The sequence below is a fragment of the Lepidochelys kempii genome, chromosome 13 (genome assembly GCF_965140265.1).
Source record: "Lepidochelys kempii isolate rLepKem1 chromosome 13, rLepKem1.hap2, whole genome shotgun sequence".
In the NCBI taxonomy this organism is placed as follows: Eukaryota; Metazoa; Chordata; order Testudines; family Cheloniidae; genus Lepidochelys; species Lepidochelys kempii.
In genome coordinates, this window is record NC_133268.1 from 35,189,163 (window position 1) to 35,477,520 (window position 288,358).

Consider the following 288,358-nt stretch of genomic DNA (forward strand, 5'->3'; position numbering starts at 1 on the left):
CAATTTATTTTATTAGATATGTGTGTGTGTGTTATTTGACCCAGAACTAATTTAATTTAAAAACAAAATGTTTTATGGTAAATTTCACATTTGGTGTGGGTTTTGCTCTGAATCAGAATACATTCATCCCTTAGTAACATGCTGGGGAAATGAGTTCAGCACTGACTCAGCAGAGGACTTCATAAGTGACAAACATCCATTAAGTTTGACTCCAGTGCCTCACTTTACATATTGGAAGCTTTGTGCTGAAGAGATTGGTGGGGTTGAGTTATTGAGTTGGAGGCATTTTGTTGTTTCTCCCCACCCCCCAATTATACGTATGCATGTACATATTTTAAAATAGACATAAACACTGCTTTCTGTCTGTGTGACAAGAACCAGGGGAGGGGTGAAGGGAAGACCCTCTAACATCTATGGCCCCGTTCCCCATTCGCTATTCCCCATTCCCTATTTCCCAAAAATGCCTGTCTCTGACCATAGCACAACCTCGCTCGTTACCCTTCCCGTGGGTAAAAGGGTAAAAGGCTGTAGGTGTGCATTGCAGGTATATTTGGGCCTGCTAAGAAGGAGGTGGTGGGAATGGGGAATAGGGAACGGGGAACGGGGACACATGCAATGCTCTGTGGCATCAGAGCTGGGAAGGGGGACATGGGTAAATGCTCAGCGGTGTCAGAGCTCGGAACCGAGCACTGGGGAACAGACTCTGCCGGTGTGTAGAGCTATGGATCTGCTTGCTTGGAACTAACTTCAATAAACATTGCATTGCCTACACTTTGGACTTCTGCTTTCTGTCTGTGACAAGAACCAGGGGAAGAGATGAAGGGAAAGCCCTCTAACACTCCTATCTTCCCCCAGTTCATAAATCAGACTGGGGCTTAGGTGTCTAGCCACAAGGAGTGAGGCAGCAGTGCACATGCTCAGACCAAACAAAACAAATTAATGAATTGCTGAAATAATTAAACAATTGTAAAGTGCCTAGGGGGTTAGTAATGTTTTTTTTTCAATACAAAGCACATGAGATAAATGCTACTAAACTTTCACAGCAATGGCTCATGAGTCTAGAATGATGTCACAAGACCAGAGTCATGGATGGAATGGTGCCTCTCTTATGGATGTGGTGGCTGGGAATATTTTAAACCCTTAGATGGGGTTAGTGGGATTATTATAATAAAGCAATGTCTTTGGCGAGTGGGAATGCCCAGATAGACTGCCATAATGGATGGGAATGTTTTTGGTTGGTATCCATGCTAAAGGGAATGTACCAGACTTGGGGCTGAGGTAACTTAAGAAAAAGTCAATTTCTCTCCACTCCTAATCTGAACCCTGGTGCTCAATCAACTGCCAAATAATTTAGGGAGCCCTTTTTTGGCAACATGTTGTTGCATTCAAAGAAAGAACTGGCCCCCTCTTCATGGCTATTTCCTACTCCTTCCTATGGCTTTCTTGAAGGCGGCTTGCACATCCTTGTTCCTGAGGCTGTAGATCATTGGGTTCAGCATGGGTGTGACCATGGTGTAAAACACAGAGACCACTTTCCCAATGTCCATGGAGTAGCTGGAGGAGGGGCGAAGGTGGGTGAAGAAACCCGGGCCATAGAAGAGCAGGACAGTGAGGAGGTGGGAAGCACAAGTTGAGAAGGCTTTGCGTCTGCCCTGGGCCGAGCGGATTTTCATGATGGTGGATAGTATGTAAGCATATGATGTGGAAATCAGCAGAAAGCAACTTCCACCTACTGCTCCACTGAGCAGAAAAACCAGCACCTCATTGTTATAGGTGTCTGTGCAGGCCAATTTGATCAAAGGAGGGATCTCACAGAAGAAGTGATTGATTTCATTGGGACCACAGAAAGGTAGCCTGGCTATGAAGAATGTATGTAACATTGAGTAGACAAAACCACATATCCATATAGCAATGGCAGAGCACATACAAGTCCTCTGGTTCATGATGGTTGCGTAGTACAAAGGCTGGCATATTGCCATGTAGCGGTCATAAGCCATTAGGGCAAGAAGGAAAGATTCAGATCCAGCAAAGGAGATGAGAAAGTACAGCTGGGCCATGCAACTGGAGAAAGAAAGAGATTTAATCTTGGCAACCAACATCGCTAGCATATTCGGGAGAGTGACGGAAGAGTACAAGATGTCTAAGAGAGACAAGTTGACCAGAAAAAAGTACATAGGAGTGTGGAGAGTGGTATCTGCCCAGATAGCCAGGCAAATAGAGAGGTTGCCAGCCAAGGTCAGCAGATAGATGATCAGGAAGCTCATGAAGAGTAAAGGCTGCATTTCTGGGAAGCTCGAGAGGCCCAGGAGTCTGAATTCTGTCACTGTGCTTTGATTGTCCATGTCTGTCACTTTACCTGCATGCGGGAACAAATAAGGTGAATATACTCAGTTGAAAACAACATGCGGATAATACAAGACACTGGAACAGTGAGAAGGTATATGTATGCTAAACACATGGTCCACTGTCTCTTCCTTTTCGGACCACTTTCTGTAGTTTGGGAAGCATTTCTGTCCGTCAATCTCTTTCAAACATAATTAAGCCTTAAGCACTTACATTTATTATTACTTATTATTATTATTATTATTATTATTACTTCTAGATATATTTGCATGTAACAACCTAAATAATACCTCTTGATGTTCAATATTTATGTAAAAATAATCACACAAAAACATTGTTTACTAACAAGGGACAGTTCTGGAACTGTTCTTATTCTGACTGCACAGTCTTAATTTATATCAATCCACCATGGCAATTCAGCAGTCCCTCAAAGTTTATATCAGAGGGGTCGCCGTGTTAGTCTGGATCTGTAAAAGCAGAAAAGAGTCCTGTGGCACCTTATAGACGAACAGACGTATTGGAGCATAAGCTTTCGTGGGTGAATACCCATTTTGTCACATGCATGTAGTGGAAATTTCCAGAGGCGGTATAAATATGCAATTTGTGTCCAGATATTAGGAATGGCAATATACAAAAACCTGTAGGAGAACACTTCAGCCTCCCTGGGCACACAATAGCAGATTTCAAGGTAGCCATCCTACAGCAAAAAAAACTTCAGGACCAGACTTCAAAGAGAACCTGCGAGCTTCAGTTCATTTGTAAATTGGACACCATCAGCTCAGGGTTAAACACAGACTGTGACTGGCTCGCCAACGACAAAAGCAGTTTCTCCTCCCTTGGTGTTCACACCTCCACTGCTAGAAGAGGGCTTCATCCTCCCTGATTGAACTAACCTCGTTATCCCTAGCCTGATTCTTGCTTGCATATTTTTACCTGCCTCTGGAAATTTCCACTACATGCATGCGACGAAGTGGGCATTCACCCACGAAAGCTTCTGCTCCAATACGTCTGTTAGTCTATATGGTGCCACAGGACTCTTTGCTGCTTTCAAAGTTTATATTCTATTTTTTTCCATCTTAATGACAGATTCTTTTAAAATAAAGTTTTAAAGCTCCTATTAAGATGGTAACTTCTTATCAGGGCTGGTGGAAAATTTTTCTGCCCAAAAAAACATACAAGCACATATTGGAATCCATCTTGATTCAGGAGAGAAAGTTCATGCTTAAAATTAATCAAATGTTTAAGTGTTTTCCTCAATATGGATGGATGAGTGCCTGATGCCCTTAGTCCCCTTTGAAAATTGCTCAGCATTGGTGCCTCACTTTGCCATCTGTACAATGGGGGTTTACCATTTCGCACCTTGCAGGAATAAATCTAAATGCTAGTTGAAATTCTAAAACAAAACTTGTTTTATTTTTGAAATTCACATTTTTAAACATAATTTTATATGGATATTTATATTTATTTTATAAAAGTTCACTGGTTGTTTCAAGTGGAACAATTTTAATTCCTTTCTGTGTGCAATATTTTTCCATCTTACTTTTGAGAAAGGGAGATTTATTTTCTTCTTTGGTCTTTTAAAAATGTTTTTAAAATCCTTTCAAATACTCACACATGAGCAGAATATTTTTAATTACACTAGAAATGTAAAAATGGAAAATCACCAGAAAGAAATGCATTAACAAAAATCTTTCAAATTTTCCATTTCCTCAAAATATTTTCTATTTTTTGATAAGCTCTAATGACTTCATAAAATATTTTAAATATGTTTAGATAAATCAATGGACTTTTCACAGTTCATAAAGCTAAGCACCTATTTGTCTTTGAATGACTGGGGTCTTAAATGCATATTATCTGCAAAATTATGAACTGCACTTCTACTCCTTATTCAAATCTATTATTTTTCACCCCTCACTACTTTTCTTGCCAATGAAACTGTAAATGAAATGTTAACTAGGTCTGTTCTTTTCACAGAGAGAAAGGATAGACAACATTCTGCACCTAGGTGTTTTCATGCAGGGGATCACATATTCAGATATTAAACAAATCATTTCTTTCTGTCAGGCACTTACCTACATGCTCCAGTCACCATGTGCTTTCCATGAAGCAGCAGATGTCCAGAAGAAAACAGACCTTGAAAAACACAGTTTCTGAAAACCTTCTGCTGATTTTCCTTTCTCACAAGCCTTGGAGATGTTCTAATTGTGTGGCCTCCTCACCTTTCTGATGATACATATTGCTGCAGGATAGTTGTTCTGCTTAATATGCAAAGAGTTGATTCAAGGAGCATTTATAAATTATAGACCCACAGATGTAAGTGATGGTTAAGACCCTCTTGAATGTCTTGCCCATCCTCTTGACTCAGTAGAAGGACTGTTTCCTACAGAATCCTCATGTGCTTTCTCCTATCTAATTTTAAATGTCAACAACATTGATCATATAACTTTCTAAGGTTTCCCAGTGGGCATTGTTAAAAAGTTAGTGGTATTTCATCATTTTTCCTCTCACTGAAATCTCCAGCATATCTTGCAATGCTTCGAACCTGAGAAGAAACATTCCTGGGGTTTCAGAGTAACAGCCGTGTTAGTCTGTATTCGCAAAAAGAAAAGGAGTACTTGTGGCACCTTAGAGACTAACCAATTTATTAGAGCATAAGCTTTCGTGAGCTACAGCTCACTTCCTCAGATGCATATCGTGGTTGTGGTTAAATCAGTGGAGTGGAGCTCAGAAAACCTGAGCTCAAGTTCTATCCATCTACTGCAGATCCCCTTTGTGTCTTTGAACAAGTCACTCAGGCAGATTTTTAAAGGCATTTAGGCACCTAGTGGGATTTTCAAAAGTAACTAGGTTCCAAACACCCAGTGAAACCAATGAGTTTTAGGCACCTGGATGCTATTGAAAATCCCTCCAAGTACTCAAATACCTTTACAAATCTGGCTTTCTGTGTATTGGTTTACCCATCTGTAAAATGGAGACAATCATCTTTCCTTTATTTCTGATTTATTTAGACTGGTATTTTTAAAGGACCCTAAGGGAGTTAAGCACTCAGCTCTTTCTACAGTTATGTGCTTTATCTTAACCACAAGTAACAAGGTCAGTGACGGAATTTCTGGGTGAAAATCTCTAGCCTGGACTATGCAGATGGTCAGAAGTAGATGATTTTAATGATTCCTTCTGTCCCTACAAAATCTAATTTATTTTCAGTAGCAGTTGGGCACTTAACTGCCCTAAGCTTCTTTGAAAGGCTTAGATTAGAAGTTTTTTGGTGTATATAAAATATGTATATACAATGACTAGGAGAATGGACTCCTGACCTCATTTGGGACTTTTAAGTATATATAGTAAACAATATAAGTTTCTTTCACTAGCTGTTTATTTCTCTGGCAGCAGATCTCTATATATGCCAACAGATGGTGGCTACATTCTTTGATCACAAGTCAGTGAGTCAGGAATACTTGAGATGGATTCTTTTTGCTATCTGGGGAAATTTACTTAGGCTAAAATTTCCAGACATGAAGATCTACAGTTAAGCACCCAGGTGTTTAAGTGACTCACAATGTGACTCAGTTTTCAGAGTAACAGCCGTGTTAGTCTGTATTCGCAAAAAGAAAAGGAGTACTTGTGGCACCTTAGAGACTAACCAATTTATTTGAGCATAAGCTTTCGTGAGCTACAGCTCACTTCATCGGATGCATACTGTGGAAAATACAGAAGATGTTTTTATACACACAAACCATGAAAAAATGGGTGTTTATCGCTACAAAAGGTTTTCTCCCACCCGCCCACCCCCACTCTCCTGTTGGTAATAGCTGATCTAAAGTGATCACTCTCCTTACAATGTGTATGATAATCAAGGTGGGCCATTTCCAGCACAAATCCAGGTTTTCTCCCCTCCCACCACCCCACACACAAGAGATCCACTTCCTGGACACTACAGTGCTAATAAGCGATGGTCACATAAACACCACCCTATACCGGAAACCTACTGACCGCTATTCCTACCTACATGCCTCCAGCTTTCACCCTGACCACACCACACGATCCATTGTCTACAGCCAAGCTCTGCGATACAACTGCATTTGCTCCAACCCCTCAGACAGAGACAAACACCTACAAGATCTCTATCAAGCATTCTTACAACTACAATACCCACCTGTGGAAGTGAAGAAACAGATTGATAGAGCCAGAAGAGTTCCCAGAAGTCATCTACTACAGGACAGGCCTAACAAAGAAAATAACAGAACGCCACTAGCCGTCACTTTCAGCCCCCAACTAAAACCCCTCCAACACATTATCAAGGATCTACAACCTATCCTGAAGGATGACCCAACACTCTCACAAATCTTGAGAGACAGGCCAGTCCTTGCCTACAAACAGCCCCCCAATCTGAAGCGAATACTTACCAGCAGCCACATACCACACAACAGAACCACTAACCCAGGAACCTATCCTTGCAACAAAGCCCGTTGCCAACTGTGCCCACATATCTATTCAGGGGACACCATCACAGGGCCTAATCACATCAGCCACACTGTCAGAGGCTCGTTCACCTGCACATCTACCAATGTGATAGATGCCATCATGTGCCAGCAATGCCCCTCTGCCATGTACATTGGTCAAACTGGACAGTCTCTACGGAAAAGAATAAATGGACACAAATCAGATGTCAAGAATTATAACATTCATAAATCAGTCGGAGAACACTTCAATCTCTCTGGTCACTCGATTTCTGATCTCAAAGTGAAAGCACAAAACTCCGGTTAAAAACTTGCAACCTATGTTTTCAGGGTCAAATTTGCCTCGGCACCTCTATTTTTGCCTCTGGGTATGGGCAGTCCTGGCTCACTCTAGGAGTCTAGACACCTAACTCTCATATAAGCCCCAGTATGATAGGTGAACAGGCATAAGATAGGAAGGCAAAGACCTATTTAGTGTGCAGGACCTGATCCAATAGGTGTGCTCAGTATAAAGTATTAAATAAAGCTTTCATTTTAACAGCATCCCTTGTTCCCTTTCCCTTTAGCTGAAGAGAGTTTATAGAAGAAGAAAAAAACACCTCTTGTTTGACAGTCTTGCAGATGGTATCAAAGGTGGCCATAACTGTCCTTTTGGATAAAAGAAAAGAAGTTGGTTGAGATGATCTGGAGGTATTGTTGTTGCTGCTCTGTTAATGTCCTTTTGTTGCAGGCAGCCTGTGGGATTCAGCTGGAGCTGGCTGAGGTGGTGGACTCATCTGTGTCTCTTTCTCTGGCCTAATCTGGTCCAGACATCTCTCAGGATGAGGACAAAGGAAGCCCAAGGTCCCAGGAGACGGTAGAGGTGGCAGCTATGATGATAAAGCTTGCTCCAGTAGCCTCAGTCCATTCTTCCGTCCCCGCTCCCCACTTCTTTCCTTAAGGACTCAGAAAGGGGAGTGATGGGTGGAATAGCCCATCCCCTTATTATTTTATTCAATAATTGGGCCTAATATCCAACACACCAATTTTGGTTCACTAATTTACGGCTCCACATCTCTTGTTTTTAGCAAGCATGATTTCAGCAGTCCATGAATTACATCAACAAGAGCTTTTTGTTTAAACTAATTCAGGCCTTCTGTCTCCCTTTCAAACCTTCTCCCATCAGAGTTTGTTATTACAGGTTATAGTGACATCTTATGAACTTTCACATAATTTTTACAGTTGTGTTCAAACTTAGGATAAATGTTTAGCCCCAGTTATCATAACAAGATGCAGGTTCAACTCCCTGCTCTTCCTGAAAGGAAAAGCAAAGATCTGAGCTGGGGTTTCTCACACCTTTCAGGACAGCTTCAGTCAGCCTATGGACAATGGCTGCCATGACTCATTGGCAGCAGGCAAGGGCTTGAGACCAGATCATGTGATACTGAACTCCATTTTGGTACCTCTATTTTTCCACAAACTGGGCTGGGAAATGGGTTTGAAACCAAGAGGTTCCTTCCATATGGAATCAACTATAAAGGAGGGAAGTGACATCACCACAGGGGCCCACTCCCCACACAAGAGAACACTTGGAAACACATGAGGAACAAAGACTGGACTGGGGGAAGTGCTGGTCCCAGGCTAAAGGGATTTTTAGCCTGTGTATGGAAGCTTGATGCACTGTTTGTACTATCTAACAAGGTGAGACACTGCTTGATTCAAATCCTATTTTGTGTAAAAGACTTAGACTGTGATTTTGTTTATTTCTTGGGTAATCATCTTTGATCTGTTTAATATTACTTATAATCACTTAAAATCTATCTTTCTGTATACAATAAATCTGTTTTATATTTTTTAACCTGAAACAGTGCAGTTTGAGTGAAGTGTTTGGGAAACATCTCAGCTCATTTAACAACGGTTTTGTGCATATTCCTCTCAACATAGATGGAAGGGCAAACTGGGTTGTAATTCATTCATAATGGTCAGACTTTTGACCAGGGGAGGATGGTACAGCTCTGGGGTCCTAGGCTGGGGAGCTGGAGATATTTTGGCTGGAGCATCTCTACTGTTGGTTCATGCAGTGGCTGGCAGAGCATTCATGAACACAGCTGGGTGTGGCCCCTGCCTGTGGATGTTGATGTGAGTGCAAGCTTGGAGTGATTTGCAGCTTGTCACAATGTCACAGTGCAAGGGGCAACACCGACTGATGAGACAGAGGGCTCAGCTGTACCCCTGTTCCAGATGGCACTCCGAGGAGGGACCCATCACAGGAACATTGAACTTGAGTCTCCCACATCCAAGGTGAGTGTATGCCTAATGTTGGACTAAAAGCTATAAGGTGAGGATCAGCCATTTTGTGTGGGGTGAGGCAGGTACCTTACTCATTCTCACAAGAAACGGATGTCTGAGTCCCTGGCAGTGGATCACAAGCTGTGCTACGCTCCTCTCTGGTGTCCGGACTTAGGAACCTGTCTCTGTGAGAGGACTGGGGCCTAAGACATACCCTTGCTGTCTGCATCTTCCGTTGGCTAGCTTAAGTGGGGAGCTATCCAGTGTGCTGCCTTTTGGAGATTTCAATGATAGAACCATAGAAAATTAGGGTTGGAAGAGACCTCAGGAGGTCATCTAGTCCAACCCACTGCTCAAGGCAGGACCAACACCAACTAAATCATCCCAGCCAGGGCTTTGTCAATGTTAGGATATAGATATTCAGGCCTGTCTGTAAAGGCCTATACTCTAAGAATTTAGGTGTATTCTTATCACTTAGCTAGTGATAGAGGTATAAAAGAAAGAATCAAAATCACTGTCTGCTGGTGTAAGGGCCTTCTCTTACTGTGACAGTTTGTGGCCCTGTTCTTAGGCTAAGGCCTTTGGCTAAGCAGCAGAGGCAGCCATAAGCTGGGAAGCGACCGGTCACATCCTCACATTCCAAACTAGTCACATTGAAATAAGGTGCTATTGGGCTGTTAGGCACTATCAGGACAGGATTGTATTCCTATCACCTCCAGAGAAAGGGAAGTGCCTAGAAAATGTAAAAGGAAACTTAGTTTGATAGCATCCTGTCTGGCAAGAACTCACTTATCAATAGCTGGGATGTGAAATCCTCACTTCTGTATTGTCTTGTCATTATAGTTCCCACTTTGCTATTGTTTGTCTGTATAATCTCTGTCTGGTTCTGTGATTGTTCCTGTCTGCTGTATAATTAATTTTGCTAGGTGTAAACTAATTGAGGTGGTGGGATATAATTGGTTACATAATCATGTTACAATATGTTAGGATTGGTTAGTTAAATTTCAGGAAAATGATTGGTTAAGGTATAGCTAAGCAGAACTCAAGTTTTACTATATATACAGTATATATATACTGTAGTCAATGAGGAAGTGACGGGGTGTGGGTGGGGGTGGGCATGTGGGTGTGTGAGATGGGAACAGGGAATGGGGGTAAGAAAATTGGAATCATGTTTTGCTAAAGGGGGAGATGGGAACAGGGAATGGGGGTAAGAAAATTGGAATCATGTTTTGCTAAAGGGGGAAATGGGAACAGGGAATGGGAGTAAGGAAGTTGGGATCATGTTTGGCTAAGGGTAGGAATGGGAACAGGGACACAGGTGTAAGGCTCTGTGGTGTCAGAGCTGGGAAGGAGGATACTAAGGAAGGAAACTGGAATCATGCTTGCTGGAAGTTCACCCCAATAAACATCGAATTGTTTGCACCTTTGGACTTCGGGTATTGTTGCTCTCTGTTCATGCGAGAAGGACCAGGGAAGTAAGTGGGTGAAGGAATAAGCCCCCTAACATCTTGGTGCCATGACTCGGATGCATCGCATTGGATAGGTGAGTGGCAGCCTGTAAGTCCCCCTCCCCAACAGTCCGCGCAGCTGCTTGGAGGGGGTATCGCGAACTCTCGTGATGGTAGTTGCGGGTTCTGGCAAGCCAGGGTAAAGGAGTTTTTGGATAAATGGATAAGGGAGGACCAGGGCCCATACCAGGTACAGGGGTCAACCTGGGATAAGATTAAAAAGGAAATGGAGGAAGTGTTAGGGGACCCAGAGGTATGGGGGGTGGCTGAGGAGCCCACCCTCCTTGGTATATGGGTAGGGGAAGAAGGTCCCTGCCCATGGGGACTGAATGCCTCCCAGGGAAAAGAGGCACTTCAGTCTGCTTGAGAGGTTTGAAGTAAGGGCAGCATTATGGGAAGCTGCCAGTAATCTTTCAAGTTTGGTGCTGCTTCAGCAAGGGCTGCTGAAGGGTTGTAAATTAGTTAGGGATAGTGAAAGATGATTTGGCACAAAAGGGTTTAAGGTCAAAAGCAGAGTTAACAGACCACCTTTAGAGACTGGATCTGAGACTTGGTCCTGGGGGAGTGAAAAAAAAAAATAAAAGTTTCAAAGTGCAACCTGCCTTTCCACACTCTTGTTTTTCTGAAGTTTTAATGGAGGGTACTTTGGATACTTATGTGAGATGTCAAGAAGGAAGTTTTTGTTTAATGATAAAACCCAGTTATATAAATGTAACTGTATGTGCAACTCTGTGCAGTCACATTGGATGGAAGCTTGGTAATTAAATTATCCAAGGGGGTCAGGTAGAGTGGCTACTACCACCACTACGCTTCTGTCCCCAGAAGCCTTTATAGCTATTCTGAGGGAAAATGGGCCCTTTTCCCACAGAAATGGTCTATAAGGGACTGCTGCAGGCAGCAGGCAGAGAGAGAATCCGAGCAAAATTATTTGACTATTGGGTAATGTAATCAAAATCACTAAAGGATGGAAGAGGTTTCTTTTGGAACTTAACTTGGCTGCCCCTGGTTGTGTCTAGTTGTACAAGATGGAAGTGTAATCGGGGTACAGTTGTGTAAAAAGAGTAATTACAGTGCAAGGGATGTTAGGCAAAACAGAATTTTGTGTGTATGTGTGCACAGGTAAAAGAAAAGGAAAAGGGGAGGAATGATGGGAACACTGAACCTTGGGATGGCTCTGGGGGATCAGATTGTTGCTTTGGTGGGTTCTGCATGAAAACTCTGTAGGCATGGGGGAGGCAGTTATACCTTGTGTAAAATTAATTTGGCTAATATGATGTTATGGAGGTTAAACTATATGGAAGGAATTTGCATTTTCCCAGGACATGTGCAGTGTATATTGGAAAAGGAGTAAAAGAAATGCAAATAAAACATGGTACTTCATTAAAATCCTAATAGGGCTCCAAGAGGAGCCACAATAGGTTGTGCTTTCTTTTTCAGATCGCTGTGTTTTGGAGCAGGAGATGAAAGTGGAAAGTGATCAGAACTCTGGTGGAAGTAAAATGCTTCCCTTTTAAGACAGTGTCTGAGCTGCTAACAGCTTTGGATCCAAAAGCAAGCTAGTAAGCCTCTGTGTGTAAATGCAAATTACCTAGCTGATGGGCACAAAGGAGCTGCAAATAACTGAATACATCTGGTCAGCAAACAAGCTACTAGAAGACTCAGATTATGGCCCTTCAGGAAAGGGAGGTGAAAAAAACAAGTCAAGCCTGAAAATAAGGGGGACAGGTTAACCTTAAGGTGGGTGTGTGTGTGTGTGTGTGTACAGTGCTAAAATCTGAAGCTGTGTCTCAGCTATTACCTGAGAATAAACTTAAAGCTTGGTACAGCAGAGAAACTATTGCAAACTTGGTCTGTTGTACAAGAGGGGAAACTGAGGTACACCATCTCATAAATTTCATAAATGACCAGTGAGTGAGGTAATTCACTAGCCTGACTATAGAACAAAATAAGGACAGTCTGGAGGTAATTCTTCTGTTTTTCCTGCAAGTAGCAAGGACATTTGTAAAAGAAAGTGGTATTATTATTAAGCAATAATCTGTCCCCACCATGGGGAAGGAAATTGTTTCTTTTGTTTTTCAGACACTCTACAAGCAAGCTGGCGCCAGCGGGAAAAATAACCCAGAATACCATGGATCTATGTTTTGTGTTGTTTGTCTGTGGTGTTTGTCTTGTTGCTAGCATTGTTGTGTTTTAATGAACAGAAAACCTCATGATGTGGGTGGGGGATGGCTTCCAAAGGCTGGCCTTGGGGGGGAAGATGTGTATGGGAATGCAAATTCTCAACTAGGAGGCCAGCACCTGTGTAATAGCTACCGTGATACCTGGAAATGGAATGGCAACTAAGGTGGCCCCCACAAGCCCTATGGAAATAATGAGAAGGGGAGGAGCTCACTGGAAATCAATGGGGGGGGGTGTAAAATAGTGTAAATTAATAGATGTTTGGATGTGCCCCTCTCCTATGACTATAGAGGAGCGGGATCAATGGCCTATGCAAGGGGTGGACAATTGGGTGTACTGTGTATAAGGTGTTTTGCTGGGAATGTACATATTACTGGGGACACAATTACACCAGCCCATAACCAAACTACACCCATCTACATGCTGCTATATGGACTTTGGTGCACAAATGGATCTGTGAATCTTATTGCTGTGAATAAGCCAGGACTTACTGCCTGATTTCATACCAAGTGGTCAAGCTGGTTTGGACAATATCCCATTTCTCTGTGAACATTCAATGGACTTGTGATATGGACAAAAGCATACAAAACTTGAAGGAGCAGCTTGTTGCAACTGCCAGCAACTGGACACAAGATCGTGACCCCATCGAAGGAGGAGAGGCAGTATTTTGGGGGTGTCTCGGATGTTGGACCATACTGCAGTGGTCAGGACTCGGTGTTGCTGTGGATTTTGTATTGTTAACTGTACTTGTGTTACGTTGCATAGGGAGATAACCTATTAGGAATGTAATAAGCCCTCCAAACCCTGCAGTGTACTAGACAACCCGGACCCAACCTTCTCAGGCCCACTCTAATGGGAAGTCTGGAACACTAATTGGAATAGGTGTGGTATGCCCGTATGAGAGAAGGTGCAGGGCACAATACTACACAAGGGGCAGTGGGACAAATGGAATATCGACACCTTCCACCTTGATGCCTGGCCCTATCAGGGGCCCAAAACTGGACACAGTACTCCAGATGAGGCCTCACCAATGCAGCATAAAGGGGAATAATCACTTCCCTCGATCTGCTGGCAATGTTCCTCTAATGCAGCCCAATATGCCATTATCCTTCTTGGCAACAAGGGCACACTGCTGGCTCATATCCAGCTTCTCATCCACTGCAATCCCCAGATCCTTTTCTGCAGAACTGCTGCTTTGCTAGTCATTCCCCAGCCTGTAGCGGTTCATGGGATTCTTCCTTCCTAAGTGCAGGACTCTGCACTTGTCCTTGTTGAAATGCATCAGATTTCTTTTGGCCCAATTCTCCAATTTGTCTAGGTCACTCTGGACCCTATCCCTACCCTCCAGCATATCTACTCCCCACCCCAATCTTAGTGTCATCTGTGACTTTGCTGAGGGTGCAATCCATCCCATCATCCATATCGTTAATAAAGATGTTAAACAAAACAAACCCCAGGACCGACCCCTGGGGTACTCTGCTTGATACCAACTGCCTACTAGACATAGAGCCATTAATCATTACCTGTTGAGCCCACCAATCTAGCCAGCTTTCTATTCACCTTATAGTCCATTCATCCAATCTATACTTTTTTAACTTGCTGGCAAGAATATTGTGGGAGACGTATCAAAAGCTTTGCTAAAGTCCAGATATAACACATCCACTGCTTTCCCCGTATCCACAGAGCCAGTTATCTCATCATAGAAGGGAATCAGCTTGGTCAGGTATGACTTTCCCTTGGGATATCTGTGTTGACTGTTCCTGAGCACCTTCCTCTCCTCCAAGTGCTTCAGAATGGTTTCCTTGAGGATCTGCTCCGTGATTTTGCCAGGGACTGAAGTGAGGCTGACCGGTCTGTAGTTCCCCGGGTTCTCCTTCCCTTTTTTAAATATGGGCACTATATTTTCCTTTTTCCAATCATATGGGAACTCCCCCAATCACCACGAGTTTTCCAAGGTAATGGCCAATGGCTCTGCAATCACATCAACCAATTCCCTCAGCATCCTCGGATGCATTAAATCTGGACCCATGGACTTGTGCATGTCCAGCTTTTCTAAGTAGTCACTAACCTGTTCTTTCACCACTGAGGGCTGCTCACCTACTCCCCATACTGTGTTGCCCAGGACAGCAGTGTGGGAGCTGACCTTGTCTGTGAAGACCAAGGCAAAAAAACATTGAGTACTTCAGCTTTTTTCCACATCATCTGTCACTAGATTGCATCCCCCATTAATTAAGGGTCCCACACTTTCCCTAACCTTTTTCTTGTTGCTAACATACTTGTAGAAACCCTTCTTGTTACCCTTCACATCCCTTGGTAGCTGCAACCCCAATTGTGTATTGGCCTTCCTGATTACACCCTGCATTCGTAGGCACCTATCTCTCCTCATTCATTGTATAGAAGCCTAGGTACCTAACTTGGCTTTGTGGATCCCAGTGTTATTCCAGCAATTTCCTAGACATCTAAAAGTTAGGCGTTGCAGCACTGAGCACTGCAACACTACAACCCCTTTGTGGAGATGAGCCCTAAATCTATATTTAGGTACCTAAATAAGAGGCTTGGGTTTCAGAGGTACTGTTTGCACTGGTTTCAGAAAAGGACTAGAGCCTGACTTCATGCACAGAAGTTAACTACTGGTATCAGGATGCCCCTGCTTTGAATAGATCTGGACAGTGCATCATTGTTAAGTGCTAGGAATAATTAGGGCTGAGGTTTTCAAAGGAAGCTATTGAGTTTGGATGTCCAAATCCCATTTCATTGTGACTGGGTGCCTAGCTCCCTTAGGCTTCTTTGAAAAGGCCAGAGTGAGTGAGGATTGGATGTCCGTCATAAATATAAAGGGAAGGGTAAACACCTTTAAAATCCCTCCTGGTCAGAGGAAAAATCCTTTCACCTGTAAAGGGTTAAGAAGCTAGGATAACCTCACTGGCACCTGACCAAAATGACCAATGAGGAGACAAGATACTTTCAGAAGCTGGGGGGAGGGAAAAAATAAAGCTCTCTCTGTCTGTCTGTGTGATGCTTTTTCTGGGGACAGAACAGGAATGGAGTCTTAGAACTTAGTAAGTAATCTAGCTAGATATGCGTTAGATTATGATTTCTTTAAATGGTTGAGAAAATAAGCTGTGCTGAATAGAATGGATATTCCTGTCTGTGTGTCTTTTTGTAACTTAAGGTTTTGCCTAGAGGGATTCTCTGTTTTGAATCTAATTACCCTGTAAGGTATTTACCATCCTGATTTTACAGAGGTGATTCTTTTTTACTGTTTCTTCTATTAAAATTCTTCTTTTAAGAACTGAATGCTTTTTTCATTGTTCTTAAGATCCAAGGGTTTGGGTCTGTGGTCACCTATGCAAATTGGTGAGGATTTTTACCAAACCTTCCCCAAGAAGTGGGGTGCAAGGGTTGGGAGGATTTTGGGGGGAAAGAAGTTTCCAAATGGGCTCTTTCCTAATAAAATAAACCCGGTCAGACGTTTGGTGGTGGCAGTGGAAGTCCAAGGGCAAAGGGTAAAATAGTTTGTACCTTGGGGAAGTTTAACCTAAGCTGGTAAAAGTAAGCTTAAGAGGTTTTCATGCAGGTCCCCACATCTGTACCCTAGAGTTCAGAGTGGGGAAGGAACCTTAACAATGTCTTTCCAAGTGATGTGCTGTGTTCCACCACAAAGCTATTGGCTTTGATGTAGGAATCAGAGAAAGGTCCATTGCACCATGAAATCGGACATCCTGTGTAACACAGGCCATAGAGTTGCGTCAAGCTGCTCCCGATAATTAGTGTTTGGCTAAAGCATCTCACAGAAAGACATCCAGCCTGGATATGAAGGCTTCATAGAATCATAGAATATCAGGGTTGGAAGGGACCTCAGGAGGTCATCTAGTCCAACCCTCTTCTCAAAGTAGGACCAATCCCCAACTAAATCATTCCAGACAGGGCTTTGTCAAGCCTGACCTTAAAAACCTCTAAGGAAAGAGATTCCATCACCTCCCTAGTGTCAAAGTCAGATTCAGGACTCACATAATTTGTCAGACCACTCTTTTTGTTAGCAAAGCGCTTTGCCAATGCACCCAGATATATGTGAGCCCCCTACAAAAGCTCAATCTAACTTATTTATACAGAAGCCAAAGCCAATTTAACATAGGAGACAAAAGGAAGCAGAAACTGACAAATATACATACATATCTTATTTGCATACTAACGTTTACCAATCTCCTAGCTCAGTAGGAGCTCTAAGTTAATTAGTTTGAGGACCCATTGTCTCACACTCCTTAATGTTTCTCTTCCTGACAACTATATTTCAACAAACTCTTCAAGCAGCATTTCTTTAATGAATTATAATTTTCAGTATAATTCATTCTACTTTCACACTAGGTAACCCATTCCACTGCTTCAAGAGATGGAGAGTCTCCAGCCTTGCCAGGGTCAGCCTGAGGGAAAATAGTGCCCAAGGCAAACTTGTATTTTGGTGACCTGGCCCCGCTGACTTCCCTGGCCCCCACCCAGTGCCCCGGCCCCTGATGCCTCCCCGGGACTCTCACCCCTCCCCATCACCCATCGCCCACATTGCTTCCACTGTCCCCAAACCTTCCTGACCCCTACTGTCTCCCCCAGCTCCTCAATTGCTCCTGGTCCCCACTGCCTCGCCAGACTCCCCATTCACCCCCCAGTGCCCCTGGCTCCCCCAAGATTCTCCCCCCACACCCACCCACCCCGCCGTGACATTATTGACATAGGCTGTAACTGAATAAATCATTTTTGCAACCACTGTTATATATTTGGAGCAAATATTGTACAAAGCTTATCGTATGAGGTGTCTATGAACAGGTCATAATTTGCTGGTTATGATTATGCTGTCTGTATGCATGTATACTTTTTGTATTTAAAGTTATAAGTATTGGCTCTATACTGTCTGTAGTTCAAACTTGTGCTATGCATCTGGGTGACACCCCAGACAATGTGGTTCAGCACTGCCTAGCCTGCTTGATGGTCCATTAAGGACCATCAGCTATACAATTAACCCATAGAAAAGGCAGATACACCTGGTGACTGAGCAAGGCATGCAGGGACATGCCTATGAACAGAACTCTACGATTTTTCCATGCCTTGTGCTGGGTGGCTTGTGGTTGGAACAAAGAAAGCATAAGCCACGTGGCAAGAGACTATAAAAGGCTGCTGCACCTCCTCCATCTTGTCTTCAATCCTGCTTCTTACTTTTGGAAGAACCTTGCTACAAACTGAAGCTCTGAACAAAGGACTGAATGATCCATCCCAGCTGTGGATGTTCTCCAGAGACTTGATTTGAAGCTGCAGTTTATTCCATCACTACTACAAGCCTGAACCAAGAACTTTGCCATTACTGTATGTAATTGATTCCATTTAACAATTTTACCTCTCATCTATAATTCTTTCTTTTTATGAATAAACCTTTAGATTTTAGATTCTAAAGGATTGGCAACAGTGTGATTTGTGGGTAAGATTTGACATATATTGACCTGGGTCTGAGTGTCCTTTGGGATTGGGAGAACTTTTTTTCTTTTACTGGGGTATTGGTTTTCATAATCATTCATCCCCATAATGAGTGGCACTGGTGGTGATACTGGGAAACTGGAGTGTCTAAGGGAATTGCTTGTATGACTTATAGTTAGCTATTGGGGTGAGACAGAAGTCCTCTCTGTTTGGCTGGTTTGGTGTGCCTTAATAGTAAAGGAACTCCAGCTTTGGGCTGTAACTGCCCTGCTCTAAGCAATTTGTCCTGAATTGATACTCTCTGTTGTGTCCTGCCAAAGGCAGCATCATTTCACTGGCTCTACCTTTTTTGCCGCCCCAAGTGGTGAAGGAAAATGCCGCCAAAGAGGAAATGGGAGGAGGAGCTGCTCCTGGCATGCTGCCAAAAGCCGCCGCAGTGCCTCCCTTTCCCATTTTCCACCCCAGGCACCTGCTTGCTAGACCAGTGCCTAGAGCCGGCCCTGCATTACACTCCCTCCTCCCATTGTTCCTGACCTCTACTCATCATGCCTGGCCCCCACTGCCTCCCTGGGATCCCCACCCCCACTGCATCCCCTGGCCCCCCACAAATCCTCCCTTACCCCCACTGCTTCCAAAGATTCCCCACTCACCCCCCAGTGCCCCTGGCTCCCACACTGCTTCCCCAGGCCCTCCCCATTGCTCCTGGCCCATGCTGCCTCCCCAATGCCCCATCCCCCACTGCCTCCCCAGACTCCCCAGCCCCCCCATTTCCCCTGATCCCTCCACTGCCTCCCTGGACTTCCCACCCCCCAGATCCCCTGGGCCCCACTGCCTCCCCCCCATTGTCCCAGGTGACTCCCCAAGCCCCAGGCAGGTAACTGCAGCTACTGGCTTGTGAGGAAGGGATGGGATGGGACTCAGCGGGCTTCTCCACGCTCCATCTGGCAGAGAGCTGTGCTGCCAGCCCAGTCTCACTTCTGCGCACCACCTAATCGGGATGAGTGGGAGTGCTCACTGCTGGTTCCTTTCCCAGGCAAGTCCTTTCAGCCATGCTCAGCTTGACTCCCATCTTGGCAGAAATCTGGGGGAGAGGCATGTGACCCTGCTTGCCCCTCCTCCCCACGTGTTGCCTATGGTGTGGTCCTAAGTTAAACCCCTTACAAAAGTCTAAATGTGTTCTATCTACAAAGGTACATCTAGGTTTGTTTGACAAGACCTAATATCCATAAAACAATGTTAATTGCCATTGATTAGATTCCCATTCTTTAATTATTTATTGATTGAATCCATATTAGCTTTTCCATTATTTCCTACAAGACTGAAGTTAGCCTAATTGGTCTATAATTACCTGGGTCACTCTGCTTGCCTTTTGTGGCAATTAGCACATTAGAATCATAGAATATCAGGGTTGGAAGGGACCTCAGGGGATCATCTAGTCCAACCCCCTGCTCAAAGCAGGACCAATCCCCAATTTTTGCCCCGATCCCTAAATGTCCCCATTAGCACTTGCCCAGCCTTCTTGAATTTCCCCAGTATCCCAAGATTTATTATAAATTAACAGCAGAAATCTCTTCAGCCAACATTTTTTGGTACTTTTGGGCACAAATTATTTGGACTTTCTGAATTAAAAATATTTACCCTTTGGTTAATGCTATATTAATATCCTCCTTAGTTACTCAAAAGTACTTCAGAATCCTCATGAGATATAAAAACATCATCCTGCTTCTTTTCAAATAGACATAAATATTTATTGAATATTTTTGCTTCTTCTACATCATCAACAATGTTACCATCTTCATCTGGTGACAGGCCTATACCATTGTTATGATTTCTTTTTTCCAGATATCGTTGAAAATGTCTTTCTTATTATCTTAGCCCTGCCATTGCTGGATTTGCTCTCATGTCTTTAGCTTCCCTTATGAATTTTCATAGCTTCTAATATGTATTCATCATTATCTACTTCTCTGTTTTCATTTGTTGTGCTTATATTTTTGTTTCTGTTTTAACAGCTTGTCCTAAATATAAAGGGAAGGGTAAACCCCTTTAAAATCCCTCCTGGCCAGAGGAAAAATCCTCTCACCTGTAAAGGGTTAAGAAGCTAAAGGTAACCTCGCTGGCACCTGACCAAAATGACCAATGAGGAGACAAGATACTTTCAAAAGCTGGGAGGAGGGAGAAAAACAAAGGGTCTGGGGCTGTCTGTATGCTGCTTTTGCCGGGGACAGAACAGGAATGGAGTCTTAGAACTTTTAGTAAGTAATCTAGCTAGGTATGTGTTAGATTATGATTTTTTTAAATGGCTGAGAAAAGAACTGTGCTGAATAGAATGACTATTCCTGTCTGTGTGTCTTTTTTGTAACTTAAGGTTTTGCCTAGAGGGATTCTATGTTTTGAATCTAATTACCCTGTAAGGTATCTACCATCCTGATTTTACAGAGGTGATTCCTTTACTTCTATTAAAAGTCTTCTTGTAAGAAAACTGAATGCTTTTTCATTGTTCTCAGATCCAAGGGTTTGGGTCTGTGGTCACCTATGTAAATTGGTGAGGATTTTTACCAAACCTTTCCCAGGAAGTGGGGTGCAAGGGTTGGGAGGATTTTGGGGGGAAAGACGTGTCCAAACTATGTTCCCCAGTAAACCCAGTTAAAGTTTGGTGGTGGCAGTGGAAATTCCAAGGGCAAAATTAATTTGTACCTTGGGGAAGTTTTAACCTAAGCTGGTAAAAGTAAGCTTAGGAGGTTTTCATGCAGGTCCCCACCACATCTGTACCCTAGAGTTCAGAGTGGGGGAGGAACCTTGACACAGCTACTTTCACTTCCCCTCTTAACCAAGATGGGTTTTGACCAATGTTTTCTTCTTTCAAAAATGGGGAATGGTGGCTTTTTTGGCAACCTAGTAAACCTTTTTAAACAACTCCTAGTTTTACTTCACATTTTTCTGTCTGTATTCTTCATCCCAATAACTTTTTCTCCAGTTTTTATATCAGCATTTGTTAATCAGCCCTTTTAAAGCACCGGGGGTGTGTGTGTGTTATAGTTTGGGACTGTCCTGTGATTTCCCATAAGAAATGTAGTCAAGTCATTTTCAGTGGTCTACAGACAAGCACTAATGTTAAAGCCAGATATGCAGGAGCCTGTTCATTTCTGTCTATTTGGTCATAAAGTCTATGAAATCCCAAAATGAGATTTTAGGGATCGTGTATGAGGAGGGGAAGGGAGTTTGTGTCAGAATCAACAGCCTTTTAAAAAAAAAATTCTAAGCAAGTTTTCTCTGAAGTAGCTAAGAGAAGTGACTTTCTGCAAGTGAAACTGCAGAGTTCTAAGCTTAGAACTCCACAGCATCAATTGCAGAAATTCACTTTTCACAGGAGAACCAGACATTGAGGAATCATTAGTAGAGGCTTCCTGAGTTACGTGTGGTATGATGACTGAAACTGGAGAAACTTGGTCAGGTTTCAGGAGGGATTTAGTTCCATGTGAATTCAGAGGCTTAGAAATGCAACCCAGTGCCAGGCTGCTTCCAAACAGAACCCACAGTCTCAGCCTAATATAGGGGCCACTCAGCTCACTTCATAAAGATCTCTTTCCTACAGCTCTGCCTGTCTGCTGCATCACGTATTGCTAATGAAACATTAAGGCTATGGCTACACTACCCCAAAGTTCAGACTACAGAAGAGTAAATGGCTAATCTCCATACATATCCATCTATCTATCTATTGATCTAATTGGACTTCTTCAATGTAAAATCTGACCCTAAAAGTTCTTGAATTAAGCCTGATCCAAAAACAGCTGAAGACAATGTATTTGGGCATTTGTATCTGGCCCCATATGAATTTCCACCCTTTCTCTGATATGTTACATGCTTTAGATAACACCTTAGTCATTAAAACAGAACAGCTGGGGTCTTGCTTTGTGTATCTCTGGTTCAGGAATTCCAGTGGGGTTACAGATACTGGGTCCCAGAGATGCCAAGCGAGGGTTGAAATAAAGATACAGTCCAATTAAGAGTCATTATTTGGCTGTGTCAGCCTCCAGAAAGCTAAACACTGATCAGCAGTGGATGGATGCTAGCTACTCTCTTTGCTATGTGATTTAGAATATGAGAATAGGTGGTTTGGAGTCCAACCACAATCCTAAATGTGATTAATTTGGAGGGAACTACTGATTCTTGGATTATATCCTCATTTGTTGCTCAAAGGTAATCAAGTAAGTTACTAGGACAATCTGTCCTATACTTGGGTCTGAGCAGTTTTCAACCATGAGCACTTTAAAATGTGGTTATGGTTACGGAAAAGGTTATGCAAAAATAGATCTTATTGAACAAATGTCCATATTCAGAATTGTATTTGCTGATTATATTTACTAATAGATAGATATTCAATGCCAACACAACTATAAAAGGAGAGGAAATCTATTCTGTTTTATACATCAGCTGTACAATTACGACGTTTTGTTACTTCAGACAATGCCTGAGCAGAAAAATTCCTCATAACTCTCAGATCCTAGAATGAAATTTGCAGAGCATTTGTGAATGTGAGTGTATGTTTGTGTCAATATGGGATTGTGAGGGTGTATGTGTGTGTTAGCGTGCATGTTTATATGTGTGAATATTACTGTGAGGATGTGTCCTTCCTTTATGTGTGTGTGAGAGAGTGTGCATGTATGAGTAAGATTTTGTGTGATTTTGTATATATTGCTGTGAGATGCCTGAGGTGTATTTATATGTGTTGTTTCTTAGGTGGGCACTTATGTGTATGAAAAAGCAAGTGTGTTTGTTAATGCATGTGTCACAGAGTATTTGTGTGTGTGAAGGTTTGAGTAACTGTGTGTGTATGCAAGAGTTTTTGTGAGCATTTGTGTGAATGTTTGTGTATGTTTGCATTTCATTGTCTAAATATGAACTTTTCCATGATACCTGAAATATGTGTACCAAAAGAAATACATTAAATCTGATTTAATTACTACCTTGAAAAAAAATGAGATGTTAAATGGATGGAGAGTTCTAGGGAAGGAAGGAAGGAAGTAGAAGCACTGTGGTGATGACAGGTTTCAGAGTAACAGCCGTGTTAGTCTGTATTCGCAAAAAGAAAAGGAGTACTTGTGGCACCTTAGAGACTAACCAATTTATTTGAGCATGAGCTTTCGTGAGCTACAGCTCACTTCATCAGATGTATGTATGTCATACATCTGATGAAGTGAGCTGTAGCTCACGAAAGCTCATGCTCAAATAAATTGGTTAGTCTCTAAGGTGCCACAAGTACTCCTTTTCTTTTTGTGGTGATGATGATAGTGTTCCCTTAGGCTCCTTTGAGAATCCCAGCTGTAATTGTTGTTTGTTATGTTGGTGGTGATGATGGTGATTCTACCATCTGCAGGCAAATTCTAGCTCTCCCAAGAAGATGACCAACAGCACCACACTGGTGGAGTTCTGGCTGCTCGGGTTCCATAGCCTTCCTGGCTGGCAGACCCTGCTCTTCATTGTGTTCTTGGTCATCTACATCCTAACTATCACAGGGAACATTGTCATCATCTCAGTGGTGAGGCTGGAACCCCAGCTCCACTCGCCCATGTACTCCTTCCTCCAGAACCTCTCCTTTCTGGAGATCTGCTACACCAGCACCATCATGCCCAAGATGTTGGCCAACCTACTGGTAGAGAGGAAGACCATCTCGTTTGCTGGATGCATGGCACAGCTCTATTGCTTTGTCTTCCTGGGGGCCACTGAGTGCTTCCTCCTGGCAGTGATGGCTTATGACAGGTACCTTGCCATATGTTACCCATTACACTACACAGTGGCCATGAGTGATGCATCTTGTACCCGCCTGGCCATGGGCTCCTGGGTGACTGGCATCTTCACAGGTCTCTTACCCTGCTTGCTAATCTCCAGGCTCAGTTTCTGTGGCTCCAACCAGATTAAACACTTCTTCTGTGATATCTCTCCATTGCTCAAGCTCGCCTGCTCAGACACCTCCACTACCGAGGTTGTCATATTCATTCTCTCCCTCCTGGTCCTCATCAGCTGCCTGCTGCTGACCCTAGTGTCTTACCTCTTCATCATTCTCACCATCCTAAAGATCCCCTCCTCCTCTGGGAAGAGGAAGACCTTCTCCACCTGTGGCTCACACCTGGCCGTGGTGGCCATCTACTATGGCACCATGATCTTCATGTACGTCCGCCCCACCTCCAGCCTGCCTTCGGAGCTCAATAAGATTATCTCTGTGTTCTACACCATCATCACCCCCCTTCTGAACCCCATCATCTACAGCCTGAGGAACAAGGACTTCAGGGATGCTTTAAAGAAAGTAATCAGCAGGCAGTGCAGTCTGCACAGAGTGTAAATATAAGGGGCTGGAGGTTGGATTCTGGCTTACGCCGAGGGGCCTTTATACCAAACTGGGTGTATAAAAGTGAGTGTAAGTTACAACTACATCCACTTTCACTTTCTTGTACACTGCCAGAATATTGTAAAAGGGCCTCAGTGATTATCTAGCTATCCTCTCACAAACCCCTCTATTGATAAAAAATTGAATCCTTTTGTATAAAGTTTTCCCAAATAAATGCACACACAATTTGAACATTTGCTGTGGTGATTTACCTACCTGATTTTTGATTTAATGTGTTGTCTCATTTTTCTTGGTTTATTTCATATCATGCAGTCTGAGCACCTTGAAATGCTTCACCAATAAACCATACTTCTTTTATGTGTGATATTTTATTCTAAGTGTGAAGGAGTAACTGCTTGACACTGATACATAGAGAAAGAAACATACATAGAGAAAGACCACAAGCACAGTTTGGTGACAAAGGCATTTGGCCAGGTTTATTGCCCAGAAGGCGCAGTCCTAATGACTCTGACAACTTGCACAAATACATTGAAAAATGAGTGCTCTGTAACAAGGAGCGGCTCAGTCAGCCCTGGGAATCTCTGCTGTCCCCTCGGCACACAAAGGGTTAAGGTGAGGTTCCCCCAACATTTATAGACTGAGTCAAATGACTAGGATGCACAGCTTACATACCACTTTACATGTTTCATGACATCTGTTTGTTACCTTCACTTGCTCCTTACATCTTGGACACAACATCCCTCTTCCTTGTTCTGTCAAACCATCTTATCTTATAATAGATTGGAGCATACCTGTACAAGCCTTCTGAAATATATTTACATGAATATCTAATGCCTAATAATTCTTAGGAATACCTATGTTTTAGCAACGTGAGCAACAACTTTGCCAAGTTCATGTACTGGACAGTGAAATTATAAGCATCTGCTTCAATATGTGGCCTGACCGTGGTTCCCAGCCTCTAGTTCAGGCCTTAGATCTTGTGCCAGGCCCAGTGCTCCAGGCTGTCTCGCTGCTACATAGGGAAATTCTGATATTTTGATACTTCAAAAAATGCCATTTTGGGGAGTGGGGAGGAGGGAGGTGGACAAGACGTTCCCACAATTTTTGATTCAGAAATGACAAAACATTTCATTGTTACAGAAAAGAAACATTTAATTTGACCAGAACTGCAATGTTTTGTCTTAAGTCACTGCAATATGAATAACATCTTCCTACTGATTCATGCTGTCTTATGGGACTTATATCTCCAGTCATAGAATCATAGAATGGCAGGACTGGAAGGGACCTTGAGAGGACTTCTAGTCAGTCCCCTGCACTCAAGGCATGGCTAAGTATGATCTAGACCATCCCTTATATTGACAGAGATTTCACAATCTCCTCAGACAATTTATTCCAGTGCAATATCTCATGCCTGCCTTCTTTGCTATGGGCTTGGATTCCTGGCCAGACTGCAGGAGTGCACAAAGGGAAATGTAGTCAGGCCAAGGACCCTGGTATATAAGGGAGAATGGACACGTGAATTACAACTCCCATCAGGCAAGTGGAACCACAGGGAAATACAGTTCATGGCTTTCAAGGCCAGCTGTGACCAATGTTATTATCTAGTCTGACCTCTTGTATAACACAAGACATTATTTCCCCAAACATAATTTCTCTTTGAACTGGAACATATATTTAATAAGTAATAAATCTGAGCTTGATTTTAAAATTCCAGTGATGGAAAATTCAACATAACCTTTGTTAAATTGTGGGTTAATTGTTCTCACTCTTAAATTGCATGCTTAATTTCCAGTCTGAAATTTGTCTTGCTTCAATAAAGGTTAATGTTAAATCAATTTATTTTTAGCAGATTCAAAACAAACCATTTTTCGTTCACTTCCACAAATCAAAACATTTTGATTTGCACTGAATAGCATATTTTGTTTTGAGTTTTCTAATGGAAAACAGAAAAAAAAAAATCAGCAAAAGTGAAGTTGTCCGCAAAAAAAAATCAATTTTATGGAAAATGCATTTTCTGCAGAAAAATTCCAACTAGCTTTATTAATTACCCATGGTTCATTTAGTTCTAGACTTTCTTTAAGACCACCAAAAAAAGAGAACAATCAGTGTCAGATGTGACACTGATGATGTGATGTAGACATCAAATCCCCCTGGGCAATAGACTAGGAAAAGCCCTAGCTCACCCAGGGTCAAAGCTCCTAATAGCAAAAATGACTAGCAGTTGGTTCTCAGACCACATTCCTCGATTCTTTGATATGTAAAATTAATGATGCAATAATTATGGCTGAGATTTTAAGTGAGCCTGAGAGAACTAGGTGCAAAAATCCCATTGTCTATTAATGGAATTGGGGTAACTACTTCTCTTAGGCCTTTTTGAAAAATCCCAAGCATCATTATTACACTTCCTTTGGGTCCTTGTTACTGAGAAATTTACATAGGTGATCATGTCCCTGAGGGACCAATGTTGAGCAAATATATCTTCATAATAATGACTGTTCTTAGACAATGCTTGGAGAAACTACTGTCCATAAACAAAATGTCATCATAATTCAAAGTACAAATAAAGAGAAATATAACTGTGTTGCGGAAAAAATGTCCACGTGTTGTGTTTGGATCAGAACCAGCCTGAGGCCCTTTATTTCAAGCAATGCGCATTGCAAGGAGAGACAGGCAGGGCTGCTCTGCTGAATACAGAAATACAGGAGCTTATATAGCTTAAAACCACAACTGGTTACACATACTTTTGCATCGATCTTTTGCCTTGTTAGAAATCTATCAAAACAAGCTTCCTTATTTGGAGTATAGAAAAACAAGCGTTTTCCTGTTATTCACAGGTGTTTGTGTGGTTTAACATCCTTTCTAACACTACTGTTGTGGTTACACTTTAACATGCCTGTCTGTTACAAATTGTTCTGCTTAAAACTTTTCTTTTGCCTTCCCTCCTGCCCCTTATACACAGAAACAAGCTTGACCATTGTCTAAGGCCTAGACAGGCTTGACCAAAGTCTGAGGCCTATTAAATTTTCCTTCACAATTGTTTATATATATGTATTTATCCTGACATCCATCTATCTATCTACTGTTGTATCTAACTGACAAAAATTAAACAAGTAATTGAAGGAGGAAAGAAACAACTCATCGAGTCAATATAGCTTCTCAGACATAAAATGACAAGAGTTAGGAAAGTCTCTCATCTTAATGTGACAGTTTTAGATGACACAATGGAGCTTTTATACCATGCAGTTCTTTTCTTTATTTAAAAAAAAAAAAAAAAAAAGTCCAGAGGCAAATCTGAGAACTGCAGGCCTGTAAACCCTAACTTCAGTATCAGGAAAATTGGTTGAAGCTATAGTAAAGAATAGAATTTGCAGACATATATAAATGAACTTGATTTGCAGGGGAAGAAAACATTTTTTAAAAAAGGAAAATCATGCCTTATAGTTCATTTGAATTATGTGAGTGGGTCAAACAAACATGGAAAAGGGTGACCCAGTTGATATAGTGTCCTTGGAAATTCAGAAAGCCTTTCAAAGGGTCCCACATCAAAGGCTCTTAAGCAAAGTAAGCAGACATGGGATGAGAGGGAAAATCCTTTCATGGATCAGTAACTGATTAAAAGATAGGAAATAAAAGGTTGGCATACATTGTCAGCTTTCACAGTGAAGAGAGGGTAAATAATGGGGCACCCCAAGGATCTGTACTGGAACCAGTGCAGTGCAACATATTCATAAATAATCTGGAAAAAAAAAGGTAAACAGTGAGATGACAAAGTTTGCAGATGATACAAAATTACTCAAGATAGTTACATCCAAAGCTGACTATGAAGAGTTTCAAAGGGATCTCATTAAACTGGGTGGCTGGGTAAGAAAATGGCAGATGAAATTCAATGTTGATAAATGCAAACAAATGCACATTGTAAAACAGAATCTCATCTATGCATACAAAATAATGGAGTCTAAATTAGCTGATACTGCTCAGGAAAGAGATCTTGGAGTCATTGTGGATAGTTCTCTGAAAACATCTACTCAACACACCGTTCAGTCAAAAAAGCTAACAGAATGGTAGGATCCATTAGGAAATGGATAGAAAGTCAGACAGAAAATATCAAAATGCCACTATATAGATAGATGATGTGCCTGAACCTTGAATGTACTTATGGTCAGCCCATCTCAAAAAAGATATATTACAATTGGAAAAGGTACAGAAAAAGGCAACAATTCTCTATGAGGAGACATTAAAATGACTGGAACTGTTCATCTTACAAAAGAGATGACTGACAGGGAATATGATAGAGATCTATAAAGTAATTAATGATGTGGAGAAAATGAATATTTACCCCCTTCACATAACACATGAACCAGGAGTCACTGAACCAAATTAATAAGCAGCAGGTCTAAAACAAACATTACCCATAACACACAGTCAACTTATGGAACTCATTGCTGGGAGATGTTTTGAAGGCCACAAATGTAATTGGGTTCAGAAAAGAATAAGATAAGTTAATGGTCCTTTAGTGAATTTTAGCCAAAATGATCAGGAAAACAACCCCATGTTCTGGGTGTCCCTAAGACTCTGACTGCCAGAAGCTGGGACTGGATGACAGGGGATAGATCAGTCAATAATTGGCTTATTCTGTTCATTCCCTCTGGAGCATCTGGCCACTGTCACAATACAGGATACCGGGCTAGACGGACCATTGGTCTGACCCAGTGTGGCCATTCTTATGTTCTGGGAAAGTTGCAAGTCATTGCAATGGATTTTATTTATCTTCCCATCATGACAGAAATACAACCATCAGATTGAAAGTATTTGCCTCAGCATTTGAATGAGCTGAGGGTTGATGTGATAACAACACTGCTATCTTAAAGTGTTTTCCATTGTTGGAAGCAGTGAAGCACACAGCATATTTTTTAAAGCCGTGGTCAGGAAATGCTGCTGTTGGCCTTGCCGGAGCACGTACAACTAGCAATGTGAACCAAAGGCTGTGAATCAGAGTAGGCCTGGTCATGGCAGAACAGTAACATACCAGGTATTGGCTGACCAAGTAAGCACATTCCTGACGGTAAAAGAACACCCAGAGCTCGCAGGTAGCTATGGAAACACATTCCTAAGAGATGGCACATGGACACTGTCAAGGTTCCTCCCCCACTCTGAACTCTAGGGTACAGATGTGGGGACCTGCATGAAAAACCTCCTAAACTTATCTTTACCAGCTTAGGTCAAAACTTCCCCAAGGTACAAAATATTACACCCGTTATCCTTGGACTGGCCGCTAGCACCACCAAACTAATACTGGTTACTGGGGAAGAGCTGTTTGGACGCGTCCTTCCCCCCAAAATACTTCCCAAAACCTTGCACCCCACTTCCTGGACAAGGTTTGGTAAAAAGCCTCACCAATTTGCCTAGGTGACTACAGACCCAAACCCTTGGATCTGAGAACAATGAAAAAGCATTCAGTGTTTTACAAGAAGACTTTTAATAAAAAATAGAAGTAAATAGAAATAAAGAAATCCCCCCTGTAAAATCAGGATGGTAGATATCTTACAGGGTAATTAGATTCAAAAACATAGAGAACCCCTCTAGGCAAAACCTTAAGTTACAAAAAAGATACACAGACAGAAATAGTTATTCTATTCAGCACAATTCTTTTCTCAGCCATTTAAAGAAATCATAATCTAACACATACCTAGCTAGATTACTTACTAAAAGTTCTAAGGCTCCATTCCTGGTCTATCCCTGGCAGAAACCAGCATACAGACAGACACAGACCCTTTGTTTCTCTCCCTCCTCCCAGCTTTTGAAAGTATCTTGTCTCCTCATTGGTCATTTTGATCAGGTGCCAGCGAGGTTACCTTTAGCTTCTTAACCCTTTACAGGTGAGAGGAGCTTTCCCTTGGCCAGGAGGGATTTCAAAGGGGTTTACCCTTCCCTTTATATTTATGACAGACACACACCGACCCCATGTAAGAAAAGGATGGTGTGACAGGATCAGGGATGAGGAAGTAGGATGTTTTTATTGAACGAGCAGGTATAAAGGTGGTAACTAACAACACCTGGAGTGTCATACTTGACTTGTTTGTATGAAGGTCTAAAAGGAGTAGTTATAGGAGGGGCAACTTTGTATCAGCAAATGGGACAGGCCCCTGGTGTCCTGACTGAGCCTTTCCCTTGTCAGGGGCAGACATGTGTTAGTATCCCTGTGACCCGTCGGACAGGGTGGAGTACCGTGCACTGCTGATAATAAACCTGTCTGAACTCTTTCACCCCCAAACCGAGCCCATGGTCTGTCTCTATGAGTAACATCGAGGTCTGCTCAATCAGCAAGCTGCATCCTCTGCTCTTGCAACCAACACTGGAGCTCCAAGAACAGCAGCATTGAGCAGCCGTAACAATTTTGTGGCCCTAACAACATTCCTCAGCACTAACAACATCTGCAAGGCCATGGAGCATTTCAAACATGCACACACACACCACTTGCAATGATGTATGGGGTAGTTCCATTAATTGCTGACTCCAGTAGCACATCTTGTACCTCCCCAAGTCAAAGCATGGGATGCAGTGGGTAACAAAGCCACAAAATGAGGGAGACAAAAAATATCACTCATGCAAGAAACCTAAAATGATATGTGATTCCTTCTTTTAGTGTGGGAAAACTAAAATGGTCTTGTGGGTCATGCACTAGGATGGCTCTCAGAAGAGATCACTTCAATTCCCTGCTCCATCACTAACTCCCTATAGGGCCTGGTAGCATGTAAATTCATATTTCTTTGCCTCAGTTTATCATTTGTAACAAGTCCGCATGCCGCCTTACCAGAATGACATAGACACAGTTTAGGGGGGTTCCCAGAAGGGTCGTGAAACACCATCTGTGTTAAGGGGGGTTCTGCTGAAGTAGGAGACATTAAAAGAGACAAGTCTGTCCAATTTGGTGGAGAGCACAACAGGGACACATGCTACATGAGCGTGCATGGGAACTATGAGACTGTCAGATACTCCTTTATTACCCTGAATGAGCTACCCAGAGCATGGACTGTAGCGAAGGTGGGATAACATCCTCCATAGAGACAATGCTAACTGGCACAGAGAAACTGTTGTGGATTGGCCAGGCATAGGACTGGTGCAGATTAGTCCCTTCACAGAGCAAGAAGGGAACTAAATACCACACTGGTACTCTAAGTCACAATTCAGTCCCTAACCTGTTCCTCAAACAGCACAGGTAATGTTAGGATTTTGAAAGGGGGCTAAGAGTATTACAATAATACAATTCTAGAAATGCAGGGCTGGAAGGGACCCCAAGAGGTCATCTAGACCAGCCCCCTGTTCTGAGGAGGACGAAATAAACCTAGAGCATCCCTGATAAGTGTTTTTCCAACTTGTTCTTAAAAACCTCCAATGATGGAGATTCCAGAACCTCACTTAGAAGCCTGTTCCAGGGCTTAATTATCCTTATAATTGTAAAGGCTTTCCTAACATCTGACCTAAATCTCCCTTGCCACAGCTCAAGCTCATTCCTTCTTGTCCCACCTTCAATGGACATGAAGAACAATTGATCACCATCCTCAACATATCTGAAGACTTTTGTCAGATCTCCCCCTTCCCCAGTCTTCATTTCTCAAGAGCAATCATGCCCAGTTTTTTAACCTTTCCTCATAAGTCAGGGTTTTTTAAACTTTTTATCATTTTTGTTACTCTCCTCCAGACTTTCTCCAATTAATCCACGTTTCCTAAAGTGTGTTGGGGTTATCCCAAGACCTTTTCCATTCAGTTCCCCAAGAACTCAGTTTGACTCCAGTCTCCTCACTCAGGTTCCTTTATTTGGCATACAGCAATGCCATGTTGAGCCCATCACACTCAAGCAAAGAGGGTGGGAATAGGGAGTACCACAAATCCAAAGTGGCACAGCAAACCTCTTCCTTCATTCACATTTACATAGTACATTGTAATTACTATACATTGCATCACATATTTTTGGATTAGCTTGGTTAGTTTGCAGGAACCAATCTCTATATGGCATGTTTTGCTCGTGCACTTTCCATGCTCAAACTACTCTTTACCTCTTCTTTACTTTCCTGACTCATCCTGTCCATTGTTATCTTGTTCATGATAAATGGCTTCCTGGGTGTTCTCCCTCTTATCTTGGCTATCTTAGACATTTTGTCTTTTAGCTTACTGAACCATTTACTTTCTTTTTTAGCACAGATATTCCTTTTTAAGCCTGCTAATCAATTTATCTCCCTACTCCTGTCTTCTAAGAAATGAGGCCTCTCCCATGTTTAATTACTTATGTCAGGCCAGGCCTTCAGTCCTAAAAAGCACGGCACCAAGAATTTGACACAGTACTCCAGCCAAGGCCTCCCCAGTGCCAAATATAGCATGACAATTGCTTCCCACGTCTTTCACATGACTCTCCTGTTAATACACCCCGGAAAGATATTAGCCTTTTTTGTAACTGCATTATTTTGTTGAGTCATATTCAATTTGTGATCCACTATCACACCCAGATTCTTTTCAGCAGTACTACTGCCTAATCCATTTTCCCATTTCTGTAGTTTTGCATTTGTTTTTTTCCCCCCTTCCTAAGTGTAGTACTTAGCACTTCCTTTATTGAATTTCATCTTGTTGATTTCAGACAAGTTGTCCAATTTGTCAAGGTTGTTTTGAATTCTAATCCTGTCCTCTAAAGGGCTTGCTACCCCACCCAGATTGGTGTTGTGATGGGTTGTCATTCCTGGGGTGCTGTCTGGGAGCTGTGGGAATTGCTGTGCCTCCCTAAGACACACAGCTGTGTTGGGGACACAGCCAGCCTCCCCCAGGCCCTGTGATCATTCAACTTAACAGGTGGTGCCACTAACCCAAACTGGCCTACCTGAGTGTAAACAGCAGACACCAGCCAATTTCCAAGCTCCTCAGGCATGCACCCCCCCTCTGGAGTATAAACCCAAAATCATGCCGTCTTGCATTGCAAAGGGATTTGTAAGCTCATAAACAGTTTGTCCCTCCCTCAATGTGGAGAGGACAATGCACACTTGTGTTAACCAAGATGAGATTTTCCCCAAACACTTCAGTCAAAGGTACACTGTCTTAGAGTAAAGCATAAAACAAGTTTATTAACTACAAAAAGATCTATTTTAAGTGATTATAAGCAATAGCAAACAGATCAATGCAGATGACCTAGTAAATAAACAAAACTGCAAACTAAGCCTAAAATACTAGAAAGACTGGATATGAATTAGTAATTTCTCACCCTGACTGATGATACAAGCAGGCTTGCAGATTCTTAAGGCACAAGCAGCACTTGCTTTGATTTAGTTGGGGTTGGTCCTGCTTTGTGCAGGGGATTGTACTAGGTGACCTCCTGAGGTCTCTTCCAACCTTAAAATTCTATGAACCTATGATTCTATGAACTGGGAATCAGGATTTCTGTGAGCTATTCCTAGTTCCAGGAGGGCATGGGGGGTCTACTGATGAGGGGTTTCTTTTGGGGGGGGTGGTCTAAATCAGTACTCCTGGGTTCTATCATCAGCTGCAGGATGGTTTAATCAAAGGGAAAAGAATCGAGATTCCTGCCTGCAACTTCTATTCTGTTCTGTTCTATATAGGTTCTTATATCCCATTCATGACGGCCATATCTGAGGGCTTTCCACTCATGATGTAAGCAACGTGACTTACACATCTGTCATGTGTGGTTCTCTCATCTTCTCCCCAGAGGGAGAAACCTGTGCAGTCTTGTTTTGGTAGGGTTCGGGGTTTTTTTCTTTTATTATTTATTTATTTACAGTATATAAATATGCTTGTAGCTACATGTTTATGTTTAAGAAAGTCAAACAAACATGCTTTGAACTTGGAGCAGAAGTTGATGAGGTTTGTGATGGTCTTTAGTTCCTGGGTCTGTCCATTCCACAGCCTTTAGCCGGCCCCCTGAAGAAAGTATCACCTACTGCACTGATGAGTTTTACTTTTCGGCCTTGTTTACATTACACGCTAAATTGGTGCAGTGGCGTCAGTTTAGTGGGTCTGGAGTAGACGTGATAAGTCAATGGGAGAGCGCCCTCCCATTGACTTAATTAATCCACCTTAATGAGAGGGAGAAGCTATGTCAATGAGAGATCATCTCCCGTACACACAGTGTGGTGTAGATACCGTGTTAAGCTGATGTAAGTTACATCCACTTAAGTTACGTAACTTATGCAACTTAAGTAGCATAACTTTCATAGAATCATAGAATCATAGAATATCAGGGTTGGAAGGGACCTCAGGAGGTCATCTAGTCCAACCCCCTGCTCAAAAGCAGGACCCATACCCAATTAAATCATCCCAGCCAGGGCTTTGTCAAGCCTGACCTTAAAAACGTCTAAGGAAGGAGATTCCACCACCTCCCTAGGCAACGCATTCCAGTGTTTCACCACCCTCCTAGTGAAAAAGTTTTTCCTAATATCCAACCTGAACCTCCCCCACTGCAACTTGAGACCATTACTCCTTGTCCTGTCCTCTTCCACCACTGAGAATAGTCTAGAACCATCCTCTCTGGAACCACCTCTAAGGTAGTTGAAAGCAGCTATCAAATCCCCCCTCATTCTTCTCTTCTGCAGACTAAACAATCCCAGTTCCCTCAGCCTCTCCTCATAACTCATGTGTTCCAGACCCCTATTCATTTTTGTTGCCCTTCGCTGGACTCTCTCCAATTTATCCACATCCTTCTTGTAGTGTGGGGCCAAAAACTGGACACAGTACTCCAGATGAGGCCTCACCAATGTCAAATAGAGGGGGACAATCACGTCCCTCAATCTGCTCGCTATGCCCCTACTTATACATCCCAAAATGCCATTGGCCTTCTTGGCAACAAGAGCACACTGCTGGCTCATATCCAGCTTCTCTTCCACTGTCACCCCTAGGTCCTTTTCTGAAGAACTGCTGCCTAGCCATTCGGTCCCTACTCTGTAGCTGTGCATTGGGTTCTTCCGTCCTAAGTGCAGGACCCTGCACTTATCCTTATTGAACCTCATCAGATTTCTTTTGGCCCAATCCTCCAATTTATCTAGGTCCCTCTGTATCCTATCCCTGCCTCCAGCGTATCTACCATTCCTCCTAGTTTAGTATCATCCACAAATTTGCTGAGAGTGCAATCCACACCATCCTCCAGATCATTTATGAAGATATTGAACAAAACCGGCCCCAGGACCGACCCCTGGGGCACTCCACTTGACACCGGCTGCCAACTAGACATGGAGCCATTGATCACTACCCGTTGAGCCCGACAATCTAGCCAACTTTCTACCCACCTTATAGTGCATTCATCCAGCCCATACTTCCTTAACTTGCTGACAAGAATACTGTGGGAGACCGTGTCAAAAGCTTTGCTAAAGTCAAGATACAATACATCCACTGCTTTCCCTTCATCCACAGAACCAGTAATCTCATCATAGAAGGCGATTAGATTAGTCAGGCATGACCTTCCCTTGGTGAATCCCTGCTGACTGTTCCTGATCACTTTCCTCTCATGTAAGTGCTTCAGGATTGATTCTTTGAGGACCTGCTCCATGATTTTTCCGGGGACTGAAGTGAGGCTGACTGGCCTGTAGTTCCCAGGATCCTCCTTCTTCCCTTTTTTAAAGATTGGCACTACATTAGCCTTTTTCCAGTCATCCGGGACTTCCCCCGATCGCCACGAGTTTTCAAAGATAATGGCCAATGGCTCTGCAATCACAGCCGCCAGTTCCTTTAGCACTCTCGGATGCAACTCATCTGGCCCCATGGACTTGTGCACGTCCAGTTTTTCTAAATAGTCCCTAACCACCTCTTTCTCCACAGAGGGCTGGCCATCTATTCTCCATGTTGTGATGCCCAGCACAGCAGTCTGGGAGCTGACCTTGTTCGTGAAGACAGAGGCAAAAAAATCATTGAGTACATTAGCTTTTTCCACATCCTCCGTCACTAGGTTGCCTCCCTCATTCATTAAGGGGCCCACACTTTCCTTGGCTTTCTTCTTGTTTCCAACATACCTGAAGAAACCCTTCTTGTTACTCTTAACATCTCTCGCTAGCTGCAGCTCCAGGTACGATTTGGCCCTCCTAATTTCATTCCTACATGCCCGAGCAATATTTTTATACTCTTCCCTGGTCATATGTCCAACCTTCCACTTCTTGTAAGCTTCTTTTTTATGCTTAAGATCTGCTAGGATTTCACCGTTAAGCCAAGCTGGTCGCCTGCCATATTTATTACTCTTTCGACACATCGGGATGGTTTGTCCCTGTAACCTCAACAGGGATTCCTTGAAATACAGCCAGCTCTCCTGGACTCCTTTCCCCTTCATGTTAGTCCCCCAGGGGATCCTACCCATCCGTTCCCTGAGGGAGTCGAAGTCTGCTTTCCTGAAGTCCAGGGTCCGTATCCTGCTGCTTACCTTTCTTCCCTGTGTCAGGATCCTGAACTCAACCAACTCATGGTCACTGCCTCCCAGGTTCCCATCCACTTTTGCTTCCCCCACTAATTCTTCCTGGTTTGTGAGCAGCAGGTCAAGAAAAGCTCCCCCCAAGTTGGCTCCTCTAGCACTTGCACCAGGAAATTGTCCCCTACGCTTTCCAAAAACTTCCTGGATTGTCTATGCACCGCTGTACTGCTCTCCCAGCAGATATCAGGAAAATTAAAGTCACCCATGAGAACCAGGGCATGCGATCTAGTAGCTTCTGCAAGCTGCCGGAAGAAAGCCTCATCCACCTCATCCCCCTGGTCCGGTGGTCTATAGCAGACTCCCACCACTACATCACTCCTGTTGCTCACACTTCTAAACTTAATCCAGAGAAACTCAGGTTTTTCTGCAGTATCGTACCGGAGCTCTGAGCAGTCATACTGCTCCCTTACATACAGTGCTACTCCCCCACCTTTTCTGCCCTGCCTGTCCTTCCTGAACAGTTTATAACCATCCATGACAGTACTCCAGTCATGTGAGTTATCCCACCAAGTCTCTGTTATTCCAATCACGTCATAATTCCTTGACATCACCAGGACCTCCAGTTCTCCCTGCTTGTTTCCAAGGCTTTGTGCATTCGTATATAAGCACTTGAGATAATCTGCTGATCGCCCCTCATTCTCAGTATGAGGCAGGAGCCCTCCCCTCACAGACATTCCTGCCTGTGCTTCCTCCCGGTATCCCGCTTTCCCACTTACCTCAGGGCTTTGGTCTCCTTCCCCCGGTGAACCTAGTTTAAAGCCCTCCTCACTAGGTTAGCTAGCCTGCTCGCAAAGATGCTCTTCCCTCTCTTCGTAAGGTGGGGGACTTTCACTGACTTGTAGCATTAGTGTAGACAAGAGCTTAGTATTGAGAGTTCCATTGTGCCAGAGGAGCACAGTTGTTGGCCACCATCTTTGTCCCAGAGTGTTAAACCATATTCAAGTGTCCTGGGCCCAGGCCATGGAGCACTTTGAAGATAAAGACCGAGACCTTGAGCTCAAGTTGAAATTCTATGGGAAGCCAGTGTATAGAGCAGAGGATAGGTCTTATGTGTGCAGGGTGGCCTGTATTGCTGAGGAGACACACGGCAGCATTTTATAATAGCTGGAGTTTCCTAAACTCTGAATGTTTCATGCCCGGGTATATTGCATTACTGTAGTCCAGCCAAGAAGTGACAAAAGTGTGAATGACTGAGGCCAGGTCTTTGTCTGTCACCATGTGACAGAGTCTCCTGGACAACTAGAGATGACAGGGAGTGTTACTCATGGCTGTTGTTATGCAAGAGTCCAGCATCAGCAAGGAATCCAAGAGGACTCCTGACTTTGTGTGTTTGACCATTGTTATGTCCCTTTGTCTCTCTGTCCCTCAGTTTCCCCCTACAAAATGGTGCTAGAAATATTTACCTCCTGTATTAATCATAAGTGGCACCACATACTAGCTAGAGGAACAGGGATGAATGCAGAGCCTTCACCCTTCAATTCCAAAATCCCAGGCCAATCCCATCTTCTCTTAGGAAGTCCCTTATTCTTTCTGGGGACCTATGCTGGGTACATTATGCAGTGGGCTCTGTTGTGGTTTCTGGGTACTGCTGAATTGGCTTGGATGGATTAGCCAATAGCCTTGGAAGGATTAGATTTTTATTGGCAACAATCCATTTTGCCATGCACGTAAAAACTGATAAAAATATTTCCAGTGATAATAATTGAAATGTACAGATAGGCAAAGTAAGAAAAATGCTGCTTGAAAACTTATTAGAGTTTAATTTAAGGACATAGCATTGCTCCACAGGTCAAAAACCTGGATCTGCAAGGTTTATAGGAGCAGCCACACACCAACCCTCCAGCTGGCAGCCTGCTGGTGTTTGCTTGCCTGGGACCCATGAAGGCCAGCCCCAGTTTAAGGCTCCACCCCTACAGTCCTATTGGCAGAGTCCTGGAACAGCTGATTGGCCTGCTTGCCCTACTTAAGCCAACAGCAGGAACAAAAAGCTCTCTGAACAATAGGACTTCACCCTGTTTTGGACTGTGCACTGCCTACTCCTGCCTCAGTGTGACTCCTGCATCTGTTTTGCGATTCTGACCTCCAGTCTGTCTCCTGACTTGGACGTCCTGGGATCCTGACTGTGGCTCTGGAATCATGGTTCTGATCTTCAGTTTGTCTCCTGCTTCTGACCTCCTGATATCCTAACTCCTGTCTTGTGACTGAGGATTTTGGCTCTGAATACGAAGTCTGGAGGCCCATAACCTGTCCATGGCAAATATTTACTTGTATATTTTGACAAATGATGCTGATAGTTATAAAGCTTGAACCTTTGAATCTAAGCATCTACTATTATTAAATAATTATTGTCTGATCCTTCAATAACTTGGTGCAACTTTGAAAATGTAAACGGATAAAATATAGAAAAAATTCTTAAAATTAAGGTCAATATTATCCATCAAAATTGTATATAATCAAATTCTGCCAAGCCTAACTAATAATAGCAATCAGTCATCCACTACATAATTTCATGGGGTTTTGGCTCCATAATCCATTAGCATCTGAAAACAATTGACTTAAAAGCAAACACACTCCTGAGAGATAGCACAGGAACACACCAACACTTCATAAAAACAAGGGTGGGATGACAGGATAATGGATAAGGATGTTTTGTACAATGATAAGGGTGGTAACTAACAACATCTCGAGTGTAATACACAATGTTTGTATCAACGTATAAAAGGGGAGGTCATGGGAGGGCAATCTTTGTGCTAGTCTTGGGGACAGCATCCTGGTATGCTGCTTGAGTCGGTACCATTGTCGCAAGTACACGTGGGTTAGCGCACATGTAAACATTGAGATGGGGCACTAGGACCATGCTTCATCAAAAATAAATCTGGTAGAGTACCTTGCCACCGAAACAAGTCTGTGGTCTTTCTTTATGAACAACATTGAGGTCTGATGAATCAGCAAGCTGCGTCCTCCACAGAACCAGAAACAGCAGTACTTAGCAGCCTTATCAACATTTACCAGCACTAACAACAGGGGGCAGCAGAGGGTGGAGGTGGGGAAAGGGCACCTATACAGTATAATGTGCACTAGGGGAAGCAGAAGTTGAGGGCGGGGAAGGGGAGGCTATGTCATATAATGGGCACTAGGGGCAGCAGATGTTGGGGGCAGGGAAGGGGAGGCTATACTGTATAATGGGCACTAGGGGCAGCAGAAGGTGGGGGTGACAAAGGGGCACTGGGGAAGCAGAGGGTCGGGGGTGGGGAAGCAGTGACTTTATTGTACAATGGGCACTGGGGTAGCAGAGGCTGAGGGGTGGGGAAGGGCAGCTATGCCATATTATGGGCACTGGGGCAGCAGAAATTAGCGTTGGGAAAGGGAAGGCAATACTGTATATTTGGTACTGGGGCAGAAGGCGGTGGGGGTGCGAAAAAGGTCATTATACTGTATAATGGGCACTAGGGGCAGCAGAGGGTTGGGGTGGGGATGGGGCAGCTATACTTATCATGAACACTAGGGGTAACAATTGGTGAGGCGTGGGGAAGGGGCAGCTCTACTGTGTAATGACCAACTGTGAGTATTTGAAGTAGTTCTTATACTTATTGAGAAATGGAGTCGAAAGGAGCCCAACACATTTTCCTTTATTCTTTCAGTTTCAGTCTAACACGTTGTCATACACATAGAACTATGGGGTAGCATAAAATCCCTCCTGAGCAGCTGTACTGAATTCTGACCTGTAAGGGGCTAAGGCTTGGTCTACACTGGAGGGGAGGGGTAATCGATCTAAGTTATGCAACTTCAGCTACATGAATAACGTAGCTGAAGTGAGCTGTAGCTCACAAAATCTCATGCTCAAATAAATTGGTTAGTCTCTAAGGTGCCACAAGTACTCCTTTTCTTTTTGCGAATACAGACTAATTCGGCTGTTACTCTGAAACCTATACTTAGACCTACTCACCACGGTGTCTTCACTGCAGTGAGTCGACTGCTGCTGCTCCCCCGTCGACTCTGCCTGCACCTCTCGCAGAGGTGGAGTACAGGAGTCAACGGGAGAGCACTTGGGGGTAGATTTATCGTGTCTAGACTAGACACGATAAATCGACCCCACTGGATCGATCCCTGCTTGCCAATCTGGCGGGTAGTGTAGACATACCCTAAGAAGCTCAAATAACCTGTTTGGCACCTGACCAAAAGGACCAATAAGGAAAAAAGATACTTTAAATCTTGTGGGGCGGGGAGGTTTTGTTTGTGATCTTTTTGTTGTTCCCTCTCTGGATGGAGAGAGAGACCAGGCAGGTAAAACATCTCCTAAAACCATACCTGAAATGATTAATCTAAGATTACAAAAATTGTAAGTAAAGGGCAAGGAAATGTGTTAGATTATATTTTGTTTTAGCTTGTGAACTTTCCCTATGCTAAGAGGTAATTTCATTCCTGTTTTGTAACTGGGAAGCAGAGTCAGAGTGGAATACCTCTGTGTTTTAAATCTTTTTATGTACCCTGTAAAATTATCTTCCATCCTAATTTTGCAGGTGTGATTCTTTTACTTTTTTTTAAATAAAATTCTTCTTTTAAGAACCTGATTGATCTTCAGTGTCCTAAAAATCATGGGGAAGTTTTAACCTAAGCTGATAGAAATAAGCTTAGGGGGTCTTTCATGTGGGTCCCCACATCTGTACCCCAGAGTTCAGAGTGGGGAAGGAACCCTGACATGGTGGCAGCGTAATGGGATCATTTTGAACCAGAAGCACAGAACTCAGGATTTTAAAAGGACACTTTTTATTTGTCTGCTTGAAAACCAGGGAGGTTGGTTTTTTTTTTAAAGGACACTTTTTTTTTTTAAAGCTGAGAGCATCTGGAGGGTTTTTTTTTTCTTTGCGGGAGGGCAGAGTAGTTAAGTTACAGCAAGGGAATTCACAAGCTGTTGGGTTGGTTTTTTTTTTTCTAGCTCTCAGACTAGGCTAGGCTAAGGGCAAAAAGGCTAGCAAGGGTGACGGAAAGTGAGGTCCAAAAAAAAACTGGAATTAGCGAGCTTGGAAGCTGAAGAGAGACAGAAGGAACATGAAAGACAAATGGCATTAAAGTGCTTGGAGTTGGAAGTGGAGAAGAGGAGAGAGGGGAAACGCTTGGATACGGATTTAGAGCTGAAACACTTAGATCTGGAAAGGGCTAAGTTGGGTCTACCATATAACCCTGACAGTCTTTCTCCAGGTACCGCTCCCCATTCCAAAAAATTCCCCACCTACAAGGTAGGTGATGATACAGAGGCCTTCTTAGAAAATTTCGAAAGGGCCTGCCTTGGATACAGCATCTCTGCAGACCAATACATGGTAGAGCTGAGGCCGCAGCTCAGTGGACCTTTAGTAGAGGTGGCAGCTGAAATGGCTGAAGAACAGCTATGAACTTTTTTAAAAACAGGCCAGAATTAAAATGGGGCTAACACCCGAGCATGCCGTTCGGCAGTTCAGAGCCCTAAGGTGGAAAACAAAAGTGGCATTTTCCCTACACACCTATCACATTGTAAAAAATTGGGGTGCCTGGATATCAGGAGCAAGTGTTAAATTACTGGAAGATCTGTGTTTCCTAATGCAAATGCAGCAGTTCTTACAGGGTGTTCCTGAGGAAATAGAAAGGTACATCCTAGATGGGAAGCCCAAAACTGTAATCCAGGCAGGGGAGATCGGAACAAAATGGGTTGGAATGGTGTCCCTAGCCTCTCTTCGCCAGAAGCATGATTGCCAGGGCATGGATGAGTTGCTGATAACCTGTCTGTTAATTCCCTTTGGGGCATCTGGCACTGGCCACTGTCAGAGGACAGGATACTGGGCTTGAGGAACCCTTGGTCTGACCCAGTATGACCATTCTTATGTTCCTATGTTCTTATGCTCTCCTAGAAGACAGAGCACTACCTTAGTACTTCCAGCCACTGGCTGGGATTCACCATGTGCCCAAGGGGCTGGCACTGGGGGCTTTCAATGTGGACTCATCAAGTCCTGTCTAAGGGGGTGACAGGTGCTGAAAGTGTGGGGGGTTGTGTGTGTGCAGGGGCAATGTGTGTGTGTGGGGGGTGTAAGTATGGGCGGTCTCTCCCTGGCAATGCTCTGGGTGTCCGCACATCATTCAGGGATCAAATCCAGATCTGGCTGCTCCCATCCACTCCGGAGACCAAGTCCCAGGGACCCAGTGGCTCAGAGAGCAGATATCAGCCCCTTCTCACCCAGCTCCCTTCACAGCAGAGACGGAGAGAGGAGGAGGCTGAGATCTCACAGCCAGGTGAGTTTTTACACACACAGTCCTTCTTACTTCGATTCTTCTGTGGCTGCTGCTCTGTTCTGCCACCTGCCCCTCCCTGCTCTGACCACTAACCCAGCCAGGTGCAAATTCAGGCTGCCAATTAGCAAGAGGTTTCTAACCATCAGAGGGAGGAAGTTCTGAAGCAGGACCCCAATAGGAGTTGTGGGAGGCACACAACTTGGTTAGTTTTAAGGGACAGATAGAGAAATGTATGAGTGCGTGTCATAAATATAAAGAGAAGGGTAACCACCTTTCTGTATACAGAACTATAAAATCCCTCCTGGCCAGAGGCAAAACCCTTTCACCTGTAAAGGGTTAAGAAGCTAAGATAACCTCGCTGGCACCTGACCAAAATGACCAATGAGGAGACAAGTTACTTTCAAAGCTGGAGGGGGGGAACAAGGGGTCTGTCTGTCTGTGTGATGCTTTTGCCGGGAACAGATCAGGAATGCTCTTCAGAACTCCTTAAGTTGAATAGACACTGGGAGTGGATGGGTCATTACACAAAGTAAAACTATTTCCCCGTGTTTTTTTCCCCACCCCCACCCCCCACTGTTCCTCAGACGTTCTTGTCAACTGCTGGAAATGGCCCACCTTGATTATCACTACAAAAGGTTTTCTTCCCCTCCCCCCTGGCCCTTCCCCGCTCTCCTGCTGGTAATAGCTCATCTTAAGTGATCACTCTCCTTACAGTGTGTACAGTATCACCCATTGTTTCATGTTCTCTATGTATAAATCTCCCCACTGTATTTTCCACTGAATGCATCCAATGAAGTGAGCTGTAGCTCACGAAAGCTTATGCTCAAATAAATCTGTTAGTCTCTAAGGTGCCACAAGTCCTCCTTTTCATTAAGTTAGTAAGTAATCTAGCTAGAAATGCATTAGATTTCCTATTGTTTAATGGCTGGTAAAATAAGCTGTGCTGGATGGAATGTATATTCCTGTTTTTGTGTCTTTTTGTAACTTAAGGTTTTCCCAAGAGGGATTCTCTATATTTTGAATCTGATTACCCTGTAAAGTATTTACCATCCTGATTTTACAGAGGTGATTCTTTTACTTTTTCTTTAATTAAAATTCTTCTTTTAAGAACCTGATTGCTTTTTCATTGTTCTTAAGATCCAAGGGTTTGGGTCTGTGTTCACCTATGCAAATTGGTGAGGATTTTTATCAAGCCTTCCCCAGGAAAGGGGGTGTAGGGCTTGGGAGGATATTTTGGGGGGAAGACGTCTCCAAGTGGGCTCTTTCCCTGTTCTTTGTTTAAGATGCTTGATGGTGGCAGCATAGGGTTCAAGGACAAGGCAAAGTTTGTACCTTGGGGAAATTGTTAACCTAAGCTGGTAAGAATAAGCTTTGAGGGTCTTTCATGCAGGTCCCCACATCTGTACCCTAGAGTTCAGAGTGGGGAAGGATCCTTGACAGTGCGATTGTATAATGGGTTGCTTGTGATGGGGGCATGGCTCAGGAGCCCCAGGGATCACTTTCAGTTAATGTCCTGTGTTCCCAATGCTCATGCTTCAGGGTTTCAGCTGGCCACTGGCAGGGGCCAGGAAGGGATTTTCCCCCCTGAAATGTCTACTGAGAGATTTTTTTGTTTGGGAGTTTTTTGTTTTGTTTTACCTCCTTCCTCTGAAGCACCAGAAGATGCCCACAGCTGGAGATGGGACATTGGATGGGGATGGAGAGGGGGATGAGGTGGCACCGAGCATTCTCTTTTCCCAGCACTTGGCTGGCTGGTTCTCGTCACATGCTCAGGGTCCCACTGATTGACATATGTTGGGTCAGGAAAGAATTTTCCCCCGGCAACATCGGTAGTGACCTAGGAGGGGAATTTTGTGTCCCTCTGCCATGTGTGGTTACAGGTCACTTGCCAGAATTATTTGGGTGGATCTCACTTAACAATTTCCCTGCCATGGCAGGGGCCTTGGGCACTAGCACACCCCTCTCCCTCCTGTTCTCTGCCTGAGGCTGTGATACTTTGGCATCACTTTGGCTGTTGGGTTAGTGTGTGGGTGCTGTTAGTGGCCTGTGCTGTACTAGATGATCGGGCCTTAAATTGTATAATTCTATTCCCCTGACTGCCTCCATAGAACTGGGGGTAAAACACACAAGTTCTGAATCTCAGTGGCTTGTGCTCTAAACCAAAGTCACGTCCTCTCTCAGGCCCATGACTAGAATTCAGGAATCTTGTTTCCCAGCCCGCCTGCCTAACTCACTGCCCCAGTACTCTCCCAGAGCTGGGTTTAGAACCCCAGAGTTTTGACTCTCAGCCTAACCCAATCTGCCTACTAGGCCTCATTCTTTTCCCAGACCTGACTCCCCTCCTTCCATACAGCTCTGCTGATTTTCAGTAGCTGGGGATCTGGGCCATTGTTTTTCCACTACTACACATTTAAGTCCAATGCCTAATTAACATGGTGGAGAAAGGTACTCTGATTTAAAATTCTAACCCCTTCCCCTCTTCAGTGCAGGTGTTAGCGCTCGGAACAAACAGCCCCCAGGTGTCTCAGTAATTATCCAGTAAAACCAGGGAAGACCATATTTTAGAGGCCCACCCATTGCCACATTATAATTCTAGCTATGAATTTAAACTGATATAGTTAAATGAGTGGAAAAGGCTGTGTGGATGTTCTTAATTCAGTTTAAACCAGATTATTCTGGTTTGTTTAAAATCAATTAGGAATAGGTTTAAGCTAACCTGCAATCAGCTTCTTTGAGACCAAAATAAGTGTGTCCAAATATTGGTTTAATATGTCAGTTTAAAAGTCAATTCACGTTATACCAGCCGCTAAGGCCTACATTGTTACAAGAGCCCAATAAAAAACATCCTTCAACTGCCCAGTAGTTCTCCAGAAAAGAGTAGATTTACATTCCAGAATGATAGGCAGACAGCCAGATAAACAGAAAAGTGTGAGAATAGATACATCCAAGTTTAAAAGAAATAAAATAAAGGCTTTAAAACATTTTAGGTAGACTTATTTTCTCTTTCATAAAGGAACAAGAAAAGAAAAAAAGTATTTTACAATTCCTTTGCAGATCGCCTTTAAAAAGAACTTCTGTTCTGTTTGGTATTCTTTGTACTCAGATGATCAGAGTAGATACATTTTTGGGTTTGTCTGGAACCCAGAATTTATGTAAAGCCATTTTAATCAAATCTAGACATACATATAAAATATATTTATTGGTTTAACATTTCCAATCTCTATTGGAATCTTATGAATCAAATCTATGAATTCATATAATATATATTTACTACTTTAATATTTGACTTTAACTTGTAAATTAATGTAATGTACAGTTCTTGACCTAATATTTCAACTGATTCTAGAAATGTGTCCTATACGGAAATATTAACGCAATATTTTAATTAGCTCTAGAGGCTAAAAAATACAACATACAATATATCATTATTAATATTTAATAAAATATTTTAATAAAATCTGGAAATGAGTACAAAACTAGTCAAAATATATAATTGTTAATTTACTATTTTAATTAAAAATGAGCCTATATTATTAATTACTTTAATCAAAATAGAATTCATTGCAGATATAATGCAGATATAATGCAACATGCTTAACAAATCTGGAAATCATCCCAATAATCTTAAATTTAATCAAATCTAGGAATTAACATGATATGTAAATATTAATTTAACATGTGAACTGAATCTAGCAATTAGTACAGTATGGACTTAATGAGTTTAAATTTTCATTGAATCTGGGAATGAATATGATATATAATTCTTAATGTTTTATTTTAATCAAAACAGTAATTAATATAAAACAATTCTTCATTTATTATTTAAATTGAATACAGAAATTGACAGCATATATCGATTTTCATTTATTTTAATCAAAAATAGGAATTGATATAATATGCAGTGAATCAAATAATCAAATCAAGAAATTATTATAACCTGTAACTTTTAATCCTGGTCATTGACTGGGGTTCCTAGGTGCTACCTCAGTAATAATTAAAAACTAAGTAATTAGTAAATAGTATAATTATCAAGTGACTATACATTAATTTCACATATAATATACATTCAGTTCACAAATAAAAATGGATTCCAGAGTTTAATCATATTGATATATTAATATAGATTTTTCTTCTGCAGAGCTGCGAGGGTCAATCCATGATTGATGTCATTTTTGGATCTATCCAAACTCAAGGTAAGGAATTTTAAAAAGTCACCTAAAGATGCAGCCCTAGCCCAGTCAATGTCACTTTTGGCTTGAAGAGTAGGGAGCAGAGAATTTGAAATCAGTTTCCCGTGCTACTCTGAGTATCCTCTGTTGTGTTGACCAGCATAGATGGGGTTTGTGATCTTAGACTGGTCCAGAGGAGCTGATCCAGCTGTAGAAGGAGGAGCAAGAGTTTGTTTCAGAGGCAGGACAGCTAGCCAAATGCCAGAATGCAGGATCTTTGTCTGGTGCTGAGGGTTTCCAAAGGCAGAATAAACCCAGCTTGAGTGTCAGATCCCAAGCAGAGTCTGAAATGTGATATGTATGAGAGAGATACTGACAGTGACTCTGTGTGTGTGTGTGCTATTCCCTACTACTCTAATGACTCCTCCCCTCCCAGATCTCTAGCTAGAACGTTGGTGTCCTGTTGATTATTTCAGCTCCAGGGCCCCCTGATGAATATGATCAACAATACCATCCCAGTGACCAAGTTCATCCTGCTGGATTTCCCCTCCCTGGGCTGGCTGAGTCACACCTTCCTCTGTGCCCTCCTCTTCCTGGCCTATGCTGGGACGCTGGCAGGAAACCTGTGCATTGTGTGGGCCGTGCGGCGGGATCCCCACCTCCAACACCTGCCCATGTACATCCTGCTGGGAAACTTCACCTGGCTGGAGATCTGCTACGTCACGACCACGCTGCCATGGATGCTCTCTGACCTGGTGTCCCCCAGCATCCCCATCTCCTTCCAGGCCTGCTTTGTGCAGTTTTAATTCTTCTTTTCCATGGGGGCCACCGAGTGCCTCTTCCTCTTGGCCATGGCCTTGGATAGCTACCTGCCATCTGCCACCCCCTGCGCTACCACATCCTCATATCCCACCAGCTCTGCTGGGCCCTGGTGGCCTCTTGCTGGCTCTGTGGCTTCCTTTGGTTTGTAGTGCCCACCGTCCGCATCTCTCAGCTCTCCTTCTGCGGTTCCAACACCCTGGATCATTTTCTCTTTGACCCAGCCCCATTGGTGGCTGCCTCCTGTACCCCAGCTCCCCAGACTGAACAGGCCTGCTATGCCCTGAGCTCCCTCATCATCTTTGTCACCATCCTCTTCATCTTGGCCTCCTACGGGCTAGTCATCAGGGCTGTGCTGTGGCTGCACACAGGGGCTGGGAGGCACAAGGCCTTCTTCACCTGCACCTCTCACCTGGCCATGGTGGGCCTGTTCTATGGCTCTGCCATGGTCACCTATGTCAACCCAGCTGCCTCAGGGAGCAGCGGGAAAGTGGTGACTCTCTTCTACACAATGGGGACCCCGCTGCTCAACCCACTGATCTACAACTTGAGGAACAAGGAGATGAAGGAGGCTGAGAGGAGGACCCTGCTGGGGAAGCGGTAAGGGGTTCTGCTCTGGCCCCAGCCTGCAGGCACTGGACTGTCAGGGGGTTGGGCAATGGGATATGGGCCTTTTCCTTCTGGGTGATGCAGGCTCCAATGCAGCAGGGGGAACACACACAGCATTTTTCATGACCTCTAGGGGCTACTCATAGTATAAAACATGCCTGTATGATGATACAACTGGAAAATGGGGGGGGGGGGCAGGGGCAGGGGAAGGTGGGGGGTATATGTGTCCTTGATGGAGGAAATAAGCTGTGCACAGTGTGTGTGTGTTTGCAGGGGCTAGGAGTGCAAACTGAGTGTGTGTGCAGGGAGGCTGGCTCGCATCACTGCCCTTTCTGTGCAGCTGTATTTAAAAGCGGATACCTGGATAAAAGTGTTATCACACTTAGAGCCAAAGAGCAAAGTTCTGCTCTCCTTTTCTCTGCTGTCAATCAAAAGCAACCCCAGTGATTTGCAGAGACTGACACCAGTGCAACTGGGACCAAAATCATGGTGACATTATGTTTGTACATTATGGATCACACACCCTTCCCACAGCCAGAGATAGAACCCAGGAATCCCAGCACCCCCAGACTAACTCAGGGCTAGGGACAGAAATGAGAAGGCTTCTAACCATCAGAGGTGTGAGGTTCTGGAACAGATTCCCAATACGAGTTGAGTTAAAACTACGAGTTAAAACAATTACTTTTAAGGGAGAGCTGGACAAATATATGAGTGGGGTTGTATGATGGGGTTTCTTGTGATGGGGAGGGGGACAGGGTTTAGCAATCCTGAAGGTCCTTTCTGGTTCATTTCTGATGTTCCTAGAAGCTCATGCTTCACAGTTTCAGCTGGACACCTGCAAGGGGTGATGAGGGATTTCCCCTCCCCCTCAGCACCAAAAAATATTCTATTTTTTTTATGAGAGGGGTTGTTTGTGTTCTTGTCTTCTTCCTCCAAAGCATCAGGGATGGCCACTGCTGGAGAAGGGAAATTGAATGGGGGTGGGCATGGCTCGGAGGTGGCACTGAGCATTCTCTGTTGCAGGTGCTTGGCTTGCTGATTTTTGCTCACATGCTCTGGGTCTAACTGGTCACCATATGTGGGGTGGGGAAGGAATTAGCCCCCCAGTCAGATTGGCAGTGACCTTGGGGGTTTTGCACCTTCCTCTGCTGCGTGGGATGCAGCTCACTCATCAGGATTATCTGGGTTTATCTCACTTAATCCTTTCCCTGCTATTGTGAGGCTCTTGGTTCACATCAGTCCCTGCTATTCTCTGCCTGTGGCACATAATAATTTAGTCACCAATGGACTGTCCTATTTTGGTCTAAATTTTGGTCTGCTGGGTGGTGTTGGTGGCTTGTGATTTACAGAAGGTCAGGTGAGGTGAGGTGGCGATCCCTGGTGGGCTGGCTTAAACTCTAACCAATGAGTCCCCACTCCCAGATCCCCTGCTCTAACCCACTAGAGCCCACTGCCCTCCCAGAGCTATGGATAGATCCCAGGAGTGGTGACTACCCATCCCTCCCTGCTGTAAGCCACTGGACCCCACTGCCCTCTGAGAGCTGGTAAAAGAATCCAGAGTCCTGGCTCCCAGTCCAGTCCTCTGACCACTGCACCACATACCCACTGCCTGTGCTGTGTCAGTTCTAGGCATTAACGGAGGCTGTCCATCCCTGAGGGGTGTCCATCTGTTATCTTTCATGGTAGTTAGACCTGATTAATAAATCACGCAGACCAGACTATAAATCCCTTGGCATAATTAGCTTGTTTTAATGTCTGAACATTTCTTGGTCTGGGTATTGATGATTTGGGTCACTGGCAGAGCCAATTTAAGAGCTGAGCTGAAGTTACCGCTGGTTCCTGCTTGAAAAGTTGAAGTCAGGCAATTAAAAGGAAAAGTTATCTGATCTCCTGAGAGAGCTGAGGGCAGAACCAAGTGCTAGGAGAAGGGTGGGGGCTGTGGGTCAGGACTGGGTGGGTCAGGACTGGGTCCCCACCTGGTGGAGAGGGCAGCTGTGTCTCCAGGGTCCATTCAGCTCTTGGTCTCTGGCAATGAGCAGAGCTATTCAGTCTCAGGTTCACATGGACCCCTGCTCTGCTGGGAACGAGCCCACTCATTACACATGGGCCCCACTGCACAGAGCAGGTGGGCATCACTACTGAAAGGGGGTCTAGTTCATCAGGATTCAACACAAGGCGGGTGGGATGAGAGACCCCTGTCCTTGGACTATGCTCCACACTCAGGCACTGTAGAACAGACCCAGCATAGAAATGAACGTTCAGCTACTGTCCTGAGCAGCAGGAAGCCTCCCACTTCCCAACTGATATCGGAGTTCCAGGGGGGATGAACCCAGCACCTGACAGCCCATGGAGGGAGTGGGGGGCGGAGCGCTTGAAAAGTTCACATGACCCTGTTGTCATTCCTGCACGCCCCACCCCCAACCCCCGCCGATCACAGTTACCAGGCTCCCTCCTGTGTCCAGAGACATAAGAGGCTAGATCCACACAGGAACTTGCACCCAGTGGTGCAGCATCTGACGTTTAGGTTCCTGTTGCCCAGTGCAATCCAGAGCCCCCAGGTAGGTGCCCAGGCTCCATAGACCACACACGGGGATAAAGAGGCACCTATAGTCGGGAGCTACCCAAACTAGCCATAGGGAAATGCCAAGGAGAGGGGTGGGGCCAAAGCCCCATCCTTCAAAGGGTCGCAGGCATCTGTAATCAGGATTCGCAGCCGGGACCCCTCTCCGGGAGTAAGGCATCTGGGCCGAATGTGCAAATTTGCCTTAATCCTTCTGTGAATGATCTGTATGGCTCTGTACCGATCCCCTTGGCAGCGCTTGCCCCTGGGGAAGGAATCAGTTCTCTCCCTGGGACATGACAGATCAAGCCAGGTATTGCAGACACAGAGCCACTAGGACCATCTGGGCTGGAACCAACCCATTGGGATGGAAGTCCCTAGCAAGACACTGAGAACCCCAGGGACTGAAGACAAACCCTTAGCTGCAGAGGTAGCTGAACATGTGACCGCAGCCTGGCTGTGTCCGAAGGACAAAGACACTGGGGGGCAGATGGCTGTCAATGAGAGCTGGACTCACACAGACACAACGTGTGTGCTGGGGACAGAGGGCCAAAGACAATGGAGCATTGAGGAGCAGGTCTACGGGCCAGACACACTTTATATAAACAGAGAGCAGGACTCCGGGCCGGACCCACTCTCTACACGCACAGAGAGCGGGGCCCCAGGCCAGACCCACTCTGTACACATGGAGAGCAAGGTCCCTGTGGTAAAGGGAGGGGGGAAGGGTAGCTCCCTTTTATGGACGCCCAGCCAGCCAGTTAGCTGTAAAATCCCTCTTGGTGTCTGTTCTCTGCTTGCTTTATCTGTAAAGGGTTAACAAACCAACAGGTAAAAGAAAAGGAGTGGGCACCTGTCCAAAAGAGTCAATGGGAAGGCTAGCACTTTTTAAAATGGGAAGAAAAACTTCCCCTTTGTCTGTTGTTCTCCAGAGAAGGAGACACGGAACAGCAATGCTGTAAGCAGGATAAAGTGTCTGGGGTTTTCCTTGGGGTATAGTTGGGGCCTTCATCTTCCATACCTAGAAGGCAGGGAATGTTTAAATAGACACGATCAGGTTTATTTCTTTATTTTGGCTTGTGGCTCTCCTCCGTTCTAAACCCCAGGTGCTTTTGTTTGCTTGTAACTTTTAAGCTGAACCCCAAGAAAGTTATTCTTGATACTTAATTTTTGGAATTGCTCTTTTAATATCTAGCAAAAGCCTAAGTTCCAGATGTATTTTCTTCCTTTTTGTTTCTAATAACATTTATATTTTTTAGGAACAGGATTGGATTTTTGGTGTCATAAGAGGTTTATGAATGTTGTTTGATTAGCTGATAGCAACAGCTAATTTTCTTTGTTTTCTTTCTCAGCTCTTCCCGGGGGCGGGGGTGTGTGTGTGTTTGTGTGTGTGTGTGAAAGGGCTTGAGGGTTCTAAGGGTTTTGTTTTTTTGTTTGGTTTTTTTTGCATTTGGATCATGGCAGTGTTTACCAAGCCAAGCTCAGAAAAAAGGTGTAACCTTGGGAATGTAATACAAGCCTGGAGTGGCAAGTATTAATTTGTAAAATCCTTGCGGGCCCCCACTTCTGCACTCAGCGTGACAGAGTAGGGATTCAGCCTTGACAGGGGCAATCATCACTGATGAAGGATCCAAGGCAGAAATTTGGGCAAGAACTGCACAAACAACAGCAGCAGTGGCAAAGCTAACCCTGTGGATGAGGTTGAGGCCAGGCACCGAAACCTTAGAAAATCCAGTCTTCCCAAAACGGCACCGTCAGGCCAAGTTTTCCTCCAGCAACATGGGGATGGGATAATCATCATAGACTTCAAAAGTCCACATTCCTGACCAGCCCTTGTACTGGACCGGCAACCTGGCTGTAGGCAAGTCAAAAGAGTTTGACTGGAAGGGTTGAATCATCACTTGGACCTCTGGGTCGATTAAGTTGGGGTCCACTAAGGATTGGTGAATAGCCGACACTTGTGCTCCGGTGTCCCTCCACGCTGTAACCTTTTTCCCACCCACACTCACAGTTTCCCTCTGCTCTGAGAGTATCTGGTGGCATCTGGGCCTGAGGACCTTCGGTGTGACCCCAGTGCAATGAACTGTAATCTGTTGGGGTTCTTGGGGCAGTTGGCCTTTACATGCCCTGGCTCATTACATTTAAAACATCGCCCACCTGACGGGTCACTGGGGCAAGGTGGGTTGCTGGAGAACGGTGTGGTGGGATGATAAAGTGTCTGGGGTTTTCCTTGGGGTATAGTTGGGGCCTTGGGCTGCCCCCGGTAGTAGGGTATGGTCTGAGGGTGCCCCTTCTGGTATCCACTCAAACTGCAACAGAGTTGTTCTTCTCTCCTCCCTCCACCCATTTTCTTCCGGTTTGCCCTGCCTCTCTGGCAGTCTGGGACTGCTCGTATTGATCAGCATAAGAAGCAAGACTTTCTGGTGAGTCCATTTTCTTATCCCATAAACACTGTTTTATATCATCCTTGGACATATTCAGGAATTGCTCCTGTATCATCAAATCCTGCATTCCTCCTAAGTTAGTTACAGCTCGTCCGTTGAGCCATTTATCAAACAGGTCGGTCATTTGGTTTACATAAGCCACATTACTTAGTCCAGGCCCTCTCTTAAGGGTTCAAAATTTTACTCTGTAAGTTTCAGGTGTAACTTGAAATTGTTTTAAAACCAAATCCTTGAATTTATTATAGTCAGAAGCCTCCTCAATAGGCATCTTATTGAACATGTCCAGAGCTCTTCCAGTCAATTTTGTGACCAATGTGGTCATCTTGTGAGCTTCAGGAATTTGATGGAGTCTGCACAGTCTCTCAAAGGTGAGAAAATATTCAGCAATATCTCTGGATTCATCATACTGTGGACATAGTCGTTCCCATTTGTGGATTGTTGGGGAAGGATTGTTAGGGTTATCCGGTAGATTCATCTTAGCCTTTTCCAGATCTAAGCGCTTCAGCGCTAACTCCGTCTCCAACCGTTGCTTCTCCACCTCCACCTCCAAGCTTTTTGCCTCTTTCCTCGCCTCTGCTTCCAACTCCAAGCATTTTAAGATAGGTAATTCTAGTTGCTGTTGGATACTGCATTTTGCCATCCTAGCTCCTGCTTACCTAGCTTACCCGAGAGCGGGAAAGAAAGAAAAAACCTGCTTGTGATTCCCAATTCGCTGTGCTGTAATCTGATACCTTTGCCTTTGGTACCTTTGCCTGAAGCTGTTCCCAGCTAACAGAAAAATCCTTTTCATTCTGTGCTTTTTCAAAATGATCTTTGTTTCATAATGATCCCATGGCTACCACCACGTCAGGGTTCCTTCCCCACTCTGAACTCTGGGGTACAGATGTGGGGACCCACATGAAAGACCCCCCCCAAGCTTATTTCTACCATCCTAGGTTAAATCTTTCCCAAGAGACAAAATTCCCCATATCTGGGGTTCAGTATGCTGCCACCACCAAGTGGTTTAACAAAGAATCAGGGAAGAGACCACTTGGAGACGTCTTCCCCCAAAATACCCGCCCAAGCCTTACACCCCCTTTCCTGGGGAGGCTTGAGAATAAACCAGATGAGCACAGACCAGCCTTAGGTTTTTAGGACCCTAAAAACCCAATCAGATTCTTAAAAAACAGAACTTTATTAGAAAAACAAAAAAAGGTAAAAGAACAACTCTGTAAGATTAGAATGGAAGATAATCTGACAGGCAGTCAGATTCAAAACATAGAGAATCCCTCTAGGCAAAACCTTAAGTTACAAAAAGACACAAAAACAGGGATACACATTCCCTCCAGCACAGCGAATTTCACAAGCCAAAAACAAAAGAAAATCTAACACATTTTCTAGCTAGATTACTTACTAACTCTAAAGGAATTGGATTGCTTGCTTTCTTGATCTGTCCCTGGCAGAGGCATCACACAGACAGACAGACAGACAAAGAGACCTCGCCCCCCCCCGCCCAGATTTGAAAGTATCTTGTCCCCTTATTGGTCATTTTGATCTGGAGGATGGTGTGGATTGCACTCTCAGCAAGTTTGCAGATGACACTGAACTGGGAGGAGAGGTAGATATGCTGGAGAGTAGGGATAGGATACAGAGGGACCTAGATAAATTAGAGGATTGAGCCAAAAGAAATCTGATGAGGTTCAACAAGGACAAGTGCAGAGTCCTGCACTTAGGATGGAAGAATCCCATGCACCGCTACAGACTAGGGACCGAATGGCTAGGCAGCAGTTCTGCAGAAAAGGACCTAGGGGTTACAGTGGATGAGAAGCTGAATATGAGTCAACAGTGTGCCCTTGTTGCCAAGAAGGCCAATGGCATTTTGGGATGTATAAGTAGGGGCATTGCCAGCAGATCGAGGGATGTGATCGTTCCCCTCTATTCAACATTGGTGAGGCCTCATCTGGAGTACTGTGTCCAGTTTTTGGCCCCACACTACAAGAAGGATGTGGAAAAATTGGAAAGAGTCCAGCGGAGGGCAACAAAAATGGTTAGGGGACTGGAACACATGACTTATGAGGAGAGGCTGAGGGAACTGGGATTGTTTAGTGTGCAGAAGAGAAGAATGAGGGGGGATTTGATAGCTGCTTTCAACTACCTGAAAGGGGGTTCCAAAGAGGATGCATCTAGACTGTTCTCAGTGGTAGCAGATGACAGAACAGGGAGTAATGATCTCAAGTTGCAGTGGGGGAGGTTTAGGTTGGATATTAGAAAAACTTTTTTCGTTAGGAGGGTGGTGAAACACTGGAATGCGTTACCTAGGGAGGTGGTGGAATCTCATTCCTTAGATATTTTTAAGGTCAGGCTTGACAAAGCCCTGGCTGGGATGATTTAGTTGGGGATTGGTCCTGCTTTGAGCAGTGGTTTGGACTAGATGACCTCCTGAGGTCCCTTCCACCCCTGATATTCTATGATACTATGATTCTATGATTTTGGTCAGGTGCCAGCCAGGTTACTTGAGCTTCTTAACCCTTTACAGGTAAGAGGATTTTATAGTACTATATCAGAGCTTCTTAACCCCTTTCCTTTATATTTATGACAGGCACACCATGGAAAAGACAGACACAGATCAATCCTAGATATCCAGCTCCATGACAGAAATGCAGGGAGAGGATGGGGGAATGGGGACTTCCCAGGAGCTCCCAGTGCCAGGATGGAGGGCTGCCTTTAACTCCGGTCAAGTTCTAACTGAGGCAGAAAGGAATTTCTACCTAGAGATGATGCGCTTGGAAGCGGAGGACAAGCGCTTGGAGGCGGAAATGCAGGCAAAGTGCTTGGAGGCAGAAGCGGAGGTGAGAAGAGAGGTGAAGCGCTTGGAGGTGGAGTTAGAGCTGAAGCGCTTAGGGCTGGAAAGGGCTAAGCTGGGTCTACTAGGTAACCCTTACAGTGCTTCTCCAGGTACCGCTCCCCATTCCAAGAAATTCCCCACATAGAAGGTAAGTGATGATACAGAGGCCTTCTTAGAAAATTTTGAAAGGGCCTGCCTTGGGTACAGTACCCCTACAGATCAGTATATGGTGAGGCTGAGGCTGCAACTCAGTGGACCCTTAAGAGAAGTGGCAGCTGGTGCCTAAAGAACACATGAATGAGTACGACTTTTTAAACAAAAGGCCAGAATTAGAGTGGGGCTAACACTCGAGCATGCCTGTTGGCGGTTCAGAGCTCTAAGGTGGAAACCAGACGTGGCATTTTCCCAACACGCCGACCACATTGTGAAAAATTGGGATGCCTGGATATCAGGAGCAAGCGTTAAATCTCGGGAAGATCTGTCTCTCCTAATGCAAATGGAGCAGTTCTTAGAGGGTGTCCCTGAGGAAATAGAAAGGTACATCCTAGATGGGAAGCCCAAAACTGTAATGAGGCAGGGGAGATCGAAACCAAATGGTTGGAGGTGGCGGAGAAGAAGAAAGCTAATAGCAGTTGGAGCGAATACCAGAAGGGGCAATCTGAGATGACACCCCACCATTGGGGTCAGCCCAAAGCCCCACCTCACAAGGAGGAGCCCTCCACACAGCCAGGGAGACCCCAGATGCCCTCTCATCCCACCACGCCACTCTCCAACCACCCACCTCGCCGCAGGACACAGTCAGCTGGGAGATGCTTTAAATGTAATGAGCTGGGGCATGTGAAGGCCAGCTTCCCCAAGAGCACCAGCCGACTGCATCTCATCACCCTGTAATCCCACCAAGAGCCTTCAGGCCCAGATGCCTCACAAATACCCCCAGAACGAAGGGAAACTGTGAGTGTGGGTGGGAGGAAGATTACTGCTTGGAGAGGCACTGGAGCACAGGTGTCAGCTATGCACCAATCCCTGGTAGACTCCAAATTCATCTACCCAAATGCCCAAGTGATGGTGCAACCCTTTAAGGCCAACTCTTTTAACTTGGGTACAGCTAGTTTTCCTGTCCAGTACAAGGGCTGGTCAGGAATATGGACTTTTGCAGTCTATGACGATTATCCCATTCCCATGCTGCTGGGAGACGACTTAGCCAACCGTATAGGGCTAACAGAAAGGGTGAGGACGGTCACCCACAGCCAGGCTAAACAGGCCTCCACACCTAACTCCATTCCTGAGCCTCCTACAGGGACCCAGCCAGAAGTGGGGGAACCCGACCCCAAACCAAAGTCTATGGCATCAGTTGTGGATCCAGTTCCTGGGACCCAGTCATAACCATCCCAACAATTGAAACTGGCAGAGCAGTCAGCACCAGAGCCCGTGCTTGCAAACCCTCCAGAGTGAGGGGGGCCAGCTGTAACGATGCTGGTTCTGGCAGGACCCAACTGAGAGTGCCAATTCAGGACAAATTGCTTACAGCAGGGCAGTTACAGCCCAAGGCTGGGGTTTCTATGCACTCCAAGGCAAACCAAACCAGCCAAATAGAAAAGACTTTGGTTTTACCCCACTGGCTAACCACAAGTCACACAAGCAATTCCCTTAGACACTCCAGTTTCCCAGTATCACCACCAATGCCCCTTGTTATGGGGACAGATGGTTATGAAAACCAATACCCCAGTAAAAGGAAAGAGGTTCTCTCGATCCCAAAGGACCAAGCCCCAGACCCAGGTCAATATACAAATCAGATCTTACCCACAAATCACGCTGTTGCCAATCCTTTAGAATCTAAAATCTGAAAAGGAAAAAGATATAGATGAGAGCTAGAATTGGTTAAATGGAAACAATTACATACAGTCATGGCAAAGTTCTTGATTCAGGCTTGCAGCAGTGATAGAATAAACTGCAGGTTCAAATCAAGTCTCTGGAGCACATCCACTGCTGGGATCGCAGAATCATAGAATATCAGGGTTGGAAGGGACCTCAGGAGGTCATCTAGTCCAACCCCCTTCTCAAAGCATCAGGATTGGTCTTTCAGTCCTTTGTTCAAAGCTTCAGTGTGGCAAAGTCCCTCCAAAGGTTTGAAGCAGGATTGAAGACCAGATGGAGAAGCTGCAGCAGCTTTTTATAGTCTCTTGCCATGTGGTCTCTGCTTCCTTTGTCCCAAAGACAAGCTGTCCCTCACATGGCCTGGAAAAACCTCAGAGTTCTGTCCATAGGCAGGTCCCCGCACACCTTGCTGAGTCCCAAGGCATGTCTGCCTTCTCTCAATGGGTCACTTGTATAGCTGATGGTCCTTAATGGGCCATCCAGCAGGCTAGGCAGAGCTGACACCAACTTCTCTGGGGTGTCACCCAGAAGCATAGCATAAGTTTGAAATACACACAGTATAGAGCCAATACTTATATCTTTAAATACAAAAATGATACATGCAAACAGATAGCATAATCATAACCAGCAAACCATAACCTCATCTTAGACACCTTATTTGACCCCCTTTATACAAGATTTGGTGCCACTACAGGACCTTGGTTGCAACAATGTTCTATATGGTCCCAGTTCAAGTCAATAATGTCACACCAGCACCAAAGGGTGCCACAGAGCCTGCACCTGCAGCAGCAGCTAAGCCGGCACAAGAGGCTCAACCAGAGCCTGAAATACAACCTAGTGCACCAGTGGAGAGCAGTTCACAGGCCACAGAAACAACCCCATCACCTGCATCACTTCCAGTGAGACCAAGTCCAAGTCCACCACCCAGCGAGAAACTAATGTCTTCAGCATCAAGGGAGTAGTTCCAGGCAGAGCAGGAAGTGAATGAAAGGGAGCTCAAGGTAGCTTGGATGGTGGCACGGAGTGACCCACTACCACTTAGCTCTTCTAATAGGTCCAGGTTTGTTAAAGAAGGACTCTTATACAAGGAGACCCTTTCTGGTGTGCACAAGGAGGACTGGCATCCTCAAAGACAGTTGGTAGTTCCAACTAAGTATGGGGAAAAGCTCTTGAGCTTAGCCCACAGTCACCCTAATGGCCAGGCTGGGGTGAACAGGACCAAAGACTGTTTGGGGAAGTCATTCCACTGGGAGGGAATGGGCAAGGACGTTTCTACCTCTGTCCAGTCTTGTGAGGTGTGCCCCAAGACCAGGGCAAGTCCCCTTTCCAGCCACTCCCCATCATTGAGGTTCCATTTCAGCGTGTAGCTGTGGATATTCTGGGTCCTTTCCCTAAGAAGATAGCCAGAGGAAAGCTGTACATACTGACCTTCATGGATTTTGCCACCCGATGGCAGGAAGCAGTAGCTCTAAGGAACACCAGGGCTAAAAGCATGAATCAGGCATTAACAGACATTTTTGCCAGTGTAGGTTGGCCCTCCGACATCCTTACAGATTCAGGAACTAACTTCCTGGCAGGGACCATGAAAATCCTGTGGGAAGCTCATGGGGTGAACCACTTGGTTGCCACCCTTTACCACCATCAAACAAATGGCCTGGTGGAAAAGTTTAATGGAACTTTGGGGGCCATGTTATGTAAATTCATAAATGAGCACTCCAGTGATTAGGACCTAGTGTTGCAGCAGTTGTTCTTTGCCTGCAGGGCTGTACCACATCCCAGTTTGGGACTTTTACCCTTTTAACTCTTTTATGGCCATGAAGTTAAGGGTGAATTACAGTTGGTGAAGCAGCAATGGGAGGGGGTTACATCTTCTTCAGGAACTAACTTTTTGGACTTTGTAACCAACCTGCAAAACACCCTCAAAGACTCTCTACCCCTTGCTTGAGAAAACCTACAGGATGCTCAGCAAGCGCAAAAGGCCTGGTATCCTTCAACTAATCTGCACTATTGCTTCAACATTTTAACATTGTATTATGTTTTGTTTTTACCTTTCTGAATTGAAACCTTTCTGAGCTTTTCCTTTTCACTTTTCATCCCAATTCATGATGGAAGCTATTGTTGACATTTTGGAATTTTCCATGGGATGGAAATCCCATTTTCTGAGCAGCTCTAAATTTGGGTTTTTCTTCTGTGTCCTAGACAATCATCAGGCAGCACTAGGGCCTGGCTGAACAGCTGAGAGATAAGAGGAATTTCATTAATTTTAAATACCGGGGGTAACAGCTCTGAGCAGAGGGATTTATACTCTTGTCCATCCTGTGCACTGAATAAAGCAGGAAAATATCCTTTGTGATCATGTAATTACAGTGTATCATAATGCCAATGCCTAAGAATGTTTGCAGTATTTTTATAGTTGTATTGGTCCAAGGACCTGAAGAAGAGCTCTGTGTAGCTTGAAAGCTTCTCTTTGAACAACAGAAGTTAGTCCAATAAAAGTTATGAGCCTTGCCTTTCTAATGAAGAGAGAACAGGACAGAAGAAACCACACTATATTTTTATTAAGAAATTAGAACTTTTAGTAAGTAATCTATCTAGGTATGTGTTAGATTATGATTTCTTTAAATGGCTGAGAAAATAGCTGTGTTGAATAGAATGACTATTCCTGTCTGTGTGTCTTTTTTATAACTTAAGGTTTTGCATAGAGGGATTCTTTATGTTTTGAATCTAATTACCCTGTAAGGTATTTACTATCCTGATTTTACAGAGGTGATTCTTTTTTTTACTTCTATTAAAAGTCTTCTTGTAAGAAAACTGAATGCTTTTTCATTGTTCTTAAGATCCAAGGGTTTGGGTCTGTGGTCACCTATGCAAATTGGTGAGGATTTTTACCAAACCTTCCCCAGGACATGGGGTGCAAGGGTTGGGAGAATTTTGGGGGGAAAGACGTTTCCAAACAACGTTTTCCCAATAAACCCAGATAAATGTTTGGTGGTGGCAGTGGAAGTCCAAAGGCAAAGGGTAAAATAGTTTGTACCTTGGGGAAGTTTTAACCTAAGCTGGTAAAAATAAGCTTAGGAGGTTTTCATACAGGTCCCCACATCTGTACCCTAAAGTTCAGAGTGGGGAAGGAACCTTGACAAGTATATATTGAAATCCCTGTACAGTCTGTTGAGTAATTAGTAAATCTGTAGCATCTATGCAGTAACTTGCATGAGTAAGTCTCCAGTAGCTGTGGAGGGAGCCTGTGGTTAAATGCAGTCATTCTACAGAGTGTATGGGTTTACTCCGTACTTTCTATGGAGTAACTATATAATGAATGTGTAGTATCAATAGGAGATCTGTGGACTACCTATGGAGTAACTCCAGAGTTTACACTACTATAACTGAGAGAAGAAATTAACTCATTCTATTTTATATCTGAATATGGTGCTAGTCCTGGTTAAGAATAATTAATACTCAGGAGATGATCATCACTTGTATTAGTTGTGCTAAAACAAGGAAGGAATTTTGGCCATGGGTCAATTGTCTACTGCTAAATTCATGCCACTTAAAGACTGCATGGTTAATTATTGTCTTTATTTATATTTCACAAAAACAAAGAGGAGTCCGGTGGCACCTTAAAGACTAACAGATTTATTTGAGCATAAGCTTTCGTGGGTAAAAAACCCACTTCAGATGCACGGAGTGAAAATTACAGATACAGGCATAAATATATATTGGCAGGGAAGGGAGTTACCTTACAAGTGGAGAACCAATGTTGAATGCCAATTTAATCAGGGTGGATGTTGTCCACTCCCAATAATTGATGAGGAGGTGTCAATACCAAAAGAGGGAAAATTGCTTTTGAGGTGAGCCAGTCACTCCCAGTCCCTATTCAAGCCCAAATTGATGTTGTTAAGTTTGCAAAAGAATTGTAGCTCAGCAGTTTCTCTTTGAAGTCTGTTTTTGAAGTTATTTTGTTGAAGAACAGCTACTTTTAAATCTGTTGTTGAGTGTCCAGGAAGATTGAAGTGTTCTCCTACTGGCTTTTGTGTGTTACCATTCCTGATGTCTGATTTGTGTCCATTTATCCTTTTACGTAGAGACTATCTGGTTTGGCCAATGTACATGGCAGAGGGGCATTGCTGGCACATAATGGCTTATATCACGTTAGTAGATGTGCAGGTGAATGAGCCCCTGATGGAGTGGCTGGTGTGGCTGGGTCTGATGATGGTGTCGCTAGAGTAGATGTTGGGACAGAGAAGGCAATGAGGGGGTGGAATAGCTCAGTGGTTTGAACATTGGCCTGCTAAACCCAGGGTTGTGAGTTCAATCCTTGAGGGGGCCATTTGGGATCTGGGGCAAAAATTGGGGATTGGTCCTACTTTGAGTAGGGCGTTGGACTAGATGACCTCCTGAGATCCCTTCCAACCCTGATATTCTATGATTCTATGAATGAGGTTTGTTACAGGGATTGGTTCCTGGGTTATTGTTTCTGTGGTGTAGTGTGTAGTTGCTGGTATTTGCTTCAGGTTGGTGGGGTTTGTCTGTAAGCGAGGATTGGCCTGCCTCCGAAGGCCTGTGAGAGTGAGGGATCATTTTCCAGGATAGGTTGTAGATCGCTGATGATGCACTGGAGAGGTTTTAGCTGGGGGCTGTATGTGGTGGCCAGTGGTGTTCTGTTATTTTCCTTGTTGGGCCTGTCCTGTAGTAGGTGACTTCTGGGTACTTCTGAGGGTGCATCTGCTGCACGTGTGCAGCTTCAGACCCAGTCCCTACATTGCTCCCCTGTGTGCTGCTTTGGTCCCTGCACAAGTGATTGCTGATTGGCACAGGAAAGTTTTCTACAGTGAAGGAAGGAACAGAGCAGCTCTGCCAAGGAATCTTCAGCAGAGGATTGGCAAGTACCTCCACGAAAGCTTCCTAGAGGTCTCTCAAAAGGATTCCCATGAAATCTCAGTGTGCATTAACACACTGTTCCACTGCACTGCATAGCTTCACAAGGGAATATGGAACACATGCAAACACAGCTAGTCGTATACATTTCTATCCCTTCACCCACTTCTACAATATACAAAGGACAGCTCTACCTCATATCACTGAGGAGCATCAACTCAAAAAGATCACTTACCAGGGCTCTCCTCTCCTGCATCATGTGTGGCAGAGACAGGCTTCTGGTACTGGCTAGACCTCTCCGCAGTGGAAGAGTTCCTGACTCACCTCACCACTAGATGACACTGCCATGTGCTCCGCACCATCCTCCAACTCAACCTCCTCATCCACAACTTTGTCCTTGGTACTGTCTGCCACCACCAGTCCTGCCAAAGTATGCCTGGGGCTCTTGACAGTGGAGGTGGTGTCATTGCTGAGGATAGTGTCCAGCGCCTTGTAGAAGCGGCAGCTCTTTGGCACAGCACCAGAGTGACAGTGTGCCTCCTTTGCCTTATTGTATGCCTATCGCAGCTCAGCACTGCTGTGGGTCCTGTTCGTAACCCTTCTCCAACAAGCCACGAAAAATCTGACTGTAGGTACTGAAGTTTCTACTGCTGGAGCAGAGCTGGGACTTGACAGCCTCCTCTGCCCACAGTGCCAGCAGATCCAACAACTCAGGTGAGCTCCAAGCGGGAGAACGTTTGCTCCACGCTGGGAAGATGCAATGTGAGCTCTCCACACTGAGAAAATAGGAACTGGAAATTCAAAAATTCCTTGGCCTTTAAAGGGGAAGGGGCGGATGTCTGTTTACCTGGGTGCAGGGATGCAGAGTTCAAACTTCTCACCAGAGCACTCAAGATGGGCATTGTGGGACACATCCTGGAGGCCATTAACAGCAACATAACCAAGCACGGTGTCTATAATGGCACTTTGTCAATATAACTTTTACCCCCAAGAGCTCTACACCTCTTGTTGAGGTGGTTTTATTTTGTCAGCAAAGCAGTTGGCCAAAGGTTAATTGTAGTGTGTACACCTCCACTGTTTTATTGATGAAACTTGACTTTTGTTGACAAAACCGTGTGGTGAGACAAGGCCTTAGATGCATGTTTCTTAATGCAAGAGGTAAGGGGAATAAAAAGGAAGAACTAGAAATACAAATAAAAAGATTGGTGTTGTGACTCAACTCCTTGGACATGTCATGCGCGTACTCAACAAACATCCCAACCATCCAAACTGGACCCAATCAAACCCATGTGAGCAGCCTCAGCAGAGACCGAGGACCAGTCCTAATCTGAAGGGACCACCTCAGAAATGGGAGAGGGTAGTTCTGTCTCCTAGTGCCAGTCACATCATGTTCTTTCCATGAAGACTGTGAAGCCATCAAAATGGACAATTATTGCCAATCAAATATTGTGGTGGGTTATCATAGAGTCATAGAAGATTAGGGTTGGAAGAGACCTCAGGAGGTCATCTAAACCAACCCCCTGATCAAAGCAGGACCAACCTCAACTAAGTCATCCCATCCAGGCCTTAAAAGACTCAAAGGATGGAGATTCCACCACCTCCCTTGGCTTAACAGTGAAATCCTTGCTGATCTTAAATACAAAAAAGAAGCTTACAAGAAGTGGAAGATTGGACAAATGACCAGGGATGAGTATAAAAATATTGCTCGGGCATGCAGGAGTGAAATCAGGAAGGCTAAATCACACCTGGTGTTGCAGCTAGCAAGAGATGTTAAGAGTAACAAGAAGGGTTTCTTCAGGTATGTTAGCAACAGGAAGAAAGTCAAGGAAAGTATGGGCCTCTTACTGAATGAGGGAGGCAACCTAGTGAGAGAGGATGTGGAAAAAGCTAATGTACTCAATGCTTTTTTTTGCCTCTGTCTTCACGAACAAGGTCAGCTCCCAGACTAGTGCCCTGGGCAGCACTAGTTAATTTTATTAAAAACAAAAAGAAAGAAAATACATCTGGAACTTAGGCTTTTTGCTAGATCTTAAAAAAAACAATTACAAAATTTAAGCCTCAAGTTCGCTCTCTTGAGATTCAGCTTAAAGGTTACAAGCAAAACTAAAGCATTTGGGCTTAGCACAGAAGAGTCTGTCAGGGTTCCTTCCCCACTCTGAACTCTGGGGTACAGATGTGGGGACCTGCATGAAAGCCCCCAAAGCTTATTGCGACCAGCTTAGGTTAAAACCTGGTATGCTGCCACCACCAAGAGATTTAACAGGGAATCAGGGAAGAGCCCACTTGGAGACATCTTCCCCCAGAATATCCCCCCAAGCCCTACACCCCCTTTCCTGGGGAGAGTTGAGAATAATATCCTAACCAATTGGTTACAAAATGATCAAAGACCCAAACCCCTGGGTCTTGGAACAATGGAAAAATCAGTCAGGTTCTTAAAAGAAGGATTTTATTTAACAAAAAGAAAGGTAAAAATCATCTCTGTAAAATCAGGTTGGAAAATACTTTACAGGGTATTCAGATTCAAAACACAGAGGATCCCCCTCTGGGCAAAACCTTAAAGTTTACAGAAAACAGGAACAAACCTCCCTCTTAACACAGGGAAAATTCACATAAAACAAAAGATAAACTGATCCGCCTTGCCTGGCTTACTTATACTGGTTGCAATATTGGAGACTTGGATTAGGATGGGTTGGAGAAGATGGATTTATGTCTGGCCTCTCTCAGTCGCAAGAGAGAATAACTGTGTAAACAAAGAGCACAAACAAAAAAGCCTTCCCCCCCTCCGAGATTTGAAAGTATCTTGTCCCCTTATTGGTCCTTTGGGTCAGGTGCCAGCCTCAGGGATTTTATAGTATTGTATAGAGGAAGGTGGTTTTGCAGGGTGGAACATACTGGTTGAAATTTATCCCTTTATATTTATGACAAGTCCACAAATCAATAAGAAATAAAAGAAATAATTCTAATCACATCTTCCTAGACATTCCCTGATTTACTTACATATCTGGGGTTCAAATAAGTAGTTCTAGGTATGATCTGATGATTTTCCATACCTGGCTTAAAGCTTCTTATAACATTGCTGCTATGTGCCTCCTCTCTCCAGAGAACAACAATAGACAGACAAAGGGAAAGGTTTTTTTTCCCAATTTTAAACCGTTCTAGTCCTCCCATTGGCTCTTTTGGTCAGGTTCCCTCTCCCTTCCCTTTACCTATGCATGCAGTCAGACTTTTTAACTCTTTACAGGTAAAGCAAGTCGAGAACAGCTACCAAGAGGGATTCTATAGCTAACTAGCTGGCTGGGTGTCCATAAAAGGGAGCTTCCTCCCCCCCCATGTAATATACCCCCATTTCATCCAACATGATCCACCCTGCAAATTCCTACCCCAAAAAGCCACTTTGAACAAAGAAACAAGTCAACCAATGAATCAGCAACATGAAAAAGAAAAAAATCAAGCAAACACACAAGCCAAACCTCTCATACCCAAGCAGAGTTTTCATCCCAAAAAGAGAGAAGAGGAAGAGACATCACAAAGCCCACTAGTGAGTTAGCAATAGCTATAGATATTCTGTGCAGCATGGTGATGGTCACAGTATAAATCCCCAAGACAGATAGATACGTGTCTATGTAGATTTATGGATAGACATATAGATTCTGATATTATGTACATGGTGTAATCCTAAACTTACTCATTTGACTTCCATGGAATTAGTGCAGATTTTATGACATCATAAACAGATTGCACCTTATTTCTCAAGGAAGCAATTGATTATTACTATAAAGAAGCCCAGAATGAAATCACAGCCAAGGATCAATGACGGACAATTTTTTTGTTGGTGAATAACCTCCACACAATCAGTTTCTTTAATGCAGCTTTGATCTCCGTATTCCTCATGCTGTAGATGATTGGATTCATCACTGGAGGCACCACAGAATAGAGAACAGCCACCATGAGATCCAGCCCTGATGCTGAGTTGGAGGTGGATTTCAGGTAGGCAAAGAAGCCAGTGGAAAGTAACAAAGAGACCACAGTGAGGTGAGGGAGGCAGGTGGAGAAGGCTTTATGCCGGCCCTGCTCAGAGGGGATTCTCAGCACGGTTTTGAAGATCTGAACATAAGACACAATTATAAAAACAAAAAGCGGTTTAAACTTAAAAACACACTAAAGGCAAGAAGCCCAATTTCACTGAGGTATGAGTCAGAGCAGGCGAGCTTGAGTAGCTGCGGGATTTCACAGAAGAACTGGTTGATGACATTGGACTGGCAGAAGTGTAACCTGAAGGTGTTCCCAGTGTGCAGTGAAGTGTAGACAATACCAGTAATCCAGGCACTGGCTGCCATTTGGACACAAGCTCCCCTGTTCATTATGCTCTCGTAGTGCAGTGGTTGGTAGATGGCGACATATCTGTCATATGCCATGATAGTGAGTAAGGCAAAATCAGCTGCAGTGAAGAGGAAAAAGAGAAACACTTGGGCGACACATCCAGGATAAGAAATCACCCTGGTGTTTGTGAAGGAATTGGCCATGGATTTGGGGATGGTGACAGAGATGGAGCCAAGGTCTAGGATAGACAGATTCATCAGGAAGAAGTACATGGGGGTGTGAAGGTGGTGGTTCAGGGCTACAACCATGAGAATGAGAAGATTCCCCATCAGGGCTGCCAGGTAAATCAGCAGAAACACCACAAAGTGCAAAATCTGCAGCTCCTGAACATCAGAGAATCCCAGGAGAAGGAACTCGGTCAGGATGGTTTGGCTGGACATTTTCTTTCTCAGTTCATTGTGTGATGGCTGTGGAAGGAAGGAGGTCAGGATTAGAGCTACAGAGAAAATGGCCCTGATTCCCCTCATTAATATCTCTTGATAAAAGTGTCAATTGTGCCCAGCACTCGTCATTGCCATTAACAAGAAGTGGTGAGTTAACTCACGAGTGTAAATTGGCACAGCTCCCTTAAAGTCAATGGAGCTGCATCTGTTGACACCATCTGAAGATCTGGCTCAGGATGTGGATTGATAAAATACAGTATGAAGGATGGAGCAAAGCACATTCAACCCCAATGATCTAGACAAGATAATTCCCCTATTGGTCCAGACACCAGGCTGCAAACTTGGGGATGAAGCTAAAATACTAAAAAGCTAATAGAAAAGGAGTACTTGTGGCACCTTAGAGACTAACCAATTTATTTGAGCATAAGCTTTCGTGAGCTACAGCTCACTTCATCGGATGCATACCGTGGAAACTGCAGCAGACTTTATATATACACAGAGAATATGAAACAATACCTCCTCCCACCCCACTGTCCTGCTGGTAATAGCTTATCTAAAGTGATCATCAGGCGGGCCATTTCCAGCACAAATCCAGGTTTTCTCACCCTCCACCCCCCCACACAAATTCACTCTCCTGCTGGTGATAGCCCATCCAAAGTGACAACTCTTTACACAATGTGCATGACAATCAAGTTGGGCTATTTCCTGCACAAATCCAGGTTTTCTCACATCCCCCCCACCCCCATACACACACAAACTCACTCTCCTGCTGGTAATAGCTCATCCAAACTGACCACTCTCCAAGTTTAAATCCAAGTTAAACCAGAACATCTGGGGGGGGGGAGGAAAAAACAAGAGGACACAGGCTACCTTGCATAATGACTTAGCCACTCCCAGTCTCTATTTAAGCCTAAATTAATAGTATCCAATTTGCAAATGAATTCCAATTCAGCAGTTTCTCGCTGGAGTCTGGATTTGAAGTTTTTTTGTTTTAAGATAGCGACCTTCATGTCTGTGATTGCGTGACCAGAGAGATTGAAGTGTTCTCCGACTGGTTTATGAATGTTATAATTCTTGACATCTGATTTGTGTCCATTTATTCTTTTACGTAGAGACTGTCCAGTTTGACCAATGTACATGGCAGAGGGGCATTGCTGGCACATGATGGCATATATCACATTGGTGGATGTGCAGGTGAACGAGCCTCTGATAGTGTGGCTGATGTTATTAGGCCCTGTGATGGTGTCCCCTGAATAGATATGTGGACACAGTTGGCAACGGGCTTTCTTGCAAGGATAAGTTCCTGGGTTAATGGTTCTGTTGTGTGGTATGTGGTTGTTGGTGAGTATTTGCTTCAGGTTGCGGGGCTGTCTGTAGGCAAGGACTGGCCTGTCTCCCAAGATCCATTCCAGAGATAAGCGCTCCCTTCTTCAGGCAGGCTTGTGAGAAGTGAAGAACTAAATAGGATTGGGGCAGAAAGCCACTCCCAGCTCTGAAACATATCCTGGCTTGTGCAGGCTTCAAGACAGGGTCACAGCTCTGATCTCACCTCTGGAGCAAACCACCCTGACACCTGCCCTAGCTGACCCTAATTCTACAGTGCGGGATCAGCATTTGCCCCTGCTCTCACACAATGGCAGCAACCATGGATGGATGAGTGGCTAAAAACAAGGCAAGGGCTGAGGCCCAAAGTGTGTGTGAAGGAAACTACAGAATGAACTATATATTTGTAGCACAGACATGTGACCTACAGTAGCTTGGAGTCCAATGTGACCAGAGCTGGTTTCTTCATTAACATCATATAATCAGCTCTGAGAGAGCAGAGATTTTTTTCCCCTGTGTTGCACCAGCAGCTCTTGAGATACAGCCACCAGAGGAACCCACAGCCCAGGCTGCTCTGGCTGTTTGATGTTGGTCACTAAGAAGCAGCCAGAGGCAAACACTAAAAGCTTAGTGCAACGTCCTAAACTGGTGTAAATTGATACAGTTCCATTCAGTTCTGAGTAATTAGGGCTGTTTACACCAAGTGGAGATTTGGCTCTTTGATTTCATTGGCGCAACTTGGATTTCCATTAGCTGGTGATCTGACCCTAAAACTGCCATAGAGCCATGTCAGTTATGACCAGCTGGAAATCTGGCCTCATTAACTCCAATGGAGCTATGTCTGATTTACACCGACTGGGAATCTAGTCCATTACACACTTTCTAATCCATATTCTTTGCCTCTGAATCTGAACTGAAGATGAGACAAAAATTCCAAACCAGTCTGCACTTTCTTAGTAATCTGCCCAATGGGATTGAGTGTAACTTTTAATGGCTACAGAGAGATTCATTCCCACTGGGGACAGAACTTTGGAGGAATTCAGTGTTGCTAAGATTTTCTGTATCTGATTTTCAATTTCTACTAGGATGAATGAACCAACTTTCTTTCTTTCTTTCTTTCTTAGCCATTAAATGTTTTCTTTCTGCAGACAACACTAAAATAAAAGGCTCATGAGGCTGCAGGTGCAAAGCCACATGATATCTTCTAGCTGTTTAATTCACACTAATTGTAGGTATGTCAGAGAGACTGAACAAATATGAAGGGTCAGATCCCCATCTGGTGCAAATCAATTGTAGCTCCCTTGGAGTCAATGGGATTGTCAAAGCGGATTCCCCACTCTGGCACTTTGAGTGCATAAGTTGGGGGGCCAAAAGGATTCTAAAAATTAATACTGGCCACTCCAGGCTGGTATTAAACTCCAGAGGTTACAGTTTTTCTCTGACCTTAGATGGGTAGATGCTGCCACAACCCAAGTGCAAAACCCCTTTGAGGATCCAGGAAGGTGCACTTGGATATTCCTTCTGGTGGGGTACCCTCAAGCCCTTTCACCACCACTTTGGGGAAGAGCTGAGAAAGAAAAACAAAGGAAATCAGCTGTTGCCACCAGCTAACTAAACAACATGTGCACAAACCTCTTAGGACAAAAAAAATCCAATCCTGTTCTTAAAAAGGTAAATGTTATTAAAAACAAAAAGAAAGAAAATACATCTGGGAACTCAGGCTACTGATAGATTTAAAAAAACACTTCTAAAGATTAAGCATCAGGAATAACCTTCTTGAGGTCCAGCTTAAAGGTTAAAAGCAAAACAAAAGCATTTGGGGTTAGCACAGTGGAGTCCTTGTCCTTGTTGAACCTCATCAGATCTCCAATTTGTCTAGGTCACTCTGGACCCTATCACTACCCTCCAGCGTATCTACCTCTTCCCCCAGCTTAGTGTCATCTGCAAACTTCCTGAGGGTGCAATTCATCCCATCATTCAGATCATTAAAAAAAGGATGTTGAACAAAATCAGCCCCAGGACTGAGCCCTGGGGCATTCCGCTTGATATCGGCTGCCAACCAGACATTGAGCCATTGATCACTACCTGTTGAGCCCAACAATCTAGCCAACTTTCTATCCACCATATAGTCCATTCATCCAATCCATACTTTTTTAACTTGCTGACAAGAAAACTGTGGGAGACCATATCGAAAGCTTTGCTAAAGTCAAGATATATATCACATCCACTGCTTTCCCTATATCCACAGAGCCAGTTATTTCATCACAGAAGGCAATCAGGTTGGTCAGGCATGACTTGCTTTCAAGGTTCCTTCCCCACTCTGAACTCTAGGGTACAAATGTGGGGACCTGCATGAAAACCCCCTAAGCTTATTTTTACCAGCTTAGGTTAAAACTTCCCCAAGGTACAGACTATTTTAACTTTTGCCCTTGGACTTTATTGCTGCCACCACCAAGCATGTAACAAATATATAACAGAGAAAGAGCCTGCTTGGAAACATCTTTCTCCCCAAAATCCTCCCCAAACCCTACACCCCCTTTCCTGGGGAAGGCTTGATAAAAATCCTCACCAATTTGCATAGGTGAACACAGACCCAAACCCTTGGATCTTAAGAACAGGGAAAAAGCAATCAGGTTCTAAAAAAAAGAATTTTAATTGAAGAAAAAGTAAAAGAATCACCTCTGTAAAATCAGGATGGTAAATACCTTACAGGGTAATCAGATTCAAAACATAGAGAATCCCTCTAGGCAAAACTTTAAGTTACAAAAAGACACAAAAACAGGAATATACATTCCATTCAGCACAGCTTATTTTATCAGTCATTTAAACAAAACAGAATCTAATGCATATCTAGCTAGATTACTTACTAAGTTCTAAGACTCCATTCCTTTTCTGTTCCCAGCAAAAGCATCACACAGACAGAGAGAACCTTTGTTTCTCCCCCCCTCCAGCTTTGAAAGTATCTTGTCTCCTCATTGGTCATTTTGGTCAGGTGCCAGCAAGGTTATCCTAGCTTCTTAACCCTTTACAGGTGAAAGGGTTTTTCCTCCGGCCGGGAGGGATTTTAAAAGTGTTTACCCTTCCCTTTATATTTATGACACGCCCCCCAAATCATAGATAGGGTGAAATGCTGGCTGTGATTTCTTCCTGGAGCTCTAGGAAAAAACAGAGTTAATAAGACACATGCACCTCTAAATATACTACCAAGTATATAAAGACTAACAATATTTTCCCACATCTCAAGGACGATTTTAACCAGTTGATTCTGGGAAACTTTCACAGGAGAGTGCATCAGCCACTTTGTTATAAGCTCCTGAGATGTGTTGGATGTGGAAATCAAAATCTTGGAGAGCTAAACTCCACCGAATAAGTTTTTTGTTATTTCCCATGGCGGTATGAAGCCACCGTAGCGCAGCATGGTCGGTTTGCAGGTGGAAACGCCGTCCCCAAACATATGGGTGTAGCTTTTCCAGAGCGTAGACAATGGCATAACATTCTTTTTCAATGGCTGACCAGTGGCTTTCCCTCTCAGACAGCTTCTTGCTGAGAAACACAACAGGATGGAATTCTTGATCCGGTCCTTCCTGCATTAAAACTGCTCCCACACCACACTCGGACACATCTGTGGTTACTAGGAACGGTTTGTCAAAGTCTGGGGCCTTTAGCACAGGGTCAGACATGAGTGTCGCTTTAAGCTGGTTAAAGGCCTTCTGACACTCTTCTGTCCATTGAACGGCATTTGGCTGTTTCTTCACAGACAGCTGCAATGGCACAGGAGCCAGCAAACAGCTGTAAACAGGGGAGTTTGAAAGGGGAGTTTGTCTTGTGGTGCTTGTTTGGGGTTTGTTTTTGCTGTGGGGGGTGGTGTTTTGGTGTGGTTTGTTTCCCAGATTAACAGGGTTTAGGTGGAAAGGCTGTGACAGATACAGAGGCAGCAGTAGGAGTGACCCATGTCGTGGAAGACACAATGAAGATGACTGGATGTGGAAGCTGCGGTATGTACATGATCCTGGAGGGGGTACCTGGTAAGAGTTTTGTCTGCATGAAATGCCGTCTGATGGAGCTGTTGGAGGAAAAGATCTGAGGTTTGGAGATGCAGGTGGAAAGTCTGTTTGATTTTAGGAAGGGGTTTGAGCAGATTATGGAGCAAAGACATGAGGTATCTGAAGGGAAAAGCTCAGACTTGCAGATGGAAGCAGGACTGGGGAATTCTGAGGAGAGGCTTGGTGAGGAAAGTGGTCAGTGGAAGCATGTGACTAAAAGAACCAGGCAGAAGAAAAGACGGGCTAGTGCAGGAGAAACAGAGCTCAAGAATAGATTTTCAGAGTTGGAAAATGAAGAAGGGGCTCGGTAGGTAATCACTGAAGGTGGAAAGGCAAGGAAGAAGAAAAGAGCGGCTAGTCCTATAGGAAACGGGGAAGAGTTAATGGAGACTACACCAAATATGAGCCCCAGGAGGATACAGGATGGGTTGAAGAGGATTACAGGGGAGAATAGGACTGGAAAGAACTTGCAGCCAGAGGGAACAGGGGATAGACTGGAGAATAGCACCGTCAATAGGAAAAGGCAGGTCTATGTGATCGGGGACTCTTTACTGAGAAGAATAGTCAGGTCTGTAACCAGAGCTGATCCAGAGAATAGGAGGGTGTGCTGCCTTCCAGGTGCTAAGATACAGGATATAGACCTGAGGTTGAAAAGGATCCTAAAGGGAGCAGGAAAGAATCCCCTAATTATCCTTCATGTGGGAACAAATGATATGGCTAGATTCTCGCTGGAAAGTATTAAGGGAGACTATGCTAGGCTGGGGAAGACGCTTAAGGAAATTGAGGCTCAGGTAATCTTTAGTGGGATCCTGCCTGTTCCTAGAGAAGGGCAACAAAGGTGTGACAAGATTATGACTATCAATAGATGGCTTAGGCAGTGGTGCTATAAGGAGGGTTTGGGATGTATGGCCACTGGGAGGCATTCATGGACAGAGGACAGTTCTCTCGGGATGGACTTCATCTGAGTAGGGAAGGAAACAGATTTCTATGGAGGCTGGCACAACTGATTAAGAGAGCTTTAAACTAGGAATTTGGGGGAGATGGTTGGGAGATGTCCAGGTAATCTCCACGCCGGATTTTAGCATTGAGAGGGAAGAAAACGAAGTAAGAAAGGATACAGCCGTGGGTAGGAGAATGTATATAAGGAGGAAGGACAGTGTGGATTCCAGTCTAATAGGTTATACTGGCTGCAGAATGGCCGGGCCTAATCGGGTACAGAATGTGAGCGAGGCCAAACAGCAAAAATGAAGATGTTTGTTCACCAATGCGAGGAGCCTGGGTAACAAAATGGAGGAACTAGAGCTACTGGGGCAGGAAGTGAAACCAGCTATTCTAGGGAGAACAGAGACCGGGTGGAACAGTCGTCACGGCTGGAGTACGGGTGTTGAAGGGTCTGTGCTGTTTAGGAAAGACCGAAATAAAGGTCAAGGTGGTGGAGTAGCACTGTATATCAATGATGAGATAGAATGTAAAGAAATAAGAAGCAATGGAATGGATAAGACAGAGTCTGTCTGGGCAAAACTTACACTGGGGAAGAAAACTATTCGAGCCTCCCCTGGGATAGTGCTTGGGGTGAGCTATAGACCACCGGGGTCTAATTTGGATATGGATAGAGCCCTTTTTAATGTTTTTAATAAAGTAAATACTAATGGAAACTGTGTGATCATGGGAGACTTTAACTTCCCAGATATAGACTGGAGGACGAGTGCTAGTAATAATAATAGGGCTCAGATTTTCCTAGATGCGATAGCTGATGGATTCCTTCAGCAAGTAGTTGCTAAACCGACTAGAGGGGATGCCATTTTAGATTTGGTTTTGGTGAGTAGTGAGGACCTCATAGAAGAAATGGTTGTAGAGGATAATCTTGGTTCAACTGATCATGAGCTAATTCAGTTCAAACTGAATGGAAGGATTAACAAAAATAAATCTGCAACTAGGGTTTTTGATTTCAAAAGGGCTGACTTTCAAAAATTAAGGAAATTAGTTAGGGAAGTGGATTGGACTGAAGAACTTAAGGATCTAAAGGTAGTAGAGGCCTGGGATTATTTTAAATCAAAGCTGCAGAAGCTATCGGAAGCCTGCAGCCCAAGAAAGGGGAAAAAATTCATAGGCAGGAGTTATAGACCAAGCTGGATGAGCAAGCATCTCAGAGAGGTGATTAAGAAAAAGCAGAAAGCATACAGGGAGTGGAAGATGGGAGGGATCAGCAAGGAAAGCTACCTTATTGAGGTGAGAACATGTAGGGATAAAGTGAGAAAGGCTAAAAGTCAAGTAGAGTTGGACCTTGCAAAGGGAATTAAAACCAACAGTAAAAGGTTCTATAGCCATATAAATAAGAAGAAAACAAAGAAAGAAGTGGGACCGCTAAATACTGAGGATGGAGTGGAGGTCAAGGATAATCTAGGCATGGCCCAATATCTAAACAAATACTTTGCCTCAGTCTTTAATAAGGCTAAAGAGGATCTTAGGGATAATGGTAGCATGACAAATGGGAATGAGGATATGGAGGTAGATATTACCATATCTGAGGTAGAAGCAAAACTCAAGCAGCTTAATGGGACTAAATCAGGGGGCCCAGATAATCTTCATCCAAGAATATTAAAGGAATTGGCACATGAAATTGCAAGCCCATTAGCAAGAATTTTTAATGAATCTGTAAACTCAGGGGCTGTACCGTATGATTGGAGAATTGCTAACATAGTTCCTATTTTTAAGAGAGGGGGGGAAAGGTGATCCAGGTAACTATAGGCCTGTTAGTTTGACATCTGTAGTATGCAAGGTCTTGGAAAATATTTTGAAGGAGAAGATAGTTAAGGACATTTGAGGTCAATGGTAAATGGGACAAAATACAACATGGTTTTACAAAAGGTAGATCATGCCAAACCAACCTGATCTCCTTCTTTGAGAAAGTAACAGATTTTTTAGACAAAGGAAACTCAGTGGATCTAATTTACCTAGATTTCAGTAAGGCATTTGATACCGTGCCACATGGGGAATTATTAGTTAAATTGGAAAAGATGGGGATCAATATGAAAATTGAAAGGTGGATAAGGAATTGGTTAAAGGGGAGACTACAATGAGTCCTACTGAAAGGTGAACTGTCAGGCTGGAGGGAGGTTACCAGTGGAGTTCCTCAAGGATCGGTTTTGGGACCAATCTTATTTAATCTTTTTATTACTGACCTCGGCACAAAAAGTGGGAGTCTGCTAATAAAGTTTGCGGATGATACAAAGCTAGGAGGTATTGCCAATTTAGAGAAGGACAGGGATATCATACAGGATGACCTGGATGACCTTGAAAACTGGAGTAATAGTAATAGGATGAAATTTATTAGTGAGAAGTGTAAGGTCATGCATTTAGGGATTAATAACAAGAATTTTAGTTATAAGCTGGGGATGCATCAATTAGAAGTAACGGAGGAGGAGAAGGACCTTGGAGTATTGGTTGATCTTAGAATGACTATGAGCTGCCAATGTGATATGGCTGTGAAAAAAGCTAATGCGGTCTTGGGATGCATCAGGAGAGGTATTTCCAGTAGGGATAAGGAGGTTTTAGTATCGTTATACAAGGCACTGGTGAGACCTCACCTGGAATACTGTGTGCAGTTCTGGTCTCCCATGTTTAAGAAGAATGAATTCAAACTGGAACAGGTACAGAGAAGGGCTACTAGGATGATCCGAGGAATGGAAAACCTGTCTTATGAAAGGAGACTCAAGGAGCTTGGCTTGTTTAGCCAAACCAAAAGAAGGTTGAAGGGAGATATGATTGCTCTCTATAAATATATCAGAGGGATAAATACCAGGGAGAGAGAGGAATTATTTAAGCTCAGTGTCAATGTGGACACAAGAACAAATGGATATAAACTGGCCACCAGGAAGTTTAGACTTGAAATTAGATGAAGGTTTCTAACCATCAGAGGAGTGAAGTTTTGGAATAGCCTTCCAAGGGAAGCAGTGGGGCAAAAGATCTATCTGGCTTTAAGATTAAACTTGATAAGTTTATGAAGGAGATGGTATGATGGGATAACATGGTTTTGGTAATTAAATATTCATGGTAAATAGGCCCAATGGCCTGTGATGGGATATTAGATGGGGTGCGATCTGAGTTACCCAGGAAAGAATTTTCTGTAGTATCTGGCTGGTGAATCTTGCCCATATGCTCAGGGTTTAGCTGATCGCCATATTTGGGGTCGGGAAGGAATTTTCCTCCAGGGCAGATTGGAAGAGGCCCTGGAGGTTTTTCGCCTTCCTCTGTAGCATGGGGGCATGGGTCACTTACTGGAGGATTCTCTGCTCCTTGAAGTCTTTAAACCACGATTGGAAGACTTCAATAGCTCAGACATAGATGAGAGGTTTTTCGCAGGACTGGGTGGGTGAAATTCTGTGGCCTGCATTGTGCAGAAGGTCAGACTAGATGATCATAATGGTCCCTTCTTGACCTTAGTATCTATGAATCTTTTTGGTTAGGTGTGTCAGTGGGGCGGCGATTTGGCTGTATTGCGGTACAAATCACCTGTAATAACTGGCCAAACCTAAGAAGGATTGGACCTGTTTCTTTGACCTTGGGACAGGTCACTTTTGGATAACATCCACTTTGTGCCTGGCACACACCCAGAATATCCACAGCTACTGTAGGGGGCTGATAGTTCCTTGACCCAGCTGGTGTCCAAGGTAAGTCACTCTGTTGATGCCTATTTGACACTTCTTAGCCTTAACAGTTAGTCCTGCCTCCCTTATGCACTCAAAGACTTTTTGTAGATGTTCCAGGTGTTCTGCCCAGGAATCCAAAAATATGGCCACATCGTCAAGGTAGGCGACTGCATATTCTCCTAATCCCACTAGGAGGCCATCTACAAGTCTTTGGAAGGTGGCGGGTGCATTCCGCAGCCTGAAAGGGAGGACATTAAATTCATACAGCCCGAGATGTGTGGTGAAGGCTGACCTTTCCTTGGCGGATTCATCTAGCTGTACCTGCCAGTACCCCTTGGTTAAGTCCAAGGTAGAGATGAACTGGGCCCATCCCAGTTTCTCTAATAGTTCATCTGTGTGTGGCATTGGATAGTTGTCTGGGCGAGTTACAGCATTTAGCTTACGGTAGTCCATGCAAAAACGTATCTCCCCATCTGGTTTGGGAACCAGAACCACTGGAGATGCCCATGCACTTCCAGAGGGGCGGATTACCCCCATCTGTAGCATATCCTGGATCTCCCGTTCTATAGCAGTTTTAGCTTGAGGAGACACCTGGTAAGGTTGGACTTTAATTGGGTGAGCATTACCTGTGTCAGTGGAGTGGTATGCCCGTACAGTCAGTCCTGGGGTGGCTGAGAACATTGGTGCACAGCTCCTAGATCTGCTGTCGCTGCATACGCCCAAGGGTCATGGAGAGGTTCACCTCTTCCACACCACCAGCACTTTTCCCTTCGTAGTAGACACCTTCAGGCCACTCAGCGTCATCTCCTCCCTGAGCTGTAAACTGACAAACCTTTAATTCTCTGGAATAAAAGGGCTTTAGAGAATTAATATGGTACTGTCAAGGTTCCTCCCCCACTCTGAACTCTAGGGTACAGATGTGGGGACCTGCATGAAAACCTCCTAAGCTTACTTTTACCAGCTTAGGTTAAAACCATGACCTGGTCCCCTACTTTGAAGGAACGCTCTCTGGCATGTTTATCATACCAGGCTTTTTGCTCTTTTTGAGCATCCTGTAGGTTTTCTTTCGCAAGGGCTGGAGAGGTTCGGAGGGTGTTTTGTAGGTTGGTTACAAAGTCCAGAACATTAGTTCCTGCAGAAGGTGTAAATCCCTCCCATTGCCGCTTCACCAACTGTAATGGCCCCTTAACATCGCGGCCATATACAAGTTCAAATGGTGAAAACCCTAAACTAGGATGTGGTACAGCTCTGTAGGCAAAAAGCAACTGCTGCAACACTAGGTCCCAGTCACTGGAGTACTCATTTACGAATTTACATATCATGGCCCCCAAAGTTCCATTAAACTTCTCCACCATGCCATTTGTTTGATGGTGGTAAGGAGTGGCAACCAAGTGATTTACCCCATGAGCTTCCGAAAGGCTTTCCATAGTTCCTGCCAGGAAATTAGTCCCTGCATCTGTGAGGATGTCGGAGGGCCAACCTACCCTGGCAAAAATGTCTGCTAGTGCCTGGCACACACTTTTAGCCCTGGTGTTGCTTAGAGCTACTGCTTCCGGCCATCGGGTGGCAAAATCCATGAAAGTCAGGATGTACTGCTTCCGTCTGGGTGTCTTTTTCGGAAAACGACCCAGAATATCCACAGCTACTCACTGAAATGGAACTTCAATGATGGGGAGTGGCTGGAGAGGGGCTTTGACCTGGTCTTGGAGTTTTCCCACTCTTTGGCATAGTTCACAAGACCGGACATAGGTAGAAACATCCTTGCCCATTCCCTCCCAGTGGAATGACCCCCCCAAACGGTCTTTGGTCCTGTTCACCCCAGCATGGCCACTAGGATGATCATGGGCTAAGCTCAAGAGCTTGACCCGGTATTTAGTTGGCACTACCAACTGTCTCTGAGGATGCCAGTTGTCCTGGTGTTTACTGAAAAGAGTTTCCTTGTACAAAAGTCCTCTTTCTACATGAAACCTGGATCGATTAGAAGATCTGAGAGGCGGTGGGTTGCTCCGTGCTGCCATCCAAGCTCTCTGGAGGCTTTCATCTGCTTCCTGTTTGGTCTGGAACTGTTCTCTTGATGCTGGAGATATCAGTTCCTCATTGGATCGTGGACCTATGCTTGGTCCCTCTGGAAGCGATGTAGGGGATGGGGCTGTTTCCGTTGACTGTGAACCGCTCTCCACTGGGACACTATGTTGGGCTTCAGGCTCTGGCTGAGCCTCTTGTGTAGGGTTATTGGCTGCTGTCGGTTCAGGTTCGGTGGGGCCCTCTGGTGTTGGGGTTTCAGGTACTGGATTCAGTGCTGGCAATGGGTCTGGTGCTGGTTGTTCTGCCAGTTTCGGTTCTGGGGCTGGCTCTGTCTGGGTCTCTGGGACTGGATTCACTACTGCTGTTGCTGATGTTGGCATGGGGTCCGGTTTCATCACCTCTGACTGGGTCCTGGTAGAAGTTTCCGGAATAGAGCTAGGCGTCACAGCTTGCTTAGCCTGGCTGCAGGTGACCAATCCCACCCTCTTTGCCCGCTTCACATAATTGGCCAAGTCTTCCCCCAACAGCGTGGGGATGGGATAATCATCATAGACAGTAGAAGTCCCCGTTCCTGACCAATCCTTGTACTGGACAGGCAACTTGGCTGTAGGCAAACTGAAAGAGTTGGACTTGAAGGGTTGAATCGTCACTTGGATCTCTGAGTCGATTAAGGAAGCATGGATAGCTGACACTTGTGCTCTGGTGTCCCTCCACACGGTGACACCCCAATCTAACCCACTCAACCCCACTTGCCACTCATAGCCAGGGATACAACCCAGGAGTCCTAGCACTCTGATCTAACTGAGTAGTTCTCAACCAGGGGTATGTGTACCCCTGGGGGTATGGAGAGGTCTTCTGGGGGTACATCAACTCATCTAAATATTTGCCTAGTTTTACAACAGGCTACATAAAAAAGCACTTGCAAAGTTGGTACAACCTAAAATGTCAGACAATGACTTGTTTATACTGCTCTATATACTATGCACTGAAATGTAAGCACAAAATTTATAATCCAATTGATTTATTTTATAATTATACGGTAAAAATGAGAGTCAGCAATTTTCCAGCAATAGTGTGCTGGGACACTTTTTTATTTTTATGTCTGATTTTGTAAGCAAGTAGTTTTTAAGTGAGGTGAAACTTGAGAGTACGCAAGACAAATCAGACTCCTGAAAGGGGTATAGTAGTCTGGAAAGGTTGAAAGCCACTGATCTAACCCACTCAACCCCAATCGCCTCCCACAGCCAGGGATAGAACCTAGGAGTCCAAGCCCCCCTCGTCTAACCCATTAGTCCTCACTCCCATCCCATTGCATTGGACAGAAATGAGAAGGTCTCTAACCATCAGGAACAGCTTTCCAATGGGGGTGGGTGGGGTAAACCATTAATTTTAAGGGAGAACTAGGCAAATAGATGAGTGGGATTGCTTGTGATGGGGAGGAGGGCAGGGCTTGGCAGCCCTGAAGCTCCTTTCTGGTTCATGTCTGATGTTCCTAGAAGCTCATGCTTCCAGGTTTCAGCTAGTCACCTGTGGGGGTCAGGAAGGGAAATCCACCCCCCAAAAAAAGTTTTGGCTTGAGTTTGGGTTTTTTTATGGGAGGGGTTGTTTGTGTTGTTGTCTCTTCCTCAAAGCATCAGGGATGGCCAATGCTGGAGATGGGACATTGGGTGGGGTGGACCAGGGCTCTGAGGTGGCACCCAGCATTCTCTGTCTCGGATGCTCAGCTGGCTGGTTCTTGCTCACATGCTCTGGGTCTAACTGATCGCTCTGTGTGGGGTGGGGAAGGAATTTTCCCCCAGATCAGATTGGCAGTGACCTTGGGGGTTTTGCTCCTTCTTCTGCAGCGTGGGATGTATCTCATTCATCAGGGTTATCTGGGTGTAACCCTTTCCCTGCTATTGCTGGGGCTCTGGTGCTCGTCAGTCCCTTCTATTCTCTGCCTGTGGCACAAAACAGTTTAGCTTCCCGAGGGCTCTCCTACTTTGGTCTAATTTCAGCCATGGGGTGGTCTTGGTGGCCTGTGATCTACAGAGGTCAGACAAGGTGATCTGGTGGTCCCTTGTAGCCTTAAACTCTAACCCAGGAGTCCAGACTTCCAGACTCTGCTCTAACCCACTGGATCCCACTTTCCCACTCCTCTCCAAGAATGATGGATAGATCCCAAGAGTGCTGACTACCCTTCACTCCCTGCTATAAGCCGCTGGACCCACTGCCCTCTGAGAACTGGTAAAAGAGCCCCAGAGTCCTGACCACTAGACCCACACACCATATCAATTTTAGGCATTAACGGAGGCTGTCCGTCTCTGAGGGGCGTCCATCCGTTATCTTTCAAGGGAGTTTGAGCCACTTAATAAATCACACGGACCAGACTGCAAATCCCTTGGCGTAATTAGCTTGTTTTGATGTCTGAACTCTTCTCGCTCTGGGTATTGATGATTTGGGCTGCTGGCGGAGTCAATTAAAGAACTGAGCTGAATTTGCTGCTGGTTCCTGCTTGAAAAGTTGGAGCCAGGCAATTAAAAGGAAAAGTTACCTGATTTGCTGAGAGAGCTGAGGGGAGATCCAAGTCCTGGGAGAGGGGTTGGGGCTGTGGTCAGGACTGGGAGTCCCAGGCGGAAAAGGGAGCTGTGTCTCCAGGGTCCATTCAGCTCTTGGTCTCTGGCAATGAGCAGAGCTATTCAGTCTCAGGTTCACATGGACCCATGCAATGCTGGGAACAAGCCCACTCATTACACATGGACCCCACTGCACAGAGCAGGCGGATGTCACTACTGAAAGGGGGTCTAGTTCATCACGGTCCAACACAAGGCGGTTGGGATGAGAGACCCCTGTCCTAGGACCACGCTCCACACTCAGGCACGGTAGAACAGACCTAGTGCAGAAATGAATGGGAGCTCCAGGGGGGATGAACTCTGCACCTGACAGCCCATGGAGAGGAGCAGGGGGGGAAGTCACTTGAAAAGTTCCCATGCACCCGTTGTCATTTATGCATGCTCCACCCCTCTAGTTACCAGGCTCCCTCCCACGTCCGAAGACATAAGGGGCTAGATCCACACAGGGAACTTACACCCAGTGTAACGTTTAGGTTCCTGCTGCCCCATGCAATCCAGAGCCCCTAGGTAGGTGCCCAGGCTCCACAGACCATGCATAGGGATAGACGGGTAACTACAGCCTGGAGCCACCAAAACTAACCAAAGGGAAATGCCGAGGGAGGGGTGGGGCCAAAGTCTGACCCTTCAAAGGGTCGCAGGCACCTATCACAACTGGGACCCCTCTGTGGGACCTAGGATGAACCTGTGAATTTCCCTAAATCGTTTTATGAACCATCCGTACGGCTCTGGGCTGATCCCCTTGGCGGCCCTTGCCCCCTGGGGGAAGGAATCGGATCTCTCCCTAGGCCACGACAGACCAGGCCAGGTATTCACAGAGCCACTAGGACCTTCTGGATTGCACGTTAGGATGGAAGACCCTAGAGAGATGCGGCGAACCTCAGGGACCGAAGACAAACCCCTAGCTGCAGAGCCAGCTGAACGTGTTGGTGGCTGTATCTGGAGGACAAAGACATGGCGGGGGGGGGGGGGGGAGGTAACTCTGTCAATGAGAGCTGGGCTCACCCAGGTAACTTGCGTGCTGGGGACTGAGGGCCAAAGACAGCAGAATGGGGCGTGGGGGAGCAGGGCATGGACAGGCCCCAGCTCTCACCAACAGGAACTGTAACCCAAGTCTGCCTCCCTCCTACCAACCCAAAGCCTGGCAGCCTGCAGCCAGAGGACTGATAAAGGGTCCCCTTGGGTTGAAAAGGCTGTTTGGTGTTGCTGCAGATCCGGCCTGAGGACACTGCGCCCTGCAGGGATGGAACAAGCGTCCCCCAGGAGTTTGGCCCAGCCGGGGAACCCCAGAGAGAGACAGGGATCACTGGTGCCCCCAGGCCAAGATGGGGAAGCCTGGCCCTGTGGAGCTGGGTGGATCCCTGGGGCCAGCCCAATAAGGGGGAACTTCCAGGATATTTGTCCGCAGGTATCCTACCGTGCAGGGGCACTGGGACGTGCAGTGGGGCTGGCCCTTGGTCTCTGTTGTTCCACTTCGTATGATGCTGTCCTTGGCTCAGAGACTTGAGCCTGACTTTCCCCCTCCCGGCTAGGTGCCCTGACCACTGGCCCACAGTCAGTCCCACCAGCTCGTGGCTGTTTGGTTATCTGACACCCATATGAGGCTTAGAAAAGACCTGGATCAGAATGTGTCCTCCCACCAGGCAGGACCCTATAATAAGGATCTCAACTGGGGTCTCCTCCATCCCAGGTAAGTGCTCCAACCACAGAGCTCTAGAGCAGTGGTTCTCAACCGGTGCTCCAGGGTCTGCGAAAGACTCAGACTGAAAACGGACTGACCAGAATCCAGCTACATGTAGAGACGTAGATTTCCAATGGCTCCATGCTGCCACTCAAAATTTCCAAAGAAGTCTGCATCGCCATTCAAAACTTTTTAGGAGCCCGCCAATGAAAAAAGGTTGAGAACCGCTGCTCTGGAGTATGCAGAAGCGTCCCCTCCTCCTCCAGGGCTTAGACTGAGCCAGGGGTCAGGGCTGAGGGGGCTGACGCTGGCCCACTAACCGCAATTTAGGAACGCACCAGGTTAGGCAGCAGCTGAGTGGGATTTGGATAAGTGTATGTCTACACAGCAACTAGATAGCTGGGAACCTCCAACTTCGCAGGGTCCTAGAGCCCTGACATCTACACAGCAGTGAAACAGCTCCGCAGCCTGAGCCCCAGAAGCCTGAGTCGACTGACACGGGCCAGCTGCTGGTGCCTACTCACTGTGTAAACTCTCAATGGATCTGCCCGAGTCACCTCTGCTATCTGAGTAGTTTTCCCTCTGCACTGTGGGGCTGCCTTAGTCCCGGGGGACTGATCAGCTGCTCAGAGTCAGAGCTGACCAGGGCTGCATCTCCATTTGCCTTCCTGAGAGAAATACTCGACACATTGTGACCATCGAACAGTAGTTAAAGAGACAGACAGACAGGTGATTGTGTAGGGGGAGGGACCGACTGACACCACTCACCGACCATGGACCTCATCGATAACAGATTTTATTCATTATTTATTTATTACAAAAGAAAAACAACAACCTTTAAACATATGATAAAACAAAAAGAACCTTCCAAAAGAAATATACCACCGCTCTGTACACACACACACACAGAGCAGGGCCCTGGGCCACACCCACTGTGAAAGGGCCCTAAGGAAGTCCGACCCCCAAACCTATAGGGACTAGGCAGCTACAACACCCCTTAATAACCTTTGAACGTCCCCATGTCATAAGCCAGACAAACCAAGGGGGGTCAGGGCCAGTGATTCCAGCCCATGGGAAGGAAACAGGAAGGGGGAGTGTGGAAAAGGAGAAAAGGCAGGGCACAGGTGCAGATGGAAGAGCCATTGGTGGCCTTGGTAGAGGTCTCCTAGTCCCAGTGCAATTTCTTCACACCTGGGATCAGCTCATTGGAGTGATTTATTGGGGTACCAGGGGCAGAGCCTGGGTAGAGCTCATTGCTATGGGAGATTGGACAATGTTGAGTGGAGAGAGAGTGGAAAAAGAGGGACCTCTGTCCCTCTTTTGGGGGGAGGGGGAGAAATCACTCAGTCCCCATCCTTTGCCTCCATACCCAGTTGTAAATCCCCTGCTGCCCCACAAGCCTCTCAAAGCCATTATACTTATGGGACCCACTAGGGGGCAGCAGAAAACAGGACAAGTCCGACCCCTCCAGCAGCAGCATGGAGGGCAAGGAGCTATCTTTGCACATTCCCTCCCCACAGCATCATTCGCTCTGTGCTCGGTATGCCACAGTAGCTGCCGCCTGGTTGCCAGGTCCCTGCATCTTGCCGTTCACCACCAGCAGGAGTGGGGTATCCAGACGGATCCCAGGGAAGGAGAAGCTCTGGGGGTACCGTGAAGACAGAGAAGTCAGTCAGAAGGGTGGTTAACTCTGAATCCTACTGATGACTGTTTGCACATTATGGGTTGAAAAATTCCCCACCCATCTATGAGGCAGGGCAAATTCCACTGTTAACTCCTACTGATGGTGATTTTCATTTCATGTGCTGAGGTTTTTAAACCTGCCTAAGGGATCTGGGTGCCCAAATTTAACAAGTGTCAAGAGCCCAAATTCCCTAGGCAGCTGTAAAAAACCTGAAGAGCCAGTGTGTCGTCCTCCCACCTTCCTGCAGAAGACTGAGATGTGTTCTAGTGAGGGAGGAGGTGCCCAGTCTCCCAGCAACGGTGTGAAAATTAACTCTTTCCTTGCTGGGCAGTTAGTGGGCTTCTGCTTCCCTGGACATGGGAGTGATTATTGGGGTAGGGAATTGCAACCCCCCTCCCCCAATTCAAAGTCATTTCCTCTACCCCATAACAAGGGGGCTGGGAAAGACACATCGCCCCCATCGTACTGTGACAAAGGCCCCATCTGGCGTCTGTGGCCCTGTAACTGAGGTCTAACAGCTCACATAGGAAGTGATGCACGTAGCAGACAGGAAGTCTCGAGTTCATTCATGCCTTCCGCCACCACAGTGGGGGTGGGAAGATACAACAGGTGGAGGGAGGGGCATGAGGAAAGGGTGGGGATTAATCTTTAAACTGACGAAGAGCTACAGTCCTATATCAACCTGCTATCTCTGGTGTCTTCCCATATCCCTCCACCCACAGGGCCAGGGCTAGGAATCCCACCAGCACTAAGCCAGGGGCAGGGAGGACCGAGCCACACTCACCTTGCCCTGGTGCTGGACGTGGTGATGCCGGAGATGCGGCTCAGGGATGGCCACTGAGTCGCCGATGAGCACACCCCAGCTCTGGACCATGTTATAAACAGTGACAGCAAAACAGGGGCCCTTGGAGTCAGCCAGGCCGAATGTGCTGCCAGAAAACCAGGCGAGAGTGTGAGTAAGGTGATGGGACAGGAGGTGAGGGGATGGATGGATGGTGCTGAGGATGCATAGATGGAAAGCCACATGGATGGCTATGAGAATGGCTGGATGGGTGTACGGAACTGAGGAAACGGATGGATGGAGTTCAGGACACACAGATGGACAGAGCTCAGAATGGACAGAGCTCAGGACTGACAGATGTGTAGCAGGAGAATAGGCAACATCAACAGAAAGCACTGAAGTTGGAGGGATGGGAAGATGGTACTCACAAGGGCACCTTCTCATCCGTGGTGAGGCTGAAGATCACCCTTCCCAGCACTACGGCCCCCGTGTTCACACCTGGCTGTAGGGCACTCAGAAGCCGATGCTCCAGTGCCACCTTCTGGCCTGAGGACCCCTGGTACCGCCCATCCCCACAGGGGCCCAGCTGGGATGGGCGCAGGCTTCCCAACATGCTCTGCAGCTTCTTAACCTTCACTTTGCCCTGCAGGGGGAGGAAGGAGAGCAGGGTCACTGACTGAGACATGTCTCCCTGTAGGCCAGCCAGGGAAGGGCAGGGAGCAGGGGAGATGCTCTACCTTGTTCTCCAGGAGACTGGTGAGTCGCTCCAGGAAATCCAGAAGCTGCTGGTGGCGCTGCTGGGGTTCGGGCCAGGTTGGATCAAGGGCCGCAGCATGGGAAAACCCCTCCAGGGCCTCCGTGTAATTCTCCTCATATTTATGCAGCTATCCCAAGTGAAACACAGCATAGTGCTACTGTTACAGCAGTGGGGCTTGGCACCAGGACTCCTGGGTTCTGTTGCAGGCCTGAGGGGGTCTAGTGGGTTAGAGTGAGGGGGCTGGGAGCAAGCACTCCTGGTTTCCATTCCTGGCTCAAAGTGTGAGGGGAGTAGGGAGAAGCCCCTACTGGGTTAGAGCAGCGTGCGCAGGGAATCAGGATTCCTGGGTTCAATTCCTGGCTCTGGGAGGAGAGTGGGGTCTAGTGGTTAGCCAGAAAGTAGCAGTGACGCACACACACTGGAGCAGGGCTCATTTCTTCCAGCAGGGGGCAGCAGGCACAGGGACACAGAGCCCCCTAAAACCACACTGGGACACTGATGCTGGCACTGCCTCCCAGGGGAGAGTGCCCCTCCTGAGCCCCTGACACCTTTCAGTCACACCTTCCACTCCCCTCCCTCCCACCTTCTCACCGTAGCTCTGTTGAGGTGCAGGTCCGGGTTACAGGATGCTGTAGGATCCACCTTTTCCTAGTGTGGAGAGGAAATCAACATCAGAGCGCCCCCTGCTGAGCCTTCTGCCCTGCTCCCTGCAGCACAGGGCTCCCTTGCAACCAGCAGAAGACAGGGCAGTACCTACCGCCTGGGCATAGGCACTTAGGGCCTGCTGGGAGATACTGGGGTTCTGGCCGGTGTTGAAAAACAGCGAGAGGTAGGCATTTCCCAAGATGTCTGCGGCAGAGAGACACAGAGGTTAGCACGGAGAACACACGGACATCAAAGAAGATGAACAGCTGGCTGGTTGGAGGCATATAGCTGTGAATAGAGGATTAAATGGATGACTACAGCTGAGGATGGGTGGAGAGATGGTTATAGCTGAGGATGGACAGACTGAGGCATATAGCTGAGGGGAATGGATGGCTACAGCTAAGGATGGAGGGATGGCGGGACACTGAGGATGGAGGTTGAATGGATGGAGGGATGGATATAGCTGAGGATGGTGGGTTGAATGGAGGGATGGTGAGACATAGCTGAAAATGGAGGATTGAATGTAGGGATATTGCTGGGGTACATTATCCTCCCCACAGAGTCAGGTGAAGGGCAGGAAGTTGCAGAGCATACTGAGAAGCCTGAGCCCTTCCCAACTGGTACAATGTTGGGTCCCAGTGTCCCTTGAAGCAGGGAGTTAACAGGAGCGGTGCCTGGGGGCAGGAAAGGGGCTGTCACTCACACCACGAGCGGCCATCCCGCATATCCATCTGGACAGCCAGCTTGGCCTGCCGGACACTGTCCATGACATTCTGGGCGTGCTGCTCTGTGCTCTCGGCTCGCAGCTGCCGCAGCACCATCGACAGATTCTGCAGCGAGACCTTGTTCTTCCGCTGTGGAGGAGACACGGAGCCAGGGTCAGCGACTCAGCCCGGCTTCTCGCCTCCCGTCCTCTGCCTTCAGATCAGCCAGCCTTGTCTCTCCTTCCCTCCGCACCCCTCAATCGGCCCTTCGGCCCAACCAGCCCTGTCTCCCCTTCCCAGGATCAGTCCCTCAGCCCAGTCCCCACCTCTCCCCCCAGATCGGCCCCTTGGCCCCAGCTACCCAGCCCTCCAATGGGCAGCTGGGTCTCTCCCCTTTCTATCCCTGGTATTGGCCACCCCAGCCCACCGGTATGCCTGGAGGTGGAACTCACATGCCCCAGGGCCCCAGAGAAGCAGGTGTGGGCTGCTGTGATGTCACCCTTTTTCCAGTAGGCCTCGCCCAGCTGGTTCCAGGCCTCCACCAGCTCCGGGTCCAGCTTCACAGCCTTGGCCAGCAGCTCCTCAGCCTCGGGATTGTAGTCAGGTGTAATGTTCAGAGCCTTCCCCTTCAGCATCAACGCCTGAGCCCGGCCCTGGGAACAGCCTGGAGAGATAGAGCCGCAAAGGGAGGGCATAGCCTGTGGCTCAAATCCCCTCCGGCCCCAGGGCATTGGGCTGGCTGGGTCAGGGAGTGAGGAATGTGGCATGAGGCCTTTCCCTTCTAGGGAGTGCCAGCTCCAATCCAGCCCCAGGGGGCCCTAGGTCTGGCTGGCTCATGGGGGTGGGGAATGGGATACCAGGTTTTCCCCTCTAGGGGAGGGCTTGCATTTCCCTCTTATACCCGGTTACCATCTATCTCGCCCATCTGCTGTAGTGTTTTCTCCATTTCCTCCACCACGTCCTGCTGCTTTCTCCCAGCATCCTCCATGCTGTGGCTTTCAAAGTAGTGATCCCGGAAATAGTACAGGCCATCGACCAATTCCTGTGAGGATGAGGGACAGGTGGATGAGAGAGGCAGGGGTGGGAAGGAGCACATCAGTAAACTACACCCTAGCAGCAGCTGCCTAAGGGGGCATGTAGCCTGGCAGTTAAGGCACTGGACTAGCACTCAAGAAACCTGCGTTCAAAGCCCAGTTTTACCGGAGACTATGCCTGTAACCTTGGGTAAGTCAGTAGGCTAGGAATTTCAAAGGAGCCTAAAGGAATGAGGCCCCCAAATGACACTGAAAGCCAACTGAGCTCCTAACTCCTTTGGCCTCATTTGCAAATCCCTGTAACTGAATCTCTCCATGCCTAGGTTGGGATTTTCAAAGCTGGCTAAGGAATCTGGAAATCAGTTCCCATTATTATATGTATTACCATAGCGCCTAGGAGCCCAGTCATGGCCCAGGGCTCCTTTGTGCTAGATGCTGTACAAACACAAAAAAGAAAAAAGGAGGACTTGTGGCACCTTAGAGACTAACCAATTTATTTGAGCATAAGCTTCTGAAACCTGTACAAACACAGAACAAAATGGCTGTCCCAGCTCCAGAGAGCTAATTCCTGGGAACTGGGCTTCCCAATCCAATACGCTGTTCTGATCTCATCAATTTTTAGATGACAAGCTCTTCAGGGAGGCACTGTCTCACTGTGGGTCTGTGCAGCATCCGGCACAATGGGCCCTCACTTCAGTCAGGGTCTTGGCAGCACCTGGCACAACAGGATTCCGATCTTATTAGAGGTCTGTGCGGTACCAGCACAGCGAGGCCATGATCACACTTGGGTATCATTCTAAGTGCCCAGAGGATCAATCTGTAGATATGAGCCCTATCACCTGACGTATCACCTGTGCAGCCTCTCATGGCTTTCACCACGGTTATTATTAATAATATGTCTTATGGTAGCTCTTGTCCAACGTCAGAGCGCACATTGTGCCGGGCACTGCACAGACCCCGACCGAGATCAGGGCCCCCACTGTGCAGGGCGCTGCACAGACCCCGACCGAGATCAGGGCCCCCACTGTGCAGGGCGCTGCACAGACCCCGACCGAGATCAGGGCCCCCACTGTGCAGGGCGCTGCACAGACCCCGACCGAGATCAGGGCCCCCACTGTGCAGGGCGCTGCACAGACCCCGACCGAGATCAGGGCCCGCATTGTGCCGGGCGCTGCACAGACCCCGACCGAGATCAGGGCCCCCACTGTGCCGGGCGCTGCACAGACCCCGACCGAGATCAGGGCCCCCATTGTGCCGGGCGCTGCACAGACCCCGACCGAGATCAGGGCCCCCATTGTGCCGGGCGCTGCACAGACCCCGACCGAGATCAGGGCCCCCATTGTGCCAGGCGCTGCACAGACCCTGACAGAGGCCCCCTATTGTGCCGGGCGCTGCACAGACACAGTGGGAGACAGACCCTGCTCTGAAAAGCTCCCCTGTCTAAACAGGCAAAGGAATGACCATCTCCCCATTTTATAAACAGGGAAAGTGAGGCACAGAGGGGGAAGTGACCTCCCCAAGCTCAATGGTGGAAGTGGAAATGGGACCCAAGTCTAGTGCCCCAGATGGCCTCTTAAAGCCGCAAATCTCAGTGACCCTAACACAGTCAGATTCCTCCCCCCTCCATCTGCTAATGATTTTAATTACAAACCCAATACACAGTTGATAAAGGCAGTGTACAAATGTTACATCCCAGGGCATTTTACAGGCTGTTTCCCATTACAGGCCTGTTATTTGCACCCATCTTGGGCTGGGGACTTTAAAGAGCAAAAGGAAAATGGCTAAACCCACCCAGATGCTGAGAGAGAGAGTGCAGGGAAAAACACATGACAAAGGGAAGAGGTTAATTCACACACAGGGATTGCAAAAGCAGAAGGCACTGTAAGGGAGATATAGGGCAAGGCTCCGTGTGTGTGTCTGTGCATGTAACAAAAGGATTTGTGTGTGTGCACCTCTCTGTGTTTGTGCAGGAATCAGTGTGTGTGTCATTGTGTGGGTGCATCGTGTGCGAGCAGGGATCAGTGTGTGCGCAGGGATGAGTGACGGGGTGTGTGTGTGTTTTTGTGCAGGGATCAGAATGTGTGTCGTGTTTCATTGTGTGTGTGTGCACGCAGGGATCAGTGCACGTGCATCGGTGTGTGTCTGTGCTTTGCTCGTGTGTGCACACTGCTTTGTGTGTCTGTATGTGTGTGCATATCTGTGTGCGTACGGGGCGATCGGAGTGTCTGTGCCTTGCTGTGTGTGTGTCTCACAGCCCGCAGCAGCCGGCAGACGCAGAGTTCGCGCCCCCGGCCGTGGCCACTCAGCCAGGCAGCAGCCCCCCCGGTACCTGCAGGGTTTGCAAGGCCTGGCGGCTTCCTCCGGCTCCCTCCTCAGCCATGATTGCGAGCTGAGCTGAGCTCCGCCCCTCCCTGCGCCTCGGCGCCTCGGCGCGCTCCGGGCTGGGCTGCGGGCCGAGCAGGGACATCTACAGGGTCGGCGGGGGAATGCTGCACAGCCCGCTGGCTCTCCCTCCCCCGCGCCCGCAACCACGCCCTTGCCACACCCCCCAGACACAGAGCCCCGCATCGCGACACCCCCCAGACACACAGCCCCGCATTGCTCTGCACCCCCCAGACACAGAGCCCCGCATCGCGACACCCCCCAGACACACAGCCCCGCATTGCTCTGCACCCCCCAGACACACAGCCCCTGCATCGCGACACCCCCCAGACACACAGCCCCGCATTGCTCTGCACCCCCCAGACACACAGCCCCGCATCGCGACACCCCCCAGACACACAGCCCCGCATCGCGACACCCCCCAGACACACAGCCCCGCATTGCTCTGCACCCCCCAGACACACAGCCCCGCATTGCTCTCCACCCCCCAGACACAGAGCCCCGCATCGCGACACCCCCCAGACACACAGCCCCGCATTGCTCTCCACCCCCCAGACACAGAGCCCCGCATCGCGACACCCCCCAGACACACAGCCCCGCATCGCTCTGCACCCCCCAGACACACAGCCCCGCATCGCTCTGCACCCCCCAGACACACAGCCCCTGCATCGCTCTGCACCCCCCAGACACACAGCCCCTGCACCGCGACACCCCCCAGACACACAGCCCCTGCATCGCTCTGCACCCCCCAGACACACAGCCCCGCATTGCTCTGCACCCCCCAGACACACAGCCCCGCATTGCTCTCCACCCCCCAGACACAGAGCCCCGCATCGCGACACCCCCCAGACACACAGCCCCGCATCGCTCTGCACCCCCCAGACACACAGCCCCGCATCGCTCTGCACCCCCCAGACACACAGCCCCGCATCGCTCTGCACCCCCCAGACACACAGCCCCTGCATCGCTCTGCACCCCCCAGACACACAGCCCCTGCACCGCGACACCCCCCAGACACACAGCCCCTGCATCGCTCTGCACCCCCCAGACACACAGCCCCGCATCGCTCTGCACCCCCCAGACACACAGCCCCTGCATCGCTCTGCACCCCCCAGACACACAGCCCCGCATTGCTCTGCACCCCCCAGACACACAGCCCCGCATCGCGACACCCCCCAGACACACAGCCCCGCATCGCGACACCCCCCAGACACACAGCCCCGCATTGCTCTCCACCCCCCAGACACACAGCCCCGCATCGCGACACCCCCCAGACACACAGCCCCGCATTGCTCTGCACCCCCCAGACACACAGCCCCGCATCGCGACACCCCCCAGACACACAGCCCCGCATTGCTCTGCACCCCCCAGACACACAGCCCCGCATCGCGACACCCCCCAGACACACAGCCCCGCATCGCTCTGCACCCCCCAGACACACAGCCCCGCATCGCTCTGCACCCCCCAGACACACAGCCCCGCATCGCTCTGCACCCCCCAGACACACAGCCCCTGCATCGCTCTGCACCCCCCAGACACACAGCCCCTGCACCGCGACACCCCCCAGACACACAGCCCCTGCATCGCTCTGCACCCCCCAGACACACAGCCCCGCATCGCGACACCCCCCAGACACACAGCCCCGCATTGCTCTGCACCCCCCAGACACACAGCCCCTGCATCGCGACACCCCCCAGACACACAGCCCCGCATTGCTCTGCACCCCCCAGACACACAGCCCCGCATCGCGACACCCCCCAGACACACAGCCCCGCATCGCGACACCCCCCAGACACACAGCCCCGCATCGCGACACCCCCCAGACACACAGCCCCGCATTGCTCTGCACCCCCCAGACACACAGCCCCGCATCGCGACACCCCCCAGACACACAGCCCCTGCATCGCGACACCCCCCAGACACACAGCCCCGCATCACGACACCCCCCAGACACACAGCCCCTGCACCACGACACCCCCCAGACACACAGCCCCGTATCGCTCTGCACCCCCCAGACACACAGCCCCGCATTGCTCTGCACCCCCCAGACACACAGCCCCGCATCGCGACACCCCCCAGACACACAGCCCTGCATCGCGACACCCCCCAGACACACAGCCCCGCATTGCTCTGCACCCCCCAGACACACAGCCCCGCATCGCTCTGCACCCCCCAGACACACAGCCCCTGCACCGCGACACCCCCCAGACACACAGCCCCGCATCGCTCTGCACCCCCCAGACACACAGCCCTGCATCGCTCTGCACCCCCCAGACACACAGCTCCTGCATCGCGACACCCCCCAGACACACAGCCCCGCATTGCTCTGCACCCCCCAGACACACAGCCCCGCATTGCTCTGCACCCCCCAGACACACAGCCCCGCATCGCGACACCCCCCAGACACACAGCCCCTGCACCGCGACACCCCCCAGACACACAGCCCCGCATTGCTCTGCACCCCCCAGACACACAGCCCCTGCATCGCGACACCCCCCAGACACACAGCCCCTGCACCGCGACACCCCCCAGACACACAGCCCCGCATCGCGACACCCCCCAGACACACAGCCCCTGCATCGCGACACCCCCCAGACACACAGCCCCGCATCGCGACACCCCCCAGACACACAGCCCCGCATTGCTCTGCACCCCCCAGACACACAGCCCCTGCACCGCGACACCCCCCAGACACACAGCCCTGCATCGCTCTGCACCCCCCAGACACACAGCCCCTGCACCGCGACACCCCCCAGACACAGAGCCCCGCATCGCGACACCCCCCAGACACACAGCCCCGCATTGCTCTGCACCCCCCAGACACACAGCCCCGCATCGCGACACCCCCCAGACACACAGCCCCGCATTGCTCTGCACCCCCCAGACACACAGCCCCGCATCGCGACACCCCCCAGACACACAGCCCCGCATTGCTCTGCACCCCCCAGACACACAGCCCCTGCATCGCGACACCCCCCAGACACACAGCCCCTGCACCGCGACACCCCCCAGACACACAGCCCCGCATCGCGACACCCCCCAGACACACAGCCCCTGCATCGCGACACCCCCCAGACACACAGCCCCGCATCGCTCTGCACCCCCCAGACACACAGCCCCTGCACCGCGACACCCCCCAGACACACAGCCCCGCATTGCTCTGCACCCCCCAGACACACAGCCCCTGCACCGCGACACCCCCCAGACACACAGCCCCGCATCGCGACACCCCCCAGACACACAGCCCCTGCATCGCGACACCCCCCAGACACACAGCCCCGCATTGCGACACCCCCCAGACACACAGCCCCGCATCGCGACACCCCCCAGACACACAGCCCCTGCATTGCGACACCCCCCAGACACACAGCCCCGCATTGCGACACCCCCCAGACACACAGCCCCTGCATCGCGACACCCCCCAGACACACAGCCCCGCATTGCTCTGCACCCCCCAGACACACAGCCCCGCATCGCGACACCCCCCAGACACACAGCCCCTGCATCGCGACACCCCCCAGACACACAGCCCCTGCACCGCGACACCCCCCAGACACACAGCCCCGCATTGCTCTGCACCCCCCAGACACACAGCCCCGCATTGCGACACCCCCCAGACACACAGCCCCTGCATCGCTCTGCACCCCCCAGACACACAGCCCCGCATCGCGACACCCCCCAGACACACAGCCCCGCATTGCTCTGCACCCCCCAGACACACAGCCCCGCATTGCGACACCCCCCAGACACACAGCCCCGCATTGCTCTGCACCCCCCAGACACACAGCCCCGCATTGCGACACCCCCCAGACACACAGCCCCGCATTGCTCTGCACCCCCCAGACACACAGCCCCTGCATCGCGACACCCCCCAGACACACAGCCCCTGCATCGCGACACCCCCCAGACACACAGCCCCGCATTGCTCTGCACCCCCCAGACACACAGCCCCTGCACCGCGACACCCCCCAGACACACAGCCCCGCATTGCTCTGCACCCCCCAGACACACAGCCCCGCATTGCTCTGCACCCCCCAGACACACAGCCCCACATCGCGACACCCCACAGACACACAGCCCCGCATTGCGACACCCCCCAGACACACAGCCCCTGCATCGCGACACCCCCCAGACACACAGCCCCGCATTGCTCTGCACCCCCCAGACACACAGCCCTGCACCGCGACACCCCCCAGACACACAGCCCCGCATCGCGACACCCCCCAGACACACAGCCCCGCATCGCGACACCCCCCAGACACACAGCCCTGCACCGCGACACCCCCCAGACACACAGCCCCGCATTGCTCTGCACCCCCCAGACACACAGCCCCACATCGCGACACCCCACAGACACACAGCCCCGCATTGCTCTGCACCCCCCAGACACACAGCCCCTGCACCGCGACACCCCCCAGACACACAGCCCCTGCACCGCGACACCCCCCAGACACACAGCCCCGCATCGCGACACCCCCCAGACACACAGCCCCGCATCGCGACACCCCCCAGACACACAGCCCCGCATTGCTCTGCACCCCCCAGACACACAGCCCCGCATCGCGACACCCCCCAGACACACAGCCCCTGCATCGCGACACCCCCCAGACACACAGCCCCGCATCACGACACCCCCCAGACACACAGCCCCTGCACCACGACACCCCCCAGACACACAGCCCCGTATCGCTCTGCACCCCCCAGACACACAGCCCCGCATTGCTCTGCACCCCCCAGACACACAGCCCCGCATCGCGACACCCCCCAGACACACAGCCCTGCATCGCGACACCCCCCAGACACACAGCCCCGCATTGCTCTGCACCCCCCAGACACACAGCCCCGCATCGCTCTGCACCCCCCAGACACACAGCCCCTGCACCGCGACACCCCCCAGACACACAGCCCCGCATCGCTCTGCACCCCCCAGACACACAGCCCTGCATCGCTCTGCACCCCCCAGACACACAGCTCCTGCATCGCGACACCCCCCAGACACACAGCCCCGCATTGCTCTGCACCCCCCAGACACACAGCCCCGCATTGCTCTGCACCCCCCAGACACACAGCCCCGCATCGCGACACCCCCCAGACACACAGCCCCTGCACCGCGACACCCCCCAGACACACAGCCCCGCATTGCTCTGCACCCCCCAGACACACAGCCCCTGCATCGCGACACCCCCCAGACACACAGCCCCTGCACCGCGACACCCCCCAGACACACAGCCCCGCATCGCGACACCCCCCAGACACACAGCCCCTGCATCGCGACACCCCCCAGACACACAGCCCCGCATCGCGACACCCCCCAGACACACAGCCCCGCATTGCTCTGCACCCCCCAGACACACAGCCCCTGCACCGCGACACCCCCCAGACACACAGCCCTGCATCGCTCTGCACCCCCCAGACACACAGCCCCTGCACCGCGACACCCCCCAGACACAGAGCCCCGCATCGCGACACCCCCCAGACACACAGCCCCGCATTGCTCTGCACCCCCCAGACACACAGCCCCGCATCGCGACACCCCCCAGACACACAGCCCCGCATTGCTCTGCACCCCCCAGACACACAGCCCCGCATCGCGACACCCCCCAGACACACAGCCCCGCATTGCTCTGCACCCCCCAGACACACAGCCCCTGCATCGCGACACCCCCCAGACACACAGCCCCTGCACCGCGACACCCCCCAGACACACAGCCCCGCATCGCGACACCCCCCAGACACACAGCCCCTGCATCGCGACACCCCCCAGACACACAGCCCCGCATCGCTCTGCACCCCCCAGACACACAGCCCCTGCACCGCGACACCCCCCAGACACACAGCCCCGCATTGCTCTGCACCCCCCAGACACACAGCCCCTGCACCGCGACACCCCCCAGACACACAGCCCCGCATCGCGACACCCCCCAGACACACAGCCCCTGCATCGCGACACCCCCCAGACACACAGCCCCGCATTGCGACACCCCCCAGACACACAGCCCCGCATCGCGACACCCCCCAGACACACAGCCCCTGCATTGCGACACCCCCCAGACACACAGCCCCGCATTGCGACACCCCCCAGACACACAGCCCCTGCATCGCGACACCCCCCAGACACACAGCCCCGCATTGCTCTGCACCCCCCAGACACACAGCCCCGCATCGCGACACCCCCCAGACACACAGCCCCTGCATCGCGACACCCCCCAGACACACAGCCCCTGCACCGCGACACCCCCCAGACACACAGCCCCGCATTGCTCTGCACCCCCCAGACACACAGCCCCGCATTGCGACACCCCCCAGACACACAGCCCCTGCATCGCTCTGCACCCCCCAGACACACAGCCCCGCATCGCGACACCCCCCAGACACACAGCCCCGCATTGCTCTGCACCCCCCAGACACACAGCCCCGCATTGCGACACCCCCCAGACACACAGCCCCGCATTGCTCTGCACCCCCCAGACACACAGCCCCGCATTGCGACACCCCCCAGACACACAGCCCCGCATTGCTCTGCACCCCCCAGACACACAGCCCCTGCATCGCGACACCCCCCAGACACACAGCCCCTGCATCGCGACACCCCCCAGACACACAGCCCCGCATTGCTCTGCACCCCCCAGACACACAGCCCCTGCACCGCGACACCCCCCAGACACACAGCCCCGCATTGCTCTGCACCCCCCAGACACACAGCCCCGCATTGCTCTGCACCCCCCAGACACACAGCCCCACATCGCGACACCCCACAGACACACAGCCCCGCATTGCGACACCCCCCAGACACACAGCCCCTGCATCGCGACACCCCCCAGACACACAGCCCCGCATTGCTCTGCACCCCCCAGACACACAGCCCTGCACCGCGACACCCCCCAGACACACAGCCCCGCATCGCGACACCCCCCAGACACACAGCCCCGCATCGCGACACCCCCCAGACACACAGCCCTGCACCGCGACACCCCCCAGACACACAGCCCCGCATTGCTCTGCACCCCCCAGACACACAGCCCCGCATTGCTCTGCACCCCCCAGACACACAGCCCCACATCGCGACACCCCACAGACACACAGCCCCGCATTGCTCTGCACCCCCCAGACACACAGCCCCTGCACCGCGACACCCCCCAGACACACAGCCCCTGCACCGCGACACCCCCCAGACACACAGCCCCTGCACCGCGACACCCCCCAGACACACAGCCCCGCATTGCTCTGCACACACACACCCAGCTCCTGCACCCCCCACAGCCCCTACATTCATCTGCACTCACATAGCTCCTGCACTACACCCCCCCACACGCACAGCCCCGGCATTACTCTGCACACACAGTTCCTGCACTGCACACACACCCCCAGTCTCTGTTCTGCACCCTCCGCCCAGAGCCCTTGCATTGCTCTGCACACACCCAGCTCTTGAACTGCACTCCCCACAACCCCTGCATTGCTCTGCACACAGAGGGCTCCTGTACTGCACACCACCACCGCCACTACCCCTGTATTGCTCTGCACAAACGTACTCAGCCGATCGCTCCCTCCCCCCACAGCTCCTGTATTCCTCCCCCCCCTTCCACACACAACCCCTACATTCACACACACTCACACACAGTTCTGGCGTTGGTCCCCACACCTCCCCCCATTTACCAGCCCTCTATAGCCGAGCCTGGGGTCTCCACACTGCCCACCTCGCCCACTTCAGGGATCTCTTTTTAATTCCATGCCCTGCTAGGGTTGCCAATATCCATGTTTCTCCAGGATCATCCCTTCGTAGCTGTCCTGGGAAGTCGGTCTGGGAGCCTGGTACGTGCTGCCAGCTGTCCAGTGTGACAGTCTCAGGACCATTGCGGTTGTCCCATGTTTTTGCATCTCAGAGGTGGCAGCCCTACAAACCTCCCAATAGTCTTGGGTTTTGTGGGACTGTCCTGCTTTGATGCCAAGCCCCATGTCCCAGTTGAAGCAGCTCCTGTCCTGGGGCTGGCTGGGCTCGGTTCCCTGCTCCAGGCATTGTGCCCTGACTCCTGGTGCATGGGGTTGAAGTTGTGACTGGTTCCCCCTGTGGTGCCACCTGGAAGTGGGGTTCCACTGAACCCTCTGACCTACCAGCCTGGGCTCCCTCTCACACTGTGCTGCTGTGATAAACTGTAGACCACTCCCAGACTTACACTCTTACCAGCATTTGCACAGGCAGGGACACACCCAGCTGCAGTTACATGCAGGCTGACCAAACAATAGAGAGGCTACAGCCAAGGTACCCTCAGCTTCCCAACTTAGGACGCCAGAGCTGTACTGCTGTGCCCTGGTCAAAACTCCGACCAGTATGAATTTATTACCTGGAGAGGATGTGGAGAGGAATATGCAACAAACTTGTGTTAACCAAGTTGAAATTTTTCCCCAGACATTTAGTTAAAGGCTCATTGGTTTAGATTAAAACATAAAACAAGTTTATTAACTACAAAAAGATAGACTGAGTGATTATAAGGGATAGCAAAAGATCAAAGCAGATTACCTAGTAAATAAACAAAAATGCAAACTGATCCTAAGATACTAGAAAGACTGGATATGAATTAGCTATTTCTCACCATGACTGATGACACAAGCAGGCTTGCAGGTTGTCAAGGCACAAGCTGAGCTTGCTTTGCAGCTTGGGCTCCGGAACCCCACTCCAAGTCCTTTTCTTCCAGAGCTTCTCTCAGGTGTTGAGTTGTGGGGGAGTGAAGAACAATAGATGATGTCACTCCCTGTCTTATATAGATTTTCCATATAGCGGGAACCCTTTGTTTCAAACTTGGGTCTCAGACCAGTTTGTGGAAAAATACAGGTACCCAAATGGAGGTCAGAGTCATGTGGCCTGGTCACATACCCTTGCAGAGTCATAGCAGCCATTACTTACAGGTTGTCTGGAGCATTCTCAGGAAGGCTCACCAGGTGGGAAATAAACTTCTCCTAAGGCCTGTTGTTTTTCCTAATGGCCCATTACCCTGAATAGGCCCTTCCCAACTATCTAGACTGGAAGCATCTTCCCCAGTGAGTGTCACCCAGGTGTAACTACATTTGAAATACAGATACATAGTCAATATCCATAACTTTAGACACAAAAATGGTAATAGGATAGGATAGGATAATAATATTCACATAGGATAATAATATAGGACACAAAAAGAAAAGGAGTACTTGTGGCACCTTAGAGACTAACCAATTTATTAGAGCATAAGCTTTCGTGAGCTACAGCTCACTTCCTCAGATGCATCTGAGGAAGTGAGCTGTAGCTCACGAAAGCTTATGCTCTAATAAATTGGTTAGTCTCTAAGGTGCCACAAGTACTCCTTTTCTTTTTGCGAATACAGACTAACACGGCTGTTACTCTGAAACCTGTCAATATAGGACACATAGGATAATAATATTCAGCAAATCATAACTTTTCCAATGACACCTCACAAGATTCATCTTGTACAAATTGCATTATAATTATGTCATAATGATCATAATCGTCCCCCCATGATGAATATGGGGTGCAGTGTCACAGAAGCAATGCTTGTATTTAGCCTGGCCCCGTCGAGTGGGGACACAGCCAGGCCATACCTGGACATCGCTGTGACTCTGTACACCAGGAGACAGAGCACAACACCTGGACCGGGGAGCCTAGCCCAGCCATCCCCGCAGGACAGGAGTTGCCACTGTAGCGCGAGCATGGAACAGGCTTGCTCTGCAACTCCCCCCGCCACCCCGTCAGCCACCCACCCTGGGGGCAGCACCTGACCCCCCCAGAGGCCTCCCACCCCCCAGGCAGCACCTAGCCCCTCACATCCCCAGGCCTCCTTTCCCCTGGAGGCAGCACCCATCCAACTTTAGCCACTTGAAATATTGGCATATTGGAAATATGACCCTACCCCAGCCTGTGCTGCTCACCTAGGGTTGCTGACTTTCCGATTTCTGAAAACAGGACACCCCTGCTCCGCCCTCTTCCTTGAGGCCCTGTCCCCTGCTCCGCCCCCTCCCCAAGGCTCTCCCCCAAACTCACTCCTCTCCCCTCCAATCAAAACAAAAACACCGAAATCCCAAAGCAGGAATTATTGCAGAAAATGGCATGTTTCCTACCCCCTCTTTCAATCTTAACCTGTATCACATGTTCTGAGGAAAAGGGGGTGTTTGAAAATTTGCTACAATACTTATATTCATATTTGTCAGGGTGCTCTGGGAAGTGTCAAGGAGTTGCTCATTACTCCTGCAGTAGGTACCATTACCTATATCCCTAACACTGCACTGAACCAGAGATGCTATAGAAAAGAAGAGGGAAAAGACTGCTGCCATAATAACCCTTCAACAGAGAACAGCAGGGATACTGATAGTTACTACACAAGGTACTGTGTATCAACATGAAATATAAAAAAAGAAAATGCATTTCAGCAACAGAAACCTGCTATGATTCTCCCTCTCTCCTCTATACAATGAAAGCAAAACATGGACTTTTGCTTGCTGCATTTTCATTTTGGCTGAAAAGTTAATTCTTGCCCTCTCCTCTGTCCAAAGAGACAGCACCCTAGCCTTACCTTCACCAGAATCACATTTAGATTAGGTGAAACACTCCTCTCTACAGAGATCTCTGTGCTATACACAGAAAAAGTTCCACGGCTCAACTACGCAAGTCCTGTAATAACCACAAACAGGCAGTGGGTATTTAGGACCCTCTTTAAAACACATCACTAAGGAAAAAATGTAGGGAGAAGGAGAGATACTGACTCTACTGAGCTAAACCTCCAGCGCACCCCCCCCCTCCAAAAAAAAGGTTCCTAAAAAAGTTAAAGACCTTTAAATAAGCTCTAATACTGACACAATGACACCCCCCCCCCCAAACACACATATACACACTGGAGGCAAGGATGCAGCATATAGTAATTCCAGGGTGTTGGGATCCAGGGTCAGATTGTGGTCTCTGTGTTTCTCCTGCGAGGGGAGCTGACTCTAGGTCCTGCGGGGAGGTGGCAGGGTCCACGCTCGAGAAGGGGAGTGAGCCTCAGAGCCAGCAGCTGAGGGGCTGGCTGGGGACATGTTGGTTCTGGGCTGTGTGCGCGGGGTGTGGGAGGGGGTTGGCAGCGAAGTGAAATGCTACTTGCAGCCCTCTCCCCACACCAGGGGGCCAGCGGAGCCCCTCCGCCTTCGGAAGCAGGGATCCTCCCGCTGGGGCTGAGCGGGAACCTCCTTCCCTGTGGTCCGCCCCTGGCGCTGGGCAGGAGCTTGCTGATAGGCGGAGGGTGGGGAACGCGTCCTACCCCGGCCACTCACCTGTGCAAGACGGGAGCTGGAGGGTTCCTGCCCAGGGTGGGGTGGGGCAGGGCAGGAGCAGCAGTGGGAACGGGAGGAGTGGCAGAGCCCACACTGCTCTGGGTGCGCTCTCACTGCCTATCACCGCAGCTCTTGCTGCCCGTTGCTGATGCTGCTTCCGCTGGAGGATGTGGCCTGGTGGCAAGGGAGACTCTGTCATGGGCACGTGCTGGGGGAAGCAATGGAGGGGGCATGGCTGCCGGCTCTGTGCCATGATCCCCTTGCAGCGCCTCCTGCCCACCAGCCCGTCTCCTTGGCCCCAGCTGTTCCGGTGCCCCTGCAGGTGGCAACCGGACTTTTGGTGTCTGATTTGTGTTTCAGACTGGACACTGTCAGACCAGATTTTCTGGTCGAACACTGGACACCTGGTAACCCTACCCCCCTCCCCATGTTGTGCACACCCTGCCATTCACCTCCGATGATTTACATCCACTCCCCTGCAACCTGGCCTGTGCTCCCCAAGCCACCCACCTCCCTCCCTCCCGTGATCCTTCCTTGATCTCACACACCCACACCCACCCCACCCTACCCGTGCTGCCCGCCTCCCGCACTGCAGAGACCCTTGATCCAATTAGAAACGAAGATGCAAAAGATCAATTTTTTTCCCTTTCTATTTTTGCTAATCTTATTTCTAAGAGGGTGAACAACCTATTTACAAAGGTGACTTTATACAGTGCACAAATCCATCGGCTGTGAGATGTCAAAACTGACCCTGCTTCTACCATTCTGGGGCTGAAAGATTTTAAATCCTGGTGAAAGTGAAGGGTAAATAATGAATGTGAAATTAACACAGATGAACTTTAAGTGGGGGAGAAATAACTGCAAATGGAATGTACCCAGAGGAACATGCTGGATAACACCGAGAAACACACACACAGGAGGAAACACAAGCATAGATATAGAAGCAAAAACACACCTACACAAAGCTATGCACGTACACACCCATAGAGCTACGCACTCTATGACATTCAGAGATAAACACACACAGCAAAAGACACCTGCCCATGTGTGTGCACACACAAAAGCAAAAGACACACCAGTATACACACAGATTTAAACACACATTGTCTTACACACACACAACACACAACTATCTAGATTTATACAAACGCACCCATGAATAACTTGACCCACATACATACACAGAGGCAATACACAACAGGGTACACACTTGCATAGATTTGCATGCATACATAGAGACAAACACACACACAAATACATTCTCACACACAGAGACAATGATGTAAGTGTAACCCATTGAGCAGAGTACAACGGAACCAGGCCCAGATCCTCAGAAGTATTAAAGTGCCTTTGAGGATCATCTTGGTCCAAGAGCGATGGGATACTAAATTATGCTGTGGCAGGTGCTCGGTATGCCCCATTCCCACATCCGTCTACATCAGAGTCCCCCAGTCTCCCCCTTCAATGGCAGGAGCTGTATGTGTCTGTGCCCCAATTCCCCATTCTTTCCCTCCCCTCATGTCAAGGGCTCTTTCTGCACTCTATTCTTCTCTAGGCCAGGAGCTGTGTGCCTCCTTCCCCCAAACTATTTCCCCCACCAGAGTCTGTGCACTCCCAGTTCTTTGCCCCAGCATGGCGAAGGGGGAGGAGGGGAGATGTGCATGTCCCCCTCTTCCTCACCCCATTATTGATCTAGAAGCTATTCAGGGTGCCAAATGTTAAATTCTGTTGGTAGGACACACAAATTAGATAGGGGCACTGTTATAGGGGAAGGGGTTAATGGCTGCCATCAACCAGTTCTTGAGTCTATCGTCAATTGCAGAGTTGCCTGAATCTGCAGTTGTGCTACACAGCTGGCAAGGGCTCCATGTGTCCATCCACCTCTCTCTCCTCTGCATTTTCTCTTTCTGTTTTCCAATTTTCTCCCAAATGTTAAGGAAAAGTTAGCACATGTGACTCCATTTTGGTTTGGGGCCCACCATTGTTTAAATGCCAGCACATCATACACCAGGAGGAGTAATCCTTAGATATTGAATCCCTGTGAAAATCCTCCTCCTTGTCTCCAGCCTGCCTTGACTCCCAGTATCTGGTTTTGTCAGTCTCTAACTCCCTGTCTCTTGGCCTTGATGTGAGGCCTCCCATCCTGATAATAAAAGTTACTGATGCATGGCTTTAGGACCATGCTGTGTAATTAACATACTGGTATAGCACGAGGAATGCACCAAGCAGGGATAGGTGGTAGATAAGACAAGGGTTTGTTTATTGGCTGAGGTTTCCGATGCACGAGGGCAACATGCTTTGCTAAAAAGTATATAACCTTTGTATAATCTGCATTCAGGGTCCCCTCCTGGCTAGCAGGGGGGCACCACGCTCGAGCGTAATAAACTTAGTGTCTTTTGGGAACTCTGCAGTTGTGGACTTTGTTTCTGTGCCTCAGCCTAGATTCGAACTGTGCGTGACCTATCAGGTATAATTCGCAGCACTGGTGTGCGTGTCCTATCAGGTATAATTCGCAGCATTTGTGTGCGTGTCCTACCAGGTGTAATTCGTAACACTATAAAACAAATACAAGAAAATATGGGTAATTCCTCTGTTTTGCCTGCAATTAACAAGGGTATTTGTATAAAAAGAAAATATTTTAAGCAATGACTGACTGACTGCCCAAAAGGGGTAGATCTGTGTTTTATTTTTGTCTTTCAGAAACTCAGAGAAAACTGATGCCAGCTAAAAAGCAATTCAACATCTCATGAATTTACTGGCACAATAGAAATTCTGTTCTGTGTTCTATGTCCTGTCTTGTGGTGTTTGTCTTGTGGCCAGAATTGCTGTGTTTAATTTTTCATAGGACAGTTTAGTTTAAAACTAAATAGAAGGGTTAAATCAAAATGCAGATACTTGTTTTATTCAACTTGCAATACAAAGTGTTTGGATAATATCAAAAAATGTGATATACTAAAGTTTAATACATTTGCTTAAGTAAAAAAAAAAAAAAAAAAAATTAATTGGCCAGATCTTTTAATTAAAAAAATTGTTGTTAAAATTTGCACACCAACAGTCTTTGGAAGCAAGGACATCAAAGGTTAACCCACTCCCCATATTATACATGAGATCCTTCTGGCTACCTCACATTTCTAGCCAAAGGGCTGGGGAGGGAAAAAAGCTATTGGACACCAGAAGTTGTACCAAGTGGACTCCTCAAAAGTGGGTGTGCTTGTCCTGGCTTGTTGCTCCAAAGCTCTGTAATAAAGTCATTTTCCTAGAAGGGTATATGTGGCATACATTATACAATAAGACTAAAGTGCTGTATAATGGGCAATGTACATGTGTTCCTTTTTAAACAAAAATGTATAAGTAAAAAGTAAAAGTTTCCTTTGCAGGTTAATAAAAGCCAAGAAGGGGAAAAAAAAATAAAACGAAGGACAAGCTAATTCAACACTGTAGCTGGCAGGCTTGGCAGGCTCGGTCCAAAGATAAGACACTGGCCTGCCCAAGGACACTACTCACAGCTAGGATTTGGCTAACAGCCAAGAAAGAGGGGGGCTTAAATGTGCCCAAACAGCTGTGAGATCTGCAACACACTGCCAGACATTAATGAAATGTGTTAGGTCTCTGTATTTACAGGTAAAAGAAGTCCTGCTTCAAGAATCCTGAGCAAACCTGCCATTTGTTAAAACCAGGTGACTGGGTCTACATAAAGGTCCCTCGACAAAATACTACTCTGGCCCCATGCTGAAAAGGCCCTTATTAAGTCCTGCTAACTACCAACACCGCTGTGAAGTGCCAAGGACTGACTGCCTAGACCCATGCTTCTTACTGCAAAAAGACCCCTCCACCTCGAGGTGACTTCACTTCGACTACTGATCAGTCTGTCCCTCCTTCTGGGTTTTTTTTTTCCTTCCCTCCTTTTAAACAGCAAAAAAAAAAAAAAAAACAAGGTGAAGTGCTAGTAACCTCTCCCTTGTCCACTGACAAAGCTAACCTGCATTCAGTATTTGCTAAAGAAACCAAAGCACTACAGGGTGACGTGCTAGTAACCTCTCCCCTGTATAATGCAAAACCATGCCTGTTCCAAGAGAGAAGGAACGCCTGCTCTGCTAAAACCACCAAAATCCAAAGGTTCCTAACTGCAAAAGACACTGAAAATTGGCCCTGATGGCAAAGACGGAGCATTGCACATTGGCAGGGAGAAAGTTGCGGAATGTATTCTTGGAAATGTGAAGTAAAGTGGTGGGGTGGGTTTATTCCAGAGGCTGGAACTGTGCTTGTAGGCAAGTATAAATACCAAAAACGCCTTACAGCAACGAACATTACTCCCACCATCTGCCACCACTCCTTTGCAGGTAAAGGTTCCTGGATCCATCATAGCTACGTTAAGTTGGCGCTGGGAACCCCACCTGACCCTGACAAGCCATTGGATGAGCCACTTCACGAATGAACACCACGACCAACCCATGGACTAAGCTTTCCAGCTACTGGGACCTTCACAGCCCACCAGGACTTTTTGTGTTCCTGTTTATTGGACTTACATTGGGGGTAGTGTTTTTTGTATAGTACAGGGGAGGATGTCGACATTGGTATGGTTTGCCTGGGAGGGGTTCTCTCCCTATTCCCAAGTCCAGTACAAGGATGGGAGGGCAATAGCTTCTTGAATTTAACCCGTGCTATCAAACAGGGTGCAAATCGAACGCAGTGTTGGATTTGTATTCGTACCCCCACATATTTAAGTCAGGGCGTCCCGTTGGTAGGGGTACCTATCCCCCTTAATCGAACACTCAAAGCTAAGCTATGGGCAAACACTATATTTAACTGGAATGTTACAATCCAAATATGGTTTATTGATATGGTGGCCCAGAGTAATTATGCTTTATGTGTGTCACGATGTAAGGGCATAGAAAATACAGTTTTTGTAGGGAATTTTGTAGGGTGCAAGGACACCACTCAAATCAGCTCTGGTGCGGGAGGCCCCTCTACCTACTCCAGAACCCCGTGGCCAGTCCCCGAGGGGTCTGGCTGGTATTGGTTATGCAATCACACAGCCTATAAGGTTCTCCCAGCAGGATGGTGTGGTCCATGTACCTTAGGGGCTATAGTACCCGCCGTGACAGTACACCAGAACCTGACCCGGGGAGAGATCCGCAATCTAGTATGGAGGGACCGACGAAGTATTCCTTTAAACCCCCTTTCTTATCGGCCCAAAGGCTTTCGCTCCTTTGTGCGTTGGTTTCTGCCATGGTTGGGAGTAAGCGAGCTGGAAAAAGCTATAGTTAACATTTCAGCTGCTTTGGAACTAATGGCAAATGCTACTGCAGATGCTCTCTCTGCCCTTCAAATTGAAGTCACCCAGCTATCCCAAACTACATTGCAAAACCACCTAACCCTGGATTATCTCCTTGCAAATCAGGGCGGGGTTTGTGCTCTGGTCAATTCAAGCTGTTGTGTATTTGTAAATCAGCACCATAGGATGGAAACTGACATCCACATCCTCAAGCAACAGGCAGCCCTATTTCACCACCTCAGCCTCGACACTACCAAAGCCGGATTCCAGGAGGTCTGGGACTGGCTCACCTCATGACTACCGGATGTGGGGACTTGGGGACGGCGTATTTTGTATTTACTTTTTTTGACTGTTATTGTTTTTGCGTTATTTTTTGTATGCCTACAATGCTGCAGTATGTGCTGTCGGCAGTTGCTAACCCTGCAGCGCGGTTACTCAGCCCTGATATAGCTTACTGACGTACAAAAAAAAAAGGGAGGACTGTTAAGGAAAAGTTAGCACATGTGACTCCCCATTTTGGTTTGGGGCCCACCATTGTTTAAATGCCAGCACATCATACACCAGGAGGAGTAATCCTTAGATATTGAATCCCTGTGAAAATCCTCCTCCTTGTCTCCAGCCTGCCTTGACTCCCAGTATCTGGTTTTTGTCAGTCTCTAACTCCCTGTCTCTTGGCCTTGATGTGAGGCCTCCCATCCTGATAATAAAAGTTACTGATGCATGGCTTTAGGACCATGCTGTGTAATTAACATACTGGTATAGCACGAGGAATGCACCAAGCAGGGATAGGTGGTAGATAAGACAAGGGTTTGTTTATTGGCTGAGGTTTCCGATGCACGAGGGCAACATGCTTTGCTAAAAAGTATATAACCTTTGTATAATCTGCATTCAGGGTCCCCTCCTGGCTAGCAGGGGGGCACCACGCTCGAGCGTAATAAACTTAGTGTCTTTTGGGAACTCTGCAGTTGTGGACTTTGTTTCTGTGCCTCAGCCTAGATTCGAACTGTGCGTGACCTATCAGGTATAATTCGCAGCACTGGTGTGCGTGTCCTACCAGCTATAATTCGCAGCACTGGTGTGCGTGTCCTACCAGCTATAATTCGTAGCACTTGTGTGCGTGTCCTACCAGGTGTAATTCGTAGCACTTGTGTGCGTGTCCTACCAGGTGTAATTCGTAACACAAATAAACAGGTTCTTAGCCATCAGAAACTCAAACATTCCCTGAAAAATTGGAAAGGCGTGCACAGTGTTCAAAAGTGATCACATTACACATGTACAGACAAATACACGGAAATGCTATCAAATTGAGCGAGACTGTCACACACAGTAAAAAGGCAATCTCGTTAGAAGAATAAAACTGCAACTTCTGCCATAATAAGGAGTTCAAATTTTTTTTGGAGAATTACAAAATTTTTAGATGCATCCTGGTTTAAATTTAAAGACATGATTTTGGGGAAATGCTTGTTTCTTGTGTTCAGCTGAATCCCCACAAGCTAGTTCAAACTCTTGAGGATCAAATGCCTCACGTTTTCTGGGATGGCCCTGGTTTTGAGGGTCCAGCATGGCATCTCTGCTCATGACATTGAGAATCTGTCCTGACTCCCATATAACCCAGGACCATCTAAACTCAAAACCACACGTTGCTGAATTCAGTTCACACAGCCCTAGCGCTCAACTCCATCTCTCTCACTGCCTCCCAGCTGTTCAGCACAAGAACTGTAATATGTAGAAAGAAAAGGAGTACTTGTGGCACCTTAGAGACTAACTAATTTATTTGAGCATGAGCTTTCGTGAGCTATGTAGAAGACCTGCAGTGGTGGCTGCCCACTCAGTGGGAAAGGATCTACATCTGTTTATTTGGGGTGGAGAGAAAAAAGAATGATAGAGGAAGCCAACATTGGGAGCACAAAATAAGGGTCTGAGCTAGTGTCTGACGAGTTTGCACCTATAGGGTGAGGGAGACATAGTTTAAATACGCTTAAGTTAAGGATTTTCAAATCTATGGCATTTGCCTGTTAAATTCCCATTAATTTTTTGAATGGGAACCGAGTGTCCAAATCCTGAGCACATTTGAAAATCTCAGCGTAACCTAAACGGTGTTGGTAGTAGAAAACAGACAGTGGACACGGGAGAGTAAACTCACAGAAGAGTGGAAAGTAATTTTGGACCCAGCAGTAAATAGACCGATGTTGATAATCATCCGGATCCTCAATTTTGTACAAGCCCATGGATATTACAATGACTAGGAACTTTAAAAATATCTGGGCAGATATTGTATTTCAGACATGAGGTCAAACCCTAACTCACTTCACAGAAAGGGCAACTGAAAAGCCTTCAGATAGCAATGGGATTTTCAAAAGGAGCCTAAAGCATAGCATATCTTCTAACTCCCTTAAGCCTCCTTTGAAAATCCCAACCACAGCCACAACTGACCTGGGCTGAATTCAGACTAGTGGATTAGAGTTGAGAAAGCTCCATTTCCCCCTCAGTTCTACCACTGAGAACAAAAAGTTTGTACAAAAAATACCCAACTCTTACACATCCATTCTAGTTTAATTATCCTGTTTTTAGTAATCTTTCCTGGACATAACTTCAAAGAGTCCTTGTAATACAGATCAGAGACGGGGCAAATCTTTTAATCTTCAGGCCCCAAATTCTCTCTTACAGTTGATGCTGGTGGAGAGAAAGATACATTTTCCTTGAAGGTTCATCTCAAATCATCCCTGTAAAGATAAGGAATCTCTCAGTATTAAAGATGCAGAATGCAGCACACAATTGCCTCTTAGAAAACTAAATAGCTTAACTGTACTAACTCCTCCCAGCTGAGGCCAGCATAGCTCCTACTGCTTCAGCTCAGGCAATCTTTTAGCTCACATAGTAATTTTACAGTCTGGTTACTGTAGCCAACTGCCTAAAGTTGACAGAGAAATAGGTACAGAGCAGGTGGTTTTTCAACCCCATTTCTTTCCCTAAAAGTCCAGTCCCCTTCTGCCTCTTTGAGTGTCTGACCCCGCAAAATTCAGAAGGTGCCAACGGACGGCCAAACCCATCCAAGAGCACTCTGAGTGAAGAAAGGCCAAGTTTAATCTGCGATGACAAAAAATCCCACTGCCCATGGTTCATGGCAGCCAGAGGAACGGTCATCGCGGCCACTCTCCCTTAAATGAGCAGCTCTGAAAGCAACAGGATTCTCTAGAGAGATACACCATGAATTTCTCTAAAGAGCAAACCTTTACTAAGCAGTTTCCTTACTAAAATCCTGCAAAAAGGAGTTCCTGTTCATGTGTGCAGAAAGATACAGCTTTCTGAAAGCATCTGCAGCTTCAGGTACTGAAAGACGGCCTGGCAATGTTTGGAAGATCAGTTCAGAGACTGGTTTCAGAGTAGCAGCCATGTTAGTCTGTATCCGCAAAAAGAAAAGGAGTACTTGTGGTACCTTAGAGACTAACAAAATGTATTTATTTATATCTCTAAGGTGCCACAAGTACTCCTTTTCTTTTTAGTTCAGAGACTGTTTGTCACTGTATGCGGAACGCATGTTATACTCTATGCAAGACATTTGTTAACTGCTGTGTCTGCCACAGTACCTCTTTCTTGCCCCATACCTGCCCCCATGGTGACATTGGCGGGGGGTGCCAATATGGGGCCATGCTAACTAACTGGATGGATACGAACTTCCAACAGCACTTACATCTGTGATTCCTATAAGGGATCCAGAGCGAGGAGGGAGAAGAGAAACCAGCCAATTTTGTTTTCAGAGTTCCTGCCCCTACAGATACAAGGAGGAAATGTTTCCAGGTCAACGGAGAGAGAGAGAGAGAGAGAAGAAGGGGGAGGGGGAAGAGCTACCAACTGCATGGAAAACTTTTCCTTGCATCTATGCCCCTCCTTCATTTGCACAAAAACCAGATCCATGTTTCTGAAGAGTTTGCATGGATCTGCTACTTATTCTTCTCACTGTCTGGGACTTTATCCATTGGAGACCATTAGAACATCAGCTTTCTCCCAAATCAGATGTCAGCTGCAGGTGTTTGTTTCATTAGTCTGCTCAGGGCATGTGTGCAATCAGGGTAGATCAGGTGAAACACGGACTGAACATGCGGTTCATCACAGCAGACCCCTCCTAGTCCTACAAGTGGCGATGTGGTTGCCCCTCCCACACACAAACTACCACCCAGGACTCTGAAACCTCAAGTGGTTGAGAATTTTAGCTGCTTCCTCACCCAACTTCCTCGTGTTCCAACATGAGCTCCCCAACTCTACCTACAAAAAGAAGACGGATAAAATCCCTGCATGCATAAACAGGGGAGTATCCAGTAGAAGCAGGGAGGTGATTTTACCCATGTATATGGCACTGGTGAGTCTAATACTGGAATACCGCATCCAGTTCTGGTGTCCCAATTTTAATACGGATGCTGAAAAATTGGAGACGAATACCTTTCTAGGAGGGATGCTTTGCTCAAACACAATCAGCAGGATCGCTAGGTGAAATTCTCCAGCTGGTATTAAACTAGAGATCAGACTAGGCAATCTAACGGTTCTGTCTAGCCTTCAAAATCTGACTTTTCAATAAAGCCATACGAGTAGCTTCTAAGGTCACAGCAGTTCCAGCCAGGGAAATGGCGCAGTGAAGTTAACTGGAGATGCAGTGGGATGAGAAGGGCTAGTGCAGGGTACTATTTAAAAGCAGCATGTGTGGAGAGGGGAGATAATAGTTGAGTTTTAGAAATGGGAAGGAGTCAGGGAGTCATAGTGGGCATTACTAGGTTACTTTCTTTGCCCCCTACGATGCAGGAGGTCAGTCTAGATAGTCATAATGGTCCCTCCTGGCCTTAAACGTTGACCACATCTATTAGATTTCATTGCAGGCACAAAATGGAGAGGGAGTTAATGCTTCTCTCCATCCTTGATGAAATGGGGTCTGCTCAGGGCACGTGTCATCAGGTGAAAGATGGACTGAATATACTCATAGCACTCCACCCATGCCCTCAAACCCAGCTGCGACACCACCAATGGCAAAGCACAGAGGGGGTCTCATGGGTCTGAGAAGAAATTACTTGTGGGCCGGGTCTCCCCTCAACACCCACCCTCAAGACAGTTGTGTGGTTAAGGCTCTGGACTGGGACATCTGTGCTCAGTTCTCAGCTCCGCCACAGACACCCTGGGTGACCTCAAACAAGTCCTTTTAAATCTCTGATTTCGGTGCCTAACTCCACTGGGCTCCTTTGAAAAAATCTCAGCCGTCAGCTCTCTGTACCTCAGTTCCCCATCTGTAATGCTGATACTTCCCGTCTTCCATCCTTTATAACCTAAGCAGACAAAGTCAACAAAAATCTTTGGAACAGGGATGGTTGCTAAGCGTCTGTACAACCCCCAACACAGTAGGGCCTCTAGGCAACAGTGTAACATAACTAATAATAAAACAGTGGATGGGCCCCATCAAGTGAAGCATCCTGCCTCCAGCAACACACCTCTGGCTACTCCCCGCTACCCCTCACAGAGATCAGAGCAAGCCCTGAAAGCACAGGAGCTGATTATCCTTATCTCAGCTCATGTAGGCTGTAAAAGCACTCAGTCCCTTTTCTTTAAGGCCCTACTCAGCAGGAAACCCTTACCCTACTGTACTTGGTGCTCAGATCCGGGGTGTTTCATTTCAGCCCATTTTCAAGATTCAGTAACTTCATTTGTCCACTTCACCCCAATCGTTTCATGGGGTTGGGGAGTCAGTCTCCAGCCTCTCCACCACCTGAAACAGGCAAAGAAACATTCATAAAACTATAACCCACAAAGCCTCTTCCTCTGCCCTGCTGCTGCAGCTATACCAGAGATCAGAGTTGCTTCTGGACCCATCTAAACTGAATTCCCCAGCACACCACAGGCCAGTTCTACCTGGGCACATCTAGGCAGGAAGAGCTAGCACTATACATGGAGAGGAAGACAGCAGGACTAAAATGAAGTCACTTCTGGGGTGGAGAGAGACAGCCAGAGCAAAGTGCAACAGGAGAAAGGAGGGGAATATTTTAGCACAACGATTCTCAACTGGGGGCCCGCGGCTGGTCCATGAAGTAGTGCCAGCATTAGGCTGGTTGGGGCTGTGATAAATGAAGGGGGGCGGGGGGGGGAAGAGCTCCCTTTTATGGACACCCAGCCAGTAGCTATAAAATCCCTCTTAGTAGCTGTTCTCTAATTGCTCTACCTGTAAAGGGTTAAAAAGTCTCACTGCTATGCATAGGTAAAAGGAACTGAGTGGGCACCTAACCAAAAGAATCAATGGGAAGGCTAGAATTTTTAATTTTGAAACAAAGATTCCCCTTTTCTCCCTCTGTGGTTGTTCTCCCAGAGAGTTCTCCCAGGGCAGAGTTATGGTGTAAGAAGCTTGGGGCCAGGTATGAAAAATCCTCAGTATCATACCTTGAAACTACTCATTTTAAACCCCAGGTATGTAAGTAGATTAGGAAATGTTGAGGAAGAAGCATTTAGGTTTATCTCTTTTTATTTGTTTATGGCTTGTGGACTCCTCTGTGCTAACCCCAGGTGCTTTTGTTTTGCTTGTAACCTTTAAGCTGGATCTCAAGAAAGATATTCTTGATGCTTAATCCTTGTATTTTTTTTTTTTTACACATCTAGCAAAAGCCTAAATTCACAGATATAATTTCTCTCTTTTTAAAATTAAAAAAATTTACCTTTTTTAAGAGTAGAATTGGATTTCTGTGTCTTAAGAGGTTTGTGCATGTTGTTTAATTACATGGTGGCAACAGCTGATTTCCCTTCCTCCCTCCCCCCAGCTCTTCCCCGGAAGGGGGTAGGGGGGCTAAAGGGCACCCCACAGGAAGGAATCCCCAAGTGCACCTTCCTGGGCCTCAAAGGGGTTCTGCACTTGGGTGGTGGCAGCACCTACCAATCCAAGGTCAGAGAAAAGCTGTAACCGTGGGACTTTAATACAAGCCTGAAGTGGCCAGTATTAATATTTAGAATCCTTGTGGGCCCCCACCTTCTGCATTCAAAGTGCCAGAGTGGGGAATCAGCCTTGAAAGGGGCCCAAGACAGAAGACTTGGAGCCTCGAGCCCCGCAGAGCTAACCACCGCAGCCCTGCTGGGCAGAAGCCCCTCCAGCTCCCCTGAAGCCCAGACCTCCCCAGCCCTGCTGGACTCTGGAGTTTTAATAGCATGTTGTGGTGACCTCAAAGAACAAGGTTGAGAATCCTTTTTTAGCAGACAACTGGCCAAGCTCCCTGCTATGCTAACAAAAGATCCCATGGCCCTTTTAATGTCCACAGTGAGCAGACAGGATCTCAAATTTTGTTAAGACCTCAAGCAAGAGACCCTCAAGCAAGAGACCCAAACAGCTTCAGACCAATAGCATTAATTTATCTGCAGTAGAAGGGGAAAGAGACGAACCAATCCTGGACACTGAGGATTTAAAATCTGATGTTTACATCACTAAGGCAACACCAGCCTGAAGGCCTCAAGACACACAGGCGAGTAGGTTAGCAAGGTCCAAAAGCCACAAGTCATTCCTACTACACTCCATGATCGTAGCTGAACGCTGGATCGGTCAACACAACTCGTAACAGACACTTGGATAAAGTCAGAGCTGAAAAACATCTGCTACAATCCAAAGGCCAGAACTGAAGATTTGACACACCTCAGCCTGCACTAATTGGGGGAAGGGAGATAGGTTATCTGGCAGGTGGGACCATGATCTAACAGGAATACTCTGGAGTCCTCTCTCCAGGTTGGAAATTACAGGTCTTGGTAAAGCCCTTAAAGAGAGGTAGGCAAATAAAACCCAGGAGTCTCATAGACTCATAGAATATCAGGGTTGGAAGGGACCTCAGGAGGTCATCTGGTCCAACCCCCTGCTCAAAGCAGGACCAATCCCCAATTTTTGCCCCAGATCCCTAAATGGCCCCCTCAAGGACTGAACTCACAACCCTGCGTTTAGCAGGCCAATGCTCAAACCACTGAGCTAGTTTGCTTGCAGATGTAATAAACAGATCACGTACCCACTTCCCAGCAAAGCGAACCCCACTTCCCAGCAAAGTACATTCACCCACATGATCGTAAAACTAAGGGGTTGGGTTTTTGCTTGGTTTGTTTGTTTTTTTTCAGGGGGAAGAGTTCTGTTAGTGACCAAGATAAGTTTGACATCGAAATCCTTCCTGTGGAACATTTGAGAGGGTTATTTTTCTTCTGTTGGAGTCCTGACTCTCAGTCCCCCTTCTCTACAACTAGACTGGACTCCCTTGCTCTAACCACTAGTTTACACTCCCCCAGAGTTGGGAATAAAACTCAGGGGTCCTGACTCCCAGCCCCCCCCGTTCTAACCCACTACAGTTGACATAACAGCAAAACCATTGAACTCTAGGGCGAGTTTAGTTCCCTAGGCAAGGGATTTCCCTTCCTCTGTAAGAAGCCAATCTCATACCAGCTCATTGCTCCCCGTATCTGGAATATGGCATTGGTCCAAAGCAATTGTTTCCTCCCAGCTCATCAATTCCATTTTCAGCCTAAAATGAAGGGATACAAACAGTGGTTTAGGATACACAGACCAAAACCTGGCAAAACAGAATCCAACATCACCACAGCTATGTTAGAAAAGAGGTTTTTAAAGATTACAATAGAGACTGGAGTGTAAAAGCCACTACAAGGTGTGACAAAGCGGGACTGTTCTTAATGTTTCCTCTGAATATTGTGGGGGTGCCTCAGTTTTCCCTATGCAGTTCTTAAGTATCTAGGTGATGGGATAAGGGTGTATGATCATTGCAGAGCCCTAGAGGGCAGGTATGTGTAGGGGTCTGGACACAGAGAATAGCCAACACCTTGTTTCCTGGCAACTGATGGCCTGGCCCTTCCCTCCTGCAAGGTGAGAGCTAAAGGGTTGGACAACAAAGGAATCAGGTGACCTCCTGTCCCAGGAAAGGGACAAAGCCCAGAGGAGGAGGGGCGGGAGAGAGTTTCAGTTTGGGGCTGGCTGGGGACATGGAGTGAAGTGCAGACTTGGTTGTCTGCCTCACTGCCCCCCAAAATGGACCCAGCTGAGGGGTCCTGTTCTCTGCACCTACAAGCTCTGTTTTAGAACATGTTCCTGTCATCTAATAAACCTTCTGTTTTACTGGCTGGCTGAGAGTCACATCTGACTGCGAAGTTGGGGTGCAGGACCCTCTGGCTTCCCCAGGAGCCCGCCTGGGCGGACTCACTGTGGGAAGCACAGTGAGGGGCGGAGGATGCTGAATGCTCCAAGGTCAGACCCAGGAAGGTGGAAGCTGTGTGTCCTGAAGACAGTCTGCTCAGAGAGAAGAGACTTCCCCAGAGTCCTGACTGGCTTTGTAGGGAACAGTTCCAGAGCATCGCCCAGGGACTCCATGACACAAGGACGTTCCCGCCTACAGGGGTAAGTAGCAACTTACCAATAATGCAGAAGCTACACTCACTAAAATTAATACAGTAACAAGGGTTTGGCCTTCTCTAGCTCCTTTCTTCCGAACATCTTCAACAGTGAGGCTTTCAGAGGAGCCTACGGGAGTTAGGTACCTTACCCCCCTTAGGCTGCTCCAACAATTCCAGTCCGACTGCTTTACAAACATTAATTCTCATCCGCCCTGCAAAGTCAATATCATCCCCATTGTATAGATGGGGAAACTGAGGCACAGAGAGGCAAATGACTTGCCCCAGATCACCAGCAAGTGGCAGAGCCATGAATATAACCAGATTAAGGTCAGTCTTACATGGCGCCACCTCACAATCTCTTCCTGGTGATGTAGGGCTCTGCTATTCTCCAAATTTTACAGCTAAAGAATTGAGGCATTGGGCCAGTTTTTAAAATTCTGTGTCTTTAGGTGCTCACAGACATGAAATCAGTAGGTGTTAGGAACCTACATGTTTCTGAACATTCCACTACATATCTATCTGTATCTTTAGTGCCCAAGTACCTGTAAAAATCTGGCACAGAGAGACTAAGACTGGCACATGGTCACACAAGAAATTTGTGGTGGAGCCAGAAATTAAGCCCATGTCTCTCAAGTCCCAGGCTTGCACCCTAACTGCTGAGTCCTCCTTCCTCTCAGCCTCTTCCGCATTTACACTTCTAGTCTCAGCTCTTCCTGACTGACTTTATGGCTTTTAAAACCAGAGTGAACAAAGGGATAGAAAGCAGACTATAGGGAACAATCCTACATTGACCCCAAGAAAACAGGCCTGTTAGGCCACCCATCCTATGTAGCTCCAATCTTCTGTGTTAGAATAATCCTTAATTGAACCCATTGCTGCCCTGAATCAGCCTCCAGACTTTATCCCACTGCCTCATTTGCAGATCCAACCCCCCAGAGCAAGGCACAGAATCTTTCTGGGAAAGCCTGGCTGCTTGCAGCCTATGGTGTTTGCATTCTGTATCTGACATCCTTTGAGGCTTCATAGATCCTGGGCTCAAGGAGTATCTTTCTGACCTGTATAAAAGTGATTGGCTTCCTTTACCTTGGTAGATGCAAAGAGTCTTAAGATGCTACAGATCAGGTAAAGGTTGCTGACAGGGATGGCTCAAAGGCTATGAAGTACCCAACCACCTGTAGCTAATAAGGGGTCAAAACAGATGCAGAAACAACAATATTTAATAATTTGCTCTTTTTCTAGTAACTCCCATTCCAGATTGGAGTGTTTTTATAAGCATAATCATTAATGAATCAAGACTCACCATGCTTCCTTATGAAGTACTAGTCACATTGTACAGTTGGGGAAACTGAGGTACAGAGAGGCACAGGCAAAGTGGCTTACTCAAGGTCACCCCTGGGTCATCTTCAGAGCCAGTAATAGGAGTCCTGACTCCCAGCTCACCTACCATAAGGCCCCTCTACCCTCCCAGTGCTGGGGTAGAACCCAGGAGTCTTGAGCCCATCCATCATGAAACCCATTTTTAAAATGGGGTCTGGAGAGCACCCCGGCTTCAGCAAAGGCACTATACAAGCAGACAGGCGTTTTACCACGGGAGCCACATTGGGCTCAAGATAGCCTCTGAATTGCACGGTGTGTTTCAAAGCCAGCAGAGCCCACTCAACTTTCTTCTCTTGTAACTAAACTTCCATATACTTCCTTCAGTGGAGTTTCACCGGCAAATTATAAAGTGGGGAGAAAAGCCAGAGCAAAATTGAGGCCTGGAGCGACGTTCAGCTCCCACCCTTTCCCCAACACATCCGCCACACACGGAGTGGTCAGCTTCACCATTGCCGCCAGCAGCAGCATTTCTGAACCCCAAGTCAAACCCGCTCCCCGCTCATTCCGCACCCCGAAAGAGGCTGCTAGTCCTAGGACACACCGCGGAAGGCACCTCCCGAGCCCTGCCCCCGCCGCAGCAAGGACGTCCTTCGTTCAGCCTTCACCGGCTCCCCCACCGTGTGCTTTTCCTCTTAAAGGGACACACACTTGTACATAAAACTCCTGCTGTTTATTATGGTTTGGTTATAGCAGGAGGAGCGGGTCTCAGGACTTTGCTCTCCCTCCCGGAGCTGGGAGTAGAGTCTACTGGATTAAAGGGCAAAACTAAGCGTCAGAACTCCCGGGGTCGCTTCCGAGCTCTGCAGCACACTCCCTGCCTGCCCTGAAACAAGTCACCAAATCATGCCGGGGGGGAGAGAGAGAGATAACCAACTCTTTCCACCGCATGCGTGCCTTCGTGCAGGCCTGAAGAGGACACTGCAGACAGACACATAGTAATTCATTAAAACGCAGGGACAAATCATGTCATCTGTTTCGCCCAGATACTGCGAATTCAATGGGAATTTCAGGGGTGTCGCTGAAGATCACACAGCACAATCTCACAGTTTAACAGACCACTTTCCCAATAACCTCCTGCCTTTGGCCCCACTTAACGGGGTGACCTACACATTCTGAATTCACCAGTCCCAGTGCCAAATTCCATCCACGGGAACACTGCTCTCCCCACATAAAGTCTTAAGGACACGTATTCTAATCTTAACATATGGGTGGATGGCAAAAATTAAACCCAGAATGGCAAAGGATTCAAACCGAATTAGAGATCTTGCAACTTACCCACCACACTGGCCTAGGACTCGGAATATAGAAACAAGGATACAGGAAGTATAGTGATGATGAAAGAGAGACAGATAAGAGGAAGTGGTAGGTGGGACAGGGAAGAGAGCGGCTTTGTAATTGGCTGAGAACATAAAGCAGTCAGTGTTATTTCTCTGAATGAGGTGAATGAGATGCAGAAACTTTAACCCATGGCTTTACAGAGCTGGTTTTAGGAAAATTCGTGTGACAGAAATCCATGGTTTTCTGTGAAATCTCAAAGATTTTTCAAAAAGAAAAGGAGTACTTGTGGCACCTTAGAGACTAACCAATTTATTAGAGCATAAGCTTTCGTGAGCTACAGCTCACTTCCTCAGATGCATATAAAGATTTTTCAGTCTGTTATAAGAATGCAATCTTGGGCCAAAATTTGAAAAACTAGCCTGGAGTTTTTGGAGGCACTGTCCAGAAATCCTTATGTGGGGTGTAGATTGGGCTGATATTCAAAAGTACAGAGCAACCCTGCTCAACATTTCTGAAGGTCACTTATTTAGGAGACTAAATCAGAGTTTAGGAATCTGAATTTAGGGTCCTAGTTTTGAAAAATGTAGCCCTGGAATTTTGGGATCATTTTGATTTCCAAACCCCTTACAAAAAATGTAATATCAATAAACATATTTCACATTTATATAGCACTTTGGATTTTCCTCATTCTGAAGTCCCAGGACTGGAAAATACAGAAAGGTACTGGCAGTAGAGAGCCAAATTTCTAAAGGTTGTTTAGGCACCTAAAGATGCTGAAAAGTATCTAAAGTATTTCAAAAGTACCTAGGCACCCTAACTTCCGTAGGAGTTAGGCACCTAATTCATTTAAATGCCTTTGACAATCCTAATATATATCCAGATTCAGAGTCAAAGGCTGTAGGAGGCATCTGCAATGTGGGACTTCAATAACATTTGTGGGTAAAATAAATGTGGGAAATCTTGGCAAAATCTGCAAAGGAGAATAATAAAATCCCTTGTGTACCATGCTTCCTACCAGACTGTGCTCTCACTTACACTGACATAACCCTGTTAACTTCAGTGGAGTTGCTTGCTCCAGGTTTAAACTGGTGTATTTCACAGCAGAATTTTCCTTTCCGTGTGTAGTCCAAAGGTAGCCACCACTGTCGCCATTTTACAGGTGGAGAAACAGGCTCAGAAAGAGGTGAAGGCGCAGATCCTCAAAGGTATAGAGGCATATAACTCGCACTGGGAATTAAGCACCTAAGAGTTTGGCTACACTTGTGAATTAGAGTGCATTAAAGCATCCCCGGGCACACTAACTCATGAAGTGTCCACACTGGCAAGGCACGTACAGCGCTTGGACTCTGCGGCTGGAGCGCTTCTGGTAATCCACCTCGACGAGAGGCATTACACTTGCTGTGTCCCGGCTGGAGGACCACGGCGCCAGTGTGGACACCCTGGTCTGTTATTGCGCTCTGATCGGCCTCCAGAAGTATCCCACAATGCCTGTTCTAGCCACTCTGGTCATCACTTTGAACTCTACTGCCCTGCCCTCAGGTGACCAACCATCAGACCCACCCTTTAAATTCTCTGGGAATTTTGAAAATCCCTTTCCTGTTTGCTCAGCAAGGCGTGGAGTGCTCTTAGCAAATCTTTCCAGGTGACCATGCCTCCACGCACCAGGTGATCCCCAGTATGGAGAAATGGAGAGGTGCTGGACTTCATCAGTGTTTGTGGGGAGGAAGCTGTCCAGTCCCAGCTGTGCTCCAACCGTAGGAATTACAATACCTTTGGGCAGATATCAAGGGACATGATGGAAAGGGGCCATGACCAAGACGCACAGCAGTGCAGGGTTAAAGTGAAGGAGCTGTGGAATGCCACTCCAGTGCTGCCCCCGGGACCTACCATTTCTACAAAGAGCTGGACGCAATACTTGGGGGTGACCCTACCTCCACTCTGAGGACCACCATGGATACTTCAGAGCCCAGTTTAACAAGGCAGGAGGAGGAGGAGGAGGAAAGGGGAGTGAGGGTGCTGAGGAGGAGGGAGACACCCCTAGATGCATGCAGCCAGGAGCTGTTCTCAAGCCAGGAAGAAGGTAGCCAATCGCAGTGGCCAGTGCTTGGGGAAGGACAAACACCAAAGGAGATGCTTGGTAAGCGGCTTTTATTTTGGGACGAATGTTTTTCTGTGCGGGTTCTTGGGGCGAGGAGGGCTAGGGCTGCAAGCATGCCTAGATGCGGAATAGGGTGTTGATATGCTCTCTCGCATCGCGGTAATATACCTCAGTGATCTCTTCAAAGGTCTCATGCAGAAGCTGGGCAATGCACTTGCGCAGGTTCCTTGGGAGAGCTACTGTATTTCTTGTCCCAGTAAGGCTAACATGTCCATGCCACTGCGCCATGAGGAGCGGGGGGACCATTGCTGCACAGAGGCAAACTGCATACGGACCAGGGGAGAAGCCACATTATAGTAGAAGACCCTCCCTTGCTTCCCAGGTCACCCTCATCAGCGAGATATCTTCCAGGATGAACTCCTGTGGAAAATGTGGGGACAGTGTTCAGTATAGGGACCTCTTGCAGCTGTTAGCTCTCCCCAAGGCACAGAAACCCAGAGGACGGTATGGCCGTGAAACAATCCGGCCCCCTTGTCTCTGTGCTTACTCACCATTTTGGGGCTCCTGTGGGTTATATGCGCTCGTTTAGGGATGGGCAAATTCTGCTATTGTATAGCCTGTGCTTGTCTTTAAGTATGGGCAAATCATTGCTCTGTCTGATGTGAACAATGCTGCCTCTGTTAAGTGTTGCATTTTGCCTTTACAGGTGCAACCTTGAGATGTCAGCGGCCCATGTTATCACTGGCTGAAAGACTCCAAAGAATTAGGAAGAGGCCATGTAGAAGCAAAGACAACATGCTGCATGAAATAATGCAGCAGTCCCATAATGAAAATCAAAAAGCGCAGGAGTGGCGGGAGAGTGAAAGGAGGGTCTGCCGGCAGAATGTGGATCACTGGCACCAAAGCATGGAGCGGCTGCTAAGCATTATGGAGCACCAAGAGGACCCGATACAGGCGCTCGTAGCCACACAGGTGGAGCACTACCGTGCCCGCCCCCCCCCCCACTGCAGCCCTTGTCCCAAAACCCTTTCCCTTGTGCCCCCATGTCACCTCCAACCCACTTTCCCCACATCCGGGTTCTTATCGACACCAGCTGCCTCCAACACCTGTAGCTTCACCACCCAGCCCTGAAAACTACGACCCTTACCCACTGCACTCAACCCCCAACACCATGCATTTTAGCCATCCTGAAGTGCAGCACTCATTGCACAGCACTCCAGACAGGAAGGCAGAGTATGATAACAGGACATACACAAATCTGTGATTGAACCATTCACCACCCCACCTCTTTGCCCTTTCTGTTTCCCAAGCAGTTGTGTTTCTTTTCAATAAATGAATTTTCTTTTCAATAAATGGATTTTCTGGCTTTGAAAACATTCTTTATTATTGCATTAAGTAAAAGATACCTTAGCCCAGGAAAGCAACAGGCACTGCAAGTCAGTGTAGCAAACACAGATTCCTACTAACACTGGAACCACCACCTTTCACTCCCGTGCGGGGCACCAAACATTACTGGTGACTTTCAGCCTCAAACTGCTCCCTCAAGGCATCCCCAATCCTTGCAGTCCCGCACTGAGCTCCTCTAATAGCCCTGCTCTCTGGCTGTTCAAATTCAGCTTCCAGGTGTTGAACCTCCGAGTTCCATGCCTGAGTGAATCTTTCACCCTTCCCTTCACAAATGTTATGGAGGGTACAGCACACGGATATGATCACAGGGATGTTGTCATCGGCCAGGTCCAGCTTCCCATACAGACAGTGCCAGCAGCCATTTAAATGGCCAAAAGCACAGTCCACAGTCATTCTGCACTGACTCAGCCTGCTGTTGAACCGCTCCTTGCTGCTGTCAAGGCTCCCCGTGTAGGGTTTCATGAGCCATGGCATTAAAGGGTAAGTGGGGTCTCCAAGGATCACAATGGGCACAATGGGCAACTTCCCATACGGTGATCTTCTGGTCTGGGAAGAAAGTCCTGGCTTGCAGCTTCCTGAACAGGCCAGTGTTCCGAAAGATGCGTGCATCATGCACCTTTCCGGGCCAGCCTGCATTAATGTCAATGAAATGTCCACAGTGATCCACAAGTGCCTGGAGAACCATAGAGAAATACCCCTTCTGATTAACGTACTCGGAGGCTAGGTGGGCTGGTGTCAGAATTGGAATATGCGTCCTATCTATCGCCCCTCCGCAGTTAAGGAAACCCATTTGTGAAAAGCCAGCTACAATGTCATGCACGTTACCCAGAGTCACGGTTCTTCTGAGCAGGATGCGATTAATGGCCCTGCAAACTTGCATCAACATGATTCCAACGGTCGACTTTCCCACTCCAAACTGGCTTCCAGATTACAATAGCCACCCACTTCTTCACCGGCAGGGCAGCTCTCAATCTCGTGTACTTGCGCCGCAGGGTGGGGGTGAGGTCATCACACAGTCCCATGAAAATGGCTTTTCTCAACCGAAAGTTCTGCAGCCACTGCTCGTCACCCCAGACTTGCATGACGATGTGATCCCACCACTCAGTGCGTGTTTCCTGAGCCCAAAAGTGGTGTTCCATGGCGGTGAGCATGTCCATAAATGCCACAAGCAATCTCGTGTCATATGCGTTAAGCGAGTCGACATCGTCGGACTCCTTACTGTCAGTTTGTAGCTTAAGGAGTAACTTGACTGCCAAATGTGATGTTGTCAGGGTTCCCTCCCCACTCTGAACTCTAGGGTACAGATGTGGGGACCCGCATGAAAGACCCCCTAAGCTTATTCTTACCAGCTTAGGTTAAAAACTTTCCCAAGGCACAAATTCCGTCTTGTCTTTGAACAGTATGCTGCTGCCACCACCAAGTGATTTAGACAAAGAACAGGGAAAGGACCACTTGGAGTCCTATTCCCCGCAAATATTCCCCCAAGCCTACACCCCCTTTCCTGGGGAAGGCTTGATAATAATATCCTCACCAACTGGTACAGGTGAACACAGACCCCAACCCTTGGATCTTAAGAACAATGAAAAATCAATCAGGTTCTTAAAAGAAGAATTTCATTTAAAGAAAAGGTGAAAGAATCACCTCTGTAAGATCAGAATGGAAGATAATCTTACAGGCAGTCAGATTCCAAACAAAGAATCCCTGTAGGCAAAACCTTAAAAGACACAAAAACAGGAATACACATTCCCTCCAGCACAGCGAATTTCACAAGCCAAAACAAAGAAAACCTAATGCATTTTCTAGCTAGATTACTTACTAACTTTACAGGAGTTGGAGGGCTTGTATCCTTGATCTGTTCCCGGCAAAGGTATCACACAGACAGACAAAAGCCTTTCCCCCCACTCCAGATTTGAAAGTATCTTGTCCCCTCGTTGGTCATTTTGGGTCAGGTGCCAGCCAGGCTACCTGAGCTTCTTAACCCTTTACAGGTAAAAGGGCTTTGCCTCTGGCCAGGAGGGATTTTATAGCACTGTGTACAGAAAGGTGGTTACCCTTCCCTTTATATTTATGACAGATGTGCTGGCGAGACTCATCAGCATATTCCTTAGCACTTTGGGTTCCATTCCCGCAGACCAAAAGGGAATACAGAGTGCACAGTACAAAAAAGGTTGAAAGATGGTGCCAAATATGGACGGAAGCAGGGAGATTTCTGGGATGCGAAGTGATGCATCTCGGGGCATTGGGACAGGACCCAGAATGCCCTGCAGCCCTCCACCCCCTTCCCACAAGCCACAGCACCAGAATGGGAAGAGGTGCTCTGTGGGATAGCTGCCCATAATGCACCACTCACAATGCTGCTGCAAGTGCTGCAAATGTGGCCATGCCAGTGCACTTGCAGCTGACAGTGTGAACACACTGCAGAGCTTTCCCTACTGTGCTCTCCAAGGGCTGGTTTAATTCACAGAGCTCTACATCTGCAAGTATAGCCATGCCCTAAATATCTATGAGATCTGGGCCCAAGTGACTTGTCTGAGTCACTGGCCCAGCTGAGAATAGAACCCAGGTGTCCTGATTCATTCTTCTCCCAAAATTGGGAATAAAACCTAGGAGTCTGGATTTTCAACCTCCCTTTCATCCTCAGCAGTAAAGCCAGATGCAAAGAATTTATTTAGCTTCTCTGCAATGGCCTAGTCTTCCTTGACTGCTCCTTTAGCACCTTGATTGTCCAGTGACTCCACTGATTGTTTGGCAGGCTTCAGATGTACTTAAACACAAGATCCTGCTTCAGATGTACTTAAACTTGAACAAATGTACTTGAAGATCCTGCTTCAGATGTACTTAAACTTGAACAAATGTACTTGAAGATCCTGCTTCAGATGTACTTAAACATTTTTTTGCTGTTGGTTTTTGAGACTTTGGCTAGTGTGGTAAACCCAGGACAAACAGCTACAAAAAGGGGGTAGTAATTAGTCCCAGGGGTTTAAAAGGCCCCTCCCTATCCACTGAGGAGAGAGAACCAGGGGGCAATAAGGTTCAGCTGGAAAAGGGGTTGCTAGGGAATCAATTAGGTTCAGCTGACTCCAACTACTTGGGACCTTTTTAACCCCTCCCCTGGGTAGTAGGAGGGGGAGAGTGAAGGAGTAGGGAAACTGTTAGTAGGCTGTTTGCAGCCAGAAACCAAACCTTCCCAGTAGGGAGGCTACATTTGCTCCTCAGGAGGGAAGGAAAATAAGCACAAGGGGCTAACTGAGGAGAGGAGTAGCAGGACCCTGTGCCACCTATAAGGATTTGCTTTGCCCCAAACCTGAGTCTTTAAGGCTAAAAAGGACTGAGGCAAACAAGGTATTTTGCCACACAAGTTGCTCTTCAAATTCTTTTTTGACCTGCCTAATTAAACTTTTACCCTTGACCTGCTGGTGTTTGTTTCTTTCTATTTTCCTCAATAAGATTTAACTTCCAATTTTTAAAAGGTGCCTTAATGCCTCTAACTGCCTCTTTAATTTTGTTGTTTAACCATGGTGGCACTTTAATGGTCCTCTTACTATGTGTTTTTTTTTAACTTGGGGTATACATTTAATTTGAACCTCTACTATGATGTTTTTTAAAAGTTTCCATACAGCTTGTAGGCATTTCATTTTTGTGACTATACCTTTTAATTTCCATTTAACTAGCTTTCTCATTTTTTTTGTAGTTTTCCCTTTCTGAAATTAAATGCTACTGTGGTGGGTTTCTTTGGTGTCATTCCCCCTTTTTCCCCCGTACCCCCCCAGCCGAGGATGTTAACATTTAATTATATCATGGTTGCTATTACTGAGTGTTTCAGCTATATTCACCTTCTGGACCACATCTTTTGCTTCACTTTGGACTAAATCAAGGGTGGCCTCCCCACTTGTGGGCTCCAGGACTAGCTACTCCAAGAAGCAGTTATTCATGGTGTCTAGAAACTTGATCTCAGCATCATGACCTGAGGTGACATGTACCCAGTCAATAGGGGGATACAGTGGAACCTCAGAGTTATGAACATCAGAGATACGAACTGACCAGGCTGATGGGAGATGGAGGCAGGGGGTGGGACAAGGGTGTTCAATTTTGTGGGAATAGAAAGTTGGCAATCCTAGCCCTGGAGCATCATGGTAGATATAGTGTCTCCCCTGTCTCCATCTTCCATTAGCCACTGCCAGTCTGGCCCTACCATCTCATTTCTAGGACAAGGGGTCGGTGGTGCGAGGCCGGAAGCAGAAGCTGCTGTGATGCTGGGAAAGGGTCCGTGCTGCTTCGGGAGGTGCCAACCTTGCTTGGAAGGGCCCTCTCCCTATGGGAGATGTTGTCTCCCTGCCCCGCCCTGTGGGCCTCTCTGCACCAGCCCCAGTGCACCACGGGAGTGTAGGCTCCAGCTTGCTGCACTGCAGCAGGGACCCCCACATCCCTGCCCCTCCTCCCTCCCCCACTCCCCAATAGCTGCCAAGTGCCCCTCGTCTCAAAGCCTCCAGCCCTGGCCAGCTCTTCCATTCTCCACTAGCTTCTCATTCCCCTGTTATGGAAGTGGGGCAACCTCCACCCACTGTTCCTGGTGGAAATCCATTAGAGAGATTATTGGGTGATGTCAATTTCAGTCACTATCCCGTTCGGACTCTAATGGAGCGCGCACTGGGGCAATAAAACTTCTGGTCACTGTTTCTGGATGGATTCTAATACCGCGCTCACCAGGGCAATATAACTTCCAGTCATTGTGCCCCCATAGGACCCTATTATGGTGGCATGGGGTCAAATTAACTTCCGCTCCCTGTTCCCCATCAGGCATCTCCCACTGCAAGCCTGGGGGCAGCCAGGAAAGGGAGATGCCCACACTGCCACTGGCAGGTGCTGCTCTGCCAGGAGAGCGGGTTTGGTGGTCTTGAGGGATTGGCATAATCTGGGCAGGGCCTGAGGGTTGCCCTAGACCCCACAGCTGCTGCCCAGCCCCACCAGGGAGCAATCCGGGGGCCCATCCAGCTGTAATGCCTCTGCTGCCTGTTCCCCAGGGGCTAGGGCACATCCTGGCCTGGGAACACCCAGCGCCTGTGGGTAGCACTGCTCAAGTGCACCAGGACTTGCACCAGCCCAGCAAATCATGTAAAGGCCACAGTTCTGCCCTTAGACACCGGACACAGGAGTTATCGTGGGGAGGGGATGTGCAATACAGGGGCTCTGTGTGTGCAGAGCAATGCAGGAGCTGTGGGGGTGTGTGCAGTGCAGGAGCTCTGTGTGTGTGTGTGTGCAGAAAAATGCAGGGGCTGTGTGTGTATGGGTGGGTGTTCTGTCCTCAGACACCAGAGTCCTTGGGAATCCCTGACAACAAAGTCTGCAGCATAAACAAGTATCGAGGCACTGTTAATTAGCAGTTGAGGCTCCTGTCAGGGTTCCCTCCCCACTCTGGGGTACAGATGTGGGGACCTGCACGAAAGACCCCCTAAATTTATATTCCCCCAGCTTAGGTTAAAAACTTCCCCAAGGCACAAATTCCTTGTCCTTGGATGGTATTGCTGCCACCACCAAATGATTTAGACAAACATTCAGGGAGGAGCCATTTGGAGCCCTATCTCCCCCCCCCCCAAGCCCCTTACCCCCTTTTCTGGGGAGGCTTGAGAATAATATACCAACCAAATAGGTCAACAAGGTGAGCACAGACCAGACCCTTGGGTTTTTAGGACACTAAAAACCCATCAGGTTCTTAAAAGAAGAATTTTATTATATTTAAAAAAAAAAAAAAGTAAAAGAAGCACCTCTGTAAAATCAGGACGGAAGGTAATTTTACAGAGTAATAAAAAGACTTAAAACACAAAGGATTCCCCTCTAGGCTTAACTTTAAAGTGACAAAACAAGAATAAAACTCCCTCTTAGCATAGGTAAAATTCACAAGCTAAAACAAAAGATAATCTAACGTATTTCCTTGCTATTACTTACAATTTCTGGAATTTTAGAGGTATCATAGAATCATAGAATCATAGAATATCAGGGTTGGAAGGGACCCCAGAAGGTCATCTAGTCCAACCCCCTGCTCGAAGCAGGACCAATTCCCAGTTAAATCATCCTAGCCAGGGCTTTGTCAAGCCTGACCTTAAAAACCTCTAAGGAAGGAGATTCTACCACCTCCCTAGGTAACGCATTCCAGTGTTTCACCACCCTCTTAGTGAAAAAGTTTTTCCTAATATCCAATCTAAACCTCCCCTACTGCAACTTGAGACCATTACTCCTCGTTCTGTCATCTGCTACCATTGAGAACAGTCTAGAGCCATCCTCCTTGGAACCCCCTTTCAGGTAGTTGAAAGCAGCTATCAAATCCCCCCTCAATCTTCTCTTCTGCAGGCTAAACAATCCCAGCTCCCTCAGCCTCTCCTCATAAGTCATGTGTTCTAGACCCCTAATCATTTTTGTTGCCCTTCGCTGGACTCTCTCCAATTTATCCACATCCTTCTTGTAGTGTGGGGCCCAAAACTGGACACAGTACTCCAGATGAGGCCTCACCAATGTCGAATAGAGGGGAACGATCACGTCCCTCGATCTGCTCGCTATGCCCCTACTTATACATCCCAAAATGCCATTGGCCTTCTTGGCCTACTATCATTTTAGTAGGATCTGGATTACCTGCTTGGACTCTCTCTGTTTCAAGAAGGAACGCACACAAAAGAGCACAAAACAACCCTCTCCCCCCCTCCAGATTTGAAAGTATCTTCTTTCCCCATTGGTCCTTCTGGTCAGATGCCAACTAGGTTAATTGAACTGATTAACTGCTTCCAGGTAAGTGATTCTGTACCTCTGGCCAAGAGGGATTTTATATTACTGCATACATAAAGGTTGTTACCCTCCCCTTTATATTTATGACAGCTCCTAATTGCACCAAGACAAGCAGTCCTCAAAGGCGTGGTGGGGAATTGGGGTCAAGTGTTGGCATCAGCATGGCTCGCTGAGTTCCTCTGCGGGGCTTTTCCTTCACAGGTTCAAAGGCAGGAGTGTGTTGTCATCCCTGGATTAGAAACTGGGAAACCGAGAACTCTTTCTAATAGCCTTCAGAGTGGTAGCTGTGTTAATCTGTATCAGCAGAAACAAGGAGTCCTTGTGGCAATTTAGAGACTAACAAATTTATTTGAGCATAAGCTTCTAGCTCACGAAAGCTTATGCCCAAATACATTTGTTAGTGTGCCACAAGGACTCCTCATTTTTTCTAATAGCCGTTTACTAGCAGGTGGTGTGTGTGATGGAGGCTGTGACATTTTACTCCAGATTCTTTGTGAAAATATGCTTATGATATGAATGACATAACTGAGATATACTTTATGCAAGGTGGCTCATGTGAGGTATCATTGGAAAGGTTATGATTTACTGAATGTGATTATCCAATATGTATGCCTGTATAATTTCTGTATCCAAAGTTTAGGAATATAAACTATTTATCTGTATTTCAAATATGTTACTTTGGGTGTCACCGCAACCAGCCCTTCAGGTACAACAATAGAAAAGCCAGACAGGGCTAATGGGCCATTAGCAATGACAGTGGACTGTGAAAGAGTTCAGGTTTCAGAGTAGCAGCCATGTTAGTCTGTATTCGCAAAAAGAAAAGGAGGACTTGTGGCACCTTAGAGACTAACCAATTTATTTGAGCATAAGCTTTCGTGAGCTTATGCTCAAATAAATTGGTTAGTCTCTAAGGTGCCACAAGTCCTCCTTTTCTTTTTGAAAGAGTTCAGTCTTCCTGTGGACTCTCCAGAAAGCCTGCGAAGTATGGCTGCCACAGCCCTGCAGAAACATGGGTCTGAGTCACCTGGTACTGGACCCACCACTTGGAATGCCAATGTTCTTCCACTGGGAGACAAAGGGTTCCTGCCTACACAAGAACTATATAAGGCAGGGGAGTGACATCATCGAGGTTCTCCTCTGCTTCCCCCACCCAAAGAGACACTGAGGACTTTTCTACACTATGCAGCTTTTAGTGACAAGGCTGTGTCGACACAGCCTTGTCGCTAAAAGTCAGTGTGTGTGAACACTTTTTTGCGGTATTTTGTCAGCCCTGCGAGTGACATAAGCTCTGTTGGCAGGCGCGACAAAGCCACGTTCACATTGCCTCTTGCATTGGCAAAACTTTTGTCTTTCGCGGGGGCGGGGCTTTTTTAACCACCTGGAAGCTATATTACTGGAGGCAGAAATAACTGACAATCAAACCCAGTGTCTTCATTTTAATTTCAAGGGTCAGTTTCCATATTATACTAAATAAGGAGGATTTCTGGCCACATATTTGTAGATTTACTATGAAACAAGCGATTTTCTGTCCTTACAGAGCATCTGCATGCTTTGCCCTAGGGAGAAGGCTATTGAAAAAGAAAAGCAAACAGGGCAAGGCAGTGAAGTAGCTTTCTACTCCGTAAAGCCTCCATCTCACACACACCACCTGCTAGTAAATGGCTATTAGAAAGAGTTCTGTTTCCCAGTTTGTAATCTGGGGATGGCAACACACTCCTGCCTTTGAACCGGTGAAAGAAAAGCCCTGCAGAGGAGCTCAGCCAGCCATGCTGATGGTGCCAATACTTGACCCCAATTCCCTCCCCAACCTTTGATGGCTGCTTGTCTGGGTGCCCTTAGGAGCCTCAACTAATGAACAGCACCTGGAAACTTGTTTATGCTGCAAACTTTGTTGTCAGTGACTCCCAAGGACTCTGGTGTCTGAGGGCAGAACACCCCCTCCCCCCCACACACACACACAAATACAGCCCCTGCACTGTTTTGCACACATGCACCCAGCTCCTGCACTGCACACACCCCCTCCACAGTCCCTTCATTGCTCTGCACGCAGAGCGAGCTCCTGCACTGCACTCCCCCACAATCCCTGCATTGCTCTGAACACACACAGCTCCTGCACTCCCCACACAGTCCCTGCATTGCTCTGCACGCACACACACACAGCCCTGATTTCTCCCTCCCACCCACAGCTCCTGTATTGGAACATCCTACACAGCCCCTGCATTCCTTCCCCCCATACACACACAACCCCTCCTGGGATCCCTTTTTAATTCCATGCCCTGCTAGGGTTGCCACCTGCCCATTTTTTCCCAGGATCATCCCTTCATAGCTCCCCTGGGAAGTCTCTCTGTGTCGAGCCAAAATATGGGGGGGGGGGGGGGGGGTTCAGATACACTCAATGAAGCCACACCAGGTGTGTAAGTATAACCGGTTTTATTGCCAAAGTATAATAAGCCTTCATGTGTTACTAAATACGTGCTTTCTACCAAGCAAGCAAGAATCAATGCTTACGCTCCTTCTGCTATGGACAGTCCCGGACCTTCCAGCCTTGTCCTTGAGGGCTCGTAGCAAGCGCTGCTCCAACGTGGGGAATTCCTGGGCACCCACAAGACCAGGGTCTGCAGGTGAGACTGTTCATCTAAAGCAATTTACATAGTCATTTTTATCACCATCTCTTTCTCGGGGGTGGGGGTGGGGGTGTGTTGTATTCACCCACAAGCAAACTCTGGCAGGAAACACTATTGCACTCTATTCCCACACTCAACACTCTCTGGCCTTCCTTCTCTCTTTACTTGTTTATCCAGTTGAGTGGCTGCAAGCCAGCCTGGCCTGTAAAAGTCAGTTCACGACTAGCTCCCCCTGAACTATTCTGTGATAATAGGCCAAGGTAACTTGTGGTCAACGCCAACGGTCTGGGAGCCTGGTACATGCTGCCAGCTGTCCAGTGTGACGGTCTCAGGACCATTGCAGCTGTCCCATGTTTTTGTATCTCAGAGGTGGCAGCCCTACAGACCTCCCAACAGTCCTGGGTTTTGTGGGACTGTCCTGCTTTGACACCTACCCCCATGTCCCATTTGAAGCAGCTCCTGTCCTGTGGGGCTTGCTGGGCTCAGTTTCCCGCTCCAGGCGTTGTGCCCTAACTCCTGGTGCATGGGGTTGAAGCTGTGATGAGTTCCCTCTGGGGTGCCACTGAGCCCTCTGACCCACCAGCCTGGGCTCCCTCTTACACTATGCTGCTATGACAAGCTGTAGACCACTCCCAGATATACACTCTCACCAGCATTTGAACAGGCAGGGACACTCCGTTACATGCAGGCTGACCAACCGCTGCATGAACCAACAACAACAGAGAGGCTACAGCCAAGATCGTAATTATGTCTTTTTATATGATAATCATCCCCTCATGATGAATATGGGGTGTAGTGTCATGGAACCAATGCTCATATTTAGCCTGGCCCCGTCGACGGGGGAGTGGGGACACAGCCAGGCCAAACATGAACATTGCCGTGACTCCATACAGCAGGAGCCAGAGCACAACACCTGGACCGAGAAGCCTAGCCCAGCCATCCCCCACAGGACAGGAGTTGTCACTGTAGGGAAGTATGCAGTTCCCCTGCAACCTCCCCACCCCACCCCACCAGCCACCCACCCGCTCTGGGGGGAGCTCCCACCCCCAGGCAGCACCTAGCCCCCACATCCCCAGGCCTCCTTTCCCCTGTAAGCAGCACCCATCCAACTTCAGCCACTTGAAATATTAGCAGGTATGATGTGTTAGGATATAGATATTCAGGCCTGTCTGTAAAGGCCTATACTCTAAGAATTTAGGTATATGTTTATCATTTAGCTAGTAATAGAGGTATACAAAGAATCTGTGTAAGGGCCTTCTCTCACTGTGACAGTCTGAGGCCCTGTTCTTAGGCTAAGGCCTTTAGCCAACCAGCAGAGGCAGCCATAAGCTGGGAAGCATTTCGTCACATCCTCACATTCCAAACTAGTCAATATAGGGCTGTTCGGAAGGTGATCCAATCTATCACCTCCAGAGAAAGGGAAGAGCCTAGAACATGTAAAAGGAAATTTAGGTTGATAGTTTTCTGTCTGGTAAGAGTTCACTGATCAACAGACACAGCTGGGATGTAGTTGTGAAATCCTCACTTCTGTATTGTTTTGTCATTATAGTTCCCACTTTGCTACTGTTTGTTTGCATGGTCTCTGTCTGGTTCTGTGATTGTTTCTGTCTGCTGTATAATTAATTTTGCTGGGTGTAAACTAATTAAGGTGGTGGGATATAATTGGTTACATAATCATGTTATATGTTAGGATTGGTTAGGTAAATTTCAGTAGAATGATTGGTTAAGGTATAGCTAAGAATATTAATATATAAATTAGGGGCAAACAGGAAGTAAGTTGGGATTCGAAAATGAGGAAAAAGGAACTTGGATTTAAGCTTGCTGGAAGTTCACCACAATAAACATTGAATTGTTTGCACCTTCAGACTTCGGGTATTGTTGCTCTCTGTTCATGCGAGAGGGAAGTGGGAGAGTAAAGGAATAAGCTCTCTGATATGACCCTACCCCAGGCTGCGCTGCCCACCTAGGGCTGCCAACTTTCCAATTTCTGAAAACAGTACACCCCTGCCTCCGCCCACTCCCCCTGAGGCTCTACCTCCTCCCCAAGGTTCTACCCCCCCATACTCCTCTCCTCTCCAATCAAAACAAAAACACCTAAACCCCAAAGCAGGAATTATTGCAGAAAGTGGCATGTTTCCTACCCCCTCTTTCAATCTTAACCTTACCTTCACCAAAATCACATTTAGATTAGGTGAAACATTCCTCTCCACAGAGATCTCTGTGCTGTACAGAGAAAAAGTTCCACAGCTCAACTAGGCAATTCCCATAATAACCCCAACAAAGCAGGGGGTATTGAGGACCCTCTTTAAGACATGATTGTGGGGAAAAATGTAGGGAGAAATAGAGATACTGACTCTACTGAGCTAAACCTCCAGCGCCCCCTCCCCCCCCACCCCCAACACACATATACATAAGAGGTGACGATGCAGCATATAGTAATTCCACTGTGTTGGAATCCGGAGGTGGGGGCGGATTATGGTCTCCGTGTTTCTCCTGGGAGGGGAGTTGGCTCTAGGTCCTGCAGGGAGGGGGCGGGGTACATGCCCGAGAAGGAGAGTTAGGCTCAGAGCCAGCCGCTGAAGGGGCTGGCTGGGTACACCTTGGTTCTGGGCTGTGTATGTGGAGGGTGGGAGGGGGTTGGCAGCAAAGTGAAATGCTACTTGCAGCCCTCTCCCACCACCAGGGGGGCCAGCAGAGCCCCTCCACCTTGGGGAGCAGGGATCCTCCCACTGGGGCTGAGCGGGAACCCCCTTCCCTGCAGTCTCCCCTGAGCGCCATGGAGGCTGGGGGGAGGGGGGAAGGGGGGGAAACGCGTTCTGCCCCGGCCACTCGCCTGTGCAAAGCAGGATCTGGCAGCAGGGCTGATGCTGCTGCCACTAGAGGATGTGGTCTGCTGGAGAGGGAGACTCTGTCATGGGCATGCACTGTGGGAAGTAATGGGGGGCATGGCTGCTGGCTGCTGTTCCCCGCTGCTGGCTCTGTGCCTTGATCCCCTTGCAGCGCCTCCCTGCCCCCCAGCCCGCATCCTTGGCCCCAGCTGTTCTGGTGCCCCTGCAGGTGGTAACTGGACTCTTGGAGTCTGATCTGTGTTTTCAGACTGGACACTGTCAGACCAGATTTTCTGGTCGAACACTGGACACCTGATGAAGTGAGCTGTAGCTCACGAAAGCTCATGCTCAAATAAATTGGTTAGTCTCTAAGGTGCCACAAGTACTCCTTTTCTTTTTGCGAATACAGACTAACACGGCTGTTCCTCTGAAAACTGGACACCTGGTAACCCCAGGTTGTGCACACCCTGCCATTCACCTCCCCCTGATTTACATCCACTCCCCTGCAACCTGGCATGTGCTCCCCAAGCCACCCACCTCCCTCCCTCCTGTGATCCTTCCCTTATCTCACACAACCCACCCTACCTGTGCTGCCCGCCTCCCCTGCTGCAGAGATCCTTGATCCAACTAGAAACCAAGATGCAAAACATCATTTTTTTCCCCTTTCTTTTTTTGCTAATATTATTTTTAAGAGGGTGAACAACCTATTTACAGAGGTGACTTTATACAGTGCACAAATCCATTGGCTGTGAGATGTCAAAACTGACCCTGCTTCTCCCATTGCGGGGCTGAAAGATTTTAAATCCTGGTGAAAGTGAGGAGTAAATAATGAATGTGAAATTAACACGGATGAACTTTAAGTGGGGGAGAAATAACTGCAAAGGTAGGATGGAATGGAATGTACCCAATGGAACACACTGGATAACACCAAGAAACACACAAACACAAGCATAGATATAGAAGCAAAAACACACCTACACAAAGCTATGCATGTACACACCCATAGAGCTATGCACTCTATGACATTTAGAGATACACACACAGCAAGAGGCACCTACCCACATGTATGTCTGCATGCACACACAAAAGCAAAAGACACAGCTGTGTACACACAGATTTAAACACACATTGATTTATACACACTGACAACACACAACTATCTAGACTTGTACAAACACATCCATGAATAGTTTGACCCACATACATACACGGAGGCAAACACACACAACAGGGTACACACTTAGAGACAAACTCACACACACAAATACATTCTCTCACACACAGAGACAACAGTGATAAATGTGTAAACCATGAAGCAGAGTACAATGGAAGCAGGCCCAGATCCTCAAAGGTATTTAGGTGTCTTTGAGGATCATCTTGGTCCAAGAGTGATGGGATACTACTGTCAGAGGGTGTCAATTTTACAGTCTGAGAGGGACAATCCAAGGGTGAGAGAGGTTTACAGTATGAGGGCAACAGTCTGTTGGTGAGAGGTTGTGACAATGAAATTGACAATCAGAAGTGACAGGACATTACAGACTAGGATGAGAGGGCAAGACAATCTGCAGGTGACAATCAGAGGGTGATTACATTACAATACCTAAAAGAAATAGCCCAAGTCTGAGGAGAATCCCAGCCCCAGACAATAAGCATTTTTGCTCTTTCCCCCACCGACATATGGGCTAAATTTCCAAGAGGCAGGTGTGAAAGGTGCATTACCAGTTACATCCTCTTCATCTTGTAGGTCCTGCTGGCTCCAGGGTGAGGCTCCAGCTCATTGCTGGGAGAGGAGAAGGTGAAGAAGCTGTTGCCAGATTCTCCCGCAGGTGGGGATGTGGCAAAGAAGGGTTTGAAGTGGAAGTCTCCCTCCCCACACCTGCCCCGGACCGGCGTGGTGTCCCCGGGGAACCTGGCAGCATTACCTAGGAAAGGGGAGTTACAAGGTCAGTTAGATGCTGGATTCTCTATTAGGATACACATTAGTGACTACACTAGTGAGACAATCTGGGGATTGAACATAGAATCTCCAAATTTAAGACCATGAGTGGCCACAGCTTGATTTAAGCGAAGGTTGGGATTGTCACAGGAAATGATGGGATTTGTAGGCCTGACTCACTTAAGCCTTAATTCACTAGCCTGGATTCGTAAACCTTTTGATGGTAAGATAGCAGCCACTAGAGAGAGACAAATGCCAATGCTCAAGAGTCCAGTCCCCAAAATTCATGAGATTTGCTTACAAAATCATGAGGTTCTATAGAAATTTTCCTTCTGGTTCTGTAGCATTTATTGGTCACAATTTCCCTCTTTTCTGTGCAACCATGAGAAACTTATCCTTTTTTTAAAACACATCAAATATCCAGAGACTCACAGTAAAGTTTATGGGTTGGTGACACCACACTGCTAGCTAAGGTTGGAGAAGTTACAAGGGATGTTCAAAGCTTTGGGATTCAGAACATGAATTAACCCATTTTCTGGAGAAATCTCTCTAAGGGGGCGGAAAAGGAGCTTAATCTCCGTGGCCCATTCAGTCCTTGGCATCTCTGCAGAGGCTGCCAAGGAGGGGGCCTGTTAGTGTGAGAGAGGTTTGTAAGGTGGACAACTGTCCCTGCTGGGACCCTATCAACTTGTCTCACACAAAAGTGTCTAATCAAATATTTCACAGCATTCGGAAGTTGCTGATATGGTAGCATTTGGAGACTGACTGCTCTGTGTGAAGTCCTCCTCCTCCAAACACATACACACACATATGTGCCTCCTCCAGCCCTATGGCATGGAAGAAAAGTTCAGTCTTTCTAGCCCACTAAATCCTTGTCCCCTCCACTAACAGTGTCAGTGTAGTGACTCCTTATGCCAGCTTTTGCGTTCTCTGTGAGTAGTGGAATGAGAACCCCCCCACAGGTCTTACCCAATGGGAAGCCAAAGACCACAGGCTGAGGCATCATGGGAGGCTCGTGGGCAGCCTCCTGATTAGCCATGGCAATGTTGCGCAGGCGGAGGCTGTCATAGAGGCCCTGGAGCTTCTGGTATTGGCGGTTGCGCTCCATGAGCTTCTCCGAGAGCTCGCTGAACTTCTTCTTGTATTCCTCCAGCACCTTCTTCAGGGAGGAGACCTCACTCTTCATAGAAGTCAGTTCCATGTCCTTGCTCTGCAGCTGCTGAGTGTACACCTTCTCCATCTGCTTCAGGTGTCCCTCGGCCTTGCTGTAGGTGTATTCCTGGTACAGGCGCTCCTGATGAACCTGCAATGCGGAGATTATGGCAGGTGTGACAGGCTTCTTTGACCACTGATTGTCAGAGGAAAGTCAAGTCACTCTATTTGAGATATAGTGGCATGACTACAGTGCAACAAAGGAAGGATGGTCTGGAGTTAAAGCACTGGACTGGGACTTAGGAAATCTGGGTTCAGTTCCCACTGCTGCTCCAGACTAGTGACTTTGGATAAGTCACTTAAGTCAATATTCTCAATAGGGACCACTAATTAAGCTGGCCAACATAAGACACCTATAGACTGATTTTCAGATGTACTGAGCACTCCACACACCAGCTGAAGTTGATAAGAGCTGTGGGGTGCACAACATCTCAGAAAATCAGGTCATATGGCTCTCATGTTGAGTATTCAAACGTGAGGCACCTAAAAATGAGTGGACACTTATGTTGCTTTAATGTCTATACCTCAGTTCCCTACATGTGAAATGGAGATAGTAATACTGGCCTACTGCTCATAGGGGTTGAGGATAATTCATGAATGCTTGTGAGGTGCTTTTACACTGTTGTGGTGAGAGGAAAGAAAGGAGGAACGTGTAACAAAAATCATCAGCAAACATGGAGGGAACCTTCCACAGTGACAGATGAGAAAGAACGGCATGGCTAACAGAGCAATAACGTTTTATACTGACTGTTGAATAGAGAAGGAGGGAGGGAGAAGTGCAAATGCCACACTGGTGATTCTGAACCAGAGGGTGAGTGGCAACCGTCTCAGTGGTCCGTAGGCCACACGACAAAATCAAACAATGCAGGGGGTCAGGAAGGGATAGCTCAGTGGTTTGAGTATTAGCCTATTAAACTCACGGTTGTGAGTTCAATCCTTGAGGGGGCCATTTAGGGATCTGGGCCAAAAATTGGGGATCAGTCCTGCTTTGAGCAGGGGGTTGGACTAGATGACCTTCTGAGGTCCCTTCCAATACTGATATTTTATGATTCCTTAATCCTATTCCATTCCCTTTGGTTTCTTTCCACATTTTCAGGCCAAAAAATATAACATGGTGGCCCTTTGGAATCACCTAGGTGTCAATTCTGCCCTCCACATATGATATATAGATATCCATAAAGACTGATTATTGGCTCTTTCATTTCTTTAGTAAACAAAATCTCTTCCCAATTATATTTTCAAAGACAGATTTGAAGGTATCTACCTAATTTAGGACATCATCTGAGATGGGTTTACCTGGTATGTCCAGAAGGCCAATGCGCGGGAGCTGATGTCCAGCACAATCTCTGGTCGCAGTCCAGCCAACACCATGGCCTTGTATTCCTCAGAGGGACTTAGCTCAGTGCGAACAATGTCCAGCTTGCCAGAGAGGGTGCTGTTGCAGGCGGGACAGACTGCTGGTGAACGGCTGAATTCCCCACTGCCGTGCTGGTCGCAGAAGATGTGTGAACAAGCTGTGACCCAGGCGTAGCCGGAGAGCTTGACACGGCACTTGCGGTAATTGCACAGCAACATGTCCTCACACATGGACATTTTAATGGAGCCAACAGCAACGGTCTTGCCTCCAAAACATACACCACCTGGTGGACGAGAATCTGCCACTCAACACGGCAAACCTATAGAGCAAAATAAATATGCAGGCTGGGATTCTCAAAGGGGCTTAAGAGAGTTAGGTGTCCAACTCCCATGGAATTATGGGATTCAGGCATCTAATTCCCTTAGGCTGCTTTGAAAATTCCATTCTATAGTCTGAAGAGGAAACACTGACACTTTTATGCAACATCAAAATAACCAGTTAGATATTTAGATAGAAGCCCATTTAGATAGTTTAGATAGATAACCATTTAGATAGTTAGATAGAAGCCTCTTGCCTCTGTGATGAGAAAATGACCCAATTTTCAAAAGTGGTGGCAACCAAAATCCCCCATTTGGCCACTAAAATGGACACAGAGTTTCCCCAAATAGCCTTTGAACTAACCTAAGCGTCAATTCTCCTCCCCATTTTTTCAGTAATAGCATGCTGTGACACTTTTGTATTTTTAGTTGATTTTGTACACAAGGAGTTTATAAGTGCGGTGACACTTGAGGATATGCAGGACAAATCGGACTCCTGAAAGGGGTACAGTAATCTGCAAAGGTTGAGAGCCTTTGCTGTAGTGTACCAATGCAGGTTTAGCCTGTACTAATACCAAGGTGTTAGAGCAGGGTGGGGCTCAGTTAGGACTCCTGGGTTCTATTCCAAGTGTAGGAGAGAAATGGAGCTTAGGGGTAAGGACTCTTAGTTTCTATCCCCTCTTCTGTCAAGGTGGCTGGGAGACAATGTTTTCCTCCTGTTGAGCATTTGGTGTTTGCCAGTGGATTACAGGCATGAGTCCATATGGTGGATTTTTATATGTCCAACAGGGTTTCATCCCATGGCAATATTGGGACTTGTGTCTGTTAATGTGACACCAGTGTCTTTCTTGGTCCATGAAGTGGCCTCTTTAGGGCATCCATCTACAATGGCTTGGCATGAGCCAACATCGCCAAATTTGGCATAGTGTAAGCATGCCATGCACCAAAACGGGTACCTCGCTCATCCTTGATTTGACACAATGGGGGTTTGTGGGTAAGGCCCCTGGTGATTTTAGGAGCGTGTGTGTGTATAGGGTAGACGGGGGGTTGCTCCATTGGGTTTGACAGCGCCACTGAGTCACAAATGGCCCCTCACAAAATGGTGGCTGTACCTTAGCGCCGCGTGAGGTGAATTTCACACACGTTGATATTTGGTGGCAAGACTGACATGGGGCAGAGTTAGTATCACCCCAAATAATATGGGGGCTAGTCTCTCATTAAACCGGCTTTTTTAAACCACACAGCAGTTAAAAGCGGTTGGAGGCAGAAAGTGGCGGGAAAACGAGCAACTGCCCTTGGCGGGTAAGGCCTCTGCGCGTGCGCCGCTGCTTCACTGCACTTCCCCCTCGCCCAGGAGCATTGCGGCCCCACCCCCACTCCCTCCCCCTCGCACCCGCCAATGGCAGCTCCTCCTGTCAGCTGCCCAAAATGTCCTTTGTAGGAGGACGGGAGGGGGCGGAGGAGTGGGATGTACCATTGTAGAAAAGGGGGGAAGAGGAGCAGGTGCGCAAAATCCATCTAGCTCTTCAGAATTTGCTGCAAAATACTTTAGCTAGAGGCTGGTATCCCAAAACGTGCCAAAGTGTCTCAGTTTGCTGTTTAAACAAAATAATCCCCTTCTACGGAAATGGTTTGGTCCGAAAGTTCCTCCCTGGCTTCTGCCCAGTCACTGTGGGAAGAGGGTGACAGGTGCGGGGGAGGGGGCATGATATGGCAAACTGAGCCCCAGCAGCATGCAACCTTCCCTGCTGACAAGCACAGACAGGCAGCCCCCTGTGCAGAGAGTGCTGCTGAGCTGGCACCCAAGCCCCACTTCAACAGAGCACCTACATGCTTGCTCCCCTTCCACGTTGTTGCCGGCACCCAGTGCCGAGAGGCTGAACAACAGCTTGAGTTGGTTCGTTACCCGGTGTGCTACACCCAATAATCACAACGGGGTGGAGAAGCAGAAAAGTTTATTTGCAGCTGCAAAAAGGTAGAGGGAGAATAAAATCTCAAATCCTGCACACAGAGCAGGAAGTTACACAGGCTTTTATACATCCTTTTTCCCAGCATACTTATCCAATAGCAAGCTGCCCCAAGTATCCATATAGCCAGCCAATCCAGTTCCCAGCTAGTTCCCTGATTCTCTGTATCATTTGTTAAACTATACATAAAGCTGCTTTATTCAGCATTGTTCTTCCATATCTCCCCTGTTTGGCCTTGCTTAGTTTCAGGCAGTCTGACTCTGCAACATATTGTTGCAGATTCTCAGCATAACTGCTGTGTGTGCCTCCAGGCAGGGGTACCAAGGACACTTGGGCCTAGTACGCAGAGCTGCTGCGAGTGCCTCCAGCCAGGAGGGGGGGCCAAGGACACCTGGGCCTAGTGCGAGGGGGCTTCATCGACACTCGTGGTCTTCCATCCCCTCGAGTTACCTAGTGGCCATGCCCCAGTGTCCCCAACAACTCCCCCCTTTGAGAACACTCAACAACCTTGGCTCTGAGTTTTCTCACTTGGGCTACTTATTTCTTTACAATAGGACTTTGCATAAGCACTTTGTAATAGCCTGAAGAGAGTGACTTATTAACTTTTGCAAAAGGGCCCTAACACATGATACTGCACAGCATAATACCAGTAATACAAGCAATACAGGAAAGAGAAGTTTCAATAGCAGGCTAAATAAACCTCCAAGCCAAGACGACAAACCCCAGCCTGAAAACAAGGTTTGCAACCAATCGTTCTCTGGGGCAGTATAAGCAACCTGTGCTCCGGTTCGGGCATGGGCCTCAGCCTGTACCACCTTTTCATAGATCTCATAACTGCTATCATTTACATATACACAACATCGGGGCCCGATGAGGGCACAAACCCCTCCTTGGGATGCCAAGAGATAGTCCAAAGCCAGCCTGTTTTGGAGGGAAAATGTCCTGAGCTGCTGTACCTCTTTATTTAATGTTTTTACTGCTGACCCTAAATCACTAACCGAGTCCTCTAACTCTAAGGCCACTTTCTCAAGTACCTTTTGCAGCCTTATAGTATAGCGGCCTATGCATGCCATGGCTGGTCCGGTAAACAGTGGCACTATTCCCAGTACAGAACACCCTACAAGCTTCTTGGTTGTGAGGGAATTCTTCATATTGCCCTCCAATGCCTTAGTCAGTCGCCGCAGGGTCTTTTCTCGTGACTCAACAGAGGTGTCTCGGGCATTTCTAATCTTTCCTTTGGGCAGTGTGGCAGTTATGGAAAGATGAGGAACTCCATGAGCTATATAACAGCTACCTGTCCAGTTGGCTGGCAGCACCTTGTAAGCCTTTCGGCCACATACAAAATAGTGACCCTGTAGGGCCCAGTAAGGACTGTTTCTTAAGGGGATTCCTGGGATATTTAAGGCTGCTTTTCCAAACAGTTCATATGCCCCTAGGGGGGCATCCCATCCTCCTGATTGGGTACAAGTGGGGGCATTTCTAATTGTGCCATTCAAATTACACTCACCATAGGGACCACTACAAACCCACCATTGGCTTGCTACATTGGAGATATTAACTGGACGGCAAGTTACATTTCCAAACCCCTTTTTTGTGGTAAGATTATTTGTAAGAGTTTCCCTAAAAGGGGAGGAACCATTACACCCACATTGCTGGCCTCCCCTCTTGGTCTTTATCCAATACCCATCAGCCCACTGTGTAATAACACAGGAGCTTTTTCCCACAGGACGCCCATAATGATCAGATTGGTTTCAGGTAAAACATAACACTCCCTCAGTGAGTACTGCAACTGAATACTCCTGGTTCTGATAGGTGGCTTGCTGTAAAGAGGTCTTGTTCCAGAACGGCGAGTCCATTCTTTCCTGCTCTTTGGTGGTGGCTAATTCTGCTAGGCTCAAGGGCAGCATGTCAAGGGGCATTCCCATTTTGGAGGATAGTGGAGTTGGAGCACATACCCAGCAATCAGTCTGGTTTGTTAAAGTAGCAACATGGTGCGCAAGCAAAACAAAGGAGTTATGCTCCCGATATGCACAGTTTGGAAATACCAATACAGAGAATAACAATGTTACCCAATTAATTATCACCAGAGTCTTCCCAACCCAGGGCCTCCAGTACCTGGGTGGGCCCATTTTAGCATTAAGGTGCCCGCTATTTGTGTCTTTTAAACAGTAGCTTTAGCCTGAGATCGTCACTAGATGAGGAGTCAGCAGGTTGGACGGTCCACTGTTCTGCTGACGAGGGGGCGGGTACTGCCTTCAGACGAGAGTGATGGATCCAGTTCTTGTGTCCCTTGATCTTTGCCGCTGTATGGGAGATCAGCAGGACGGTATAGGGTCCTTTCCACTTTTCCTGGAGAATCATAGAATCATAGAATATCAGGGTTGGAAGGGACCCCAGAAGGTCATCTAGTCCAACCCCCTGCTCAAAGCAGGACCAATTCCCAGTTAAATCATCCCAGCCAGGGCTTTGTCAAGCCTGACCTTAAAAACCTCTAAGGAAGGAGATTCTACCACCTCCCTAGGCTCGTCTTTCCAGGTGCGAACAAGCACAGAGTCACCAGGCTGTAAGGAGTGGACGGGAGAGTCCAAGGGGAGAGGCTGGGAATCCTTGGTATACCTGTGAAGAGACAAGAGAACAGCAGACAGGGAACACATATACTGAGACAAAAAAACATTACCTAGCTCCCATTCCCCTGACAGAACCGGGGTGCCATTCATAGGCCATGCCCTTCCAAACATAATTTCAAGGGGACTGAGCCCTAATCTACCCTTTGGGAGAACGCGGATATGGAGTAGGACGAGGGGCAAAGCATCAGGCCATCGCAGTGAGGCTTCTTGGCACACTTTTGAGAGATGCCGTTTAAAGGTCTGATTGGTACGCTCCACTACACCACTGGTTTGCGGTCTCCAGGGCGTATGGAGTTTCCAGGGGATCTGTAAGGCATGTGAGATGCTTTGAATGATTTTTGATGTGAAGTGTGTCCCATTGTCAGATTCCATCCACCAGGGGAGTCCAAAGCGAGGAATGATCTCCTTAACAAACTTGAGGGCCACTGTTCTGGCAGTGCAGTTATGGCATGGGAAGGCTTCTGGCCATCCGCTGAACCGATCCACTATGACAAGGAGATATTTGAACCCTTGGGTCCGGGGAAACTCAGTAAAGTCTATTTGCCACATTTGTCCAGGGCCCGGAGTGGGTTCTAGGGCAGCTGGTGGCAAAGGATGTCCCAGTCGGGGGTTATTCTTTTGGCGGACTAAGCAGTCCGCTTGTACCTGGGCAGCCAGGGGTCGGAGTCCGGAAGTGATAGAGTATTTTCCCATTAGTTGGATAAGTGCTTCCCTGCCAGCATGAGTGGTTTGATGTAGTTTCTGCAGCACTGGCCAGATTAGGCCCTTTGGTAAGAGGACCTTCCCTTCTGGGGAATGGAGCCATCCCTCCTTTTCCCGGAGACCGAGTTTGTCAGTTAGCTGTCTCTCCTCCCCAGAGTACTGAGGGGTTGGAAGTTCCCCTACTGATGGGATAAGGGCATGCATATGGGCATTCTAAGCCTGAGGGGATGGCAGGGTGGCAGCATGCTTAGCCTCTCTATCTGCCCGGGCGTTACCTCTGGCCACATCTTGATCTTCCCTTTGATGGGCTTTGCAGTGTACCACTGCCACTTCCGAGGGAAGTTGTACGGCTTCTAGGAGCCAGAGGATTTGGGGCCCGTACTTGACTGGGGAGCCCTGGGCTGTCAGCATTCCCCTTTGCTTCCATAGGCCAGCATGAGCATGCAGCACATCAAAAGCATACTTTGAATCAGTAAAAATGTTGACCCGCTTTCCTTTTGACAGTTCAAGTGCACGGGTCAGGGCTATCAGTTCGGCAAGCTGGGCAGAGGTCCCAGCAGGCAAACCTTCAGCTTCCACAGTGTCATGGAGCGTCACAACAGCATAACCCGCCCTCCTTTGCCCATCTATTACAGTACTGCTACCATCAGTGTACGACTCAATCTGCATTTGGGAGGGGTACATCCTTTAAATCTGGACGGCTGGAGTACTGGACATCTATGATCTCTAAACAGTCATGTTTCTGTTCCTCTGTTTCTGGCAAGAGAGTGGCTGGGTTAAGGGAGGGGCAAGGCTGTAAGGTGACTTCAGAGTTCTCTAACAGCTTAGCCTGGTACCGAGCAATCCGAGCCTGGGTGAGCCAAAGCCCTCCCTTTGCATCCAATAAGGCTCGGACCATATGGGGAGTATAGATTTGCATAACCCCTTCCAATGTTAGCTTCTTGGCTTCCTCAAGCAATAGGGCAGTAGCTGCGACCGCCCATAAACATGCCGGCCAACCCTGTGCAACCTGATCCAGTTGCTTAGAAAAATAAGCCACGGGACGTCTCCATGCTCCTAACAGCTGTGTGAGCACTCCTAGGGCCACCCCCCTTCGTTCATGTACATACAACTGAAACGGCTTAGAGAGATCCGGCAAGCCCAGAGCCGGGGCTTCCATCAATTTTCTTTTCAGGATTTTAAATGCCCTGTCAGCCTCTGGGGTCCAATAGAAGGGGTCATGATCTGCTCCTTTTACACAGTCGAACAGGGGTTTAGCCCACAGTCCAAACTCTAGGATCCATATCCTGCAAAAGCCTGCCATACCCAGAAATGCCCTGAGCCGCTTACAATTACTTGGAGAGGAACTTGACAGATAGCTTCCTTTCTTTTTTTTTTTTTTTCGCTCGAACGCTGACGCTCCCCTTGCCTTAGCTGTAACCTGATCCCTCTCCACCTCAGACAACAGGGTTCTCAGGAGGATATTACAGTCGTCTCAATCGGCTTGTGACTACTGAGGCACCCCTCAAAGACTGAAATAAACCTGCTTGCGTTTGTTGAGAATTCCCCAGCCTATGTTTTAAAAGCTGCTAAGTCTATTGGATTGAATGGCACGTGGGTGTAAACTTGCATAGTGGTAGCCTGACGTCCGTCTGCCCCTGGGCAAGCCACAACAGTCTCGGTAAGCAAAGGATAGAGTCCCACCGAGGGGGCAATCTCTGTAACCCGAGGCATCCTACCCTTATACGGTGGGGGTGTGGGGGCCGAAGGGGACACCGGCTCTGCCATTACAGTGGGGGTGGCGGTCTGGGGACTGACATTAGCTGCTACCGAACCAGTCGGAGTCAGATTACAGTGCTGTAAAATATCTGGTCGAGTACATAAAGTCAGAAACAAATGCGCATACATATGTTCATTACATTTCCTTGTTCTCTGACAGAACAGGAGTAACTGAAGGATCGTGTTGTAATTAATTGACCCTCCTGGTGGCCACCACTCCTGGTCCTCTAGTTGATATTGAGGCCAGTCAACTGTACAGAATCGTTTTAATTTGCTCTTAGTCATTGGATCCGCACCAAATACCTTCCAGTTTGCTAGAATGCACTCTAGGGGCGTACACCGTGCCCTAACCCCTGAGCTCTGTCCCTGTCCCATACCTACAGGGTAATTCTGGGCGTCCCCAGGTTCCAACAGAGCATATAATCCGGATTTTAAAAGGTTCCTACCTTATCCAAGGGACCGGTTCTTCACCGCCGTCCACAACAGCTTCTCCACTATATGAGTGCGTTGCACCGTTGTGCCCTCTGGGGTCGATCAAATCGCGTCTCCTCCGAGGCCCCCGATGAACTCACCGGTGCGCACTGGGCGTCGGTTCTCGCCGCAATCCTCGACCTCCAGGAGGGGTCCGGGCAAGGCTAAATTGCAGCCTCGTCGCCCACCCAGGGACGCCAAAAGCTGTTGCCGGCACCCAGTGCCGAGAGGCTGAACAACAGCTTGAGTTGGTTCGTTACCCGGTGTGCTACACCCAATAATCACAACGGGGTGGAGAAGCAGAAAAGTTTATTTGCAGCTGCAAAAAGGTAGAGGGAGAATAAAATCTCAAATCCTGCACACAGAACAGGAAGTTACACAGGCTTTTATACATCCTTTTTCCCAGCATACTTATCCAATAGCAAGCTGCCCCAAGTATCCATATAGCCAGCCAATCCAGTTCCCAGCTAGTTCCCTGATTCTCTGTATCATTTGTTAAACTATACATAAAGCTGCTTTATTCAGCATTGTTCTTCCATATCTCCCCTGTTTGGCCTTGCTTAGTTTCAGGCAGTCTGACTCTGCAACATATTGTTGCAGATTCTCAGCATAACTGCTGTGTGTGCCTCCAGGCGGGGGGGCCAAGGACACTTGGGCCTAGTACGCAGAGCTGCTGCGAGTGCCTCCAGGCAGGAGGGGGGGGGCCAAGGACACCTGGGCCTAGTGCGAGGGGGCTTCATCGACACTCATGGTCTTCCATCCCCTCGAGTTACCTAGTGGCCATGCCCCAGTGTCCCCAACAACGTCAACAGGGCACCCGCCCACCCACTCGTGATCCACATGAAAATGGCACCCATGGGTTCCCAGTGTAAATGGCCCCCCACACCTACTCCCCATTCCACATCAACATGGCACCACATGCCAGCTCCTGACCCACATCAAAATGGGATCCCAGTGAAAACAGCACACATACGTCCGCTCCCTAACCCACATCAAAATGGCATAGAGCCGAAATGCATATCAAAATAGCACTCACACAGAGCGCCCCCCCGAACCCACATCAAAACTGCATCCATGGTCCCCCATAAAAACCTTATCAAAATGGCACCCAGCCACACACTGCCCTCTCAACCATCAAAACAGCACCTATAGGATCCCACTAAGAGCCATGTCAAAATGGTGCTCTTCTGCATGATATGGGCAATACATGAGCAACCATTTCTTTATTGACAGGTTTCAGAGTAGCAGCCGTGTTAGTCTGCATTCGCAAAAAGAAAAGGAGGACTTGTGGCACCTTAGAGACTAACCAATTTATTTGAGCATAAGCTTTCGTGAGCTACAGCTCACTTCATCGGATGTATTCAGTGGAAAATACAGTGGGGAGATTTATATACATAGAGAACATGAAACAATGGGACCCTGCCTCCAACTTTTGGATGGAGCTGCTGCTGCTGGAAGGGGCCAGGTTTGAACATGTGACAGCGGGTGATTTCAGATTCAATTTCCCAGGATGCTACAAGACATCCCCATTTGTCCTGGTCTCACCTCCCCCATTCCCCGCCCCAAAAATGACCAGGTCATAAAATAACTCCACGTGAATTCAATCAGCCACACAACCTGATAACTGCAAACCTTACCATCTGGTTTGGAGGGTTCGATGCTGTTATATTGGACTATTTTGTTAATTTGGATTTAACTTCGTGGTTTGCACATTTCATTGCTTCTGTAGGCTGAGCTTATTGTACACATCAGGGACTCTGCATTTCTCCATGAGCATCCTGTATGCCACCCTCCCATCTCCCTCTAATTCAGGGGCTCCCTGCACCTCCCACGATGCCAGCAGCTGCCCCCTAGATTCTGTGCACTCCCAGTTCTTCTCCCCTCCTCCCCATACTGTGGGCTGTGTGCTATTCAGGGTGCCAAATGTTAAATTCTGTTGGTAGGACACACAAATTAGATAGGGACATTGTTATGGGGTGTCATAACCATAAGGATAGCATAAAATTCCTCCTTACCTGTAAGGGGTTAAGAAGCTCAAATAACCTGGTTGGCACCTGACCAAAGGAACCAATGGGGACAAACAGATACTTTCAAATCTGGGGGCGGGAGGAGAGGCTTTGTTTTGGGTTCTTTGTTTCTGTGTTCGTTTGCTCTTGGGACTAAGAGGGACGGGGCATCAATCCATGTCCTCCAAACCATTCTTAACCAGTCTCTCATATTACAGAAATTGGAAGTACAGCCAGGCAAGGTGAATTAGTTTATCTTTGTTTTCTCAACTTGTGAATTTTCCCTTTCCTCGAGGGAGGTTTATCCCTGTTTTGTTGTAACTTTGAAACTAAGGCTAGAGGGGGTTCCTCTGTGTTTTCTGCATCTTTTGTTACCCTGTACAGTTATCTTCTAACCTGATTTTACAGAGGGGATTTTTACCTTTTCTTTTTTTAAAAATAAAATTCTTCTTTTAAGAACTGATTGATTTTATTTCAGTGTCCAAAGATTCAGGAATTTGGGTCTGTGTTCACTTTGTAACCAATTGGTTAGGATATTATTCTCAAGCCTCCGCAGGAAAGGGGGTGTAAGCGCTTGGGGGGATATTTTGGGGGAAGAGGAACTCCAAGTGGTCCTTTCCCTGATAGTCTAAATCACTTGGTGGTGGCAGCATACTGTTCAAGGACGAGGTGGAATTTGTGCCTTGGGAAAGTTTTTAACCTAAACTGGTAAAAATAAGCTTAGGGGGTGTCATGCATGCGGATCCCCACATCTGTACTCCAGAGTTCAGAGTGGGGAAGGAACCCTGACATGGGGGAAGGGGTTAATGGCTGCCATCAACCAATTGCAGAGTTGCCTGATCTGCAGTTGTGCTACACAGCTGGCAAGGGCTCCATGTGTCCATCCATCTCTCTCTCCTCTGCATTTTCTCTGTTTTCCAATTTTCTCCCAAATAAACAGGTTCTTAGCCCTCAGAAACTCAAACATTCCCTGAAAAATTGGAAAGGCGTGCACAGTGTTCAAAAGTGATCACATTACACATGTACAGACAAATACACGGAAATGCTATCAAATTGAGCGAGACTGTCACACACAGTAAAAAGGCAATCTCGTTAGAAGAATAAAACTGCAACTTCTGCCATAATAAGGAGTTCAAAATTTTTTTGGAGAATTACAAAATTTTTAGATGCATCCTGGTTTAAATTTAAAGACATGATTTTGGGGAAATGCTTGTTTCTTGTGTTCAGCTGAATCCCCACAAGCTAGTTCAAACTCTTGAGGATCAAATGCCTCACGTTTTCTGGGATGGCCCTGGTTTTGAGGGTCCAGCATGGCATCTCTGCTCATGACATTGAGAATCTGTCCTGACTCCCATATAACCCAGGACCGTCTAAACTCAAAACCACACGTTGCTGAATTCAGTTCACACAGCCCTAGCGCTCAGCTCCATCTCTCTCACTGCCTCCCAGCTGTTCAGCACAAGAACTGTAATATGTAGAAGACCTGCAGTGGTGGCTGCCCACTCAGTGGGAAAGGATCTACATCTGTTTATTTGGGGTGGAGAGAAAAAAGAATGATAGAGGAAGCCAACATTGGGAGCACAAAATAAGGGTCTGAGCTAGTGTCTGACGAGTCTGCACCTATAGGGTGAGGGAGACATAGTTTAAATACGCTTAAGTTAAGGATTTTCAAATCTATGGCATTTGCCTGTTAAATTCCCATTAATTTTTTGAATGGGAACCGAGTATCCAAATCCTGAGCACATTTGAAAATCTCAGCGTAACCTAAACGGTATTGGTAGTAGAAAACAGACAGTGGACACGGGACAGTAAATTCACAGAAGAGTGGAAAGTAATTTTGGACCCAGCAGTAAATAGACCGATGTTGATAATCATCCGGATCCTCAATTTTGTACAAGCCCATGGATATTACAATGACTAGGAACTTTAAAAATATCTGGGCAGATATTGTATCTCAGACATGAGGTCAAACCCTAACTCACTTTACAGAAAGGGCAACTGAAAAGCCTTCAGATAGCAATGGATTAGGGATGGGATTTTCAAAAGGTGCCTAAAACAGCATATCATCTAACTCCCTTAAGCCTCCTGTGAAAATCCCAACCACAGCCACGACTGACCTGGGCTGAATTCAGACCAGTGGATTAGAGTTGAGAAAGCTCCATTTCCCCCTCAGTTCTACCACTGTCCGTTTGTACAAAAAATACCCAACTCTTACACATCCATTCTAGTTTAATTATCCTGGTTTTAGTACAGCCTTTCCTGGACATAACTTCAAAAAGTCCTTGTAATACAGATCAGAGACAGGGCAAATCTTTTAATCTTCAGGCCCCAAATTCTCTCTTACAGTTGATGCTGGTGGAGAGAAAGATACATTTTCCTTGAAGGTTCATCTCAAATCATCCCTGTAAAGATAAGGAATCTCAGTATTAAAGATGCAGAATGCAGCACACAATTGCCTCTTAGAAAACTAGATAGCTTAACTGTACTAACTCCTCCCAGCTGAGGCCAGCATAGCTCCTATTGCTTCAGCTCAGGCAATCTTTCAGCTCACATAGTAATTTTACAGTCTGGTTACTGTAGCCAACTGCCTAAAGTTGACAGAGAAATAGGTACAGAGCAGGTGGTTTTTCAACCCCATTTCTTTCCCTAAAAGTCCAGTCCCCTTCTGCCTCTTTGAGTGTCTGACCCCGCAAAATTCAGAAGGTGCCAACGGACGGCCAAACCCATCCAAGAGCACTCTGAGTGAAGAAAGGCCAAGTTTAATCTGCGATGACACAAAATCCCACTGCCCATGGCTCATGGCAGCAAGAGGAACAGTCATCGTGGCCACTCTCCCTTAAATGAGCAGCTCTGAAAGCAACAGGATTCTCTAGAGAGATACACCATGAATTTCTCTAAAGAGCAAACCTTTACTAAGCAGTTTCCTTACTAAAATCCTGCAAAAAGGAGTTCCTGTTCATGTGTGCAGAAAGATACAGCTTTCTGAAAGCATCTGCAGCTTCAGGTACTGAAAGACGGCCTGGCAATGTTTGGAAGATCAGTTCAGAGACTGGTTTCAGAGTAGCAGCCATGTTAGTCTGTATCCGCAAAAAGAAAAGGAGTACTTGTGGTACCTTAGAGACTAACAAAATGTATTTATTTATATCTCTAAGGTGCCACAAGTACTCCTTTTCTTTTTAGTTCAGAGACTGTTTGTCACTGTATGCGGAACGCATGTTATACTCTATGCAAGACATTTGTTAACTGCTGTGTCTGCCACAGTACCTCTTTCTTGCCCCATACCTGCCCCCATGGTGACATTGGCGGGGGGTGCCAATATGGGGCCATGCTAACCAACTGGATGGATATGAACTTCCAACAGCACTTACATCTGTGATTCCTATAAGGGATCCAGAGCGAGGAGGGAGAAGAGAAACCAGCCAATTTTGTTTTCAGAGTTCCTGCCCCTACAGATACAAGGAGGAAATGTTTCCAGGTCAACGGAGAGAGAGAAGAAGGGGGAGGGGGAAGAGCTACCAACTGCTCTTTTCCTTGCATCTATGCCCCTCCTTCATTTGCACAAAAACCAGATCCATGTTTCTGAAGAGTTTGCATGGATCTGCTACTTATTCTTCTCACTGTCTGGGACTTCACCCACTGGAGACCATTAGAACATCAGCTTTCCCCCAAATCAGATGTCAGCTGCAGGTGTTTGTTTCATTAGTCTGCTCAGGGCATGTGTGCAATCAGGGTAGATCAGGTGAAACACGGACTGAACATGCGGTTCATCACAGCAGACCCCTCCTAGTCCTACAAGTGGCGATGTGGTTGCCCCTCCCACACGCAAACTACCACCCAGGACTCTGAAACCTCAAGTGGTTGAGAATTTTAGCTGCTTCCTCACCCAACTTCCTCGTGTTCCAGCATGGGCTCCCAGGCTTCCCAACTTCACCCTCAAGAAGACAACAGATAAAATCCCCGCATGCATAAACAGCAGAGCAGCCAGTAGAAGCAGGGAGGTGATTTTACCCATGTATATGGCACTGGTGAGTCCAATTCTGGAATACCGAATCCAGTTCTGTTGTCCAAATTTTAATAAGGATGCTGAAAAATTTGAGACTTTCTAGGAGGGATGCTTTACGCAAACACAATCAGTGGGATTGCTAGGTGAAATTCTCCAGCTGGTATTAAACTGGAGATCAGACTAGGCAATCTAGAGGTTCCATCTGGCCTATGAAGATCTGGCTTTTCAATAAGGCCATACGAGCAGCTTCTAAGGGCATAGCCATTCCAGCCAGGGAAATGGCGCAGTGAAGTTAACTCGAGACGCAGTGGGACAAGAAGGGCTCATGCAGGGAACTATTTTAAAGCAGCATACGTGGAGACGGGGGGCTAATGGTTGTTTTAGAAATGGGAAGGAGTCAGGGAGTCATAGTGGAATTACTAGGTGACTTTCTATGCCCCCTGCGATGCAGGAAGTCAGTCTAGATAGTCATAATGTTCCCTCCTGGCCTTAAATATTGACCCCCATCTACTAGATTTCATTGCAGGCACAAAATGGGAGAGGGAATTAATGCTTCTCTCCATCCTTGATGTAGTTGGGTCTGCTCAGGGCACGTGTCATCAGGTGAAAGATGGACTTAACATACTCATGGCAGACTCCACCCATGCCCTCAAACCCAGCTGTGACACCACCAATGGCAAAGCACAGAGCGGTCTCATGGGTCCGAGAAGAAATGCCTTGAGGGGAGAGCCGGCCCTCAACACCCACCCTCAAGATAGTTGTGTGGTTAAAGTTCTGGACTAGGACATCTGGGATCAGTTCTCAGCTCCGCCACAGACTCCCTGGGAACCTCAAACAAGTCCTTTTAAATCTCTGATTTTGGTGCCTAACTCCACTGGGCTCCTTTGAAAAATCTCAGCCAACAGCTCTCTGTACCTCAGTTCCCCATCTGTAATGCTGATACTTCCTGTCTTCCATCCTTTATAACCTAAGCAGACAAAGCCAACAAAAATCTTTGGGACAGGGATGGTCTGTAAGTGTCTCTACAACCCACAACACAGTAGGGCCTCTAGGGAACAGTGTAATATAATTAATAATAAAACAAGTCAAGCATCCTGCCTCCAGCAACACACCTCTGGCTACTCCTCACTAACCCTCACAGAGATCAGAGCAAACCCTGAAAGCACAGGAGCTGATTATCCTTATCTCAGCTCATGTAGGCTGTAAAAGCACTCAGTCTTTAAGTCCCTACTCAGAGGGAGACCCTTACCCAACCATCCTGGGTGCTCAGTTCCGGGGTGTTTCATTTCAGCCCATTTTCAAGATTCAGTAACTTCATTTGTCCACTTCAGCCCCAATCGTTACGTAGGGTTGGGGTGTCAGTCTCCAGCCTCTCCACCACCTGAAACAGGCAAAGAAACATTCATAAGACCATGATCCACAAAGCCTCTTCCTCTGCCCTGCTGCTGCAGCTATACCAAAGATCAGAGTTGCTTCTGGACCCATCTAAGCTGAATTCCCCAGCACACCACAGGCCAGTTCTACCTGGGCACATCTAGGCAGGAAGAGCTAGCACTATACATGGAGAGGAAGACAGCAGGACTAAAACGAAGTCACTTCTAGGGTGAAGAGAGACAGTCAGAGCAAAGTGCAACAGGAGAAGGGAGGGGAATATTTTAGCACAATGGTTCTCAACTGGAGGCCCATGGCTGGTCCATGAAGCAGGGCTGGCACTAGGCTGGCTGGGGCCCAGGACAGAAAACTCGGAGCCTCAAGCCCCACAGAGCTAACGCCCTGCTGGGCTGAAGCCACTCCCGCTCCACTGAAGCCCAGCCCCCCCAACCCCTGCTGGGCCCTGGAGTTTTTATAACATGTTGTGGGGACCTCAAAAAAAAAAAAAAGGTTGAGAATCCTTTTTTAGCAGGCAACTGGCCAACCTCCCTATGCACCTATGCTAACAAAAGATCCCATGGCCCTTTTAATGTCCACAGTGAGCAGACAGGATCTCAAATTTTGTTAAGGCCTCAAGCAAGAGACCTGAACAGCTTCAGACCAATAGCGTTAATTTATCTGCAGTGGAAGGGGAAAGAGACGAACCAATCCTGGACACTGAGGATTTAAAACCTGATGTTTACATCACTAAGGCAACACCAGTGTGAAGGCCTGGAGACTCGCACAGGCGAGTAGGTTAGCAAGGCCCAAAAGCCACAAGTCATTCCTACTACACTCCATGATCGTAGCTGAACGCTGGATCGGTCAACACAACTCGTAACAGACACTTGGATAAAGTCAGAGCTGAAAAACATCTGCTACAATCCAAAGGCCAGAACTGAAGATTTGACACGGCTCAGCCTGCACTAACTGGGGGAAGGGAGACAGTCTGGCAGGCTGTGATGAAGTGGAGATTTCCCCTTGTTATGTTGTATGTGAGTCTTACTGTTTTGCATGAATGCTGGGCGCAGCTCACTTTCCCTGTGTATGGCACCCATGTCTAGGTGGTGGGTATCAGCATGTGAGACTTTTGTGGGGGTTGCTCCAGCTGCCTGCACGGATGCTATGGCCACCCCTTCGTAGCCTGAGACCCTGGAGGGGGATGCGACCAGGTGACTCTTGGACTGGGAAGGAGACAAAGGCTGGAGGAGGAGCAATGGGCAGTGCAGGGGCCAGGCAGCTGGAAGCTAGTTGCTCTCTGCTGGCTTGGGGCACAGGAGATGGACTTGGCTGAAAGTCACTGATTTGTGTGCTAACAAGTTCTGTTCTACGCTGTGTTCCTGTCGACGAATAAACCTTCTGTGTTACCGGCTGGCTGAGAGCCATGTCTGACTGCGGAGTTGGGGTGCAGGGCCCTCTGGTTTTCCCAGGAGCCCCGCCTGAGCGGACTCGCTGCGGGAAGCACATGCTGTGGAAGGGGATGCTGAATGCTCCTAGGTCAGACCCAGGAAGGTTGAAGCTGTGGAAGCTTCTTGCCCTGGAGACAGTATGCTCAGAGAGAGGAGGCTCCGCCAGAGTCCTGACTGGCTTTGTAGGGAGCAGTTCCAGAGCATCGCCCGGGGACTCTGTGACACAGGCCTAATCCTGCCCTGATCTACCTAACAGGAATACTCTGGAATCCTCTCTCCAGGTTGGAAATTATAGTCTTGGTACAGCCCTTAAAAAGAGGTAGGCAAATAAAACCCAGGACTCCCAGTCCCCCTTCTCTACAGCTAGACTGGACTCCCTTGCTCTCACCCAGGGGTGGCCAATCTGTGGCTCCGGAGCCAGATGCAGCTCTTCAGAAGTTAATATGTGGCTCCTTGTATAGGCACAGACTCTAGCTACAGGCGCCAACTTTCCAGCATGTTTGGGGGTGCTCACTGCTCAACCCCTGGCTCTGCCACAGGCCCTGTCCCGACTCCACCCCTTCCCGAGCCTGCCGTGCCCTCGCTCCTCCCCCCCCCCCCCCAGCTTCCTGCATGCCATGAAACAGCTGATTTGGCTGGGGGGGAAGGGGGGGGAAGAGGAAGAGGAGAGGCAGGCGCTGCAGGGCTGCCAGTGGTTGGGAGGCCCGGGCGGGGGGTGGGGGGGGAGCTGATGCGGGACTGCTGACCTATTACTGTGGCTCTTTGGCAATGTACACTGGTAAATTCTGGCTCCTTCTCAGGCTCAGGTTGGCCACCCCTGCTCTAACCACTAGTTCACACTCCCCCAGAGTTGGGAATAGACCTCTGGGGTCCTGACTCCCAGCCCCCCTGTCCTAACCCACTATAGTTGCCCCTAGATTTCGACAGTTTTGCTGTTATGTTGAGTTTAGTTCCCTGGGAGAGGGATTTCCCTTCATCTGTAAAAAGCCTATCTCATACCAGCTCATTGCTCCCCGTATCTGGAACATGGCACTGGTCCAAAGCAATTGTTTCCTCCCAGCTCATCAGTTCCATTTTTAGCCTAAAATGAAGGGATACAAACAGTGGTTTAGGATACACAGACCAAAACCTGGCAACTCCACCACAGCTATGTCAGAAAAGAGGTTACATTAGAGACAAGAGTGTAAAAGCTTCTACAACAGGATGTTCCCACCTTTAGGGGTAAGAAGCAGCAAGTCCGAATAATGCAGAAGCTACACTCTCTAAAATTAATACAGTAATGAGGGTGTTAGGAAAATTTTAACATGAAGCAGTTATGTCAACCGAACCAAAGTTAGGCCAATGCAGGAATGCTAGGGAAGTTCCTGAATGAGATAGGCAGGATGAAAGAATGCTTGTTAAGTTGCACGGAGTGAATTAAGGAGGAGACCTGCATTCCTGCATTATGGCGCCAGACGTTCTGAGAATGAGAAGGAGACACACTGTCTCCACTCCCTGTTTCTATTTCATGTATGTTCTTAACTCCTTGTCCCCTGTTTGACAACTGGATTGGTAAGAAAGTTGGGGAGGCATAATGACTTGCAAAAAGCTATATACAATAGGGGATAGGTATGCATGCGTGTATGATAAAGAACTTTTAACTAACAAAGGGGAGCGGAGTTTGGGCTATTTCATGAATAATCTGTGCCACGACGGACCTGTCTATAAAAACCTATTAGTTTTGCCTAAGAGGTAGCTGGTTCTCTTTGGAGATGGGCTGCTCTCTATTGTTGTGTGCACTCTTCAATGAGGAGCTTATACTTGGACTTTGCTGGTGTTGCCTGTCTCTCTGCGGTCAGACAACGAACCGTGCCGTCTGGGGTTCAAGTCCCCGACAATTGTTTGTCCTTCTCTAGCTCCTTCCTTCCAAAAATGTTGAACAGTGAGGCTTTCAGAGGAGCCTAAGGAAGTTAGGTACCTTACCCCCCCTTAGGCTCCAACAAATCCAATGCCAAGTGCTTTACAAATATTAATTCTCATCTGCCCTGCGAAGTCAATATCATCCCCACTGTATAGATGGGGAAACTGAGGCACAGAGAGGCAAATGACTTGCCCCAGATCACCAGCAAGTGGCAGAGCCATGAATATAACCAGATTAAGGTCAGTCTTACATGGCGCCACCTCACAATCTCTTCCTGGTGATGTAGGGCACTGCTATTCTCCAAATTTTACAGCTAAAGAATTGAGGCATTGGGCCAGTTTTTAAAATGTCTGTGAGCACCTAAAGACACAGAATGAAATCAGTAGGTGTTAGGAACCTACATGTTTCTGAACATTCCACTACATATCTATCTGTATCTTTAGTGCCCAAGTACCTGTAAAAATCTGGCACAGAGAGACTAAGACTGGCACATGGTCACACAAGAAATTTGTGGTGGAGCCAGAAATTAAGCCCATGTCTCTCAAGTCCCAGGCTTGCACCCTAACTGCTGAGTCCTCCTTCCTCTCAGCCTCTTCCGCATTTACACTTCTAGTCTCAGCTCTTCCTGACTGACTTTATGGCTTTTAAAACCAGAGTGAACAAAGGGATAGAAAGCAGACTATAGGGAACAATCCTACATTGACCCCAAGAAAACAGGCCTGTTAGGCCACCCATCCTATGTAGCTCCAATCTTCTGTGTTAGAATAATCCTTAATTGAACCCATTGCTGCCCTGAATCAGCCTCCAGACTTTATCCCACTGCCTCATTTGCAGATCCAACCCCCCAGAGCAAGGCACAGAATCTTTCTGGGAAAGCCTGGCTGCTTGCAGCCTATGGTGTTTGCATTCTGTATCTGACATCCTTTGAGGCTTCATAGATCCTGGGCTCAAGGAGTATCTTTCTGACCTGTATAAAAGTGATTGGCTTCCTTTACCTTGGTAGATGCAAAGAGTCTTAAGATGCTACAGATCAGGTAAAGGTTGCTGACAGGGATGGCTCAAAGGCTATGAAGTACCCAACCACCTGTAGCTAATAAGGGGTCAAAACAGATGCAGAAACAACAATATTTAATAATTTGCTCTTTTTCTAGTAACTCCCATTCCAGATTGGAGTGTTTTTATAAGCATAATCATTAATGAATCAAGACTCACCATGCTTCCTTATGAAGTACTAGTCACATTGTACAGTTGGGGAAACTGAGGTACAGAGAGGCACAGGCAAAGTGGCTTACTCAAGGTCACCCCTGGGTCATCTTCAGAGCCAGTAATAGGAGTCCTGACTCCCAGCTCACCTACCATAAGGCCCCTCTACCCTCCCAGTGCTGGGGTAGAACCCAGGAGTCTTGAGCCCATCCATCATGAAACCCATTTTTAAAATGGGGTCTGGAGAGCACCCCGGCTTCAGCAAAGGCACTATACAAGCAGACAGGCGTTTTACCACGGGAGCCACATTGGGCTCAAGATAGCCTCTGAATTGCACGGTGTGTTTCAAAGCCAGCAGAGCCCACTCAACTTTCTTCTCTTGTAACTAAACTTCCATATACTTCCTTCAGTGGAGTTTCACCGGCAAATTATAAAGTGGGGAGAAAAGCCAGAGCAAAATTGAGGCCTGGAGCGACGTTCAGCTCCCACCCTTTCCCCAACACATCCGCCACACACGGAGTGGTCAGCTTCACCATTGCCGCCAGCAGCAGCATTTCTGAACCCCAAGTCAAACCCGCTCCCCGCTCATTCCGCACCCCGAAAGAGGCTGCTAGTCCTAGGACACACCGCGGAAGGCACCTCCCGAGCCCTGCCCCCGCCGCAGCAAGGACGTCCTTCGTTCAGCCTTCACCGGCTCCCCCACCGTGTGCTTTTCCTCTTAAAGGGACACACACTTGTACATAAAACTCCTGCTGTTTATTATGGTTTGGTTATAGCAGGAGGAGCGGGTCTCAGGACTTTGCTCTCCCTCCCGGAGCTGGGAGTAGAGTCTACTGGATTAAAGGGCAAAACTAAGCGTCAGAACTCCCGGGGTCGCTTCCGAGCTCTGCAGCACACTCCCTGCCTGCCCTGAAACAAGTCACCAAATCATGCCGGGGGGGAGAGAGAGAGATAACCAACTCTTTCCACCGCATGCGTGCCTTCGTGCAGGCCTGAAGAGGACACTGCAGACAGACACATAGTAATTTATTAAAACGCAGGGAACAAATCTGTTTCGGCCACATACTGTGAATTCAATGGTACAATCTCACCGTTTTAACAGACCACTAATCCTCTGCCTTTGGCCCCAGCTAAAAGAGTGGCCTATGGATTATGAATTCAACAGCCCCAAGGCCTAAGGAAAAGCCTTTCTGCACCACATATAGTTTAACATTTATTCCAAACCTAACACATGGGTGGATGGCAAAAATTAAATTCAGATTAGCAAAGGATTCAAAACGAACTAAAGATCTTGCAACTTACCAAGCATGCCGGTCTGGGAGCACAGGAACAGGAACCACCGTGGGTGAGTGATGATGAAAGAGACAGAAACAAAATGAGAGGATGTGGTAGGTGGGACAGGAAAGAAAGCAGCTTTTGCAATTGGCTGAGAGCATACGCCAGTCCGTCTCTCATTTCCCTGAATCAAGACCAGATGCAGGCTAAATGGTGGAGAGGGATAGTTCAGTGATTTGAGCATTGGCCTGCTAAACCCAGGGTTGTGAATTCAATCCTTGAGGGGGCCATTTAGGGATGTGGGGCAACTATGGGGGATTGGTCCTGCTTTGAGCAAGGGGTTGGACTAGATGACCTCCCTTCCAACCCTGATATTTTATGATATTCAAAACTGCCTAGCAGACATGTTTACCATTTCTAGAAGTCAGCCCACTTATTTAGGAGGCTAAATCAGGATTTCAGAATCTAAATTTAGGCTTCTGGTTTTGAAAATTTAGCCTTGGAATTTTGGGGTCATTTTGATCCCCAAATCCCTTACAAATAGTGTAATATCAATAAACCTATTTCACATTTATATAGCACTTTGGATTTTCCTCATTTTCCTCATTCTGAATTCCAGGACTCGAAAATACAGAAAGATACTGGGAGGAGAGAGCCAAGTTTCTAAAGGTTGTTTAGGAGCCTAAGATGCTGAAAAGCACCTAGTGCAGTGGTTCCCAAACGGGTTTGTGAACCCCTGGGGGTTCGCAAAATGATACAGGGAGTTCTCAGGAAAATATTCCCTAATGGCAGACAGAGCTGTCTCTAGGGAACCCCGGGCAGCACAGGACCAGCAGCCCTGAGCCCCTGGACTTCCCAGAACTAACCAGATCAAAGCAAACATATCTATCACACTGAGGAGATTTAAACTTCAAGACTCCTTATAAGAAATGGAAAGGGCGGTGGATATTTTCTGCTATGTTTAAAATTAAATAGACAGCTAGTATTGTTTTTAAAATGATTATGAAGAACAAGTTTAAGCTTTGTTGTAACATGCGTTGTTTTTCTGGATTGCTCGAGACTTGAATGCTTGTGTAGGAGGAACTCTCTGAGTTGCCTTCTTAAATACCTTCATGCTATTTCACATCTGATACTCCTTGATGAAACATAGGAGCCTTGTCTTATAACAGGCTTATTCAAAGTGATACAAGCAACGAAAGTGAGATCTTGGAAGAGTGTTGCCATTTTCATAACATAATAAAAATACTGTAATGATAAATAATAATAAATAGTGTGTAATAAGCATGTCATAAAAACAATTTTTATATTTCCAAGATCACTGCTTTTATCATTTATATTCAGGTAAAGGAGAAAATCCCTGGAAATATTCATTTTTAGGAGGGGGTTTGTGAGACTTGACATTTTAGTGAAAGGGGTTCACAGGTTGTTAAAGTTTGGGAACCACTGACCTAGTGGGATTTCAAAAATACCTAGGCACCCTAACTTCCATAGGCACGTAATTCCCACACATGCCTTTGACAATCCTAATCTAGATCCAGATTCAGAGTCAACAAAGGCTGTGGGAGGCATCAGCAATGCAGAACTTGGATAACATTTATGGGTAACATAAATGTGGGAAATCTTGGCAAAATCTGCAAAGGAAAATAATAAAATCCATTGTGTACCATGCTTCCTACCAGACTGTGCTCTCACTTACACTGACATAACCCCATTAACTTCAGTGGAGTTGCTCCAGGTTTAAACTGGTGTATTTCACAGCAGAATTTTCCTTTCCGTGGGTAGCCCATAGGTAGGCATCATTGTCGCCATTTTACAGGTGGAGAAACAGGCTCAGAAAGAGGTGAAGGTGCAGATCCTCAAAGGTAATGAGGCATATAACTCCCACTGGGAATTAAGCACCTAAATATCTGTGAGATCTGGGCCCAAGTGACTTGTCTGAGTCCCTGGCCCAGCTGAGAATAGAACCCAGGTGTCCTGATTCCTGCTCCCTTGTAGTAACCACTCGCTCACTCACCTTCCAAAGCCCAGTATATAACCCAGGGGTCCTGACTCCAGGTCCTCCTGTTCCCCAATGGGGAAGAGCTGAGAAAGAAAACAAAGAAAATTAGCTGTTGCTACCAGCTAATCAAACAATATGCACAAACCTCTTAGGACACCAAATAGCCAATTCTGTTCTTTAAAAAGGTAAATTTTATTAAAAATAAAAAGAAAGAAAATACATCTGGAACTTAGGCTTTTTCTAGATTTTTAAAAGAGCTATTCCAAAAATTAACCACCCAAAATAGCTTTCTTGGGGGTTCAGTTTAAAGGTCACAAACAAACAAAAAGCATCTGGGGTTAGCACAGAGAAGTCCACAAGCCTTAAAAAAGTAAACAGAAATAAACCTAATCACGTCTTTCTAAACATTCCTAATTTACTTACATATTTGGGAGGTTTCAAATAAGTAATTTTAGGTATAATCTGATGATTTCTCACACGTGGTTTAAAGCTGATTATAGCGTAGTTATGCCCTTCCTTTGCTCTGTTCCCCGCTCTCCAGTGAACAGCCACAGACACAAATGTTACACAGATAAAATTACACAGGATCGTTTCAGGGGACAAGACAAGATGTCGTGTTTATTATAATAATACAATTTGATTTAAGACGAATAACTAATATCTAATACCTATGTATACACACACACACATCACACATCAAATGTTCTGCAGCTGCTAGATAGTTACCAGTCCTGAATGTAGCTTGAGTGTGTGGCTTGGTTTCGCAACTTGGGATCGTAGCTCGTGGTGGCTAACTGGCCAGGAAAGCCAGGCACAAGGAAGGGCTGGGTCTCTGTCGGGCGCACACCGATGCTCCTTGATGCTGGAGGCAGAATGTTACCCAAAGTCTTCACTCTCACCCATCTTTTTTATAGATTTTTAGTTTGAATCCAAAGTCTATAGGTTTTGCTGTGTCACGCTGCCTCTGGGTTCGGTGTGATTGATCACCCGTCAATTGCAGACATGACTTTCAGCCTGAAACCTGACTTTGATCTTCCTTCCATTGTACTTGTGTTGTTCTTTTCTTTTTAGGGTGGACCCTTCTCACTTGGTTAGGGCTGTTGTCTGCATCTTCAGCCGTTGGTGTTTGAACTTTATTTCATCAGGACAGGCTGGGGCTGGAGGTTGATTCCATCATCCCTACATACCTCATTCACACGTTTAAACTAAAATAATAAGATTACAGCAGGGTTTTGCAAAAATGAAGGTTGCAACAAGCTTTTACAAAATGGAGTGAGCATTTCAAAATGGAGTTTGGGACAAGTTAAAATGGAGTTTGGGTTACAATATGGACAAGTGTAAGGAATGGCAAATAGAGAACAGAAGTTACAATGTTGAAATAGTGCAAGTTTCAGTGATTTAAGCAGCAATTGGATTGAAAGTGAAACTCAATTAGCCAGTTATTGGGGTACCTGGTTTTATGTGTAAGCAGTGTCAGGATGAGCTCCACCCTGACATCTGGTGGTGAGGTGTGGCAAGTTGTGGAAAAGAACTTCAGGGGCCGATCTCATTTGCATAGGTACACCCACCACGCCTAGAATGAGACCATAGCTGCCCAAATGGTCACTTTGGCTGCCGTGGGATCCCCAGTGTCCCTGTTATTGGGGCAGGAAGAATAAATTGTTATTACCCTGATTATGGGAACTGTGCTTGAAACTGTACGTGGCCTTTTGTTATGATGGAGGGATTCACCATCAACTAAGTAGCACTCGCTAGGCAAGGGCCATGGGTTCCAAAACTGTGTGAATGGAGAGAGGCTGGGGACAAGTATTAATACTTGGTGGCATGGGCCCCTTGGTGAGGGCCTTACATGCTGATGGCACTTCCTCCTCTCTCCACTGTGGAATATCAGAGCTAATTTTGATTTCATTAGAAGTCTAGTTATAGGCTGCTGAGCTCACTTTGGGCTGACAGTGCACCAGCACTGGGGCTCCCCTACTATAAGCTGAATTCACCTAAGAGCTGAAATCACTGAGTGTTGTGTTAAGTAGTGGGGGAGCCTGAAGATATATTGTGGAGCAGTTTGCAGGACGGCTGGTGAAGCAGTTCGACGCGGAGCAGTGTGTGGATGGCAGGAGCTGCTTGTGGGCCGTGGAGCTGAGTGAAGGAGTTCGTGGGGCGGCTGGCGGAGCGCAGCTGAGCGAAGGAGTTCGTGGGGCAGCTGGCGGAGCAGAGCGCAGCTGAGCGAAGGAGTTCGTGGGGCAGCTGGCGGAGCGGAGCGCAGCTGAGCGAAGGAGTTCGTGGGGCAGCTGGCGGAGCGGAGTGCAGCTGAGCGAAGGAGTTTTGTGGGGCGGCTGGCGGAGCGGAGCGCCGCTATGGGGCGGTCAGCTTCAGATCACGTAAGGTGCCTCTTACCCCCGTCCCATTTCCACCCAGGTTGGGAGGTAAAGCTCCGCCGATAAACTTTCGAACTCTGGGCTGCCCTGACCAGGGACAGAGACTTTTGGGGCATTGGACTTTTGGGACTTTGGGTGATTTGGGGTTGCTGGACTCAAGAACCAAAGGGAAAAGGGCATGCCCCAATTTGCCTGGGGTGGGGTTGTTTTGCTCATGGGTTGTGTTATGAATCCTGTTGGTGGTGTTTCCCCAACATAATGCCACATTGTTTCTCTCTGTTATTAAAAGACTTTTTGCTACACTCAGACTCTGTGCTTGCGAGAGGGGAAGTATTGCCTCTTGGAGGCGCTCAGCGGGGGTGGTATATATTTGTCCCAGGTCACTGGGTGGGGGCTCGAGCCGGTTTGCATTGTGTTATTGGAATGGAACCCCTAGATATTGAACCCGGCCCTTGTTGCTACCAACTCTGACGGGCAGAAGGGTTACATATGAATGAATGTAGTTTCATTCATTTTACTTATGAAGTTATATTAATAAAGTGAACCATTAAAAACAATTTCATTGACCAGTTCTACACAAAGGGAAAGCTTCCTTCCCAATTTTAAAAAGTTCTAGCCTTCTCATTGGTTCTTTTGGTCACGTGCCCCTTTTCTTTACCTGGGGGACTTTTTTAACCCTTTACAGGTAAAACAAGCAGAGAACAGCTACCAAGAGGGATTATACAGCTAACTGGCTGGTTGAGAATCCATAAAAGGGAGCTACTCACCACCTCTTCATTTATCACAGGGGCTAACAGAGGAGTGGGTGAGAGTGAAAAGGCCTGGGTTTTCTGTCCTGCGCAGGAGGGAGTGGAGAGGTAAGGAAAAACAATTGTCATCCAGCCCCCTGCCCCAGATCAGCACCTCAGCACAGCCACCCTGGTCCCCCTCATCCATTCCCTGCCTCCAAATCAGGCCCTCAGCCCAGCTAGTTGATCTGTGGGGCATGGAAGGAGGTGGGAAGACCAGGCTGGATGGGCTGAGGGGCTGATCCGGGGGTAGGGAAGGGAGCAGGGAGACCAGGCTGTGTGGGCCGACGGGCTGATCAGGGGCAGGGAAGGCACGGCTGGCCTTACCATGAGATGAACTGAGGCGGCCGCCTTAGGTGCCAGACTGTGTGGGGTGCCACTAGGACCCAGAGTGTAGAAAATTGTGGCTGCTGCTGGTGCATATGTATTCTCTCTGCTCTAGATGCAGAGAGATGGTGGAGAGCTGTGCTGGAGGAAAGAGGGCACAAGAGACATAACAGGCAGACAGGAGAAAAGGTGAGAGGGAATAACAGAAAGCAGCAGGAGCTGCAGGGAGAGAGAGGAGGAGGAGCCATGAGAAGGCAGCAAATCACCAGAGAGCATTCCATAGTGGCAAGTATTCCATAGTTGAGATGAGACTAAGGTTAAAGGCCACCACAGATGATCAGCATCAAGAGAAGATTGCATCAGAGTCTCTTTACTGGTAAAATGTTCTGAAAAGGCTCATTGCCATTGTGAGAATGCTTGCTACCCAAAACCTAGCACTGTGTGGCACTTCAGATCAGCTGTATGTGCCAAACAGTGGAAATGTCCTTAAAATTGTGGAGCTGATGGCTGAGTTTGATGCTGTACACTAGGAGCATCTAAGAAGAGTCACCACCCAAGAAATGTACACACATCACTACCTTGGAAAAACAATTCAAAATGAGATCATACAGTTACTGGCAACAAAAGTCAAACAGAAGATTGTGGCAGATCTGAAGTCAGCAAGATATTACTCTGTTATTCTGGACTGCACACCTGACATCAGCCATACGGAACAAATGACTTTAATAGTGTGTTTTGTAACAACAACAGAACCTAGTGAAAATGCCCCTGCAATGGTGACTGTCAGAGAGCATTTTCTAGAATTTATTGACATTGATGATACTACAGGAGCTGGTATGACAAATGTGCTTCTTAAAAAGCTGTAAGATACGGGAATTGCGATAGCTGACACGAGAGGTCAGGGCTACGATAATGGTGCTCACATGAGAGGAAAGAACAGAGGAGTGCAGACACGGACCCAACAGTTAAACCCTCGCGCTTTTTTTGTACCATGCAGTTCTCATTCATTGAACTTGGTGGTCAGTGATGCAGCATCAGCTTCTAGTGAGGCTGCTGAATTTTCTAATGTAATTCAAAGCATCTATGTATTCTTCTCTACCTCAACTCATCAATGGCAAATTTTGAAGCAACAACTGGGAACATCCTCTCTGACACTGAAACCACTGAGTGCCACACAATGGGAAATTTGAGTGGAGCGATAAAGCCTATCAAACCCAAATTGGGAAGATAGATGATGCCATAGTTGCCATTATGGAGAACAATGCTATGACAGGAACTGTTCATGGGAGAACAGTGGCAGAGGGAAATGGAATCACCAGAAACATACATAACTTCAAATTTCTGTGTGGCTTAGTGTTGTGGCTTGACATACCGTTTGAAATAAATGTTGTAAGCAAGCGACTCCAAGGTGTTGACCTTGATATATCTGGAGCAATGGACCAACTGGACAATGCAAAGTCATACCTACAGTTTTACCGCTCAGATTAGGGATTTCAAAACATTCTGAAGAGTGCACAGAAGTTGGCAGAGGAACTTCACACTGAAGCTATTTTCCCACCCATTTAAGAATACAAGAGTCATTGAAGAAGAAGGCATTTTGATTACGAGGCATGGGATAATCCCATACGAGACCCCAAACAACAATTCAAAGTTGAATTTTTTAACCAGGTGCTAGATTGTGCAATACAGTCAGTTGAAGAACGTTTCATGCAGCTCAAGGAACACAGCAGTATACAGTCAGTTGAAGAACGTTTCATGCAGCTCAAGGAACACAGCAGTATATTTGGGATGTTGTATGATATTCCAAAACTCCTCACTATAGCTGAAGAAGACCTACACCAGCAATACAGGGCACTAGAGGCAGTGTTGACACATAATGACATGCGCAATATTGATGCGAGTGATTTCGGTGATGAACTGAAAGCCCTTTCAAGATACATTTCAGCAGGATCAACTCCAAAGGCTGTTCTGGAATGTACACAAATAAGATGACCACCCTCTTTCCAAATGCTTTTGTTGCTCTGCGCGTACTTCTAACTCTTCCTGTAACAGTTGCCAGTGGAGAACACAGCTTCTCCAAGCTGAAGTTGATAAAAACACATCTATGCTCCACAGTGACACAGGAGAGCTGGTTGGCCTTGCAACCATCTCAATAGAGCATGAGCTGGCCCAGCCGGTGGACCTTCAGGAAGCAGTTCAAATCTTTGCAACCAAGAAGGCACGGAAAGCATCACTTTGATTATTCAAACAGATAAAAATGCCAGTGTTTGCTATGAAGACAAGAAAAGTTACATTTGCTGTTCAGGCGTTTGAAAGTTGAGTGTTACTTAACATTTTTGAACAAGGCATTTTAAATTGTTAGTTCTCCTTTATTGGGGTAGGTAACAGAGCAACACCATGAGAGGAATAGAACAGGAAGAAGGCAGAATTGAGACCTTTGAAAGTTTTGGCCCAAGCAAGGGGGTATGGGGGCGTCATTTGAGCTCCAAAATGTTGTGGGCTGGCCCTGAGGGAAGGGAGTGGGGAGACCAGGCTACCTGGGCCGAGGGGCTGATCTGGGGGCATGGCAGGGAGCGGGGAGACTAGGCTGGCTGGGCCGAAGGTCTGATCCAGGGGCATGCCGCATTTATTGAGAATACAGCAGTTAGCATATGCATTCAATTACACAACACACACACATACACACACACACACACAAGTCCTGAAGATGGTCTTTATAGTTACCAGTCTGTTGTAGCTCAAGTCAATCCAATGGCCAGTTAGATTGAGCACGAGTGAGGAGCTGGGCTCTGTCAGTCACGACCCAATGCTCCGAGGCTTTGCAGGACTGAACCCAAAGTTTCATGGCAAAGCACTCTGTTCTTATAGTCCTTTTTCTCCATTGAAGTCTATAGATTTTGCTCTGTCAGTTTATGACAGGTTACTCGTTAATTGGTGTTAACATTTGATGTTAACATTCCAAAACACCTCCGAGAGGGTCATCCTGTCCTGGCTTGATTTAATCAATTGTCTTTAGGGGTGCCAGCCTCCACCTCAGGGTCGTCATGCCTTGCTAAATCTTATAACTAAAACAATCCACATTGGGGCTTCAGGCCCTCGACATTTCTCTAATCTATTTATCATAGACACAATACAATACACAATACAAAATCCTGTCTCTTACTAACCAAACTTTATAACAAAAACTAAAAGGGCCTACCAGGTCCTAATTGTAATACATATGGGAAACAGGATTCCATAGTCTTAAAGGGTCATTCCTTTCTGTTATTCAAAAAGGGTGGCTGGTAGTATAAAACAAAGTTTACATCAATTTACATCAATTCTTATAGTACAATTATAAAGTCCTGCTCCTACAAAGGGGCTGATCCGGGGGTAGGGCAGGGAGCGGGGAGAATAGTTAGGCTGGGCCAAAGGGCTTATCCGTGGCAGGGAAAGGAGCAGGAAGACCAGGCTGGCTGGGCCGAGGGGCTAATCTGGGGGCAGGGAAGGGAGCAGGAAGACCAGGCTGGCTGGCCTGAGGGGCTGATCGGGGGTCAGAGAAGGGAGCGGTGAAATTCAATAAAGACAAGTGCAAAGTACTTCACTTAGGAAGGAAAAATTAAATATACAGCTACAAACTGGGCTTCCTTGCCCCCGGATCAGCTCCCCGGCCAGCAGATCGAGGGAAGTGATTATTCCTCTCTATTCGGCACTGGAGAAGCCACACCTCGAGTATTGCGTCCAGTTTTGGTCCCCCCATTATAGAAGGGATGTGGACAAATTGGAGAGAGTCCAGCGGAGGGTAATGAAAATGATTAGGGGGCTGGGGCACATGATTTACGAGGAGAGGCTGAGGGACCTGGGGTTATTTAGTCTGCAGAAGAGAAGAGTGAGGGGGGATTTGATAACAGCCTTCAACTACCTGAAGGGGGGTTCCAAAGAAGATGGAGCTAGGCTGTTCTCAGTGGTGGCAGATGACAGATCAAGAAGCAATGGTCTCAAGTTGCAGTGGGGGAGGTCTAGGTTAGATATTAGGAAACACTATTTCACTGGGAGGGTGGTGAAGCACTGGAATATGTTACCTAAGGAGGTGGTGGAATCTCAATCCTTAGAGATTTTTAAGGCCCAGGCTGGGATAATTTAGTTGGTGTTGGTTCTGCTTTGAGCAGGGGGTTGGACTAGATGATCTTTTGAGGTCTCTTCCAACCCTAATATTCTATGGTTCTATGAAACTGGAGAATGACTGGCTAGGCAGCAGTACTGATCTGGGGGTTATTATAGTGGATTGCAAATTGAATAGGAACCAACAATGTGATGCAGTTGCGAAGAAGGCCAATATCATTCTGGGGTGAATTAATAGGAGTGTGGTATGTAAGATGTGGGAGGTAATATGTCCTGCTTTACTCAGCATTGGTGAGGCCACAGCTGGAGTCGTGTGTCCAGTTCTGGGCACCACACTTTAAGAGAGATGTGGACAAAATGAGAGATGCCAGAGGAGAGCAACATAAATGATCAAAAATTTAGAAAACTGAAGAAGCCCTTCCATTGGCGTAGGTAGCATCTTCACTGGATGCCGCTGCAGCAGTTTATATGTAGAGAAGCCCTAACTCTAAGGGTGGTTAAGCTCAGAAACAGGCTTCCAAGGGAGGTTGTTGAATCCCCATAGAATCATAGAATCATAGAATATCAGGGTTGGAAGGGACCCCAGAAGGTCATCTAGTCCAACCCCCTGCTCGAAGCAGGACCAATTCCCAGTTAAATCATCCCAGCCAGGGCTTTGTCAAGCCTGACCTTAAAAACCTCTAAGGAAGGAGATTCTATTTGTGTAAATAGAAATGCCTGAATGGTGATAAAGCAGAGTGTAGCACTCTCTGCTACAAACTTTGCAGGTGTATTAGCATGGTGCTGTTCAAGGCATTTTGGAACTTGTATAAATTGCCTCCCCAGTTACCAGTCTGCCATTTTACACGTTCCCTTCTGTGCCCAATTCACAGACTGAGAGTCTGTTGCAGGCCCCAGCTACACAGCTTGGAGGTTTAGCTTAAGCTGTAGAAACTCATGTGTTTAGCAATATTAGAAATACTCTCTTCAATCCCCAATGTCAGCCATCAGACATGCATATTGACCGAGACTTCAGCCTTGAGGGTCTGCATCAGAATGACTTAGCTCAACTTTAAGAGATGGGCTTCCAACCATCTCTTTGCTCTTCCGTCCCATGCCCCAACAATTGGGAATCCTGAGTTTTCACAGAGCACTACCTGTGTTTGGAGTCAGCCACTGCACGTTGCAAATGACATTAAAAAATTGCCTATTTGACAGAGTTTGGGGTGAAATCTTGGCTCCAGGGAAGTCAGTGGCAAAGCTTTCATTGATTTCACTGGGTCAGGCTTTCATCTGAGGCCTTTATGATGGTACATTCCATTGTCTTCCTTCTGTGACACACAGAGGAAAAAATACAGACATCATGATAAGAGTATTCTTACCACAAATGGAATTGACAGTTTTGCCACATTTAGAATGTGTCTGCTGCATACAGTGTGCTAAGTATATTCTCTGCCTGGGTTCCTCCATTTAAAGTGCTCTACATTGCCTAGCGGTACTATTAAATGTAATGCAAAATAAAACAGAGCAATACTTATTTATTGCATGGCAAACTCCCTGGGTTACCATGGAGAGACCCAAGACATCTCCATTTTGTGATCTTAGGCCCACTCTCCCACTGCTTCCACACGCTGCCTTCTGCACTCACTGCTTGTCCTGTCCTGACTACTAGGGAGTGGGATGATTCTTTGCCATCTTGAAAATGCAATCTGCAAAGTGCTATTTCAGCCTCTCTGGATCAGCTGGACCACAACACTTGCTGTATTCATTAGACCACACTGTCTCCCCATAAGAATATAAAAGAATTCCCTTGACAGACTGGACTATGGATGCAAGTTATGAAAGCAATGCAGTATTACCTTTCTACTTTCGTATGTTCTTAAATTCTAACCCTAATCTACAGCATGATACTTAAGTACACTTTTTTCCCTGTTACTGTTTGATGTTCCAATGAGCAATTCACTGAGTAATTGATTTTTGCTTTCTTGCTAAAAACCTTTTGTCACAGTGAAAGAATTCTAGGCAGCCTATGTGTAAATACACAAAACAGCACCTTATTTCGCTAATGAACTATCGAGGGTGGCAAAAATTAGTCTCATTCCAAACACGATACAGTTGTCCTAAAATTTTCTTGCTTAAAAATTTTAGACAAGTAATTTGTAAAAAAGTGAAGACAACATTCAAGGCTCACTTCAAACCAATTGGGCAGTTTTATTTATTTAGTACTTTCAGAAAAAAGGTTATCTGAAAGCTCTTAACGTAAAAATGATTCAGTCAGGCAAAAGCTCAGGACAGTTGCTGCACACGACCATGTCTTAACCACTTTTTTCTGAGGAGGGGTCTCTAACTCAGTCAACAGCTTTATATCCAGTTTTGCTTTATACCGTATGTTACAACTACCATTCTGATTAAGGAGAACCTGTTGGATATACCCTGGGCCCTCATCAATGCTGCCTTCTTATTCTTCAAAAAGAATCATAGAATCATAGAATCATAGAATATCAGGGTTGGAAGGGACCCCAGAAGGTCATCTAGTCCAACCCCCTGCTCAAAGCAGGACCAATTCCCAGTTAAATCATCCCAGCCAGGGCTTTGTCAAGCCTGACCTTAAAAACCTCTAAGGAAGGAGATTCTACCACCTCCCTAGGTAACGCATTCCAGTGTTTCACCACCCTCTTAGTGAAAAAGTTTTTCCTAATATCCAATCTAAACCTCCCCCACTGCAACTTGAGACCATTACTCCTCGTTCTGTCATCTGCTACCATTGAGAACAGTCTAGAGCCATCCTCTTTGGAACCCCCTTTCAGGTAGTTGAAAGCAGCTATCAAATCCCCCCTCATTCTTCTCTTCTGCAGGCTAAACAATCCCAGCTCCCTCAGCCTCTCCTCATAACTCATGTGTTCCAGTCCCCTAATCATTTTTGTTGCCCTTCGCTGGACTCTCTCCAATTTATCCACATCCTTCTTGTAGTGTGGGGCCCAAAACTGGACACAGTACTCCAGATGAGGCCTCACCAATGTCGAATAGAGGGGAACGATCACGTCCCTCGATCTGCTCGCTATGCCCCTACTTATACATCCCAAAATGCCATTGGCCTTCTTGGCAACAAGGGCACACTGCTGACTCATATCCAGCTTCTCGTCCACTGTCACCCCTAGGTCCTTTTCCGCAGAACTGCTGCCTAGCCATTCGGTCCCTAGTCTGTAGCTGTGCATTGGGTTCTTCCGTCCTAAGTGCAGGACCCTGCACTTATCCTTATTGAACCTCATCAGATTCCTTTTGACCCAATCTTCCAATTGGTCTAGGTCCTTCTGTATCCTATCCCTCCCCTCCAGCGTATCTACCACTCCTCCCAGTTTAGTATCATCCGCAAATTTGCTGAGAGTGCAATCCACACCATCCTCCAGATCATTTATGAAGATATTGAATAAAACCGGCCCCAGGACCGACCCTTGGGGCACTCCACTTGATACCGGCTGCCAACTAGACATGGAGCCATTGATCACTACCCGTTGAGCCCGACAATCTAGCCAGCTTTCTACCCACCTTATAGTGCATTCATCCAGCCCATACTTCCTTAACTTGCTGACAAGAATACTATGGGAGACCGTGTCAAAAGCTTTGCTAAAGTCAAGAAACATGGCCCATCATTGGAGGTTTTTAAGAACAGGCTGGACAAACCCCTGTTAGGGATGGTCCAGGTTGTCTTGATCCTGCCTCAGCACAGAGGGCTGGGCCTGATGACTTCTCGGGGTCCCTTCCAGCCCTACATTGCTATGGTTCAGGGATGTCAGCAGAGCTATGGGGTGGAGGAGAGCCCAGGTCTCAGATAGTAGGGGTCTGAGAGGCAGGTCTGAGGTGTGTGCATGGAGAGTCAGTGACAGGAATAGCAGTGGGGGCTGCAGGCTAAGCTGATTCCTTGTGCAGAGCTGGGTAAGTTGAGGCAGAGGTCATGACCAGAAGAATAGTGTGGATAACCCTCCTCCCTTTCTACTCCCAGCCATTGATAGATGACTGATAGATACTACTAGTGCAAATCATACACACCGCACTACAGGCTTGGAGTTACAGGGGGACTGCAGGCTGAGGATCAAGGTGCATCGAGAGGTGTACAGTTCAGAGGACCCTCACACAGCGGCTGCCTGGCTATCTCTATTCTGTTGTTAAGAAGAGGTGTTTTCCCCAAAAAAGTTACCTGTCCCACAGCTCTCCTCAGTAGCTGCATAATATAGCTGTAGCTTAGGAAAGAAAAGTCACTATAAAATACTATTTGATCAGGTATGTAAAGTTAGGAGCTTGAGTGACAGCTTGTGGCAACAAGGGATTGGTTAGAAACGTTCCTGATGGGTGCGGGATCTGCCTTGCACTGGCCTGCAGCCTCTCTCTCCTCTGCTATGTAACCAGCTGCTGCTCCCCTCTGAATTCACCAAGAGTTTTCTGATTCTTCTTGCAGGGGCCTCTGAACAGATGGTGCAGTTTGGTCCCAGCCTTCCTCTGGGAGAATCAGTGATCTTTCCATGAAATGGGGAGGCCAGGATGTTCTGATGGAGTTTGGTAGCATCTCTCTCCAGTGAAGGACAGAGCAGTGGGAGGTGCCTTGCAGACTGGCATCTACATGCTACAATGATGGAGACATTAGATATGCTGTGGACCAATAGGTTCTCCTTTTCCACACTGTGATCTCCTGTTCTGCATCAATACCACTCCGGCACCTCACTAGCTGAGATCTAGACAGGTCCACCCTGTAACAATTAGCAATATGGGAAGGGCAACAGCTTGACAACTGTTTTGTTGACTGTGTGTGAACCGCAAAAATCGACAAGCTGAGAGGTGATATTCCCCCTCTGCTTGGCCTGCCTTCCTTTCCCCCCTCTCCCTCACAACTCTGTCCTCCTTCTCCCATCATAAATGCAGAAGTTTCTTGTCTGCTATCCTCCTCTAACCCCTCCACTTGCCCTAGTAATCCCATCCCTCGATCTCCCTCGCACCCACTCTTATCCCCTCCCACACTCTTCTCCTTTGCCTCTCACTCTCCTTTTGCTATTTCCACTCACAATAAGAACATAAGAACGGCCATACTGGATCAGACCAATGATCCGTCCAGTCCAGTATCCTGTCTTCTGACAGTGTCCAGATACATCAGAGGGAATGAATAGAACTAGGGCACTTATCATGAGATCCATCGCCTCTGATCCAGTTTCTGCTTCAGGCAGTCAGAGGCTTAGGGACACCCGGAGCATGGGGTTTGTTACAAATTACACCTGGTAGGACATGCACACAGTGCTACGAATTACACCTGGTAGGACACGCACATAAGTGCTACGAATTACACCTGGTAGGACACGCACACAAATGCTACGAATTACACCTGGTAGGACACGCACATAAGTGCTACGAATTATACCTGATAAGACACGCACACCAGTGCTGCGAATTATACCTGATAGGTCACGCACAGTTCGAATCTAGGCTGAGGCACATAACAAAGTCCACAACTGCAGAGTTCCCAAAAGACACTAAGTTTATTACGCTCGAGCGTGGTGCCCCCCTGCTAGCCAGGAGGGGACCCTGAATGCAAATTATACAAAGGTTATATATCTTTTAGCAAAGCATGTTGCCCTCGTGCATCGGAAACCTTAGCCAATAAACAAACCCTTGTCTTATCTACCACCTATCCCTGCTTGGTGCATTCCTCGTGCTATACCAGTATGTTAATTACACAGCATGGTCCTAAAGCTATGCATCAGTAACTTTTATTATCAGGATGGGAGGCCTCACATCAAGGCCAAGAGACAGGGAGTTAGAGACTGACAAAAACCAGATACTGGGAGTCAAGGCAGGCTGGAGACAAGGAGGAGGATTTTCACAGGGATTCAATATCTAAGAATTACTCCTCCTGGTGTATGATGTGCTGGCATTTAAACAATGGTGGGCCCCAAACCAAAATGGAGTCACATGTGCTAACTTTTCCTTAACAGTCCTCCCTTTTTTTTTTTTTTTACGTCAGAAAGCTATATCGGGGCTGAGTAACCGCGCTGCAGGGTTAGCAACTGCCGACAGCACATACTGCAGCATTGTAGGCATACAAAAAATAACGCAAAAACAATAACAGTCAAAAAAAGTAAATACAAAATACGTCGTCCCCAAGTCCCCACATCCGGTAGCCATGAGGTGAGCCAGTCCCAGACCTCCTGGAATCCGGCGCTGGTAGTGTCGAGGCTGATGTGGTGGAATAGGGCTGCCTGTTGCTTGAGGATGTGGATGTCAGTTTCCACCCTATGATGCTGATTTACAAATACGCAACAGCTTGAATTGACCAGAACACAAACCCCGCCCTGATTTGCAAGGAGATAATCCAGGGCTAGGCAGTTTTGCAATGTAGTTTGGGATAGCTGGGTGACTTCAATTTGAAGGGCAGAGAGAGCATCTGCAGTAGCATTTGCCATTAGTTCCAAAGCAGCTGAAATGTTAACTATAGCTTTTTCCAGCTCGCTTACTCCCAACCATGGCAGAAACCAACGCACAAAGGAGTGAAAGCCTTTGGGCCGATAAAGAAAGGGGGTTTAAAGGAATACTTCATCTGTCCCTCCATACTAGATTGCGGATCTCTCCCCGGGTCAGGTTCTGGTGTACTGTCACGGCGGGTATTATAGCCCCTAAGGTACATGTACCACACCATCCTGCTGGGAGAACCTTATAGGCTGTGTGATTGCATAACCAATACCAGCCAGACCCCTCAGGGACCGGCCACGGGGTCCTGGAGTAGGTAGAGGGGCCTCCCGCACCAGAGCTGATTTGGGTGGTGTCCTTGCACCCTACAAAATTCCCTACAAAAACTGTATTTTCTATGCCCTTACGTCGTGACACACATAAAGCATAATTACCCTGGGCCACCATATCAATAGACCATATTTGGATTGTAACATTCCAGTTAAATGTAGTGTTTGCCCATAGCTTGGTTTGGAGCGTTCGATTAAGGGGGATAGGTACCCCTACCAACGGGACCCCCTGACCTAAATATGTGGGGGTATGAATACAAATCCAACACTGCGTTCGATTTACACCCTGTTTGATAGCACGGGTTAAATTTAAAAAGCTATTGCCCTCCTATCCTTGTACTGGACTTGGGAATAGGGAGAGGATCCCCCAGGCAAACCATACCAATGTCGACATCCTCCCCTGTACCATACAAAAAACACTACCCCCAATGTAAGTCCAATAAACAGGAACACAAAAAGTCCTGGTGGGCTATGAAGGTCCCAGTAGCTGGAAAGCTCAGTCCATGGGTTGGTTGTAGTGTTCATTCGTGAAGTGGCTCGTCTGCTGGCTCGCCAGGGTCAGGTGGGGGTTCTGTTGCCAACTTGACGTAGCTATGGTGAATCCAGGAACCTTTACCTGCAACTTTTAAAGCAGAATAAGTACATAACAGAACCTGGTACGGCCCCTCCCACCGGGGTTCCAGGGGGTCGGTGCGGGGGATCTTTTTTACCATTACCCAATCCCCTGGCTTAAAGGAATGAACTTGTAACCCTAAGGGTGCGGTTTGAAACAACTGAGCTTCAGACTGGTTGTCAGTCAGCTCCTTTTGCAGTCTAGCAACATATCTGGCCAAAGTTTCATCTCCATCCAAGAGGCTAGCATGTACAGGAACATAAGTTCCCGGGACCAAAGCTGGTCTCCCAAACAGTACCTCAAATGGGGACAGGCCTAGGGGCATGCGTGGCGTTCGTCTTATATGCCATAAAACTATAGGCAAGGCCTCTGGCCACTTAAGTCCAGTTTCCTTACAAAACTTTGCTACCATTGTCTTTATTGTTCGGTTCATGCGCTCCACCTGACCTGCAGACTGGGGGTGATACGGGGTGTGTAATTGTCGAATAATCCCCAAGCACCGGTACAGTTCCTCCAAAATCTTTGCAGTAAAGTGTGAGCCCCGATCTGAATCAATGACTTCAGGGACACCAAACCTGGGTACAATGTCTTTCATTAAGAACTTGACCACAGATCTTGCATCTGCCTTTCTGGCTGGTATTGCTTCAGGCCATCCGGAAAGTTGGTCCACTATAACAAGGAGGTGGTGAAACCCTGAGCATTTAGGCATTTCTGCGTAGTCCATCTGCAAGCGCTGAAACGGGAAGTTTGCCCAGGGTCTCCCCCCTTTTGAGTTGGCATCGAGCCGAGTCTTAGCAGAGAAGGCCAGGCAAGTAGGGCAGGAGCCAAGAACTCGCTTTACCGCGGGATAAACATGCGGTGCTGCCCAGAACTTTAGTATGGCAGCCACCGTGCCCTGAATACCAGCGTGACCCAGGGAATGAAAATAATGAGCAGCTGCGAGTAGATAACGACGGGGGAGAATAGGTTTGTTCCCGATCCGCCAAACCTTATTGGAGCCCTTAGATCCCTCCCAGCGTTTCCAGTCATGCAGCTCCTCCAAGGATACGTCAGCATACAGCAGTGTCCAGTCAGCAGGTGGGAAGGACACATCCAGGGGGAGGGAAGCCGAAACCAGAAGGGGCTGTAGAGCTGCAGCCTTTGCGGCTAAATCAGCTAATGCATTGCCCTGAGATACAACACTGTTAGACTGCCTGTGTGCATAACAATGAACCACCGCCACCTGACGAGGGGCCTGAATAGCTTCCAAAAGGGCAGAGATTAGAGGGCCATTAGCGATTTTTGTGCCTGAGGAGGTTAAAAATCCTCGTTGCTTCCAGAGCTGGCCTGTAGCATGACAAACCCCAAAAGCATACTTAGAGTCTGTATAAATGGTAACAGTTTTTCCTGAAGACAATAAGCATGCCCTGGTAAGCGCGTGTAACTCTGCACCCTGGGCGCTGAAGGAAGGTGGTAGGGGGGCAGCCTCGATAACGTCTGCCTGAGAGGTAACCGAATAGCCCGAGACCCGGTGGCCATTTAAATAGTACGAGGACCCATCTGTGAAAAGAAGTAAATCAGGCTCTACTAAAGGGGAGTCCGCTAAATCCGGGCGGGGCTTACCATTCTGCGCGACGACATCCATGCATACATGGTGAGGGGTACCGTCCTCTGGGAGGGGTAGCATTGTAGCTGGATTGAGGATGTTACAGCGGCGTAAAGTAACGTTGTCAGCGGCCAACAGGATTAGTTCATATTTATGAGCCCGCTGTGGAGACAATGCCTGTGTAGAATGCTGTTTTAAAAGAATTTCAACCTCATGAGGGACCCAGACAGTCAGAGGGTGCCCCAAAACAATAGGTCGTGACCGTTCAACCATGACAGCAGCAGCAGCAACAGACCATACACAGGAGACAGAGCCCTGAATCACAGGGTCCAGTTGTACTGAATAATAGGCTACAGGGCGTGGGCGACCCCCCAGGTATTGCAAAAGGACGCCGCTAGCCACTCCCTGCCGTTCATGAGTGAAAAGAGAAAATGGTTTACCGTAATCCGGGAATCCCAAGGCGGGCGCAGAGATCAGAGCCTTTTTGACGGATTTAAAAGCATTTTCCATTTCCGGGGTCCAGGAGACAGGATCGAGGGTCAGTGCTGTAGTAGCTTGAACTAACGGTTTTACCAATTCTCCGAAAGCCACAACCCAGGGTCGACAGACCCCGCAGCCCCCAGGAAAGCCCGTAACTGCTTTTTTGTAGTCGGACGTGGGTCATCCTGGATTGCCCGCACCCTATCAGGGGATAGTAAGCGCTCCCCAGGTCTAATTACAAAACCCAAATAAATTACCTGATCTAGGCACAGCTGCAACTTGGATGGGGAAGCACGATGACCCTTATTAGCTAATGCAGTAAGCAAAACAACAGAGTCAATTAAACATGCGTTATAATCTGAGGCAGCGATTAGCAAATCATCCACATACTGAACCAGGACAGACGAACTAGGCAAAACAATGTCTTTTAAATCCTCGGTGAGAATCCGGGAAAAAATAGTAGGGGATCCTGAGAACCCCTGGGGAAGACGCGTCCATGTTAGCTGCTGACCCTTCCAGGTAAATGCGAATAAATATTGAGAATCAGGGTGCAAAGAAATACTGAAAAATGCTGCACACAAATCTATGACAGTAAAGCAAGTGGCTGACTGAGGAATTAGCGTTAGAATAGTGCTCGGATCAGGGACAACTGGATGGGGGGCTATAACATAACCATTTATAGCCCGAAGATCCTGAACAAATCGATAGACTGGACACCCGTCTGGTCCCGGTTTAGGCTTCCTTACTGGAAGAATGGAAGTATTACAGGGCGAACTGCAAGGGACTAAAACCCCCTGAGTTAAATAACTGTCAATAAGGAGTGAGATGCCTTCTTCCGCCTCCCTCGGCAAGGGGTATTGTTTTATGGACGGAGGCGGTCCGCCCCCTGTTTTCAGACTCACTGGAACTGCTGATTTAAGAAGACCCACATCAGTAGGATTTGTGCTCCACAAAGCGTGGGGAACACTGGACAATTCAGAGGGCACACCAGGAATAGGGGTAACCGATGTCATAAGAGAAGCAACCGCCGAGTCCGGGACGGACATGCGGAGCCCCTCGGGGGCGCAATATATATGTGCCCCCAATTTGCCCAGCACATCCCGCCCGAGGAGGTTTGCGGGGCCCTCCGGCATTACAACAAATGTATGTGATAGCTTTAAAGAACCAAGCTCGATAGGGACAGGGTAGGATAAAGGGGCCGGGCAGGGATTACCTTCTATACCCTGCACCCAAACCTTGGTATCGGACAGAGAGCCCGGAACAAAAGTTAAAGTGGAGAGAGTGGCCCCAGTATCTACTAGAAAAGGCACAAGGTGTTCCCCAACCTTTAAATAAATTTGTGACTGTAATCCCAAGTCCCATTCCAACTCTCCCAAAGTCCCCAAAACCTCCGCCTCTAGTCACTGGGGGTTAACAAGGTTCTGGGGGGCGTTAGGGGGAAAAGAAGGATTAGCCTCTACCTGGCTCTTCCAAGGAGCCCCTCGGGGAAGCAGGGGACACTCCCTCCTCCAGTGCCCTGGTTGTTTACAATAATTACAATTCCCCTCCCTCATTCTATCCCAACCTCCCCCTCCTCCTGTCCCCCGTCCATGCCCCCTTCCCCTCATCTCTCCGCGCCCTCGCCAGTGCTGGTTTCCCGAAGGAGCCTGCAAGGCAGCAGCTAACATACTTACTTCCTCCTTCTTCTGTTTACGTTTTTCCCGTGCTTTTTCCTCGTCCCTGCCGTTAAACACAAAGGTGGCCAGGCGGACAACCTCCTGGAGGGGTTTTCCTGGCCAATCGGGCACATGCTTAGAAAAATATTTTTTTATATCTGATGCTGCCTGATCAACATAAAAGGAGACCATCATAGGACGGTTTTCCTCTGCCTCAGGGTTTATACCACCCCCATATACACGAACTTGCTTGGACAACCGGGCCAAGAAGGCGGGGGGTGCTCAGTAAGCTCTTGCCGACATTCGCGGATTTTAGACCAGTTAGCCGTTTTACTACCAGCTTTACGTACAGCTTCTAAAAGGCCGTTTCTACCCGCCTTTAAAAGGCCCATCGGAGTAGGCACGTTAGGATTCCAATTGGGATCAGTCAGGGGCCAAGAAGCCCGGGTACTATCCTCCCCTGCCCAGCGCCTATTCGCATCCAGAATGGAATATTTCTCGTCAGGGGTAAAAAGTGTGTCCAGGATTACCTGGACATCTCCCCATGTAGGATTAAATGCGGTAAATACAGACCGAATGGTTTGCAGAACCTTCTCTGGATCGTCACGCAGGCGAGGCATCTGCTGTTGCCATGTTACTAAATCGCCTGGGCCAAAAGGGCGGTGAACATAGGGAAAAGCAAACCGTTCACTTCCGTCCGTATTATGAGTAACAAGGGGTTGCTGAATGGGGGAGCTTGCAGAGTAACCGGTGGGTCAATGGTGGGCCCGCACGGGCAGGGGGGTGGCGAGCAAGGAGATGATAGGCATAAGTCAGAAAGCCGAGGGTAAGCCGGGGGAGGGGCAGAAACAGGCCGGGGAGGAGAAGAAACAGGCATAGCACAGAGCGGGGCTGAAGACCCCTGAGATAGATAGGAAAAGGAGGAGGAAAGAGGACGTCCTTTCGCACGCGCATAAGCCCAGTTGTCCCATACATACCAATAATCCATTTGGGCTGGAGCTTTGTCCTCCAGCCTTCTTCTAAGCGTTGTTAATGTATCCCCAGCAAAGGACCCATCCGGTGGCCATTCAACAGATGTTTGAGTTGTTAGTGCTGGCCACTCAACCTTACATAAAATAACAGCTTTCTTCCTGCCTAACCCATGGGTGCCAGAGATATTCCCCCAATTCTCGAGAATTTCAGCTAAAGGGGTCCCCTTACTTACACTCTGCCCAGAACCCATAATGGGCTACCAAAAGAACACAAAATGTGCCACCTTATCGCCTAAGCGACGGCTCACACCCCCCGCTCCTCGGAGTTCTCAAAGGTGAACTCACCCTGTGCCGGCTGGAGCTGTCCGAGAGGAGGAGTGTAGTCTCGCTTGTTGGGGCGAGCCTAGAGTCCCATCTGGGTCGCCAAAACTGTTACGAATTACACCTGGTAGGACACGCACACAAGTGCTACGAATTACACCTGATAGGACACGCACACAAGTGCTACGAATTACACCTGGTAGGACACGCACACCAGTGCTGCGAATTATACCTGATAGGTCACGCACAGTTCGAATCTAGGCTGAGGCACAGAAACAAAGTCCACAACTGCAGAGTTCCCAAAAGACACTAAGTTTATTACGCTCGAGCATGGTGCCCCCCTGCTAGCCAGGAGGGGACCCTGAATGCAAATTATACAAAGGTTATATATCTTTTAGCAAAGCATGTTGCCCTCGTGCATCGGAAACCTTAGCCAATAAACAAACCCTTGTCTTATCTACCACCTATCCCTGCTTGGTGCATTCCTTGTGCTATACCAGTATGTTAATTACACAGCATGGTCCTAAAGCTATGCATCAGTAACTTTTATTATCAGGATGGGAGGCCTCACATCAAGGCCAAGAGACAGGGAGTTAGAGACTGACAAAAACCAGATACTGGGAGTCAAGGCAGGCTGGAGACAAGGAGGAGGATTTTCACAGGGATTCAATATCTAAGGATTACTCCTCCTGGTGTATGATGTGCTGGCATTTAAACAATGGTGGGCCCCAAACCAAAATGGAGTCACATGTGCTAACTTTTCCTTAACAGGTTGCATGCAGCCTTGCCCATCTTGGCTAGTAGGCACTGATGGACCTATCCTCCATGAATTGATCTAATTTGTTTTTGAACTTTTTTTGTATTTTTGACCTTCATAATGTAGGCAGTGTCAGAATGAGCTCCACCCTGACATCTGGTGGTGAGGTGTGGCAAATTGTGGAACTTCAGGGGCCGGTCTCATTTGCATAGGCACACCCACTCCACCTAGAATGAGGCCATAGCTGCCCAAATGGTCACTTTGGCTGCTGTGGGATCCCCAGTGTCTCTGTTATTGGGGCAGGAAGAATAAATTGTTATTACCCTGATTATGGGAACTGTGCTTGGAACTGTACGTGGCCTTTTGTTATGATAGAGGGACTCACCATCAACTAAGTAGCACTTGCTAGGCAAGGGTCATGAGTTCCAAAACTGTGTGAATGGAGAGAGGCTGGGGACAAGTATTAATACTTGGTGGCATGGGCCCCTGGGTGAGGGTCTTACATGCTAATTGCAATTCCTCCTTTCTCCACTGTGGAATATCAGAGCTAATTTTGATTCCATTAGGAGTCTAGTTACAAGCTGCTGAGCTCACTTTGGGCTAATGGTGCCCCAGCACTGAAGCTCCCCTACTACAAGCTGAATTCACCAAAGAGCTGAACTGACTAAGAGCTGAAATCACTGAGCATTGTGTTAAGTAGTGGGGGAGCCTGAAGATATATTGTGGAGCAGTTTGTGGGACGGCTGGTGGAGCAGCGGAGCCGAGCAAAGCGAAGTAGTTCTTGGGGTGGCTGGCGGGGTGGAGCAAAGGCCTATGGAGCTGTGGGGCGGTCAGCTTCAGATCATGTAAGGTGCCCCTTACCTCTTCCCGCCCCACCCCCCATCTCCACCCAGGTTGGGAGGTAAAGCTCTGCAGATAAACTTTTGAACTCTGGGGCTGCTCTGACCAGGGACAGAGACTTTTGGGTCATTGGACTTTTGGGACTTTGGGTGATTTGGGGTTGCTGGATTCAAGAACCAAAGGGAAAGGACACGCCCCAATTTGCTTGGGGTGTTTTTTTTTTGTCATGGGTTGTGTTACGAATCCTGTTGGTGGTGTTTCCCCAACATAATGCCACATTGTTTCTCTCTGTTATTAAAAGGCTTTTTGCTACACTCAGACTATGTGCTTGCGAGAGTGGAAGTATTGCCTCTTGGAGGCGCTCAGCGGGGGTGGTATATATTTGTCCCAGGTCACTGGGTGGGGGCTCGAGCTGGTTTGCATTGTGTTATTGGAATGAATCCCCTAGATATTGAACCTGGCCCTTGTTGCTGCCAACTCTGACAGGCAGAAGGGTTACAATAACATCCCCTGGCAATGAGTTTCACAGGTTTATTGTGCATTGTGTAATGAAGTGCTCCCACATGTTTGTTTTAAACCTGATGCCTATACATTTTATCAGGTGACCCCTGGTTCTTGTGTTATGTGAAGGGGTTATTAACACTTCCCTATTAACCTTCTTTGCACAATTTGTCATGGAGGAACAGGAATTGTGCTATGCTCCCACCTTTGGAATGGTCTCTAGGAGGAATCCCTTCAGTGTGCCACTCCCCCACGGGGTCTCACTCCTCCTCCAGGGTAGGTCATGCAGCCTTGACTGAACCTTGAGGGCTTCAGCACTCCTGCTGAGCTCTGTTCAGCGAGTTCAACCGAGACAGACTCCTGTTAGAGATTTGTCCACTCTTCAGCATCTCACCCAGTATTTGCAGTGACACTCAGGGCCTGGTCTACACTATGAAGTTAGGTGGAATTAAGCCATGTTAGGTCGATTTTATAATAAATGCGTCTACACAACCAACCCTGTTCCGCCAACCTAATGGGCTCCTAAAATCGACTGCTGTACTCCTCCCTGACGAGGGGAGTAGCGCTAAAATCGACCTTCCTGGGTTGAATTTGGGGTAGTGTAGACTCAGCACTGTGCAATTTGATGGTATTGGCCTCTGGGAGCTATCCCAGAGAGTTCCAATGTGACCACTCTGGACAGCATTTTCAACTCCGATGCACTCGCCAGGTACACAGGAAAAGCACCGGGAACTTTTGAATTTAATTTCCTGTTTGGTCAGCGTGGTGAGCTGAGCAGAACAGGTGACCATGCAGTCCCAGAATCGCAAATGAGCTCCAGCATGGAGCGAACGGGAGACACTGGATCTGACTGCTGTATGGGGAGAAGAATCTGTGCAGGCAGAACTCCGCTCCAGCAGAAGAAATGTTAAGAGTAACAAGAAGGGTTTCTTCAGGTATGTTAGCAACAAGAAGAGGGTCAAGGAAAGCGTGGGCCCCTTACTGAATGAGGGAGGCAACCTAGGGACAGAGGATGTGGAAAGAGCTAATATACTCAATGCTTTTTTTGTCTCTGTCTTCACGAAAAAGGTCACTTCCCAGACTACTGCAATGGGCAGCACAGCATGGGGAGGAGGTGACCAGGCCTCTGTGGAGAAAGAAGTGGTTCAGGACTATTTAGAAAAGCTGGACGAGCACAAGTCCATGGGGCCGGATGTGCTGCATTCAAGAGTGCTAAAGGCATTGGCGGATGTGATTGCAGAGCCATTGGCCATTATCTTTGAAAACTCATGGCGATCGGAGGAGGTCCCGGATGACTGGAAAAAGGCTAATGTAGTGCCCATCTTTAAAAAAGGGAAGAAGGAGGATCCGGGGAAATACAGGCCAGTCAGCTTCACCTCAGTCCCTGGAAAAATCATGGAGCAGGTCCTCAAGGAATCAATTCTGAAGCACTTAGAGGAGAGGAAAGTGATCAGGAACAGTCAGCATGGATTCACCAAGGACAAGTCATGCCTGACGAACCCAATTGCCTTCTATGATGAGATAACTGGCTCTGTGGATGAAGGGAAAGCAGGACTTGACTTTTGCAAAGCTTTTGATACGGTCTCCCACAGTATTCTTGCCAGCAAGTTAAAGAAGTATGGGCTGGATGAATGGACTATAAGGTGGATAGAAAGCTGACTAGATCGTTGGGCTCAACGGGTAGTGATCAATGACTCCATGTCTAGTTGGCAGCCAGTATCAAGAGGAGTGCCCCAAGGGTCAGTCCTGGGGCCGGTTTTGTTCAATGTCTTTATTAATGATCTGGAGAGTAGCGTAAATTGTACCCTCAGCAGGTTTCCAGAAGACACTAAACTGGGAGGAGAGGTAGATACGCTGGAGTGGTAGATACGCTGGAGGATACAGAGGGACCTAGACAAATTGGAGGATTGGGCCAAAAGAAATCTGATGAGGTTCAACAAGGACAAGTGCAGAGTCCTGCACTTAGGACAGAAGAATCCCATGCACTGCTACAGACTAGGGACCGAGTGGCTAGGCAGCAGTTCTGCAGAAAAGGACCAAGGGGTTACAGTGGACGAGAAGGTGGATATGAGTCAACAGTGTGCCCTTGTTGCCAAGAAGGCTAACGGCATTTTGGGCTGTATAAGTAGAAGCATTGCCAGCAGATCGAGGGACGTGATCATTCCCCTCTATTCGGCATTGGTGAGGTCTCATCTGGAGTAATCTGTCCAGTTTTGGGCCCCACACTACAAGAAGGATGTGGAAAAATTGGAAAGAGTCCCACAGAGGGCAACAAAAATGGTTAGGAGGCTGGTTCACATGACTTACGAGGAGAGGCTGAGGGAACTGTGATTATTTAGTTAGCAGAAGAGAAGAATGAGGGGGGATTTGATAGCTGCTTTCAACTACCTGAAAGGGGGTTCCAAAGAGGATGGATCTAGACTGTTCTCAGTCGTAGCAGATGACAGAACAAGGAGTAATGGTCTCAAGTTGCAGTGGGGGAGATTTAGGTTGGATATTAGGAAAAACTTTTTCACTAGGAGGGTGGTGAAGCACTGGACTGGGTTACCTAGGGAGGTGGTGGAATCTCCATCCTTAGAGGTTTTTAAGGTCAGGCTTGACAAAGCCCTGGCTGGGATGATTGGTCCTGCGTTGAGAAGGGGGTTGGACAAGATGACCTCCTGAGGTCCCTTCCAACCCTGATATTCTATGATTCTATGATTTTATGAAATGCTGATATATATGCTAAAATCACACAGGGCATGGTGGACAGAGGCTACACCAGGGACACAGAGCAGTGCCACATGAAAATTAAGGAGCTCAGGCAAACCTACCAAAAGACAAAGGAGACAAACGATCGCTCCGGGTCAGAGCCCGAGACGTGCCGCTTCTATGATCAGCTGGATGCCATTCTAGGAGGGGTCCTTACCGGTACCCCACAACTCTCCATGGATACCTGCAACATGGATGAGGATTTTGTGGATGAGGAAGAGGAGGAGGAAGAGGAGGAGAATGCGCAGCAGGCAACCGGCAAATCCATTCTCCCCGGCAGCTAGGACCTTTTCCTCACCCTGGAGGCAATACCCTCCCAGGGCGTATTGTTCCTGGACCCTGAACAATTGGGAGGCATTCGCGGCCAGTACAGCTACTGGAAAAGTCTGTTAATGTGTCTGGGGATGGAGCGGGAATCCTCCAGGGACATCTCCAGGAAGCTCTCCTGAGGTACCCTGAAAGCCTTTGCAGAAGGTTTCTGCAGGGGGACAGCCTTATTGTGTCCTCCATGGAGGACACTTTACCATGCCAAGCCAGTAGCAAGTGGCCTGGGATCATTGCAGCACAAAGCATGGCAGTGAATGGTCCTGGGTTTTGGTCACATTCATGCAACATTTGATCTTTATCTTTCTGTGTCAGCTTCAGGAGAGTGATATCATTCATGGTCACCTGGTTGAAATAGGAGAATTTTTGTAAGGGACCAGTAATCCCCTCTGTTTGGTGATCCCCAACACATTAGACCCTGGTCATGCTGGGCTGTTTGCACTTGGCTAAAAGGGATCATCCTGGAGAATAGCCATGGGGGCGGGGAGGAGGGGTGTGCTGCACATTCACACCAAAACTGCAGCCCCTTCTTTTAAACGGCAACCGCAGCCTCTCCTTTTAAATGGCAAACCCAACCGGCATTGGTTCCTATGGGAAAGGAGGGTGCTGCAGTTTGAAACCATTCCCATATGTTATGAATGCAGAAGAAGCCAACCCCGCGTACCCTTTGGCTTACCATGGCTGCCTGGAAACCAAATTCTGTTGCTCGTCGTGTGTGATGGGTCACATACCTGCAGGCACTCAATATAAAAGGCAAAATGCGAACTTGTACCTAAAACACATGTGCTGTCTGCTGTGAATTGCTTGATTGACTGTGAAAGAGTCTCCCTTTTTCTCTCAGAAATGTATCTGTTTAAAATCTACTCTCCCTTTTTTCCCCTCTGCAGCTGCAAATGTTTCTATGCTCCCCGCATCAACTCTGTCCCTGAGGTTATCGCAGATTAGAAGGCAAAAAAAACGCATTCGTGATGACATGTTTTCCAAGCTCATTCAGTCCTCCGGCACTGATAGGGCACAGCTGAATGCATGGAGGCATTCAGTGGCAGAGGTCAGGAAAGCATACAGTGAGCGTGATTGGAACATGCAGGAGGAGATGCTAATGAGGCTAATGGGGGAGCAAACAGACATGATGAGGTGTCTGGTGGAGCTGCAGGAAAGGCAACTAGAGTACAGACCCCCGCTGCATCCATTGTGTAACTGTTTGCCCTCCTCGCCAAGTTCCATATCCTTCTCACCGAGATGCCCAAGAACACGGGCAGGGCGGAGGGGAGAATGGATTACAGGAAAGTACATTCACCAAAGGGGGCTGGTTTGCATCAAGGACAAACACACACAACTGTCACACCATAGCCTGGTCAGTAATGAAACTTTTTTAAAGCCTCTCTGACGCGCAGCGCGCCGCAGTGTGCTCTTCTAATTGCCCTGGTGTCTGGCTGTTCAAAATTGACCACCAGGCGATTTGTCTCAACCTCCCACCCCGCCATAAACGTCTCCCCCTTACTCTCACAGTTATTATGGAACACACAGCAAGCAGTAATAATGGTCTAAGCTACTCAGCAAACTGCACCAGTGCCCCTTTAAACATCCAAAGGCACATTCTACCACCATTCTGCACTTGCTCAGCCTATAGTTGAACTGCTCCTTACTGCTGTCCAGGCTGCCTGTGTACGGCTTCATGAGCCATGGGAGCAAGGAGTAGGCTGGGTCCTCAAGGATAACTACTGGCATTTCAACATCCCCAAGGGTAATTTTCTGGTCTGGGAAGAAAGTCCCTTCTTGCAGCTTTCCGAACAGCCCAGAGTCCCTAAAGATGCGAGCATCATACACCTTTCCTGACCCTCCCACGCTGATGTCGGTGAAATGGCCCTTGTGATCCACCAGTGCTTGCAACACCATTGAGAAGTACCCCTTGTGGTTTATGTATTATTTTGCAAGGTGCCAAAGATAGGGATATGCGTTCCGTCTATCGCCCCACCCCAGTTAGGGAACCCCATTGCAGCAAAGCCATCCACTATGACTTTCTTAGCAGAAGGGTATTGATTGCCCTGGCTACTTGGATCACAGCAGCCCCCATGGTAGATTTGCCCACTGCGAATTCATTCCCGACTGACCGGTAGCAGTCAGGCATTGCAAGCTTCCACAGGGCTATTACCACTCGCTTCTCAGCTGTCAGGGCAGGTCTCATCTTGGTATTCCTGCGCTTCAGGGAGGGGGAAGCAACTCACAAAGTTCCATGAAAGTGGCCTTACACATGCGAAAGTTTCACAGCCACTGGGAATCATCCCATACCTGCAACACTATGTGGTCCCACCAGTCTGTGCTTGTTTGCCAGGCCCAGAATCGGAGTTCCACGGTATCAACATGCCCCGATGCCGCCATGATATCCCAATTGCCACATCCTTTCCTTTCAGGAACATCTGTGTCCATGTCCTCCTCACAATCTTTCTGGTGCTGGCAGCTCCTAGCCAGGCTCTGCACATACTGCAGGATAATGTGCGAGATGTTTACAATGCTCACAAAAGCAGTGCACAGCTGAGCGGGCTCCATGCTTGCCATGCTATGGCATCTCCACAGATAACCCAGGAAAAAAGGTGCAAAAAGATTATTTGCCATTGCTTTCAGGGAGGGAGGGAGGTGAGACTGACGACACGTACCCAAGACCACCCACAACAATGTTTTTGCCCCATCAGGCATTGGAGCTTAACCCAGAATTCCATTGGGCAGCGGGGACTGTGGGATAGCTACCCACAGTGCACCACTTCATGAGTCGATGCTTGCCACGGTATTGAGGACGCACTCCGCCAACCTAATGCACTTAGTGAGGACATGCACAATTGACTGTATAAAATCGCTTACTAAAGATTGACTTCTATAAAACCAACCTAATTTCATAGTGTAGACATGCCCTCAGTGTTAGGTGTATTAGTTACCTGGTACACAGGGAGCCCTTGGGTTGGCACAGAGATATGAAAGTTAAAGCATAGTCCAAGACCATTCTAGCTAGCTGTCAAGGTTCCTTCCCCACTCTGAACTCTTGGGTACAGATGTGGGGACCTGCATGAAAGACCCCCTAAGCTTATTCTTACCAGTTTAGGTTAAAAACTTCCCCAAGGCACAGATTTCTTTCTTGCCTTGGGAACCAGCTTAGGTTAAAAACCTGATACGCTGCCACCACCAAGCGATTTAAACAAAGAACAGGGAAAGAGACCACTTGGAGATGTCTTCCCCCAAAATATCCCCCCAAGCCCTACACCCCCTTTTCTGGGGAAGGCTTGGTAATAAGAGCCTCACCAATTGGTACAGGTGAACACAGACCCAAACCCTTGGATCTTAAGAACAATGAAAAATCAATCAGGTTCTTAAAAGAAGAATTTAATTTAAAGAAAAGATAAAAGAATCACCTCTGTAAAATCAGGATGGTAAATAATTTACAGGGTAATCAGATTCAAAACATAGAGAATCCCTCTAGGCAAAACCTTAAGTTACAAAAAGACATAAAAACAGGAATACACATTCCCTCCAGCACAGCGAATTTTACAAGCCAAAAAACAAAAGAAAATCTAATGCACTTTGTAGCTAGATTACTTACTAACTTTACAGGAGTTGGAAGGCTTGCATCCTTGATCTGTTCCCAGCAAAGGTATCACACAGACAGCCAGACCCCTTTGTCCCCCCATCCAGATTTGAAAGTATCTTGTCCCCTCATTGGTCATTTTGGGTCAGGTGTCAGTGAGGTTACGTGACCTTCTTAACCCTTTACAGGTGAAAGGGTTTTGCCTCTGGCCAGGAGGGATTTTATAGCACTGTGGACAGAAAGGTGGTTACCCTTCCCTTTATATTTATGACAGGAGAGCCAGAGCCCTGCCAAGCTGTAGTAAACCCGGTGTTCAGGCTCTGTCTATCTCAGGGTATGTCTACGCTGCCCATGATATAGCGCAGCCACAGCAGTGCTGTGACGTGGGCAATGTAGTCACAGGGAGACTCTCCCAGCGGTAAAAAACACCCACCCCAAATGAGGGGTAGTCACTTATCACCAGGAGCACAGCTCCTGCCGATTAAACACTGACTATACAGCACTAAAACTTTTATTGCTCAGGGGAGTGGTTTTTTCACACTCCTGAACAACTAAAGTTTTAGTGCTGAAAGGGGCAGTGTAGACACAGCCTAAGTCTGACCTCCTTGATCAGTTCAAGCCCAGACTCCTTGCAATAGCCAACTCTTATGACTCTCCCACCCTCTTCCCTTCCCAGTCCTTTGTTCACCAGCTGGGATCTTTGCTCAGCTTCCCTGCTGAGAGGTGAGGAAATCTCCTCCCTCTGGGTTGTTGCCTGCTAGGTGTCAATGTCCTGGAGAGATTGGCTTTGATATTGTCTCCTCCAATTTTTCATTGATATGGGGCTTGCCTCCGTTCGTCCTTTTAATGACCCATTCAGGCTCAGACAGCTAGGCGACATTCATACCTATGTCTCTCAGCCTGCCAGCAAACAGTCCTTTTTTCCCCACCTCCATTTCATCTCTAAGCTCACTGAACTTTCTACATAGCTCTGGATTCTAATTGTGATTTTGGGAGGGAATTTGCCTATTGAATAGGGGGACTGACAGTCAACTCTCCTGAGTTATGTTCCTGGCTGTGACAGGAACGTAGTCTAGTGGTTAGCGTGAGGGACTAGGGAGTCAGGATACTTGAGTTTGTTCCAGCTTGGAGAATTGAGTGTAGTCTACTGGGTTACAGGATGGGACGGAGGGGCAGGTTTCCTGAGTTCCGATTGTGGCTCAGAAGGGATGGGAGGTCTGGAGAGTACAGAAGGTGCTTGGCACCAGAGTTCGTGGGTTTTATACCCAGATCAGTCCCTAACTCACTCTATGACGTTGGTCAAGTGATGAGCACCTACAGCTCCCATTGGCTTGAACTGGAGTTGCGGGCACTCAACACCTCTGAAAATCTGGCCTCTAAGTCATCTCAATTTGGGCCCCCAGAAATATGGACACCACTGGTGCCAAAAGTACCAATGGGAGTTAGGCGCCTAAGGCTCTTTGAAGATCTCCCAGGCTTTGGAGGTTCCTGGACACTAAATCACAACTATTATGCCAACACATCTGTTTCCCAAAGGCGAGTCTCTCTCTTGTTTTCACATCAGGTTCCATAATGTCACTGATCCACCATAAATGATCCTCTCAGGTTGGCCTTACACGCTATTCCGTCTGACCATGCCAAGTGTGAATTCCCCCTGGACTCAGAGTCGCAAGAGGTCCTTCTTTCTTTGTGTCACACAATCCTGATCAGGTATTATTTATTTGTATTACAGTAGCAACTAGGAGCCCCATTCATGCACCAGTACTCCCCGGTGTTAGGCACTGTACAAACACAAAACAAAAGAATGATCCCTGTCCCAGAGAGCTTACAATCTAAATATAAGACGAGAGAACAGATGGATACAGACAGATGGGAGAATGCAAGGCAACTGTGAGACAGTATTGGTCAGCATGACAGGCAGTGGTCTTGGCAAACCAGTGGCCTAACCATTGTCACATTTTTTGTAGATATCACGGGAAAAAAGAGCTTCAAGGAGGGATTTGAAAGATGATAATGAGGTAGTTTTCAGCTGTTTACCAGGCACTTCTCCCAAGCATGAGTGGCAACACAAGAGACAGCACAAAGGGTCTCATTTGAAGATGTAACAAGCAGGTGATGGAGGCGGACATCCTGGGCCAATCGGAGGTGGGAGTCAACATCTCAACAGCAAATTAAAGATAACTGGTCTGGCAGGGCTAGGCCATGAAAGTGAAGACAAGGAGCTTGCCCTAGCACTGTATCTATGACTCAGAGCATTAACATGCCTGTTCAGTCTCTCTGCCACTCTCTGATCATTCTTCACAGTAGCAGCTGTCTGGGAGTCTTCTGGAGGATTTATTACATCAACACCTGAGTTCATATATTTGGGGTTTGAACTTTCAACTCTGGAGGCCCCAAACATGATCCTATGTTCACATTGTGGGGCTTCATGTAGGGCTACATTTTGGCTCCTGGTGAGGAAGTATCTAACTTCAGTGCCGAGCGCTAAATACTGATTGGCCAGGTATATACTGATTTTCAGAAGTGCTGAGCACCCACCGCTCCCATTGAATGAAGTGGCCCTCTGAAAATCAGGCCCTATATTTAGGGCTTTAAATTTAGGCCCCTAACTGGAAAATGTCAGGCCTGGTTTTGAAAGATGGTGAACATGCACAGTTTCAGTGCAACAGTTTCGGCACTCAAAAAAAGAAGTTAACCAAAATCAGATGACAATTTAAAGCATTCTGACTAGTCTGTGCAGGACCTGGAATTATAGGTGCCGACTCCATGGTTACTCCGGGGCTGGAGCACTGATGCAAAAAAAATCACAGCTAATTGGTGGTGCCACCAAACACCTGATCGGTGCCGCCGCCAAACAGCTGTTTGGCAGCTTGAGGGGGGGGGTTGGGGGAGGGGGGAACAGCGAGCGATGGGCGAGCAGGGGCCCTGGGGGAAAGGGTGGAGTGGGGGTGGAGCCTCCGGGCAGAGTGGGGGTGGAGCACCCACAGGGAAAAATAAAAGTCGACGGCTATGCCTGGCATTTCCATTTTGCGTAAAGTCCTGTGATTTTGAATCTGCTTTTGTTTTGCATTGGAACAAACCATCGAATTTTGACATTTCCTGGAAATGAAATTTTTGAAATAACTTTGTTTCAGGTCAATGGAACACAGAGGCAAATTTAGAGTAGAATAGAAAATAAAACAAATTGCAAAACGTTTTTTTTTTAAATAAATGTTTATCAGAATTTACACTCCTGCGGATTTCAGTGAAATGGCCAATCAGAAATTTTTCAACCAGCTCAAATTTTGACATGTGCTTGTGAAGGACAAATCCTTCTAAGGGCATTGGGGAAATAATCAGGTGCAGCAGCAATTTCTACAACTACAGCAGAAGATCAGCTTGCCCTGTACGGGACCTCCCTTCCACTGCTTGTGAATACGCAGGACTGGGGGAGTCCTATCTATACCTCCTGCACACCTAAACATGCCCCTTTTGGGCTATGAAGCACCTCATAATGGATGCATGAGCAGTGGATTACAGTAGCTTCCTGCTTGGATGCACTATGAATGGGAATGCACTCTGTTCACCCTCTCCCCATCCGAGTGGAAGAAATTCAACTGCTTCCAGCTGGCAGCCAGATTTTGGAAGGGAGCAATGGATCTAGTGAACTTAGTGGCTCCAGTGCTACAAACATAGGCAGGTAGAAGCAATCAGAGCCCAACAGAGGCCAGAAGATCCCAGCAGTGGACAATGGAGAGAAGCAGGGGCGAGCCCAGATCAGCAAAGGCTAGTAGAACCCAGTGCTGGGCAGTAGGACCGGCAGGGGCTGGTAGAACCCCACTGCAGCCAAAAGAGAGCAGCAGGGGTGGAGGGAGACCAGAAGACCAAAAGACTCCAACACAGAGCAGTAGAGACCATCAGAGACTATTACAGTCCTAGAGGGTGAGAAGAGCCCAGAGGATGATGATCAGGGAGCAGTGGAATAAGGATAATGCAGCCTGTTAGAATTCCCAGTAGTGGTGTCCCCAAGCCTCCCTCATGCAGTAGCAGCTATTGAGTGGGCCAAAGCTGGAGACTGGCCAGTGGCATAATCCCCCCGATTAGATTATCCTGGCAACTCTCCCACAGGCCTTGCTCACCTCCTGGTTCCTTAGGCTGTAGATGAGGGGATTGAGGAGTGGGGTGAGCACTGTGTAGAGCAGGGAGAGCGCCTTGCTGGAGTTCAGCCCCGTGCCGTCCCTGGGGACATGTACACAGCCACCAGCATTCCATAGAACAGCGTCACCACGGTGAGGTGGGAGGAGCAGGTGGAGAAGGCTTTGCGCCTCCCCGAGGCGGAGGGGACCCTCAGCACAGCCCAGCTGATGCAAACGTAAGAAGCGACTGTCAGGAGGAATGGGGAGGCTGGGATGAAGGACAGGAAGAACGTGATCATCTGGACCACGGAGGTGTCGGTGCAGGAGAGCTCTAGGAGGGGCTGGAAATCACAGAAGTAGTGGTCTATCTCGCAGGGCCCGCAGAAGCTCAAGGCTATATGCAACAGCTACACAATCCCCATAAACAGGAACCTGCCCACCCAGGACCCAACCATCAGCTGCCCGCAGACCCTGCCGTCCATGAGGGAAGGGTAGTGGAGCAGGCAGCACACAGCCAAATACCAGTCATAAGACATGGCTTCCAGCAGGAAGCACTCCACGGTGGCCAGGGCGCCGAAGAGATAGAGCTGCGCAAGGCAACCACCCAGATATATCATCACATTGCCTGTCTGGAGACCAGCGAGCACCACAGGGGAGATGTTGGAGGTGGAGACCATCTCCAGGCAGGAGAGGCTGGAGAGGAAGAAATACACAGGGGTCTGGAGATGGGGGTCCAGTAGCACCAGCACCATCAGGAGGAGGTTGGCAGCCATGGATATGATATAGACAGCTAGGAAGCCAGTAAAGAGCAGGATCCACAGTTCCTTGAGATCCCCAAATCCCAGGAGTAGGATGTGGGAGATGGTGGTGAGGTTTCCACTGCCTGTCTCCTGCATAGGGAGGGTCTGGGGGAAAGAGAGTCAGCAGATAATTATAAGACAATGAGAAAACTATCCATAAAACCTGCAGCTATGTGTCTTTGCGGGAAGTAGTGCTGTCTAGTGATTATAGCTGTGAAGGAGAGGAGTGCAGTCTAGTGGTTAGAGCAATGGAGGCCAGGAGTCAGGACTCCTGGATTATATCTTAACTCTGAGAAAGGCCTGAGATCTAGTGGGTTAGAGAAGGGGGTCTTAGCATCAGGACTCCTGGGTTCTATCCTATGTCTGGAAGGGCAATGGGGTTTAGCAAGGTAGAGGGAAAGTACTGGCCCTCCACCCCTATTGTGAATAAGAGGAAGTATCTTGAAGCTTGCTTCATTTATTTCTCTTCTTTCAACAATGTGACCTGGTCAAAACTCAGAATTTCCATTCCATGGGCAATCCTGACATTCTGAAATTGCCTTTCATCCCAGATCATAATGAAACAGCAACATTTCCAACAAAATTCTGACAAATTTCATTTCAGAGACAGTTAAAGAACCTTATCAAAATGTTGACGTGCTTTGTTGGGAGCACTTCCTGTTTACTTTATCATTTCTACTCGGTTCTATCTAGTCTATTAAACTTGAGATGATAGTCGAATCTCCATGCTTTGAAGTTACAGAAATAAAATACAGCACTTATTTGTCATAAAAAATGTGCCAAAATCGGTATGTTCCCATGAAACATTTACATTTTGTTGAATCAGCAAACTGAGAGGAAAACTGGTCATTCAGCAAATTGTGGAACAACTCCAGGCCCAACCTTTGCTGTGAACCCTGAGGATTCGGGACACCGTAGATAATAACTGATGATAGGTAGCACTATGTCAAGGTAAAAGCATGGGACTGTGTGCCAGGATAGGCCTCTCGTATCAAAAGGCTCAATTTTGGCCTTTGCCTCTGACTTGCTGGTGACCTTGAGTATGTCCCTTAACCTCTCTGTGCCTCACTTTTGTTATTTATTAAGTACAAGACACAGTGATGAACTAAGTCCTTTCCCTGGACAGTTTAAAATGTGAAGGGTCTTCACTGGGCATAGGGTCACACCCCAACAGGGGGAAATCTTTATCACAAGTGGGGCAGGGAGGCTTCAGCAGTTAACATGGGGAAATAAATGTAAACACTATTGTCCCTTGGCCTGCACAGGTAGCAGAGATCAATGATAAAAGTCAGAGATGTTTGTAGGGAATCCTGTTTATTTACAAAGAATGTGCAGAGGGCACTTTCCTCATTCAGCAATCCAAGTCTGCCTTCCCATTGAGTCCTGTGTCCAAAAGTAGCTCTGTCTCTTGGTTTTATCCCAAGGCTATGCTAACCCCAGTGTCATAAATATAAAGGGAAGGGTAAACACCTTTAAATCCCTCCTGGCCAGAGGAAAAACCCTTTCACCTGTAAAGGGTTAAGAAGCTAAAGATAACCTCGCTGGCAGCTGACCAAAATGACCAATGCGGAGACAAGATACTTTCAAAGCTGAAGGGGGGCGGGGAACAAAGGGTTCTCTCTGTCTGTGTGATGCTTTTGCCGGCACCAGAGCAGGAATGCAGGTCAGAACTCCTGTAAAGAGTTAGTAAGCAATCTAGTTAGATGTGCGTTAGATTCTGTTTTGTATAAATAGCTGATAAAATAAGTTGTGCTGAATGGAATGTATTTTCCTGTTTTTGTGTCTTTTTGTAACTTAAGGTTTTGCCTAGAGGGATATTTTTGGGGGGAGATGTTTCCAAGTGGGCACTTCCCCTGTTATCATTGTTAGACACTTTGGTGGTGGCAGTGTTTAACCTAAGCTGGTAAGAATAAGCTTAGGGGGTCTTTCATGCAGGTCCCCACATCTGTACCCTAGATTTCAGAGTGGGGAAGGAACCTTGACACCCTGCCTCTCTTGCTTTCTGCTTCTTTCTGCCTCTCACGCTCTTTCTGGAAATTAGACCCTTTTAAAGTGTCTCCAATTGGGCTCCCTAAAATCCTGGCAAATATTTTTTTGACAAATAATAGTCCAGTAGGTTTTTTCCTATCACTGGCATCCATTCTTCTTTAAAGACTATCCACATGGCCACACGACAATCCCCAGCCATACTGCTCCCTGAAAGAGCCACACAGAGCAGAAAATTGGGAAAAAACCTCTCATCAATGTACAGCAAATGCAGCAACCACAGTTAGAAACGGAGTTGGTTGGATGCTCTTTGATCACAAAAATTCTTCAGCAAATGTTGCTGTTCTTCACTGAATAATTTATGCCAAGTAGCAAATGACTAGTGATTTTCAGAGGGTAGGTACTCAGCACTTTCTGAAAATCAAGCCCTTGTAAAATGTCTCCTGTTGGGCACTGAAAAAAGGAGGCTTACAAAATCACGAGTTAAGTCTGAAAATCTTGGCCCTATCCAACTGATATTTTTTGCATATACAGATAAGAACATAAGGCCATACTGGGTCAGACCAAAGGTCCATCTAGCCTAGTATCCTGTCTTCTGATGGTGGCCAATGCCAGGTGCTTCAGAGGTAATGAACAGAAAGGCAATCATCAAGTGATCCATTCCGTCACCTATAGAGTAGTAAGGGGTTCTGGTTAAAATGTTTTAAAGCTCCTAAGTCCCATTTTCAAAAGCACCTTATTCACTTAGGAACCCCCGATGAAGGGACTTAGGCACTTTTGAACATTTTACCCTCTGTCTCACAATGCATTTTCAGTGCACCGTGGAAGCCTGAAGGGCGAAGGAAATGATTGTAGTTTAATATACCATAAATGTTACCTTTTTCCTTCACCAGGAATGTAGGATCGTCATGATGCAGATAGCAGCTGATGGGATCGTGTCAATTCATCTCTGTCTTCAGTTCATCAAGTCTTTTTTCAAGTGGTCGAGAGTTTGGTTGGAAGGAGACCAGCCACTGGCCAGAACCTGTGTCATTCTGGAAAAACAGCACTAGAAATGATGTTACCCTTTCCCTATTCTCTTTATAGGAGGCACAAACCTCCCCTGAGTGATCTTGTGAAAATCTCTTCCAAAGGGAATCATTAAAATATTGTGCATTTTTAGCATTTTTTTGAACTTAAGTACATGCCTTGGGGGACCAGCATTAAAAAAGAATCCTTTATATGTTTGTATTTTGTCCATTACTGAGCTTATTAATGAGAGCAAGTGGCCAGGACTTCATTTTACATCCATCAGAAAGATACATCCAGCAGTACAGCACTCCTGTGGTAAAATTGGAGAGAGTCCAGCGAAGGGCAACAAAAATTATTAGGGGTCTGGAACACATGACTTATGAGGAGAGGCTGAGGGACCTGGGATTGTTTAGTCTACAGAAGAGAAGAATGAGGGGGGATTTGATAGCTGCTTTCAGCTACCTGAAAGGTGGATCCAAGGAGGATGGATCTAGACTATTTTCAGTGATAGCAGATGACGGGACAAGGAGTAATGGTCTCAAGCTGCAGTGGGGAAGATTTAGGTTGGATATTAGGAAAAACTTTTTCACTAGGAGGGTGGTGAAACACTGGAATGCGTTACCTAGGGAGGTGGTGGAATCCCCTTCCTTAGAAGTTTTTAAGGTCAGGCTTGACAAAGCCCTGGCTGGGATGATTTAGTTGGGGATTGGTCCTGCTCTGGGCAGGGGGTTGGATTAGATGACCTCCAGAGGTCCCTTCCAACTCTGATATTCTATGATTCTATGATTCCTGCTAACTATGGTTACTCCTACTATATTGCTATGAACTGGGTGAAAACTTGTTACAGGTTGAGTGAAACATTCAAACTGATGTGTCAATTGGCCCTTCATTTAAGATAGTTGTAAGAGACAAGAGGCCAACAAGCTCTGCCCAGAAAGTAGCACCATGTGGGCATTCAGGATTGTACTGGGTATTGTGACCTGGCCTGTGAGAGAACACACAGAAAATGAGACCAGACAAGAACAGAGAGAGAGGCAGAGGCAACAAAGCCAAGCAGTGGCCTGTGAGCACAGTGAAACCTTGGCAAAATCTGAAGAAAGCTTGTGGATCTGTTGGATAGAGAAGAATGAGGGGGGATTTGATAGCTGCTTTCAATGAACTCAAAGGGGGTTCCAAAGAGGATGGATCTAGGCTGTTCTCAGTGGTGCCAGGTGACAGAACAAGGAGTAATGGTCTCAAGTTGCAGTGGGGGAGGTTTAGGTTGGATATTAGGAAAAACTTTTTCACTAGGAGGGTGGTGAAGCACTGGAGTGGGTTACCTAGGGAGGTACCCATGGGTTACCCATCCTTAGAGGTTTTAAAGGTCAGGCTTGACAAAGCCCTGGCTGGGATGATTTAATTGGGGATTGGTCCTATTTTGTGCAGGGGGTTGGACTAGATGACCTCCTGAGGTCCCTTCTGTCATAAATATAAAGGGAGGGCTAACCACCTTTAAATCCCTCCTGCCCAGAGGAAAAACACTTTCACCTGAAAAGGGTTAAGAAGCTAAAGATAGCCTCGCTGGCACCTGACCAAAATGACCAATGAGGAGACAAGATACTTTCAAAGCTGGGGGGGGGGGGACAAAAGGGTCTCTCTGTCTGTGTGTTGGTTTTGCCAGGACCAGAGCAGGAATGCAGGTCAGAACTCCTATAAAACGTCAGTAAGCAATCTAATTAGATATGCGTTAGATTCTGTTTTGTTTAAATGGCTGATAAAATAAGTTGTGCTGAGTGGAATGTATTTTCCTGTTTTTGTGTCTTTTTGTAACTTAAGGTTTTGCCTAGAGGGATTCTCTATGTTTTGAATCTGATTACCCTGTAAGGAATTTACCATCCTGATTTTACAGAGGTGATTCTTTTACTTTTTCTTCATTTAAAATTCTCTTTTAAGACCCTGATTGCTTTTTCCTTGTTCTTAAGGTCCAAGGGTTTGGGTCTGTGTTCACCTATGCAAATTGGTGAGGCTTTTTATCAAGCCTTCCCCAGGAAAGGGGGTGTAGGGCTTGGGGGGATTTTAGGGGGGAAAGACATTTCCAAGTGGGCTCTTTCCTGGTTATATTTGTAAGATGCTTGGTGGTGGCAGCAATAAGGTCCAGGGAGAAAAGGTAAAATAGTTTATACCTTGGGGAAGTTTTAACCTAAGCTGGTAAAAATGAGCTTAGGGGTTTTTTCATGCAGGTCCCCACATCTGTAAAAAAACCAAAACCAAAAAAAAACAACTTCAGGTCTGAAAGCAGTTAGAGTTTTTTTGTCTCTGCTTGGGGGCCAGAGCAGAGACAAAAGGGACTTGTCTTTTGTGAGCTGGAGTTTTCTCTACCTAAAGGCAGGGTAGTTAACCTCCTGCAGGGAAATTCACAAGTCTTCACAGACCTGAAGAGGTGGGTTTTTTTTGTTTGTTTTTTGTTTTTTTTTACCTAAGAGCAACTAGAGGGGTTTTCTGTCTATTTGCCTGGAGACAAAGGTGTTAGGGGTTTTTTTAAGAATTTTTCTGTAGGCTGACAATCACTATCAGAGAACACAGGTATCCGGTTACAGCACAACCTATATATTTTTTTGACAAGCCAAGTTTTTTGTTTCTTTGTTTGTTTTGTTGTTTTATTTCTAACTCTCAGGTGTAAAGTTAGTTAAAAACAGAGAGGGAAACATGACAGAGCCCAAGGCAGAAACAGCCAAAGAGGCTGCCCACAGGAGAGAACTCGAGGCAGTGAGAGAGATAGAAAAAAACCAAGAGGCTGCCCACAGGAGAGCTACCGAGTCAAAAAAACACCAAGAGGCTGTTCACAGGACAGCTATGCAGGCAAGGGAAAAAGAAATGGAGGAGAGGGAAAAAGAGAGGAAGCATGAACTGGAGTTGGAGAAGGTAAGGGCTGAGCGGAATCTACTGGATAACCCTAACAATCCTTCCCCAACAATCCACAAATGGGAGTGACTGTGTCCACAGTATGATGAATCCAGTGATACTGCTGAATATTTTCTCACCTTTGAGAAACTGCGCACTCTCCATAAAATTCCTGAAGCTCACAAGATGACCACATTGGTCGCAAAATTAACTGGAAGAGCTCTGGACATATTCAGTAAGATGCCTATTCATGAGGCTTCTGACTATAATAAGTTCAAGGATTTGGTTTTAAAGCAATTTCAAATAACATCTGAAACGTACAAAGTAAAATTTCGAACCCTTAAGTGAAGAACTGGACTAAGTAATGTGGCTTATCTAAACCAGATGAAGGATCTGTTAGCTAAATGGGTCCAAGGAAGGGGTGTCACTAGCTTTGACGGAATGTGTGATTTGATAGCTCAGGAGCAATTCCTGAATATGTCCCAGGAGGAAATAAAAATATGGGACAAGGAAATTGACTCAGCAGAAAGTCTTGCTTCTTATTCTGATCAATATGAGCAGTTCCAGACCACCAGACAGGCGGGGAAAGCTGGAACAAAACAGGTGGAGGAAGGAGAGAGGAAAAACCCTGGTCACAGTTGGAGCAGAGACCAGAAGGGACACCCTCAGACCACACTCTACTACCGGGGGCAGCCCAAGACCCCAACTACACACCAAGGAATACTCCAGACACCTTATCATCCTGCCACACTGTTCTCCTGCAACACATCTCACCCCAGGGACCTGTCAGCTGGACAATGTTTTAAATGTAACGAGCCGGGGCATGTAAAGGCCAACTGCCCCAAGAACCCCAGCAGATTACAGTTCATTGCACCGGAATCACACCAGAGGTCCTCAGGCCCAGATACCTCCCAGATACCCTCGGAGCGGAGGGAAACTGTGAGTGTGGGCAGGAAGAAGGTCACCACGTGGAGGAACACCAGAGCACAAGTGTCAGCTATCCATTCTTCCTTAGTGGACCCCAATTTAATCGACCCAGAGATCCAAGTGACAATTCAAACCTTCAAGTCCAACTCTTTCAATTTTCCTACAGCCAAGTTGCCTGTCCAGTACAAGGGCTGGTCAGGAATGTGGACTTTTGCAGTCTATGATGATTATCCCATCCCCATGCTGTTGGGGGAAGACTTGGCCAATCATGTGAAGAGGGTGGTACACCTAGCTCTCTTCCAGGAAACTTCTATCAGGATCCGGTCAGAGGTGTTGGACCCGGACCCCAGGCCAATGTCTTCAACAGCAGTACTGGATCCAGTCCCAGAGACCCAGACAGAGCCAGACCCAGAACCGGAACTGGTGGAACAACCAGCACCAGACCCATTGCCAGCCCTGAATCCAGTACTTGCAACCCCAACACCAGAGGGCCCCACCGAACCTGAACTGGCAGCAGCCGATAACCCTACACCAGAGGCTCAGCTGGAGCCTGAAACCCAACATAGTGCACCAGCGGAGAGCAGTTCACAGTCAACAGAAACAGCCCCATCCCCTACATTGCTTCCAGAGGGACCAAGCCAAGGTCCACAATCCTAGGAGGAACTGATGTCTCTGGCATCAAGGGAACAGTTCCAGAAGCAGATGAAAGCCTCCAGAGAGCTTGGATGGCGGCACGGAGTAACCCACCACCTCTCAGCTCTTCTAATCAACCCAGGTTTGTTGTAGAAAGAAGACTTTTATACAAGAAAACTCTTTCTGGTGCACACCAGGCAGACTGGCATCCTCAGAGACAGTTGGTAGTTCCAACTAAATACCGGGTCAAGCTCTTGAGCTTAGCCCACGATCATCCTAGTGGCCATGCTGGGGTGAACAGGACCAAAGACCGTTTGGGGAGGTCTTCCACTGGGAGGGAATGGGCAAGGATATTTCTACCTATGTCCGGTCTTGTGAGGTATGCCAAAGAGTGGGAAAACCCCAAGACCAGGTCAAAGCCCCTCTCCAGCCACTCCCTATCATTTCCACCCAGAGGAAAGCAGTACATCCTGACTTTAATGGATTTTGCCACCCAATGGCCAGAAGCAGTAGCTCTAAGCAACACCAGGGCTAAAAGTGTGTGCCAGGCACTAGCAGACATTTTTGCCAGGGTAGGTTGGCCCTCTGACATCCTCACAGATGCAGGAACTAATTTCCTTGTAGGAACTATGGAAAGCCTCTGGGAAGCTCATGGGGTAAATCACTTGGTTGCCACCCCTTACCATCATCAAACAAATGGCCTGGTGGAGAAGTTTAATGGAACTTTTGGGGCCATGATACATAAATTCATAAATGAGCACTCCAATGATTGGTACCTAGTGTTGCAGCAGTTGCTCTTTGCCTACAGAGCTGTACCACATCCCAGTTTAGGGTTTTCACCATTTGAACTTGTATATGGCCGCAATGTTAAGGGGCCATTACAGTTGGTGAAGCAGCAATGGGAGGGGTTTACACCTTCCCCAGGAACTAGCATTCTGGACTTTGTAACCAATCTACAAAACACCCTCCGAATGTCTTCAGCCCTTGCTAAAGAAAACCTACAGGATGCTCAAAAAGAGCAAAAAACCTGGTATGATAAATGTGCCAGAGAGCGTTCCTTCAAAGTAGGGGACCAGGTCATGGTCTTAAAGGCGCTCCAGACCCATAAAATAGAAGCGTCGTGGGAATGGCCATTCATGGTCCAGGAGCGCCTGAGAGGTGTTAATTTTCTCATAGCATTTTCCACCTCCAACCGAAAGCCTAAGGTGTACCATATTAATTCTCTAAAGCTCTTTTATTCCAGAGAATTAAAGGTTTGTCAGTTTATAGCCCAGGGAGGAGTTGATGCTGAGTGGCCTGAAAGTGTCTACTATGAAGGGAAAAGTGCTGGTGGCATGGAAAAGGTGAACCTCTCCATGACCCTTGGGCGTATGCAGCGACAGCAGATCAAGGAGCTGTGCACTAGCTACGCGCCAACATTCTCAGCCACCCCTGGACTGACTGAATGGACATACCACTCCATTGACACAGGTAATGCTCACCCAACCTTACCGGGTGTCTCCTCAAGCTAAAAGTGCTATAGAACAGGAGATCCAGGATATGCTACAGATGGGTGTAATCCTTCCCTCTCACAGTGCATGGGCATCTCCAGTGGTTCTAGTTCCCAAACCAGATGGGGAGATTTTTTTTTGCATGGACTACCGTAAGCTAAATGCTGTAATTTGCCCAGACAACTATCCAATGCCATGCACAAATGAACTATTAGAGAAACTGGGACGGGCCCAGTTCATCTCTACCTTGGACTTAACCAAGGGGTACTGGCAGGTACCGCTAGATGAATCCGCCAAGGAAAGGTCAGCCTTCACCACCCATGTCGGGCTGTATGAATTTAATCTACTCCCTTTCAGTCTGCGGAATGCACCCACAACCTTCCAAAGACTTGTAGATGGTCTCCTAGCAGGATTAGGAGAATATGCAGTCGCTTACCTTGAAGATGTGGCCATATTTTCGGATTCCTGGGCAGAACACCTGGAACATCTACAAAAAGTCCTTGAGCGCATAAGGGAGGCAGGACTAACTGTTAAGGCTAAGAAGTGTCAAATAGGCCTCAACAGAGTGACTTACCTTGGACACCAGGTGGGTCAAGGAACTATCAACCCCCTACAGGCCAAAGTGGATGCTATCCAAAAGTGGCCTGTCCCAAAGTCAAAGAAACAGGTCCAATCCTTCTTAGGCTTCGCCGGATATTACAGGTGATTTTTACCGCAATACAGCCAAATCGACACCCCACTGACAGACCTAACCAAAAAGAAACAGCCAAATGCCGTTCAGTGGACCGAAGAGTGTCAGAAGGCCTTTAACCATCTTAAAGCGACACCCATGTTTGACCCTGTACTAAGGACCCCAGACTTTGACAAACCATTCCTAGTAACTACAGATGTGTCCGAGCGTGGTGTGGGAGCAGTTTTAATGCAGGAAGGACCACCAATTGCAGGAACGACCAAGAATTCTACCCTGTAGTGTTTCTCAGCAAGAAGCTGTCTGAGAGGGAAAACTACTGGTCAGTCAGTGAAAAAGAATGTTATGCCATTATCTACGCTCTGGAAAAGCTACGCCCATACGTTTGGGGACGGCGTTTCCACCTGCAAACCAACCATGCTGCACTACAGTGGCTTCATACCACCGTGAGAAATAACAAAAAACTTATTTGGTGGAGTTTAGCTCTCCAAGATTTTGATTTCAACATACAACACACCTCAGGAGCTTCTAATAAAGTGGCTGATGCACTGTCCCACGAAAGTTTCCCAGAATCAACTGGTTAAAAGCATCCTTGAGATGTGGAAAATATTGTTAGTCTTTATATACTTGGTAGTATATTTAGAGGTGCATGTGTCTTATTAACTCTGTTTTTTCCTCGAGCTCCAGGAAGAAATCATCGCCAGCGTTTCACCCTATCTGTGATTTGGGGGGCATGTCATAAATATAAAGGGAAGGCTAACCACCTTTAAATCCCTCCTGGCCAGAGGAGAAACCCTTTCACCTGTAAAGGGTTAAGAAGCTAAAGATAACCTCACTGGCAGCTGACCAAAATGACCAATAAGGAGACAAGACACTTTCAAAGCTGGAGGGGGGCCGAAAACAAAGGGTTCTCTCTGTCTGTGTGTTGGTTTTTGCCGGGACCAGAGCAGGAATGCAGGTCAGATCTCCTGTAAAGAGTTAGTAAGCAATCTAGTTAGATATGCGTTAGATTCTGTTTTGTTTAAATGGCTCATAAAATAAGTTGTGCTGAATGGAATGTATATTCCTGTTTTTGTGTCTTTTTGTAACTTAAGATTTTGCCTAGAGGGACTCTCTGTTTTGAATCTGATTACCCTATAAAGTATTTACCATCCTGATTTTACAGATGTGATTCTTTTACTTTTTCTTCAATTAAAATTCTTCTTTTAAAACCCTGATTGCTTTTTCATTGTTCTTAAGTTCCAAGGGTTTGGGTCTGTGTTCACCTACGCAAATTGGTGAGGATTTTTATTAAGCCTTCCCCAGGAAAGAGGGTGTAGTGCTTGGGGGGATATTTTCTGGGGGGGACATTTCCAAGTGGGCTCTTTCCCTGTTATATTTGTTAGACACTTGGTTGTGGCAGCAATAAAGTCCAGGGAGAAAAGGAAAAATAGTTTGTACCTTGGGGAAGTTTTAACCTAAGCGGTAAAAATAAGCTTAGGGGGTTTTTCATGCAGGTCCCCACATCTGTACCCTAGAGTTCAGAGTGGGGAAGGAACCTTAACACCTTTCAACCCTGATATTCTATGATTCTATGAGAGAGAGGCTGAGGAACTGCTCCTTTTGTTCCTAGCTCCTCCTGTGTTTGGAGAAGCAGGACTTGGTACATCCCTTGTAAATAAACAAGACTGCATCTGAGCCAACACTATCCTCCACTGGCTTCTGCTTCCAGCAGGGAACTCCCCCAGGGTCACGAACTATGACTAGCTGCTTGGGTCGGAAAGAGGCAAGAGTATTATTGTTGCCATAGTGCACAGAGGCCCTGTCATGGACTAGGGCGCTGCAAAAGGCAGAACAAAAGGACAGTCATGCCCCAAAGTGCTGACAACATGGGTGATGGGTGGAGCCCCCCTTTGGGGAGGCTAGCCCCTGGCTCTGCCCCTTCTGCCTATGGCCAGAGCTCCGAGACCCCCTGGCCCCCGAAGGCCGGAGCCAGAAGCTCCTCCCCTCCCCTATCCAGGCTGGCCGAAGCTCTGAGTACCCCCCTCCCACCAGGAGCCCTGGGCTGGCAGAAGCCAAGCAGTGCCTCCTCTCCAGGGACCCAACCCTCCCAGGGGAAAAGCCAAAGCATCTGTTAGAAGATGCTTTTGATATGCCCCATGCTGGTTCCGGTGTGGCTGAAGAGGTGGTATGTGCCTCCTCAGCCGCCCCGGAACCTGCATGGGGCATAATAAAACAAAAACTTTGCCACCAAACCCAGGAACTGGGGTCCGGTGGGCATGGCTGCAGCAGCGCCAGAGGTGGCAGAGCCTTCCCTGGCCTATTATACCCGCCGGCCATGGCTGACAATCTAAGCAACCCACTACGGTGCTCACTCAGTGATGACGCAGTAGTAAATGAGGCTTGAGGCACAGAGCCACAAGGTATTTAGGCACCTAAACCCCAGCTTTCAGCACTTAAGGCCCAGTTTTAAGCTCCACCGTGATCCACAAAACCCCTGCTTGGCTGCAGCCTCACCCTGTAGGCACCTAAGTGTTCAGGGTAAAAGTTCCCTCGGCGTCTGAGCAGTTTATACCCCAATTCCACAAAGTACTTGAGGACATGCTTAACTTTAAGCACAAGAGAATTCCCAAAGTTCCATGGGACAACAAACATCCTTAAAAACTAGGCACGTGTTTGGATATCTTGCTGAAGTGGGGCTGTAAAGAACAGGCCACAGAAAGCAAATTCACTGATGATGTGACGTGGAGTAAGGCCTGGATTAAATCCAGCCATAGGGCCACTAACTCAGCAAAATGCTTATGATACCACTAGCTCAATGGTCTGCTAACGTTGTCCTCACAGCAGATTCCAATACTCTCTGGTAGTAGGCAACCTCCATAGCTCTGTGGGCCCAGGAGCAACCTTCCAGACCAAGGGCTGCACCCTGGCTCCTGCCTTAATTCAGTCCTAGTTGCAGAACCATATACGATAGAACTATTGTGGTACCTTTTCCTGAGCAAGAACTCAACAAGACAAGTGCTGCATTCTTCATATCTTGGAGTCTTGGAATCTAAATTAGTTAGACAACCCAATCCCTCAGGATCTTTTGAAAATCCCAGGTTATCCAAAGAACAGGTGACTTTCTAAACGACGCATTCAAATTCAACCATAATTTGCTGGGCTAGATGCAGGATACACTGGGTTGATTCGCTGCCGTGTGTTATGTGGGAGTTCAGACCAGATGATCACAATGGTCCCTCCTGCCTTTAAAATCTATTAATCTATGATTTTGCAGATCACTGTTCATAGGACAATAAAACAGATCCCCTCGGGAAGTTGTGGAAGCTTCTTCACTGGAGGTTTTCAAAAGGACTCTGGATAGCCATCTGTCTTGGATGGTTTAGACACAACAAATCCTGCATCTTGGAAGGGGGTTGTGGTCCCTTCTAACCCTATGGTTCCAAGATTGGCTCCAATGGTACAAATCACAAGATAAAGGTAAGGATGAAGAAAGTACTAGGGTCCTAAGTAACAACACAAGGACATTGTGCTAAAGGTCTGATTCTACCAAAAGTTGGACCCTGCAGGAGATGGGTCTTTGCAAGCCAAATTTTGCAAAATAGCCACTAACTTTGGGTGTCTCAATTTAACGTCAACCAATCTGGGCTTTCTCCCCAAAATTGCTGCGCACCCACAACCCCAACAGAAATCCATGCAACCTCAGAGTGCTCAGCACATCGGAAAACCCAGGCCTCCGTTCTCACAAACCAGGCACCCAAAAATGAAGGAACCCCAAATTAGTGGACAGGCTGCACAAGTTTGGCCATCAGGTTAGAATTATTTTTGGAACTTCTGAGAAGCTTCAGCTCCCGTTGGCTTTAGTATGATCTGGGGGTGGTCAGCAACACTGGAATTTAGGCCCAAAACCAGAAACCACTTTTGGAAATAATCGCCTAAGATTTTAGTTGTTCCTGCTTTTTTCATAGATTAATAGATTTGATGGCCAGAAAAACCCATTAGATCAGCTAGCCTGACCTCCTGAATAGCAAAGGACAGATAATTTCAGCTGGTTACCCCTGTACTGATCCCAGTAACTTATGTTATCCCAGTGGCATTTTGGGATGTATAAGTAGGGGCATTGCCAGCAGATCGAGGGACGTGATCATTCCCCTCTATTCGACATTGGTGAGGCCTCATCTGGAGTACTGTATCCAGTTTTGGGCCCCATACTACAAGAAGGATGTGAAAAAATTGGAAAACGTCCAGCGGAGGGCAACAAAAATGATTAGGGAACTGGAACACATGACTTATGAGGAGAGGCTGAGGGAACTGGGATTGTTTAGTCTGCAGAAGAGAAGAATGAGGGGGGATTTGATAGCTGCTTTCAACTCCCTGAAAGGGGGTTCCAAAGAGGATGGATCTAGACTGTTCTCAGTCGTAGCGGATGGCAGAACGAGGAGTAATGGTCTCAAGTTGCAGTGGGGGAGGTTTAGGTTGGATATTAGGAAAAACTTTTTCACTAGGAGGGTGGTGAAACACTGGAATGCGTTACCTAGGGAGGTGGTGGAATCCCCTTCCTTAGAAGTTTTTAAGGTCAGGCTTGACAAAGCCCTGGCTGGGATGATTTAGTTGGGGATTGGTCCTGCTCTGGGCAGGGGGTTGGATTAGATGACCTCCAGAGGTCCCTTCCAACTCTGATATTCTATGATTCTATGATTCCTGCTAACTATGGTTACTCCTACTATATTGCTATGAACTGGGTGAAAACTTGTTACAGGTTGAGTGAAACATTCAAACTGATGTGTCAATTGGCCCTTCATTTAAGATAGTTGTAAGAGACAAGAGGCCAACAAGCTCTGCCCAGAAAGTAGCACCATGTGGGCATTCAGGATTGTACTGGGTATTGTGACCTGGCCTGTGAGAGAACACACAGAAAATGAGACCAGACAAGAACAGAGAGAGAGGCAGAGGCAACAAAGCCAAGCAGTGGCCTGTGAGCACAGTGAAACCTTGGCAAAATCTGAAGAAAGCTTGTGGATCTGTTGGATAGAGAAGAATGAGGGGGGATTTGATAGCTGCTTTCAATGAACTCAAAGGGGGTTCCAAAGAGGATGGATCTAGGCTGTTCTCAGTGGTGCCAGGTGACAGAACAAGGAGTAATGGTCTCAAGTTGCAGTGGGGGAGGTTTAGGTTGGATATTAGGAAAAACTTTTTCACTAGGAGGGTGGTGAAGCACTGGAGTGGGTTACCTAGGGAGGTACCCATGGGTTACCCATCCTTAGAGGTTTTAAAGGTCAGGCTTGACAAAGCCCTGGCTGGGATGATTTAATTGGGGATTGGTCCTATTTTGTGCAGGGGGTTGGACTAGATGACCTCCTGAGGTCCCTTCTGTCATAAATATAAAGGGAGGGCTAACCACCTTTAAATCCCTCCTGCCCAGAGGAAAAACACTTTCACCTGAAAAGGGTTAAGAAGCTAAAGATAGCCTCGCTGGCACCTGACCAAAATGACCAATGAGGAGACAAGATACTTTCAAAGCTGGGGGGGGGGACAAAAGGGTCTCTCTGTCTGTGTGTTGGTTTTGCCAGGACCAGAGCAGGAATGCAGGTCAGAACTCCTATAAAACATCAGTAAGCAATCTAATTAGATATGCGTTAGATTCTGTTTTGTTTAAATGGCTGATAAAATAAGTTGTGCTGAGTGGAATGTATTTTCCTGTTTTTGTGTCTTTTTGTAACTTAAGGTTTTGCCTAGAGGGATTCTCTATGTTTTGAATCTGATTACCCTGTAAGGAATTTACCATCCTGATTTTACAGAGGTGATTCTTTTACTTTTTCTTCATTTAAAATTCTCTTTTAAGACCCTGATTGCTTTTTCCTTGTTCTTAAGGTCCAAGGGTTTGGGTCTGTGTTCACCTATGCAAATTGGTGAGGCTTTTTATCAAGCCTTCCCCAGGAAAGGGGGTGTAGGGCTTGGGGGGATTTTAGGGGGGAAAGACATTTCCAAGTGGGCTCTTTCCTGGTTATATTTGTAAGATGCTTGGTGGTGGCAGCAATAAGGTCCAGGGAGAAAAGGTAAAATAGTTTATACCTTGGGGAAGTTTTAACCTAAGCTGGTAAAAATGAGCTTAGGGGTTTTTTCATGCAGGTCCCCACATCTGTAAAAAAACCAAAAACAAAAAAAAACAACTTCAGGTCTGAAAGCAGTTAGAGTTTTTTTGTCTCTGCTTGGGGGCCAGAGCAGAGACAAAAGGGACTTGTCTTTTGTGAGCTGGAGTTTTCTCTACCTAAAGGCAGGGTAGTTAACCTCCTGCAGGGAAATTCACAAGTCTTCACAGACCTGAAGAGGTGGGTTTTTTTTGTTTGTTTTTTGTTTTTTTTTACCTAAGAGCAACTAGAGGGGTTTTCTGTCTATTTGCCTGGAGACAAAGGTGTTAGGGGTTTTTTTAAGAATTTTTCTGTAGGCTGACAATCACTATCAGAGAACACAGGTATCCGGTTACAGCACAACCTATATATTTTTTTGACAAGCCAAGTTTTTTGTTTCTTTGTTTGTTTTGTTGTTTTATTTCTAACTCTCAGGTGTAAAGTTAGTTAAAAACAGAGAGGGAAACATGACAGAGCCCAAGGCAGAAACAGCCAAAGAGGCTGCCCACAGGAGAGAACTCGAGGCAGTGAGAGAGATAGAAAAAAACCAAGAGGCTGCCCACAGGAGAGCTACCGAGTCAAAAAAACACCAAGAGGCTGTTCACAGGACAGCTATGCAGGCAAGGGAAAAAGAAATGGAGGAGAGGGAAAAAGAGAGGAAGCATGAACTGGAATTGGAGAAGGTAAGGGCTGAGCGGAATCTACTGGATAACCCTAACAATCCTTCCCCAACAATCCACAAATGGGAGTGACTGTGTCCACAGTATGATGAATCCAGTGATACTGCTGAATATTTTCTCACCTTTGAGAAACTGCGCACTCTCCATAAAATTCCTGAAGCTCACAAGATGACCACATTGGTCGCAAAATTAACTGGAAGAGCTCTGGACATATTCAGTAAGATGCCTATTCATGAGGCTTCTGACTATAATAAGTTCAAGGATTTGGTTTTAAAGCAATTTCAAATAACATCTGAAACGTACAAAGTAAAATTTCGAACCCTTAAGTGAAGAACTGGACTAAGTAATGTGGCTTATCTAAACCAGATGAAGGATCTGTTAGCTAAATGGGTCCAAGGAAGGGGTGTCACTAGCTTTGACGGAATGTGTGATTTGATAGCTCAGGAGCAATTCCTGAATATGTCCCAGGAGGAAATAAAAATATGGGACAAGGAAATTGACTCAGCAGAAAGTCTTGCTTCTTATTCTGATCAATATGAGCAGTTCCAGACCACCAGACAGGCGGGGAAAGCTGGAACAAAACAGGTGGAGGAAGGAGAGAGGAAAAACCCTGGTCACAGTTGGAGCAGAGACCAGAAGGGACACCCTCAGACCACACTCTACTACCGGGGGCAGCCCAAGACCCCAACTACACACCAAGGAATACTCCAGACACCTTATCATCCTGCCACACTGTTCTCCTGCAACACATCTCACCCCAGGGACCTGTCAGCTGGACAATGTTTTAAATGTAACGAGCCGGGGCATGTAAAGGCCAACTGCCCCAAGAACCCCAGCAGATTACAGTTCATTGCACCGGAATCACACCAGAGGTCCTCAGGCCCAGATACCTCCCAGATACCCTCGGAGCGGAGGGAAACTGTGAGTGTGGGCAGGAAGAAGGTCACCACGTGGAGGGACACCAGAGCACAAGTGTCAGCTATCCATTCTTCCTTAGTGGACCCCAATTTAATCGACCCAGAGATCCAAGTGACAATTCAAACCTTCAAGTCCAACTCTTTCAATTTTCCTACAGCCAAGTTGCCTGTCCAGTACAAGGGCTGGTCAGGAATGTGGACTTTTGCAGTCTATGATGATTATCCCATCCCCATGCTGTTGGGGGAAGACTTGGCCAATCATGTGAAGAGGGTGGTACACCTAGCTCTCTTCCAGGAAACTTCTATCAGGATCCGGTCAGAGGTGTTGGACCCGGACCCCAGGCCAATGTCTTCAACAGCAGTACTGGATCCAGTCCCAGAGACCCAGACAGAGCCAGACCCAGAACCGGAACTGGTGGAACAACCAGCACCAGACCCATTGCCAGCCCTGAATCCAGTACTTGCAACCCCAACACCAGAGGGCCCCACCGAACCTGAACTGGCAGCAGCCGATAACCCTACACCAGAGGCTCAGCTGGAGCCTGAAACCCAACATAGTGCACCAGCGGAGAGCAGTTCACAGTCAACAGAAACAGCCCCATCCCCTACATTGCTTCCAGAGGGACCAAGCCAAGGTCCACAATCCTAGGAGGAACTGATGTCTCTGGCATCAAGGGAACAGTTCCAGAAGCAGATGAAAGCCTCCAGAGAGCTTGGATGGCGGCACGGAGTAACCCACCACCTCTCAGCTCTTCTAATCAACCCAGGTTTGTTGTAGAAAGAAGACTTTTATACAAGAAAACTCTTTCTGGTGCACACCAGGCAGACTGGCATCCTCAGAGACAGTTGGTAGTTCCAACTAAATACCGGGTCAAGCTCTTGAGCTTAGCCCACGATCATCCTAGTGGCCATGCTGGGGTGAACAGGACCAAAGACCGTTTGGGGAGGTCTTCCACTGGGAGGGAATGGGCAAGGATATTTCTACCTATGTCCGGTCTTGTGAGGTATGCCAAAGAGTGGGAAAACCCCAAGACCAGGTCAAAGCCCCTCTCCAGCCACTCCCTATCATTTCCACCCAGAGGAAAGCAGTACATCCTGACTTTAATGGATTTTGCCACCCAATGGCCAGAAGCAGTAGCTCTAAGCAACACCAGGGCTAAAAGTGTGTGCCAGGCACTAGCAGACATTTTTGCCAGGGTAGGTTGGCCCTCTGACATCCTCACAGATGCAGGAACTAATTTCCTTGTAGGAACTATGGAAAGCCTCTGGGAAGCTCATGGGGTAAATCACTTGGTTGCCACCCCTTACCATCATCAAACAAATGGCCTGGTGGAGAAGTTTAATGGAACTTTTGGGGCCATGATACATAAATTCATAAATGAGCACTCCAATGATTGGTACCTAGTGTTGCAGCAGTTGCTCTTTGCCTACAGAGCTGTACCACATCCCAGTTTAGGGTTTTCACCATTTGAACTTGTATATGGCCGCAATGTTAAGGGGCCATTACAGTTGGTGAAGCAGCAATGGGAGGGGTTTACACCTTCCCCAGGAACTAGCATTCTGGACTTTGTAACCAATCTACAAAACACCCTCCGAATGTCTTCAGCCCTTGCTAAAGAAAACCTACAGGATGCTCAAAAAGAGCAAAAAACCTGGTATGATAAATGTGCCAGAGAGCGTTCCTTCAAAGTAGGGGACCAGGTCATGGTCTTAAAGGCGCTCCAGACCCATAAAATAGAAGCGTCGTGGGAATGGCCATTCATGGTCCAGGAGCGCCTGAGAGGTGTTAATTTTCTCATAGCATTTTCCACCTCCAACCGAAAGCCTAAGGTGTACCATATTAATTCTCTAAAGCTCTTTTATTCCAGAGAATTAAAGGTTTGTCAGTTTATAGCCCAGGGAGGAGTTGATGCTGAGTGGCCTGAAAGTGTCTACTATGAAGGGAAAAGTGCTGGTGGCATGGAAAAGGTGAACCTCTCCATGACCCTTGGGCGTATGCAGCGACAGCAGATCAAGGAGCTGTGCACTAGCTACGCGCCAACATTCTCAGCCACCCCTGGACTGACTGAATGGACATACCACTCCATTGACACAGGTAATGCTCACCCAACCTTACCGGGTGTCTCCTCAAGCTAAAAGTGCTATAGAACAGGAGATCCAGGATATGCTACAGATGGGTGTAATCCTTCCCTCTCACAGTGCATGGGCATCTCCAGTGGTTCTAGTTCCCAAACCAGATGGGGAGATTTTTTTTTGCATGGACTACCGTAAGCTAAATGCTGTAATTTGCCCAGACAACTATCCAATGCCATGCACAAATGAACTATTAGAGAAACTGGGACGGGCCCAGTTCATCTCTACCTTGGACTTAACCAAGGGGTACTGGCAGGTACCGCTAGATGAATCCGCCAAGGAAAGGTCAGCCTTCACCACCCATGTCGGGCTGTATGAATTTAATCTACTCCCTTTCAGTCTGCGGAATGCACCCACAACCTTCCAAAGACTTGTAGATGGTCTCCTAGCAGGATTAGGAGAATATGCAGTCGCTTACCTTGAAGATGTGGCCATATTTTCGGATTCCTGGGCAGAACACCTGGAACATCTACAAAAAGTCCTTGAGCGCATAAGGGAGGCAGGACTAACTGTTAAGGCTAAGAAGTGTCAAATAGGCCTCAACAGAGTGACTTACCTTGGACACCAGGTGGGTCAAGGAACTATCAACCCCCTACAGGCCAAAGTGGATGCTATCCAAAAGTGGCCTGTCCCAAAGTCAAAGAAACAGGTCCAATCCTTCTTAGGCTTCGCCGGATATTACAGGTGATTTTTACCGCAATACAGCCAAATCGACACCCCACTGACAGACCTAACCAAAAAGAAACAGCCAAATGCCGTTCAGTGGACCGAAGAGTGTCAGAAGGCCTTTAACCATCTTAAAGCGACACCCATGTTTGACCCTGTACTAAGGACCCCAGACTTTGACAAACCATTCCTAGTAACTACAGATGTGTCCGAGCGTGGTGTGGGAGCAGTTTTAATGCAGGAAGGACCACCAATTGCAGGAACGACCAAGAATTCTACTCTGTAGTGTTTCTCAGCAAGAAGCTGTCTGAGAGGGAAAACTACTGGTCAGTCAGTGAAAAAGAATGTTATGCCATTATCTACGCTCTGGAAAAGCTACGCCCATACGTTTGGGGACGGCGTTTCCACCTGCAAACCAACCATGCTGCACTACAGTGGCTTCATACCACCGTGAGAAATAACAAAAAACTTATTTGGTGGAGTTTAGCTCTCCAAGATTTTGATTTCAACATACAACACACCTCAGGAGCTTCTAATAAAGTGGCTGATGCACTGTCCCACGAAAGTTTCCCAGAATCAACTGGTTAAAAGCATCCTTGAGATGTGGAAAATATTGTTAGTCTTTATATACTTGGTAGTATATTTAGAGGTGCATGTGTCTTATTAACTCTGTTTTTTCCTCGAGCTCCAGGAAGAAATCATCGCCAGCGTTTCACCCTATCTGTGATTTGGGGGGCATGTCATAAATATAAAGGGAAGGCTAACCACCTTTAAATCCCTCCTGGCCAGAGGAGAAACCCTTTCACCTGTAAAGGGTTAAGAAGCTAAAGATAACCTCACTGGCAGCTGACCAAAATGACCAATAAGGAGACAAGACACTTTCAAAGCTGGAGGGGGGCCGAAAACAAAGGGTTCTCTCTGTCTGTGTGTTGGTTTTTGCCGGGACCAGAGCAGGAATGCAGGTCAGATCTCCTGTAAAGAGTTAGTAAGCAATCTAGTTAGATATGCGTTAGATTCTGTTTTGTTTAAATGGCTCATAAAATAAGTTGTGCTGAATGGAATGTATATTCCTGTTTTTGTGTCTTTTTGTAACTTAAGATTTTGCCTAGAGGGACTCTCTGTTTTGAATCTGATTACCCTATAAAGTATTTACCATCCTGATTTTACAGATGTGATTCTTTTACTTTTTCTTCAATTAAAATTCTTCTTTTAAAACCCTGATTGCTTTTTCATTGTTCTTAAGTTCCAAGGGTTTGGGTCTGTGTTCACCTACGCAAATTGGTGAGGATTTTTATTAAGCCTTCCCCAGGAAAGAGGGTGTAGTGCTTGGGGGGATATTTTCTGGGGGGGACATTTCCAAGTGGGCTCTTTCCCTGTTATATTTGTTAGACACTTGGTTGTGGCAGCAATAAAGTCCAGGGAGAAAAGGAAAAATAGTTTGTACCTTGGGGAAGTTTTAACCTAAGCGGTAAAAATAAGCTTAGGGGGTTTTTCATGCAGGTCCCCACATCTGTACCCTAGAGTTCAGAGTGGGGAAGGAACCTTAACACCTTTCAACCCTGATATTCTATGATTCTATGAGAGAGAGGCTGAGGAACTGCTCCTTTTGTTCCTAGCTCCTCCTGTGTTTGGAGAAGCAGGACTTGGTACATCCCTTGTAAATAAACAAGACTGCATCTGAGCCAACACTATCCTCCACTGGCTTCTGCTTCCAGCAGGGAACTCCCCCAGGGTCACGAACTATGACTAGCTGCTTGGGTCGGAAAGAGGCAAGAGTATTATTGTTGCCATAGTGCACAGAGGCCCTGTCATGGACTAGGGCGCTGCAAAAGGCAGAACAAAAGGACAGTCATGCCCCAAAGTGCTGACAACATGGGTGATGGGTGGAGCCCCCCTTTGGGGAGGCTAGCCCCTGGCTCTGCCCCTTCTGCCTATGGCCAGAGCTCCGAGACCCCCTGGCCCCCGAAGGCCGGAGCCAGAAGCTCCTCCCCTCCCCTATCCAGGCTGGCCGAAGCTCTGAGTACCCCCCTCCCACCAGGAGCCCTGGGCTGGCAGAAGCCAAGCAGTGCCTCCTCTCCAGGGACCCAACCCTCCCAGGGGAAAAGCCAAAGCATCTGTTAGAAGATGCTTTTGATATGCCCCATGCTGGTTCCGGTGTGGCTGAAGAGGTGGTATGTGCCTCCTCAGCCGCCCCGGAACCTGCATGGGGCATAATAAAACAAAAACTTTGCCACCAAACCCAGGAACTGGGGTCCGGTGGGCATGGCTGCAGCAGCGCCAGAGGTGGCAGAGCCTTCCCTGGCCTATTATACCCGCCGGCCATGGCTGACAATCTAAGCAACCCACTACGGTGCTCACTCAGTGATGACGCAGTAGTAAATGAGGCTTGAGGCACAGAGCCACAAGGTATTTAGGCACCTAAACCCCAGCTTTCAGCACTTAAGGCCCAGTTTTAAGCTCCACCGTGATCCACAAAACCCCTGCTTGGCTGCAGCCTCACCCTGTAGGCACCTAAGTGTTCAGGGTAAAAGTTCCCTCGGCGTCTGAGCAGTTTATACCCCAATTCCACAAAGTACTTGAGGACATGCTTAACTTTAAGCACAAGAGAATTCCCAAAGTTCCATGGGACAACAAACATCCTTAAAAACTAGGCACGTGTTTGGATATCTTGCTGAAGTGGGGCTGTAAAGAACAGGCCACAGAAAGCAAATTCACTGATGATGTGACGTGGAGTAAGGCCTGGATTAAATCCAGCCATAGGGCCACTAACTCAGCAAAATGCTTATGATACCACTAGCTCAATGGTCTGCTAACGTTGTCCTCACAGCAGATTCCAATACTCTCTGGTAGTAGGCAACCTCCATAGCTCTGTGGGCCCAGGAGCAACCTTCCAGACCAAGGGCTGCACCCTGGCTCCTGCCTTAATTCAGTCCTAGTTGCAGAACCATATACGATAGAACTATTGTGGTACCTTTTCCTGAGCAAGAACTCAACAAGACAAGTGCTGCATTCTTCATATCTTGGAGTCTTGGAATCTAAATTAGTTAGACAACCCAATCCCTCAGGATCTTTTGAAAATCCCAGGTTATCCAAAGAACAGGTGACTTTCTAAACGACGCATTCAAATTCAACCATAATTTGCTGGGCTAGATGCAGGATACACTGGGTTGATTCGCTGCCGTGTGTTATGTGGGAGTTCAGACCAGATGATCACAATGGTCCCTCCTGCCTTTAAAATCTATTAATCTATGATTTTGCAGATCACTGTTCATAGGACAATAAAACAGATCCCCTCGGGAAGTTGTGGAAGCTTCTTCACTGGAGGTTTTCAAAAGGACTCTGGATAGCCATCTGTCTTGGATGGTTTAGACACAACAAATCCTGCATCTTGGAAGGGGGTTGTGGTCCCTTCTAACCCTATGGTTCCAAGATTGGCTCCAATGGTACAAATCACAAGATAAAGGTAAGGATGAAGAAAGTACTAGGGTCCTAAGTAACAACACAAGGACATTGTGCTAAAGGTCTGATTCTACCAAAAGTTGGACCCTGCAGGAGATGGGTCTTTGCAAGCCAAATTTTGCAAAATAGCCACTAACTTTGGGTGTCTCAATTTAACGTCAACCAATCTGGGCTTTCTCCCCAAAATTGCTGCGCACCCACAACCCCAACAGAAATCCATGCAACCTCAGAGTGCTCAGCACATCGGAAAACCCAGGCCTCCGTTCTCACAAACCAGGCACCCAAAAATGAAGGAACCCCAAATTAGTGGACAGGCTGCACAAGTTTGGCCATCAGGTTAGAATTATTTTTGGAACTTCTGAGAAGCTTCAGCTCCCGTTGGCTTTAGTATGATCTGGGGGTGGTCAGCAACACTGGAATTTAGGCCCAAAACCAGAAACCACTTTTGGAAATAATCGCCTAAGATTTTAGTTGTTCCTGCTTTTTTCATAGATTAATAGATCTGATGGCCAGAAAAACCCATTAGATCAGCTAGCCTGACCTCCTGAATAGCAAAGGACAGATAATTTCAGCTGGTTACCCCTGTACTGATCCCAGTAACTTATGTTATCCCAGTGGCATTTTGGGATGTATAAGTAGGGGCATTGCCAGCAGATCGAGGGACGTGATCATTCCCCTCTATTCGACATTGGTGAGGCCTCATCTGGAGTACTGTATCCAGTTTTGGGCCCCATACTACAAGAAGGATGTGAAAAAATTGGAAAACGTCCAGCGGAGGGCAACAAAAATGATTAGGGAACTGGAACACATGACTTATGAGGAGAGGCTGAGGGAACTGGGATTGTTTAGTCTGCAGAAGAGAAGAATGAGGGGGGATTTGATAGCTGCTTTCAACTCCCTGAAAGGGGGTTCCAAAGAGGATGGATCTAGACTGTTCTCAGTCGTAGCGGATGGCAGAACGAGGAGTAATGGTCTCAAGTTGCAGTGGGGGAGGTTTAGGTTGGATATTAGGAAAAACTTTTTCACTAGGAGGGTGGTGAAGCACTGGAAGGGGTTACCTAGGGAGGTGGTGGAATCTCCTTCCTTAGCAGTTTTTAAGGTCAGGCTTGACAAAGCCCTGGCTGGGATGATTTAGCTGGGGATTGGTCCTGCTTTGAGCAGGGGGTTGGACTAGATGAGCTCCTGAGGTCCCTTCCAACCCTGATATTCTATGATTCTATGATTCTATGACTAAAGCATCTTCCAGAAAGGCAGCCAGTCTGGATCGGAAGATTTTAAAAGACTTCTGCAGTTTCCACAGCATGCATCCGATGAAGTGAGCTGTAGCTCACAAAAGCTTATGCTCAAATAAATTGGTTAGTCTCTAAGGAGCCACAAATCCTCCTTTTCTTTTTGCGAATACAGACTAACACGGCTGCTACTCTGAAACCTGAGAATGCACTGTTTCCCAAGTGCTGGCACTCACAGCCCATGGGAACTTGACCACTTGGATACAAAAGTCTTGCATGAATCACACTGTTTTCAAACTATTTAATGTGGCCCTTTGTGGGTGACAAGTTGGCCCAGTGCAGCGCTCCAGATTACATTAATCCAGGGGGTAGTTTATGCATAGACTCAACACAAGCTTTGTTCGCCCATTCCTGAGAGGTGCTGAGCACACATAGCTCCTGCTGGCTTCACAACCAGGGCTCATCTCCAAATTCATTCTGTGTAACTGTCCTGGGCCCAATTCTGCACTCTGTGGGCCTGATTCTGCCACCCTTACATGAGTAAACATGACTCATTCTAGTGACCATGCTGGCTTTGCTATGAGCACTTGCATGAGTAACTACTAGCTGTGTGAGTAAGGGCTTCAGGAGGATGCCACTTTTGCAAGCAAAGTTCAATGGACAACCCAGTGGATTGAAGAAGACCCTTAGGGCTAGATCAACACTGCAGGTGGACGTGAGCCCCCCAGCCTGAGCACACAGACTTGCACTAGCCACAGGTGAGCTAAAACTAGCAGTGTAGACATTTTTCAGAGTAGCAGCCGTGTTAGTCTGTATTCGCAAAAAGAAAAGGAGGACTTGTGGCACCTTAGAGACTAACCAATTTATTTGAGCATGAGCTTTCGTGAGCTACAGCTCGCTTCATCGGATGCATACCGTGGAAACTGCAGCAGGCTTTATTTAGCTGACTCCCTGCATCTCTGCAATGTCCACACTGCTAGATTTAGTGCCCTAACTGGAACCAAGCTAGCTCCCATCTACGATATAGACATTCCCTTAAGGACCCAATCCTGCAACCCTTCTTCTTTTGGACAAGCAATGATATTTGCTGAGGGGGGCAGGAGAATTCTGGGACTAACTGCTAGGGGAAGAGTTACTCACTTGAGTGCTGAAATATTAGCTGGTTATGTTAAGCTTCACAAATCCTCACTATTCACACTGGTGTTCAAGGCGAGCAATGCCCTGGGGAGGCTGCAGTTGTTTGTGGAGATCAGTGAGATCATCCACAGGGCCTCGTATCCCCAGACATGTTCTTTGCTCATACTTATAGCTGCCTGATGAGCCACTGAAGAAATGGCCCTTTGTTCTCAAGGCAGGTGAGAGACTTTCTTGATTTTATTAGAGAACTAATAATGATATTGTCTCACATTGTTCTTTAAGCCATGTATTGAGAGCTAGGTGGAGTGCACGGTGCTTTACAATGGAAGTAACGACTTGGTCTTTTCTCCTAAGAGCTTATTGACTCAGCTGATCATGGCAAGTCAACATGCTAGGGGAGATAACAGGCAATGGATGGATGAAGTGGGACAGAACACACACAACTGGACAATGAGTGTTGCTTGGCTAGTAGCACAGGCATCCTAGTTTCTTTCTTTCTTTCTTTCTTTCTTTCTTTCTTTCTTTCTTTCTTTCTTTCTTTCTTTCTTTCTTTCTTTCTTTCTTTCTTGGAAGTATTATTGGAAGGATTCTAGGCATTGTTCTAAAGACTGAAATGAAGGAGGACAGAGATGTTTGTTTCAGAGGAACAGCCGTGTTAGTCTGTATTCGCAAAAAGAAAAGGAGTACTTGTGGCACCTTAGAGACTAACCAATTTATTTGAGCATGAGCTTTCGTGAGCTACAGCTCACTTCATCAGATGTTTACCGTGGAAACTGCAGCAGACTTTATATACACACAGAAATCATGAAACAATACCTCCTCCCACCCCACTGTCCTGCTGGTAATAGCTTATCTAAAGTGATCAACAGGTGGGCCATTTCCAGCACAAATCCAGGTTTTCTCACCCTCCACCCCCCCACACAAATTCACTCTCCTGCTGGTGCTAGCCCATCCAAAGTGACAACTCTTTACATAATCAAGTCGGGCTATTTCCTGCATAGATCAAGGTTTTCTCACATCCCCCCCACCCCCATACACACACAAACTCACTCTCCTGCTGGTAATAGCTCATCTAAACTGACCATTCTCCAGGTTTAAATCCAAGTTAAACCAGAACATCTGGGGGGGGGGGTAGGAAAAAACAAGAGGAAACAGGCTACCTTGCATAATGACTTAGCCACTCCCAGTCTCTATTTAAGCCTAAATTAATAGTATCCAATTTGCAAATGAATTTGCAGAAGTGGTTCAGGGAAGGCAGCTCATGGATTTGGGTACCATTTCCAGTGAAGTGTAATGGGAATGGGGTGCCCAAACTGTCAGGCAGCTTTGAAAATCTCAGCCTGGCAGCCTGGGAGAAGGTGCAAAGGTACTAGTGAGAGAAGGGAATAAAGGGGGCCTGGAAAGAAGTGGAATTAATGGGGTAGGGATCTGATGAGGGGTGTGTGGTGTGGCCGTGTAGACCTAGGTCTATCCAGGAGTTGTAAAAAAGGAATAGGAGAGATTGATGGGCTGGGAATATTTTATGTTTTCCCATAAAGTTAGTGTGTGTTAGCTGGTAAAAGACCTGGTGTATCTGGGAGGGGTTGCAAAGGAAAAGGGTGAGGGAGATGCAGACCTCTTTCTATCTTTACCCATTGATACTGAACTTTTCTTTTCTTGTCCACCTGTTGCATCCTGCTTGTAAGTTCTCTGGGGCAGGTGCTGTCTCTTTACTACATGTGTGTGAAACACCCAGCACAATAGGGAACTGGTTGGTGATTGAGGCCTCTATATGCTACAGTGCTAGCACTTCTTGTGCTGTGAATAACCAAGAAGGGGGCCAGGATCTTTGGGTAAACATGTGTATTGTAACCCACTCTTCCTTGGGAATGTTTTTGATCTAGCTCCAAATAAACGTACAGAAAATGCTACCTATTGCTGACACAGCTTGTTTAATTTGAAATGGAGGATGGCTCTGTGTGCAGACTGTTATAAAGTTGATAGCAGAGCAGGTCAAATCTTGGAATTTCTATTCCACAGGAAGTTCTACATTTTGAAACTTTCATTCATCCAAAACTGGAAGAAAAACTCATATTTCTGAAATTTCCCATGAAACTAACAGGCCAAAAATCCCCTCAGTCTGGAAATATTGCAACAACCTTACCAAAACATTGTATTTCAATCAGGTCGATATGTTTCATTTTTTAACGTTTGAAGCCCTTTATTTTGACTTTATCATTTCAACTATTATATTATATTATATTATATTATATTATATTATATTATATTATATTATATTATACATTTTGATAATTTTCAGTCAAAATACAACAACATTCGTACATTCTCTTTTTTTATTTAATTGAATCATCCTTTTCTGATGGAAAACTGTTATGTTGGAAAACTTTGATCCAGCTCTAGTCAACAGACTAGAGAGATTCTAGAGACTGCTGTGGTCATGATATATATAAACATCAATAACATGGGAAAGGTGAAAAGGAGGCATGGAAAGCTAAAGATACAGTATCAGGAATGAGGGTTAAATTGTTAGTAACAGTAGCCAAAAGTATTGCAGTATCCCTATTATTAGCTGCCGTGTTTTGGATAATTATTGTAAAACTATTTAAAAGGATGAAAATTATCATATTTGTTTGGTTTTTATTTTCAATGCAAAAAATTAGGAGAAAAAGCATGAAAAAGAAAATTCACTAAGACATAATGACTATCTAGTTGTCTAGTTAATCATTAATCATTAAATTAAACAAATGGGAAAACTCTATGGGTTTGATTGCTGTAATTGTTAATCTGTTGCTATCAATTCAATAAAAGCTTGGGGTTTTTTTTCATTTCTTTTATATATAAAGGTAATATTTTCCATTGTTGATATTTGCAAAGTTTTTAGCGGTAAAGAAAGTTATTATCATTGTGAGGGACATGGATAATGTCTATATTATTTTATGAATATTCTTCATTCATTTATTTGTTTGCTTGTATTGGTATTGGTTACTATATTGTTACAAAGAAGTTAACTCTCACACAAGTGGACAGCAGGTAGGCAGGAAGAAAGGTATAATTTTCAGATTGCACCATTCACCAATACTTATCAGGACAATTTAGGTATCAATTCCTTTGATGTTTACCTGTGACTGAATCCAAACCTCCAGCTTGATATCAGGGTGGGGGGGAGAGATTCAAGTGGGAAAACTGAATCAAACAACTTTGCAGACTTTGTTTGGATAAACTTTAAGTAAGACAGGCCTTCTGTTGTGTCGTTGTGTGTAGGCCTTCTGTTGTTCAACTGTTATGCTTTGATTCCTGCTGTTGAGATTAAACAATACTTTGTTTTGAAAAGGCTGTTTTGTGGTCACTGGATTCACCACTAGTCCCAGATCCCAAAGGGAAGCCTTGCAGGGTAGCCAAATCCAGCTGGACCTGTGGAGCAAACACAGTTGGTACCCAATGGGCTGTACCCTTGTTTGAGAGTGGGAGAACTGTAGGATTCCACCCCAGAGAGGTGAAGGCAAGAGGCCTGTCACCAGAACAGATTGCACTCAGGGAGACATGAGAGAGGTCAGAGGTGCTGCTAGCCCTGAACTGTGATAATCATGATTAACTGGTCATTTGTTTCAAGATGATTGCCATCAATCAAAGCATCTAACTGAAGCTATAACCCTGCTTCTGAAATGATTCATGCAGATGTTCCCTTATGCCTATGCAGAGTAACATTCTTGTTAGTAGTAGTTACCATGTTTATTGTGCTACTCCCTAGGAGCCAACCAAGAAAGGGCCCTATAGGGCTAGGTACTGGATAAACATAAAATAAAAGAAAATCTCTGTTCCAAAGAACTTTTAATCTAAATAGAGAAGTCAGCTAAAACATAGGGGAAAGGGACAAAACATTGATTTCAGTTCTCTACACATGGGCTACAGGTTAATCCACATGAATCTGATTATAAAATCAGGGCCTGAGGAATGGAGTGTGAATACATTCCATGTGAAATATTTATGATTTTCCAGCATTAGACTCAAGAAAATCATGATCCAAGTGAATGGGATTTTTGTCTCAAGTAATCTTGATCACACAAGGTCAACATTCTTACACATGTGGAGTTAATACCTCACTGCTTGAATGGTCATGTTTAAATCAGCAGTGAGACTGGAATTTTCAAGTGCATAAAGGAATAAGGTGATCAAATCTCATTGAAATTAAGAAGCATAAATCTCTTAGGTTCCTTTGGAGATCCCAGCCTGAGAGAGAGGGTAACAGAACCTCTCTTTTGAAATCAGTGGAACTCATTGGTGACTGAGGTATTATTGACCAGAAGGGTAGAATCTGATGCATAGTCCTTTATTTCCTCTTCATTCAAGCCCACTTGCGATTCAGAATAAATACTTTGGCCAGCTCTAGTTATGAGTCGAGTTGAGGGAGAAAAGTGATTCTGTTTCATGAAAAGAAAAGGAGTACTTGTGGCACCTTAGAGACTAACAAATTTATTTGAGCATGAGCTTTCGTGAGCTACAGCTCACTTCATCGGATGCATTCAGTGGAAAATACAGTGGGGAGATTTATATACACAGAGAACATGAAACAATGGGTGTTACCATACACACTGTAACCAGAGTGATAACTTAAGGTGAGCTATTACCAGCAGGAGAGTGGGGGGGGGGGGACCTTTTGCAGTGATAATCGAGGTGGGCCATTTCCAGCAGTTGACAAGAACGTCTGAGGAACAGTGTGGGGTGGGGGTGGAGAATAAACATGGGGAAATAGTTTTACTTTGTGTAGGTTTCAGAGTAGCAGCCGTGTTAGTCTGTATTCGCAAAAAGAAAAGGAGGACTTGTGGCACCTTAGAGACTAACCAATTTATTTGAGCATAACCTTTCATGAGCTACAGCTCACCTCATCGGATGCATTCAGTGGAAAATACAGTGGGGAGATTTATATACATAGAGAACATGAAACAATGGGTGTTATCATACACACTGTAACCAGAGTGATCACTTAAGGTAAGCTATTACCAGCAGGAGAGTGGGGTGGGGGTGGGGGAACCTTTTGTAGTGATAATCAAGGTGGGCCATTTCCAGCACTTGACAAGAACGTCTCAGGAACAGAGTGTGTGTGGGGGGGGGAATAAACATGGGGAAATAGTTTTACTTTGTGTAATGACCCATCCACTCCCAGTCTCTATTCAAGCCTAAGTTAATTGTATCCAGTTTGCAAATTAATTCTAATTCAGCAGTCTCTCGTTGGAGTCTGTTTTTGAAGTCTTTTTGTTGTAATATTGCAACTTTTAGGTCTGTAATCGAGTGACCAGAGAGATTGAAGTGTTCTCCAACTGGTTAATGAATGTTATAATTCTTGACATCTGATTTGTGTCCATTTATACCCTCTGATCCCACTGGGGGTTACCAAAAGAAACTATACCAATTGCTCAAGAAACTCCCTGGAAAAGCACAAGAACAAATCTGCACAGACACACCCCTGGAACCCTGACCTGGGGTATTCTATCTGCTACCCAAGATCCATAAACCTGGAAATCCTGGATGCCCCATCATCTCAGGCATTGGCACCCTGACAGCAGGATTGTCTGGCTATGTAGACTCCCTCCTCAGGCCCTACACTACCAGCACTCCCAGCTATCTTCGAGACACCACTGACTTCCTGAGGAAACTACAATCCATCGGTGATCTTCCTGAAAACACCATCCTGGCCACTATGGATGTAGAAGCCCTCTACACCAACATTCCACACAAAGATGGACTACAAGCCGTCAAGAACAGTATCCCCGATAATGTCACGGCAAACCTGGTGGCTGAACTTTGTGACTTTGTCCTCACCCATAACTATTTCATATTTGGGGACAACATATACCTTCAAATCGGCGGCACTGCTATGGGTACCCGCATGGCCCCACAGTATGCCAACATTTTTATGGCTGACTTAGAACAACGCTTCCTCAGCTCTTGTCCCCTAATGCCCCTACTCTACTTGTGCTATATTGATGAAATCTTCATCATCTGGACCCATGGAAAAGAAGCTCTTGAGGAATTCCACCATGATTTCAACAATTTCCATCCCACCGTCAACCTCAGCCTGGACCAGTCATAGAATCATAGAATCATAGAATCATAGAATTATAGAATATCAGGGTTGGAAGGGACCTCAGGAGGTCATCTAGTCCAACCCCCTGCTCAAAGCAGGACCGATCCCCAATTAAATCATCCCAGCCAGGGCTTTGTCAAGCCTGACCTTAAAAACTTCTAAGGAAGGAGATTCCACCACCTCCCTAGCATTCCAGTGTTTCACCACCCTCCTAGTGAAAAAGTTTTTCCTAATATCCAACCTAAATCTCCCCCACTGCAACTTGAGACCATTACTCCTTGTCCTGTCATCCACTACCACTGAGAATAGTCTAGTTCCATCCTCTTTGGAACCACCTTTCCGGTAGTTGAAAGCAGTCCACACAAGAGATCCACTTCCTGGACACTATGGTACTAATATGCGATGGTCACATAAACACCACCCTATACTGAAAACCTACTGACCACTATTCCTACCTACATGCCTCCAGCTTTCACCCAGATCACACCACACAATCCATTGTCTACAGCCGAGCTCTACGATACAACCACATTTGCTCCAAACCCCTCAGACAGAGACAAACACCTACAAGATCTCTATCAAGCATTCTTACAACTACAATACCCACCTGCTGAAGTGAAGAAACAGATTGACAGAGCCAGAAGAGTACCCAGAAGTCACCTACTACAGGACAGGCCCAACAAAGAAAACAACAGAACGCCACTAGCCATCAGCTTCAGCCCCCAACTAAAACCTCTCCAACGCATCATCAAGGATCTACAACCTATCCTGAAGGACAACCCATCACTCTCACAGCTCTTGGGAGGCAGGCCAGTCCTTGCTTACAGACAGCCCCCGATCCTGAAGCAAATACTCACCAGCAACTGCACACCACACAACAGAACCACTAACCCAGGAACCTATCCTTGCAACTGTCTCCACATATCTATTCAGGGGACACCATCATAGGGCCTAATCACATCAACCACACTATCAGAGGCTCGTTCACCTGCACATCTACCAACGTGATAGATGTCATCATGTGCCAGCAATGCCCCTCTGTCATGTACATTGGCCAAACTGGACAGTCTCTACGTAAAAGAATAAATGGACACAAATCAGACGTCAAGAATTATAACATTCAAAAACCAGTCGGAGAACACTTCAATCTCTCTGGTCACTCGATTACAGACCTAAAAGTGGCAATACTTCAACAAAAAAACTTCAGAAACAGACTCCAAGGAGAGACTGCTGCATTGGAATTAATTTGCAAACTGGATACAATTAACTTAGGCTTCAATAAAGACTGGGAGTGGATGTGTCATTACACAAAGTAAAACTATTTCCCCATGTTTATTCCCCACCTCCCACCCCGCACTGTTCCTGAGATGTTCTTGTCAACTGCTGGAAATGGCCCACCTTGATTATCACTACAAAAGGTTCCCCCCCCTCACTCTCCTGCTGGTAATAGCTCACCTTAAGTTATCACTCTCGTTACAGTGTGTATGGTAACACCCATTGTTTCATGTTCTCTACGTATATAAATCTCCCCACTGTATTTTCCACTGAATGCATCCAATGAAGTGAGCTGTAGCTCACGAAAGCTTATGCTCAAATAAATTGGTTAGTCTCTAAGGTGCCACAAGTCCTCCTTTTCTTTTTGCAAATACAGACTAACATGGCTACTACTCTGAAATGTTTCATGAAAGATTTCCATATTTTGAAATGGGGTTTCATTCCAAATGAAAACCACCACTTTTGACATTTTCTGTGGAAGGGAATGGAATCCCATTTTCATAGTTGTGTGGCTGCTAGAGCCACAGACCTTTGAAGAAAGGCATCCAATCTTGGTTGATAGAAGACCTGTAGATGGTGGATACACTATGTAATACCTGTCTCTGCTTGTCTTCCAGTTGAACACTTATGAAGCAATGATGAATTTGAATCGAACGGTGGTAACTGAGTTTCTTCTCTTGGGATTTTCTACCTCTCCAGAGAGGGAGGTTTTACTCTTTGTGGCACTGTTAGCCATTTATCTGGTCACTGTGGTGGGAAACCTCCTCATTATCCTTGTAACTTTGGTGAATCCCACCCTTCACACCTCCATGTACTTTTTCCTCTCTAATTTGTCTGCCTTAGAGGTCGGTTACACCTCGGTCACTATCCCCAGAATGCTGGTGAGCCTCATCTCAGGGGACAAACGCATCTCCTTTGCCGGCTGTGCCATGCAAATGTGCTTCTTCCTTTGCTTCGGGAGCACAGAGTCTTCCTTTCTGGCCATCATGGCATATGATCGCTACGTGGCAATATGCAACCCCCTGTGTTATCCCATGATTATGAACAAGAAGGTGTGTGTCCTGCTGGCAGCTACTTCCTGGACAATCGGCATCCCGGCCCAGATAGTTCAGACCGGTTTGGTGTTCACCTTACCCTTCTGTAGCTCCAAAGAGATCAACCATTTCTTCTGTGACCCGGCCCCTCTGCTGTTTCTGGCCTGTGTTGATACCTCCATGAATGAATCCTTGACTTACATTATGGTCATTTTCTTTGGAGTGGTGCCCTTTGCTCTGATCCTGTTGTCCTACATCCGGATCATTGCCACCATCCTCATGATGCCATCAGCTGAGGGTAAGAGGAAAACCTTCTCCACCTGCTCCTCCCACCTCATTGTTGTGGCTTTATTCTATGGTTCTGGCATCCTCCTTTATTTACAACCCAGGTCCAGTGAATTTCCAGACAGCGGTAAACTTCTCTCCCTGTTTTACACTGTTTTGCCTGCCATGTTGAACCCTTTTATCTACAGCCTGAGGAACAGGGATATCCAAACAGCATTGAAGAGAAATACGTGGCATAAAATGGTTCCTTGCTAGCACTGAGTGGGAAACAGATTTCCCAGCCTGTTCTTCCTCAGGATGAATCTAAGGCCTACTAAAAATTTTCACAAAGAACAAGAGCAAGACTCACCCACCCCAGAATAGCCTGATCATTAGAGCCCTGGGCAGTGGGTATAATAGGCCGGGGAGGCTAATCCTACCCTAACCCAGTCTGTGGCCCCACCCACGCTCTTCCCCAAGTCCCTGCCCTCTCCCCTAAAGCCAGCGGGGGCTCAGGTCTGGGTTTCCTGCTTCAAAACAGGGAGAGCAGGGTTTCGAACTCAGCTCACCCATGTCCCCTGAAGCACCAAGCTATAGCCTCCAGCTCTGTAGAGATTTAAATATGGAATTATTTATACGAAGTGGAACAGCTCCCACCAGCACAACTGGTAGACTGACCCCACACACCCGAGGTAAGCCTCCTAACCCCAGTCGACTCTTGGAGTGGGCTCTTTTCTTTAGTTCAGATCCCATTCTAGACCAATGAAACATTCATCAAAACCAAAACTTTTCCTCCAGAATTTCCTTTTCAACAAATTGAAATTTTCCACTGGAAAAAAAAATTTTCAATGAAAAATTCCCAGTGACCTCTAGTCCTCAGAGAATGTGACTTGTCTAATAAGCACACTGCTGGGGGCACAACTGGCAGAAGTGCGTATTGGTTTTGGCCGCCTTAGTGACTGAATTGAGACTCCTTGGACATGATTTATGAGGTGGGCTGGGCTCTCCCAGTGACGTTTGCTGCTGTTGTGAGCACTCAATGCTTCTGAAAATGACACTGCAGGCCTATCAAGTTGGTGGCCGTCCACAAAAGTCCTGATGGAAGTGACTCTCCAAACATTGCTTCAGAAATCTGTAGCAGAACCAGGACTAGAAGACAATTTTCCTTGGCCTGAGGCAACTAGACCATCCCTTCACTTCCCTTAGGAAGAGCCCCGTTGGCTACACACTTTCCAGCTTCTGCAATGTACAAGGGTGGAGTGTAGAGCTGCCTGGAAAACAGAATTTCTTTCCTGTGGGTGTTGGAACAAATTTTCATCCCAAGTTGACAGCCCGGGGACAAAAAGTGAAACCTTAAAAATTGTTCACAGGCTCATGGGGCCGCTTGACTTTCTGGGCTGCTTAGGGAGATGGGAAGCTGCCTGTCTAGTGAGCTAGCTGCTGAGCGTTGGTTGCTCAAGGAGTTGAGGTGATGGCTGCCCAGGGAGTCTGCTGCTCAGGGCATTGGGGAATGTCTACCCAGCAAGTGGGCTACAGCGGAGCAGGCTGCCTGGGACCTGTGCAGCCCTGGTCGCCTGTCAGCTGGCCTTCCAATTGCTAGGCTGGCTGAATGGTGGGCAGGTTAGCTGGTCTGCTTCCTGGCCTGGTTACATCGAAAGCTGCGACAGAATCCACCTGTTCCCACGGAGCACGTCAGATCTGTTGAATCAGTAACATGGGTCTGTTGGGAAATTTTCAGCCAGCTCTAGCAAGGTCTCCTCATCCCTATCCACTACAGATCTCCATTCCAGTCACTGTCCATTCTGGGGTCCTCTGGACCAGATCGCCACATGCTGTAAATCAGTGCGGTTCCATTCATCTGGGAAATGGAGTGGCTGATACTTGTCGCTCTTCTGGGGCAGAGTTCTGAGATCTTACTCGCTAATAAGGCATGTGGAGTGCACAGATTTCCTAACAGCAATCATTCAGAGGAGAGAGAATAGGCTCCTGGCTCCCAATTCAGTGCACCTTCCCCTAGGCCAAAGAGTAATCTGGTGAAGGAAAGGATGCTGATGGTCATTGGTTTTATCTTCTAGGTACAGTTCTATGTGTCTGCTTCAGAACAATGTATGAAGATCAGTGTGGCCTACGACAGTGGTCCCCAAACTTTTCAGGGTCATGCCTCCCCGTACCCCTGTCTGCATCCCTCCCACAGGAGCCAGGGCCATGGCTCCTGGCAGGGGGGAGCATGGACAGGGGTAATGGGGCTGAGGCTGGGGCTGCAGTTGGGGGCAGGTCTGGGGCCAGGGCCAGGGATGAGGAAGGGGATGGGGACCAGGCTGGGGCTGGAAGTGGAGCCGTGTTTGGGCCATGGTGAGGGCTGGCAACCGGGGTCATGGCTCAGCGGGGGTGGGCTGGGGGGCTGTGGTTGGGGTCCAAGGCAGGGGGCAGGGCTGGAGCAGAGTTGGGGGTGGAATGGGTCTGGCTGCTGCTCCCTCCCCGCCCCCTATGGGGGCTGGCCTGGGCCCCACCACGGCCCACGAACATTCCTCCACACATGCCCCACAGTTTGGGTACCACTGGCCTAGGAGCATGGTTGGGAGTTGATATTTTCAAAGGGTTGAGTGTAGTTTACTCTCCTAGCTTCCTCTGACAAACCCCAGCTGGAATGTTAAGGACAGTAAGTGACAAATGTTGAATGAAATTGGTTGAGCTAGTATAAATGGTGATTTTCCATGGCTTAGAACTCAGCCAAATCAAGACACACTTTTATGGCCACCTCTAAGTTCTAGACCACCTCAAATTTCAATTTCCTACTTGAACCCTTTGAAGTATTAGAGCTGTTCAAATGTCGGTCCCGGGTAATTGTCAAAGACAGCAAACTTCCACCCATGTGTCACCACCCTGCTTCTTGGAAACAGCTGAAAAATGGAGCCAAGGCAGAGGCCAAGTAGGAGAATTTTGGCAAATGACTAAGCAATTGCAAACAGGAGTTGGAGTGGAAAGTGTTAAACAGCCTACTACCAGTGTTGCTATTGCCAGACCTATAATGCAGCTAAAGTCACATCATTTAAACATACATCAATAAATAAAATAATGTAAACTCGGATGACTCATTGAACTTTATGTAGTGGTGTCAGCTGTGTGGGAAGTAAAATGTTAATGAATGATTTTCCACTGCATGCATCCGATGAAGTGAGCTGTAGCTCACTAAAGCTTATGCTCAAATAAATTTGTTAGTCTCTAAGGTGCCACAAGTACTCCTTTTCTTTTTGCGGATACAGACTAACACGGCTGCTACTCTGAAAGCTGTTAATGAATTTCTGACCCATAATGAGTATTGGGTTGTTAAGCTGGGGAAACATCAGGGATTGGGTCCCAAAGGAATCAGAGACACACTTCATCCTGTCTTCTGCCATAAATCCAAGATCCAATGGAGAAGATAGCTTCAGTTCCTTAGTGGGGTTAGCGACAGATCAGAGTGCTACTAAAGCTCCATTCACCATGGTTGTCTCCTCCCAGTTACAGGGGGCGCGCCTGTCTGAGGTCTGGATTATTCAGTTACCGTTTTTGTCGATTAATTAGGAGATGGAAAATTTCATATATTTATTCTTGCATCTGTGACCCAGACATGAGGGGGGGGTACGCTACACTTTATGTGCAAAGGGCATATGGATTGCAGGTGAGTTTCATTCTGTTTTACACCTGTTGTTTTCCTTTTGAAGAGGTAGTACCTGATTTTGTGTGGTTTGATGCCATATGTGCATATTAAACCCACCTCAGAGTGCATGTATTGGGATCCAGCAGCATTTTCCACTCCTTCTGCACTAGTGTAAGTGATGATAGTAGGTTCACGGCAAGGGAAAAACAGACCAGAAATGTGCCGTGCGTCAGATTTTTAAAGGTATTTAGGCATCTAGTAGAATTTTCAAAACATCTAGGTACCTAAAACCCATTGAGAATCAGACACCTGGATGCATTTGAAAATCCCACTAGGCACCTAATTCCTTTTAAAAATCTGGCCCTAATTGAATAATGTCAGTGTTTGGAACCAAGAAACTTTGAAACACAAATCAGATCATCCAGCGATATGGAGGAAAATTTGCACACGAGGGAAGGATAAAGGGCCAGATCCCCAGCTGGGGTAAATCAGCCATAGCAGTCAATGGTTCAGATCCCCGGAAGGTGTGAATCAGCCACAGCTGCACTGGAGTCAGTGGGACCAGATCCCCAGCTGGTATAGTTAATAGGACTATTCACATCAGCTGAGGATAAAGTTCCAGTGGGTAGAGGGGGGGACTTAGACTTGAATTTAGATAAGTTAGTGCCAAACCTGAGCCACCTCAAAGCATTTTTTTCGTGGATTCTGAGCACCCCTGTTTCCAGGAGGGCTCATGACAGTTTTCCTATGCTGTGAAATTTTTTGAGATTTCAACATTTTTTCCTGTTCCAAATCAGGATGAAAAGTCAAAATCTCATAAATGTTCACAGACTGAAAATCCCCCAGAACAGCAGTTCAGGTCCATCAAAATGTTTCGCTTCGATAATTTCAATATGTGTCATTTCAGTTTTGATTGTTTTAATTTTATATTTTAGTATAATTTGCTTAAATTTCTAAACTAAAAATCTTTTTTTATTTTTCATTTTCGCCCCAAATTATTTTGAGTTGGGCAATTCATTGAAACCAACTCTTTCCAGCAAAACATTCTGGTTTTGATGCGTTGCTATTTTCTGATGAAAAAACCTTTCATGAAAACATTCCTGGTCTGTTCCAATCTCAAGATCACTGCTGGTCAGGTGCTCAAATGAGCCCAGATCCCCTAAGTGATTTGTCTAGATTCTCCAAGGCTGAAAAACAGTTTCCAGCATTTCCTGTTGCTAAGAAGTGGCAGGAGAAGGGACCTGCTGGAGGTTAAGCTCTTTTGAAAATCTGATCACTTCATGTAGATGCCTAAGTGGGAGCTAAGAGCCACATTGTTAAAGTTATTTAGGGTATGTCTACACTAAGAAATTAGGTCAAATTTATAGAAGTCGGTTTTTTAGAAATCGGTTTTATATATTCGAGTGTGTGTGTCCCCACAGAAAATGCTCTAAGTGCATTAAGTGAATTAACTCGGCGGAGTGCTTCCCCACAGTACCGAGGCTAGAGTCGACTTCCGGAGTGTTGCACTGTGGGTAGCTATCCCACAGTTCCCGCAGTCTCCGCTGCCCATTGGAATTCTGGGTTGAGATCCCAATACCTGATGGGGCTAAAACATTGTTCCGGGTGGTTCTGGGTACATATCGTCAGGCCCCCGTTCCCTCCCTCCCTCCGTGAAAGCAAGGGCAGACAATCGTTTCACGCCTTTTTTCCTGAGTTACCTGTGCAGATGCCATACCATGGCAAGCATGGAGCCCGCTCAGGTAACCGTCACCTTATGTCTCCTGGGTGTTGGCAGACGCAGTACTGCATTGCTACACAGTAGCAGCAACCCATTGCCTTGTGGCAGCAGATGGTGCAATAGGACTGGTAGCTGTCATCGTCATGTCCGAGGTGCTCCCAGCCACGTCGGCCAGGAGCGCCTGGGCAGACATGGGCGCAGGGACTAAATTTGGAGTGACTTGATCAAGTCATTCTCTTTAGTCCTGCAGTCAGTCCTATTGAACCATCTTATGGTGAGCAGGCAGGTGATATGGATTGCTAGCAGTCATATTTTACCATCTTCTGCCAGGCAGGCAAGAGATGAGGATGGCTAGCAGTCGTATTGTACCATCTTCTGCCGAGCAGCCCTGAGATGTGGATGGCATGCAGTCCTTCTGCACCGTCTGCTGCCAGCCAAAGATGTAAAAGATAGATGGAGTGGATTAAAACAAGAAATAGACCAGATTTGTTTTGTACTCATTTGCTTCCCCCCCTCCCCCGTCTAGGGGACTCATTCCTCTAGGTCACACTGCAGTCACTCACAGGGAAGGTGCAGCGAGGTAAATCTAGCCATGTATCAATCAGAGGCCAGACTAACCTCCTTGTTCCAATAAGAACAATAACTTAGGTGCACCATTTCTTATTGGAACCCTCCGTGAAGTCCTGCCTGAAATACTCCTTGATGTAAAGCCACCCCCTTTGTTGATTTTAGCTCCCTGAATCCAACCCTGTAAGCCGTATCGTCAGTCACCCCTCCCTCCGTCAGAGCAACGGCAGACAATCGTTCCGCGCCTTTTTTCTGAGCGGACGCCATACCAAGGCAAGCATGGAGGCCGCTCAGCTCACTTTGGCAATTAGGAGCACATTAAACACCACACGCATTATCCAGCAGTATATGCAGCACCAGAACCTGGCAGAGCGATACCGGGCGAGTAGGCGACGTCAGCGCGGTCGCGTGAGTGATCAGGACATGGACACAGATTTCTCTGAAAGCATGGGCCCTGCCAGTGCATGCATCATGGTGCTAATGGGGCAGGTTAATGCTGTGGAGCACCGATTCTGGCCTTGGGAAACAAGCACAGACTGGTGGGACTGCATAGTGTTGCAGGTCTGGGACAATTCCCAGTGGCTGCGAAACTTTCGCATGCATAAAGGCACTTTCATGGAACTTTGTGACTTGCTTTCCCCTGCCCTGAAGTGCATGAATACCAAGATGAGAGCAGCCCTCACAGTTGAGAAGCAAGTGGCGATAGCCCTGTGGAAGCTTGCAACGCCAGACAGCTACTGGTCAGTTGGGAATCAGTTTGGAGTGGGCAAATCTACTGTGGGGGCTGCTGTGATGCAAGTAGCCCACACAATCAAAGATCTGCTGATATCAAGGGTAATGACCCTGGGAAACGTGCAGGTCATAGTGGATGGCTTTGCTGCAATGGGATTCCCTAACTGTGGTGGGGCTATAGATGGAACCCATATCCCTATCTTGGCACCGGAGCACCAAGCCGCCGAGTACATAAACCGCAAGGGGTACTTTTCAATAGTGCTGCAAGCTCTGGTGGATCACAAGGGACGTTTCACCAACATCAACGTGGGATGGCCGGGAAAGGTGCATGACGCTCTCATCTTCAGGAACTCTGGTCTGTTTCAAAAGCTGCAGGAAGGGACTTTATTCCCAGAGCAGAAAATAACTGTTGGGGACATTGAAATGCCTATATGTATCCTTGGGGACCCAGCCTACCCCTTAATGCCATGGCTCATGAAGCCGTACACAGGCAGCCTGGACAGTAGTCAGGAGCTGTTCAACTACAGGCTGAGCAAGTGCAGAATGGTGGTAGAATGTGCATTTGGACGTTTAAAGGCGCGCCGGCGCAGTTTACTGACTCAGTTAGACCTCAGCGAAACCAATATTCCCACTGTTATTACTGCTTGCTGTGTGCTCCACAATATCTGTGAGAGTAAGGGGGAGACATTTATGGCGGGGTGGGAGGTTGAGGCAAATCGCCTGGCTGCTGGTTACGTGCAGCCAGACACCAGGGCGGTTAGAAGAGCACAGGAGGGCACGGTACGCATCAGAGAAGCTTTCAAAACCAGTTTCATGACTGGCCAGGCTACGGTGTGAAAGTTCTGTTTGTTTCTCCTTGATGAAACCCCCCGCCCCTTGGTTCACTCTACTTCCCTGTAAGCTAACCACCTTCCCCTCCTCCCTTCGATCACCACTTGCAGAGGCAATAAAGTCATTGTTGCTTCACATTCATGCATTCTTTACTCATTCATCACACTAATAGGGGGATGACTACCAAGGTAGCCCAGGAGGGGTGGTGGAGGAGGGAAGGAAAATGCCACACAGCACTTTAAGCACAGCACTTTAAAAGTTTACAACTTTAAAATTTATTGAATGCCAGCCTTCTTTTTTTTGGGCAATCCTCTGTGGCGGAGTGGCTGGTTGGCCGGTGGCCCCCCCACCGCATTCTTGGGCATCTGGGTGTGGAGGCTATGGAACTTGGGGAGGAGGGCGGTTGGTTACACAGGGGCTGTAGTGGCAGTCTGTGCTCCAGCTGCCTTTGCTGCAGCTCAACCATACACTGGAGCATACTGGTTTGGTCCTGCAGCGGCAGTCTGTGCTCCAGCTGCCTTTGCTGCAGCTCAACCATACACTGGAGCATACTGGTTTGGTCCTGCAGCGGCAGTCTGTGCTCTAGCTGCCTTTGCTGCAGCTCAACCATACACTGGAGCATACTGGTTTGGTCCTGCAGCAGCCTCAGCATTGAATCCTGCCTCCTCTCATCACGCTGCCGCCACATTTGAGCTTCAGCCCTGTCTTCAGCCCACCACTTACTCTCTTCAGCCCACCACTTACTCTCTCCAGCCCGCCACCTCTCCTCCCGGTCATTTTGTGCTTTCCTGCACTCTGACATTATTTGCCTCCACGCATTCGTCTGTGCTCTGTCAGTGTGGGAGGACAGCATGAGCTCACAGAACATTTCATCATGAGTGTGTTTTTTTTTCTTTCTAATCTTCACTAGCCTCTGCAAAGGAGAAGATCCTGTGATCCTTGAAACACATGCAGCTGGTGGAGAAAATTAAAGGGACAGCAGTATTTAAAAAGACACATTTTATAAAACAGTGGCTATGGTCTTTCAGGGTAAACCTTGCTGTTAACATTACATATATAGCACATGTGCTTTCGTTACAAGGTCGCATTTTGCCTCCCCGCACCGCGTGGCTACCCCCTCAACTCTCCCCCCTCCCCGTGGCTAACAGCGGGGAACATATCTGTTCAGCAGCAGGCAAACAGCCCAGCAGGAACGGGCTCCTCTGAGTGTCCCCTGAAGAAAAGTGCCCTATTTCAACCAGGTGACCATGAATGATATCTCACTCTCCTGAGGATAACACAGAGAGATAAAGAACGGATGTTGTTTGAATGCCAGCAAACATACACTGCAATGCTTTGTTGTACAATGATTCCCAAGTACGTGTTACTGGCCTGGAGTGGTAAAGTGTCCTACCATGAAGGATGCAATAAGGCTGCCCTCCCCAGAAACCTTTTGCAAAGGCTTTGGGAGTACATCCAGGAGAGCCACAAATGCGAGGGCAAATTAATTTTTTCACATGCTTGCTTTTAAACCATGTATAGTATTTTAAAAGGTACACTCACCGGAGGTCCCTTCTCCACCTGCTGGGTCCAGGAGGCAGCCTTGGGTGGGTTCAGGGGGTACTGGCTCCAGGTCCAGGGTGAGAAACAGTTCCTGGCTGTCGGGAAAACCAGTTTCTCCGCTTGCTTGCTGTGAGCTATCTACTACCTCATCATCATCATCTTCTTCATCCCCAAAACCTGCTTCCATGTTGCCTCCATCTCCATTGAAGGAGTCAAACAACACGGCTGGGGTAGTGGTGGCTGAACCCCCTAAAATGGCATGCAGCTCATCATAGAAGCGGCATGTTTGGGGCTCTGACCCGGAGTGGCCGTTCGCCCCTCTGGTTTTCTGGTAGGCTTGCCTCAGCTCCTTAAGTTTCACGCGGCACTGCTTCAGGTCCCTGTTATGGCCTCTGTCCTTTATGCCCTGGGAGATTTTGACAAAGGTTTTGGCATTTCGAAAACTGGAACGGAGTTCTGATAGCACAGATTCCTCTCCCCATACAGCGATCAGATCCCGTACCTCCCGTTCAGTCCATGCTGGAGCTCTTTTGCAATTCTGGGACTCCATCATGGTCACCTCTGCTGATGAGCTCTGCATGGTCACCTGCAGCTTGCCACGCTGGCCAAACAGAAAAGGAGATTCAAAAGTTCGCAGTTCTTTTCCTGTCTACCTTGCCAGTGCATCTGAGTTGAGAGTGCTGTCCAGAGCGGTCACAATGGAGCACTCTGGGATAGCTCCCGGAGGCCAATACCATCAAATTGTGGCCACAGTACCCCAAATTCGACCCGGCAAGGCCGATTTAAGCGCTAATCCACTTGTCAGGGGTGGAGTAAGGAAATTGATTTTAAGAGCCCTTTAAGTCGAAATAAAGGGCTTCATCGTGTGGACGGGTGCAGGTTTACATCAATTTAACGCTGCTAAATTCAACCTAAAGTCCTAGTGTAGACCAGGGCTTAGACACATAGCGAGATTTTCAAAGAGCAATAAAGCACCTAACACCCATTGAAATCAATAGGAGTTAGGCATGTATCTACATCTTTCGCTGACTAAATACCTTTAAAAATCTGGCCCTGAGCTTTTTTGAAAATCTGGCCCTATCAGTATTGCAGAAATTTACAGCCCACATATTAAGTGGAGCATAAAAACTCTGCCCCAACAATCATTTTCAGATTTAGTTTGAAGTGTTGATTTTTAGGGGTGAGCTAAAAAAAGTAAAATTAATTTTAAAAAAATACAGGATAAGTGACTCACAATTCCCCATCCGTAGCACTGAATTTCAAAACAGGAGTACACCAAATTAAAATAAAAATCTCTGTTTTATGAATTCTTCAAATTGTCATGAAATACAGAAAAATATGTATTAAAAACAAACTGTAGAGGAATGGCATTTTTACGTGAATTCTTTGTGTGTGTGTGTGTGTGTTTTAAGGTTTTTCAAAGGTTTATAAACTTTGGATAGCCATCCTTTGGTACATGAAGTTAAATCAAATGTATGACCACTACTACTAAATTAATTTATAAATAAATAATCCAGCATTGGTCATTACATTCTGAACCAGCAGAGTAGCAGGTTGGAGGTCTAGGTTAGATATTAGGAAAAAACTATTTCACTAGGAGGGTGGTGAAGCACTGGAATGGGTTACCCAGGGAGGTGGTGGAATCTCCATCCTTAGAGGTTTTTAAGACCCGGCTTGACAAAGCCCTGGCTGGGAAGATTTAGTTGGGGTTGGTCCTGCTTTGAGTAGGGGATTGGACTAGATGACCACCTGAGGTCTCTTCCAACCCTAGTCTTCTATGATTCTATAAAGCATTTTATTAAATTCCAGCAATGTGCCACAGACCAGTGCATAGGTGCGGGAAGTAGGGATGCAGGGCGTGCTGCAGCACCCTCAGGTTTTGCGCCCGGCATCCCTGGCACCAGCCCTGCGCCCTGGGTCCCAGCCACTGGCCTCTGCTGCATGGGATCCCAGCTGCTACCCTTGTTGCTGCCCAGGGACTCCGCTGCCGGCCCCAGGTTCCTGGCTGCTGGTCCATAAATGGGGTCCCACCCAGCAGCTGGCTCCAGGGTCCTGGCTGCTGGCTCGATGTGGTGTCCTGGCCGCCGGCTCGGGGTCCAGCCCAGCCGGGGCCCTGGAAGCTCCACAACCAGTCCCAGGGGTACTGCCTTGTCATAAATATAAAGGGAAGGGTAAACACCTTTAAATCCCTCCTGGCCAGAGGAAAAACCCTTTCACCTGTAAAGGGTTAAGAAGCTAAGATAACCTTGCAGGCACCTGACCAAAATGACCAATGAAGAGACAAGATACTTTCAGAGCTGGTGGGGGGGAAACAAAGGGTTCTCTCTGTCTGTGTGTGTGTGTGGTTTTTGCCTGGACCAGAGCAGGAATGCAGGTCAGAGCTCCCGTAAAGAGTTAGTAAGCAATCTAGTTAGATATGCGTTAGATTCTCTTTTGTTTAAATGGCTGATAAAATAAGTTGTGCTGAATGGAATGTATATTCCTGTTTTTGTGTCTTTTCGTAACTTAAGGGTTTGCCTAGAGGGATTCTCTATGTTTTGAATCTGATTACCCTGTAAGGTATTTACCATCCTGATTTTACAGAGGTGATTCTTTTACTTTTTCTTCATTTAAAATTCTCTTTTAAGATCCTGATTGCTTTTTCCTTGTTCTTAAGATCCAAGGGTTTGGGTCTGTGTTCACCTATGCAAATTGGTGAGGATTTTTATCAAGCCTTCCCCAGGAAAGGGGGTGTAGTGCTTGGAGGGATATTTGGGGGGGGCAGACGTTTCCAAGTGGGCACTTCCCCTGTTCTTTGTATAACACTTTGGTGGTGGCAGCGTTTAACCTAAGCTGGTAAGAATAAGCTTAGGGGGTTTTTCATGCAGGTCCCCACATCTGTACCCTAGAGTTCAGAGTGGGGAAGGAACTTTGACACACCCGGCCACCAGCCCTGCTCCCGGGGGCTCTGTTGCCGGCCCTGCATGCCAGCCCCATGCCTGGGTCTCCGCACCCACTCCTCGCTGTGGCCCCAGCCTCCCCTGCCTTACCTGTGACTGAATCCCCCCTCCCAGATCCATGGCCCTGCTCCCAGCCCCAACTCTAGGGGGCGGTGAGGGGGCATGGAGAGGGGTAAGAGGGGTGCAGCTCAGCACACACACTACAAAGACTTTTCAGGTGCCACTGGACCAGTGTTGCGGATAGCGAGCTAGACAGAGAGATGGGTGTGTATGTGTAAGGTGACTGTTGGCCCCTTACTAAAACTCAGTGGGGGTGTTTTGGCTGGCTAGCACCCAGTACTAAAAGGAAGGGGAAGGGTCGATAGGAAATCAGGACCCTGAGACTGACAGTCCCCAGGAGCAATGAGGGGGGCCTAATGGTCCAGGTCAACCTGATTGATCGGGTGGGCCGGCTAATCAGGGAGTCAGGAGGCCGGGGGGAAGGGGGGATCCCATCCTCCATGTGACCCAGAATTGCCTGGATCAGACAGAGTGGGACCGAGCTGAGGAGAGAGCAGGGACCCGAGCTGGGCTGGGGAGCAGAGCTGGACCAGCCAGATGCGCCAGAGAAGCAGCCCAGGAAGCAGGTCAGAGCTGGGAGCAGAGTTTAGAATCATAGAATCATAGAATATCAGTGTTGGAAGGGGCTTCAGGAAGTCATCTAGCCCAAGCCCCGGCTCAAAGCAGAGTCACAAAAGCAGCCCTCAGAGCAGAGCTGTGTTGGGAGCAGAGCTGCAGCCCCAGAGGACCAGAGAAGCAGCCCAGGAAGCTGGAGGCAGAGCAGCAGGGTGGAGCTGGAGCAGTCCGGAGCCGGGTGCGGTGAGCAGCTGGGGAGAGCGAGGGGGATCCTGGGCAGCGGGCTCAGTGCAGGGAGACATCCCCAGCCAAGAGGCGTTGCAGGTCAGACTTGGAGGGGATCATAACCCCAGTGGGGCGGGGGTGATGCTGGGAAGCAAGGTCCTGCCACCGAGAGCCTGAGAGCGTGGGGCCACGGCCAGAGCAAGGGTCTGACCCGCAGCATCCCTGCAGCACAGCCAGGGCCTGGGCATGAGGCCTGGGACTTGTGAGGAACAGACTGAACTGCCCTGACGTTCTAGAGACGCTGGTTGTGATGCCCCCGTGCCACAGAGCGGGGTGAAGTGTTTTCCTTTAACCTTTCCCATGTTTTCCTTATTTTTTAAAATTGATTGCTGTTTAATAAATTGTATTTTCTTTGAACTGTATGTAATGATCAGTGGGTCAGGGAAGCATCCAGTGCAGAGAGAGCACCCCGGAATGGGGACACCCTAGCCCCTGTCCTAAGTGACCAAAACAAGATTGGGGGTCGAGCCCCACAGGAATCCTGGGCCCAGCCTTGTTGGGGTTACTAGGACTCTGCCACACAGGAGAGTGGAAGGGGAGGCCTCTAGGTCAAGCAGGGCTCTGGGTAAAGGAAGTGGGAGCGAGGACTCAGATCCTTTTGCAGCCCAATTCACTGGGGTAGTGTATACTCCAGGAAAGTTCCCCACAATAGCTTCCCCCGCTTACATATAGGGATAGCGAAACAGATGGGTGATTGGAAATGGGGTTAAACAAGTGAGCTGGGAAAATTTGCAGATGAAACAAAATTGTTTTGTATTGTCAAGACGGAGAAGGCTGTTAGGAATTTCAGAGAGACCTGACCAAGCTAGATAAAGAGACATCAAAAAGGCAGATGAAATTCAGTATTGAAAGACACAAAATAATGCACGCAGGAAGGAACAATGTGGTATGTTCTGATGTGGAATACAGAGCTCACTTCTCCTTAGAGATGAGATGAATAAATAGGCACTTGATTAAAATATACAAAATACACTAAATGGCACAGAGAAGAAAGTTCAGACACTTCTGTTCTCCCTGTCTCAACACGAGGAAGAGAGTTGTTCAATGGGAGCAAATGGCAGAAAAAATGACACTCACAAAAGGAGATTCTTTTTCACATGATGTTCACAAATGCAGTTAGCCTGTGGAACTCACTGCCACATGATAAAATTGAAGCCAAGAATTAAGCAGCATTCAGGAAAAGATTGGGTCCTTTCATACCCCTAAGGAAGCTGGCCCTGTCACTCTCAGGGTATGTCTACACTACGAAACTAGGTCGATTTTATAGAAGTCGATTTTTTGGAAGCGGTTTTATACAGTCGATTGCGTGTGTCCCCACTAAGCACAGTAAGTCAGTGGAGTGCATCCACAGTACCGTGGCTAGCGTCGACTTTCAGAGTGGTGCACTGTGAGTAGCTATCCCACAGTTCCCGCAGTCTCCGCTGCCCATTGGAATTCTGGGTTGAGCTCCCAATGCCTGATGGGGCAAAAACATTGTTGCGGGTGGTTTGGGGTACATGTCGTCAGTTGCCCCTCCCTCCCTCCATGAAAGCAATGGCAGACAATCGTTTCGCAGCTTTTTTCCTGGGTTAGCCATGCAGACGCCATAGCACTGCAAGCGGGAGCCCACTCAGCTCACCGTCATCGCAGCTGTTGTGGGCAAGTCTACTGTGGGGGCTGCTGTGATCCAAATAGCCAATGCAATCATTGATGTTCTGTTATCAAGGGTAGTGACTCTGGGAAATGTGCGGGCCTTTTTAGATTTTAGGTGCATCATATTCCTGTCCTTTGTCGCTAGTGAAGAAATCTTGCAGCTGTACATTCCACAAGTAACAGCTCCAGGGCTCCTGCTCTTTTGCCTTGGCCACACAGCAGCAGCTCCTGGCTGCCTTTGCATCAATGGTGCATCAGTGGAAGAACTTACCAAGTTCACGGATGACACTAAGTTGTGGGGAGAGGTAGATACTTAGGACAGAAGAATCCCATGCACTGCTACAGGCTGGGTACTGACTGGTTAAGCGACAGTTCTGCAGAAAAGGACCTGGGGATTACAGTGGACAAGAAGCTGGATATGAGTCAACAGTGTGCCCTTGTTGCCAAGAAGGCTAACCGCATATTCGGCTGCATTAGTAGGAGCATTGCCAGCAGATTGAGGGACGTGATTATTCCTCTCTATTTGGCATTGGTGAGGCCACATCTGGAGTATTGCATACAGGTTTGTATCCCCCCCACTACAGAAAAGATGTGGACAAATTGGAGAGAGTCTAGCAGAGGGCAACGAAAATGATTACGGGGCTGGGGCACATGACTTACGAGAAGAGGCTGAGGGAACTGGGCTTGTTTAGTCTGCAGAAGAGAAGAGTGTGGGTGTCAAAGTTCCTTCCCCACTCTGAAGTCTAGGGTACAGATGTGGGGACCTGCATGAAATACCCCCTAAGCTTATTCTTACCAGCTTAGGTTGAAAACTTCCCCAAGGTACAAATTTTGCCTTGTCCTTGAACACTATGCTGCTACCACCAAGTGTTTTAAACAAAGAACAGGGAAAGAGACCACTTGGAGACGTCTTCCCCCAAAATATCCCCCACAAGCCCTACACCCCCTTTCCTGGGGAAGGCTTGATACAAATCCTCACCAATTGGTACAGGTGAACACAGACGCAAACCCTTGGATCTTAAGAACAATGAAGAACAATCAGGTTCTTAAAAGAAGAATTTTATTTAAAGAAAAGGTAAAAGAATCACCTCTGTAAAATCAGGATGGTAAATACCTTACAGGGAATCAGATTCAAAACACAGAGAATCCTTCCAGGCAAAAACCTTAAGTTACAAAAAGACACAGCTTATTTTACCAGCCATTAAACAAAAGAAAATCTAATGCATGTTCTAGCTAGATTACTTACTAACTTAACAGGAGTTGTAAGGCTGCATTCCTGATCTGTTCCCGGCAAAAGCATCACACAGACAGACAAACCCTTTCCCCCCCCCTCCAGATTTGAAAGTATCTTGTCCCCTCATTGGTCAGGGTCAGGAGCCAGCGAGGTTATCCTAGCTTCTTAACCCTTTGCAGGTGAAAGGGTTTTGCCTCTGGCCAGGAGGGGTTTTATAGCACTTTATACAGAAACGTGGTTACCCGTCCCTTTATATTTATGACAGTGGGTGGGGGGGATTTGATAGCAGCCTTCAAGTACCTGAAGGGGGGTTCCAAAGAGGATGGAGCTCAGATGTTTTCAGTGGTGGCAGATGACAGAACAAGAAGCAATGGTCTTGAGTTGAAGTGGGGGAGGTCTAGGTTGGATAGCAGGAAAAACTATTTTACTAGGAGGTTGATGAAGCACTGGAATGGGTTACCTAGGGAGGTTGTGAAATATCCATCCTTAGAGGTTTTTAAGGCCCGGCTCAACAAAGTCCTGGCTGTAATGATTTATTTAGGGTTGGTCCTGCTTTGAGCAGGGGGTCGGACTAGATGAGCTCCTGAGGTCCCTTCCAACCCTAATCTTCTATGATTCTATGACTCGACAGAGGTTGTCCACTAGCCTATGTCCCATACACCTGCTTCTAGAGCTAAAGATTTAGCAGCCCATGCTTTTATAGCCAGAGGTCATGGGTTCCATTCTCATCCATGCCCCATTTAGGGACCTCAGTACACCAGGCACCAGATTTTCAAAAGTATATAGACAGAGGTGTGTCTAAAGACACAGATAGGTAGAGCTGCATGAAATTCTTTCTGCCTTTTATCATTTTTTCACAGAACTGCTCAGGTTTGGCCCAGCTGCCCCTCCATCTTCACGGTGGAGCAGTAGGCAGGCCAAACATCTAGCAAGCTGTGCTGTGACCCTGAGCAACAGATAGCAATGCCCAGAGCTGGGCCCCGCCCTGCAGGATAGGAGTCACTGATTTCAATGGGAGCCGGGGGCCACATTTTTAGAGGTGTCCAGCCACTTAATGGGATTTTCAAAAGTGTCTCATTGCCTAATTCCCACTGAACTCCCACTAGGAGCTTTCAAAATGTGGCCCTAGGTACCTATCTGCATCTTTAGGTGGCTAAATCCCTTTGGCAATGTTGCCATGGGGAAATGATGCAGGCTTGAGGAGGTACAAGAGTGGAGAAGAGAGCGTTGGTATTAAAGAGTGCTTCCCACAAGCTAAATATGAGTCAACAGTGTAACACTGTTGCAAAAAAAGCAAACATCATTCTGGGATGTATTAGCAGGAGTCTTGTAAGCAAGACACGAGAAGTAATTCTCCCACTCTACTCCTCGCTGATTAGGCCTCAGCTGGAGTATTGTGTCCAGTTCTGGGTGCCACATTTCAGGAAAGATGTGGACAAATTGGAGAAAGTGCATAGAAGAGCAACAAATATGATTAAAGGTCTAGAAAACATGACCTATGAGGGATGATTGAAAAAATCAGGGGTTTGTTTAGTCTGGAAAAGAGAAGACTGAGTGGGGACATGATAACAGTTTTCAAGTACATACAAGGTTCGTACAAGGAGGAGGGAGAAGAATTGTTCTTCTTAACCTCTGAGGACAGGACAAGAAACAATGGGCTTAAATTGCAGCAAGGGAGGTTCAGGTTGGACATTAGGAAAAACTTCCTGTCAGGGTGGTTAAGCACTGGAATAAATTGCCGAGGGAGGTTGTGGAATCTCTATCATTGAAGATTTTTAAGAGCAAGTTAGACAAACACCTGTCAGGGATGGTCTAGATAATACTTAGTCCTGCCATGAGTGCAGGGGAATGGACTAGATGACTGAAGGGTTAAAATCCATTGCTGATTATCACAGAGTCCCCGGGTGATGCTCTGGAGCTGCTCCCTACGAAGCCAGGCAGGACTCTGGGGAAGTCTCCTTTCCATGATCAGACTGTCTTCAGGACACACAGCTCACACAGCTTCCACCTTCCTGGGTCTGACCTCGGAGCATTCAGCATCCTCCGCCCCTCCGTGCGCTTCCCACAGCGATTCCGCCCAGGCGGGCTCCTGGGGAAGCCAGAGGGTTCTGCACCCCAACTTCACAGTCAGACGTGACTCTCAGCCAGCCAGTAAAACAGAAGGTTTATTAGACGACAGGAACATGGTCTAAAACAGAGCTTGTAGGTACAGAGAACAGGACCCTGTTGGGTCCATTTTGGGGGGGCAGTGAGCCAGACAACCACGTCTGCACTTCACTCCTCGTCCCCAGCCAGCCCCAAACTGAAACTCTCTCCAGCCCCTCCTCCTCTGGGTTTTGTCCTTTTCCCGGCCCAGGAGGTCACCTGATTCCTTTGTTCTCCAACCCTTTAGCTCTCACCTTGCAGGGGGGAAGGGCCAGGCCATCAGGTGCCAAGAAACAGGGTGTTGGCCATTCTCTGTGTCCAGACCCCTACACACACCTGCCCTCTAGGGCTCTGCAACAATCATACACCCTTATCCCACCACCTAGATACTTAAAACTGCATAGAGGAAACTGAGGCACTCCCACAATATTCAGAGGAAACATTAAGAACTTCGTCACACTGATGTAATAACCTGGTATATGGATTTGTGTACAGGCCCAAAGTCCAGAGTTTGGTCAAGAGGTCAGAGGCCTAGCAATAGCTGAGAGAAAGCAAATTAACCAAAGATAACCTTGCTTTTGCTAAGATATTCCTGGTCAGCAAAACGCCAAATGCTGGGGGCAATAATTGTGTCTTATTAAAAGTTGCAAATAGAACAAAGAAGCCCTGTTTCTGTTGTGTTATTTTCTTATGTAGGGAGATATTCTTTCCACACATCCAACCTTGAGTTTATGAAAAGTTCAAGCATGTCAGTATACGATATGGCCTCCTCCCACCTCCCTTTCCCAAGAACCAATGCCTGCCTTAAAACACAAATAAGCAACTTAAAAGACAATCTTTATTGCCATATACTTTCACTGTTTCTTTGCTTTTACCCCTAGATATGTATCTGTTGAACAATCAAAGGAGCTACTTCATTCCTATGGACCCCAGATTGAATCCAACATATATTCTACACTAATACATTTATTAAAGTACTAAGTAAATGCTAAATGTTAATTTGTTAACTTAAGACCATGGGCGGAGACATTATGTAACCTTTTGACCATTGGTTACTGTGCTATCATGTCTTCCAGCTAAACCTATCCGGGGGTGTGGGAATGCCTAGCCTGTCACTTTCCCCGCCCATGAAAAATCCATATATTCCATTGTAATCAATTGATTGACAGTGTCTCTGAGCCTAATAAACGAGGTGACACTCCGTCAGCACTGTACGTAATAAACTCTTATGCTTGAACTCTACATGGTGTAAATTTATGTTCTCCAATGACCCCTCGAGGTCCCTTCCAGTCCTATGATTCTATGATTTCTTTCTGTTCTTACAGGTCACAGTTTTGGCTGAATAAATGTCCGTGGCAAACCAGACAACGGTGACCAAGTTTATTCTCCTGGGATTTTCCAGGGACCCGCAGCTCCAGACTTTGCTCTTCCTGGTGTTCCTAGTTATTTACCTAACCACCCTAGGGGGCAATGTGGCCATCATGTTGGTGAGACGGGTTGATCCCCTCCTGGGCACCCCCATGTATTTCCTCCTCTTCCATTTATCCTTCTCAGATATCTGCTTCTCCTCAGTAACAGTGCCTAAGATGCTGGAGACCCTCCTATAAGAGCAGAAAACCATTTCTGTCAGCAGCTGCTTTGCCCAGATGTTCTTCCTCCTCTTGTTGGGGTGCATTGAGGTTTTCATTCTCTCAGCGAAGGCTTATGACCGAGACGCTACCATCTGCAACCCGTTGAGTTATATGAGGACAATGAGCAAACATGTCTGCAGTCAGCTGGTGGCCGATACATGGCTGATCGGATCTTTGTATGCCCTCATCAACATGCTCCCTCTGTCGGCCTTACATTTCTGTGGGCCTAACGCAATCAACCATTTCAGTTGTGAGCTCCCCTCCCTGGTGGCCCTGTCCTGCTCTGAGACTTTCACTAGCGATAAGGTGTTTCTCACCTCTGCTCTGACAATAGGTCTGGTTTCATTCTCCCTTACCCTGGGCTCCTACATTCATATCCTCACCGCCATCCTGAGGATATGCTCTGCAGAGGGCAGGAGTAAAGCCTTCTCCACCTGCAGCTCCCACCTCATTTTGGTGGGTTTATGCTGTGGGACAGGCTTGTTTAGGTATTTCAGACCCAATTTGGCCTCTTCTGTGGTGCTGGATCATAGAATCATAGAATCATAGAATAACAGAGTTGGAAGGGATCTCTGGAGGCCATCTAGTCCAACCCCCTGCCCAGAGCAGGACCAATCCCAAATAAATCATCCCAGCCAGGGCTTTGTCAAGCCTGACCTTAAAAACTTCTAAGGAAGGGGATTCCACCACCTCCCTAGGTAATGCATTCCAGTGTTTAACCACCCTCCTAGTGAAAAAGATTTTCCTAATATGCAACCTAAACCTCCCCCACTGCAACTTGAGACCATTACTCCTTGTCCTGTCATCTGCTATCACTGAGAATAGTCTAGATCCATCCTCTTTGGATCCACCTTTCAGGTAGTTAAAAGCAGCTATCAAATCCCCCCTCATTCTTCTCTTCCGTAGACTAAACAATCCCAGTTCCCTCAGCCTCTCCTCATAAGTCATGTGTTCCAGTCTCCTAATCATTTTTGTTGCCCTTTGCTGGACTCTCTTCAATTTCTCCACATCCTTCTTGTAGTGTGGGGCCCAAAACTGGACACAGAACTCCAGATGAGGCCTCACCAATGTCGAATAGAGGGGAACGATCACGTCCCTCGATCTGCTGGCAATGCCCCTACTTATACACCCCAAAATGCCATTGGCCTTCTTGGTAACAAGGGCACACTGTTGACTCATATCCAGCTTCTCGTCCACTGTCACCTCTAGGTCCTTCTCTGCAGAACTGCTGCCTAGCCATTTGGTCCCTAGTCTGTAGCGGTGCATTGGATTCTTCCGTCCTAAGTGCAGGACTCTGCACTTCTCCTTGTTGAACCTCATCAGATTTCTTTTGGACCAATCCTCCAATTTGTCTAGGTCCCTCTGTATCCTATCCCTACCCTCCAGCGTATCTACCACTCCTCCCAGTTTAGTGTCATCCACAAACTTGCTGAGGGTGCAATCCACACCATCCTCCAGATCATTAATGAAGATATTGAACAAAACCGGCCCCAGGACCGACCCTTGGGGCACTCCGCTAGATACCAGCTGCCAACTAGACATGGAGCCATTGATCACTACCCGTTGAGCCCGACAATCTAGCCAACTTTCTACCCACCTTGTAGTGCATCCATCCAGCCCATACTTCTTTAACTTGCTGACAAGAATACTGTGGGAGACCTTGTGAAAAGCTTTGCTAAAGTCGAGGAATAACACGTCCACTGCTTTCCCTTCATCCACAGAACCAGTTATCTCATCATAGAAGGCAATTAGATTAGTCAGGCATGACTTGCCCTTGGTGAATCCATGCTGACTGTTCCTGATCACTTTCCTCTCGTCTAAGTGCTTCAGAATTGATTCCATGAGGACATGCTCCTTGATTTTTCCAGGGACTGAGGTGAGGCTGACCGGCCTGTAGTTCCCAGGATCGTCCTTCTTCCCTTTTTTAAAGATGGGCACTACATGAGCCTTTTTCCAATCTTCCGGGACTTCCCCCGATCGCCATGAGTTTTCAAAGATAATGGCCAATGGCTCTGCAATCACATCTGCCAATTATTTTAGCACTCTCGGATGCAACGCATCTGGCCCCATGGACTTGTGCACGTCCAGTTTTTCTAAATAGTCCCGAACCACTTCTTCCTTCACAGAGGGCTGGCCACCTCCTCCTCATGCTGTGCTACCCAGTGCAGTAGCCTGGGAGCTGACCTTGTTCGTGAAGACAGAGGTAAAAAAAGCATTGAGTACATTAGCTTTTTTCACATCCTCTGTCACTAGGTTGCCTCCCTCATTCAGTAAGGGGCCCACACTTTCCTTGGCTTTCTTCTTATTGCCAACATACCTGAAGAAACCCTTGTTTCTGGGTCCATCCAGTGTCCATCCTGTACAGCACCTTAATGCCCATGTTAAAGCTCCTCATCTACAGCCTGAAAAACAAGGAGGTGAAGAGAAAAGGAGTACTTGTGGCACCTTAGAGACTAACCAATTTACTTGAGCATGAGCTTTCGTGAGCTACAGCTCACTTCATCGGATGCATACTGTGGAAACTGCAGAAGACATTATATATACACAGAGACCATGAAACAATACCTCCTCCCACCCCACTCTCCTGCTGGTAATAGCTTATCTAAAGTGATCTAGCTTTAGATAAGCTATTACCAGCAGGAGAGTGGGGTGGGAGGAGGTATTGTTTCATGGTCTCTGTGTATATATAATGTTGTGTATATATAATGTCTTCTGCAGTTTCCACAGTATGCATCCGGTGAAGTGAGCTGTAGCTCACGAAAGCTCATGCTCAAGTAAATTGGTTAGTCTCTAAGGTGCCACAAGTACTCCTTTTCTTTTTGCAAATACAGACTAACACGGCTGTTACTCTGAAAGGAGGTGAAGGCAGCTCTGAGGAGACTACTGGGGGGAAAGAACCACCTGGCTCCCAGGTAACCCAAACATCATGATGTTGAACGTGTAATAAAGAAGCAGAGACGTGTCAATAGTTGACTGCTCAGATTTTCTGCTAGTGTATAGTTTGGTGAGACTTTGAATCTATGTGTTCGTAACCAATTGGGGTTAGGTTCTGAGGGCATCTCAGTCATCTTCAGGGACAAGTAGGGTGGGGTTCTCAAAGCCCTCAAAAGCCAGGACCTCTGGCCATTTGGAGAACTTTCCACAGTTTTGACTGGACTTTCCCCACTCTGATGGTCTGTTGGCTCCAACATAAGAATGTAAGAATGGCCATGAACTTATCTAATTCTTTTTGGAACCCTTTTATAGTCTTGGCCTTCACAACGTCCTCTGGCAAAGAGTTCCACAGGTTGAATGTTTGTTGTGTGTTCGTTTTAAACCTGCTGCCTATTAATTTCATTGGGTGATGTCAAGGTCTTTTGTTATGAGAAGGAGTAAATAACTCTTCCTTATTTAATTTCTCCACACCACACCTGATTTTATAGACCTCTATCATATCACTCTTAGTCATCTCTTTTCCAAGCTGAAAAGTCCCAGTCTTATTAATCTCTCCTCATATGGTCCCCCTTTCCCTGGAATGTCCCTTCTGCCTTCACTTTTCTTTCCACTTAGCTGATCGCCTCCTAGCTAAAGCCATCTTTAAAAAATACATCAAGTCTCTGACCTGCTGCTTGCTGCTGTGACATGGTTTGCTGCTAGTGTGTTCTCCCCCTTCCCCCACCCTGCATCTGTCTGGGCTATGCAGACTGCCAGCTCTCTGGGGCTGGGACCATCTGTGTTTGTACAGCGCCTAATACAGTGGGACCCCTGCTTGGGGGACTCGATCCTCCCGTAGGCAAAGTTCACACAGAGCAAAGCGAGTGTGAGCTGGCTGGAGAACTCCTTCTGAAGCAGGGAAATCTCTGGCAGGGGTAAGGAGGTGGATATGCTGCATCTGCTGCTTCCTCCTCTGACAGTGCTGTGCAGCCCACCAGGAAGGGGACGGCGTGGAGCAGGTGGATCAGGGCGGGAAAGGGATGGCAGCAAGTGTGGTGGAGGGAGACCCTCCTACCCCTGATTCTCCCTCAGTTATGTGAAGTTGGGGCACAGGGAGCGTAGCTCCCATGCGCACAGAGAAGAGCTAGGCCATGTGTGGAGTACAGCAACGCCTGTGGTTACAATTGTTGTAGTGGTATAATGTTAACTGCTGGGGTTGGAATTGTCCCTGTTTGCCCTTCGCCTCAAATTCAATTTGTTTTTTCCAAGTTTGAGCAAAACCAATTCTGCCCTTCCCAAGAACAGGGCGTGGGGCCACTTTCCTCTGCCCTTTTCTGAACAGCTCTGGCTCTGGGAAGTTGAAGCTTGGCAGATGGGCAGTCCTGAGGTCAGCATGAGGTCTGTAATGCTCTCAGTCACAGGTGGCGCGTGACTCGTCCATTTGGGGAGGCTGGGCACATCCGGAATGTGGCCCCGCCCTAATGCCCAGCTCCTCTCGGTCTCCTCCCCCTGAAGCCCCACCCCCACCCGTGCTCCACCCCAGGCTCAGCTCAGTCCCCACATCCACCTCTTCCCCTGAAGCCCCTCCTGCCCACCGCATGCACACCCCTTTGCCCCATCCCCCGGCAACGCCCGCCTGCCCACCCGCCAGCCACTCACTGCTCCTGCTTGCCTCTTCTCCCCCATCCCCAGGCTCTAATGTGGGTGGAGCAGGGATGGGAAGAGGCAGAAGGAGGGTGGTACCTCGTGGGGGAGGAGAATGAATAGGAACAGGGCCTTGGGGTGGAGCGTGGGCGGGGCCACAGCCAGGGTTCCCTTTCAGTGACGGGACACTCCAAAAGTGGTGGGCTGGCTGTTTGGGGAGGCTTAGCCTCCCCTGGCCTCTTATACCCGTTGCCCATGGTCCCAGTCAAAATCCATCCAGGTCAGATCAGCCACAGAGCATCACCGTTTGGACATGCCCAGAAGAACATGTCCAAAACTTGTCACTCAACATTCCCAATTGCATGCAGCCAGGTCTCCGCCGACTTCTGTGAATAGTTAGCCCTTTTACAGACCTTGCACAGCTGAGGTTTCACAAAGTCACATCGGACAGAGCTGGGAAAGAAAACAGATCTTTAGTAAGGGAGACTCCTGCCTCTCAGATGGAAATTCCTGCACATCAAACCCATTCCCCTCTAGGGGCTGGGCCAATGGGTATAATAAGCTACTACTGTGGGCAGCAAGTGACGTACTAGAGTTTAACGGCTACCAATAAGGTGCTAACTTCCTCTACTAGCTCAAGTGGCAGAGGGCTGTGTAGTGGATTGGACAGTCCTGGGTTCAAAACCTGGTGGTGTTAGATGTGGGGAATTGTTTCTGTTACATGTAACAATTGATATATGTGTATTCTTTTTAGAAATCCCTAGGAAATGCCATTTAAAACCCTACATTAAGGATAAAATTTTCAATTTTACTAATCTAGCACTCTAAATTACTTTTATGGGCCACATTACTGTAGCATTGGAACATCTCCGAGTCTGCAGTGTTTATGCTCATAATGCCACAGAGAGGTATTATTCCCATTGCACCGATGGGAAACTGAGGCACAGAGAGACTTGGGCACAGATCCACCAAGGCACTTGGGCAATGGCGAGTGTTTTAGATACCTGACCACCCAGTGGCATCTCCAGTCCCAGGTTAGGTGCCCTGTAAAATGCATGGTAAGAGTTTGGGCACCTAAGAATGGGATCCACAAAGAAAGCACACTAGGCAGGGAGCCGCGTAAGTGAGGCAATGGGAGATGCTGAGGAGGAGGGTGGGGCCTAAGTCCCTCCCCTCTCAGGGATTCGGCCAGAGGGAGGCACATCCCTCTGCTTGTTGTTCTCAGCTGTGACCCCTCTCCTGGAGTTGGGTGCCAATGCCATTTTGCAAGGAATTCTGGGAGGAGGGGGCGGAATGAAGGGGGAAGCGCACCCTTATCCCAATGGCTAGGGTGCTTCCCTGTGTCATGTGACATAGGATACCCCAGTTTAATTCCCTTTCCCTCCCCAGCTGTCTTGTGTGGCCGTGCGTATGCTCTGGGTATGCCCCCCAGATGAGGAAGACAGGACAATGCCGAGCTGGGGTATCCAGCTATGGCTTTGCTGTGAGATAGGCACCAGCCATTGGGGCTCACGTAACAAGGCACAAGCCCCGTGACAGAAACTTAGGCACCTTGGGGACATTAGTGGGCAAAATTTAGGTGTCTAGGGACTTTTAGGTGCCTCCAGAGTTAGGTGTCAGCTGAGCAGGGGTTCTGAGGATCTCAGTGGCTTCTAAAGGTCAGGCTTAGGGGTCTCACATGGCAGTTAGGTGTCTAAATCCTTTTGTGGGTCTGGGCCTAAGTGATTTGCCCAGTACATAGGAAGTCTGTGGTGGAACAGAGACTTGAACCTAGGTTTCCCCTAGGCTAGTGCCCCAACCACTAAGGAGGGTGAATTAAATTTCTATAGGAGTTGGGCACCTAAATCCCTTGCGCCCTTTGAAAATCCCAGTCTCTGATGCACTATTGGGAAGAAATGTTAATGCTGCCTTGGAGACGGTGCCAAAATCCTTTAGCAGGTTTGGAAAGTGCCACCGAGAATGTCTAGGAGAGGAGAGCACGGGGTGTATGTCAGAACCGAAGAGAAAATGGCAGCTGCCACTCACAGAATGATGGCTCCTTGACATGTAAAGGTGCAGCACATGGAGAACAAAAGAATAATGGTGATGCTGGTGGAGTAAGACAGATACGGGCTAACTCAAACAAAGTCCACACTTTGGGACACTTTGGGAGGGAGAGATAGCTCAGTGGTTTGAGCATTGGCCTGCTAAACCCAGGGTTGTGAGTTCAATCCTTGAGGGGGCCATTTGGGATTTGGGGCAAAAATTGGGGATTGGTCCTGCTTTGAGCAGGGATTTGGACTAGATGACCTCCTGAGGTCCCTTCCAACCCTGGTATTCTAATGATTCTAAATCCCATGCTTCACACCACTTCTGCTTCCATTCCCTGCATGTGGTGCCCCCATCGCCCCTTAGAAGACCCCAGTAGGGACCCTCCATAGATCACTGGATCCCAGATAGCTGCGTCAATGAAACCCCTCTGAACCCAGGCCCCATGGAGCTTCTGTTAACCCAACTTTGGTTACACAGCAATGTACACCACAAACTTAGTGGACTTTTAAAGGACTAAGGGCCTCACCCACAGATCCCCAAGTGATGTGGTGGATTCTCCATTCCTTAATGTCTTGTTGAGTGACGTGCTAAATGATATGCTGTAGGTGAAACCCAAATGATAGGACTGGCTACAGGAATCAGTGGGTGGAGCTCTCTGGATAGTGTTCTGCAGGTCAGGCTAGATGGTCTGACAGTCCCTCCTGGCCTTGAAATTTATGAATCTTCGAGTCCTACTAGCCTTGATTCATGTGAGCATGCTCACTGGCTTCGGTGGGATAAGTAACAGCTGCATCTAAGATATTCAAAGGAGCCTAAGGGGTTTAGATGCCAAGTACCACTGACTTTCAGAGGAAGATGGGTGCCCAACTCCTTTAAGCTTTTTTGGCAATCCCAGGCTACCTGCACAAGGAGGTGTTTTCAGGATGTAAGAAAGGACTTTAGGAGGGCTTTCTAAATGTCTCCTCTGGCACAGTGCTGATGCCCTCAGGGTTATCAATGCTCAGCCCATGGCAGGATCCGGCCCTGAGGTCACTAATGAGGCAGATGATGTGCTGTGGTCACTTCTTTTCATGATGAACTGTCCTGTCTCATTTTACCTTGTCCTTCCTCTGTCTGTCTGTTGTACCACCTATTGTCTCTTGTCTTACTTAGACAGTGAGCATTTCAAGGCACAGACTGTCTTTTCATCATTTGTCTCTACATGGCCTAACACTAGAGCTGGGTGGAAAACTAATGCTTTCCATCAGACAATGCCATGTTGATTAAACCGTTTTTAAAACATCATATCCATTTCATGTAAGAAAACTAATAAAAACATTTCAAGAATGTCAGAATGGGATAGTCTGAAATTTTCAGAACAAAAACTATTAATTGTTCATTTCAAAATTTCCTCCTTTGTATTTATCATTTTTTTATTAACTTTTCCCAATACAAGAAATATTCCAAAATACCAGATTCATCATAACACATAATGTAAATCAAGAGGGTTAGGATAAAGGGAGGGGAAGCAACATATTTATCTTCAGGGTCTAGGTTAATCACAGACCTTTAAAAAGTCAGCCCAAACTGCTTTGAATTTTCCGGCCATTCCCTTTCTGCAGAACACCACTCGTTCGCTACCTCTCCCAACTCACTGAGCCAGGCAGTGCTCAAGTGGGGAGAAACTTTTCCAGTTTTGCAGGATTAACTTTTTAGCGACTAAAGCTTCATTGTGGAACCACACTGCCTTGTTGCCAGGTAATCTCCAGGTATCAGGAACAGGTGAAGGAATAAAACTTAAGGGGGAAGGCTTAGCATCCAGTATTAAATTGGTCCCTTGACCAACCTCAGACCAGAAATTTTTGACATAGGGGTATTCTCAAACCATGTGAGTTAATGTAGCATGAAAGGAGTTATATTTACAACAGTGGTCAGCACTTATGAGGCCTCTGATGAAGGCTTGAAAGGTTCCCCGAAGTGGGGTAGCTGATGAAGTGGAGGATGGGAGACATCTTTTTATTTTTAAAGTTCTAACTCCTGCTGGAGAGAGTTAACAAATGATGTGTCAAACAGCAGAGAGGTATTTAACTTCCACATTTTAGTTGGGGGCGCATACAAGACATACTTATAGAACATGGTCAGATATAATAATAATTAATATTAATTAATGAATAATGACACAATCAGTGACAGAATTGATCAAGTCTTGAGATACTAAGAAATAGTCCAATCTTGACTAAATTATCTAAACTATCATTATCTTCCCAGATACAGAGGTGTGCAGAATTCCAGGTGCCTTGTAAAATGTGGAGAGTCAGAACACAGAAGCAGAGGAAATATGTAGCTGTTAGTATTATCCCCTCATTACTCACAGATCATGTGATTAACATGATCTAGGGGCAACCTCAATGCTACCTCACTTGCTGGCTAAACCACACAGGTTGACTCCCCTACCGGTCAATCCATCTGAATTTTTGTGAGTGCCGCATAGTTTGGATGACTTTCCTCATGGCTTCCTTGACCTCTCTGTTTCTCAGGCTGTAGATGAGGGGGTTGGCCAGGGGAGTCAGGACAGTGTAGAAGACAGAAAGCACTTTGTTGAGGTCTCTCAGTACAGCAAAGTCTGGGAGCATATAGACAATGATCAGGGTCCCAAAGAAAATTGTCACCACCATGAGGTGAGAGGAGCATGTGGAAAATGCTTTTTTCCTCCCGGTGGTGGAAGGGATTCTCAGGATGGTGGTGATGATTGAAATATAGGATGTTACTGTTAATATAAATGTGGAAAGCACCTCTATGGAGCAGAGTATGAAACTCACCAGTATGACCAAGTTAGTATCATTACAAGAAAGCTTAGTCATTGGGGTGAAATCACAAAAGAAATGGTCAATTTCATTAGGGCCACAGAATATTAATTGTGAAACTAAACATACAAGTAGGGTACTAGCCACAAATGGCCATAGCCATGACCCAGCTGCTAGCTGGAGGCAGAACCTCCCTTTCATACGGGCTGCATAATGCAGAGGTTTACATATTGCTAAATACCGATCATAGGACATCGCAGCTAGGAGGTAACATTCTGCACCTACTAGAGAACCAAAAAAATGTAATTGTATGAAGCAGCCATTGACTGAGATGGTTCTGTTCCCCCTCAGGAGTCTGGCCAGCAGCCTGGGCAGGATGGTGGAGATGTAGCAGGTCTCTAAGCAGGACAAGTTCCCCAGGAAGAAGTACATGGGGGTGTGAAGGTGCTGATCAGAGGCAACTAGCACAATGATGAGGATGTTCCCAGCCACGGTCACCACATAGATCACTGGAAGCAGCAGGAGGAGAAGAACCTGCAGTTCTGGGACATTCCCAAATCCTAGGAGGATGAACTCAGTGATGGACGTTTGATTTTCCCCTTCTCCTTTCCCCATGGGACATATCTAGTAGGAGGAAGGAAACAAGAAACACTGGAGTTTTTTTCTCTCTCTCCTGTTAAACTCGATAAAGCAGCATCCATATGATTACAGAAAAGTACCAATGGGACTCCGAGAAGGTCATTTACTGTCTTCTAAGGCTGAAACCTTTGAGACTTAGTAAGGAACATGGGCATTGCCACACCAGAACAATCCATCTAATCTGGTTTCTTTAATAATATGCCTTTATTAGTAGGCAGTCTCGGATTCTACAGAGGAGCTGTAAGATCCCATAATGGATATTGATGCAACAGCATCTACATGGGGAATTGTTTGGCCAGGCAATTTATTGTTGGCCTCCTGCCCAGTACTATGAAAGCTTGTATCTCTTGTACATTTTTAACTGAGCTGGTGCAATTATGTGTATGCATTTATTCTTAGGTCCTCATATGGCCCCCATAACCAAAGTATCTGATCACCTCATGTTCTATAATGTACTTACCCTCACAGCACCTCCTGGGAAGTAGGAACATGCCATTATGCCTGTTTTACACAAAGGGCCAGATGTTCAAAGGCATGTAGGCACTAAAGATGCAGGTAGTTGCTTACTGGAGTTTCAAAAGCCTACGAGCAGTTTAGGTTCATAGATTCATAGATATTTAGGTCAGAAGGGACCATTATGATCATCTAGTCTGACCTCCTGCGCAATGCAGGCCACAGAATTTCACCCACCACTCCTAAAAAAGGCCTCACACCTATATCTGTGCTATTGAAGTCCTCAAATTGTAGTTTGAAGACCTCAAGGAGCAGAGAATCCTCCAGCAAGTGACCCGTGCCCCATGCTACAGAGGAAGGCGAAAAACCTCCAGGGCCTTCCAATCTGCCCTGGAGGAAAATTCCTTCCCGACCCCAAATATGGCGATCAGCTAAACCCTGAGCATATGGGCAAGATTCATCAGCCAGATACTACAGAAAATTCTTTCCCGGGTAACTTGGATCTTACCCCATCTAAAAACCCATCACAGTCTATTGGGCCTATTTACCATGAATATTTAATTACCAAAACCATGTTATCCCATCATACCATCTCCTCCATAAACTTATCGAGTTTAATCTTAAAGCAAGATAGATCTTTTGCCCCCACTACTTCCCTCGGAAGGCTATTCCAAAACTTCACTCCTCTGATGGTTAGAAACCTTCGTCTAATTTCTAATCTAAATTTCCTAGTGGCCAGTTTATATCCATTTGTTCTTGTGTCCACATTGGTATTGAGTTTAAATAATTCCTCTCCCTCTCTGGTATTTATCCCTCTGATATATTTATAGAGAGCAATCATATCTCCCCTCAACCTTCTTTTAGTTAGGCTAAACAAGCCAAGCTCCCTGAGTCTCCTTTCATAAGACAAGTTTTCCATTCCTCGGATCATCCTAGTAGCCCTTCTCTGTACCTGTTCCAGTTTGAATTCATCCTTCTTAAACATGGGAGACCAGAACTGCACACAGTATTCCAGGTGAGGTCTCACCAGTGCCTTATATAACGGTACTAAAACCTCCTTATCCCTACTGGAAATACCTCTCCTGATGCATCCCAAGACGACATTAGCTTTTTTCACAGCCATATCACATTGGCAGCTCATAGTCAACCTATGATCAACCAATACTCCAAGGTCCTTTTCCTCCTCCGTTACTTCTAGTTGATGCGTCCCTAGCTTATAACTAAAATTCTTGTTATTAATCCCTAAATGCATGACCTTACACTTCTCACTATTAAATTTCATCCTATTCCTATTACTCCAGTTTACAAGGTCATCCAGATCCTCCTGTAGGGTATCCCTGTCCTTCTCTAAATTAGCAATACCTCCCAGCTTTGTATCATCTGCAAACTTTATTAGCACACTCCCACTTTTTGTGCCCAGGTCAGTAATAAAAAGATTAAATAAGATTGGTCCCAAAACTGATCCTTGAGGAACTCCACTGGTAACCTCCCTCCAACTTGACAGTTCACCTTTCAGTAGGACCCGTTGTAGTCTCCCCTTTAACCAATTCCCTATCCACCTTTCAATTTTCCTATTGATGCCCATCTTATCCAATTTAACTAATAATTCCCCATGTGGCACAGTATCAAACGCCTTACTAAAATCTAAGTAAATTAGATCCACTGCGTTTCCTTTATCTAAAAAATCTGTTACTCTCTCAAAGAAGGAGATCAGGTTGGTTTGGCACGATCTACCTTTTGTAAAACCATGTTGTATTTTGTCCCATTTACCATTGACTTCAATGTCCTTAACTACCTTCTCCTTCAAAATTTTTTCCAAGACCTTGCATACTACAGATGTCAAACTAACAGGCCTATAATTACTTGGATCACTTTTTTTCCCTTTCTTAAAAATGGGAACTATGTTAGCAATTCTTCAATCATACGGTACAACCCCTGAGTTTACAGATTCATTAAAAATTCTTGCTAATGGGCTTGCAATTTCTTGTGCCAATTCTTTTAATATTCTTGGATGAAGATTATCTGGGCCCCCCGATTTAGTCCCATTAAGCTGTTTGAGTTTCGCTTCTACCTCAGATATGGTGATGTCTACCTCCATATCCTCATTCCCATTTATCATGCTACCATTATCCCTAAGATCCTCTTTAGTCTTATTAAAGACTGAGGCAAAGTATTTGTTTAGATATTGGGCCATGCCTAGATTATCCTTGACCTCCACTCCATCCTCAGTTTTTAGCGGTCCCACTTCTTCTTTCTTTGTTTTCTTCCTATTTATATGACTATAGAACCTTTTACTATTGGTTTTAATTCCCTTTGCAAGGTCCAACTCTACTTGACTTTTAGCCTGTCTCACTTTATCCCTACATATTCTGACCTCAATAAGGTAGCTTTCCTTACTGATCCCTCCCTTCTTCCACTCCCTATATGATTTCTGCTTTTTCTTAATTACCTCTCTAAGATGCTTGCTCATCCAGCTTGGTCTACAACTCCTGCCTATGAATTTTTTCCCCTTTCTTGGGATGCAGGCTTCCGATAGCTTCTGCAGCTTTAATTTAAAATAATCCCAGGCCTCCTCTACCTTTAAACCCATAAATTCTTCAGTCCAATCCACTTCCCTAACTAATTTCCTTAATTTTTGAAAGTCAGCCCTTTTGAAATCAAAAACCCTAGTTGCAGATTTATTTTTGTTAATCCTTCCATTCAATTTGAACTGAATTAGCTCATGATCACTTGAGCCAAGATTATCCCCTACAACCATTTCCTCTATGAGATCCTCATTACTCACCAAGACCAAATCTAAAATGGCATCCCCTCTAGTCGGTTCAGCAACTACTTGTTGAAGGAATCCATCAGCTATCGCATCTAGGAAAATCTGAGCCCTATTATTATTACTAGCACTCGTCCTCCAGTCTATATCTGGGAAGTTAAAGTCTCCCATGATCACACAGTTTCCATTAGTATTTACTTTATTAAAAACATTAAAAAGGGCTCTATCCATATCCAAATTAGATCCCGGCGGTCTATAGCACACCCCAAGCACTATCCCAGCGGAGGCTCTAATAGTTTTCTTCCCCAATTTAATTATTGCCCAGACAGACTCAGTCATATCCATTTCATCGCTTCTTATTTCTTTACATTCTATCTCATCATTGATATACAGTGCTACTCCACCACCTTTACCTTTATTTCGGTCTTTCCTAAACAGCACATACCCTTCAATACCTGTAGCCCAGTCATGACTACTATTCCACCAGGTCTCTGTTATACCTATAATATCTGGTTTCACTTCCTGCACCAGTAACTCTAGTTCCTCCATTTTGTTACCTAGGCTCCTTGCATTAGTGTACAAACATCTTAATTTTTGCTGTTTAGCCTCACTCACATTCTGTACCCTGTTAGGCACGGTTATTTTACTACCAGTATAACCTATTAGACTTGTATCTACACTGCCCTTCCTCCTACCTACAGCTGTATCCACTCTTACTTCATTTTCTTTCCACTCTATGCTAAATTCTGGCGTGGAGATTACCTGGACATCTCCCAACCATCTCCCCCAAATTCCTAGTTTAAAGCTCTCTTAATCAGTTGTGCCAGCCTCCATCCTAGAAGTCTATTTCCTTCCCTACTCAGATGAAGTCCATCCCGAGAGAACTGTCCTCTATCCATGAATGCCTCCCAATGGCCATACATCCCAAAGCCCTCCTTATAGCACCACTGCCTAAGCCATCTATTGATAGTCATAATCTTGTCACACCTTTGTTGCCCTTCTCTAGGAACAGGCAGAATCCCACTAAAGATCACCTGAGCCTCAATTTCCTTAAGCGTCCTCCCCAGCCTAACATAGTCTCCCTTAATACTTTCCAGCGAGAATCTAGCCGTATCATTTGTTCCCACATGAAGGATAATTAGGGGATTCTTTCCCGCTCCCTTTAGAATCCTTTTTAACCTCAGGTCTACATCCCGTATCTTAGCACCTGGAAGACAGCACACCCTCCTATTTTCTGGATCAGCTCTGGTTACAGGCCTATCTATTCTTCTCAGTAAAGAGTCCCCAATCACATAGACCTGCCTTTTCCTAGTGACGGTGCTATTCTCCAGTCTATCCCCTGTTCCCTCTGGCTGCAAGTTTTTTCCATTCCCATTCTCCCTTGTAATCCTTTTTAACCCATCCTGTATCCTCCTGGGGCTCATATTTGGTGTAATCTCCATTAACTCTTCCCCTTTTCCTATAGGACTAACCGCTCTTCTCTTCTTCCTTGCCCTGTCACCTTCAGTGACTACCTGCTGAGCCCCTTCTTCATTTTCCAACTCTGCAAACCTATTCTGAAGCTCTATTTCTCCTTCACTAGCCCGTCTTTTCCTCTGCCTAGTTCTTTTAGTCACATGCTTCCACTGACCACTTTCCTCACCCAGTCTCCCCTCAGAATTCCCTAGTCCTGCTTCCATCTGCAAGTCTGAGCTTTTCCCTTCAGATACCTCATGTCTTTGCTCCATAATCTGCTCAAACCCCTTCCTAAACTCTACCAGACTTTCCACCTGCATCTCCAAACCTCTGATCTTTTCCTCCATCAGCTCTATCAGACGGCATTTCATGCAGACAAAACTCTTACCAGGTGCCCCCTCCAGGATCATGTACATACCACAGCTTCCACATCCAGTCATCTTCATTGTGTCATCTGCTACATGGGTCACTCCCACTGCCACCTCTGAATCTGTCATAGCCTTCCCACCTAAATCCTGTTAATCTGGGAAACACAAACCACACCAAAACACCACCACCCACAGCAAAACCAAACCCCACACAAGCACCACAAGACAAACTCCCCTTTCAAACTCCCACTCAAACTCCCCTGTTTACAGCTCTGTTTGCTAGCTCCTGTGCCGCTGCCTGACTGGCTGCTACCTTTATAGGACCCCTAGTCAGTGAAGCCCCACCCCCTAATCAGGGCTCAGCTTCTCTCCCAGCACAAAGCCCCTACAAGCCTCTACACATACAAATACTACCAATACAAAACCAATACAAGGTACCAGAGTTGCATTGAAGTCAATGAGATTAGGTGCCTAAACACCTTAGATTATTTTGAAAATCCCATTAGCTGTGTATCTGCTGCTTTAGGGGGCTAAATACCTTTGAAACTGTGGCTATAAGTGAGTTGCTAAGGTTACACAGGCGTTTGTAATGGAGCAGGGAAATGATCCCCGGTCCCCCAGGGTCACACAGGAATTGCTTTGGGGGAGTTCTATGGCCTAGAGCAGTGGTTTTCTTTGTGAAGCCCTAAAAATTTTGAATGGAGGTGCAGACTCCTTTGGAAATTTTGGCCATAATCTGCGGACCCCCCAGGGATCTGCAGATCACAGGTTAAAAGCCACTTTCTGTGGTAACAACAACCTTTCAGAGACCCCTTAGACATAGTCGGCTGACCCCCCTGGGGTCCATGGACCGCAGATTGAAAACCACTGGCAAAGATATTCAGCGTAACTGATCACAATGGTCCCTTCTGGCCTTGGAATCTATGAATTGAGGAAGTTATAAGTTATTGCCCTGGGCAAATAAATCTATCTGTCTATCTATCTATTTATCTATCTCCTACACACTGTACCTCATGCACAAGGGACACCCCAAGAAGACACGGACACAGATCCCTCACACTCTTAGGAACCCCGCGAGACAGCTAGAAACCCTCACACACATTCTGTCCCCAGCTGCACCCTGCAGCCCAGCTAACATGTGCACGCCTGTTGGTGTGCAATTACAGGCGGATTCTGGGCAGCAATAGAGCGTCTGTAACTCGGTCCTCCCAGCCACTGTCTCAGCTCAGCCATGTTAGGAGCCATGAGGAGACGTATCAGGGGGAGAATGAGAAATGGAACCGGGCAGGGAAGACTCACAGTGGGTGTCAGGCATACAGGGGGGCTGCTCTGTTCCCTGATCTGTAAAGCTTTCCACTTATCGTCACCCCAGTGCTCTGCTCCTGTGTAGGGTGGGAAGAGCCCGGAGCTCTCCCAGGGCTTGGCATAGGAGGCCACCTAGACCTTAAGGATTGGGCCCAGGAGCAGATGAAAAATCTCCACTCCTCCATTTGGAAACATCTGGGGAGGCATGTGTGAAAGGGCTGGGCCAGGAGGGATGAAGGTGGAGGAGATGTCAGAGGGATCATCAGGCCTGTCTGAGGGGAGGGGAAGGGAAACCGAAAATCAGGACAATTCTGCCTCCAGCTCCACCCAGCAGCCCAGCAGATGTGTCTGTGTCTGTCAGGGATGCGGGGACTGAAGGGGACGTCGGTGCTGTGTCCCTGCTGCAGTACAGCAGCCGTGACGCCGTCCCCCCAGCCACGCTCTGCGGCGTCTCAGCTCAGCGGCATTAGGAGCTGTGATGAGACGTGTCAAGAAGGGAACAGGCAGTGCCACAGAGCAGTAAGTGCATGGTTACAGGGCGGGCCTGAGTGAGCGCTCCGGCCACTCTGCTCCCCAACATGCTGACTTTTCCTTCCTAACTGAACCCCCCAGCACTTGTCCCAGGAACAAGGGGATACACTTGGACTTTTTACTGGTCCCATTTTGGGGCTTGCATAGCCGAGGGTTCAACTGCAAGGGCTATAATCCATGCATTTTCAGAGGGTAAGGTAAGGGTTATTTCATCTTGAGTAAAATGCAGGGTGGCACCTAGGCAACACAGCAGGTCCCATCCCAGCAACGGTGTTGGGCATTCAGGGAGGTATATTAGCTTATGGGGTATGGTTCTGTTTCCCAAAGCACATTTTGCTGGGGCATACACTAGGCACTTGGTATCTTTGCCTGTGGCTCTTGTCACAGTGAGGGAGTCTGCTACTGGCAACTGAAGGGGTTAATAAAAGCCCCGGCTCTCGGTCTGCCAGATCTCTCCAAGCCATTTCAGTTGTATGTATATAAACAAAAGGGGATGGCCCTAAAAGAACTCACACAGCTGCTAAAAGCATAAAAACGACCGGTGGCATATTTTTCTAAACAACTGGACCAAGTAGCCAAGGGCTGGCCAGTGTGCCTGTGGACAGTGGCAGCCACCGCCCTGACCCTGGCAAAAGCAAAAAATCTGACACTAGGGGGAACAATACAGGTTTTTACACCACACATCGTACGCGCTTTACTAGATGTTAAGGGTGGCCTCTGGCTCACACAAGCACGTATAGCAAGATACCAAGCAAAGCTCTTAAAAAACCCTGAGGTCACGCTGCAGCCTTGTTCATCTCTTAACCCTGCCACCCTCTTACCAGAAACTGAGAAACAAAAACATAACTGTTTAAAAATCATGAATGCCCAATATTCTAGCCGCCCAAACTTAAGAAATGTGCCCCTCCCAAATGAAGATTATAAGTAGTACACTAATAGTAGCAGCATAGTAATAAATAAACAAAAAAGAGCGGGTTATGCTATTGTGACCCTCAATGACACCATGGAAGCTGAAAGTTTGCCCGCTGGGACCTCTGCCCAGTTGGCTGAGCTAGTGGCCCTGACCCGTGCACTCGAACTGTACAAAGGAAAACGGGTCAATATTTTCACTGATTCCAAATATGCTTTTGGGGTGCTGCATGCTCATGCTGGCCTGTGGAAGCAGAGGGGAATGCTGACAGCCCAAGGCAAGTATGGGCCCCAAATTCTCCAGCTTCTGGAGGCAGTGCAATTCCCTTTGGAAGTGGCAGTGGTACACTGTAAGGCCCATCAGAGGGAGGATCAAAATGTAACCAGGGGTAATGCCAGGGCAGATAAAGAAGCAAAGCATGCTGCCACCCTAATATCCCCTCACACTAAAAACACCTATATGCATGCCCTTATCCCATCAGTGGGGGAGCTCCCAACCCCTCAGTATTCTAAAAAAAAAAAACTAGCTAGCTGACAAACTTGGTCTCCAGGAAAAGGAGGGATGGCTTCATTCCCTGGAAGGGAAAGTCCTCTTACCAAAGAGCCTAATTCTGCAAGTATTACAAAAATTACATCAAACCACTCATGCTGGCAGGGAGGCACTTATCCAACTAATGAAAAAGTACTTCATAACATCCAGACTCCGACCCCTGGCTGCCCAGGTACAAGCAGACTGCTTAGTTTGTCAAAAAAATAACCCCCGACCAAAACACCCAGTACCACCAGCAGCCCTGGAACCCACTCCAGGCCCCGGACGGGTGTGGCAAATAAACTTTACTAAGTTTCCCCGGACCCAAGGGTTCAAGTATCTCCTTGTCATAGTGGATAGATTCAGCGGATGGCCAGAAGCCTTTCCATGTCGCAATTGCACTGCCAGGACAGTGTTTGTTAAGGAGATTATTACTCACTTTGGACTTCCCCAGTGGATGGAATCTGACAATAAAACACACTTTTCACGTCAAAAATCATCCAAAGCATCTCAGACGCCTTACAGATTCCCTAAAAACTCCATACACCCTGGAGACCGCAAGCCAGTAGAGTAGTAAAGCAAACCAATCAGACCCTTAAGCAACATCTCTCAAAAGTATGCCAGGAGGCCTCCCTACGGTGGCCTGATGCCCTGCCCCCAGTTCTGCTCCGCATCCGTGCTCTCCCAAAGGGTAGATTAGGGCTCAGTCCCTTTAAAATTATGTTTAAAAGGGCATGGCCTATAAGTGGTACACCGGTTGTGTCAGGGGGAGAGTGGGAATTGGGGAATGGGTTTTTGTCTCAGTATATGTGTTCCCTGTCTGCTGTTCTTTTGTCTCTTCACAGGTATACTAAAAATTCCCAGCCTCTACCCTTAGATTCACCCATCCACTCCCTGCAGCCTAGTAATTTAGTGCTCGTACGTACCTGGAAAGACAAGCCCCTCCAAAAAAAGTGGAAGGGACCCTATACCGTCCTGCTGGTGTCCCACACAGCAGCAAAGGTCGAGAGACACAAAAATTAAATTCATTATACCTGGCTGAAAGCAGTGTCAACCCCTCCCCCCCACCCCCGCCCCCGGCTAAAAGGTAGACCATGCATTCAGCCCCCTCCACTAAAAGTCTTAAACTAAAATTACTATTTAAATGGCAGCCCGCCAAAAAATCAAAAAAATAAATAAAAAAGTATATTTTATTCCCCCTCTTGGCCATGTGCCTAACTGTACTGCTGTTTCAGGCATTGTACCCGTAAATACCTGGCTGGCACTGGCCCAGAGTGCAGTAAACGCAACGTTGTTTTGTTTGCCACATACATTTTCAGTGGGTGCAATCATAAAAACTTGTTTTATTGGTATATGTGCAGCCCCAACCCTGGTTCAACATTATTCCCTGTTAAAAACCATAAATAAAACATTTACTTATACTGATTTATATACCGTTAAATCTGCCCAGTATAAGTTAAATGCCTCCATGTTTTCTTATTACCTAGTCAATACAACCCTTGCCCCCTCTTGTATGAGGTTTGTAAATGCTACTCACATTAAAAAAAACCTCACCAATAAAAAACTTAAATATAATAACAGTGTAAAAATCTCCTTTGCCTACAGGAGCATAAAATTGCCAGCAGGGTGGTTCCTTACATGTGGCAGACATGCGTATTCCTATGTCCCAGCCAATAGTTCTGGGGGTCCCTGCTCTCTTGGTCGCGTGGCTCCATTGATTTTTCCATACCCTCCGCAGTTATATGCCCATCATAAAAGGGATGCTATTCCCCTTGATTCCACCTGTAGGTCAAAAGTAACCTTAAAGTAAGGTTAACCAAAGTTAAAGTAACCAAAAAGTAAGGCAGCAGCTCTGGCCTTTTCCTTAGTTGGTATTGGTATCCCTAGGCTTGTGGTGCATAATTATCACGCAGTAGAGCACCTTGCCTGCACGGTGGCAAAAGCCATTAATTTAGTCCTGGCCCAACTCTCACATAAGTTAAAAAAAGTACATCAAAGTATGCTACAAAACAAGCTAGCTGTAAACTATTTGCTTCTATGCCATAGTCACCTATGCCAAAAGTTTGAAGGCATGTGTTGCTTTAATATAACAAATGCAGGGCCATCCGTAAAAGCTAATTTACAACGCCTAAAGCAGCTGGTAAAAAGCATTCATCAGCAAACTAAAAAAACTTAGCTAAGCTCTTTATTTTCTGGTTGGGGCCTTTCCCCATGGCTAAGTGGGTTGTTTAGCCTATTATTTAAGTTTTTTTTCCCTGTATTAATCATGTTATGTTTACTGTGTTCTATGTAGTCCTGTATAAAAATGCTTATTTTACATAGTTTTAAAAATTTTAATTTTATGCATAGCCCGCTAATAAATAAATAAAAATAAAAAAACTCAAGCAATAAAAATAAATATTCTCAAAAAAAATTGTTAAAAACCCCAGGGCATGGCCACTAGTTAAGTCGAGGAAATAAAAGGCCATAAGAGTCAAAAAGGTCTCCCTGCTAAAAGCCTAAGGGCTTCTTCTTAACCCCCCCTTAACAAAATTCAGGCCTGGCTGGTTTAAATAAGCTCTTTTGCTCTTAAAACAATGTTGCCGCCGCAAATAATGCCTTATAATATAAAGTTTGCTAACGCCAAGTTAAAAATAATAAAAAATAGTTACAAGGCCAAACAAAATGTGCTAGTTATTTAAGTTACTAAAAATGCTTGTTAAAAATTACAAAAAATAAACCTTATTATAACCCATATAAAAAAAAACAAAATATTTGTACAAAGTTTTAATTGGCTAATATGTAGTACAATAGCATTAAAAATATAAAAGTGTGTATAATAACCTGCTCTGGTGTGCAGAATTTAAAATTCTATTCTCCTTGTACCTTGTTTGCAGCTTTCTGATTCTCCACCCCGTTGTAATTATTAAGTAAAACACACTGGGTAACAAACCCCTGCTGTTGTTTTGCCTCTCGGCATTGGGTGCCGGCAACAACAGAATTGTAGAATCACAGAAGATTAGGGCTGGAGGAGACCTCAGGAGGTCAATCGGAATGATCTGATTTACCTTTAATTCTCAGCATCCAGTGGCAACCTCTCCCTCAAGGGCACCCGCTGTCCTCACTGTCTCACACACTCTCCTTCACTCAGCAAAGACACCTTAATTTTGCTGCTGGCCTGGGCTGCTCTTGCTTGATGCTCTTGCTTGTGCGGATTACACAGAACCTCAGCGCTTCCTGGGGTAGATTCTTACAGAGTTTGTAAGGGAATGCAGCCTCACACAGTCTTCTGCTGCTAGACGGGTCTCCTCCCGGACTGCTGATTGTGATCACTTTTAAATGGACCTCCTGGGGGAATTAACCCCATGTCGCTTGTTAAAACAGTGTGAATGTGGAGGCCAGTGCAACCTCATGGGAAACCTCCCTCTTTGTCATGCCCTGTGTGTGTCAGGAGCCCGGGTGACTGAAAAATAAACATCCATCACTTTACTAGTTGTACTTAAACAGTGTACAATAATTTTATTCCATACATTTTCAATGTACTGATTATATGTTTGTGAATGCCAGTTTCACAGATGGGGAAACTGAGGCCTGGGAAGGGGAAGTGACTTGCCCAAGGTCAGCCAGCAGATCAGTGGCGGAGACAGCAACAGAAGACAGGTCTCCTGGTCTCAAGGCATGTGGGAAATCCACTGGCCAATGCAGAATGTTAACTTTTCTTGTTAGGTGATATGAAGGGAAACAAGAGACAAACAGAGATATTTCAGAAATGAAATGTGCAAGACACCAAGACATGAAGCTGAGAGGTGAAGTCAATGCATAAGGGGCCTGACTGTCAGTCACACAAAGGCCTCTTTATGCCATAAATAGGATTTGCTCCCACTTTAGTGTCCCTTGTCCTCAGTATAAATGAGAATGTTGCCCAAGGCACCTAACAACATGGATATGTTCAGAAGCACCCGGGCACCTAACAACCACTGAAATCAGTGAGTTTTAGGTGCCTAAATGCTTTTGAAAATCCCACTAAATGCCTAAAATACCTTTAAAAATCTGATCTGAATAACTTAGGAGCAAGTCCCATTTCCTAAAATACCTAAAACACCTTAAAAATATCCCATAGGGACTTCTTAAAATCTTAACCAAAATGAAGGGCTGCTTATGAAGAATGCTCTACAAGCAGCCCCCTTTCCTTCATTGCAAGAACGGCCCAGCTTGAATTCCTCAGCTGGTTACAGCTCTGGCAGTATTGTTCAGAAACAAAGGTGATTTCTGATGTAGCTTGGTACCAAGCTATTTAAAGCCTAATAGGTCAAGCCTGGCACCTGGAATCCCACACTGACATCTAGGCAGCCAGGGTAGAGCCCCTCAGGTGAGTGCCCTAAGCAGTGGACTGTAGAGTGGGTCTCATGCTTTCTCTAGCCCGATGCATATTGAATTATTTATTTAATACAAAATGGACCTGCCTCAATGGATAGTCTGAGAGACACCCCCACATTGGTCAGGACAGTCACCACAGAGATAACAGATCCTTGTTCAAATCTCTTGAGGATTTATTATACTATTAATTATTATTATTATTATTATTTATTAGGCTGGGATTTTCAAATGACTCCAGGGGAGTTAGGTGCCTACTGCCATTAATGTTCAATGGGCTTCAGGCACCATAATCCCCCTCTTTTGAAAATCCTATCCTTGATTATTTCTTACTAAATAATGTCAAGACGACACAAGCCCACAGTTCCCAGTTCAGATCACCCACTGAAATCTCTGATGATGCAAGGGAGTAGCAGGCCATACAAGGGAGCTCTGACACTGTCTGATGCCCAGTGGATATGTCCAGTATAAACCTGGAGCAGCACAATGGTGAGTCAGGCCGTGTTCTAAACAGCCTTTCCTGACAGTGTTAAAAGCGGGTTGTGAGGGGAAAGAGCCAAGAGCCAGGGACTAGGACAGAAATCAGAGGCAGGTTCAAGAGACAAGGAGACCGCTAGCCTGAATCACTTCTGTGCTGGAACTCAAAGCCCTTTTTAGGGAGTTAGGAATAGACTATTCAGTGGATAGAAAGAAAAGTGGCATAAAGAACTAAGTGAGACTGACTTTATTGTCTGTCCCTCTGCTGAGCAGTAGCAGATGTTGGGTAGTTGCATTTCATTTCCTGTTGGAGGAAAACTCAGTGATGTGGAGTTTCCTGGGTGCATTCTTACTGAAGTTTATTTATGCCAGTCCTGGAACAGAGGTGGTCATAAATAGCATGAAGGCAAACCCATCTTTCAGAAATAGCAGTCCAGATACAAATGTCTGGTTTCCGGAGAACAACTCTCCCCCAAGCATTGACTCTAGTTAGAGAGATTCAGGCAGAAAGCAAACTCTTTTGTTGTTTGCAACAACTCTCCACAACAGAAACTCCATCACTAAACCAAGGACAATACACCATTTCTTCAAAGACTGTCCATTGTCCACACACTAAGGAGAGGAACGTCTAGATGATGTGCAACAGCATCACCGATTGAGTTGTGCTAGAGCGTTGATTTTATTGTCATGGCTTGAGGAAAGATTTTATTTACTTATTATTTAAATTGAAAATTGCTATGAGACTATCATGCTGCAATTAATCAGTAATTGAATTGTGTATTTGAAATGCCATCATCCCTGGGCTAGCTCTTACCTATTGCACCATCCATCTGATTTGTCTACATGGTTTCAGGTGTATTGCTCAACTTTGCGTTACTCATTTACTGGGGTCCCTCCTCCGCAGCCCTGAATGCTCAGACTCTTAAACCCATAGCCCCAAATGCAGTGGTCAGAACTTAATGAGAGACATAATTGGCCCAGGCCCTGTATATCCATCCAGAAGAGGGGAGAAGAGGGAAAGTCTGTAGTTTCTAAATCCCCATAACAAATGCCATTCTGTTATTCCTAGAGGCCAAAATGAGTTAGGTGTCCTACTCCTCACTGAAAGTCAATGGGACTTGTGCACCTAAGTCACTTAGGCCAGATTTTTTAAAGGTATTTAGTTGCCTAAAGTGGCAGATAGGTGAATAGGCACTTAAAATGCACTCGGTGGCTAATTCCCATTGAACTAAAAAGAAATTAGGTGCCTAGGTGCTTTTGAAATCCCATTTGGCCCCATCTGCATCCTTAAGTGTCTAAATACCTTTAAAAATCTGGCCCTTTGTCATTATTAAAAATTCCATTCTAGACACCTTCCTTATTTTCCTATCTCTATTCACTCAATTAAATCACTGAGGTGCTTTAGAAAACCCTACCGTAAAATTCAGTGGCAGTTCAATGCCAAGCTCACTTAGGTCCTCTGAAAATCCCAGCTGAGGTCACAAGACTCTGCTGTGGCCAAGGGGTGACCTTAACTGCTCCTTAAACTGTTTTATTTTCTTGAACTGGCCTAAACTGTGCTGAACTCCACAGTTTCCTGACAGCTTTTTCTCCAGGTTTCCTTTGCCTTCATGAAGGGATTGAGGGGTGGAGACAAGAAGGTGGAGAACTCTTTGTTCAGGTCTCTTAGTGCAACAGCGTTTGGTAGCAAACCAGCTATTAGGTCCCATAGAAAATTGTAACCCCAATGAGGTGAGAGGAGCAGGTGGGAAATGCCTTTTGCCTGTGGTCATGGAAGAGATTCACAGGATGGTGGTGATGACACAAGCATAGGATGCCGGGGTCAATAGAAATGGAGCAGGGTGTCTATGGAAGAGAATCTGAAGGTCACCAGACATCCAGGTGTTGCCATGGCAGGAGAGATTGATCAATGGGGTGAAGTCACAGAAGAAATGGTCAATTTCATTGGTGTCCACAGAACATTATTCGTTACAGCAGAGACGTTACTATGGTAATAGTCAGAAAGGCACTTATGCTACAGCCATTCACCAGGGCTGCATAATAGGGTGGTTTACATATTGATAAATACCAATCATAAGACATTGCTGCTAGCAGATAACATTCAACCACGAAAACAAAACTATCATTATTTGGTACCTTACCTGCCCCTAGGATGTTGAACCTAATTATATATAATTAAATCCTCACAGAAACACCCCTAGAACCCTGACCAGAGATATTTTATCTGCTACCCAAGATCCATAAACCTGGAAATCCTGGAAGCCCCATCATCTCAGGCATTGGCACTCTGACAGCAGGATTGTCTGGCTATGGAGACTCCCTCCTCAGGCCCTATGCTACCAGCACTCCCAGCTATCTTCAAGACACCACTGACTTCCTGAGGAAACTACAATCCATCGGTGATCTTCCTGAAAACACCAGCCTAGCCACTATGGATGTAGAAGCCCTCTGCACCAACATTCCACACAAAGATGGACTACAAGCCATCAGGAACACTATCCCCGATAATGTCACGGCAAACCTGGTGGCTGAACTTTGTGACTTTGTCCTCACCCATAACTATTTCACATCTGGGGACAATGTATACCTTCAGATCAGCGGCACTGCTATGGGTACCCACATGGCCCCACAGTATGCCAACATTTTTATGGCTGACTTAGAACAACGCTTCCTCAGCTCTTGTCCCCTAATGCCCCTCCTTGCGCTACATTGATGACATCCTCATCATCTGGACCCATGGAAAAGAAGTCCTTGAGGAACTCCACCATGATTTCAACAATTTCCATCCCACCATCAACCTCTGCCTGGACCAGTCCACAAAAGAGATCCACTTCCTGGACACTACGGTGCTAATAAGCAATGGTCACATAAACACCACCCTATACCGGAAACCTACTGACCGCTATTCCTACCTACATGCCTCCAGCTTTCATCCAGACCACACCATTGTCTACAGCCAAGCTCTACGATACAACTGCATTTGCTCCAGCCCTTCAGACAGAGACAAACACCTACAAGATCTCTATCAAGCGTTCTTACAACTACAATGTCCACCTGCTGAAGTGAAGAAACAGATTGACAGAGCCAGAAGAGTACCCAGAAGTTACCTACTACAGGACAGGCCCAACAAAGAAAATAACAGAACGCCACTAGCCATCACCTTCAGCCCCCAACTAAAACCTCTCCAATGCATCATCAGGGATCTACAACCTAACCTGAAGGATGACCCATCACTCTCACAGATCTTGGGAGACCGGCCTTGCTTACAGACAGCCCCCCAACCTGAAGCAAATACTCACCAGCAACTACACACCACACAACAAAACCACTAACCCAGGAATCTATCCTTGCAACAAAGCCCATTGCCAACATACCTATTCAGGGGACACCATCATAGGGCCTAATCACATCAGCCACACTATCAGAGGCTCATTCATCTGCACGTCTACCAATGTGATGTATGCCATCATGTGCCAGCAATGCCCCTCTGCCATGTACATTGGCCAAACCGGACAGTCTCTACGTAAAAGAATAAATGGACACAAATCAGACGTCAAGAATTATAACATTCAAAAACTAGTCAGAGAACACTTCAATCTCGCTGGTCACTCGATTACAGACCTAAAAGTGGCAATTCTTCAACAAAAAAACTTCAGAAACAGACTCCAATGAGAGACTGCTGAATTGGAATTAATTTGCAAACTGGATACAGTTAACTTAGGCTTCAATAAAGACTGGGAGTGGATGTGTCATTACACAAAGTAAAACTATTTCCCCATGTTTATCCCCCCCCCTCACTGTTCCACACACATTCTTGTCAACTGCTGGAAATGGTCAACTCCATGGAAATGGAGTCTCTTGATTACAAAAGGTTCCCCCCGCCCTGGCTCTCCTGCTGGTAATAGCTCACCTTACCTGATCACTCTTGTTACAGTGTGTATGGCAACACCCATTGTTTCATGTTCTCTGCGTATATAAAATCTTCCCACTTTATTTTCCACTGAATGCATCCAATGAAGTGAGCTGTAGCTCACGAAAGCTTATGCTCAAATAAATTTGTTTGTCTCTAAGGTGCCACAAGTACTCCTTTTCTTTTTGGAGATACAGACTAACACGGCTGCTACTCTGAAACCTAATTATACTGTGGGCACAGCTGCTTAGTGGCTCCCTCTACTGTTAAGCCTTGATCCTGTATATTACTTTGAATGGCAGTCTAAGGCACAAGGTACTACTCAATGGGTAGAATTTGCCAAGCCTCTAAGTGATTTAGAAGCCTAAGTTCCATTTTCAAAAGTGAACAAGGTCCTTAGAAATCTACGTTTCAGTGAAAGTCAGTGGGATTTGTGCTTTTAAGGAATTTAGGCACTTTGATAATTTTACCCAATGTGCTTCAGGAGAATAGATCCTGGCGTTTTTCAAATATAGAATTGAGTAGCATTTTCTTCACATGTACTTAGAATTTTTTACTTAACAATGACTTGTTGTTGTTATAAAGAAATGTTTCAACAAAAACATTTTTATCATTTATTGACTGATTATTGATTGATGGGAAACTATTTACGGTCTTCTAAACTTACTAATCTTTGCAAGAGAACCCATAATTACAAAAATACAGTCTTCCCAGATACAAAATTAGGGAGCATTTAGGAATCCAGGACACAAAGGAGAGATCAACTAGTATAACAATCAAGACCCACCCACTGGAATCCAAAACCAGGGCTATGCAAAATGTGTTTTCCCAACTGAGAGCAGAAGAGCAGAACGGAACTGGAATCTTGAATTTTGCTGTGTGGAGTGCAGAGTATATCACAGTTATGTTTGCAGTGAGGGCAGTAGTAAATAGGAGCTCTAGTATTTAATGGGAATGCAGCCATCCCAAAACTTAGTATGTCCTCACATTCCCCACTGAAGCTCCAATGGGCATGAGCTACAGGCCACCTAGATGCTACCTCCACTGCTACTTCAGCCAGATGGATTTGTTCCCACAGCCGTCACTCCTTCTGAATTCCTGTGGGCACCATCAACTTATGAATGATCTTTCTCAGGGCCAACTTGACCTCTTTGTTCCTCAGGCTGTATATGAGGGGATTGACCAGGGGAGTCAGGACAGTGTAGAAGACAGAGAACACTTTGTTGAGGTCTCTAAGAGTGTCAGTGTCTGGTAAAATACAGACAGTGATTATAGTTCCATAGAAAATTGTCACCACCATGAGGTGAGAGGAGCAGGTAGAAAATGCCTTTTTCTTCCTGGTGGTGGAAGGGATTCTTAAAATGGTGGTGATGATAAAACTGTAGGATGCCACGGTTAATAGAAATGGGAAAGGGACACCTATGGAGGTGACTATGAAACTCAGCAGTGTGATCAGGTTGGTGTCATGACAGGAATGTTTAATCAATGGGTTGAGATCACAGAAGAAAAGGTCAATTTCACTAGGGCCACAGAATGTTAATTGTGACATCAAATATACAGTTATGGTACTAGCCACAAACGCCCATAGCCATGACCCAGCTGCTAGAACCCAGGTTCTTCCATTCATAAGGGCTGCATAATGCAGAGGTTTACATATAGCTAAATACCGGTCACAAGACATTGCTGCTAGGAGATAACACTCTGTACAGGCCAAGAAACCAAAACAATAAAACTGCATGACGCAGCCACAGACAGAAATGTATCTGTCCCCAGTCAGGAGACTGGCCAGCATCCTGGGCAGGATGGTGGAGCTGTACCAGGTCTCCATGCAGGACAAGTTCCCGAGAAAGAAGTACATGGGTGTGTGCAGGTGCTGATCAGCCACAACTAGAGCAATGATGAGGATGTTCCCAGCCATGCTCGCAATGTAGATCACGAGAAACAGCAAGAAGAGAAGAGTCTGCAGTTGAGGGAGATCCCCGAATCCCAAGAGGATGAACTTGGTGATGACTGTTTGATTGTCCACTTCTGCTTTCTGTATGAGGGTCATCGAGGTAAATATAAAAATACTATATAGGAGAGGCAGGACTTTCAAAGGCAGAATTGGGAAACTGTGAACTTGCACTGTGTCAAGGTTCCTTCCCCACTCTGAACGCTAGGGTACAAATGTGGGGACCAGCATGAAAACCTCCTAAGCTTACTTTTACCAGCTTAGCTTAAAACTTCCCCAAGGTACAAACTATTTTACCGTTTGCCCCTGGACTTCCACTGCCACCACCAAACTTTATCTGGGTTCCTGAAAAAATGGAGTTTGGACACGTCTTTCCCCCCAAAATCCTCCCAACTCCACTTCCTGGGGAAGGTTTGGTAAAAATCCTCACCAATTTGCATAGGTGACCACAGACCCAAACCCTTGGATCTTAGAACAATGAAAAACCATTCAGTTTTCTTACAAGAAGAATTTTAATAGAAGTAAAAAGGAATCACCTCTGTAAAATCAGGATGGTAGATACCTTACAGGGTAATTAGATTCAAAACATAGAGAATCCCACTAAGCAAAACCTTAAGTTACAAAAAAGACACACAGACAGGAATATTCATTCTATTCAGCACAGCTATTTTCTCAGCCATTTAAAGAAATCATAATCTAACACATACCTAGCTAGATTACTTACTAAGTTCTAAGACTCCATTCCTGTTCTGTCCCTGGCAAAAGCATCATACAGACAGACACAGACCCTTTGTTTTTCTCCCTCCTCCCAGTTTTTGAAAGTAACTTGTCTCCTCATTGGTCATTTTGGTCAGGTGCCAGCGAGGTTACCTTTAGTTTCTTAACCCTTTACAGATAAGAGGATTTTTCCTCTGGCCAGGAGGGATTTTAGAGGGCTTTACCCTTCCCTTTATATTTATGACACGCCCCCAAATCTAGGGTAAAACGCTGGCTGGTATTTCTTCCTGGAGCTCTAGGAAAAAACAGAGTTAATAAGACACATGAACCTCTAAATATACTACCAAGTACATAAAGACTAACAATATTTTCCACATCTCAAGGACGATTTTAATCAGTTGATTCTGGGAAACTTTCAAGGGACAGTGCATCAGTCACTTTGTTAGAAGCTCCTGAGATGTGTTGGATGTCGAAATCAAAATCTTGGAGACCTAAACTCCACCGAATAAGTTTTTTGTCATTTCCCATGGCAGTATGAAGCCACTGTAGTGCAGCATGGTCGGTTTGCAGGTGGAAACGCCATCCCCAAACATATGGGCATAGCTTTTCCAGGGCGTAGACAATGGCGTAACATTCTTTTTCACAGACTGAGCAGTTGCTTTCCCTCTCAGACAGTTTTTTTGCTGAGAAACACTACAGGGTGGAATTCTTGATCAGGTCCTTTCTGCATTGAAACTGCTCCCACACCACGCTCGGACGCATCTGTGGTTACTAGGAACGGTTTGTCAAAGTCTGGAGACCTTAGTACAGGGTCAGACATGAGTGTCGCTTTAAGCTGGTTAAAGACCTTCTGACACTCTTCGGTCCACTGAACGGCGGCGATTTGGCTGCATACGGGACAAATCGTCTGTAATAATCGGCCAAGCCGAAGAAGGATTGAACCTGTTTCTTTGACTTTGGGACAGGCCACTTTTGGATAGCATCCACTTTGGCCTGTAGGGGGCTGTTAGTTCCTTGACCTATCTGGTGTTCAAGGTAAGTCACTCTGTTGAGGCCTATTTGACACTTCTTAGTCTTAACAGTTAGTCCTGCCTCCCTTACGCGCTCAAGGACTTTTTGTAGATGTTCCAGGTGTTCTGCCCAGGAATCCGAAAATATGGCCACATCGTCAAGATAGGCGACTGCATATTCTCCTAATCCCGCTAGGAGACCATCTACAAGTCTTTGGAAGGTGGTGGGTGCATTTCACAGCCCGAAAGGGAGTACATTAAATTCATACAGCCCGAGATGTGTGGTGAAGGCTGACCCTTCCTTGGCAGATTCATCTAGCGGTACCTGCCAGTACCCCTTGGTTAAGTCCAAGGTAGAGATGAACTGGGCCCGTCCCAGTTTCTCTAATAGTTCATCTGTGCATTGCATTGGATAGTTGTCTGGGCGAGTTACAGCATTTAGCTTACGGTAGTCCACGCAAAAACGTATCTCCCCATCTGGTTTGGGAACTAGAACCACTGGAAATACCCATGCACTTCCAGAGGGGCGGATTACACCCATCTGTAACATATCATGGATCTTCCGGTCTATAGCAGTTTTAGCTTGAGGATACACCCAGTAAGGTTGGACTTTAATTGGGTGAGCATTACCTGTGTCAATGGAGTGGTATGCCCGTTCAGTCAGCCCTGGGGTGGCTGAGAACGTCGGCGCATAGCTAGTGCACAGCTCCTTGATCTGCTGTCACTGCATACGCCCAAGCGTCATGGAGAGGTTCACCTCTTCCACACCACCAGCACTTTTCCCTTTGTAGTAGACAGCTTCAGGCCACTCAGCGTCGTCTCCTCCCTGGGCTGTAAACTGACAAACCTTTAATTCTCTGGAATAAAAGAGCTTTAGAGAATTAATATGGTACACCTTAGGCTTTCAGTTGGAGGTGGGGAATGCTAGGAGATAATTAACAGCTCCCAGACACTCCTGGACCGTGAATGGCCCTTCCCACGAGGCTTCCATTTTATGGGCCTGGAGCGCCTTTAAGACCATGACCTGGTCCCCTACTTTGAAGGAACGCTCTCTGGCATGTTTATCCTACCAGGCATTTTGGCTCTTTTTGAGCATCCTGTAGGTTTTCTTTAGCAAGGGCTAAAGAGGTTCGGAGGGTGTCTTGTAGGTTGGTTACAAAGTCCAGAAGGTTAGTTCCTGGAGAAGGTGTAAATCCCTCCCATTGCTGCTTCACCAACTGTTTTGGCCCCTTAACCTCACGGCCATATACAAGTTCAAATGGTGAAAACCCTAAACTGGGATGTGGTACAGCTCTGTAGGCAAAGAGCGACTGCTGCAACACTAGGTCCCAATCATTGGAGTGCTCATTTACGAATTTACTTATCATGGCCCCCAAAGTTCCATTAAACTTCTCCACCATGCCATTTGTTTGATGGTGGTAAGGAGTGGCAACCAAGTGATTTACCCCATGAGCTTCCCAGGGGTTTTCCATACTTCCTGCCAGGAAATTAGTCCCTGCATCTGTGAGGATGTCGGAGGGCCAACCTACCCTGGCAAAAATGTCTGCTAGTGCCTGGCACACACTTTCAGCCCTAGTGTTGCTTAGAGCTACTGCTTCTGGCCATTGGGTGGCAAAATCCATGAAAGTCAGTATGTACTGCTTTCCTCTGGGTGTCTTTTTCGGAAAAGGACCCAGAATATCCACAGCTACTCGCTGAAATGGAACTTCAATGATGGAAAGTGGCTGGAGAGGGGCTTTGACCTGGTCTTGGGGTTTTCCCACTCTTTGGCATAGTTCACAAGACTGGACATAGGTAGAAACATCCTTGCCCATTCCCTCCCAGTGGAATGACCCCCTAAACAGTCTTTGGTCCTGTTCAACCCAGCGTGACCACTAGGATGATCGTTGGCTAAGCTCAAGAGCTTGGCCTGGTATTTAGTTGGAACTACCAACTGTCTCTGAGGATGCCAGTCTTCCTGGTCTCCACCAGAAAGAGTTTCCTTGTATAAAAGTCCTTTTTCTACAACCAACCTGGATCGATTAGAAGAGCTGAGAGGCGGTGGGTTGCTCCGTGCCGCCGTCCAAGCTCTCTGGAGGCTTTCATCTTCTTCCTGTTCGATCTGGAACTGTTCCCTTGATGCTGGAGGCATCGGTTCCTCATTGGATTGTGGACCTAATCTTGGTCTCTCTGGAAGCGATGTAGGGGATGGGGCTGTTTCCGTTGACTGTGAACCGCTCTCCGCTGGGACACTATTTTGGGGTTCAGGCTCCGGCTGAGCCTCTTGTGTAGGGTTATGGGCTGCTGCCGGTTCAGGTTCGGTGGGACCCTCTGGTGTTGGGGTTGCAAGTTCTGGATTCAGTGCTGGCAATGGGTCTGGTATTGGTTGTTTCGCTGGTTCTGGTTCTGGGACTGGTTCCATCTGGGTCTCTGGGAGTGGATCCACTACTGCTGTTGCAGATATTGGGCTGGGGTTCGGGTCCATCACCTCTGACCGGGTCCTGATAGAAGTTTCCGGAAGAGAGCTAGGCGTCACGGCTTGTTTAGCCTTGGCTGTGGGTGACCATTCCCACCCTCTTGGCCCGCTTCACATGATTGGCCAAGTCTTCCCCCAAAAGCATGGGGTTGAGATAATCATCATAGACTGCAAAAGTCCACATTCCTGACCAGCCCTAGTACTGGACAGGCAACTTGGCTGTAGCCAAATTGAAGGAGTTGGACTTGAAGGGTTGAATCGTCACTTGGATCTCTGCGTTGATTAAATTGGGGTCCACTAAGGAAGCACGGATAGCTGACACTTGTGCTCCGGTGTCCCTCCACGCGGTGACCTTCTTCCCGCCCACACTCACAGTTTCCCTCCGCTCCAAGGGTATCTGGGAGGTATCTGGGCCTGCGGATCTCTGGTGTGATTCCAGTACAATGAACTGTAATCTGTTGGGGTTCTTGGGGCAGTTGGCCTTTACATGCCCCAGCTCGTTACATTGAAAACATCGTCCAGCTGACGGGTCACTGGGGCGAGGCGGGTTGCTGGAGAACGGGGTGGCGGGACGATAAGGGGTCTGGAGGGTTCTTTGGGAGGTAGGTGAGGCCTTGGGTGGCCCCCGGTAATAGGGTGTGGTCTGGGGTTGTCCCTTCTGGTCTCCACTCCAACTGCGACCAGTTTTCTTCTTCTCTGCCACCTCTACCCATCTGGTTCCAATCTCTCCTGCTTCGATTACAGTTTTGGGCTTCCCATCTAGGATGTATCTTTCTATTTCCTCAGGAACACCCTCTAAGAATTGTTCCATTTGCATTAGGAAGGGCAAATTTACTGGCGATTCAACACTTGCTCCTGATATCCAGGCATCCCAATGTTTCACAAGGTGGTAGGCAAGGTCAGGTAAATGACACGTCTGGTTTCCACCTTAGGGCTCTGAACCTCCGACGAGACTGCTCGGGTGTTATCCCCATTCTGACTCTCGCCTTGGATTTAAACAGTTCATACTTGTTCATGTGTTCTTTAGGCATTTCAGCAGCCGCTTCAGCTAAGGGTCCACTGAGCTGCAGCCTCAGCTCTACCTCAGCTCTATGTATTGGTCGGTAGAGATGCTGTACCCAAGGCAGGCCCTTTTGAAGTTTTCTAAGAAGGCCTCAGTATCATCTCCTGCCTTGTAGGTGAGGAACTTTCTGGTATGGGAAGTGGTACCTGGAGAAGGATTGGTAGGGTTTGTTGGTATATTCTGCTCCAGTTCATGCTGCCTCTCTTTTTCCTTCTCTTCCTCCACGCTTCCTCTCTTTTTCCTTCTCCTCCTCCACATGCTTCCTTGCCTCCATTTCTCTCCTGTGGGCAGCCTCCTGTACCTCCTTCTCCAGTCGCATGAGTTCTATCTGTCTTTCATGTTCCTTTTGTTTTTCAGCAGCCTCAAATCTGGCTAATTCCAGCTTTTGTTGAGCCGTGGAGTCTGTTATCCTAACCTCTCTGTTTTTAACTAACTTTACACCCGAGGTTTAGAAATAAAACAAACAAAACTTGGCTTGTAAAATTTTGCTGTGCTGGATTAGGATACCTATTCTCTGATAGTGATTGTCAGCCTATAGAAAAAGATAATTCCCTTTGTCTCTCTGGCCCCAAAGAAAGCAAAAAAAAAAAAAATCACCGTCCAACTATTGCCAGTTGGAGACACAAAGCAACACAAAGATCTATGAATCTAGGTTTAATTGGTCCTGCCTAAGCACAAGGGGCTGGACTTGATCTCTTGAGGTCCCTTCCTGCCCAACATTTGTATGAATCTATGAAAAGGCTAGTAGGAACCACTGTGATCTTCTCTCGTCTGACCTCCTGTGTCACACATTCCACAGGGTTTTCCTGAATTCATGTCTATAAAACAGCATATTTTTAAGACAGATGTCCAATCTTGTTTTAAAAAAATGTCCAGTGATGGAGAATCCACCACGACCCTTGATAAAGTGTTCCAATGGTTAATTACCTTCTCTGATAAAAATGTATTCCTTTAGTCTGTCACTGTAAGGCAGGTTTTCCAATCCCTTAAACATTCTTGTGGTGCTTCTCTGAACACACTCCAATTTATTAACATCCTTCTTGAATTGTGGCCAACAGAATGAGACAAGTTATTCCAGTAGTGGTTACACCAGTGACAAATACAGAGGCAGTATATCCTACTTACTCTTACTCGAGATTCCTCTGTTTATACAGCCAAGGATCATATTATCCTTTTGGTCCCAGCACCACGCTGGGAGCTCATGTTTAGCTAATCCTCCAAGTCTTTTTCTGAGTCACTGCTTCCCAGGATGAAATCCCTCATGCTGTAAGTATGGCCTATGTTTTTGCTCCTAGATGTACCACTTTACATTTGACCTTATTTAAATGTATTTTTTAAAATTGTGCCTAGTTTACCAAGAGATACCAATTTCTCTGCATAGGTGGTCTGTCCTTTTCATTATTTACCCACTCACCCAACCTTTGAGTTATCTGAAAACTTTACCAGTGAAGATTTTATGGGTTTTTCAGAAAAGGTTAAGGCTTGCAGGGCACCACTAGAAACACATGCACTAAGTGATGATTTCCCATTTACAATTACATTTTGAGACTTGTCAGTTAGCCAGTTTTTAATCCATTTAATGTGTGCCAGGTTAATTTTGTATCAGTCTCGGTTTTTAATTAAAACTGAGCTGCGAAGATATTATTTACAGCGGATCCTGCTCATTTATATAGCTCTTCTGCCAAGGCTGGGAAAAGACAGATCAAAAGGACAGAAACAGTTTAAAAAAAAAAAAGAGAGAGAGAGAGTTGTCAGGGGCCCTTTGCAGGGAAACAGACTGACACATAGGGCTTGTCTATACTTATGGATAAATCAGCACTGTTGCGATCGATGCAGTAGTGTCGATTTAGCGGGTCTGATGAAGACAAGCTAAGTTGATGGCAGAGTGCTCTCCTGTGGATGTCTTTACTCCACCTCCCAGAGAGTTGGAAGGTAAGT

At 46.9% G+C, this 288,358-nt stretch overlaps 8 protein-coding genes, 3 long non-coding RNA genes, 4 other non-coding genes and 4 pseudogenes across 25 annotated transcripts; 5 read left to right on the forward strand and 14 right to left on the reverse strand.

Annotated features, from left to right (window-relative positions):
* Positions 1 to 1,415: 1,415 nt before the first annotated feature.
* Positions 1,416 to 2,342, reverse strand: LOC140897051 (olfactory receptor 5AR1-like). The gene has a single exon (XM_073309321.1). It carries the CDS (start codon positions 2,340 to 2,342, stop codon positions 1,416 to 1,418), a length of 927 nt encoding a protein of 308 aa, XP_073165422.1.
* A 21,270-nt stretch (positions 2,343 to 23,612) lies between these two features.
* Positions 23,613 to 24,551, forward strand: LOC140897052 (olfactory receptor 11L1-like). Its single transcript, XM_073309322.1, has one exon. The coding sequence runs from the start codon at positions 23,613 to 23,615 to the stop codon at positions 24,549 to 24,551; it is 939 nt and encodes a 312-aa protein (XP_073165423.1).
* Positions 24,552 to 47,926: 23,375 nt separating this feature from the next.
* LOC140897241 (olfactory receptor 11G2-like) lies at positions 47,927 to 48,858 on the forward strand (annotated as a pseudogene).
* An 18,387-nt stretch (positions 48,859 to 67,245) lies between these two features.
* Positions 67,246 to 72,515, reverse strand: LOC140897242 (olfactory receptor 14A16-like; annotated as a pseudogene).
* A 12,796-nt stretch (positions 72,516 to 85,311) lies between these two features.
* TTC5 (tetratricopeptide repeat domain 5) lies at positions 85,312 to 101,694 on the reverse strand. Of its 2 annotated transcripts, none has more exons than XM_073308537.1 (10): positions 101,107 to 101,694; positions 90,012 to 90,144; positions 89,555 to 89,766; positions 89,102 to 89,252; positions 88,511 to 88,602; positions 88,345 to 88,401; positions 87,734 to 87,880; positions 87,425 to 87,639; positions 87,000 to 87,144; positions 85,312 to 86,173 (listed from the first exon to the last, which is right to left on the reverse strand). In XM_073308537.1, exons 1-10 carry the CDS (start codon positions 101,107 to 101,109, stop codon positions 86,054 to 86,056), a joined length of 1,275 nt encoding a protein of 424 aa, XP_073164638.1. In that variant the 5' UTR covers positions 101,110 to 101,694; the 3' UTR covers positions 85,312 to 86,053. The 2 variants fall into 2 exon arrangements, with proteins under 2 accessions (XP_073164638.1, XP_073164637.1); XM_073308536.1 differs by lacking the exon at positions 101,107 to 101,694 and adding an exon at positions 92,466 to 92,604.
* Positions 101,695 to 104,388: 2,694 nt separating this feature from the next.
* LOC140896621 (uncharacterized) lies at positions 104,389 to 162,682 on the reverse strand. 7 transcript variants are annotated; one of them, XR_012154595.1, is made up of 6 exons: positions 162,439 to 162,630; positions 159,033 to 159,114; positions 156,464 to 156,595; positions 154,580 to 154,657; positions 152,048 to 153,613; positions 104,389 to 105,635 (listed from the first exon to the last, which is right to left on the reverse strand). It is a non-coding gene; the product is annotated as an uncharacterized lncRNA (long non-coding RNA). The 7 variants fall into 7 exon arrangements; XR_012154590.1 differs by lacking the exon at positions 104,389 to 105,635 and adding an exon at positions 143,552 to 145,996 and having other exon boundaries at positions 146,128 to 153,613; positions 162,439 to 162,647; XR_012154591.1 differs by lacking the exon at positions 104,389 to 105,635 and adding an exon at positions 146,127 to 146,263 and having other exon boundaries at positions 149,181 to 153,613; positions 162,439 to 162,682.
* LOC140896624 (uncharacterized) lies at positions 105,743 to 110,042 on the forward strand. The gene is made up of 2 exons (XR_012154600.1): positions 105,743 to 106,274; positions 107,429 to 110,042. It is a non-coding gene; the product is annotated as an uncharacterized lncRNA (long non-coding RNA).
* LOC140896623 (uncharacterized) lies at positions 111,617 to 121,194 on the reverse strand. Of its 4 annotated transcripts, none has more exons than XR_012154596.1 (5): positions 121,125 to 121,194; positions 117,511 to 117,592; positions 114,698 to 114,828; positions 112,774 to 112,851; positions 111,617 to 111,805 (listed from the first exon to the last, which is right to left on the reverse strand). It is a non-coding gene; the product is annotated as an uncharacterized lncRNA (long non-coding RNA). The 4 variants fall into 4 exon arrangements; XR_012154599.1 differs by lacking the exon at positions 121,125 to 121,194 and adding an exon at positions 120,391 to 120,607; XR_012154598.1 differs by lacking the exon at positions 121,125 to 121,194 and adding an exon at positions 120,360 to 120,607.
* On the reverse strand, positions 112,081 to 112,228 carry LOC140897430 (small nucleolar RNA SNORA79). The gene has a single exon (XR_012154729.1). It is a non-coding gene; the product is annotated as a small nucleolar RNA SNORA79 (small nucleolar RNA).
* On the reverse strand, positions 113,124 to 113,201 carry LOC140897431 (small nucleolar RNA SNORD126). Its single transcript, XR_012154730.1, has one exon. It is a non-coding gene; the product is annotated as a small nucleolar RNA SNORD126 (small nucleolar RNA).
* On the reverse strand, positions 138,581 to 141,599 carry CCNB1IP1 (cyclin B1 interacting protein 1). Its single transcript, XM_073308538.1, has 3 exons — positions 141,303 to 141,599; positions 139,764 to 140,097; positions 138,581 to 138,780 (listed from the first exon to the last, which is right to left on the reverse strand). The coding sequence occupies exons 1-3, from the start codon at positions 141,597 to 141,599 to the stop codon at positions 138,581 to 138,583; spliced, it is 831 nt and encodes a 276-aa protein (XP_073164639.1).
* Positions 153,887 to 154,034, reverse strand: LOC140897429 (small nucleolar RNA SNORA79). The gene has a single exon (XR_012154728.1). It is a non-coding gene; the product is annotated as a small nucleolar RNA SNORA79 (small nucleolar RNA).
* On the reverse strand, positions 154,913 to 154,990 carry LOC140897432 (small nucleolar RNA SNORD126). The gene has a single exon (XR_012154731.1). It is a non-coding gene; the product is annotated as a small nucleolar RNA SNORD126 (small nucleolar RNA).
* Positions 162,683 to 177,472: 14,790 nt separating the features above from the next.
* On the reverse strand, positions 177,473 to 179,087 carry LOC140897243 (endogenous retroviral envelope protein HEMO-like; the record flags this gene model as incomplete). Its single annotated transcript, XM_073309630.1, is given in 2 exon segments — positions 177,473 to 178,528; positions 178,530 to 179,087. Coding segments are annotated over 2 exon segments (1,095 nt in total), but the record flags the coding sequence as incomplete, so codon positions are not given.
* Positions 179,088 to 197,210: 18,123 nt separating this feature from the next.
* On the reverse strand, positions 197,211 to 198,142 carry LOC140897244 (olfactory receptor 11A1-like; annotated as a pseudogene).
* A 33,839-nt stretch (positions 198,143 to 231,981) lies between these two features.
* Positions 231,982 to 232,920, forward strand: LOC140897246 (olfactory receptor 10A7-like). The gene has a single exon (XM_073309631.1). The coding sequence runs from the start codon at positions 231,982 to 231,984 to the stop codon at positions 232,918 to 232,920; it is 939 nt and encodes a 312-aa protein (XP_073165732.1).
* An 18,952-nt stretch (positions 232,921 to 251,872) lies between these two features.
* LOC140897247 (olfactory receptor 5BS1-like) lies at positions 251,873 to 256,170 on the forward strand (annotated as a pseudogene).
* Positions 256,171 to 258,596: 2,426 nt separating this feature from the next.
* LOC140897248 (olfactory receptor 6N1-like) lies at positions 258,597 to 262,143 on the reverse strand. Its single transcript, XM_073309632.1, has 3 exons — positions 261,223 to 262,143; positions 259,589 to 259,657; positions 258,597 to 258,677 (listed from the first exon to the last, which is right to left on the reverse strand). The coding sequence occupies exons 1-3, from the start codon at positions 262,141 to 262,143 to the stop codon at positions 258,597 to 258,599; spliced, it is 1,071 nt and encodes a 356-aa protein (XP_073165733.1).
* An 18,162-nt stretch (positions 262,144 to 280,305) lies between these two features.
* Positions 280,306 to 281,274, reverse strand: LOC140897249 (olfactory receptor 6B1-like). Its single transcript, XM_073309634.1, has one exon. It carries the CDS (start codon positions 281,272 to 281,274, stop codon positions 280,306 to 280,308), a length of 969 nt encoding a protein of 322 aa, XP_073165735.1.
* Between the last annotated feature and the right edge of the window lie 7,084 nt (positions 281,275 to 288,358).

Bases quoted from the DNA above. Each gene is read 5' to 3' on its own strand.
- LOC140897051 (XM_073309321.1), bottom strand. From the start codon at position 2,342: ATGGACAATCAAAGCACAGTGACAGAATTCAGACTCCTGGGCCTCTCG.
- LOC140897052 (XM_073309322.1), top strand. From the start codon at position 23,613: ATGACCAACAGCACCACACTGGTGGAGTTCTGGCTGCTCGGGTTCCAT.
- TTC5 (XM_073308536.1), bottom strand. From the start codon at position 92,603: ATGTCCCTGCTCGGCCCGCAGCCCAGCCCGGAGCGCGCCGAGGCGCCG. The intron at 87,640-87,733 runs GTAGAGCATCTC...CTCCCCCTGCAG, and splicing joins CCAGTCTCCTGGAGAACAAG to GGCAAAGTGAAGGTTAAGAA. The intron at 86,174-86,999 runs GTGAGTGTGGCT...CGGTACCCCCAG, and splicing joins ACGTCCAGCACCAGGGCAAG to AGCTTCTCCTTCCCTGGGAT.
- CCNB1IP1 (XM_073308538.1), bottom strand. From the start codon at position 141,599: ATGTCCATGTGTGAGGACATGTTGCTGTGCAATTACCGCAAGTGCCGT. The intron at 140,098-141,302 runs GTAAACCCATCT...TCCGCATTGCAG, and splicing joins TGGCCTTCTGGACATACCAG to GTTCATCAGGAGCGCCTGTA. The intron at 138,781-139,763 runs GTAAGACCTGTG...CCCCTTTCCTAG, and splicing joins GGTCTTTGGCTTCCCATTGG to GTAATGCTGCCAGGTTCCCC.
- LOC140897246 (XM_073309631.1), top strand. From the start codon at position 231,982: ATGATGAATTTGAATCGAACGGTGGTAACTGAGTTTCTTCTCTTGGGA.
- LOC140897248 (XM_073309632.1), bottom strand. From the start codon at position 262,143: ATGGGGAAAGGAGAAGGGGAAAATCAAACGTCCATCACTGAGTTCATC. The intron at 259,658-261,222 runs ATCCAAACTATG...TCCTGAAAACAC, and splicing joins AGGAAGCCATGAGGAAAGTC to CTCCTTGTGCAGGTAGCCTG. The intron at 258,678-259,588 runs GTCAGTGGTACT...CTCCTCTCCTAG, and splicing joins GCACCCATCTTCCTCTGAAA to ACATTCTCGGTGGCACTTTC.
- LOC140897249 (XM_073309634.1), bottom strand. From the start codon at position 281,274: ATGACCCTCATACAGAAAGCAGAAGTGGACAATCAAACAGTCATCACC.